Genomic DNA, 276163 nt, shown 5'->3' on the forward strand with positions numbered 1-276163 from the left:
ATTCCCTTCGCCCAGAGAATACAACCCTCATGGACCCCAAGTCCATTGCTGTCAATAGGTAGTTCGGGGATTTGTAACCCCAGTGCAGGGCCACCTTCTGAAGCGGTAGGCAGGGAGGGCATTAAGTCCGAAAGAGCTTTTTGCTGCTGCCCTCTGTAATTGCTCTCTTACAAGGGAGCCCCCCTTCCCCAGCCAGGGACTGAAGGGCTTACACCAGTCACCGCTTAAACCTGGGGTGGGCGGCCAGGTTTCTCTGCTTCTTCTTCTTCTGCTGCTGCTGCTATTCCTCTTCAGTGTCCTCTTGGAGCAGCTGGAAGAGCCCTTGTGCCGTTCCTAACTTGGCTCTGTATTTCCATGGCCCTCTTAGGAGGTAGCTTCTTCGGGAGAGTGGCTATGTAATATTGGAGAGAGAAGGGTCCAAAGAGGTTGCCCATGTTTCCGGTAACTTTTTCCCCCTTGTCACACTGACAGCAAACCAGGTGCCCTGTAACAGAAGACTGCCAGTCACCACAGGTCCCCTGCAGCATGAAGGACCAGGCTGGGAGCACCTTGCTCTCAGTGCTGATGGGTGGATGGTCAGAGGCCTCTGCCCCTTCTGACCCCCAGCAATTTGTTCTGTCTGTTCTTCTTCAGGGTTGATGATTGTACAAAAAGCTCCAAGTTCACACCTATTTACTACATGGATATAAGGGGGAAATGGCTTGGCCTTAGCATTGGTTTTTTGCAGTGGCTGGGTAGAGTTCCTCAGTGTGATCTGAGGTTCTTGGGGCTCTACAGGAGGAACTGCTTATTTGGTTTTTCACTTCCTTGGCTCTACCCCAGGCTCCCTTTTCTGCCTCCTTTTCCTTTGCTTTTTTGGCTTTGGCTCTCTATCTGCAGAATCTTCTGGTACCTGAGGGGGCTGAGGAGGGTTCAGGCAGTAGCCGCCACTGTTTCTTTTGCTTTTTCACACTACCAATGGGCCTCCCCTTCTTCCCTGAAGGGAAACCCTCGGGTTTTGAGGAAATCATCAGTCAGTCTCTTTCTCTTCAGCCTTGGGGTTTGTCTCAGGGGCCAGTACACCTGCTGGAGGTACACTCAAGGTGCTGCCCCACCCAAGGAACCATCTGCTCTTCCTAGGTTATTCTGTGAGGCTGCAGATGTCACGGCACCAGGGGGTGCCTTTCCAGCAGTGACTGCGTCTGGGTGTGTCTCGGGCTTCGCTTTGTGGTCCCTGCTGCCACACTGCTCCTTTGAAGAACTCTCAGATTTTCTATGTTTAACTCCTGGTTTGTTGGACAGACTGGGTCCAATCCCGCACCTTTTCTCTTCTCCACCTCAGCATCCTGGGCAGCAACACTCCCACCTTCAAAGACAGCGTGTCATCCAGAGTAACTGTGTCTCCTCCAGTCTCTCTGCACTGTTTGAGGACAAGCTCCTGATATTTGGGGACTGTGATCTCCTGAACCATAGCTTCCGATTTCAGTCCCCATCCTTACCATGTATTTTGGTTTTAGCAGGACTTCTGAGGGTAGCAGCAGGGCAGCTTCTACTGTCTGGACTTGGAAGGTCGTTGGGAGATTCCCTCTTAGCAATGGACTTGAAATCCTGTGTAGAAAGATGGGCATAGGGATTAAATGCTTTATGAGCACCATCTGCCAAATTTTGATGGCTGAAGAAGGCGTCCTTTATCTTCAGAGTTACAGTTCTTCACATTTTGTGACTGTCTCTTACTGGGAATGGGAGAGGGAAAGGAACGGACATGCCTCCTTGTGAGTAAGGGGTTTTGAGAATAATGATTCTCTTGACCTGGAAGCCTCAGCCTAACTTTACTAGGTTTAGATGACTGTGTGGACTCAGCCAGGCTGTGCCCATCAGTCTCTCGAGATAGTCCATACTTTTTTGATTGAACATTCTTGGAGGGCTGCTGCTTTTGGCTGGAGAAATCTGCCAAGAAAGATCCCAACAAGATTCAAAAATCGTAACCGATTTTTCCATGCTGCCTCTTTAGTCACAATTAAACTAGAAATGAATAACAACAAAGAAATAACTACCCTCTTACACATTTGCAGCCTGAAACATATATTTCTAAATAATTAATATTTCAAACAAATAAATAACTGAATTTTTTTAAATTCCTAGAATTGAAACTAATACATATAAAATTGTGAAAGATAGTCCTGGCTGGTGTGGCTCAGTGGATTGAGCGCTGGCCTGCACACCAAAGGGTCATGGGTTTGATTCCCAGTCAGGGCACATGCGTGGGTTGCAGCACGTCCCCAGCTGAGCGTGTGCAAGAGGCAACCACACATTGTTGTTTCTATCTCCCTTTTCCCCCGTCCCTTCTCCTTTCTCTAAAAAATAAACTTAAAAAATGTTTTTAAAAACATTAAAACTGTGGAAGATAACTATTTCAAAAGAAGTGTATACCTTTAAATAAATATAAGGAAAGAAGGAATGATACAAAAAGTCTAGGAAATGTAAAAGTAATGTGTAGTGATACATCAGTGGTTACCTGGGGGTTAGAATGGGGTGAGGAAGGGCAGGAGAAAGAGATTAGAAAGGAATACAGATAAAATTTTGGAGGATGTGGAATGTTCATTATTTTGACTGTGATGATAGTTTCACACATGTATACATATGTCAAAACTTGTCAAAGTGTGGTGTTTAAGTGGCTTACTGTATATCAATTATACCTCAAAATAACTTTTTAAAATGTGTCCATGGGGGAACCCTCATGCATTGTTAAGGGACTGAATATTGGTGCAGCCACTATCGAACACAGCATGGAAGTGCCTCAAAAAAGTTAAAAACAGAGCTACCTTATGATCCAGCAATTCCATTTCTGGGTATTTATTATGAAGAAATCCAAAATACTAATTTGAAAAGATATATGCACCCTTATATTCATTGCAGCATTATATACAATAGCAAGATATGGAAGCAGCCTAAGTGCTCATCAACAGACTATTGGATAAATAAAATGTGGTATATATATACAATGGAATATCACTTTATTATAAAAAAGAATAAAATCTTACTATTTGCAACATCATGGACCTAGAAGATATTGTGCAAAGTGAAATAAGTCAGACAAAGAAAAACAAATACCATATGATTTCACTTATATGTGGAATTTAAAGAACAGAATAAATGAACATACAAACAGAAACAGACTCATAGATACAGCAAACAAACTGATAGTTGCCAGATGGGAACGAGGTTGAGAGCCTGGGTGAAAAAGGTGAAGGGATGAAGACGTACAAATTGGTGGTTACAAAATAGTCATGGGGATATAAATACAGCATAGGAATATAGTCAATAATATTGTAATAGCTATGTATAGTGCCAGGTGGGTACTAGAATTATCAGGGTGATCACTTTGTAAATTATATAAATGTCTAACGACTATGTTGTACACTTGAAATGAATATAAAATAATATTGAATATCAGTTCTAATAAGAAAATAAAATGTATCCATGAGGAAAAACTAAAATATTGTATAACTAATGTCTTTGAAGTCTTCTGCAAGCATCTTCTCAAACATAGCCATTTCCCTTTCCTCCAATTTTTGTTTTAGTTTTACTGCATATGGATGCACTTAAAAAATATATATTATTTAAATATGTAGACTTTACAATGCACATACATGTTACATAATATCATACTTCACATATTTTGCAGCTTGTTTTTATCATTCAATATTATGCTCTTAAAATTTATTCATACTGATGGGTAAAGTGAATTTAAGGCTTTTGCTGCATAGCATTCCACTACATACTCTGCACTAATATATATGTGGTTATTAAACATGTGAAATAGTGCTCACTTCAGCAGCACATATACTAAACATCTGAAATATGGCCATTATGAAAAGGAGAGAAAAATGTGGCTATGGTGACTGGAGAACTGAATTTTTTATTTTAATTAATTTAAATTTTAATAGCCACAAAAGAGCAGCAGTACAATGCTAGTATAGACGTAGGAGTAGAACTGATAGGTCGCATAATATATACATCTTCTATTTTAAGGGACCATGACAAATTGCCTTATTCCCACCCACAGTGCAGAGGAGTTCCTGTGACTCTACAGCCTCACAAACACTTCTATTTTCAATGAAATGTGTCTTAGAACTATCTGAGGAGCTTTTAAACACACACACCCTTCCATAGGAGTGGGAGGGTGTGAGTGTATTCATTTTCAAAAAGCTCAACAAATGATTTTCTACTCACGCATTTCCTGGTGGCCTCGGGGCTATACACTTTTGGATACAACTGGGGACCAGACCTGCAACCCAGGCACGTGCCCTGACCAAAAACCGAACTAGTGACCTTTCCCTTTGTAGGATGCTGCTCAACCAACTGAGCCACACCGGCCAGGGTGATAATTACATGTTCTTGCTTTGTGAAATTAGCAGATGTCCCTGCATAACTACTTCTTTCCTAGGGTTCCATGCACATTCTCTAAGGCACAGTAACTTCCAGAAAGATCTGATGAAGCCTTCATCTTCCAAGTCACCCATTTTCCCTGAAAAGTACTTGGAACTCAGATTTAAAACCATTCATCTAGACATGGTTGTTAAACAGGCACTTCTCCCCTAAGTTAGGCCTAACTTCCTCCCTGCCTGGAGCCCGTAAGGCATCCCTGGACAAGGGCAAAGCAGGACACTTTGCTGGGACGCCTCTAGCCACAGCCTCTCACCTGGGAATGGTCACCTGCCATGAACAGTATTCAAAACCAAGAACCAAGGTGTGGGCCAAACTCCTGTAAACTCAAGGGTTTGGGGGCTCCTGGTGATTCCCCGGAGAAGAGTGCAGAAGAGGAACATGGAACAGGTGTGGACTGCTTGGGGGGACTCCTCCTCTGCCTCGCTGTCAGTCTTCTGCTGCAAGGTAAGATGGGGCAAGAACAGGGAAAAATGGGAATGCAGTTCTGGACAAAATCCAGAAACTCTACATCCTCCAGAACTAGGATGCTTCTACACTAGCTGGGTTAAGCATTTCCTCTCTTTGTAGTATGTGTGTTTTTGTTTTCTTTGTGGACAAATGAAAACCCCATTTCCCTGATCAGTACACAGTCCCTCTCTCATTTGCCTGCATAGGCATCTACCAAACTGTCTGTCCTACCATTTTACCACCTCTCCAATACCACCCCTGTATAATATCCAACTTCTCCTTTCTACCAAAATATAGTAACTGTGGCCCTGGTGTGGCTCAGTGGGTTGGGCGTCATCCCACAAACCTAAAGGTCACCGGTTGGAATCCCAGTCAGGGCACATGCCTGGGTTGCGGGCCAGGTCCCTGGCTGGAGGTGTGTGAGAGGCAATAAATTAATATTTCTCTCTCTTTCTCTTTCTCTCTCTTTTTTCCCTCTCCCTAAAAATAAATAAATAAAATATTTTTTAAAGATACTGTAACTGTAAACAGGGTAGCTTGGTCCTATTAACAGTACCATAACTCCTTACCCACCTCACATGGAAAGACCTTGTAGAAGAAGAGTATGGAGGGAAAAGGAGAATATTTGCTTTCCCTAGTATCTTTCTCCTTAGTTTGGATATGTACCTTATGAGTTAACTGACACGGAGAGATAGGAGAAGAGGCATGGAAAAGAACTTGCTGGGCTATAGTTACAGGAATAACCATAGAGCCATCCGGGGTTGGATCACAGGTGAGGTGGGGAAAAGGGCTTTTACATTTTATCGTATAGCTTCACCAGCCACATGGTGAATGATCAATGAGATCTTCTCAAAATGGTGATGATGAAGATGTCTCCTACTGATCTCAGAGGAAGTCACTGAATTTGAGAAGGGCACAGAACAAACACACAACAAGTAGTCAGTAAGTTCACATACAACTTCCTTAAGTCTCCACATATTTTACACAGCACTTATGTTTACATCTCTCCAAAATTCTCCTTTCAGGAAAGTGGGAAGGGATAATTGAAAAAATATTTTAGGGAAATTTTAATTAATGTCTATGAGGAAGAATCATAATAGGGCTACAGTGAAAAGAATATGGTCAAACAAGAGCCAAAACTTTAAGCACATCTAAATGTTGTAACTCTGGAAGGAATAAGATTCCCCAGGGAGGCTGTTTGCATACAGATTTGGGTAGTCTTTACATGGGAGAAAAAGCACAGGAAGAAAGGGCTGAGCCCTGAGCCCTGAAAGGTCAGCTCACCACATCACCTTCCGCCATTTGCCTACCAGACCAGCCCATCCTCCCAGCCCTGGCAGTAAGAGCTTGGCCTTCGAGAAGGAGGGGCTCACAAGCCTCACCCCATGTCCACATTTTCTTTCTTTGCCAAGAGGCTCTCAAACCCTGGCACTCTTCTCACTTAGGAAATATAAAAACCCTATTTCTACCTCCTAAGGTCTCAGCTCTCTACAGGAAGGGCAAACACACCATCAACTGCTTAGGTTTTGACCAGCATAGGGTGGACCCTGTTGCCTTCCAGACTGTGTTTAAACAGAAGGACTTCCATCCAGTTATCCATTACAGCATCCCCACTGAGGTCAACATCTCCTTCACTCTGCCATCCTGGAAGTAGTGAGTTCTGACTACATTCTTTCCATAGGCTGCTAGTAGGGAACAAGGAGTCTTTACCCTGCTAACCCAACTTGGCGTTGGTCCACTGGAAAGCAGTGAGACCCCTGAATGGATGTTGCACGAGTTAGATGTTCATCCCATGGGGTGGAGAGACATGAAGGTTAATGCTGCAGTGATATTTCTGCAGGGTACCTTTGTCCTTGAGTCCTGCCCTGATGGGAATATTCTATAAAGAACATATTCCCAATGGGTCCCCATACTGGTTTTTTCCCCTACAATTTCCATACAACATGCATTTTTCTGACCCACCTTTCTTTTGGAATTTGTGAATGAAATGTTAAACTGTCGCATGGGACCACTTAGGAAACAAAGGCAGGAGGCAGACTAGGGCCTGATTTCACGGCATTAATCATCCTGGATGTTTTTGTGTGTGTGTGTCAGATGCACAACTTCAGCTGCTGATGTCATTTCTGTGGTTAAAGATGATGTGTAATTTCATCTTTCTTATATCTCTTTCCCCTTTTATTTTTCTGGCTTTGAAAAATCACATTTGTTGCATTTGGCAGTGCCCAAGAGAATAGACACATCTAACTATAATGGAGCCAGTAGTTTTCTGGGTGTCAAACAACTTTGAAAGACGGATGGAAAAATATGGGAAGAAGGAGGACAATACAGTTAGTTGGAAGCGCCCAAGGAAGCTTCAGGGCCCAAATATATCTAGCACCCAGCTTAAGATTTCCCTGAATGGAAACCAGTAAGACTTTGTTAGGTAGAGAAAGGGAAGCACTATCATGAGGATAAGAATACAAATCAGAGTTCAAAAGAAAATGAGCTAAGAAAAAATAAAAAAAAAAACAGCATGAATAGCAACGTGCATAGTATGATCCTGTCTGTATAAATAAAAATGAATGCTGGAATATGTATTAATTTTTTTCTAGAATGATACACAAGAAATTGTTAATAATGGAACTGAGCTGGGGATATGAACAGAGTTGGAATGAGTTGAGAAGGAAAAAGATTGCTTTTTATATTTTAACTTCCTGGAATGTTTGAATTTTTATCATATACCCATGGTATATACCTTTAGAAAAAACACATACATAAGTATATATTTTTGAGGGAACAGAAGGGCAGGAGATGCTGACATAAACTAGCTCCAGATTTCAGCCATAACCATCCATCTGTGCCCTGTGTCCTAGACCTGGAATAATCCATTCATCAGCTGGGACCCAGAAGAATGTGGTAATATCGATAAACTCACTGTGACAACTGAGAACCTGTAGCTTCCAGACATCTCCATTGTGGAATCAGGGGTATCAGGGCTGCGGAAGCTGGAGGGAAGACCTTTTGGCAAGGAGCAGACTAGAGCAGTGGCAGTGCGGGGCAAACCCACTCCATGGGCCCACTAAGAACGTATTACAGAGAGGAGTATAATCACAGCTCATCAGCTTCTCCCCTCGACTGGGAAAACAGTGGGCACAAAAGATGGCAGAATGGCCATATGGGCAACATTGGGGAGCCTTGCCTTAAGAGGGAAAGTTAAACTGATACGAAACCAAAACATTTATTTCCCTCCCCTCCTGCCACCTAACATGGATGTGGATCAGACCCTGGAAGGCCTCTCTGCACATGTCACTAATGATGGTCACACTGTGTATAACCAACCAATGCAGGTGACCAGCATCTGTAGCCTGGACATCTTCTACTTCCCCTTTGACCAGCAGAACTGCACACTCACCTTTGGCTCTGTCCTCTACACAGGTGAGTGGTGGCGACGGTTCCAGTTTGGGGTAAAATAAGATCAACTAGTGGGGTAGCAAAAAAGTACACACAGCCAAAGTCATTTTAATGCATAGAAAGGGAGAGTCAAGTATTTGCTAACCGGGATGGTGTGGACGGTGAGGTGGGATACTTAGTCAGGGACAAGACTTCCTGCCTGAGAAAGCCCAGCATGAAAAGCAGGCAACGGAGCAGAAGGGAGTGACAGCATAGGGCAATCTGAAAAAGGGAGCCAAATCAGTTTTCTAATCCATCTCTCTGAGCCCTGCACCAGTCGGGACTGAAAGTGAGTTGAATGAATATTTGTCTCCCCTACAGTGGAAAACATGTTGCTGGGCATGGAAAAGGAAGTGTGAGGGATAGAGGACACCTCGTGTGACATTGTCCGCACACAAGGGCAGGGGGAGTTCCTGGGCATCGACGAGGCCACCCCGAAGATGTCTGTGGGCTCCAGTCTTTTTGACCAGATCATGTATTATGTAAGCCCAGAGACTCTGGCATGGATGTCCGCCCCTCGGATCTCCATCCTGGGGCCCTTCTAAGTTCCAGAGCCCCTCGCTTCTTGCTCCAAGACCAGAAAGCACCATAACTTTCAGGCTTCCTCTCTCCTGAGTCCCCCAAAGCAACCCCCTTTCTGAACCTATCAGCTCTGGTCTTGGTTTACTTTCATGGGTATAGGGGAATCTCTTTCTTTAAGTTTTTATTTATTTATTTATTTATTTATTTTTAGACAGAGGGGAAGAGAAGGAGAAAGAGAGGGAGAGAAACCGCAATATGAGTGAGAAACACCAATCAGTTGCCTCTCATACACACCCCAACTAGGGACTGAAACTGCAACCCGGGCATGTGCCCTGACCAGGAATAAAACCCGGCAACCTTTTGCTTTGTGGGACAACACCCAACCAACTGATCCACACCAGTAAGGGCAGTATGGGGAAGTAATCTGCTCCTTATCATCCAGCCCCAGAAATAGCCCCTGTTGCGATGAAGACACCAAGAAGATAAGGGGTTGGAGTCCTCCTTAGGTCTCTCTTAAGTCTAACTTCACCTGGCTCTCTGCTCTCTCCTCCCCACCAGGTGGCCATCAGGCGCAGGCCCAGACTCTATGTCATGAACCTTCTGGTGCCCAGTAGCTTTCTGGTTGCCATCGACGCCCTCGGCTTCTACCTGCCAGCAGAAAGCAAGAACAACGCTCCATTCAAGATTACCCTTCTGCTGGGCTACAATGTCTTCCTGCTCATGATGAATGACTTACTCCCTGCCAGAGGCACCCCCCCTCATCAGTACGTACACCTTTCCCTAACTGGTAGATAATGAAAAGAAGAAAAAAAAAGGAGGCAGGGTAAGCAGGTGACCTAGCTAGAGCTGCTGAGCAAATAAGACAAAAAGGAGAAAGAAATCATCTTAGAAAGCGGTCTCTGTGTGAGACAGAGAAAAGGAGAGAGGGGAGTTGGTAGTTCCCCTGGACATGCCTCACCCAGGTGTCTACTTTGCCCTTTGCCTGTCACCGGTGGCGCTCAGCCTGCTGGAGACCATCTTCATCATCTACTCGCTGTACCTGGCCGCCACCCAGGTGCCCCCACTCTCTGCTCCTCTACTGCACCAGCCCGATGAAATGCTGCCTCACTGCACTCTGGAAGGAGAATGTGGGCCCAGGTCTCGTCCCTACTCACATGCCTGGTAAGGGAAGTCAGCCCTGCCCGCACTCTCTCAACTTTTGCAACACCCCACTTCTCTAATTGTGTTTCCTTTCCACTTCATGGTGAGTACCTGTCTTCTCCACAAGCCTGAAAGAGCCCAAGGAGCTGGTACGGAAGATGCTGAGACCCAGAGAGGCGAGCTAAATGGGGGTTCAGGATTGACAGGGGCCCAGCTAACGGACCTGCGGGTACAGTTCAGCCTCACAATGGACACCTTCCTCTTTCGCTTCTGCCTGCTCTTCTTGGCCTCCTCTATCGTCGCAGTCTTCGTCCTCTGGAACACCTAGGAGCTGATGCCCTGGTATTCAGGTTTCCTCAGCCTCCACTGACCATCCCAGACCCTGCTCCTTTGCATATGCACTCCCATATGCGAGTCCCAAATGCGCCCACGACCCCTGCTCCAGGCCTCCCTGCTCCAGTCACTGCTGACTCTCTCAGAAACAGGAAACACTGTCCCCCAATAGGATGGAAAGTGGTGCAGATACTTTAGAAAACAGTTTGGCAGTTCCTCAAAGTGTTGAACATAGAGTAACTATATGACCTAGCAATTCCATTCCTAGTGTAAACCCAAGAGAAATAATAACATATGTTCACACAAAAATTTGTACTCAAATGTTCATAGCAGCATTTTTCATAATAGCTAAAATGTGTAAACAAACCAAATGTCTATTAACTGATGAATGGGTAAATAAAATTTTATGTATCCATACAATGGAATATCATTCTGCTATAAAAAGAAATGAAGCACTACTACATGCTACAACATGGATGAAACTTGAAAACATGAAAAAAAAATACAGTCACAAAAGACCCCATATTATACCATCCCACTTATACGAAATGTTCAGAATATGCTAATCTATAGCTATGGAAAGTAGATTAGTGCTTGCCTGGGCCTTGGTGGGGGAAGGGGCAGGTGGATGAGGAATGACTGCTGAGGGTTACAAGGGCGGGGTTGATAAAAATGTTTTAAAATTAGATTGTGGTAATGGTTGCATAACTCTGTATTAAATATACTAAAAACCATTGAATTTTGTGCTTTTCTGGTATGGAAACTATATCTCAGTAAAGCTGTTAAACAACAATAAAATAAATAAATAACCCCACTGCAAAATTCTCTTTGTCCACCACTTCCCTCTCGCTTATTTTCTCATTCACTGCTCCCCACTGCCATCTCCTCGAATCTCTGATTGCTGGATCCATACATTCATCTTTCATCAGCGTTTGCCCCTGCCCTCCTCCACCATCCATGACCCCCACGGGGCTCAAGTAGACCTCCGCTCCCCACTCACCTGTCGGGTGTTCATGCTTCCTCGATGTTAACATCACCCGCTTCAGTTCAAACATAGCTCCCACCACCTCTAACTAAATGAAACTCTCCCAGCCAGACAAGCTCAGGGCTCCTTAACAGAAGATGGAGATTCAGACATTATACCTAAGACAGTAGTTCCCAGAGCCTTGAACAAGTTCGCATGGGGATGGAGGAGGCTGGGGAGTGCAATGAAGACCAGCAGCCCTGCTTCACTTTCTGCAATTGAAGGTGAAACACAGGGCTTGGTAGCTGATGGCCCCGTTGTGCAGCGGGCAGGTGAAGCTCCTGTACATGCAACACGCCATCAGGCTTAAATGAGAGCTTCTGCTTCTATGGACAGTCCAGTCACTTGGTTCCCAGAATAACAACATGGAATGAACAAATGAGTGAAGCATTCATTCATCCATTCATTTCTCTAATCTTTACTAAGTGCTTATTTATAAACTAGGCATTTTTTTTCCTAACTGCTGTGGAAATGGCAATGAATAAGACAGATAAGAGGAGAGTGATTTTCTAAAATAACGAACTAAGTAAGATGATTTCATGTACGGGTAATTGTTCTGAAGAAAATAGAAAAGGGTAATAGGACAGATAATGACACACAGACACATCCTGTCAAGGATGTTCCAGGAAGGCCTCTCTGAGAAAGTGACATTTATGCCAGCCCAGAAATGAATGGGGAGATAAAGATGAGATATACCCTGGGAGGTCACAGTGGTCTATCCATGAGGGAGGCTGGGACGAACTGTAACAGGCACTACATTTATAGACGTGATCAGGGTAGTCGGGTTCTTAGGATGAGCGAGGTGAGAAACTGGAGGGAGAGTCCCATGTTGGTTAATTGTCGCTATTGTGTAATGTTTAAGAGTTGTAAGGGTAAGCATTTATAATCCACTCAAAGCATTTAGAACAGTATCTTTCAAACAGTTTTGATCACAGAATCTATTTTACTAATCCATGCATGTTGCCTCATTCAAAAAAGAACTGGTGATAATACAGACTTAAAAAGGAAAAGTTGCAACAAGCATTGCTAGAATTACATATGGATTTGCTTACTAGATACTACAGAAAAGAATATGAGTTTACACATGTCTTTTTAATTATAAAGCAATGCTGAAGAACTTTAGGGAATATTTTTATTATACTTATCTTGACATTATATCACAAGTTACTTAACTAGCTTGTACCCTCTGAAACTATATCACCAATGTGATGTCACTGCACAGGCCGATTTGGGGGAATTTTATACACCCACTTTAACAGTAAGAAATAGAGACCCAACCACAACGCAAAACGACTTTGGATGAAAATATGGATTGCAACGCCCTAAACAGGGAATCAAACAATCCACGTGACATTAAATAGATGATGGATAACAAAACAAAGCTAGCAGTTTATTACTAAAAAGCATGAATAGCACCTCAGGTCAGCGCTGTTGATGCACTAATTATAAAAGCCCTGGAAACCGAGAATTCCAGTAGTCCCCGTCTGCCTGCAGGCAGTTTAGTGACATTCCCAGAGGCTACAGGATCTTAGTAGAATGCCAGATTTGAATCTTGAGGACACTTGGGTAATATGCAAATTTGGGTGTACCATTGCCTCATTTTAGCAGTCCCGAATTAGTGTGTTCGTAGTAATAAGTAAAGCTAAAAGTCCTGAATAAAGGACTTCCTTCAGCACTTCAAGGGACCCTTACTGCCCTCTAGTGGGGACCCTACTCAGGCCTCTCTGAGACCGTCAGCGACCTTAGGATCTGTGCAAACCACGTAATGCATAGTGTACCTGCCTTACCTATATATCCCTGACTAAAATTTGGACACATTGTCAGATTTTTTATTCTGATTTGTAAAATCATTTCTTTGAATAGCCTTATAAAAGTCTATAAATAGCATTACATTTATAGACTTAGTGACTTGCCTTTATTAAAACTGTTACATGAAAAGAAATATGAAAGTTGCAAAGAAAACAAAGAACACATATCAACCAACATGCACCTCTAATTTCCATCATTGACCTACTGTTGAAGCTGACGAGTTGATGACCTATTATTCCATTAGTCCTTGTTGAGCAAGAACCTTCCTTGTTTGAGTATTAATGGGTCTACAGTAAAAGAGATGTGTGGTGGCTTCTACAGTTGTTATGAAAGGTTGTTAGGTTAAGCTTTTCCTTGGTTTGGAGATAGAAAAGTTGTTTTGATATTAATAGCCATCATTTACTGAGTATATCCTTTCTATATGCAAAGTTCCTAACATTCATTATCTCCTTTGATCCTCACAACAATCCTATAAGGTGGATATTAACATTATTCCCAATTTACAGATAAAGATGCCAAAGAAGAGGTTAAGATCCTTCCCCAGGATCACACAAGTAAGTTGTGGGGCTACTTTGAACCCAATTTTTTCTAATTCTTAATGCTATATTTTAACACATTCAGATCATTGCCAAGGAAGGCAGAAATAATAATTCTTGAATATGAAGAACTAAGCATTGGACTCTGAATCCAGAATAATCTCCACCACAGACTCTCCCACACCACTCCATTTGATGGCTTTTAATCTCAGGGTGTTAGTCTTTGCTGTGGCCACCGTCGACCTTTGGACTTTCCATGATTTCCTTGCCTCTCACTGGGACACACACACACACACACACACACACACACACACACACACTCAAATGCAAGTAAAACTGCTGAAATCTGAATAAGCTCTATGGAGTATTCTGTTCAAAGACAATTTTCAGTAAAAACAAAATCATGACTCTTATAAATATATATTAAAGAACTGACTGAACTCATATACTATATGAGAGAACCAGGAGGATGTGATAACTGGTTTAAAGGAAAAGTCAAGAACCACAAATTTATATGGAGTAAAGATAGCGAATTGCAAACAGAGGCAATTTTTCCACAGGAGGACAAGATAGAGTTTGCATGTTGATGATGTTAAACTTCACCTGAGCCTTATGTCCCCAGAAAATCATGATGGTTAAGAAATCTCCCCAATCATTTGCTTTCTGAAATCTCCCTACCCTTTTGTTTGTTTGTTTGTTTTAAAGATTTTATTTATTTATTTTTAGAGAGAGGGGAAGGGAGGGAGAAAGAAAGGGAAATATCAATGCATGGTTGCCTCTTGTGAGCCCCCTGCTGGGGACCTGGCTCACAACCCAGGCATGTGCCCTAGCAGGGAATCGAACCAGCAGCCCCTTGATTCACAGGTCGGCACTCAATCCGCTGAGCCACACCAGCCAGGGCACCCCCAGCCTTTTGTGTTCTAGAACATGGCTGACTGCAAAGAACTGCCTGTCCCCTTTTGACTTAGATAAGACCCACTGTCCTCTCTTTCTCAGAACTCCCACGAGAGTCAACAACTGATTCTCTTTTTTTACCTATGACAAGGTCAAATATTAACTTTTCCCTTTATTTCTGAACCTGCCGAAAAGACCAGACACAGATCCTGCAATTCCTCATTCTTTGTCATGTGAATAATGAGCTGAGATTAGAAATGTTTGTCCCCAAAACGATGTGGACATAGAGGTAAACATCGCCCTGTTGGCACCTGCTGTTTAAAGTCTGCCGCTAGAGAATCCTCAGCCTGGCTTTTGGCGGTGACAGTTTTTTACCTGGCACTGGCTTAGTCTCACCTCAACAATCACTGCTGCTGCGGAACCCTCCGAGCCTCACCCAGGGCTTCCACCCGGCCTCGGTCGTCCACCCCACAGCCTCCAGGGCAGAGCTGCATCATTCATCACAGGCCCCAGGGCGGTTCTGGGGGCTCTCAGTGCCCCTCTGCCCACCCTCCACGCAGGACGCAGAGGAACTTCTGGCACCCTTTCCCATCTCATGGAGACCAGGGGAGCAGCACGAGTGCTAACTCAGGCCCTCTCTCGGCCTCATCGCTCCACACCCCTACAGCTTCCACGTATCTATCGGTTTGGGACCACAAGGAATGGCAGCCCCTTTCCAGGACCCCAGATCAGTGGTAGAACACAAGCCCCTCTCTCCTTTGGCTCAGCCCACCGGGCCTGCTCAGTTCACGTTAGATTCCCTCATTTGCCTTCTAGCCCAAACCACCCTCCCTGGACTCGGTGGGAAGTACCCAGCATCTGGACAAGGAGTGATCCTCCTCCCCCATTCTCTGTCTCCTCATTGGGGGTGTATAGCGCAGCAGCAGCAGGCGAACCTGGGTTCAGGTCAAGTCCAGTTTCTGCCTCTTAACAATCTATTTGACCATATGAATTTGCTTCCTCCTATTGCACCTCAGTTAATTTGTTTATTCCATGAGAATAAAAAACAGTTTCTACTTGATCGGGGCTTAGAAGGATTAAACAAGGGAATCCATTCAGAGAACTTAGATTATACCTGGCACATAGCAGTGCTCAATAAATGTTAGCTATCATTATTAAAGATAATACCACAGGCTGTCCCCAAGCTCCTGCCTGGGGCTCCCCTCATAAAGAGAACATGAACGTTTTCTCTCTCTTCTCAGACACCCTATGTCTGCTACGGGAAAGGGCAGTGCCTTTGCCACCAATTGCTCAGAGTTTGACCAGTGCAGGGTATATCCCCCTGTTCTGAACTCAGTGTTTGACAGGAAGGCCTTCCATCCAGTTGCCAACTCCAGGATCCTCACCCTAGTTAATCTCCCTCACTGTGTCTGCCCTCCCACATGTAGTGAGTGCTGCCCCCTCTAGCCCTGTTTAGTAGCCTTAATTTTTTCCCAGCCCCTGCAAAGGCAACCCTTAAAGCCCTTGACCACATTGCAGCTTCCTCCGTTGTTGCTCTATGGCACGTGCCCCGTGGGGATCTCAAAGAAGCTCTGTCCAGTTCAGCAGGATGAGGTATAATAGCACATGGAAGAGAATGTCTTTTCTTCTCACCCAGTGATTCTCTCTCCTGGCTGCATGCCAGTGTCCAGTCTCTTCTCCCAGAGGTTCTGATTGGATGGAACCCAGGCATTGGTATTTTTAAGCTCCTCAATTGATTCTAAGGTACAGCCAGGGTTGAGAAGAACTGCTCTAGCCCAGTCCTGCTGTGAATTCTCCTGCCTATGGCCTAACACATCTGTTTTTTAACAATCTTTTGTTCTTGATCTACAACGTTGGCCTTGATCACAGCACCACTTTTATATACCTTGGGAGCCGGTAAACAAAAATATTACCAGAAACATGCTCAAAACAGGGCATTCTTTTGGCAGAATGAACAGCTGCAGTTCATCATCATTCTTGTGGCTGGAAATGGTATGGACAAGACTGTTTATTCTCTCCCTTCACTTACAGTCAGAAAGGGTGTTAAACCAAGATAATCTTTGACTCTTTATGTACATAACAACATAGCCTTGAAACATATAAGGGAGAAATAGAAACATCCACAATCATGGTGAAAGATTTCAATACATGTATACTGCTTTCCAAAGAATAAACATATAGTGATTTTTAACAGCACAAATAAGAAAGTTGATTTAATAAATACATCAAACATTGTGCTAATGAACACGCATAATATTTTCTGCCACAAATGGAATATTCTCCCAAACAGACCATATTTTTGGCCACAAAGACTATCTCAACAAAATCAAGAAAGCAGAAATGATACAGACCACAATGTTTGTGTACAATAGCAACTAACTACAAAAGGATAAACCACCACCCCCAAAACCTTAATTCTTGGGAATTTGAAATTAGAACGTGGGGCCAAACAGAAACCAAAACAATTAAACAGAAATTAGTAGTGAAGAACACTAAGTATGAAAATACATGGAATGTAGCACAAGTATAACTCAGTAGAAAAGTTATATTTAGTGTACATTATTAGAAAACAAGAAGAGGAAAATGGAAGTAAATGAATTACCTGTATTTTGCTGTGTATAATGAGCACTGTTTGCCCAAATTTTTGAGGGAAAAATAAGGATGCACATTATACATGGGTAGTACTAATTCTGTTTCTATATAAATGTTTTTAATTCTTTTATTTATGTGTATGCATTAAGTGTAACTCTAGAAAGCAATAACAAGATCCATATGTTCAAAAATAAATGCTAAAATTCTCTTATAATACAAAAAAATAGCTAAATATAAATAAATAAATAAATGATTGAATTAAAAATTAAAACAATAGGCTTTTTTCCTGAAATTTTGGGCCAAAAATGTGGGTGTGCATTATACACAGCAAAATGCAGCAATTGTGATGCCTGTCTTCTGTATCCTTCTTCATTTATGTTTGACCTATCAAATCCCAAGAGAAATATATTTAAAATCTCTTGCTATGATGGTGGATTTGTCAATTGTTTCTTACAGTGTTGTCAATTTTCAGTTCATATGCTTTGAAGCTTCATTTTTAGGTACAAAGGATTTGAAATACTTTATCTTCCTGGTGACGTAAAGCTTTATCACAATAAAGTAACCATTTCAACTTCCAATAAAGCTTACCAGCAGATTTGTTTTGGAAAGCATTGCCTAATGCATCTTTTTCCATCTTTCTACTTCCAGCTTTTCTGAGTCCTTATGTTTCAGGTGTGTCCCTTGTAAATAGTAAATTCTTGAATTTTATTTTTTGGTCCAGTCTTCACTTGAATACTAAAAAGATCTTAGAATGTTTTAACTCTAATCATCTCCTTTCTGACTTACTATGTAAGTAATTTAGCATGCTCTTTTTTTTAACTTCCCAATTTAAATATTGATATTACTTTATATCATCAATATTTGTTTAGATTTATTCACACATTTAAAATTGTCTTTACTAGATCTTCCCGTTTGCATCCACGACATTTGTTCTGTAATTTTCTTCCGCTTGAGGTATCTCTTTTAATAGTGCTATTCAATATGCTGTTCAAAGTGGTGAAAATAGCCTATATCTTCTATATCTGCATGGTTCAATATATTAGCCACTAGCCACATATGACTACAGGTCACTTGAAATGTGGCAAATGTGACTGCATTATTAAATATTTAATTGTAAATAATTTAAATAATATTAATAGTATTATATGTGGCTGGGGCTACTGCACTGGACAATATAACTTCAGAAATTTCTCTAGTAAAGGTCTTCAGGTGACCAGTTGTCTTCATATTGAAATGTATTTATTTTACCTGTGTACTTGAAAGGTAATTTCTCAAGGAAGACAATGCTATGCTGAAAATACTTTCTCTCAACTCTTTGAAGATGTTATGCCATTATCTTCCAGATTTTACTTTGGCTCTAATGAAGTCACTCAAAGTTGAATCCCCCTTTAGGTAATATATATTGTCTCTCTGGCTATTTTTAATCTGTGTGTGTGTGTCTTTGCTGTTTTGCAACTCTGCCACCAGTAAGTGCCACAGTGTGGCTATCATCCTCTGGCCACCACTGGGGAAACTGGTTATTTCTGCTGGTCGGCTCTTCAGGAGGGAGTTCCACAGCAGAACTCCTGGCACATAGTGACCTGCTTGTATGACACAGCACTCCCTTCCTGCAGTACACGTGTTCCGTGAGGGAGGCTGGATAAAGAGGAGGCCAGGCACAGTGTCACACTGTTCCTACAATTCTTGTTCCGTCTGGATTCAAAACCATGATGTTCAAGCTGATACTTTTTTGCTCTCGGCAATGCCATCTCAGGAACCATATTGGCTCTCTCCAGGCCAGCCCCATCCAGAAAGCTCCAGCTCTCTTTAAGAAGACGAGTCTGTATACTTCTGGGTCTCAGAATATCCAGGTCAAGTTCTTTCCCGCAGGGTTCCATGTACATCACGGTTTTGGCTGGTCTACTTTACAGCTTTGGAACGCTGTATTAAAAAGTACCCGAACAGTCCAAGACAGTTGGTGGGCAAGATGGTGCATGGCAGAGCAATGCCCTCTAGGGGGTGATGTCGTCTAACTCCACAAGCCACCCGCATCCTATCAAGGACCCGCCAAGGAATTACTGCACAGGTGTCAGTGACTTTTTTTCTCTCTTCTCTTCCCCTAAGTTTTTGAGTGAAGTCTCTTTTGCATAATTAACCTCTTTTGACTGAGCTATAAACTTTAAAGGATATTTATTCATCAATTCTCAGCCTGGAAAACAGAGGATTGTTGTATCTCTGGAGACCAGGCATATCTTTGGAGGTGATAGTGAAGGTTCCTCAGGAAAGGAGCAGGGAGGAGGGCAGAAAAGGGAGAACTCAGAACTTAGTTTTTCTGTCATTTCCTAGCAAGCTAGGACATAAACACTAAAAACCTCAGATATCCCATAGTGTAGTAAGAACCTTCAACTTTCAGAACAATTCCAGATCCAAAAGTAACTAGAAAAATAAATACACAATGCCTATGGCAGTGAAAAATTAATTCTAATCACTAAGCAACAAGTAGGTCCAGCTGAGAAGCACAAGAGGTCTTAAGGTTCAAGTTCAAAGTGCTCTGATCCTTCAGTTTGAGGCATGCAATCACCAGAGCCCTAACTCTTCAGCAATACCTAGAAAAGGCCAACTCCGGTACATGTACCAACGGGGCCCTGAAGGGAACATATCTACCATTATTTTGATGTTTTTATCAGTAGAACCTGAAGATGAAAAAAGTGCCATTCAAAAGTTAGAAGAAAACATGCCATGAGGAAAAGTCTCATGACATTAGACTTGACAAGATTTCTTGAATGACACCAAAAGTACAGACAACAACAACAAAAAGTGGGTAAGTTGAACTTCAAAGGACACTATCAACAGAGTAAAAAGGCAACCCACAGAATTGGAGAAAATATTTAGAAATCACATATCTGATAAGGAACTGATGTATAGAATATATGAAGAATTCCTACAACTCAACGAGCAAAAGAAAAAATCAACCTAATTTCAAAATGGGTAAAGGCCCTGAATGGTGTGGATCAGTGGGTTGGGCATTGTCCTGAAAACCAACAGGCTGCCAGTTTGACACAGGGCACATGCCTGGGCTGTGGACCAGGTCCCTGGTTGGGGCCTGTGAGAGACAACTGATTGATGTTTCTCTTGCACATCAATGTTTCTCTCCCCTCTTCTCCCTCCCTTCCCCTCTCTCTAAAAAATAAATAAATGAAATCTTTTTTTAAAAATGAGCAAAGGACTTAAACAGACATTTCTCCAAAAAAGAGATACAAATAGCCAACTAGCACATGAAAAGATGCTTACCATTACTATTCATTACAGAAGTGCAAATCAAAACCACAAGATACAACTTCATACCCATTAAGATGGCTATTATAAAAGAAAAAATTTTTAATTCACTTTTTTTTAAAGATTTTATTTATTTATTTTTAGAGAGGGGAAGAGAGGGAGAAAGGGATGGAAACATCAATGTGTAGTTGCCTCTAGTGCGCCCCCTACTGGGGACCTGGCCTGCAACCCAGGCATGTGCCCTAGACTGGGAATTGAACCAGCAACCCTTTGATTCTCAGGTCAGCACTCAATCCCCTGAGCCACACCAGCCAGGACGAAATAAATTTTTAAAGAAAATCAAAACTGTTGCCCCAACCTGTGTGGCTCAGTCTGCTGGGCGTCGTCCCACAAACCAAAAGGTTGCTGGTTCAACTGCCTGTCAGGGCACATGCCTGGGTTGCAGGCCAGGTCCCCAGCTGGGGGCACATGAAAGGCAACCACACATTGATGTTTCTCTCCATTTCTCCTTCCCTTTCCCTCTCTCTAGAAATAAATAAAAAATATTAAAAAAAAGAAAGAAATGTAAATATACAAGTATAAAAATATCAATAGGAGGATGCTTGTTGCAGTGTTATTTGTAAGAGCAAAAACTGCAAAAAACTGAATGTTTATCAATCAAGAAATAATCGGATAATGGTAATTCACACTACAGAATGAAATCATTAAAAATAGTTAGGTTTGTCTGTATCACACTATATATTAAATAAAAATTAAGTTGCAGACAAAATGCATCATAATAATAGCCAACATTTAAATGGTCCTGATAACGTGTCAAACAGTGTTCTAAGAACTTTTCACATGTTATCTCATTTAATCCTCACAATCTTTTAAGATTAGGTACTATTATCCCATTTCAAAGATGAGGAAGTCCAGGCATAGTGAGGTTGAGTAACCTCCCCAAAGTGAAACTGCAAGTAAATAACTAGAGGCTGGAATGGAATCCAAGCACTCTGGCTCTAGAGTAACAGCAGGTGATCATATAGTATACTGTCTCTAAACATAAGTCTGTGTGTGAATATACATATCTGTGTATGTATTTTGAATATATCTATATGATATATATGTTTAGGCATGTATATAAAGATATATCTATATCAATAGATGTTGGTATATCAATATATAAACTTAGGAAATGGAAGGAATACCCACCAAATTATTAATAATGATTATAACTCTGGGCATTGAGTAGGATGAAAAAAGTAGGGGGATTTTTATTTATTTATATAGTCGTGTGTGTGATTATGTATTGGTGATTTTCAGTATCTTTCCAGTAAGTTTTTTTCCAATTTTTTAACTGTGGTAAAATACACATAACAAAATTTACTCTTTTAACCATTTTTGAATGTACAGTTCAGTGACATTAAGTACATTTACATTGTTGTGTTACCATCACCACCATCCATCCACATAACTCTTTTCGTGTTGCAAAACTAAAACTCCATATCCATTCAATAATAACTCCTTACTTCCTCCTCCCCCCAGCTCCTGGCAACCGCCAATCTACCATCTGTCCATATGAATCTGACTACCGTAGGGACCTCATATAAATGGAATCATACAATATTTCTTTCTTGTGATTGGTTTATTCCACTTAGCATAATATCCTCAAGTTTCATCCATGTCGTAGCATATGTCATAATTTCCTTCCTTTCTGAAGTGGGTAATATTCTATTTATGTACATACCACATTTTGCTTATCCATTCATCCATCAAGGGACATTTGGGTTGCTTCCATGTTTTATCTATTGTGAATTATGCTGCTATAAGCATGGCTGTATATAAATGTCTATTTGAGTGCCTGATTTCACTTCGTTTGGGTATATCCAGAAGCAGAATTGCTGGATTATATGGCAATTCTATGTTTTATATTTTGAAGAACCATCATACAAAAAATTTCTACAATTGAAGCTACATGTTTTCCACAAGAAATGTAGCATTTTATATTTCCCACCAGCAATGTGCACAAGGGTTCCAATTTCTCCACATCCTCACTAATACTTGGTATTTTCTGTTTTTTTTTTATCGTCGACAATGAAGTGATATCTCACTGTAGCTTTGATTTGCAGTTCCCTAATGATTAGGGATGTTGCTCATCCTTTCATGTGATTATTGGCCATTTGTATATCTTCTTTAGAGAAATGCCTAATTAACTCCTTTGCTCATTTTTGTTTGTTGTTGTTGAGTCGACTAGGTTTTGAAACAAAAAAAAAAAATTAAGTTGAGAGAAAAAGGTTCTCCCTGCGACCATCCACTAAAACCGTATCTAATCAGCTAGTGTCTGCAGAATAAGACCTGGATTTACAGCTCACCATTTCCTGAGGTCTCAGGAGTCATTTAAAATTTCAGCAATTGAACCAGTATCTACAATCCTCACCACCGCATCCCCGCCCCCGCCCCACCCTTTCCCGAGTGTGCAGGTGCGCACGCATAGGGGCCAATCACCAGTTCTGTTTAATCACCCTTCATTTCTCTTTCTGCCAATGGGTTTGTGAGACAGTCGAACACCTTCCTGTACGATGAGCAATTATTTAATTGAAAACTCTTACTGAGTTGCCTTCTGCCTGTTCTTCTTCAGCCTAAATTTTCCAAAAGCCTTAGGAAATGGTTTTGTCTCAGCGCTATAATTAACTAGTAGAGAGGGGAAAAAAATGACAGACTCTTTGGTCCCACGAAGAGGGGGCCTTGGTACCGCTAGTCAAGCGGCAACCCCCGCATACGAAGCAGCCTTTTCGAACTCCAAATCCCGACGTGCACCAAGGCATGGGTGGAAACCTTTTCTGAAACTGCAGGATCAGCAGATCTAGAATTCAGACAGTTCTTGTACAAAAAAACGCGCGTGCCTTGCTGGAAAGCTGCTTGATTACCGAATGACGACGCCTAAACTCTCTTGCCTAGCCTCCACAGCGTCCCCACAGGCTTGCACTTCCCCAAGTCTGGTTTTCTCCCTGCAGCCACAGCCTCTTTCCCCAAATCGTGCTGTGCCTTTCAGGTGCGCGGGCCTTTGCGCTCAGAGTGCCTTCTGCCTGGAAAGCTTGCTGCTTAACTCCAGGCTCACTCGACTTTATTATGCACTTGGATCCATCCCTGTTCCCACTCTGATTGAAACAGAATAGGGTTTCAGTAAATGCTGATAGGCTGAATGAATGAATAATTAAAGACATAATGAAATAGTAATTTTTTATCACCCACATACTTTGGTAGAAAAATGGAGGAACTGCTAAGTCAGATCGTGTTCCAATACCAGTTTTTCCACTTATTAGATGGGTGAGCCTCACCCGCCCTTCTTAAAGTTCAAGAAATGTTTGTTGAGCCCTGGCTGATGTGACGCAGGGTTTTGTGTGCTGGCCTGCGAAGCGAAAGGTGCGGAGTCCATTCCTGGTCAGGGCAAATGCCTGAGTTGCAAGCCAGGTGCCCACTTCGGGGCATGGGAGAGGCAACCAATCGATGTTTCTCTTCCTCGTTTTCTCCGTTCCTTCCCCTCTTTCTTAAACAAACAAACAAACAAACAAACAAACAAATAAATAAAATCTTTAAAAAAAAAAGAGGCGGGGAGAGGAAGAAATGTTTGTTGAACTAATGAATAAAATGTTCTCGCAGACGTGTGACAAATTAAATCAGTTAACGGCTGTGTTGTATCTGGCCACAATCAGCGCTCAAGAAAATTACTACTCGCCCTACTATACCACGTTTTGTGATTAGGTAAACTGTGAGTTCCCGGAGGGAAGGGGATGTCTGACTCGGTCCCAAGCTCCCCAAGGTGCCGGATCACAGTAGGTGACTAGAATGACGGAAGACAATTGTTAACATGCTCGGGGCGGGAAAGATCACAAATCCCGAATGGGTCTGACCCCTTTGCAGAGACCACAAGTCTCATCATCCCGCAAGAATCTCAGCTTGTTCAGGTACAGATAAACGCCTAACATACTAGCAGATCGAGCCCCGCCCCCGACGTTTCAACAGGTCGAGTTCGGGGCGGCACCACCCCCTGCCTGGCTGCAACCTAGTGAGCCCTCTGCCTGGGCGCTGAGCGACGCATGCGCGTTCTTCTCTTCTCGTCTCCTCCCCCTTATTCTTAGTCTTTCGCGTTTCGGGTACTGGGTCCTTTTTGTCCCCTACTGCGTGCCGTGTTAGTTTACGTGCGGAAACGGTGGCCGTGAGAGAAGATGGCGACCTCTGTAGTGGTACCTCCTGGTGCGGTGGCCAGTAGGGCCAACAAGCGCAGTGTCGGCGGGCCGGGAGGCGGTGGCAGCGGTGGTGGAGCCCGAGGGGCCGAAGAGGAACCGCCGCCGCCCCTACAAGCAGTTCTGGTGGCGGATAGCTTCAACCGCCGCTTCTTCCCAATCTCCAAGGACCAGCCTCGGGTGAGCACCGTGCGCTGGAGCAGCCAGAAGGCCTGGAGTGGCGGGGATGGAGCTAGTTATCCTATCGTCTGCCTAGTGAGGCGTGCTCTGGGAGAACGTGTATCCAGCCTCTTTCCCTGAGGTCGGGTTTATCTAGTTACGAGGAAAGGAGACAGTTTTAAACACTGATGACTGCCTGACCAAATGAGTGGCTGGCAGACTTGTTAGTGCTATCTGTGTGAGGTTTAGGAGGCATGCAGAGGGCTAAATTGTAGAAGCAGTGCCTTTAAGAAGCCTTTGCCCTAGGATTCAACGCCCCAAGGGGAGGCTGCAAGGCCTTTAACTATGCGGAGGGAAAAAGAGATCTTTAAATGAAAGAGAGTATCACCCCTTTTGCCTCCAGAAAGGAGGTCATATGCCTAAAAAAGAACAGACTGGTCTGATCCCATAGTAACAGCTGTTCTGGATCTCGGTACAATGTGCTTTTTTCACCTTCCAGGTTTTAATGACAGCCAGTGCCGTCTGTCTAAAGGAGGACAGAATAGGTTTAGTGGCTGGTTGCCAGCAGCCTCTTTCTTGTTGTCTAGATACTGGGGAATTGGACTGAGCTAGTCCTGGGGATTGCTGGGCCACTCAGCCATCTCTAGTTCAGAAGGAATTGCATTCATTTCAGGGAAGAGTCTCCCTAACTCCTCACTTCCAGCAAAAAGCCTAATGGGTGTTCATTTTGGACAGGTGATCGAGGTTGGCTAGCCCGACTCTTAGGGATTAAGGAAGGAAATTTTATGGGGAAAAGGCCTTAGTGGTACTTAAGTTTCTGGAGATAAGATTGCTTTCCAGTATTCTTTACCAGATGTGGTGTCCTAATCTATAGCAGCTCTGTCTCTGATGCTGAACAAGTAGATTATACCTGTGGTTACTATATCCAAATTGTAACACTTTAGACTCTAATGCCTAGAGCATGATATGAACATCTAAGGCAGAAGCATGATTAATTTATGTCGGAAAGATAGAACAAAACTATAGTCTTTGGAAACACTGATATAGGAGTGAAAATTGTGGTTGTAGTGGAGGAAAGAATAGTAGGCCGATAGCCAGATTCAAGACTTCACCTTTTTTCCATCTCCTGCCCTCCAGGCCCTCTTGCCCCTGGCCAATGTGGCACTAATCGACTACACTCTGGAATTCCTGACTGCCACAGGTGTACAAGAAACCTTTGTCTTTTGTTGCTGGAAGGCTGCTCAAATCAAGGAACATTTACTGTAAGATCCTGCACCTTTTCTTTTTGTGTTTCACCATGTTTTTCCAGTTTTCTTAAGATGAATGTAACTAAATAAAGGGAAATTGTGAGGGGGGAAATGTGTCTATGTAGACTCCATCCTAAGGCCTAAGGGTATTGTAGTCACTTACCAAGTGGTGAGCAGCTGAAATTGTGACAAAGATTAAAGAGTTAACATTTGGGTTTTTTCTGAATCTCACAAAGTTTGGTCCAAGGGGGTTCTACCTATTATTTAATGGCTCTAATGTGGAAGTTATAGGAGTAACATCTTTGCTTTTCCACTGAACTTCTAAATATTGAGCTGTTCCTCATCTTTGTATTCCCAGTTCCTAGCTTAGTACCAAGCACATAATAAGCACTTAACAAACGCTCGGTGAAATCTTTTTGAAAAAGAGTGAATGTCAGGATTTATGGAAGCTTAGGATATAAAAGACTTGGATATTAGCATGGTCTTTATTAGACGGTTTCTAAATTTGGTCTGGATTTTGGAAGGAGAAAAGTGACATGAAAAGTATATTCCCAAGAAACTTTGTCTACTCTGAGTCTCAGCAGGATTTTAAATTCAAATCCATGTTTGGGGACAGGGGTCAGGCTATGGAGAGGAAATAACCGTGTTTCTCTCACCCATAAAACAAACCTGGTGACACAGGATGCTGAAACCATTCATTATAGTTCATAAGTCTCTTTGAAGTTGAGGGCGCTGGCAGGAACCCAGAAAAGCCATAGAGAAGGAATATGAATGTTGAGTGGGGGAGAAAAACAGGGAAGCCGTACGTGATCTTTATTTTTGATTTACTCATTCTCCACCCCGCTTCCTGTAGGAAATCCAAGTGGTGCCGCCCTACCTCCCTCAACGTGGTTCGTATAATTACATCAGACCTATATCGGTCACTGGGGGATGTTCTTCGTGATGTTGATGCCAAGGCCTTGGTGCGCTCCGACTTCCTTTTGGTATATGGGGATGTCATCTCAAACATCAATATTACCAAAGCCCTGGAGGAGCACAGGTCAGGATGGGAAAACGGAAGGGACAACAGTTTGGGATCAGCGGAATCCTAAGGCTCGCTTTCTCCTATCCTTTATAGGTTGAGGCGAAAGCTAGAAAAAAATGTATCTGTGATGACAATGATCTTCAAGGAGTCATCCCCAAGTCACCCAACTCGTTGCCATGAGGACAACGTGGTAGTGGCTGTGGATAGTGCCACAAACAGGGTGCTCCATTTTCAGAAGACCCAAGGCCTTCGACGTTTTTCGTTTCCCCTGGTGTGTGGGTATCTGGGTTCCTTGAGGCAGGAAGATGACAGGATTCAGCAAGAAAGCCAGGTTAAAGTCTTTGCACCCTCTCCCCACAGAGCTTGTTCCGGGGCAGTGGAGATGGAGCGGAGATCCGCTATGATTTACTGGATTGTCATATCAGCATCTGCTCTCCTCAGGTGAGCCCTTCAGGCCAGGACTGCACATCAAAGAGCAGAACTCTGAGGGTGTGTCACTCCTTCCTAGGAAGCCAGGATATATTTCTTCTCCCTCTTTTTCTTACCTGTTCCAGAGCAAATAGTTGCTGTCATTTTGACCCCAATATTAGGAGCCTTTTTGGGATTCTGGCCCATGCCCTTCTGTCACAGGGTCTGATAGGTCTCTGGGGGCTTATCTTTGCTTCCAGTGAATAGCATTTAACTTTGTCCATCCAACTCCCCCCTCCAACCCCCGCAGGTGGCTGAACTCTTCACAGACAACTTTGATTACCAAACTCGGGACGACTTTGTGCGAGGCCTGCTAGTGAATGAGGAGGTAAGAAAGGTTCCCAATGCCTCTTTAAAAGAGGGCTAAGATTTTGTCTCATGCAGACAACTTTTGGTCCCGTTTTGTGGAGGGAGGAAAATACCTGGGGTGGGAGGAAGCAATTCACAAAGAAAAGTCTCAGGCCATTTGGCTGTGACATTGAGAGGCAGAGGGGAACTTAAGGTAAGAAAAATGTTGTGCCTGGGGGCGTTCTTCCTCACGTGCTTGAGTGACCTCCCTCTCTTTGTCCTCATTCAGATCCTTGGGAACCAGATCCACATGCATGTGACAACTAGGGAATATGGTGCCCGGGTCTCCAACCTACAGATGTATGCAGCTGTCTGTGCTGATGTCATCCGCCGATGGGTCTACCCTCTCACCCCTGAAGTGAACTTCACTGACAGCACAACCCAGAACTGCACTCATTCCCGGCACAACATCTACCGAGGGCCTGAAGTCAGCCTGGGCCATGGCAGCATCCTGGAGGAAAATGTGCTCCTGGGCGCTGGCACAGTCATTGGCAGCAATTGCTTCATCAACAACAGCGTCATTGGCCCTGGCTGTCACATTGGTGAGCACAGGTGGGGAAGTCAAGCCAGCTGTCCTAAGAGCAGGAACCTGGGGAGGCCCATGACTCCGGAGAAGGAGACGGATACTCCCTGAGAATAAGGAGCCAGAGTGGCTCCCCCAGTAAAGGAGGGAACAGAGATGTGAAAACAGTGATGCTTTAATTTGTGACCTGTGAGCTTCATATTGGATGATTCTTCACATTCCAGGGTACCCTATATTCATACTCAGGAACAAGTGGATAATTAACATGTAATAATAGCTGTGCATCACAGCTTACAAAGACCTTTTGCGTACATTATTTCTTTTAATCCTCACTAAAACTTTGTGAGGTAGGTATTATTTATCCCAGTTTACAGATAAACAAACTGGCTCAAAGAAGTTGTTTTGCTAATAAGAAGCAGTGCAGGAACCTGAATCTGAGTATTCTGATTGTTAAGTCCAGTGTTCTTTTTACTCTACCATACTGCCTGGTTAGCCTCTTGGTAGTAAGAATGTGACGCTTTAAATGGAACTGACCCTTTAAAAGAACAACAGTAAGTTTCTAATTCTAAATGTACAAGAAGAGGTGAAATAGATAATGGACGTGATTCTAATAAGGTTCTTGGGTTCCAGGGGTCCCCAGAAATCTTGAAGTTTCTCAGGTTCTTAAGTCCTGTGTGATAGTCTGTAATTGTCATAAACCTAGTGAAAGATGGTCAAGCTGAGTAATGTTCTACTCTCAGGCCTGGGCTTAGAGGGGAAGAGGGTGTTTCTGGTGAGGTAGGGGATGGAGTGTTTGAGCTGGGTGGGAGTTGTCCTGGTGTCAGTGAGTCGTGTCTTCCAGGAATGGTCCTGGTCTGAAGTTGGAGCCCTGAGTGACCAGGAGTTCTTCCTGTCCTGAGCCAGGTGATAACGTGGTGCTGGACCAGGCCTACCTATGGCAGGGTGTTCGAGTCGCTACTGGAGCACAGATCCATCAGTCTCTGCTTTGTGACAATGCTGAGGTCAAGGAACGAGTTACATTGAAGCCACACTGTGTCCTCACTTCGCAGGTGAGAACCTGTTCCATACTGCATACATGCCCCAAGCTGAGTGGTCTTCATGCTAAGCCAGAAGGGACCTGTATCCAGCGATAGCCCAGGCTGAATTGAGAGTCTAAATCCAGTGGTTTCATTTTCCATCTACTTGACTTACTTAAAAAAGTCACTCTCTAGCCCTAGCTAGACTTAGTGGATTGAGTACTGACCTGAGAAGCATGGGTTCACTGGTTCAATTCCCAATCAGGACACATTCCTGGGTTGTAGGCCAGGTCCCCAGTAGGGGGCGTGTGAGAGACAACGAGAGACAACTGCACATTGATGTTTCTCGCCCTCTCTTCCCCTCTAAAAATAAAGTCTTTAAAAAAAAGAAGTCACTCTCACTGTCAGGATGCACTTTTCCCCAACACACTACTGGATCTTTGCCACCCACTCCTTTTTTCTCCCCTAGGTTGTAGTGGGCCCAGACATCACACTGCCTGAAGGTTCGGTGATTTCTTTGCACCCTCCAGATGCAGAGGAAGAGGAGGATGATAGCCAGTTCAGTGATGATTCTGGGGCTGACCAAGAAAAGGAGAGAATGAAGCTGAAAGGTGTGAGGCTCAGCAGGTGTGGGGCATCTATGTGTCTCTCTGCGCCATAGAAAAACAAGTGTGTCCTCCTGGAGGAACTGGTACTTCCACTGGGCCTTTGCTAAAGATCAGTGCCTTTCCAGGTTACGATCCAGCAGAAGTTGGAGCTGCAGGCCAGGGCTTCCTCTGGAAAGCTGCAGACATGAGCATGGAAGAAGAGGAGGAACTACGGCAGAATCTATGGGGTGAGCTGAGTCTTACCCTGACACACACACAGGCGCATGCGCACACACCACCCTTTCTAAATCAGAATATTTTGAAGAACAATCAAATTACTTGTTCCCTCCTTTTTTCATGCAGACAGGGCATATATATGACTCTCTGTCAATGGCTCTTTCCTTATTTTTCCTTTTTCTCACCCTTTATGGGTTCTCAGGACTCAAAATCAATATGGAAGAAGAGAGTGAAACTGAAAGCGAACGAAGTATGGATTCTGAGGAGCTCGATAGCCGAGCAGGCTCCCCACAGATGGATGACATCAAAGGTGAGTGGCCAGGGAAGCAGTATCTTGGGACAAAAGAGGAAAACCTCCTGTTTATTCTTTATCTGGATCAACTAGCCAAAGACTTGTGTTCCTCCCAGGAAGGGTTTGGTATGAAGTCAGGACTAGAGGACAGTACGTTCTGGAGTGATGCGGGCCCTTAAACTCATTGTTACTTTGATTTTAGTGTTCCAGAATGAAGTCCTGGGAACACTACAGCGGGGCAAGGAGGAGAACATTTCTTGTGACAATCTCGTCCTAGAGATCAACTCTCTCAAGTAAGAGCAGCCCCTTCCTATTTTCTCCTCTTGGGATAATCTCAGGCAGATAGAGGTTCCCCTGTTTCTTCCCTACATAGGAACCTGTTCCCTTGACATCCCAAATGACAAAGCCAGTAGCATTTGGGGCAAGGAGAGCACTAGGTTTTAGCCTCAGCATAAATTCCCCTTACCAAAATCTTCCCCCTCCATGTGTTCCATCTGACTTCCTCTTCCCCAGTTTCCTGCCAAAGTCAGTCCTACGCATGCTGAAAGGGCCAGCGAAGGCCCTGGTGTCACCACGGTCTCCCCACAGGTACGCCTACAACATAAGCCTCAAAGAGGTGATGCAGGTACTGAGCCACGTGGTCCTGGAGTTCCCCCTGCAACAAATGGATGCTCCGCTTGACCCGAACCGCTACTGTGCCCTGCTGCTTCCCGTGAGCAAAGATTGGGGCTGGGTGCAAGAGATTGGGTAGAGGCAGATGCACATCCTTGCTGTGGTGACTTGAAAAGAAATCAGGAGTAGATGGTCTTGTGGGATATTATGTTACTGTGGTTCCTTTCTCCTTACCTCTGGTAGCAGATTTGATTCTAGAGCAGCCATAGCTGGCCCAGAGGAGTCAAGTTAGGTTCAGTATTGAGTGGCTTTTGAGATTCCAGGATTCAGATCATACCAGATCCCAAAGGCATGCCTAGAATAGACCTGGACTTTCAGACTCTCTGACTATATGATTTGACCCAGAATGAGATCAACCTGTAGGCTTGGAATAGGTATTCTTGGGACAGTCTGCATTTTTGATCTCCTTTCACCTTCCTGGGGAACCAGTTTTTTCCCCAACCCTGACTGCTGTCAATTCTTAAGTCCTTCTGACATGATTCCACAGGACCTATGTAATCTCCCTCTTGTTTTTCCACATCATGAAAGATGCCTGTTATCAATATTGATTTTCTTTGCTATTCAAATGTAGGTATGTGCTCAGGAATGTATTGAAGCTCTCTTCTCTTTTCTTCCATAGCTGCTCAAGACCTGGAGCCCTGTTTTTAGGAACTATGTAAAACGTGCAGCTGATCATTTGGAAGCACTGGCAGCCATTGAGGACTTCTTCCTGGAGCATGAAGCTCTTAGTGCTTCTGTGGCCAAGGTGACTATCACTGCAAGCCTCATAATCCTACATCCGCTTTAAAACAGGTCTTGGCAGGTCCCTGGTTGGGGGTGTGCTGGAGATAACCAATTGATGTTTCTCTCACACATTGATGTTTCTATCCCTCTCTTCCTCCCTTTCCCTCTCTCTGAAAATAAAGAAAATCTTTTTTAAAAAGAAAACAAGGAAACAGGCCTTGGTGAAGTTCATAGAGACACAAAACACAGACTGACATGAATCCAATATCAGTTAACAGCTCCATCCACCCCTGGTATTGTGCTTGTTGCTCGGATAGTACAGCTTGGAGCCAGGCTAGGAAGGTAGCCACTTGGAAGTTGCCCTGGGAATGTGCGAAGCACTACCCAGCAGTAGTTGCGGAAGTTATACCTGTCCCAGTACCACAGTGAACAGCTTACTATTGTCTGTTCTGGAGGAGACTGTTGGCTATGTAGAATGAAGCTGAGGACCTGGTAGAGAGAGGTGCTAAGATCTTGCCTCCTCCTCTGTCATCCATTATATCTTGCTGGACTCTGGTCCCTGAGATCTCTGCTGGCCTTCTGCAGGTACTGATGGCTTTCTACCAGCTGGAGATCCTTGCTGAGGAGACAATTCTGAGCTGGTACAGCCAAAGGGATACAACTGACAAGGGCTGGCAGTTGCGCAAGAACCAACAGGTGAGCAGGCTGCCGTCTCACCATAGGTTGTCTGGTTTCTTGGACCTTGGCCCACAGGGTGGTTGGTCCCTGGGACCTTGTGGCTGTTTGAGCTGTTTATCCACTACAGAGAACAAGAGGATTATGTGCTTGTCCTCAGTAGCTCACCACTGTGCTTTCTTACAGCTGCAGAGGTTCATCCAGTGGTTAAAAGAGGCAGAAGAGGAGTCATCCGAAGATGACTGAAGTCGCCCTGCCTGTTCCTGTGGGTGTGGTTAAAAGCCCTCCTGGTTTCTGGACGGGGCGAGTAGGAGGCTAGTTACAGAAGATGAGTCATCACCATTCTGGCTGAGACTTACCAAGGAGCAGAGGCTGGAACTACAGTATTCTCCCCACCGCCAGCAGCCGTGTGCCTCACATCCTGATTGGGGAGCTTGGACAAGGGAAGCTGGGCTGAAACAAAGCTCTGCCTCCGGAGGAGCCAGGCAGGCCCTGCAGTTAGAGGAAGGCCAGAGGCATAGCTTTGTGCTTTGGCTTTCCCTCGGGAAACAGCAGAGAGCAGCTGGCCCTCTCTGCAGCTTGTATTTGTTAATATTAAAAAAGAAAGAGAGGGGTTGTGTTTGGTTTTTCTCCAACTCTGACTGATCAGCTTTTGAAGTAGGTGGCCAAAGAGTTATGAACCTGTGACCTGGCAGCCTTCCATTAACACCTGGCAGGGAGGGAGAAGAGGGATATTATGGCCACTAGGTGGTACTGTGGTGCCTTGCTAATTGGTGCCTTGGCTCATGGGTAATGGAGGACCTAGATTCTTTTCTGGCCTCTGTGGATCAATTTGCGGTCCTGGAGTAGCATGCCTGAGCCTGTTTCTACAGAGTGTCCTGGTCTGAGCATTTTTCTATCAGCGAATGATGATACCAAGCATGTGTAGAGTCTGTTAACCACCTGCCAGTCCCTCATGCTTTGTCCAGTTGATCCAGTACTACTTACTGTCAGGGAAGCTGGGCTACTCTTCATATTAAAGATGAGAAACGTGCTCAAGGTTGCATCACTCTTGAGGCGTAAGGCTAAGGATTTGAGACTCATCCAGAATTCTTTCTACTTCAGATTTAGTGGCTAGGTGAAGGGAATTGGCCCACCGGCCAATATAACCCCAAGACAGCAATGGCTATCTTAAGGAGGAAGATCTTGCAAAATGGGGTTTTACCTAGTATTGAGAGTATTTGCTATATAATAGACATTTTGCTAAAAACTTTTCATGTGTTATTTTTAGTTATGATGTAGGCTTTATTCCCATGTTCACATGAGCCTGAAGTTCAGAGAGGTCCCATAACTAGTAATTGGTAGGGCCAGGATTTGTTACTGGATGTCAGAACTGGAGTTTGTCACTGCTGTATTGTGTACTTTAACTTCACCCATATGCCTTTCTATCTTATGTTTTTGAGCTCATTGTTGTCTACACATAACCCTTGCTCTGTTGACACTTTAATTGTGGCAAATGTTACTAGTAACAAGTGGCCCTCCTGGAAATCACAGATAAAATGGTTGCCTCCCTTCATTTTGGCTGGGTGCAATGGAGTTAGCCGAAGAAGAGGATACTGAACTATACTCAGGGGGTGTGAAAGGGCGTTCCTGAGTATTTCTAAAGAAAATACAGGCTGGCCAGGATTTGGCTTTATTTTCTTATTCAGTAAATCCGTTTCTGCTTTGTCAGATATAGGATCTAGTGTCTAGTGAGCACATGAAGGTCATGTGGACCTAATAGGGTCAGTTAAATACAAATAACTATAGGGCACCTCTCATTGGTACCTAATGGTTGACAGATCAGAGTGGCCTATAGAAGTTTTTAGAAGGAAGATTCCTTCCAGTTGCAGGGATTAGGGAAGGGTTACAGAGCTGTGATGCTTGAATGTCCTAAAATACAGAAGAGGGTAAAAGGGAACATTAAAAGCAAAGCAAAGGATGTTCATCTATGAGTATATATGGCAAATTAAACACATGGGCTTTTTACTCCCTCCAAAAAACCTGTTCAGATGCCACTAGGGATTCTTTAAAAAGGCACATGACTCAGTGATAAGGGAAACTGGGTGACAACATGAGTGAGAGACACCAACATTTTGCCAAATGAAAAATCAATGGAGAGTGAAAGTTGACTTAGCTAGGACAGGCTGAGATGGATTCTACCCGCTCAGGCGGTTATTAACAGGGAAGCCAGTATTCCCTTCTGAACCCACAAAGGGCTCAGCATAAAGGGGTGAAGATTGGGACTGAGGCTGGGGATAGAAGAGAAGGGAATGAGACAAAGATCTGCGTAAGGAAAAACTCATCATGTGATCCATGCAGGTGATTACCTCTATTTCTCCCCTGCAAGAAATATAAGATTGAGTCTTTGGAGAAATGGGGTGGAAATTGTCAGAACAAAGATTTTCTAAATGCAAAGGTCATGAGATTCTAGACTGATGGCCCACGAGTGCCCAGCATAATGACTCAAATAGCCCCCAAGAAATTTCAGAACCTTAGGGAAAATTATTAATTACTAGAGCATCTAGATTCAACAACGGAGTTAGGGGTGAGGGGCTAGATTGAAATTGAAAGATACAGTGGAAGTATATGAGTGTTAGGGCTCTGTGTATTGGCACACATTGATTTATAGCTCCAAGCCCCCCTAAAAAAAAAACTCAGAAAAAAGCCTAAGAATATATATTTTTTTGTTTGTTCAGGGGGAAAAGGGCATCTTTTCCCCAACTTGATCACCCTCCAATGAAGCCTGTTAATAAGCCTTGCACAGAGCTTCCAATCAGCTTTTTAGTATCTCACTCTTAAATGTGAATAGACTGCCAAGGGCCATCAAACATTTAGGAAGCTTCCCACCTGTCAATAGAAGGCAGAGGCTAAAGCAAAGTTGAAACCAAGGAAACAATGACAAAAGGAGCTTTTGAAAACATGTGAAGCTATAATTCTCTGAATTTGAAGAGGATGAATAAAGTGCTATGAAAAGGAAGAACTGGACAACAAAAGAATTCCTAGAAATGAAAAAGAAACTTTTCATCTACCGAACCGGAGGACTAAAGAACCAAAAAGGAGGGAGACTGCATCCATACATCCTGATTTTTCAATTGTGACTATTTTCCCTATCCAATTGAATAAGGGAAAGGTTGGAAATAAAGGTAAGAAAATTTGCAAGAAGGTGAAGTCATTTTAAAATAAAAGGAAATTGGATGCTAAAGGAGAAAAAAAATAAAGGCCGAATCCTGAAGGTCCAACATCTAACAGGAACTGCAGGAAGGATGGGGAAAATGGTAGTAATGTTATTAAATAATTCAAGAAAATATTACTAAGTTTCTGGATGGAAAGGGTGCCTATCACAGTGAATGAGCACCAAGGCATATCATCATAAAATTTCAGAACCCCAAGGATGAAGAGAACTTCCTAGACTTCCAGAGAGAATTAAAAATTAGTGTGCAAACGATTAGGAAAATAAAGAGATCAAACTGACCACTTAATAGCCACACTGGAAGACAGAAGACAGTGGATGATACCTTTAAAATTCTGAAGATAAATTATTTTTAAATCAGAATCATTATCAGATTTGTAATTTCTCAGGATTTTTATTTCCCATGTTTTCAAGGGAATTTACCAAATGATGTCTTTACTAAAGCAAAGGAGTATCAAGGAAATGGGAATCCAACATAGAGGAGAGATAATTTTGAGGATGCGGAGAGGTCCTAGAATGGCAGCTGTGCACAGGCCAGGACAGTCATCAGAGCAGACTAGAGCAAGAGGACTGAAGGCTCCAGGGAAGAAAATGGATTTCCTAACATTCAGGCATACCTCATTCTATTGAGCTGGATCTTATTACACTTCACAGAGAGCTGTGTTTTTTTTACAAAATGAAGGTTTCTGGCAAGGCTGCATCGAGCAAGTCTATTGGTGTCATTTTTCCAATACAGTATTTTTAATTAAGGTATGTATATTTTTAAAAGCATAATGCTATTGCCCATTTAACAGACTAAAGTATAGTGCAAACATAACTTTTTAATGCAGTGGGAAACCCAAAAATTCATGTGACTCATTACAATATTTGCTTTATTGTGGTGGTCTGAAGCCGAACCTGCAATATCTCTGAGGTATGCCTGTATTTGAGTGAACAAAACTTGTATTGAGAAACTATCAGATTACGTGGGAAGACAATAATAGGTACGTTATATTACATGAAAAACAAAGCAAAAAAGCAAGGCAATAATGCCAGGAGAAACAAAAAATTATGAAGGAAGCATTTATTCATAGTTGAAATGTCAATACTGAGTAACTATATTGACTTAACCAAAAAGTGGGATTTTACTATTTTAAGAAGTTAGGGGGAGGCGGAAGAAAAATAAATTTATCAATCATAATTAGAAATCAATAAGCAATGTCTAGAATAAATCAGTAAATAGTATAAGCTAAAAAAAATGATACTGGGGTGGGGAGGGAAATGGGACAGGATTGCTGTTAAAAGCTTAATATCATTTGACTATGTGTACATAATGCTTTGTTGGGAGTTTAAAGTAAAGGGAAGGTAGGGTGGTGAACACAACACAATATACAGATGATGTACTATAGAATTGTATGCCTGAAACCTACATAATTATATTAATCAATGTGTATTCATTACCCAATACAATTTAAAAAATAAAGTAAAAAAAGTATGAAATTGAAATATACAAGTTTTGTGCAAGAGTTAGCTAATAGGTTGATTTGTTGAAGTCAAAAATTTAGGCAGCATACATAACAAAAGACTGTAAAGGTATTGGCTAGATCAGCAGTCCCCAACTATTTTGGCACAGGGACCGATTTCATGGAAGACTAGGGACAGATGGTTTCCGGGGTGATTCAAGTGCATTACATTCAAGCTCATCCGCTGTACAGCCTGGTTCCCAACAGGCCACAAACCAGTCCTTGTCCATGGCCCAGAGGTTGGGGACCCCTGGGTGAGATTATAGAGGACTTGCCATGTCATACTAAGGATATTTGGAAAGCACTGGGGAATGTGAAGAAGTTTCTAAAGAGGGGTTTGAAGCAGAAGAGGTGTTTGAAAGAGGTACTTAGTCTTTTTTTTTTTTTCTTTTTAAGATTTTAGTTATTTATTTTTAGAGAGAGGGGAAGGGAAGGAGAAAGTGAGGGAGAGAAAGGGCAATGTGTGTGGTTGCCTCACACATGCTGCCAACTGGGAACATGGCCCACAACCCAGGTATGTGCCCCAACCGGGAATCGAACCAGCAATCTTTGGTTCCCAGGCTGGCGCTTAATCCACTGAGTCACACCAGCCGGGGCTGAAAGGGGCACTTAACCTTGAAATGCTAATTTGGCAATAGTGTACAAAGTGGAATGGGAGGAGCCCTCACTTGTTACTGTGACCTAAAAGCACTTGTATGAGCTGGTCCAGTCTACTCTCAGGCCTCCTCTAACACTATCCCTGTAGTCACAACGGCCTTCTTTTCCTCAAATTTGACCAGTTTATTCCTGCTTTGAGCCCTTATACTTGGCTGTGCTCTTCTCCCAGACCACACCTTCGTATAGCTGCTTCCTTATTAGTTCTAGATTTTAGCTCAAATATAAGAGGTGTTCTCCGACCACCCATAATCCTCTTTCCCCTATTACATCACATCCCTCCATTTTATCTTTTTCACAGCGTTTGTACTTCTGAAGTTTATTGACAAGCCTCCTTCCAGGTAAGTAAAGGTCCTGAGGGCAGTCTTATCTGTCTTATTTTTGCTCTATCTCATGCAGTATTCCTTGCACATAGTAAACACTCAGTATTTATTAAATGAATTAAAAGCTAAGGGAACCCTGGCCAGGTAGCTCAGTTGGTTAGAGAGTCATTCCTATATACCAAGGTTGCAGGTTCGATTTCCAATCAGGGCACATGCAGGAAGTAACCAATAAATGCATAAATCAGTGGAACGACAGATCTCTCTCTAAAAATCAATTTAATTTTATTTTCTTACATTTAAAAACTAAGGCGTGAGGAGATCTGTTAGGAACGGATTATACCTAGTTCTTTTTTCTTTTTAATATCAAAATCAAAGTTTATTTTTAAAGTATAGATGATTGACATACCAGGTATTCTTTAAGCATCAAAGTGAGCTCCAGAATTCTCAACCTTTTTTTTTCCTATCTAAAGCTTTTCTTTTAATTAATTAATTTATTTTTCCAAATACATTTGTCTCCACCTTCCCCCCACCACTTTCCCCTGCCCCCTCCCCCCTCTTCCTCCCTCAATCCTTCCCCACTTTGGCTTTGTTCATGAGTCCTTGCTATATGTTCCTTGACATGCCCCTTCCCTTCCTTTTCCCCTGCCCATCTCTCCCTCCTTCCTTCTTCTCTCTGGATTATACCTAGTTCTGGTTTGAGACTTACTGTCCCAGTCATGAGCCCATCATTCATGCACTCATTCTGCATTCAATCCATTTATTAAACCACTGCTTTACACCTAGGTACTGAGGTTGTAAGAAGAAATCAACATTAGAGCCTGTTCAGTCCTCAAGGAGCTCAATTTGGTAGACTCAGTGACAGCAGCTATGTTTCTTAACAGACCCTAAAAGGCCATGTCGAGGTCACTTTCCCCCAGTGATACATGTCAGAACCGCCGCCCACCCACCTTTGGGGACCAAAGCGACGTCTGCATTACACCCCTCCCAGCTGCAGAGGAGCAGCCGATCCCCGCTGGGTCCAGAGCCTGGGCCTTGAAGAGTCCAGCAACACAGCCATCCTGGTGAGATCGGCCCTTTCGTCTCTGGGGACCTAGGCGACGGCTGCCAAGCTCCCCACAGGCCTGGAACCGGAACGCAGGATCCGGAGAGCGCCGCCGGGCCGGTGGGCGGGGTGTCCGCGGGGCCCGGCTGAGGGCCAGGCCATCTGCTGCGCGGCCAGCGCGGCTCGGCGGCGGCCGAGGGGGGCGGGGCCGCGCCGGGGCGGGGCCGCGCCGGGGCCCGGGTGGGGGAGCCGGCCGGGCCGCAGCCCAGACCCGGGAGGGCCACGGCCACCGGAAGAGTCGCCGTCGCTAGCCGATCTAGGAGAGTGGGGAGCGGAAGCAGCGGCCGCGGCGGCGGTAGGCGGCGCTGGGACCCGGGAGAGGCCGGAGAACAAGGGAGCTGGCTCTGTGGCTAGCCGTGGAGCTGCGCTGAGCCACTGGGCCGCGCCAAGCGCCGCCGCCGCCCGAGAGGCCCGGCCCGGCCGCCGGGCCCGAGGCCGGAGCCATGGGCGAGACCAAGATCATCTACCACCTGGACGGGCAGGAGACGCCGTACCTGGTGAAGCTGCCCCTGCCCGCCGAGCGCGTCACCTTGGCGGACTTTAAGGGCGTTCTGCAGCGACCCAGCTATAAGTTCTTCTTCAAGTCTATGGACGACGATTTCGGGTGAGGATGCACCCCGCCTCGCCTCCGGGGGACCCCGGCCCCTCCGGCTTCTAGGGGCCACTCGGCCAATTTGCATTCCCCTTGCCACACTGGCTTCTAGCCCTGCTCTGGATTCTAGGGGGCGACTCGGCCATTTGGGCTCCCCTTGGTTTTTTTCAGATGCTGAAGTTCCCTGCCTCTCTAGGGACTCTCCTTTCGCTCTTGTGGGTACTTTGCCCCCTCCCCTCCAGTTTAGGGGGACGTGCAACTCCCCAAGAGTAATCAGAGTACCAGCCCAGGAAGCCCCCTCACCTCTCAGAGACCAGCGGCCCACACCGACAGACACACACACCCCCTCCACCCAGTTCCACAACCAGAGTCCCCCGACCTTCCTGCCCAGGGAGCCACCTTTTAACACATCCTTGGGGTGTTTGGCACTCGGCCTTCGCCTTCTCCATCTTTTCAGCTCCACAACTCCGAGCCATATTTGGAGTACCGGGCATCTCAGGGCTGTGCTGTGGGACTTTGAACTGAGGGGAGGAGGAAGCTAGGGGTGCTCAGGCGCCTGGCTGTAAGCTAAGGCCTGCAGACCTGATGTTTATTTAGCCGTTCCCCCTTCTCTTGTGGGGTGTGGGGGGTGTAGTCAAGGGAGCAATGCCTGACCCCTAAAGAGGAGTCCCCACTAGCCCAGGTGCTGATTTCCTCTCAGAATTGGGGCCTTTTTCCTCCAGATGGTGGCCTTGGAAAGGGCCTCAGAGCCTGGGTGGGAGGGTCTGGAAGAGTCTTGGTGTTTGTCTTCCTTCCCTGGCGGGGTCTTCTCCTCCGCCCAGCTGTGGGGCTTTGGACAAGCAGAGTTTGGGAGCAAGGACTTCCCCTTTAAGAAGGGATGGAATGTTGGAGCCGGAAGGTTCTGTAGCAGCTGGCCTAGGAGGGGGAGCCTGGCCATCCCCTCACACCCCCCACCACCAACTCCTAGGGGACTGGGGGAGGAGGAGGCCCCCACACTAACTGGGCGCCGGGCCTGGAGGCCTGTGGGGAAGGCCTTCCCGGGCCCGCCAGGCCTAAAGGCAGCCTCTCTGGCCCTAGCCTGAGGCCTGCATACTCTCTGGAGCCAAGACCGAATGAGGGAAGACAGTCTTCTCTCCCCCATGTTCATCAGTCTGGCTTCTCTCCCGTGACCCCAGCTCTACTGGCCCTGGAAAGCAAGCATCTTCTCTCTCCTCTGCCTGGCATGTTTTGCTGTCACCTTTCCCCCTGGAACTCAGGGTTTGATGAGCCCGTGAGCTCATATGTGTGAAAGTGCTTCTAACTATTCTTGTTTCTGTTGTTGTTATACTTACCCTGGGGTGGGGAACTCCTGGTGTGTAATGATTGTCTAGCCTTGGTCCAGAGACAGACACCCCTGATTGGAAGATTCTAAGGAGGGATGAATCGATCTGCAGGCGGGGGTGGTAAGAGAAGAATAGGGTTAGGAGAAACCGAGATACTGCCCCAGGGTATGGGATCAGGGCAAAGCAGCTGGAGCCCAGTGTGCCGGGCTACCCTGGGGCCAGCTCCCATTCTTGCCAGGGCGCTGTCGAGCCAGGCCTAACTGCAGTCACACGAGGGCCCCCATTACATCCACTCACTGTTGACTTAATAGTGGTCTTTAAACTCACTGTCAGTCCACTCACCCTTTTGTAGCTTGACCAAATCAGTTATATGAAATCACCCGTCTGATTTTCCATTTATATGTATTTCTATGATATGTTAAAAATAAATATTAACTATTGAATTAAGCAGTGTTCATTCAGGTAACTCCTGAACACATCTCGCATACATCACTGGTACTTGAACCATCCTTTGCAAAATATCAGAGCAGGCCATTTTAATAGGACTGAGAACAATGCTAAAAGCAAAGTGGAACAGCTCTGATTTTGTTTTTATCCCCAGAAGGATTAATGAGCAGACCCGGAAGGGTCATCTCAGAGGACTAATAGCTGAGGAATAGAGGAATGTATGTGCGTGTGTATTTATGCATTTATTTAACAAACTCTTTTTATGGTGCTTCTTATAGTGTACCTGGCACCGGTCTAAGTGCTTTTCAAATTTTTACTCATTTAATGCTCTTAACAGCCCTATGAAGCAGTTAGTAATATCCTCAGTTTACAGATGAGGGAACGAGAGCACAGAAACCAGAAAGTAACTTACCCAAGATCACACAGTCTGGCCAGTTAGTGGCAGAGCTTGATGCAACATCAGGAATCTGGCTCCAAAGTCTACAGCCTTAATCACACAACTGTAGGTATAATTATCATCACCATTTCACAGATGCCAGCTCTCTGAGGGAGATGCCGAGCCTTGACCAACTGTAGAGGGATAGGGCTGCCACTTATCCTAGCCCCCTGAGAGGAAGGTCAGGCAGAGGACCGTAACCCCTACTGACTGATGGGAAAGCAGGTGAGAGCAGGAAAGCTGCTGTCTCTCCATGCCCTCCAGGCTCACCCTCTGAGCTACTGGTTTGTGAGGCCCGAGGACTCCCCACCTCCCATCTGGTCTCCAGAAGTATTTGTCAGGCTCGGGGTAGGCCCAACCCTCTTACGTTACTTGGGAAATGGAGGAAGAATAAACTTGTTTAGCACTGAGGAGATAGTGGATAGAAGAACAAGGTACCCATTGCTAGAATGGCCTTGAGCTGTGGGAGGGGGTAGCATGGGAAGTGGGTTACTAATTATGTTGCTAATTATGTTGCTCCCTGCTCCCTGTCACACAGTGTCCTGCCTCTGGGCCTTCTGCCTGCATCATACTTCTTCCCCTGGCTTCTCCATGTCCAAATTCCCCTGTCATCTGGGTTGAGCTTTTAAAGTGATGGTACCTTATTCTAGTTATCTGTATACCTACTTTGCTCCTAGTCAGGACCCGATACCCTCGTAATACTCAGCAGATGTCTGTCAAGTGAACACCTCTGCTGGTCTTACTGCCCTGACCACTTCCCACATGTAATAGGCTTATGTGAGCTGTGCAGTGGATGGTAACCTCTGAGAACAAGGCCGGCTCCAGCCCTGAAGCTTCTTGAAGTTCATAGAATGGCAAGCACAGGACTTAAAACTCACTGGACTCTCAGCAAAGGCTTTTTAATTGCGAGAACAATGAATAATGAGCAGATTTGTTTGGTCCCTGCCCTTACAAACTTATACCTAATTAGAAAGAGAGTATATATTCTGCTAAAAATTGACAAAGTTAAAAAACTAGCCTTTATTGTATGCCTGGACTGTGCCAGGCATTTATAAATCCCATTTACCAGTATGAGACAAAGGCTTGGAGAAGTTAAACTTCTGTAAGATGGGAAGGCTAATGAGTAGCAGAATTGGAATTTGAACCCAGATTCATCTGACTCCATTTGGGAGAGGGGGTGTGTATATGTGAGTGCAATGGAACCCAGAGCCATTTAGCTCCACTGTGGGGGGTAGGGGCTTGTCTGAGTCCCCCAAGGCTGCCACAGATCAGCTGATCGTTGTGAGTCAGCAAAGCCTTGGCGACCTGTCAGTGACCCCCAGAAAGAGAGGAAACATCTGTAGCTGGAGCTGTGTGGTGGGGCCTGTTGGGGAAGGGGGTTGTGGAGTCTCAGCGGCAGTTTCCCACCATAGGGAGACCCTCTCCAAAGCAGGTCACAGAGTCCCTGCCATGTGGCCCAAATACCCCCTTTTCCTTTAAGCTGCAACTCCCATAGGGGGCTGCAAGCTTTAGGGTACCGCACAGCCAGACCAGCTGATCGTTCTGAGGGACCTCTCTCTCTGTCCCTTCTTTCCAGCCTCTTCTGTCTCCAGGCTTTCTGCCATGATGGAGCTGAACAGGATGATTTGAGCTGCTTTCTTGGGGTCGCTGTGGGGTTGGAAATGGTGGAAGAGCCAGAGCTGAATGGGAGGGAGGAGGGTAAGCTCGGCCTTCGAACTTGGCTGTGAGTCCAAGAATGTGAGCATCACAAGGAGCCAAGCACGTTCCCAGCTCTGGGCAGAAGCTCTTCAAGAACAGAGAGACTGGGCTTCCCAGCCTCCTTCCTTGCTGTCTTCCCTGTCTGCTCACAACTCCGGTCATGTGTCTTCTTCTTGCTCCTAATCACGTCTTTCCATCTCTGTACTCCTGGGTGTTTGATGCCGTCTCAGGGCCCTCAGAGTTTTCCAGTTTCTTTCATTGGCCCCAAACTGTAGTCATGATCTGACTTCTTGCCTCGCTGCGTACCTGGGACCACCTCCCACCCCCGTGCCCCACATCGCTGTCTTCTCCACCCCACCCTCCACAGACTCATGTCGCCTCTGTTCTTGTACAGGAAAGAATGTGAAACACCGTGGAGAGTGCAGGTGTGGGAATCAAACAAGCTTGGGGTTGAATTCCAGTTCGACAGTTTCTAGCTCTGTGACTTGGAACAAGTTACTGAATGTTTCTCAGTTCCTTATTCATAAAATGGGGGTCGTATAGTCTGTACAATGGGGCTGATGTAAAGATTGTGTATTATAACTGTAAGGAGAGAAGGTGGTTTAATTGGAAGGAATAAAGCCTTTGGAGTCAGGCTAACTATGATTCAAATTCCAGCACTTCACTTATTAGTGGTGTGAGCCTTAGCTTCCCCATCTGTATCTATCTTATAGCATTGCCGCAATAAATGAACAAAGTAAAGTGTTCATCCAGTGCTTGACCCATAATACATGCTCAGTAAATGAGAGCAGTTGTTTCTATTATCATAATGGCAGTAGAGGGTATTCAGTAAATGCCTTCCCCCATTTTCTTTCCTAATTTCCTTAAATTTCTCCTCCACACCTCCTAGAAGAATGTCAGGATTCCCAACTGAGAAGGAAAGGACGGTAATGAGGGTGTGCTTTTCCTAGTTTAGGGTCAGAGGGAAAGAACAAGTCCAGCCCATGAGAGCCTTTTTGGGGATGAGTGAAGTGCTCTGAAGATTCTAGGGAGTGGCTGCACCCACGGGGGATAGTGATTTGTCAGGAGTCATTTGCAATCACCTGATGACTGAGAGGACACCCCAGGAAGGCAGCTGGGTCACCGCCACCCACACTCCCATTGAACAGGCTTATGCTGGGGTTTTGATTCCCAGTTTAGGTGGAGGAGCCCCTGAGAGTTGGGATTATAAGGACACCTCCATTTCCACCTAAGAAAACTCATGATACCCACTCTTCCCCTGCAGAGTGGTGAAGGAGGAGATCTCAGACGACAATGCCAAGCTGCCCTGCTTCAATGGCCGGGTGGTGTCCTGGGTAAGGAGCCTTCCCCAGCCCTGCTCTGCTCACGTTCCTGCAGTGGGCTGGATGGAGGAAAGCCCTCGCTAAGATTACAGCTTATGGTTTTATGCTTCAATATCTGAATCCACCCCAGATTCTGTAGCCTTGGAGAAAAGTGGAGGAGTAGTGTGAAGGAGGAAGGGCAGATACAAAAACATGCATTGCAGACAAAATTGTCTCCTATGCCCTTCGCAGCACTTTACCTCAGGTTCCCTTCTGTCACCTGCTGACCTCTGCCTTGGACCCTTGTTCTCTGCCCCCATCCCACTTCACCAGCCCCTGCTTCCCTGCCACCCTATCACCCTGGCAATCAGTCTGCTGTCCTCGCATAGCCCTGCCTCTTCTCCTTTCATGTCCCCTGCTTCATTTGCCCCAAGCCTGCATGCCCTGCCAGAAGCCAACTATTGTACTTCTCCCTGGCCCCCCTGTGCCATACTACCTACCCATTTTCTCCCCATCAGCTGGTGTCAGCTGAGGGCTCACACCCAGAGCCAGCTCCCTTCTGTGCTGATAACCCATCGGAGCTGCCACCGCCCATGGAACGCACAGGAGGCATTGGGGACTCCCGGCCCCCCTCCTTCCAGTGAGTGTGACCTGAGAGTGGGCAGGGCCTGTGGGGGAGGACCACGTCAGCTCAGCCCAGGGCTGGGGGAGGGAGCCCCCAGCCTGCCCCCTCCCCCACCAAGTCCTCTCTTCCCCGCAGCCCTCATGCTGGAGGGGGCAGCCAGGAGAACCTGGACAATGACACAGAGACGGACTCCTTGGTGTCTGCCCAGAGGGAGCGGCCGCGCCGGAGGGACGGCCCAGAGCACAGTGCGTCTACACCCTCCCACTCCCGTGCCCTCCCCACAGCTTCTACTCAGCTGCCCACCTCTTTGCCCAGCTTCCTGAGCACTGACCCCAGTGCAGCTCCTGGCTTGTGCCTCTCTCCTCCCTTCCCTCTGCACTGGGCACTGTGAACCAAGCTGCCTCCATTTCCTACAGCAACCCGGCTAAATGGAACCGCAAAGGGGGAACGGCGGCGAGAGCCAGGGGGTTATGACAGCTCATCCACCCTCATGAGCAGCGAGTTGGAGACCACCAGCTTCTTTGATTCAGAGGAGGATGACTCCACCAGCAGGTGGGGCTTTGGTTTCATGGGTACTGTGGGGCAGGTGACCCCTGAGGAACCCTGAACCCTGGGGATACTGGGAGGGATGTGGCCTTTGTGCTGAGAACCTAGGCCCTGCAGTGCCTCTTATGGGGCTGGGCTAGGCCAGCCTGGTGGGGAACGACTGTGGGCCCCACAGGTTCAGCAGCTCCACAGAGCAGAGCAGTGCCTCACGCCTGATGAGAAGACATAAGCGGCGACGGCGGAAGCAGAAGGTTTCCCGGATTGAGCGGGTATGGGGCTTGGGATGCTAGGGGTGGGTGGTGCTTCCGTAGATCCCCTTCCCTTGGATCAGTGTTTAGAACCTTAGGAGGGAGGTGGTGCTGAGGGCTCACCTTGAGGAGGAGCTAGGAGGGAGCAGTGAGTTCCTGTCACCCTTGCCTGCTGCTCAACGTCTCTGTCTATTTCAGTCCTCATCCTTCAGCAGCATCACGGACTCCACCATGTCCCTCAACATCATCACGGTGACTCTCAACATGGGTGAGTCTGGTGAAACAACACACTTAAGTGCCTACTCTGTGCCAGACACTGGGCAGACCCAAGGAGTTCAAAGAGGCACAAGATATGTTCCCTGCTCTCAAGGAGTTCTCTCTCATAAACATAAACTGATTATTTCAGTATTTCATGATCACAACTATTATAGGGAGAAGAGAAAAGCATCAGGGAAGGCTTCCTGGAGGAAGTGATTTCTGATTCCTTCCTCCTTCCCATTTTTCAGCCATTGCATTCTTGCTCTCTTGATTTCTGCCCTAAGTACTTTTTTTAGGAGAGGGCTGGGTGTGGTGAAAAGAGCCCCAACTTTGCTTGGAATTTAAATCTGAGTTTGAGTACTGGTTTTGCCACTTAATGGCTTAGAAAAGTCACTTAACTTCTCTGAACCTCAGTTGTCTACTCTGTAAAATGAGACTGAGAATCCCTGCCTCACATCCAGTAAGGAATTAAACAAAAGCCTATTTGAGCATGCTGAACACAGTGCCTGATCCCAGTTCAATAAATGTTAGTTCTCATCCCTTTCTACTCTCTCTAATAAGGGGCTCAGAATTTGGGTAGGAACCTTTCTCCCCTCTCAAGGTCTTATTACTCCCTGTAGAAAAGTATAACTTCTTGGGCATCTCCATTGTGGGCCAAAGCAATGAGCGCGGTGACGGAGGGATCTACATTGGCTCTATCATGAAGGGTGGGGCCGTGGCTGCTGATGGACGCATCGAGCCAGGAGATATGCTGTTACAGGTACCATTGTCCACCATGGCTGGTGGTGTGGATAGGGAGTTGGGGAGATGTACCCTCCGTGCCCTCACATTCTTCCTACCCTATTCAGAGGTCCCTTCTTGGTGGGGGAAGACCCTCTGATCCACCAAGCTTCCCTAACCCCTTCCCCAGCACAGCTGCTCATCCCACTCCTGGTCCTCTTTCCCAGGTAAACGAGATCAACTTTGAGAACATGAGTAATGATGACGCAGTCCGGGTACTGCGGGAGATTGTGCACAAACCGGGGTATGGATGGGATGGGGCATTGCAGAGGCGGGGGCGGGGCGGGCATTCCGGCTCTCAGGCAAGGGGCTTGGTGTGGTCTCCACACAGCCTGCCCTTACTAGGGACACCCTTGCTTTCAGGCCCATCACCCTGACTGTAGCCAAGTGCTGGGACCCAAGTCCACGTGGCTGCTTCACGCTGCCCAGGAGTAAGTGGATGGGAGACTTGGCCCTGAACTGGTGCCTGGCATACGTGAGCTCTGTCTCTCCTGCCTTCTGTGGTGTCCTGAACCCTCATACCTGCCCTTTTGACCCAGCACTGGGCAGGGTGGGCAGCCCCAAACCTCTCATCCTCCCTACAGGCGAGCCCATCCGGCCCATTGACCCTGCGGCCTGGGTCTCCCACACTGCAGCCATGACTGGCACCTTCCCTGCCTACGGCATGAGCCCCTCCCTGAGCACCATCACCTCCACCAGCTCCTCCATCACCAGCTCCATCCCTGACACAGAGCGTGAGTGTCCAACCCTGTCCCCTGGCCCCAGCAGACAGGCCCAGGTGAGAGGGACTGATGAAGGTCCATGTGGAGACTCTTGCTTGAAGTCAGAGGGGGCTGGAGAGGGGACTTAGCTCATTCCAACTACCTCATACTGCAGCTTCCCTCAGTGGACACTCTACCCTCACTAAACAGTGTTTGCTTCTGAACCAGTGTTGAGCACCCAGTGGGCCTCAGTTTCCTCTTGTAAAATGGGACTAGTGATGTGCACTTTACCAGATTTCAGGGGGTTAATGAGAGGATGTAAGTGAAGCACTGGTCACAGTGTGTGACATAAACTAAGCATGCAATGACTGCCGTTTTTATTATAATATACCCATTATGCATTATACTAAGCACCTTCGTTTATGCTGTTTAATTCTTTTCAAACATTTTTGTAAAATAGATGTTAAATTCCCTATTTTTACAGAAGGAGAAACTGAGTGTCCAAGAAGTCAGTAAGTTGCCCAACACTGGTCCATATTTATTAGGCAGTAGAGCTGGAATGCAAACTCCTGTCTGCCTAACTCCACAGTCCCTTCCCACCTCACCATTTTGCCTCCCGCCCCCAGGCCTAGACGACTTCCACCTGTCCATCCACAGTGACATGGCCGCCATCGTGAAAGCCATGGCCTCCCCTGAATCAGGCCTGGAAGTCCGAGACCGCATGTGGCTCAAGATCACTATCCCCAACGCATTCATCGGTGAGAGGTCCCCATGGTGGGATGAAGGAGGGGGTGGGCAGTGAGGGAGCAGGACAGGCTGGGGGCCCAAGAACTCCCTTGACCTGGAACCAGGCCCAGCCTCATGGCCTCTGTGAGACCAGATCAGCCCAAGTCAGGTGGGCTTCCCAATCAAATGGCGGCCCTGCCCCCAGGCTCAGATGTGGTGGACTGGCTGTACCACAATGTGGAAGGCTTCACTGACCGGCGAGAGGCCCGCAAGTATGCCAGCAACCTGCTGAAAGCCGGCTTCATCCGCCACACTGTCAACAAGATCACCTTCTCTGAGCAGTGCTACTACATCTTCGGCGACCTCTGCGGCAGTATGTGCCTTCCTACCTCCTTGCCCTGTCTCCTGGCTGGGAGTGGGGTGGTGCCCAGGGATGTGGCAGCAAACGCGAGGGAACCCAGAAAAGTGGGCAGCAGAGCTGGGGTCCCAGCTCAAGGCCTGGGGGTTTTGTGGTGGAAGCAGAGCCCTGTTCAGCTTCTTCACCTGCCTGCATCCCCCGGGAGGGGCTGGCTTTTTCTAAGTGCCTGTTCTGTGCCTGGCACCATGCTGATTGTTCCTAAAGCATCACCTCACTCTATCACTCAGTCCTCACAACCTCCTCTCACCCTCAGGGAGATGGATTACTTTTCCTGTATTCAGAGGAGGAAACTGGGACATGTAGAAGTTAAATAGCCTACCCTGGGTCTCACAGCTAGAAGCAGAGGAGCTAGGCCATGGGCCCAGGTCTTTCTGGCTCCAGAACCCTTGTTCTTCCCACTGTCCAGGGCTGACCAGTGTGTGATACTGGAGAAACTGTCTCAGCAAAGCTAGAGTTCCTATCCTTGGCCCCTGCTCAGTCTCCCAGCATCAAATAGGTTCTACCAGGGCAGGACCTAGGACTGGCCTGAGGCCCCAAGTCCACAGCTTTCTCAGGCCCTTGTTGGGGCGCTCTGTCTCAAAATAGAGTTGGAGAAGCTATCAGGGCCAGGTTGTAGACGACTCTGCAAACTATACTGAGAAATTGGACTTGATCCTTAAAGAGTGCAAAGCCAATGAGGGTTATCAACAGAGGTCTGCATGAAACCCCGCCCCCTTCTCTTTCTGAACTCAAGGATAGCCCTTGGGAAGGGGAGTCTTCAAAACAGGACAGCCATGCCCCGGCTGGGAGCTGAAACCCTCTCCCAGCAGCCACCTCTGCCTGAGAGAACCTTCTCTCACTCCTGTGGTGCTGGCTGAAGGCCAAAAGCTAACTCTTAAAATGCTTCAGATTCGATTCTAGGGACTAGAAAAGCTGGTCTGCAGAGCACAGGTCTTGGTGGAGGGTGGGTCCCTGGCCCTCAGCAGCTCCAGTGCTGTCCCATGGAGTAGAGATAGATGCACAGAGATGCACAGGGTTTGGAGTTAAATAGCTCCAAGTTCAGATCCTAGCTCCACCCTTAGTGTGTGAACATGAGTGAGTGACACAGCTTCTTGGTGCCTTAATTTGTTATCTGTTAGGTGGAGGTAACAGTAGAATCTAACTCATAGAACTGTTTTGAGGATGATACAATGTATATAATGCTTTTAGCACCAAGTTTGGACCACAGTAAGTGCCCTAAAAAAGTTGTCCATTATTCATATATTTAATTGATTCTAAGATGAACTCTTGTTTTCACATTTTAGTATCTTTGAAATTGAGTGCATCTTATAATCAGTGACTTCTTAGACTCGATCAAATGTGGTTATTGTCATCCTTAGCCCTGCCCTCAAATTTCCAGGGACACATGCTTTTCAGAATAGCTGCGGCTTTTGCTCAAGAGACATTGTTCCATCCCTGGGGCCTCCTGAATCTTCCAGCCATGGACCAAGGCCACCAGCAGCTCAGGGAGATGCTGACAGAACAGGCCTTTTCCTTCTCACTGGCCAAGGTGTCCTAAGCGGGGAGTGTGGCAGGCTCAAAGGGAAGAGCTGAGGAGCCCCAGCTCTTCAGGGGGCAGGCCCAATGGTAGCCGCAGGAGCACAGAATCACTCCCTTTGGGACGACAGTGTGGAGGCTGAAATAGTCATCAGCTCCTCGAGCATGAGCCAAGGTCAACCCCTGCTTCCCACCACCATCGCTGCCGCCACCCTCCGTGCTAGCTGCTGGCCTTGACAAGTTCATGGCTTGGCTGGCAGATTTCACTGGCTGCTTTACCCCCTCAGAGCCCCCTCTCCTTATCTCTTCTCCCCGGGAAGGCTGGGCTGGCTGACTTAAGGGCTTGGAACAAAGGGCTGAATCTAATTGGCAGCTGGCCCCTGGGGCAGTTCGAGCTCTCTCAGAGCTCTGGCACCAGTACAGACAAGGTGTGAGCGAGGGGTGTTCACGGCAGGCTATTAGTGCTAGTGGCCCCTTATACTCCCTTCCAGGTAGTTCCAACATTGATAGGGGCATCCTTGCCCTTAACGGGTACACAGTTAACTGGGGGAGGCAGAGTCATGAAAGAAGCCATGTCAATACAGTGAGACAAGTGGTACGAAGCGCCAGGCCTGGCTGGGAATGGGGCGGAGAGCGCAGAGGAGGCACTGAAATTGTTCTCTTTTTGGGCCCTTCCTACCCCACCTTCCCCCTCCCCAGCAGCACCAGAAAATTGATTTAGGCCAGTCACCTCCTACATGGGAAGGCTCTGAAAGGCCGTATGTTCATTCTGGTTGTGTGTGTGTGGTGAAGGGTGAGGGCAAAATTTCACCTAAATTTCTCCAAACTGCTGCTTACTCCTTACTAATAACCTCATTTGGGAATGTAAGAAAGTAAGCAACTTTTAGATTCTGTTCTGGCTGAAGTTGAGGTTGACCTCAGGCTGGTCATTAAACCTCTCTGGACTGCACTTAACATTCGCATGAGATGAAGTACTATGTATTGTGCCTATCAAATTGCAGGTATGCAGTACCTGGTGGTCTGATATTTCAGCCTCCCACATTCCCCTTACCTTTTACCCTCCAAGTGATCAGGGGAGAAAATTGCCGAATGAGTTTTGCCCCTTCCAGTCCACTGAGGAAGGAGGACAAACTGCCACAAGGTTGATAGGAGCTCTCCATGGGACTGGGAGTTCAGTGTCAGGATTTGGCATTAGAGCTGCTCCCAGGTGGCCACTGGGGGCCTCCCTGAGAAGGGTTTCCCTGGGACTGTCTTGGCAGCGCCTTCCTCTCTGCCATTTCTGCTGGATGGCAGAGGGAGCCTGAAGGAGTGAGAGACCTCTGTCTGGCCTATGCCGCCTCCCATTCTGGCGGGAAACTAACACTGCTGTTGCTGTCATCTCAAATGCACCCACCCAACCTACGCTCAGACCTCTCCTGACATTGTGGTACCACCGTATAGGAGAGTTCCAATATCCGGCCTTCTTCTGCCCTCCGCAGACATGGCCAACCTATCTCTCCACGATCACGATGGCTCCAGCGGAGCCTCTGACCAGGACACACTGGCCCCGTTGCCGCACCCGGGGGCCGCCCCGTGGCCCATGGCTTTCCCTTACCAGTACCCGCCACCCCCGCACCCCTACAACCCGCACCCAGGCTTCCCGGAGCTGGGGTACAGCTACGGCGGGGGCAGCGCCAGCAGTCAGCACAGTGAAGGTAAGCTGGATGGGGACCACGGGCAAGCCCCCGGCTTCCTCCGCAAGCTCTTGAGCATCCGCGACCCCGTCCCTACCTGTCCCCAACAGGCAGCCGGAGCAGTGGCTCCAACCGTAGCGGCAGCGACCGGAGGAAGGAGAAGGACCCGAAGGCCGGGGACTCGAAGTCGGGCGGCAGCGGCAGCGAGTCGGACCACACCACGCGCAGCAGCCTGAGGGGGCCGCGGGAGCGGGCGCCCAGCGAGCGCTCGGGGCCCGCCGCCAGCGAGCACAGCCACCGCAGCCACCACTCGCTGGCCAGCAGCATGCGCAGCCATCACACGCATCCGAGCTATGGCCCCCCCGGCGTGCCCCCTCTCTACGGCCCCCCCATGTTGATGATGCCCCCACCGCCCGCGGCCATGGGACCCCCGGGAGCCCCTCCAGGCCGTGACCTGGCCTCGGTGCCCCCTGAACTGACCGCCAGCAGACAGTCCTTCCGCATGGCCATGGGAAACCCCAGTGAGTTCTTTGTGGATGTGATGTGAGCAGGGCCCCTCCCCCACTTCATCCCACCCCTAACCTGGCTGGCTGCGTCCCTCTCTCCAAATGTCCAGTCTTTTTTACTTTGTCTGGTACCTGAAAGGGAAATAAACGGAACTAAATCTAGGCGCGCTAACTGCTCGCTGGGCTCAGCGAGGGCGGGGCGAACCCACCCATCGCTAATGCAGCCCCTAACCTGCCACCAGCCCCAGCCTGTCCCTCTGAGCACTAATCGCTGCCCAGGACTTCCCAGGATCCTTGATGTTCCTGGGACCCGACTTGCTGGTGCTGCTTCTTACTCCATTCACCCGAGCATACGCTTGAGGAATTGACCGGAGCGGTGCCCTTGAGGGCCTGCTGAGCCGCGTATCCCCCACCTTTTCCCCCAACTCAGATCCCTCTCACCATTCATTCAGCTACACCATCTCACTAGTAACCTCATCTCCTTGAGCATGTGTGCCAATTTCTTGACTTTCACCCACAGTGCTAACACCAAAAAACCAAAACCTGTTTTATCGGCTCCTCCTAATTGTCCCTTGCCTGCTGCCTAACTGTCCCTTGCCTGCTGCTTGTACCCTACAGCTGTGGTCACCTTTAGTAACAATCCATGCTCTTGCCTGTGCTGAGCCCTTACCAGAAGCACAGTGGGAGCTTTAGTTGCCTGATCTGCTAGTGGCTTCCAGGAAGCATCTATGCTCTACCCGCCCCCCCGCCCCCACCACTGCCACCCCTTGCCTGCAATTGTATGGTGGCTCCTTCAGACCCCTAACCCCACTAACCAGCAGGCTCATCTCGCCTCTGGGCCTGAAACGTTTCTTTTCTTTCTTTTTTTTCCTCCCCCAATTTTTCCTGGGCCTGGAGCAGCCAAGAATTTCGGGCTGTTTGACTTTCTGTGAGCCCCCAACGAGGGGAGGCCCAGCCTTCGAGGAGACCAGAAACCCTGCTTCAGCAGCCCCTCAGGGCTTCCCAAGGATATTTAGCCCCCAGACCCACACTTCAACATGTTGAGTCACTAGGCTTCTGGGGATGGTCCTAGCCTCTTGCCCATGTATGAGAGAGTCTGTTCGCCTTTCCAGAGGGTGTGCGTGCTCTCTTTCTCTTTTACACGTATGTGCACACACACACAGGTGCCTATGCAAATCCACTTAAGTCTCAGGGCTGGTCCCTGCCCAGAGGGCTGGCCCCTCTCCTGATCCCCCAGGTTGTGTGTGGGCTGGTCCCCTGACTTACCTCTGCCATTTCTCCCCTTCCTCATCGCCCTCAGGCCTCCCCCATATGTCCTCATCATCTTCCTACCTGGATAGAGCCCATAAACTGGGCTCAGCAGAGGACTCCCCAGACAACTAACTGGCTGTTCTCACCCGGCCCCCTGCCACATACATACACTTTTCTCTTTTCACAGTCACCGTGATACCCCAGAGTATATTTGGGCAGGGGTACTTCTGGGACTTCCAGATATAGTGCCAGGCTTTTATTTTTTACCCTTACTTTCTAGTTTAAACAAGTCATGACATTCTCTTTAAGCCTCTTCTATAAATCTTCCTGGCTCACTGAGGCGTCTACATTTTCAGAACTAGGGTGTCAAGAGTGAGATGTGCTAAATTTCAGGCTTTGGGACAAACCAGTGTGGGGACATTTTGGCATTCATTTATGTGACGAATACTTTCTGGGGTTTTTGGTAAGTGATGGCTGTGTTGGAATTTTGACTCAGTCTGGCCTGCCTTCTGGCAGCTCTGGTTTGCTCCCAACCCAGACCATGGCTTCCTCTAGCTATCACTACAAGGCTGCCTCCTGTACTTCTCTTTCTTCTCAGATTCTGCCATGTCTGACTTTACTGAGAATTCTTCCACTATTGTTCATGCCTTCAGTAGGTCCTCCTGGTGTTCTATTTTCTGTCCATTCCTCTTCCCTGTTTACTCCCCAAATGGTGTCATCCATCTGGATGTCCTTAACTGCCTTTGGTATGCTGGTGATTCTCAAATATATATCTTCATCCCCAACTGACCTCCAATCTTTAGATCTGTGCTTTTATTACCCACTGGACATCTCCATGGACATGTCCATATGGACTCAATTCAATCCCTCCACCTCCTGAATTCCAGTCCTAGTTGCCTTCACCATCTACATAGGCTCACCAACTAGAAACATTTATGGGCTTAAATCCCTTCCCGTGTTGTGCTATTCAGCAGATCATATCCATTCTACTCCAACAATCGTTCTTCAATTTGGCCCTTCTCCCCTCTGCCTCTACTCTAGTTCACAGGAGCATGGGATTAGGAATCAGGTTGTTCTGGGTTTGAATCCCAGCTCTCCTACTTTTTGGTTGCGTGATAGGAGAGTTATTTAATCTCTCTGAGCCTCAGTTCCCTCATACATAAAATTATGATAATAATACCTACCTCACAGGGTTGTTGTGAGGATTTAAATTAGATATTGTACGAAAAGTGCCTAGCACGGTGCCTGGCACACAGTAGAATAGGTGCTCAATAAATGGTAGCTATTATTATTATTATTATTATTATTATTTGCTCTAAATTGGTAAGGATTTAGGGTATTTATTGAAGATAAAGCTTTGGGAAAGATAGGAATGAAGCCTTGTGTGTTAGTTCAAGGATCAGAAATGCCTGTATTTAGCCATTTAATGGCTTCAGGCTATGACCACAGTTTGAATGAAGGAGGCCAAATCTTCATTCTGCCACATTTTGGCTTTCTGGCAAAAGCATGCTACGGACAGCAAGGCGTGCAATCAGCTTTGCCCTTTCTTCTTCCCATGACGACCTCGGCCCTAACTAGGGAAGGCATCGGGATATCCCTCATCATAGAAAGAGAAGAGCCAACAGATTTCCTTCAGGTCCTGCAAAAAGCAGGCAAGCCTTTCTCATTCAAGGGTTGGCTCTGTCTTCTCAGCTTGGATGCGAAGATTAATTCTGTTCAGAGAGGGTATTTCAAATCCCATGTCTAATTAAATTCAACTCACCGAAGCTTTTCTAAGCAACATATCTGTCTGTCACTACAGGTTCTGGCCTTGAGGAGCAGACTATCACATAGGTATAGCTGATGTAAAACATACACATATTCTTGAAAAAGCATTAACTAGTTTCTCCCAAGTATTTGCCTTCTCAGCTTGGTCTCCCTGACCCTTTCCTTGGGGACCTGATGCCTGGAGAAAAGGCTCATGTCTGGCACAAATATACGATGGGGGGAAAACAGAAATAACCAAAAACTTTGGGAGAATCAGGTGGTGTTAGAAACAGCAAATGCAGCACAAACACTTCTACAAGTCGTGTGTTGTGTGGAAAGTGCGAACAGGCGGTCCTCGGACTCTGGAGGCACTAAAGGCCTATAGCGATCCAAGGCTTAACAGATGGATTCAAATGGCACTAGTCCTCTGAGCCTCCTGGAAATACAGAAATAGTTACGGGAGGGACTGTAGAGACTACAATTCCCAGAATGCTCAGTAGGGGAAATGAAGAGTGGAATGGAGTAGGTTGAGACGTGTGCTTCGGGTAAGGCTGGATAAGGCCCCTCCCACCCCTCCTTACGAAGGTTCTCGAAGGCAGTCGGTAGTTGTAGTTTTGCTAAATCTAGAGAGCTTAAAATTTAAGCGAGACCTACGGGGGCCTGACGGGATTTGTAGTGTGAGCGGGAGGTGGACGCGCACGCGCAGCTGAGGCCGGGGCGGGGCTGGGGCACTGCGGTGAAAGCAGAGGCAGCGGGCTGGAGCAGGGGGCGGGCGGACATCTTGGGATCCAGAGAGTGGCCGGTCCGGCGGATTTGGGGGCCGCGGACACCAGGTGAGCTCGAGATCTGAATTTACAGGGTGAGGGTGGACGCCTGCCCAACTGCAGCTTTGCCCTTCCCTGCACTGCTTACGCTGAAAGCTGCCCACACCCAGGAGTGGCCTCAGCCTTCAGATCCCGGAGGGAGCTGACGGCGGGTGGGGACGCCCGGGGCGCGGTTGCAGGACGGGGCGGGGAGCGGCGCCCTCCACCTGACCCGCCCGGCGCCTCCCTGGAGAGGGAGACCTACTGGAATCCTCCCAGAGCCGGGACGCCGCGCGGCGCCCCCCGCCCTGGGATAGCGACAATACCTCTACCCCTCGGCGCCTTCCCCTCAATGCAAGGACAATTTCCCCATCTCCTTAGGACAGTGACACCCGCTTGTACCGCCTCCTTGGACTGTGGCAAGCCTCCCATCCCCTCCTCCCAGTTGAATGACACCCCGGGGCTCTTATTCCTCAGACCTGTGACAGCCCCGCACCCCGGGAACCATCTTTTTCCGCGATGTTTTCCTCCCCAGGATAAATGCCCACCACTCCGTCGTGTGTCTCCCTGGCATTTCCTTATTCACCACTGTCAGGTCCCTCTGCTGTTTTTCCTCTTACAAACCCTGACTTTGCCATACTGAAACTCTTTCCCCCAGGTACCCCCAACCAGCCTCGTTGCACCTGAGTATACTGTCCGGCTGTTGCTGCCGGTTTGTACCCTTAAGTAAATATTCCATGCCTGTCCTGGGCCCCCACCTCTGCTTCTCTGGTGCCGGAGCTCTCTACCACTTGATACCTATGAACTTGGTTGTTTGCCCAGGGCTCTACCTCCATTTTGCCTTTCCCCTACCCAGCCTCTTTGGGACTGAGAGATGGGATGTGTCCACCACCTTCAGAGACCTCTTGCTGAAGTGGGGAGACCTTGAGGGCCACAGTAATAGGCTTTATTTTACAGTTTAGGAAAGTCTGCTAAATTACCTCTTGTGAAATTAATACCAAGGCTAATCCAGGAGATCTAGAACTGAATTAACTCTTTTCGCCCTTGCAAACAGTCTGTGTTTATTTGACCCAAATAATGCAGATAATTCAGGCATCCTGCCCCTCAGTTGTGGGCTCTCTGGCCAGAAGTGCTGTGAATCTGGAATCACAGAATTTCCACTGGAACAGTCTCTTAATGTTATGTACCTGCACCCTAACCACCAGCCCCTTGGAGCTGAGAGGGAGCCTCCGCTTTTGAAAGGGGGATGGTCAAAAATAACTTAACTACTAAGCACCCTGGGTTGTTGAAGTGTAGTCTGCCAGGACTGGGGCCTTTCTCCTTTGCACTTTTGCCTCCTTATCTTGCCTGGGATAGGTCGCAGCCACACTTCTGGATTCATGTCAGGGCCTAAGGCCTCCTTTCTTTCCTCCTCCCCCAACCCTGCACACCCTTTCCTGGAATGTTTAGACTTCTGTAAATTAGAGAGCCAGAGATTCAGGCCCTGCCTCCTCAGAAGGGTAGGAGAGACTGACACTGGGTGCTCCTAAAGCTGTCCCTAAGGGTTCCAGGCCTGAATCCCCTGGAGTAATTCCTGCCGCCATTCCCGCAGCCGCAGGCCTTCACAGTGACTCACTGTTGAGAGCCTGAGTGAGAGTCTGCACAGGAAGGGGCCTGAAAGGATCTTTGCTGAGCTCAGTCCTGTGAAGAGGGGGAGGGGGCTACTCTCTGGGCTCAGTCCCAGAAAAGGGAGGGTCAAATGGCCATAGAATCCTGGACCCAAGTCCCTTACCACCATTCCTTTATCCCTTCCAGTATGGGATAAACAGGAACTGGAGCCTGGCTAAGGGGAGGGGCATGCCTGCAAGGGCTGCAGGATCACTTGCTGAAGGGTTGAATCAGGATAAAAGCCCAGACTGTGTGTGATCTGCACAGCCCCACAGGGGACGTTGGCAGGGGTTCCGAGACCTTCCCTTACCCTGCCTCTGCCTATCCTAGGTCTGTTCTCAGAGCAATGGGCCGTGAAGACTAAGCTGCCGCCATGATTGGAGGCTTATTCATCTATAATCACAAGGGGGAGGTGCTTATCTCCCGGGTCTACCGAGATGACATCGGGTGAGTCCCCTGGCTGAGCCAGCTGTGCCCCCACCCTTCCCAACCTTCTTCCCAGCATGCAGAACTAGGTCTGCTCCTATCTCACCCTTGAGTTGGACCATCCCTATCCCCACTCCCCTGCTGCATCATGGAAGTTCAGCAAGTACAGCCTGGTTCCCATGAGGTCTGGTAGTGATGGCCTCCAGGTGGGACCTGTGGGTTAATGTGACCCTCACAGTCTTTGGAACTCCTGCCTTTCCTACCTCTAGTGACAGGCCTGGTTGGTGGAGATGAGTGCTTTTGCCTGGGTAGGTTGGTTCCACTTTTGAGGTGGAGGTAGATCTGTCTCCTGGGTGGAGATAGTGACCAGGCTGGAGGTGCTAATCCATCTAAGTCTTGCTTTCAAAAGCCCTTCTCCTGATGAGAGCCTTCACTGGGTTCTTTTGAAAGCTTCTCCGGGCTGCCAAATCTTCTTCCACTCCCTTTCTCAGAAGGAGGCTGGCTGCTGACTGAGCTATTTTCAGTTCCTCTGGGCCATTCCTGGAGGAGAGATTGTGAGCGCTGAGGCACTCCTTGAGTCACTGAGGGAAAGGCAGAAGGTCAGGGAAGCCATGCTGCCCTTTCTGGCCTATCAGAATAGCTTCTTGTTCTGGGTTCCTCGGGCCTTAACAAGGAGATACAGCCCTATTTCTCATTCTGCCCTACCCTGCACACCACTGTTCTTTCCTGGCAGAGGGGGCACATCCTAAGCCTCAGCAGCTCTAATGAGATTCGGCTTCTCTGGTCCGTGCTGCTGTTTTTTCTTCCTCAAAGATCTTGGGACAGACAGTCATAGAATGGGCCTGCTGTAGTGCCGCAACTCGTTGGCTCTTCGCTCCCAGGGTAGTGGGCTGGTGTGGCCTTTGTGGCTATTTGTCCATTGGCTGATGGTGGGGCATGAGCTAAAGTTGTGGAAACACCTGGCTTGCCTGGACCTGGCTGGCTACACCCATCTGCACCCTGCTCTGGCCCTGCATGGACCTGGTTAAGCTAAAGCCAGGGCATACACTGTCTTGCATGCCTTGCTATGCTCTCTCCCCTTGCCTGTCACTTGTCTCCTTCTGCCTCATGGTGTGTGCTGCCTACGCCAGTGTGTTGTGTGTCTAACCCTCTCTCTCGTTGGTGTCACTCTCCTCCTCTTGCTGGCGTCATTTTTCTCATCCCATCTCATTGGCTGCCGTAGTAATAGGTAAGCGGCCTGTCAAGCTGCTGCCCAGGCACAGGTGGGTGGGGGATCCTGGCCCCTGCCATCCTTGTTTTCTTCTTCCTGTTCCATTACCTGAGCTTGCCCTGGAATTGGATTCTGAACAAAAATGGGTGGCCCTGCTCCATGGCCCCTGGTGCTTCTACCTCAGCAGCTTAGAGCCTTCTCGGCAGTCATGCTGGCTTTGTCTTAACTTCTGGGGGATGCGGCCTTCCCCACTGGTGGGATCACTGCTGGGAAGACTGGAGAAAGAGGGTCTTTCGCATGGGGGCCTGGAGCTCACTTAGGAGCTAGAGAAGTGGCAGCTGGGAAATTGTGGTCAGGCCTGGGAGCCAGGAGCATCCTTCTCTAAACCTGATGAGTCTCACTTTATTCAGGTTACATCTGCTTTCCTGTCACTGGGTTTCAGAGTATGTCAGACTTAAGCAGTGAAGTGTGGGCGCTGTTAGCAGCTGCGATTGATCTCTGTAGAGTGAGGTTTGCCTGGTGCTGAGCAGTCCCTTTCCACCTTTTTCCCTCAGGAGGAATGCAGTGGACGCCTTTCGGGTCAATGTTATCCACGCCCGGCAGCAGGTGCGCAGCCCCGTCACCAACATTGCTCGCACCAGTTTCTTCCATGTTAAGCGGTCCAACATCTGGCTGGCAGCTGTCACCAAACAGAATGTCAATGCTGCCATGGTCTTTGAATTCCTCTATAAGATGTGTGACGTAATGGCTGCCTACTTTGGCAAGATCAGCGAGGAGAACATCAAGAACAATTTTGTGCTCATATATGAGCTGCTAGATGGTGAGACTGGCGGAGTGGTGGCAGATGGTGGGCCTAGGGGCGGGGACCTGATGGGGCTTGACCTGGAAGTGGGAGCAGGTCTGAGGCTCCGGTGCATTCCGGACTTCCTTCCTTCCTATCTGGTCTTTTGAGCCCTGAGAACACCAGTACAAATCTAGATCTAAAGGTTACTCTGAAGTGGAACACAGAAATAGGCTAATGAATGGAGGTCTTTCAGGGGGTTAGGAACCTGACTGGGATTTAGCGGCTGGGCTTCCTGCAGTAAGCCCTATTCACCCTCTTACCTTCGTGGTCTGGGCCTCAGTTCACTCACTCTCCTCCCAGCTTTCCATCTCAACACCTGCCTCAGCCTGGAGGAAGGTGAGGTACTATAGGCCCCTCAGGCACATTGCATTATCTCTGTCCTTCGGTGGTAGCATAAGATTTAAGTGAACAAAGTCATTCCACCTTCCCAACATACCTGTTTTCTAAGTCTAAAGGCTTCTTGACCTCTTACCCACTGACCATGTGACTCCTCTGCTGATTTTCTCTAGCTGAAAACAGTTTTGACATTTTGTTTTCTTATGAAGCACAAATCCCAGAGTAAATACTGCAAGGCTAGAAGACTTTTCTGCAGATGATCCCACACTCTTCTGGAACTGTGCTGGCTAGGCATGTCGAGGCCAAGGAAAGGATGGGACTGAAGGAGCCTTCATCCTTTCCCAGGGTCTGATGGTTTTCTTCCTTTCGCAGAGATCCTGGACTTTGGCTATCCACAGAACTCAGAGACAGGTGCACTGAAAACCTTCATTACTCAGCAGGGCATCAAGAGCCAGGTATTTGAATTATACAGCCATAGTCAAGGTAAAGCCCAATCTCGCTTCATCCCAGATGGTCCCCGAGCCTTGTCCTAGCTGACTCATGAGCCTGCCTTGGACAGGAAGTGCTGGCTCAGTCTTTCTGCCATGACTGCAAGCCTATGTTCCCTTGTGTGGTCCTCTCCCGACCCAGGAGCAACTAACTGACTCAGCATCTCTGTTACTGGGAATACAGATCAAGCAGTTTCCTTCTGCACTGGGGGATGGAGAATTGAGGGTTGCTCTGGAGGCCTGAGTTCCTCAGGAGGAGAGAGGTTAGACTCTCTTCCAGGATCCAGGACTCATAGCCTTCTTTTTCTGCCTGCCTCTTCCTGTCTGTGCTCCCCTGCTGCTTCCTGTGGGCTCCACATTGGTCCTGTGGCCTCCAGCATCAGGTAAGGTTTTTCCTCATCTTCCCTTGCAGCTTTGATCCCTTTTCTCCAGGCCTTGCTTGTGAAGGAAGATGGATTCTGGGGTGGAGACTAGAAGGAAAGAGGAATGAGGATTGAGTGGGGATAGAGACAGGATGATTAAAAATGGAGAGAAATGAGGGCCATTGTTGTTTGTCTCTATTTCCATGTAGACAAAAGAAGAGCAATCCCAGATCACCAGTCAGGTGACTGGGCAGATTGGTTGGCGGCGGGAGGGCATCAAGTATCGCCGGAATGAGCTCTTCCTGGATGTGCTGGAGAGTGTGAACCTCCTCATGTCCCCACAGGGTGAGAGTCCTCTTGTGATGAAGCTGGAGGGGGACTGGAGCAATGTCCTGGTCTTGTCTCAGCTTTCCCATTTGTCTCTTCATCACCAGGGCAGGTGCTGAGCGCCCATGTGTCGGGCCGGGTGGTGATGAAGAGCTACCTGAGTGGCATGCCTGAGTGCAAGTTTGGGATGAATGACAAGATTGTTATTGAGAAGCAGGGCAAAGGCACAGCTGATGAAACAAGCAAGAGGTACCTGAGGCAGGGGAGCTGGTGGGAGAGGGCGGACTGCCCTCAAGAATTGGAGGGCTGAGGGAGGCCTCGTGAAGCAGACTTTTCCTGAATGTCATTTCTGCAGTAGTGCAAACTCCCTTTTCCCAAGGGTATGGTTGGCTGGTTACTCCTGACATCTGTACTTGAGGTGAGGGGATTGTCCTCATCCTACTCAGAGACTAAGCTCATTTGTTTGGTCCCCAGGACCAAGGCACTTATGTATATATATATGGTCTCTGCCCATTGTGCCTGATACCTCTGGGTCTCAAGCAGCAGAGCTCTCAAGAGATGATGAGCTTGCAGAGCTGCCTCTCCTCCTAATTCTGGGACAGGGACTCCTAAGTCAGAAAGCTGCATCCTGGCAGCTTTTGATAGTGTCTAGTGGAAAACTCACCCAGGCTTTGGCACCTCTGAGGTGGGTAGCCTCCTAGCATGATTCTGTCCTGTCACTCTCCTATACTAATGAGATTTTCTGCCCCTTCTTGTAGTGGGAAGCAGTCAATCGCCATCGATGACTGCACATTCCACCAGTGTGTGAGACTCAGCAAGTTTGACTCCGAACGCAGCATCAGCTTCATCCCACCAGATGGAGAGTTCGAGCTCATGAGGTGCCACTAGGGTGGGAGGAGGCAAGGGCAGATAGTGGGGAGAGGGAGGCGGCCAGGCTCTGCTATGCTAAACTTGCTCCGCACTCCTAAAGGTATCGCACCACCAAGGACATCATCCTTCCTTTCCGGGTAATCCCGCTAGTGCGGGAAGTAGGGCGCACCAAGCTTGAGGTCAAGGTGGTCATCAAGTCCAACTTCAAGCCTTCACTACTGGCACAGAAGATTGAGGTAAGGACAAGGTGGCTTGGCGAGGAATGAGCACTTGTGTTCAGGAATAAAGGCAGCTGATTTCAGGGCTCAACAGAGCTCCCTGACAGGTGTGTCACTTCTAGGTGAGGATCCCAACCCCTTTGAACACAAGCGGGGTGCAGGTCATCTGCATGAAGGGGAAGGCCAAGTACAAGGCCAGTGAGAACGCCATCGTGTGGAAGTGAGTCTTTCCTTCATGAGGCCACAGCAGGGCTCAGGAGCCTTGGTGTACCCCCTTGTTCAGTTTTACCTTTTGCCCTCTGAGTATGTGTTTTTTGGGGGAGGAATTGCCTGTTTGCTTCTCCAGGAGCCTCTGCTTGGTTTCACCCTCTATGCCTCTGCATGAGTGTGCGTGTGTTTGTACTTGGGTGCATGCATGCATTTATCAAGGTGCTTTAACGTTTTCCCATTTGCCCTTGTAATATGTCTGTAAAGTAAATAGGGTTAGGGGTGGCATGCCCACATATCTAAGCAGAAGCTGAATTCCACAGTGCTGAAGCAATAGCAGAGCCAAGGTTTCACAGCAAGTGGTTATCAAGGTCCTCACCACATTTCCTTGTCCTAGCACTTCTTACAAGCTCCTGGGTTCTCTCTCCCTGCCCCCTTGAAATTCCTCCAAGCTACCAGGGGCACTTGCTGCCTATTGCTCCTGTGTTCCCAGGATCAAGCGCATGGCAGGCATGAAGGAATCGCAGATAAGCGCAGAGATTGAGCTTCTGCCCACCAATGACAAGAAGAAGTGGGCTCGACCCCCCATTTCCATGAACTTTGAGGTATGGCAGAGGGGCCTAGAGCCATAGCAGGGTATGCTAGTAAAGATCTTAGAGATCATTTAGATGAGTCTCTATACCTTACTACCTGCAGATCAAGAAATTGAGCCCTTAGAGAGGGGAAGTGACTTTAATTCATAAATCCATTTCCCCCTTCAGGACTCCAACTAGAAATTGCTATTCACACTAACAAAAATATTTGACCTCTTTTGGCTTGTAAGATAATTCTCTGGAAAATTTTAAATTACTTGAATGCCAGGTAAGACAACGTTTACTTACAGACAGGAAAATGGGCTGACTTTGCCTTATGCAAATTGTATGTTAGACATACAATTTTCTCCACCTTATTTTTTTAAGTCCATAATACTGAGCAGGATAGTATGTTCTAAGCAGGTCTTTGGTTGCTGCATTCTGCAGAATAAAATTATTCACAAGTCACAGGTAGGGCCTGACTTCAAACCCAAATGATTGCTAGTTACTCTTGGATATGCTTTCTTCTTTAGTAACCTCTGAGAGGGCCCCTCACTACCCCGTTGGCTCCTTTCAGACCCCAATCATTCATTCAGTTGCCTGTAGTAGAGATGAACTAGGGTAGGGCTTAGGGTTATGGAGGAGAGGGGCTGTGACAGGAAGGCCACGTTCCTAACTGGAGCTGTCCCTTGTCCAGGTGCCATTTGCACCCTCTGGCCTCAAGGTGCGCTATTTGAAGGTGTTTGAACCGAAGCTGAACTACAGCGACCATGATGTCATCAAATGGGTGCGCTACATTGGCCGCAGCGGCATTTATGAGACCCGCTGCTAGCTGCCTCATGGCAGCTAGCCCACCTCCCCACCCACCCTCTTCCACAGGTCTAAGTGCCCTGGCCACCACACGTCAGTGTCTCCTCCCTCCTGCTTTGCTGCCTTCCCTTTGCACCAGCCCCTGAGTCTAGGTCTGGACCAACCACATTGCAAGCAGGACTGGTGGAGCTGTCCCTGGGCTCCCTGGGCAGGGTGGTTTCTGGGACTCCTGCTTCTTCCATCTGTCTGCCCTGGCCCCATGCCAGGCTCTGAGTTCTGTGACCAAAGCCAGGTGGGCTTCTCCTCCTCCCCTCCCTTGTAGCCACATCTCTCGAGTGGGAGGGTTGGCTGCCCCTCACCTCAGAGCTCCCCCAACAGCTAGTAACGGATCCCTAGCCCTCAGTCCCTACACTGCTTTGGGATAGTGTGAGCTTCATTTTGTACACGTGTGACTTTGTCCAGTTATAGACCCAATAAACTCAGTAGAGTGGAGTTGCTGGCTAAGTGTTGATGCGGGAGCTACATGGGGAGGCGAACTGGTGGGACTGCTCTTTCCATGTCTTACACTGCCTGCTCCGAGGAGAATTTCTGTTATGAACTCTCTCAAGGCTTCTTCCCTTGTCTTGGTCTCAATTATTAGGCCCCTCCAAGGTCATCCAGTCCCTAATGCTGACGTGTGTTAACCCCCGGTCTCCTGTTTCAGAAGAAAAAAGCCTCAAGTACAAGCAGCCCCACCTGGTCCCAGTTCTCCGTGGGTAGAAATTCTTTCCCTAACTCATCTGTAGCTTCAGGCAGGTGTTTTCTAATTAGTGAGATTAAGCAAAGTTTACATTTGGTCTTTTTCAGTCTTCCTGAGAATTGACTGACCTCTTAATTCTATTCTGTTCCCAATTGTCCAGGCTTCCCAAACCTTCGTAGGTGGGTAATAAAAGGGAAGATTTGACTCCCTAGGCCTCTTTAAAAAGTCTTCCCTTCTGTACCTAGTGCCTGAAGAGGATATGATGTTCCATATTTTACTAGTGTGTTGGAGCAGATAAAAGAGCAATTTACTCTCACTAATTTTCCCTTGCTTGATTTCAGCCTGTTTAAACCTAAAAAATCTATTAGAAAATTCCAAAAATAAACAAGTAGCAAAATATAATGAACCTGCATGTCCCATCATCCAGCTTAAAACAATTATCAACTCACGGCCAGTTCCTTAGTATCATATCCAGTCTGTCTTCACATTTAATCCAAGTGCCCTATAACATGTTTTTTTACAACTTGCATCTGGAGCCAGACAAGGTCCATTGTAGTTGGTGAATGCCTCTCAAATGTTACAGACCACAGGATCTCCCTCAGCTCTTGAAATGCTGAAGAAACCAGCTAGTTCTGTACATAGTTTCCCTGTCAGAATTCCTCTTACCTCAGTGTTTCCTATTAAGTGTTTTTTAGGTTTAGGGCCTTATTAGTTTTATAGCCTTATTTTTAATATCAGGGTTGAATGATTCCTCAGAAGGATGAATGAATAATGTAATTTTAGGCGAGTTTTAGAGCGCGTTTGGAAGAGTGTTCCCGTTAAATGTAAAGCAGTAGTAGCATCATTAACTTATAAGAATCAGTGAAAAGAAATAGCCTTAGTCATTTACTGAGATTTAGGGTGCAGAGAAGTCAGTTTTAGGTGTAGGTAGGGAATAAATACCAAAGAAATTGTACAGGCCGTGTGTCGATCTGGTTTTCTTGTGCTTTGGCGGTGAGTGAGGCTGCGCCCTTAGTGGTGAAAGGACTGAGTAGGCAGTTTTGACTGAGTTGCAGATCGCAGGTGGGCAGGCGGGCTATCAAGCTGAGACAAGCAGCCCATAAAATCTAGGAACCATAACAATCCTCGTGGCTGCACAGAACTGCGCAAGGGGCTTCTGAGAGCTCAGGGACGAGCGTGAATCAGCAAATATCTCAGGCTGGCTCCAAAATGGACCCGGCTGGGCGCAGAGACTAGCAAGGCCAATGTGCTTTATCAACCCACCCGCTGGACCTTAGACGTCCGACTTCGGCGTCCCACCACCTGCCTTAGGCATCTCCACCTTCCTAAAGACGGCGAGGCCCGCACGTGTGGCCAATTTTTCAGCGGAAAAGGCGTCGCGCAGGCGGAGAGCAGCCCCTGCGTAGACGCTGAGGGGCGCATGCGCACCGTTCCATCTGCCCGGGGACCACGCCCACTGGGTCCCGCTGATTCTGCGCCTTTCTTACGTCATCACTACGCATGCGCCTTGAAAGGAGGGACGCGCTTTCGGGGGAAGGGTGGGAGGCAGGCCTTGTCCGGGATCTCACCACGACTGCGCGGAAGGGAGCCTGACTGGAACATGGCGACTTGCGCCGAGATCCTGCGGAGCGAGTTTCCCGAAATTGACGGACAGGTCTTCGACTACGTGACGGGTAAGCTCAACCGAATCAACACGCTGGGCAGGCCGAAGTAGAAGTCGGGTGGGAAAGACCAAGGGAGGGCAGTGCCGGGGCCGCTAGTAGGCCTCTCCTCTGCATGACCTCTTGTTCCGAGGGCGGTCTGGGTCTGGAGCCCGTACTGGAGTCATGGTTCCGGGGCTAAAACTCCGTGTATGTCCGTCCTACCCGATATCTAACTTAACCTGGCACACCTGGCTCAGGCGTCTTGCATAGCGGCAGCGCGGACTTCGAGTCTGTGGATGACCTGGTGGAAGCTGTGGGGGAACTGTTGCAAGAGGTGTCCGGGGACAGCAAGGATGACGCGGGCATCAGAGCCGTGTGTCAGCGCATGTACAACACTCTGCGCCTGTACGTGGATGGTCAGGGGGGATTTGTGGGTCGAGATGGGAGGGAGGACGGTCAAGAGACGGGGTGAGAGAAGTTTCAATGGCCACGGAGCTTTTTCTTCAACTCCTAACTCTGCGCTTTCCGTCCGTACCGTCAAGGGCTGAGCCACAGAGCCAGGGAAACAGCCAGGTGCTGCTAGACGCCCCCATCCAGTTGTCAAAGATAACGGAGAATTACGGTGAGAGTGAGGGAAGAGTGAACTAGCTACCCTCTCCTTTTTCTCAGCCTCCAGGCCCCAGCCACCTGCCTCCTGTAGCTCAGAACTCCTGGTACCTCTTTTCCATAGGACAAGATTGTAGAAGCTAGTTGATGTCTTTACTGAAGGCAAAAGAGCCCATTGATGAAGGGAGTAGGGTTGGAGGGTTCTCCAAGCTTTGGCAATGGTAGGAAGCATATGGGCTTTGGAGCTGGACAAACGTGGGTCCCCCACCCCATTTTGTGACTTACTAACCAACTGCATGCTCTTGTAAGAATTGCTTATTTGCCCCAACCTTGTATCCTTTATCTGAGATATTTCTTTAAGTGTGGGGAGGAGGATAGCTATCTATGTTCAGTATTGTAAAGCTTTCCTGGAACATGTCTGTCTGGTTTACATTGGGTACTCAAAATATTAGTTTCCCTTCCCTCAGGGGGAAGGTGACTGCTTTTCTTATCACCTACAGACTGTAGCACCAGCCTTCCAGGACTACTGAAGAGGGAACAGTCCTCGGTGAGGAAAATGAAGAAAGGGAGGGGGGCTGTTTATGGTTGGGGTGGGAGTTGACTGTCTCTAAATACTGCAGTGTTTTTCTGGGGTATTCTGATGTCTTTTTCTGAGTCTTTAATTCTGTTCATTAGGGGTAGGTAAATTGAGAGGGTTAACCTGAGCTGCTCTCTCTGTGGGTTTCTTTTCTGAGCCTACACAGTAGGACGAAAATGATTTTGTTTGGACTCTTAGACAGTGAATGCAAAGAAGCTAGAGAAGGCTGAGGCTCGACTAAAGGCAAAGCAGGAGAAACGCTCGGAGAAGGACACACTCAAGACCAGCAACCCTCTGTGAGTTTTGCATGAAGGGTTAAGAGAGCAAGCAGTCTCTACAGGGATGGAAGGGTGGTTGGGAGTGCCAAAAGCCATTCATTTTTTCATTTAAAAGAGTCTTGGAAGAAGCATCAGCCAGCCAAGCAGGCAGCAGAAAAGAGAGTCGGTTGGAATCATCTGGCAAGAACAAATCCTACGATGTGCGAATTGAGAACTTTGATGTGTCTTTTGGCGATAGGTGAGGGAGTGGCTGTGGGGATGTGTGTGATGTATTTCTTTTTCCAATTAAAAGAGAATTTGGAAAGATGAAATGGGGCTAAAGATGTTAGGTTTCTGTTGTTAAACTTGCAGTACACCTATGTCTAGAGCACCCCTCTATCTTTTTCCTGCTACCCTTTTAGGGTACTGTTGGCTGGTGCAGATGTGAACCTGGCGTGGGGTCGCCGCTATGGGCTGGTGGGTCGGAATGGGCTCGGGAAGACGACACTGCTGAAGATGCTGGCCACCCGGAGCCTGCGGGTTCCAGCACATATCTCCCTGCTGCACGTAGAGCAGGAGGTTGCTGGAGATGACACCCCTGCCCTGCAGAGTGTGCTGGAGAGTGACACTGTGCGAGAAGACCTCCTGCGGCGAGAGCGGGAGCTCAGTGCCCAGATTGCTGCTGGCAGGTGAAGGCTCTGGTCTGGGGAATAACTAACAGCAGTTGTCCTTCACATAGTGCCTGCCATACTGTCACAATCCATAATTTGCATGTTCACCCCAGTGAGCAGCAGGGCTTAAAAATTAGCACTGAGAGGCTCTCAAGCCCTTGTTCCTTCTGCAGTGCCTAAGGCCCTTAGTGCTGTAAGCAGGTTCTTCCGGTACTGTGTTCTTGTCCTAGCAACAGGTCAGCCAGTGGTCTGCTTTCAAACTTCAGGGCATGCAGGACATCCTCTTGGACTACCCCCGCTCAGGCTGATTACCCTATTCCCCATTCCCACCCAGGGCTGAAGGCTCAGAAGCTGCACAGCTGGCAGAAATCTATGCCAAATTGGAAGAGATTGAGGCTGACAAGGCGCCTGCCAGGTATTTGAAATTCCTCTCTTCTTTTTTCACATTTCACCTTTACCTTCTGTTACCTATTCCCACTGGGTTCTTCAACTCCACTTCTAGGGCTTCAGTCATTCTTGCTGGACTTGGCTTTACCCCTAAAATGCAGCAGCAGCCCACCCGGTGAGTGGACCTTGACATTCTTGTCTCTGAATACTGTTGGCTCTGCCCCTGCTGGTGCAGGTGAGACCCACCTCTTATATGGCTTTGTCTATCTTTAGGGAGTTCTCAGGTGGCTGGAGGATGAGGCTGGCCCTTGCCCGGGCCCTGTTTGCTAGGTGAGTCTTCTGGGCCTCCTTATGGATACTATGGAGGATGGACTTTGGCTCTTGGGAGGCAGCAATGAGTCTTTGACCTAAAACTTCAAGCCTTGCATTCTTCTTTTCCATAGGCCAGATCTTCTGCTGTTAGATGGTGAGTGTGAAATGGGGAAAGGTGGTAACACTCATGTTTCTAGGGCTCCAGCCCTTCAATCCCAAATGTGTTCACTTTTCCAGAACCCACAAACATGCTGGATGTAAGGGCCATCCTATGGCTGGAGAATTACTTGCAGGTGAGTGCCTACAAGTACTGGAATAGGTCTGGGGAAAGTCTGCCTTCAAGACATCTGGGGGCTGGGAGCTGACTGCCCTCCCAAACCGGGCCTGCTGTCCTATGACCCCCTCAGACATGGCCCTCCACAATTCTGGTTGTCTCCCACGACCGAAACTTCCTGAATGCCATAGCCACAGACATCATCCACCTACACAGCCAGCGGCTAGATGGTTACCGGGGAGACTTTGAGACCTTTATGAAAAGCAAGCAGGAACGGCTACTCAACCAGCAGCGTGAATATGAGGCACAGCAGCAGTATCGCCAGCATATCCAGGTCCGTGGAAGGAGGCAGGGCTGAGGTCCCCATCCCATGGGTGTTAGAGTTGGAGGTGGTAAGGGAGCCTGAGCAATGCCTGCATTCATCAATCCACAGGTTTTCATTGACCGGTTTCGCTACAATGCCAACAGAGCCTCTCAAGTACAGAGTAAACTCAAGATGCTGGAGAAGCTGTGAGTACAGTGTCCTTGACCGGGGCCTAACTCCTGTTCTCGTAATATCTTGCCTTATTTTGCAGGCCACTCCTTGCCCTTCGATTCTAGGCCACCCCCTTTGCAGAAACCAACTTTAACTTCCTTTCCTTCAGGAAAGCAGAATATTTTATACAGCTCTCAGTTAATATTGCTCCTAGGCCTAGGCAAACACTTATCTACTTTCTGTCTGTATATATTTTCTTACGCTGAACATTTAATATATGTGGGCTCATAAAATGTGACCGTTGTGTCTGGCTTCTTTTGCTTAGCATAATGTTTTTGAGAGTCATTTATGTCATAGCACATATCAGTACTTCTTTCCTTTTTATTTATTTTGTTTTGTTTTCCTAAGTGTTTGAAACCTGGCATTTTATTTATTTTTTAAATTACATTTTATCAATTATGCTATTAGAGTTCTCCTGATTTTTCCCCCTTTGCCCCCCTCCACCCAGCACCCACCACTTCCTCAGGCAGTCCCCCACCATTGTTCATGTCCACAGGTAAATGCATGTAAGTTCTTTGGCTATTCCATTTCCTGTACTGTACTTTACATTCCCATAGCTATTCTGTGACTACTTATGTGTACTTAACTCCCTCACCTCTTCACCCAGTCGTGCTCATATCTGCATGCCACCTGGCAACCATCAAAGTGCTCTCCATATCCCTGATTCTGTCTCTGTTCTTCTTGTTTGCTTAGTTTGTTTTTTAGATTCAACTCTTGATGTACATATTTTTTTGCCATTGTTCATAGTTTTTTCTTCTTTTTTTCCCAATAAGTCCCTTTAACATTTCATGTAATAGTGGTTTGGTGATGATGAGTGGTTTTCTTGTCTGGGAAGTTCTTTATCTGCCTTTCAGTTCTAAATGAAAGCTTTGCTGGATAGAGCAATATTGGCTGTAGGTCCCTGCTTTTCATGATTTTGAATATCTCTTGCCAGTCACTTCTAGCCTGCAGAGTCTCTTTTTGAGAAATCAACTGACAGTCTTATGAGAACTCCCCTGTAGGTAACCAACTGCTTGTCTCTTGCTGCTTCTAAGATTCTCTGTTTATCTTTAACCTTTGGCATTTTAATTATGATGTGTCTTGGAATGGGCCTCTTTGCATCCATCTTTTTGGGACTCTGCTTCCAGGACTTGTGTATCTATTTCCTTCACCAAATTAGGGAAGTTTCCTTTCACTATTTTTTCAAATAGATTTCCAATTTCTTGCTCTTCCTCTTCTCCTTCTGGCACCCCTATGATGTGAATGTCGGACCTCTTGAAGTTGTCCCAGAGACTGTGTATCCTCATTTTTTTAGGATTCTTTTTTCTTGTTGTTTTGATTGGCTGTTTCTTCCTACTTTATGTTCCAAATCATTGATTTGATTCTCACCTTCATCCACTCTACTGTTGTTTCCCTGTAAAATGTTCTTTTATTTCAATTAGGGTATTCTTTGTTTCTAACTGGGTCTTTTCTATGCTGCTGACGTCCTCACTAAGTTCCTTGAGCATCCTTATAACAAGTGTTTTGAACTTCGCATCTGATAGATTGCTTATCCCCATTTCATTTAGCTCTTTTTCTAGAGTTTTGATCTGTTCTTTCATCTGGGCTATGTTTCTTTGTCTCTTCATTTTGGCAACCTCCCTATGTTTGTTTCTATGTATTAGGTAAAGCTGCTTTTACTCCTTGTCTTGGCAGTGTGGCCTAATGTAGTAGGTGTCGTGTGTGTGTGTGTGTGTGTGTGTGTGTGTGTGTGTTCCAGTGGCACAGCCTCCCCTTGAGGTGTGCCTTTTGTGTGGGCTAAGTACCCCCTCCTCTTGTAGTTGAGCCTTGGTTGCTGTTGGCAGATCAGTGGGAGGGATTTACCCATGCCAGTCAGTTCTAAGGATTGGCTGTGACCACTGACTGCCAACCTCCACCGTCAGTGAAGGATCAGCTGTGCAGGGGCAGGGTGGTGGTGCTCCTACGTGGTCTGTAGCTGTCTACTGGGTAGGCTGTTCCTGGGGTTTCCCAGGTGGTGCAGGCCGAGGTCAGCCCTTACCTGTGTTTTGTGTGGGGCTACCTAGCCCGAGCTATAAAGCAATCTGAGATGGCTCTTTCTTGTGCTGGGTTTGGAGATTCCCAGATGAAGCCAAGCTGTGAATCCAGGCTGGCTGCTGCTAGTGCCGGGCCTGGGGCTCACTGAGGCCAGCTGTTGCTTGTTTAAGAGGATTTAGGAAGTTTTGAAGCATGAGCCAAGACCAGCCAATCATATGGAAAGGCAGCTGGGAAGGGTCCATAAGTTGGGTGGGGCAGAGTCTTTTGGGATCTCCAAGTGAGTCAAACTGTGTTAGCCAGGTTGATGGAGTCTCAGATACGGAATCAGCTTGCCAACTCTGTGGGGATTTAGAAGAGGGACAATGGCCTCTGCTTGCATTCATGCAGACGCTTCAGTTCCTCCCTGTGTACTACTGGTGCTTTTCAAGCTGCTGCCCTGGTGCTGGAGCTCAGAGAGAGTGAGTCTGAGTAGGTGAGTCCGTGTGTGGGTTCTTTAAGAGGACCTGCTTGGGGCTCCAGCACTTTCTTCCACCGACTCAATCCCTGCTGGTTTTTGCAGCCAGAAGTTATGGGGAATTATCTCCCTGGCTCTGAAACCCTGGGCTTGGGGGCTTGTTGTGGGGCTGGGACTCCTCGCTCCTGAGATATCCCTCCAGAATTTTTATCTACCACATGTGGGTGAGGGGCCAGCCAGTTCCATGTTCGTGCCACTCCTGCCAGTCTGGATGGATGTGGTTTATTTAATTCTGTAGTTGTCAGACTTCCATTTAACTCGATTTCTGACAGTTATGAGTGATGGTTGTTCTATATTTTAGTTGTAATTTTGATGTGGTTGTGCAAAGAGGCGAGCCTTGTCTACCTATGCTGCCATCTTGTCCAGGAGTCTTCATTCTTTTTTATGGCCAGATAATGTTTACTGGTTCATCAGTTGACCAGCATTTAAATTTTCTTTTTTCTTTGTCCCTTAGGAATAGTGCTGCTATGAATGTTTGTGTACAAATTGTTGGATTAACATGTTTCTAATTCTCTTGGGTACATAAGCGTGCAATTGCTGGGTTACTTGGTAATTCTATGCTTAACTTTTTGAGAAACTGCCAAACTGTTTTTTAAAGCAGCTGCACTGTTTTATAGTCCTCCAACACTTTGTGAAGGTTCTAATTTCTCCATACCCTTGTCCACATTTATTATCTGTTTTTTTAATTTTAGCTATCCTAGTGGGTGTGGTGTGTTATCTCATTGTGGTTTTGATTTGCATTCCTTAATGACTAAGGATGGTGAGCATTGAAGGTGTAATCTTGAAGCAACCTTTCCAGAAGTGCTGGTGGTAGAAGAGCCTGAAATCATAAGGCTTAGGATTTTGTGACATTGAAACATTCATCACAATGTGTTAATTAGGACAAAAAGCTGCAAAAAGGATAATCCTTTTTTTCCCCCCCGGCATATAGTGAACTAGAAGAACGTACAGTCATGTGCCGTTTAACCACAGATACATTCTGAGAACTACATCGTGGGACAGTTTTGTCATTGTGTGACCATGACACAGTGCATTTACACAGACCTAGATGGTGTACCCTACTACACACAGAGTGTGGTATATAGTCTACTGCTCCTAGCCTACCAGTCTGTATAGCATGTTACTGTGCTGAATATTGCATACAGTTGTAACACAGTGGTATTTGTGTATCTCAACATATCTAAACATAAAAAGGTCCAGTAAAAATATAATACAGAAGAAAAAAATGATACACTTTGTATAGGGCACTTACCATGAATAGAAGTTTGTCTGGGTGAGTCAGCGAGTGAATGGTGAGTGAATGTAAAGGCCTAGGACATTACTGTAAACTCTATAAACACTGTACACTTAGGTTATGCTAAATTTATAGAACAACATGAAATTAAGCACAAGAAAAAATAATGCAATCAAGAGATGCGATAAGCATAAGATGTATGAAGCTGCTGCTGTCGTAACAGCATGCTATTCTATAGCAAACTTTTTTTTGAGAAAGTACATTCTCAAATAATGGTAAAAAGTATGGTATAATAGGTAAACCAGTAAGATAGTCGTTTATTACCAAATATTATGTCCTGTACATAATTAGATGCGTACTTTATACGACTGGCAGTGCAATAGGTTTGTCTACACCAGCATCACCACAAATACGTGAGTAATGCGTTGTGCTATGATGTTATGACCTGACTATGATGTCACTAGGCAATAGAATTTTCAGCTCCATTAAAACCTTGTGGGACCCCCCTCGTAAGTGTAGTCATTGATGAAAACGTTGTTATGTAGTGCATGATGTTACTTGAAAATAAGAATGTTATTTGGGTGGTGGGAGTACAAAGTTTTTCTCAGTTTTCTCTGAGCATATGTTACTTGTGACAGAACAGGTAAGTAAAAGCCATTAGAGTGCCCCCTCTCTCCTCAGGCCAGAGCTGAAACCCGTGGACAAGGAGTTGGAAGTAGTGATGAAGTGAGTGCTGGGCCCTTGGGGCTGGGGGGAAGCGCTTGTTTCTGGCCACCCCAGTGCTCTTCACCCTCACCTCCTCTCCCGCAGGTTCCCCGATGGGTTTGAGAAGTTCTCACCGCCAATTCTGCAACTAGATGAGGTGGATTTCTACTATGACCCTAAACACATCATCTTCAGCCGTCTCTCCGTCTCTGCTGATCTTGAGTCCCGCATCTGTGTGGTATGGTTGCTATTTCCTGTTCTGCGAGCTGAGACTCTCCCGCTCCAATACGCGCTGTGAATTGGCCCAGATCCCCGGGCTGTGGTGGGAAGAGGCCCAGTGGAGCAGGAGTCAGGGCCTGAGCCAAGGGTTTTGCTGCGCTTATACTGTCCCCATCCTCCAGCCTCACAGGACTGCCCTGCAGAGATGAAAGCCTGGCGTGTGGTACTTTATGAGTACATGAAGCAATATTTTATCTTACTGGTCTCAGTTCTCAGTTTTCTCAAACTGTGGAACATAGAGGAGAGAGAGCACAGGCTTCGGGGTCAGGCTTCAGATCCTGACCCTGCCATTTCCAAGCTTTATTACTAAACAGTTTTCTCATATTCAAAATGGTGATAGCATCTACTTCATTTGGTTATTAGGAGAATTAAATTCCCAGCACTTAGTAGGTATTCAGGAATTAGGTTCTCTTTAAATCTTACTACTTCATTTTTCTCTTAATTTTTTTTAAGATTATATTTATTTTTAGAGAGAGAAACGTCTTTGTGTGAGAGAAACATCAGTCGGTTGCCCCTTGCAAGCCTTCAACTGGGGACCTGGCCTGCAACCCAGGCATGTGCCCTGACAGGGAATCGAATGAGAGACCTTTCGGGTTGCAGGCCAGCACTCAATCCACTGAGCAAAACCAGCCAGGACTGTTTAGTTTCTTAAAAATATTTTAGTTGTTGAAAAGTCATTGGGACTACCTAAGTCCAATTCTCATTTCTTTCTCTTCTGTGTCCCACACATGTATACTCTTTAAAGTTGTCGTGTTTCTTATAGGTTGGGGAGAATGGAGCTGGGAAGTCTACCATGCTGAAGCTGCTTATGGGAGATCTAACACCTGTTCGGGGCATCAGACATGCTCACAGGTAGGGTCCCCACCCCCACTCCCTAACTGTTCACATACTGTAGTTACATTCTTTACGGTCATTACCTTTCATCCCCTCTTCCACCTTTATTTCTCCCTGTAGGAATCTGAAGATAGGCTATTTTAGCCAACACCATGTGGAACAGCTGGACCTGAATGTCAGTGCTGTGGAACTGCTGTCACGCAAGTTTCCTGGTGTGTTAGGGATTGGAGTTGAGGAAAGAGGGCCAGGGCTGCTGCCTACAGTTAGACTACCTGGGGGAGGTGCCGAGCAGCCCACGCAAGTCTAGGTATAAGGACATGGGCATTTGGAGGTATAGCTGGGGGAAAGGGGAAGGAAGTTGGGCCATGATGGGACCTATTCCAGGACGGCCTGAGGAGGAGTATCGTCACCAGCTGGGCCGGTATGGCATCTCTGGAGAATTGGCTGTGCGCCCTGTTGCCAGCTTGTCTGGGGGCCAGAAGAGCCGCGTAGCCTTTGCTCAGATGACCATGCCCTGGTGAGGCCCCATTTTCTAAAGTTCTTGCCCTCCTCTGTCCCCCTCTTGCCTAGTAGAAAGTGATTCCCTTGTCTTTGTATCAGAGTTCATGTTTCTCCCCCCACTCCCAACTGCCTGCCTTGCTGGGTTCTGCCTTCCAGCCCCAACTTCTACATTCTGGATGAACCCACAAACCACCTGGATATGGAGACAATTGAGGCTCTGGGCCGCGCTCTCAACAATTTCAGGGTCAGTGTGTCTTCATCCTGCCCATTCCTCCCTAGGCCTCAGCACTCGTTAGGGCCCTTCCCCCACTGAGTGCCTCTGGTCTCCTGTCTTTCAGGGTGGCGTGATTCTGGTGTCCCACGATGAGCGCTTCATCAGGCTGGTGTGCCGGGAGCTGTGGGTGTGCGAAGGAGGTGGTGTCACCCGGGTCGAGGGGGGCTTTGACCAATACCGTGCCCTTCTCCAGGAACAGTTCCGCCGTGAGGGCTTCCTCTAGGCCCAGTAGGCTGGGGACTGTGCCCAGGACATGGACTGGTCTCTCAGACCCCTGGGCCACCATGCAGGCAACCATCACCAGGCCATGGACCTCCCCTGACTTGGGGGACAGCCTTATCCCCAAATCTTTCCTTTCGACTGGAGCATTCTCTGCACAATCCAGGGAGTCCCATCTAAGAGTCTGTGAGGACTGGCTTTCTAAGTGGAAGGGGTGGGGAGGTACCCTCTGGGGTTTTAGATTCCCCACTGCCCCAGCTTTGACTGGGCCCCAAGTGGCTGCTGTGTAAATTAAATCTTCCTTGCCTCATCTCTGCTGTTGCCTGGTTGGGCTGCAGTGTGTTAAGGGGTGTGGGCACTCTGATTTCGCATTTTCCTATGACACTTGTATCAGTCACAAGGAGGAAGTTACGGCATCACCACCCTTGTCCCTGGAAGGAGATATCAGTAAGCCGCTGGGGCTGGGAGGTCACCTGCCTAACCTTGCAGTGGGCTGTGTTGTTGGAACGAAGGGCAGTGTGTTACAGTACTGTGGTGCTGGCCGCTATAGCCTGGTCTCAGCCTCAGCTGAAGGGGTCTTGGATTCTGCCATCTCAGCCTCACTGCTTGGGAGAGTGAACTGATTCTGTGATCCTGTGGCTCTAAAGCCTAAACATGGTCTGTCAACTGCTTTCTCCCATGGTCTCTGGCCCAGGCTCACCCTACATCTCTGATACAGACTTTCAGAAGGGGCTGAAGAGAAATTGTTTTTGTCCTTGTTTTGCATGGGTGGCTTCATTTATTTTTCCTCTAACCATGTAGGAGGGGCCTGCGAAGTAGGGAATTGAAAATGTGGTCTAATGGGAAGAAATAGAGCATTTTGTTTTCAAATTAAGCAGTCTTTAAGGGGGGATGTTTAATAGATAATGTGATTTACAAATATTGCTTCTCGAGGGCTCAGCTGCTATATGAAATTGCTATGCAGAAGACACTAACATAGAGACATTGTTTTGCTCTTGATGACAGTAGAGAAACCAGAGTCAACAGAAGGAACTTGCTGGCTTCATAGAGAATTATAGTCACAGAGCTCAACCAAGGAATTTTAACTCAGCTTCTGAGATGATTATGGTATAGGTAGCTGGGAGAGAGAGACCTGTTTTGGAGTAAAGGAAAATAAAGGCAGGAAGGCTCTGATGATTTGCCACAGAGCTAGCAGTGTTAGATGGATGAAGCCAGCAGAAGAGCCACTGATCGGCCTGTCTCCTCAGCGTCCCTCACTCCCTTTTTGAAGTCCAGAGGTGTTCTTCCAGCTTTGTGGCTGGGTGCATTTTCACACTCAGGAGCCTTCTCATGGGCCCCATCAGTTTCTGTCGGCCTCGGACCTGCAGGGGCCTGGTGTGTGATCTGTGTCTACCTGTTTGCCAGGCTCTCAGCCCCATCACCCTTCACAAGCTTGTGAAGCCTGATATGAATTCTCCCAAGAGAACTGATTTGGTGGGAGTAAAGCTGAAGGGTTCTATACACAGAATCTGCTTCTTTTGGAGGTAGGTGACTTTGTACAAAGAACATTGGAGTTGGGTCTAAAATCAAGTCCCAGTATCATTACTGGTGATAGAAGGGGGTCACCAGAGTAAAAACTACTAGCTGAGTAAGAAATCACTTAACCTTTTTGAATACCTCTTGCTTGGTTTCTTCATAGGATTAGTTTGAGGATTAGCTGACAAGTAAGCACTTACAAAGTGATTCTTGTGTGATGGTCTGTGATTTGAAGGAATGTGGTAGGAAAAAATCTGAGTAACTCCAGAGATAGGTAAATTTAGGCCCAAAGGAAGGAAAACTTTTTTAATAGCTCAGGTTGCTTTTTGAGAGTGAGTTCCCAGTCTCTGGGACTGTTCAGCCCTGCCAGGCTCTTTTAGGTTGACTTCCAATTTCATGATTCTATGAACAATATGGGAAGAGCGTGTATATGTGACAGTACAGGCCTACACTGCAGGTCTTCAGAAAATTGTGATGAAAGAATTGTAGCAGCTGAGAAAGACGGTACAAGTGCAGGGTGAACTATTGGGAATTAGAGGAAGGGAGTTGGCAGAAAATAATTGTCTTGAGAGAACATACGGACAATGTGAGCTCCATTCCAGGAAGCACAGGACAGAGAGGAGACGAATCTAACATGCAAGGGTGGGAAGCCGCCCATGATCACTACAGACTGCCCGTCACAGCAGCCACCCCTTTCATGCTGTGGAGGGCCTGTCTGACCCCATCCATTGGGGAGCTCACAGCTGCTGATGCTTGAGCTTCCCTGCTGCCATCAAGCCTTAAAGCCAAGGAGCTGGCCAGGTTGAAAGTGCAGGATCTTCATTGAATTCCCGGTCTCCCTGACCTGCTGGCCTCAGGCAACCTGGCTGGTCCTCAGTGGGAGTAAAGGGTCCCTCTGCATCTGTCTACAAGGCATCGAAGATGCCAGTCAGAATGGTTTGTTTCAGTGTGCTATTACTGTCTAGAGATTTATTGGACATAGGCTGTTTTGCATACCTCTTATGGTTTGCGGGCAAATTTTAGCATAAAATAGGGGAGATGCCATTTACCCTTGCTGGCCATGCCCCAGCCTAGTTTGTCATTTTAGAATGTAGCATTGTGGTAAAAGGCACTCCCTAGGTCTGGGTCTGGCCCACCCACAGATGCAAACCAAAAACACCCTGGCCAGCAACAGCAGCTTGTGGCCCTGCACCAGCCTGAACATGCAGACTGGATGTTGGAACCTGTAGAAATCAAAGCAGCTTAGCAGGCTGGGTTCACAGCCTGGCTGAAAGGCCTCTAGGGGTCCCTGAACCAGGAGTGATAGATTCCCTGCAACCCTGCCTCCCTCCAAGTAGGCTTCATTGTACCTTGTGCTTCCCCCATTATAAGCTGCTTACCATTGTTGAAGGTGTAGATCCCACTCTGCCTTGATAGCCTAGAAAGCCAGACTATGGTTTATTCATCTTTGTGTCTTCTGTGCCTGCCGCAGGTGAAGAGATCGGCAGGCAAGGTGTTTATTGGAGCTGCTCCTGGGACCAACACCAGGATTGAGCAGAGGGAGAAGTTTAGCAGCAGTGAAGGCATCGGTCAGCCCCGCATTGTGGAGCTGCATAAGCCCTGCAGAGTTGTCTGGAGCTTGAGGCAATGTCTCGGGCAGGGCTTTACCCTGCTGAGTTGATCAATCTTTGAATGCCGGCTGCTACCAGAAGGAGATGTAAAGTTGAGAGAAGTTTTCAGTGGAGGGAATTTCCCCAAAGGGGCTAACCGCTGAGAACTTTCTGCCATCAGCACTTGCAGCAGCTAGGGCAGCAAGTCCTGCAGTCTGGGCAGCTCATGACAGCATCTGCTAGAGTGCTCAGCGTATAGATAAGTGCTCAGTAAAAATTCTTGAGAAATGAGTACTGGGGGGAAGCTATTTGAGGAAAGGCAGAGAATGATATTGGAGAGAGCAAGAAACGAGAAGGCCATAACCAAAATCCAGTCCTAAAGGACGTGAGGTCAGCATGGTACAGGTAGAGACAAGACAAGGGAGGACTCAGCAAGGAGGAGTCTGCTCTGCCTAAACAGAGAAGGACTCCCTTTTCTGGGCCTTTTTGTTGTTTTTAGACCTCTCGTTTCCTTTCAAGACAATACCAAGGAAATAATGACAGTATTTATTGAGCTCTTATTAGTAATAGGCACTGTTTTAAGTTCTTTACTTGCATTAACTCAGTCAATCTTCACAACCCTATTATTCTCATTTTATAGATGAGGAAACAGGACATTGACATAGCAGGTGGCAGGACTGGGACTCAGGCCAGTCTGGTTCTAGAGTGTAGCTCTTAACTGTCATGCTGTTCTACCTTGCTGGTCCGCTCCTAGTTTGACCTGCCCAATAGTTGGAGTTTGTTCATCCTGCCCAATAGTTGGAGTTTGTTCATCCCGTCCAATAGTTGGAGTTTGTTCATCCCGTCACTTAAAACTCTTCATTGCATGGGCAGGAATGGGAGGTAGGGGATTCGAACAAGCTTCTCTCGGGAGCAAGCTCATGAGTAGGAGTACCTGGCATTGGCTGACCCACTGGGTGGTCAGTGAAGCTGTTTGTGATGACTAAAAACAGGTGATAATAGTGGAAAAGTTATGCACTGGGATTAGCCCAGCTCTACCACTAATGGTATCTTGGGCAAGCCAGCTTCTCCTGAGTAAATTGTCCTTATCCATAAAGTGGGCATAACACAATTAGTCTTGCCTGCTTCTTTGGTTAGTTTGGAGCTTTAAATGACACAAAGCCCTGTGTAAGCTGAATAAAATTTTTTTGAAAACTGTAAAGAGCCATGGATCCAAATGGTGTCATTTCATGGATGGAGTGATGGGGCGGCTGCCTGGGGCCTCCTCTGAAGAGACACAGACTCACACATGCACACAAATATTCCAGGCCATCATCAAGATGGTTGCCCCAGGAGGGCCACCCACAGCCCGCACCTGCTGAGCCAGGCATCAGAAAGCATGTGCACAGGAACACACTATGCGACTGCCTGGCACCTGCTGAGATGCGTGGGGTAAGGCAAACATCACCATGCAATTTAACTCCATTCTAATAATACGTATAGGTCATGCCCTGTCAGTAATTCTAGGTTTCTTTTTTATGCTAAATAAATGGGTGGTTTGGAAGTGATTTCTGCTTTACAGTATATAGAGAGGCCTTTGAAACCCTAAATTAGAATATTTGTCAACCCATGATACAGCATTTTTAACTCAGGAATCCTTTCACAAATGTTCTCTCCTGGCCTTGTCTTCCCCATAGTTTGGTGTTAAGATGCTCCTGATGAGTTATTCTCATTTTGCAGAACTGGAGCTTGAGGCAGAATGACACGTGTCTTGCTTAGGTTCAGATACCTCTGCACGCAGAGGTGGGGCAAGAACTGAGGCATCCTGAGTCCCTGGTCTTGTCACACCTGTCCAGATCACTGTTCCCAATTTTGTTCCATATTTATTCATACAGTGGGTTGCATTCTCACGTCATACATACCCATGGGTATGCTCAGGGTCATGTTACCTTATATCCTTTTAGGGGGTCATTTTGAACGTGGAATGAGAGGGAACAACTGAATCTGATTTAACTTGTTTTTACCTTGTAAATTAGGGAGCCAGCTCTGGAATCAAATTTGTGTCTGGATTCTCAGGTAATAGCTGTGTGATGTTGGCAAATTAAGCCTCTTAGTGCCTCAGTGTCTTCATTTGTAAAATGAGAATAATAATGGTCCTTATTAGGGTTATGGTGAATATTAAACAAGATAATACAAGCAAAACTCTATGGTTCCTAGTAGTACCATAAATGCTGACCATCTCAATGATTATTAGTATTTGTTGCAACCCTCACTGTTTTACTGATTTTTAGTGAGATACAGTTTGATTTTCTGTGGCTGAAAACCAACGTATTTAGTCATGGTGCCTCTGCCAAAATGACAGGTCCCCACACCTCTACTTTTTAAAGTCTGCCTGATCCAAGTTGCCTAAAGGAGGGACATGTCAATCCACAGCGCCTGTCCCAGCACTGCCCAGAAGGGTTCTAATGGGAGACTTTCCTGTGGAAATGAATGGGTCAAGCAGGTGTTCAGAGTGTGGTGCCATCAAAGTTCTAATCACAGCACCAACTTCCTTGTTTTGACTGTGTTCACAAAACAATCCCATGAGGATCTCACTCCCCTGGAGGTGGCCAACTAGGGAATACGTGGCCACAGCCTGAACCCTGGGCCTGGACAGGACTGGCTGCTGTGCCTGGCCCCACTGCTTACCAGCTCAGGGCCCTGGACCAAGTTCTGTAACCTCTTAAAGTACAGTTTCCCTCTGGATAAGATGGGATGCTAATTTGCGGAAGGTTATTGAAAAGATAGAATCCACAGGGAAGAGAGGAATGCCTCCCAAGGAAGGTGAGTTCTGTTCAATGAAAAGCTCTAATGTTCTGCACATGGCGGGGGCGGGGGCGGGCGGGGGGCGGTTCAAGGTTATCTGGCTTTCCCAAATGTGGTGGGAAGACTGGAGTTGGGATTTCTTTGGGGAGAGAAGGCAAGAGAAGAGGTACATGTGTCCTGAGTTTGGGACACCGGTGAAGGACCAGCTAAGGAACCAGTACCAGTTTCCCAGAGATTGGGTGTCTAAAGGACATTTAAGAATGACGACGGTCTAATCTTTGAAGTTATTCGCATTTCTGGGATGCAAACCCCTCTTCCAGTTATCTCAAGTCTTTAATAAAGTCATATATTAATGATTTATGTTGTTGCTTTTATTTCTGCTTTTTGAAATCAAGGAAGAGGCTGGATCAACACTGTGGGACAGATAAAATAAGGAAGGAGATTTGAGCCAGAGGCCATCACTTGGCTGACTTGATCATAAGAATGAGAAAAACGCCGAACTGCTGTGAACTTACGGAAAACTTAGAGAAGGCTTTAATACGCAACTTCAATACCTGACTTTCCGTGCACTTTCAGACTTCTTTGGACTCCAGTGTGACCGCTGCACTTTTATTTTTCAGATTAACTTGGACCTATTGCTTTAAGTTTAGAGCCACTTACCTGATGAAGTATCTCAAGGTTGACCAAAAAATATAATGAACATACTACATGAAAAATAAGACATTGCCTACTATGTTTACCATAGCTGCTCACTTGCATGGTTTAGGCTAGACTAAAGATACACATTTACGCAACACAGCTCCATTCATTGGTAAAGTTCTGAGGGCTTCACTGAGACTATATGATGCGCCTCCACTAACAGCTGCTGGCAGTTTCCAGGAGGCCTCGGTTCCCCACCATGTGGACCTCCCCCAGAGCTGCTTGAGTGTTCTCACAGCATGGTGCCCCGCCTCCTCAGAGCAAGGCATCCAAGAACGCGACAGCTACATGCCTTTTGTGACATTCTCATAAATTCCCCCACCATCACTTCCACCACATTCTGTTAGAGGCAACTCCCAACAGCTCACACTCAAGGCTCAAGGGCAGGGCAGTTGGCTCCACTGTTTCAAGGGAAAGTGTTAAGGAATTTATGGACTTATTTTAAAACCACTACAATTGGCATTCTGGTTTTAATTGGGCTTGGTGCAAACTGTGATGATACAAGTATAGGTATAGGTATATAGATAGATATACATAGATATATAGGTATAGAGATATAAAATCAACTACCTCCGTGTGTGTGTGTGTATTTATGGACACAGTATGTATAACTGCATTTTACAGTTGTGGTACCCTTGCTATTTTGTATTTGCCTTTAAACACCATATTTATTTCAAAAACCTTTTTTGTAAATGCTGTTATAGTTTTCATTATGAAAATTTTTATGAGCAGATGTACCATAGCTTATTTAAACTTATCCCTATTTTTGGCCATTTGGGTTGCTTCTAAATTTTCACTATTACAAATAAATGCTACAATGAATATCTCCATGTACACTAAGTTTTCAAATAGTAACAGAGGAATTGGAATAGAGCAATTGGAACAGAGGAATTGGAATTGGTAAAGAACTTTCTTGACCTTTTCTCATATACAGTAGCTTTATTTTTCTACAGTATCTTAGAAATCTTGTTTAGATAAGGTATCATACTAGGAATTTTGACAACAACTATCATCTATCATCTCTGTTTCTCTCAGCATTGTATTCCCTAAAGGCTGTTGAGCATTGGAAATTTTGTGCTTCTGAGACAGTGAAAATATAGACAAATTTTGTGCAGCAAAATGCATTGAACTGCATAGAAAGGCAAAATTACCCACAACTCAAAGGGGAGTTGAACTTGTAGAAAAGGCTACAAATCAAGGTAGACAGTGTCAGAAAAGTAAACAGAATGTTGAATTTGTTTTTAAAAAAATCCTCCCTCCCCCTGGCTGGCGTGGCTCGGTGGATTGAGTGCCAGCCTTCAAACCAAAACGTCACCAGTTTGATCCCCAGTCAGGGCACATACCTGGGTGGCGGGCCATGTCCCCACTTGGGGGCATGCAAGAGGCAACCGATCAATGTAGCTCTCACACATCAATGTTTCCCTTCCTCTCATTCTCCCTCCCTTCCCCTTTCTCTAAAAATAAATAAATCAAATCTTTTTTTTTTTTTTTAAGCACCTTTTTTGTGGCCAGCCGGTGTGGCTCAGAGTTGGGCATCGTCCCACAGACTGAGAGGTGGCTGGTTCCATTCCCTGTCAGGGCACATGCCTGGGTTGTGGGCTCTGTGCTCTGTCCCCTGTTGGGGTTGCTTGCAGAGGGTGACCAGTTGATATTTCTCTCTCACAGCGATGTTTCTCTCCTTCTCTTTCTCCCTCCCTTCCCCTCTCTCTAAAATAAAATAAAAATATTTTAAAAAGTCCTTTCTCCCAAAATAATCTCCTCTTTCTCCTGGGTTCTCATGGCTATTTGTTTCCAACTCCTTGGAATGCTGGCCACATCCTGCCTTGAAATGAGCATCAGTTGCATCCAAGTTGCAGGACAAAGGATTCATCCCAGAATCCCTCGTGGGGCTTCCATGGAGCCAGAAACATTATAGTGATACTCAGAAAGGTCTGTGGAAAGGAATCTTCATCTCCATAGCTTCACTTCACTGGCAAGTCTATAGCAAATCTTGGTACAATTTGGTGGTGTGTGATTCTTCTGGCTGGAACACCTGGTGAAACTCATTTGGGAGCAAAAATTTGGTGGAACACTCTGGATATCCTTGTCACTAAGGTTGCTTGTCAAGGTATTAGTTATGCACGTCTGTTGCTACGGTTAGGCTTAATCTTGAACTTAAAAAAAAAGTGTACATTCTCTTTTATTTTGCAGCACAAATTTTAAACTATTTATTATGGAAAATTGTAAACATGTTCAGAAGTGGGAAAACATAATAATGAACCCCTATGTACATGTTGCTCAGTTTCAACAATTACCCTTCACTGTTCAGGTTAGTGAATCTTACTTCATTTACATCACAGTGCTCTGCCTGCCCTGTGAATCCTGCCTTCATCTCTACCAATCGCCACCCCCCAATCCCTGCACCCGAATAATGCGTATATTAGTGTTACATACTCTCTCTCATCAGGAGGAATATAATGTTTGATTATGATTTTGTAATAGTTTTAATATTTATGACAGAATTAGCTTCGGTTCTTGTTTTTCCCTCATTTTCTTTGCAGTTTATAAAGGTTTTCTTACAGAATTATGCAGTGTTAAATGTTGTGCATACAGCCGTTTTTTAGTAATCATGATTATACTATATCAACACATCATGGAGATGCAATTTTTTGCAAGAAGTAAAATTCTTATTTTCTTAAAAATAGGCTTTTTTTTAGAGCAGTTTTAGGTTCACAGCAAAATTGAGGGAGAGGTATGTAGATTTCTTATATATCTCCTACCTCTACACATGCATAGCTTCCCTTATTGTCAATATCCCCTACAAGAGTGGTAGATTTGTTACAATTGATGAACCTATATTGACACATTAACAATTTACATTAGGGTTCACTCTTGGTGTCGTACATTCTGTGGGTTTGGTCAAGTGTATAATGACATCTATCCACCATTATAGTATCATATAGAGTAGTTTCATTGCCCTAAAAGTGCTTTTAAGCTTTAAAAAATGTATAAAGTATTCTTGCCTTGACCAGTATGGCTCACTTGGGTGGGTGTCATACTGCAAAGCAAAAGGTCACCAGTTCGATTCCTAGTCAGGACACAGGCCTGGGTTGAGGGTTCTGCCCCCAGTTGGGGCATATGCAAGAGGTAGCTGATCCCTGTTTCTCCCTCACTTCGATGTTTCTCTCCCTCTCTTTCTCCCTCCCTTCCCCCTCTCTAAAAGTAAATAAAATCTTTTTTTAAGTATTACGTATAAATTAAAAGTATTCTTCTTGCCCTAGTTGGGTGGCTTAGTTAGTTGGAGCATCGTCCTGTACACCAAAAGGTTGCAGGGTTCTTTCCCAGTCCGGACATATACCTGGGTTGCAGGTTTGATTCTCCGTGGTGGCGCATACAGGAGACAGCCGATTGATGTTTCTCTTTCTTGCTCTCTCTTTTCTCCCCGCACCTTCTCGTCTCTCTAAAAATCAATAAACATATCCTCAGGTGAGGGTTAAAAAAAGGAAACAAACATGCACACTAAATCAAGGGCAATGGAACATAAATTGGTTCCTTGTAAATGGTTCATGGGTGGATGGGTGGGTGAGTGGGGTTCTTCTTTACATCAAATTTTCTGTGTGCTTGAGACCGTTTCAAATCTTACAAATATTTTTAAAATATAAAAGTAACACATGAGTGTTGTAACAAGCTGAAGAATACAAATAAATATAGTACCCTTTTCTGCCCAATTCAAGTCCCCCTAAATTTATAGTTATCCTTCCAAACCTTATCCATATTCATATGACCATGTAAATCTACAAATTAACACATACAGAAACACCTTCTCTCATTGTGCCAGCTATTAACTTTGCCCTTGGTGTCCTTCACGAAACAGAAATTCTTAATTTTTATAACATTTTACTTTAAAGTAACTTCAGATTTGGAGAAATGTTGCAAAATATTACAAAGAATTCCTTTCTTCCTCTCAGCAAGATTCCTTAAATGTTAGTATCTTGCCACATTTGCTTCATCATTCTCTGTGTGTATTTGTGTGTATTTTCCCCAAAACTGTGTAAGAGTAAGTTGTAGCCATAACATTCCTTTATTTCTAAATACTCCAAATGTTGTTGTTGTTGTTGTTGTTTTAAACACAAGGACTTTCCTTATATAACCACAGGACAATTATCAAAATCAAGAAATAAACATCAAGACTGCCCTGGTGTCCCTGGGCGTCTGGAGGTGCGCGCAGTCCAGCACCATGGGGAAGAGGGATAACCGCGTGGCCTATATGAACCCAATAGCAATGGCCAGATCAAGGGGTCCAGTCCAGTCTTCAGGGCCAACGATCCAAGATTATCTGAATCGACCAAGGCCTACCTGGGAAGAAGTGAAAGAACAACTAGAAAAGAAAAAGAAAGGCTCCAAGGCTTTGGCTGAATTTGAAGAAAAAATGAATGAGAACTGGAAGAAAGAACTAGAAAAACACAGGGAGAAATTATTAAGTGGAAGTGAGAGCTCATCCAAAAAAAGACAGAGAAAGAAAAAAGAAAAGAAGAAATCTGGTAGGTATTCATCCTCTTCTTCATCAAGCTCTGATTCTTCCAGCAGTTCTTCAGATTCTGAAGACGAGGATAAGAAACAAGGAAAAAGGAAAAAGAAAAAGAAGAACCGTTCACATAAATCTTCTGGAAGCTCTCTGTCAGAGACTGAATCAGATAGTAAGGATAGCTTGAAAAAGAAAAAGAAGTCAAAGGATTCAACTGAAAAAGAAAAGGACATTAAAGGACTGAGCAAAAAGAGAAAGATGTATCCTGAAGATAAACCTTTATCATCTGAGTCCTTATCAGAATCAGATTATATTGAGGAGGTACGAGCAAAAACGAAGAAAAGCAGTGAAGACAGAGAGAAAGCAACAGAAAAACCAAAAAAGAAAAAGAAGCATAAGAAACACAGTAAGAAAAAGAAAAAGAAGGCTGCTAGTTCGAGTCCTGACTCACCATGACATTAGGAAAAATCAGGATTCCCTTATAAAGTGCAATGTCCGAGGAGATCTTAACTGTGAAAATGACATATTTACTAAAATGCATGAATATTGTTGTTTCTATAATTATTCCTGGACTGTTCAGTAGCCCCTCAGAATGCCGCTGTGTGAAAGGGCCACAAATAGCTGCCTGCTGCCTGAACATCTGTCTTTTTCTCTTCCATTGCTTACTGACTTTGGGAGATTATACACTGCAGTCATACTAGTGGTTGTTATGTGGGGATAAAGTTAATATTTTTGACTAGAAGTATCTAATGATAAACCAACAGATATTGAGTCTGGATGCGTCATTAACATGTAAACAGAAATGACCAGATGACTCTAGTTAACATTTTTGAAGGAGGGATTGCATTGATATTTCCGTATCCTTACTCTGTAGATAAGTGTATTTTAATTTTTTTCCCCTTGTATACTTTTATTATTTACCTGGGGAAGGAGCTTTTAGGGATGGGGGTGGTTTGCTATTTCCTTTAGCAGAATAGTGTGCCTTTTATCCTCATAATTCCTATTTTTGTGGACACAGTAGCCATGCTTCATGGGAAGGTCAGAGCTGGGTGCGGCAGTCTTGCGCTTTACTGAGGTTAGGAACATCCTTGGCCTCCGCCGTATGCTGCTTTGAGTGAACTAGAGAAATGGCCTTTTGCAGCACGAGAAAGCCCCGGAAGCTCTGGGATTTACCTCCACTTCGATAATACTGAATGATTTTTAGTATTAGAATGTGTTATAACATTTGAATTAATTTTGACTACACTTTGGCTTTGGAGAGGAGTCATTTCAAGTAGACACTGGTACTTTTTGAACTTGATAGCTAAAGATTCTAAGATGCATGTTTTATACTGTTATGTTTTAACCAGTCAGGAAAATTTTATGTAACCAGTGATAGTTATTTTTTGTATGAATTTTGTTTAGGCTGTAACGTTTAGCTTTTATTAACTTTTTATTCTTGCTATCTTGAATTCCTTACTGCATTTAATGGCATTCTTGCCAAGATATTTAGCATGTGAGAAGCAGGTTTTTGGTTTTGTTTTGTCTTGTTTGTAACAGCTTCATATTGAAGCTGAGACTCACCATATACAAGTTGAATGGCAAGCCTGTTATGCTGTGTCTTGTTACATAAAGCTCTTGCCAGAATCTTAGTAAATATAACATTTTAAAAGTTTGTCTTTGTATATTCATAAAAAAATTATGACAAGTTAAACTTAAGTGAGAATTACATTATTGCTCTTTCTGTGTCATTTTACTAAGATTTTGTGCCTCATATCTCCTGCTGGATTGTTTACTAGTTATGTTAAAAGGGATTGATAAGTCATTTTCACTTTACATTTTTATATAATCAGGTAACAAAATATAATTTGATGTATAATTTTGCTTATGTGATAATTATAGTGTTATATGCACAAAACATTTTGGCATGACAAGAGGCTGAATAAATAGCTATTTTACTTTAAAAAAAAAGAAATAAACATCAAGACAGTATTATTATCTAATCTGTAGAATTTATCTAATTCTTGCTAATTGTACCACCAATTCCTTTTATAGAAAAAATTTTATCTAAGATCACACACTAAATTGTATTTAGTTGTCCTGCCTCTTTAGCTTCCTGTAATCTGGAACAATCCTTTGGTCTTTATCTTTCTTGACCTTAACATTTTGGAAGGACACAGGACATTTATTTTGAAAAATACCCCTCAATTTGGGTAAGCCTGGTGTTTCCTCATAATTAGATTCTGGCTGTGCATTTTTGGCAGGAATATCGCAGAAGTGAGGCTGTGCCTTTTCTGTGCTTCTGATCAGGAGGCATGTGATGTCAATTTGTCCCATTACTGGCGATGTTAGCTTTGATTACTTGGTTGAGGTGGTGTCTGCCAGGTTTCTATGCTGTAAATTGCTGTTTTTCCCTTTGTAATTAATATGTGCCTTGTGGAGAAGCCATACTTAATTTTTATGTAATCAAAATAATCAATGTTTTGCAACAATGATTTATTCTTTGGAAGTGTTTGAGTCCTTCCCCACCACCAGTAGGCGACAGAGATTTTCTGCAACATTCTGTTTCTTTTCTTTTTCTTGTTAATTGAATTTAATGGGGTGACATTGGTTAATAAAGTTATATAGGTTTCAGATGTACAATTCTATAATATCTCATCTGTATATTGTACTGTGTGTTCACCACCCAAGAGTTAACTCTCCTTCCATCACCATTTATTCTCCCTTTACCCTCTTCCACCTCTCCCCACCCCTTTTTCCCTCTGGGAATCACCACACTGTAGTTTGTGTCTCTGAGCTTTCTTCTTTGCGTAATCCCTTCAGCTTTTTCACCTGTTTTCACGTGCAACGCCCATTCCTCTGTCAGCTGTCAGTCTGTTCTCTATCTCTGAGTCTGTTTCTATTTTGTTAGTTCAGTTTGTTCATTAGATTCCACATATGAGTGAAATTATATGGTACCTGTCTTTCTCTAACTAGCTTACTTCATTAATTATTTTTCTATTAATTTTATAGGTTTATTTTTTTAATTTAGGTTTAATCCATCTAAAACTCATCCTTGTGTGTATTGTTGTATAGGAACACAGTTTTCACCTTTCTCCATATAGTGAATTGTTTTTTCCAACATTATTTACTTAACAACCTATCCCTTCTTTAGTGATAGTGGTACCACTTTTATTGTACATTATGTTTTCATTATATTATGTTACATTATATTATACTAATGGGTCAGGTTCTCTATTGGTCTATTTGTTCTTTTACCAGTACCATATCTGGTAGGGTAAGCTCTACTCTTTATTCTTTTTTTTTTTTACATATTGGCTTTGCTAATTTTGACATTTTATTTCTCTGTATAAATACTGGAGTACATTTATTACATTTTGGAAAATCCCCACAGGATTTTAATTTTAATTGTGGTCAATGTATAGATTAACTGAGGAAAAACTAACATTGTTAGTTATTAAGCCATTTCGTTCAAGATAGTGGAATATCAGTCATCTCCATCTTATTTTTAATCCCATCTATTATGTTCTTTATTTTAACCGTAGTTTTCCTACCCAAGAGGTCCACAATCACTTACTGGAAATATGTGGGACCACATATTTTTCAAAATTTAGAATATTTCAACCTTTAGAAAGTTATAGTACAGTAATACTCTGATGCAATCCTGTATATTATGTCACAGGCCCTGTAGGGTCTGGAACAGTATCCTGAAATCAAACACATTCATACCCCTGTTGCAAAACATATCAATATTCACAATGAATGGGATAACTGCAAACTGTATATAACCTGGGATAGTTCAGATTTTGATATTAAATAAATATTGTCCTCAAACATGTTTTTAAATGCCGGGAGTTGAGATTTTTTTTTTTTTTTCAGTTTTCTTGTTATCTTAATTTGGATTGTCCATAAGATATTTTGATCAGTAGTTCCACTTGGTTGTTTTTTGTTTCTAAAGAGTTTATTTATTTTTTAGAAAGAGATATAGGGAGGGAAAAAGAGAGGAAAAGAAACATCATTCAGTTGCCTCTCATGCAACTCCAACTGGGGACCTGGCCCACAACCCGGGCATGTGCCCAGGCAAAGAATCGAAACAGCAACCCTTTGTTTAACAGGCCTGCACTCGATCCACTGAGCCACACCAGCCAGGGAAAAATCTATTCTAAATTCTTGATCCCTCTGTTAGAATATTTTGAACCCTTCTACCTTAGAAAGCATGTGCTCTCTTGTTTGCCAACTTTCACTTGGACCCCTCTAGGTGTCCGGTTATTTTGGCCTAGGAGCGCATATTCCCTTGAGGGCATCAGCCATTCTGACTGGTCTGGGGTGTTGGGAAAGGTCTGAAGGCCCACTCTAGTTCCCGTCCTGGTGAGTTCAAGGCAAGTGGAAGGAAAGAGCCCTAGGGCAGAGAGTACACAATACCACAGTTAATCACTCTTGTTTGCTGCCGTTGGCCAAGATGCTTAAACCTTTTAAGCTCTTAGGGAGAAGCCTGAGGGAAGGAGGTAACTGAGCTGCCCTAGGGTTTTGAAAAGAAGTCAGGAAAGGGTGGACTGCCAGGGTGATCCAGTCACCCTCTCGTCAGCTCCCTTCCTAGCAGGGATTTCGGGCTGCCCTGATATTATCTCTAGAGGACTCTCATAATTACTTATTTTTATAAAAATGTCGTCACATCATTCTGCAGTTTCCTTTTTTTCTTTCATCAAAGTACATAAGTAGAACTCATTCTTTTTTTATTTTTCATTTAGAACCAAGAGCTTTATTTTTCTATCCCATCAGCCCTTTAATTCTAAATCTACAGATTTATCCTGATCTCTCTCTCTCTCTCTCTCTCTCATGCTATTACAGTTGTCTCACTTTTTTCTCCCCTTTATTCCATTCCACCCTGCACCCCTCCCCCACCAACACTCCTCCATAGTTCATGTCCATGGGTCATACATATAAGTTCTCCATTTCCTATACTATCCTTAACCTCCCCCTGTCTATTTTGTACTTAATATTTATGCTTCTTATTGCCTGTATCTTATCCCCCATTTCCCCCCTTCCCCTCCCTTCTGATCTCGATTTCTGTGATTCTGTTCCAAGAACTCATTCTTTTTGATATAACACTATATTCCATGATACAGACACACCATCACTTATGCAACAGTTCTCCTTTTGGTGGATATTCAGCTTTGTTTCCCTCTTTTATTTTTTTCTTGTCCCTAAAACAGGTTTGTTTATATCCTTGACTGTGTTCCCTTAAACACTCATGTATTTTTTTCTATAGGATAACTTCTCCAGTATATGGTGGAAGGAACATAGAAAACAGCAGTTACTTCTAGGAGTGGGGCAGAGGGAAGAAAGGAAGGGTGACTTTTTACTTTCCACTGAGCATCCATTAAGGCTTTATAACCTAACTATGCATTAACCTTAGGGTATTAAAAATAATTACAATGATGTAACTATACTTAATGCCACAGAATTGTGCACTTAAAAATAGTCAAGGTGGTAAATTTTGTTATGTTTCTTTTACACAATTTAAAAGAATAAAGAATTGATTAAGTTGAAAGAAAACCCTGTGTGATCACATCATTCCCTAGCTTGAAAGCCCTCTAATGACTTTCCACTACTTTTCAAGTAAATTTGGAAATCCTTTACAAGACTCCAAAGCACTGAATAATTCAGTAACTGTACAAAACTTTCCTTTATTCCTTGTAAGGCTCCCAAGTTTTCTCCTCACGCAGAGTTTCTGCACACACTGCTCCCTATCCTGGAAACCTCTCCCATCCTCTCTGCTCAGCTAATTCTTACTCCTTCATTTCTCATTGTTCAGAGTAGACCCTTCTCCCAAGACAGCCAAGTTCCCTTACCATGATGATTGCAGAGAAAAATGTAATTTCTAGTAGCCACTATCATAAACCAAAAAATGAATAATAAAAATATCTGAACAAATGGAGAAACGTACCATATTGGGTCAGAAGATTCAGTATAGTAAAGGTGTCAGTTCTCCCCAAATTGATATACAGGTTTAATGCAATTCCTATCACTATCCCAGTAAGGCTTTTTGTATAGACAAGATTATTCTAAATTTATATGGAAAGGCACAGAAACTAGAATAACTAAAATGATTTTGAAAATAACAAGGTGGGAGGAATCAGTCTACACACTTCATGTCTTATTATATATCTTATTACATATCTTACATGTCCTCAGTAATCAAGGCAGAAGGACAGACACACAGACCAATGGAACAGAATAAAGAACCCAGAAACAGCCCTGCACAAGTACAGCCAACTGTTTTTTGACAAAGTGCAAAGCAGTTCAATGGAGGAAGGATAATCTTTTCAACAAATGGTGCTAGAGCAATTGAATATCCATAAAGGGAAAAAAACAAAACCTTGACCCAAACCTCACAGTTTATATAAAAATTATTTCAAATGAATCAAAAAATTAAATGTAAAGCTGTAAAACTTTTAGAAGCTAACATAAGAGAAAGCCTTTCAGATCTAGGGCTTAGTGAAGGATTCTTTTCTTTTTTTAAGATTTTTTAAATATTTTTATTTTTAGAGAGAGGAAGGGAGGGAGGAAGATAAGGGGAGACACATCAATGTGTGGTTGCATCTCACGCGCCCCCTGCTAGGGACCTGGCCTGCAATCCAGGCATGGGCCCTGACTGGGAATTGAACCAGTGACTCTTTGGTTCGCAGGCCGGCACTCAACCCACTGAGCCACACCAGCGAGGGCTAGGAATACTTAAAATGATATCAAAAGCATGACCCATAAAAGAAAATCACAATAAATTGAGGTTTTGATGTGTTGGCAAAGTGTTAAAAACAACAAAAACAGAGCACTTGTATGTTGCTGGTTGGAATGTAAAATTTTTTAGCTGGTAGGAAAAACCTCAGTAAATTAAACATAGAATTACCATATGACCTAGCAAAATCCACTCCTGGACATGTACCCAAAAGAACTGAAAAGAGATGTTCAAATAAAAACTGGTGCACAAAGTTTCAAAGCAGCACTATTCACAATAGCCAAAAGGTGGAAAAAAACCAATGTTCATAAATTGGTGAATGGATAAACAAAAACGGTGTATCTATACAATGACATATTACTCAGCCAAAAAAAGGGAGTAAAAATACTAATATATACTACAACATAGATGACCCTCAAAAACATTATGCTACGTGAAAGAAGCCAGACACAAAGGCCACCTATTGTATGATTTATATGAAATATGCAGAGTAGAGAAGTCTACAGAGACAGAAAGTATATTAGTGGTTTCCAGAAACTGAGAGGAGGGGGGACTGGAGCGTGGCTTTTTAATAGATATGGGGTTTCCTGTTGGGGTGATGAAAGTGTCCTAGAACTGCATAGTACTGACGGTTGCACATTTTGAACATATTAAGTATCACTAATGGTAAATTTTATTTATCAGTATTTTACCATAATAAAAACAGTGAATTTTACTGTATATAAATTATGCCTCAGTAAAACTGACATAAAATATTATGGTAATTGGAGCATTAATGGATGCTAAAACTTGTAGGTAATATTTTTCTGAAGATCGGATAGTTACATAGGCTGAAATGTAACTATCTCTCTCCACAAATGTACTTATTTAATTACAAAAAGAAAAAACAGCATTACAGGGAAAAACCTGGCAACCTTACTTGTGATATAATTCACTTCATGTGTCAACTTGGAAGGTGGTTTGGGTGAGAGTAATATTTAAATTAGTGACCTGTAATTAAGCAGACTGTTGTCTAATGTGGGTGGCCCTCATCCAATCAGTTGGAGGCCTGAGTAGAATAAAAAGACCAGCCCCTCGTGTGGCTCAGTGTGTTGTGGGCCAGCCTGCGAACCAAAATGTTGCTGGTTGGATTCCCAGCGAGGGCACGTCCCTAGGTTGAGGGCCAGGTCCCCGGCTCGGGACGTGTGAGAGGCAACTGATTGATGTTTCTCTTGCACATGGATGTTCCTCTCCTTCCCCTTCCCTCTCTCTAGGAATGAATAAATAAAATCTTTAAAAAAAAAAAAAAAAAAAAAAAAAGGCCAGCCTCTCCAGCAAGAGGGCATTCTCCAGCAGGTTTCTTTCGGATTTCACCTGCAACATTGGCTCTCCCCAGTCTCCAGGCTGCTGGACCACGCTCAAATTTGAATTTGCCAGCCACCACACTTGGGTGAGCCAATTACTTACAATAAATAAATAAATGAAAACATAAACACACACATAGGTATAGCTACATCTCCTATTGGTCTTTTAATTGAAGAGCTCTAATACACTATTTGAATACAATGATCAAAGGTAATTATCACCAGCAATAGTAACTAACATGCACATCCTAATGTGATATGGTGAGAAACCTACATTACTTATGTGGTATACCGGCCAAAAGTGAATATCCTAAATCTAATTACGAGCAAACAACAAGACAAACCGAAACAGAGGGGCATTCTACGAAACTGTCCAGAACTCTTCAAAAATGTCAGTATTGTTGTGAAAGTCAAAAAGAAATGAGAATCTATTTCTGATTGAAGTATGAGCCTTTCAAGACAGAGTCTATACCTCTTTAGCTCTGTCCCTTATGCCTGACACATGGCAGACCACCCAAGCTCCATGCCATTCCTTAGCCCTGCCTAGGACCCCCTCGGCTTCCTGGAACCAGATTCTGGGCCTTCTGAAGCTCAGCTGTCCCTTCTCATTCTCTTCATCCTCAACTGCCTGCCATGCTACAGCCCTGCTACAAGAGTGCTCCCAGCTGGGCCTTAGAGATCCCACTTGCCATCCCCACAAAGCCCCTCTTCTCCCTGAGGCCACACTGCCCTGCCCCATCCTGCAGATGCTTTCTACCTCTTGCAGAGCCAGAGCTGCTGACCTGTTCCTCCCTCCTTTTGCCTCAGCCAAGACAGCCTTCCCAGCAGGGCCTCAGGGCTGGTCCAGCTTCCCAGCAAAGCTTGGCTTCTACCAGTGTGCTATCTAGTCTCTGAGAGGAACGTCATCTTCCTGGAACACTGTCGTACATCCAAGCTATCCTCAGGACCAGAGAGAAGGACCTCTCATTTCCTTTCCATGTGTTTTAGGCCCCCTAATGACTGCTCCCCTGCAACTTCATGTTTGGCCTGAGAGCCACATACAGATCTTGATTCTTTTGCAGAAAGGGCAGAGCACAAAACCACCATGAGGAGGTGGCCACTGCCTGGACTTCCTGGAGCCCTTGGGGCCTGGGCTGGTCCTGCCTGGACACCTGGAGCACCTGGAGGCCTATCTGCCCACTCGCCACCTACTGTGTGCCCCATGCCTGGAAAAGGGAAGCTCACTCAGAGTGAGGCTGGGCAGCAGAGAAGGGAGGAGAGGTGTCAGTGGAACCATGGCTCAGACAATGTGGACCGCAGCTGGAGCTCCCTGTGGGCTGGGTCTTTGGGACGGTGTCTGTGCTTCTGGTATTATCCTTGTGTGCCTCCACCGTGAAGTTCCCTGGGAAAAGGCCAAGTGAAGGCCGCCATGCTGAGTGGTTTGAGCAAGGGAATGGGTTGTGGTCAAGGGCTCAGGAGCGCACGCAGGCCAGGGCTCCCCCTGGGACAGAATGACAGTGATGGTGACTGCAGTCAGAAAGATAAAATGGGGAGGGGTGAGAGCCTAAGTCTTGCTTGAAAGCCCACTCCCCACCTGCTGCCCCTCGCTCTCAGCTCTCCTCAGGTTCTCTTTGCAGAATGTGAGTGTGGCCTCTGCGAGAAAGCTTGCATGATGGGTGACCCCACAATATGGCCCCTTCACCAAAGCTCCCAGACTCACCCTCAGGGACTGAGGAGAGGTTTTACAGACTTCCCTAAGTGTTTGCGGCATAACACTGTCAAGTCGTAGGAAAATTCTGCCAATGTCAAGGAACCTGTTTACAAGCAGAGATTTTTTTTTTATTATTATGCAGGGATGGAGTGGGGGTCATTGCTACAATGGGGGATTAGTCAGCAGCCACTAGAAGTTTCTTCAGGCTGGACAGTCTCACTTCCAAGGCAGTGGGCAGCTGAAGTACAGGGAGTTAAATACTGAGGTGATAATCCTGCCCGCCCTCAGAAAAAGTGGGGAGATGGTACTGCAGTTGGGGGGAAGGCTGTCTGCTTTCTTGCGGGGGGGAAGTTGCTGCAGTGAGGGGGATCCCTGCTTGGGGCGAGTGGTCATTGACCTGATCACACAAGCTGAAGATACCTGCAGGACTGGGAGGTCTCTGCCGTGATGAAGGAGCCCTCTGCAAAGGAAAGGGGATGGCTTGTTGGGCTGTGGGGTCCAACGGTGACAGAGAGCTGGGGTTCGCTGCAGTGGTGAGGGAGGGTCATTGCAGAGATGAAAAGCTTAGAGCTGCGGGGTAGGGGGGCTGATATTGGGATAGCTGTGGCCGCTGCGGTGCTGGGGGGGCTGTAGACTGAGCAGCTCAGCCGCATTTGCAGGACGCCTCCCTTCCTGAAGGACAGAAAGGGTAGGGCTCGGGAGGCCTCAGTCCCGCACCGATGCGGGGCTGTGGCTGTGCGGCGGCGGGGCCGCGGTCCCTGCACTGCGGTGCCCTGTCTGGCTGGAACCGCCAGGGTTGGCGCGGAGGCGGTACCGCACACGAAGTGGGAGGGGCTGGAGGAGAGGGAGCACCAGCCCCGCCGCAGCGACAGGCGGGGCCGAGGCGGGCCGGAGGGGCGGCCTTTCCGAGCTGGGGCGGGACCAGCATCCTCGGGGCCGACGCCCCTGAGCGGACTCAGAGCGGCCACTGCGGGAGCCCGGAGCGGGAGCCCAGCAGGTGCCCGGACTGAGTGCGGCCCCGGGCGCAGAGGCGGCACCGCACACCTGGTCCCGTCGTGGCTCCTAGAACTCCTCAGAGGACGCGACGGTGAGGCTAGGGCTGCCTGCGGGGAGGGGACGATCCCTAGACCCAGCCCACAGCATCTCCTGACAGCTTGGCTGGGGGGCGGGGGGGACGGCAACTGCAGTCCCCCCGCCACACTCACTTCCAGATGGGCTCCACCAGGGTGGGGAGAGGTGCCGCGGACGGATCCCCACTGGCCCTACACTTCTGGCCTTGGCCCCGAAAGACCGCTCCCCCCCCCCCCCCGCTCCCGCTTTTGCTTCTCTACCTCGTTCTTCTCAACCCAGCCCCCTCCACTCTCCACTCAGGCCTGCAGTCCCTCCCAGCCCCCAGGTCAGATGAGGCGCTGGAGAGAGAAGGACTGCAGCCCTTGGGCTCCCCATCCACACCGCCCCTGCTGTCCCTTGCTGGACTGGGGGCACCCAGGAGGATCCTGGCCCTTTAAACCCTTGCTCCCCACCCAGAGCATCTTCCAGCTCTCCACCCGCGCCACTTCCGACAGCTGGCAGCCGCCGGGAGCCCCGGGGGGCCGGCAGGTACCGGGGCGGCGGTGAGGCCCAGGAGTGGGTGATGGAACAGCTGTGAACCCCCACCCCACCCCCACCCTCTGCCCCTAGAGGAGCCAGCGGCAGGACTGCTCGGCGCCCGGAGCGCCAGTTAATCATTAACCCTCCGCTCCCCGGGTCCCGAAGCTGCCGGGAGCTGCGCTGCGCCCGGGCTTCCCAGGTAACGGACGAGGATGCGGATCTCCGCTTCCCCCTCCCTGCCTTCTTTCCGTCCTCCCCTCTCCACCTGTCGGTCCGACCCGAGCTCCAGATCAGCCCTGCGCCCCCTGCGGGTCCAGTCCTCTTGTGTGAGTTAGAAAGCTCCAGCGGGCTTTCCGGAGCGCAGGTGGGCTGCCTTGGGCGCACCCTGCGCGCCCCTTCACCGAGCACCCCTCCCTCAGGGCACCATGCCAGGCCTGTACTGCCCCTCCAGCTGGACACCGCTGCCCCTCACCGACTCCTGGGTCCGGGCCTACGCCAACGGACCCTGCCTCAGCGTGCGAGCCCGGCTCACCTACCACAATCCTCAGCCGCAGCCGGTGGACGGTGAGGCCGGGAGGGGGCGCAGGGTGGTGGGGAGCGGGTGCCGGGCAGGAGCCGACTCCGCCTGTGCCCCCCGCCCCAGGCGTGTTCGTGTACCCGCTGGCCGAGGCCGAAGTGGTATCCGGCTTTGAGGCTGAGGCAGCCGGACGGCGTGTCTCCTTCCAGCTGCAGAGCCGGCGTCGTTCGCAGGGCGCGTGCTGCCGCGCACTGGGTCCCGCGTTGGGGGCCTCGACGCCCCGCCGCTGCGCGCAGGGTGAGTCCGAGGAACCCCCGCCCCGCCCCACCCTCAAGCCAGCCACCAGCCTGTTCCTGCACCTGCTCTGCGTCCGCGCCGCGCCGCCTCCTCCCGCCTCTTGCCCCTCCAGCAACTGATTCTTTTTTTCATTCATTGATTCATCCCTTTATTCAACAGTTGTTGACTGGGCACCTGACATGTGCCAGGTGCTGGGGGACTGTGACCCAGGCCTGACCCAAGGTTTTCAGCCAGGGAGACAGACACAGCAGGCAGGCAGTCACACGTCTGTCTCCCCTTCTGGAACATTAGCTCCTGACCTGGGACAGGGTTTTGGTCACTTCCAAGTCCCAGCACCTCACCCAACAAAGGGGCTCAGAGAGAGCTGGGTGAGGATGGAAGCCCACCCCTGCGTTAGGTTTCATGAAGTGTACGTCATTCTTTCATTTACTTATTTGTACATTCATTTGATTTCTGCACATGGGATTTATCATCCGAGGGAGAAGTGGGACAGAATCCAATGGTGTTGAGAGTTGGCATAAACCCAGCAGGTAGTTAGAAGCCAGAGTGAGGAATGTTCCAGGAGGAACTGGAGCCATCGTTTGACTGAAAGGAAGGAGGATGTGGTGAAGTGGAGAGCAGAAAGGCACTCCAGGCAGGGGCGATGGTGTAAGCGAAGGTTTGGAATTAAGTCGTGCTAGGTGATGGCAATAAAATACCTCGTGTTTATGGTGATTTAGCCTTGATGAATCCAGTCACTGGTATCGCCTCATTTGAATCTAGAGACGTATGTAACGCAAGTGTCGTTCTCCTCCCTTTTATAGTGACAAAAATAACAACAATGGTCTCTTATGTGTTGGATGCTTTGCTTCCAACACATAATGGATGGATACATTATTTCATTGATTCCTCACAATGATCTTTGAGATATAGTCACTATGGTCCCGCATTTTATGGATGAGGAAACTGAGGCTTCTCAAAACGAGAGTTACCAAAGAACAGAGTTAGAAGCTACAGACCCAAGACTCAAACTGTACTCTCTCCATGGTAACAGGCTGTCCACAAGCCTCAGCGGGCTGAGGAGGAAGCCCCTTTCTTTCCTCTTAACTTCCATCTTTTTTCCCCCTTCATTTATTCAGCAAGCATTTCTCAAAAGAATGGACAAATGATTACTGTGGGAAAGTGACGTGCAGTGGGGCTGTAAAGGTGGGCTGGGGCCAGACCGTGTGAGGCCCTGACTGCCGCCGTGCACACCTGGCCATTTTTCCCGGAGCAGCAGGACTCCCCCAGTCCCCAAACAAACCTATGATCTAAGTAAAATGGTGTGCTTGGTATTTAAATGTAGCTTTACATCCTCCAGCAAGCTTCCAAGCAGATTACTGCTCCTACACTCCTCTTGGGTGGAAAATTCTGGAGCCACTCCTAGTGGGCAGTGGGGAGCTCCTTTCTATTCATGAGCAGGGGATTTGTGGGTCCCAGGCTATGGAAGGTGTCAGTCCACAAGGGATGGCCCTTTAGGAAGATTATGCCCAAGGGCTGAGTGGACAGGGGCAGACAGGGGCAGAGGGTATGGGTCCCCCAGGATCTTGGTGTGGCGTGGGCATGCCCATCCTCCTCAGCCCTCCATTAGCAGTGCTGTCGCTGCTCCCTTTTATAATGACAGCCAGATCCCTTTAACATCAATCCATCTCTCTTTCTATTGTCATCCACCTCACGCCTCCATCCTGCGTTACCAATGCTCTAGCCCATTCTCTCTCCGACCACACAAAGTACCCCTTGCGCGAGCTCCCCTGACTCAATGCCTGCTCCCACCCCTATCTTCCCTCATTTCTTCTGCTTCAGCCCCCTCTGACCCCCTTTCTCACTCATCATAGGTCATCTTGTCTTGGATCTGGCCCAGTCCCGGTCCACACTGGTGCTGCCCACTGGCCTCATCACCCCGGCGGGCACCATGACAGTGACCCTGTGCAGCAGCCGGGCGCTGCCCTCAAGGCCTGATGGGGTGTTGCGTGTGGCTCTGCCCTCTGTGCTTACCCCGCTGGCCCCACCAGGTCCTCCGGGCCCCCCCAGACCTCCGGGGCTCTGTGACGACAGGTTGGGCCTATGGTGATTCCCTCCGTCCCTCCCTCGGCTTCTCTGGGTCTAGTGCGGGTGAGGGGGCTTTGGCAGGGTGCCCCTGGGATGGACAGGGTGGAGAAGGGGTCCATCAGCCAGAGGGATTAAGGGTCTTGGTAGTGGCCCAGTGACCCTCCTTGTGCTCCCTTCCAGCCCTACCAGCTGCTTTGGGGTGGGCAGCCCTCAGGAGGAAGGTCTGGCCTGGGTTGAGCCAGCTGCCCCTCCGGACGTGTTCTTAGGCCCTGCCCGCTGCCCTGCCCCATATACCTTCTCCTTCGAGATGCTGGTGACTGGGCCATGCCTGCTGGCAGGTGGGTGTCCCTTCTCGCGTAGCTGACTGGGAAATAATTCAAGGCTCAGGGATGGGAGGAACACAGGACAAAAAGAAGACAAGGACCTAAGACTTAGAAACCTCCAGTCTCTAAGTACGGGGGCATCCTCTGGACATTTCTATACAACTCACATACCCCTCAGTTTGTCAGCATCGTTTATTTACATACCACTCCACTTACCAATGGGACCGGTCCGAGTGGTGAAGTGGAGTTTCCGTGTGCAAGAAGTGAGGGAGGATGCTAAATCAGCAATTGGTTTGGCCAGCCAGGAAAAGAGCTGGGAATGTGCCTCCTGGCCCATGAAAGCAGGGAAATCCCCTCTTGTCCATTCAAGTGCATGACCAGGCCCTGATTGCTGAGCTGAATCAGTTGCAATTCTTGCCTCCGTAACCTCCATGGTCTGGGAAGGTGATGTTTATGCTCTCGGTGCTGACTTGGAGTGGGGCAATCATCACCCCTCCTGTCTCTATGTCCCTCAGGCCTGGAGAGCCCCTCTCATGCTCTGCGGGCGGATGCCCCGCCTCATGCCAGCTCTGCAGCCACCATCTGTGTCACACTGGCCGAGGGCCACCGCTGTGACCGTGCCTTGGAGATCCTGCTGCACCCCAGTGGTGAGAGACTGGGGCACACAATGGGCCAGCTCTGACCAGCTTGAGGACCACCTAGGGAGCATTTTTCAAGTTTAGATTTCCGGGCTCCAAGCCAGGTGGACCAAGTCATCTGTGAGGGTGGGCCTGGTGGTGCAGGGAGACTGGACCTACAAGGTCCTCTCAGGACATTGGGACTGGACAGTGGGGATCCAGAGGCAGGGACTTCCCCAACAGAGCTCTGTCCCTTCCTCCCCAGAGCCCCACCAGCCACACCTGATGCTGGAGGCCGGAAGCCTGAGTTCAGCAGCATATGAGGCCCGGGTGAGGGCCCGCCGGGATTTCCAGAGGCTCCAGCGAAGAAACAGTGATGGGGACCGGCAGGTATAGCTGCCTGGGGGCCTGACCCGGCCACTGGCTTGGCTGCTAGAAAGACAGAAGAAGCCCCAGGGCTGGGTCCTGCTGCCAGCCCAGGTTGGAGTTGCACCAAGCCTGGCCCAGGATAAACGTGGGCTCCTTTGTTCAGGTGTGGTTCCTTCAGAGACGCTTCCACAAGGACATCCTGCTGAACCCTGTGCTGATGCTGAGCTTCTGCCCGGACCTGAGCTCGAAGCCTGGACACCTGGGCACAGCCACACGAGAACTCCTCTTCCTGTTGGATGGCAGTGGTGCAGCACACAAGGCTTGTGGGGGCACGGTGTGGGCAGGCCTGGGGTTGAGTGGGGCAGCAGACAGGTGGGCTGCGCCCGCACACGCACACTCTCTCTTTCTCACACAGAAACGTGTCTCTTCCAGATTCCAAGAGCCTCTCTCATAGGTGAAGTCGCATTCAGTCACAGCTAATCCCAAAGCCAAGTGTCATGTACATCTCCAGAGTCACATGCACAAATGTCTCACACACACTCAGAGTCTCCCTCACACTGCCAGGTTCTCACTCACGGAGTCTTTCTCAGAAAGTCTCTTGCACACAGGGCATTCCCAGATTACCACATCCAGGCCCTCATTTCACACACGACCTGAGAAGGCAGGCAGCCTGGTGTCCCTTACTCTCCAGCAGTGCCCGTGTGCCTGCCTCACACTGCCCTCCCTGTCCCTCTCCAGGATGCCATTGTTTTGGCCGTGAAGTCACTCCCATCCCAGACTCTCATCAACCTGGCTGTGTTTGGCACCTCCGTGCAGCCCCTCTTCCCAGAAAGCAGGCTTTGCAGCGACGTGAGTGTGGTCCAAGAATCTGGGGGCCTAGCGGAGGCGTTTCAGCCCGGCGCGGCCCAGCCTGTGCCTTCTCTCTCCAGGACACGGTGAAGCTGATCTGTGAGAGTGTTGAGACCCTGCAGGCTGCAGGGAGCCCCCCGGATGTGCTGGCTGTGCTGGACTGGGCCATGAGGCAGCCCCAGCACAGGGCCCACCCTCGGCAGCTCTTCCTGCTCACTGCTGCCTCACCCGCGGCCGTCACTACCCACCAAACCCTGGAGCTCATGAGGTGGCACAGGGGGACAGCCAGGTATGGGGTGGACAGAGACAGGTGCCTGAGATGACCCCCTAAGAGGATCCTGAAGGTCACAGTGCTTCCCTTTCTTCATCAGGTGCTTCTCCTTTGGGCTAGGGCCTGCCTGCCACCAGCTGCTCCAGAGTCTGGCTGCCCTCAGCAGGGGCCAGGCCTACTTCCTGAGGCCTGGAGAGAGGCTGCAGCCCATGGTGAGCTGGAGCCCGGGCCCTGGTCCCTACTCCTGGGAGTCCTTCTCCTGACTTACACTGAGCCTGAATCAGAACCCAGTCCAGGTGTGGGGTCTCCTGGCTTCTCTCCCCTACTCCAATCCCTGCTCTCCCTTGGGATGCAATCCGGGGAGGAGCTACAAGCACTGCTGTGGGGTGCTTCAGGAGGCCAAAGGTGGAAGGGCACAGCCTCTGACCATGCCCCAAATATTATTCTCAGTGTGTCCTGCTACTGAGTCATATCCTTGCTAAGTCTTGCCTCAGTCACGTGGCACAGCTCAGACCAGGAGACAGGCCAAGCCCTGAGGACTGAGCACTCAGTCCCCTTGCTTGTTCCTACTCCCATTCCTTCCCTGACCCCAGCCTGACTCTGTTCCCCTCAGCCAGATACTAGACAGATGGCATCAGGGGAAGGGCGGCCTTTCTGCTCTGTCAGCTGTGTGGCGCCTCTTTCTCTCCCATGGCTTCCCCCGGCCACTCCTCACAGCTGGTGCAGGCTCTGCGGAAGGCACTGGAGCCCGCTTTGAGCGACGTCTCTGTGGACTGGTTTGTGCCCGATGCGGTGGAGGCACTGCTGACCCCCCGGGAGATCCCAGCACTCTACCCTGGGGACCAGCTGCTCGGATACTGCTCACTCTTTAGGGTGGACGGCTTCCGGCCCCGCGCCCCTGGGGTAGGCCTGGGCCGGGGTGTGGGAGGCGGGCATGGGGTGGCTGAAGCCCCTGCATCTCTTCCAAACCCTTCTTCCATCTCCTGTGCCTCCTCTTGGTAGGACATACCAAACTGTCCTACCACCTCCAGGCCTCATCAGAGATCACACCGGGCCCCCAAGGTGACTGAAACCTGCCTCCTCTTGAAGTCTTTCTCTGAGTTGTCCTTTAGTGTCACCCCTGGCTTTTACCAATGGTCACCAAATCACACAGACACAGAGAACGCCACTTCCAGCATTTGCTGTGAGATTTTTGACAAAACTTGCTCATTACTTCACATAGTGCCCTGCAGAAGGCACCATTGGATTATTTCCTGTAACATTCAGGGACAGGTGGAGTACAGTCTAGATGAAACCTCAGATCTCAATTCTGCCAGGTACTAGCCATTTGACTTGGGCAAGTCACTTAATCTCTCTGAGCCCATTTCCCCACACTCATTTTTTTTCATAGGGTTGTGGTAATAAGAGGTTTTAATGTACACGCCCTTGGTAGAACACTTGACACATAATAGGAGTTTGTATGACAGTTATTTTTATTATGAAAAGCTTTCTCTCGAAGAAAAAGAACTAAGCGTGCTTCTTCCTTTTTGATCATGAAAGCTATATAATGGACTGTTTACCTTTTTGCCTGGTTGCCAGGAAGCTCAGGGCCAGACCCGAAGCTCAGACACAGCAACTCTGTTAACCCTGTGGTTAGCACTCATGCTTCCTCCTTCCTTAGTACTGGGCTTTCATTTCTGGTTTATTAGCTTTATTGTCTTTGCACTTGGTCATCTTAAATCCTGTTTGGAAAGAGGTAGCGTACAACTACAATCTGGGTCTTTTCCCAATGACTATTCCTTTCTAGGGCCAAGAGCCTGGCTGGCAGAGCTTGGGTGGCTCCGTGTTCCCATCCCCAGAGGAGGTACCATCTGCCACCAGCCCTGGCACTGAGCCCACAGGCACCTCAGAGCCCCTGGGGACAGGCGTTGTGTCAGGAGAGCTGTCTGGCCCATGGGCGGCCGGGGACTCAGAGCAGAGTGAGTGCTGGGTACATGTGCGTGGCTGTGTTGGAGGAGAGGGCGGTGGGAGAGGCCAGGGCTGGGGTCCATTCTCTTGCCTCCATTAGGTGCTGATCCTCTCACAGACCCAGTCACAGACCCTGGACCCAACCCCTCTTCTGATACAGCCATATGGCGTCGCATCTTCCAGTCCTCGTACATTCGGGAGCAGTATGTGCTCACCCACTGCTCTGCCAGCCCGGAGCCAGGCCCAGGCTCCACAGGCAGCAGCGAGTCCCCCAGGTCCCAGGGCCCTGGCTCCCCTGAGGGCAGTGCTCCCCTGGATCCCCCCTCTCAGCAGGGCTGCCGCAGCCTTGCCTGGGGAGAACCTGCAGGCTCCCGCTCCTGCCCCCTGCCGCCACCCCCACTGGCTCCAGTCAAGGTGAGATGCAATTCACATCCATTTACCACACACCCAGCAAACATGTATTGACAATCTGCTGTTTGCCGTACATTGTGCAGTAATTACTGTTAAGTCCAGCTGAAGGGATAGGCGGGTAAATCTACAGTGATGGCACCAGGTAGCATGCGGTGATGAGCACAGGGACATGGGGTTGTGGGGGCTCAGAGTTAAGGTGGCTAACGCTGTCTGAGGGAGTCAGAAAAGCAAGAGCCGTATCTGGAAGAATAAGTAGAAGTGAGCCAGGCAAAGAGGAAGATGGCATGAACAAAAACAGAAAAGTAACAACCTTAAGTGGAAAATAGAGTGTGGGGCGAGATGACACTGGGAAGGCAGCCAGAGTGTGTGAGCGGCCTGGCCTTTCTCCTGAGGGCGGTGGGCAACCGTTCAGGGTTTCAGACAAGTGGACATGTGGCCAGTTGTGGGTGTGTTGTGGTGGCCAGAAGCTCTGCATCCCTTGACCAGTGGACCCCGTTTCTCACATGCAGGCTGGGGCCTTGAGTGCTGAGGTGCTGGGCCGGCGACGCAGAGTGGCTCTAGCTGGCCGAAGCCTCTCATCACCCCCAGGCCAGGTGAACGCAGTCCCTGGCCGTCCCCGGAAGCCCTCTCTGGGCGCAGCACCAGACAGACCAGGCCCTGAGTCAGGGCAGCAGCTGGGACAAGGCCTGGAGGACTCAGGTAAGGGTTGGATGGAGAGTCAGATTCTGACGCCAAAATCTTGGGAAGGGGGAGCCCAGGGCACCACACTGCCCCGTCCCTGCCGTTGTCTCTTCAGGAAACCTGCTCTCCCCAACCCCCATGGACTGGGACATGTTGATGGAACCACCCTTCTTGTTCGCTGCTGTGCCCCCCGATGGGGAACCAGCACCCCTGGCAGTGCCACTGCCTCCCCAGGCTCCGCGCTGCCATGTGGTGATCCGGGCCCTGTGTGGGGAGCAGCCTATGTGCTGGGAGGTGGGTGTTGGGCTAGAGACACTATGGGGGCCTGGGGATGATGGCTCACTGCCTCCATCATCCCCTGAAAGAGAAGGTGCTTGGGACCAAGCACTCCATCGGCTGACAGCAGCTTCCGTGGTCCGGGACAATGAGCAGCTGGCTCTCCGAGGGGCTGAGACCATGGCTGACTGGGGTGAGTTGCTGGTGGGCCCAATCAGGGACCAAGGAGCCACTAAGGGGCAGAGTGGCAGAGGTAGAGGTCTGTGTGTTTGATCCCCCTCTATGCCTCATTTTGCACACAATTTGAGGTGGCTCACCCACATTAATGGGGGGGGGGAAGCAAGCAGGGCAGTGGGGGAAAAAGGGATGATAAAAGGGATGGGAGAATAAAATTTTATTAAAGATGCACACCATGTTATGTGCCTTTGCAAGCATGGGACCCAAAATTAGAAAGCTTCTTAGCAACCAGCAGAGGGAAATGAGACCTTGTAAGGATTCACAGTGCCCATAACGTAAACACAAGTGTCGCTCAGGAAGACTATTAAAACCAAATAAAAATCTCAGTTCTTCAGTTACAATAGCTTTTCTTAAGTGCTTACTAGTCACACATGACTAGTGGCTACCATACTTGATCATACAAATATAGAACATTTCCAGTGTCACAGGAAGTTCTACTGGACAGTGCTGAAATGAGTATACGGAAAAGGTCCCAGTCAATGCTGCCTGAATGGTGTCCAGGGTGCTGAATTTCTGGGTGACCAGGGGGCCTAGCTCTGCTATGGATTGAGTTCAGCCTAACCACTCCTTGTCAAAGTTGGGGAGTCCGAGCTGGTCTTGACCCTGAGAAACTCGACTCTGTTCAAGGACAGAGAAGCTGTGAGAGTGTTGAGATTTTTTTTCTATGGCACCCTCTGGAGAGGGTGAATGGTGGGTGTGCACCCCCTCCTGTTCAGCACCCTGCTCCTTGGTTTCACAGGCCATGCCCGGAGGTCCTGGCTCCGAGCCCTTCAGACAAGCAAGGTCAGCTCTGCCCCCTCCTGCTTCACCTGCCCTGTAGCTGTGGATGCCACCACTAGGGAGGTCCTGCCCTCAGCCCTGCAGGTGCGGAGCTCAGGTAGAGTCCCTCCTGGGTGACCTCTAAGGTGCCAGCCCTCACCTCACTGGCTTTCCCCCCCGACAAACCTCAGCCCTGTCTTCTGTGCCCCTGCAGAGCCAGCTGAGCCCCCAGGCACCCCTCCTGCTTCTCAGGGCCCTCTCGACGCAGCTCCTCTGCCCACAGTTGTCCACTGTAAAGGTAACACTTAAGTTTGGGGAAATGGTAGGGAGCACCTAGGCTGAGGGATCATCACCGGCACTGACTGGCTCTGATGCAGGACTTCAGGGTGGCTCTCTGGCAGGTGGCTCGGACCCAGACCAAAATGACAACGCCAAGTCTGCTTTGGGGGACCCTGCAGCCCCTACAGGAGGTTCTCAACACATGTCCCCACAGCCTCCTTTGAGGCTCAGCCTGGGCCGTCGGAAGGCCAGAGGGCCAGACAGCAGTAGACTCTGCAGCCCCAACACAGGCCAGGGAAGTGACGGCAATGGCGAAGGCAGCGACCACGACTACCTGCCCTTGGTGAGGACTCGGGAGGTGGAGGGTGGCGTTGCCAGGGCCAGGGCACTGTCTCAGCTCACCTCTCCCCCCACCTCCTCTCTCCTCAGGTGCGGCTGCAGGAGGCGCCAGGCTCCTTCCGCCTGGACGCCCCCTTCTGCACCGCAGTGCACATCCCACAGGAGCGCCTGTGCCGTGCCTCACCCTTCGCAGCGCACCGCGCCAGCCTTAGCCCCACCTCAGCCTCATCTCCCTGGGCTCTCCTGGGCCCTGGTGTCAGTCAGGGCGACAGTGCCACGGCTTCCTGCAGCCCATCCCCCAGCTCAGGCTCCGAGGGTCCAGGCCAGGTAGACAGCGGGCAGGGTTCAGACACCGAGGTCTCAGAGCGGGCAGGAGGGCAGGGTGGTGCCGACCTTCGGGGCCGGACCTGGGCCACAGCAGTGGCACTTGCGTGGCTGGAGCATCGCTGCGCCGCTGCCTTCAGCGAGTGGGAATTGGCGGCAGCTAAGGCCGACTGCTGGCTGCGGGCACAGCACTTGCCTGACGGCCTTGACCTGGCCGCCCTCAAGGCTGCGGCCCGGGGTCTCTTCCTGCTGCTGCGCCATTGGGACCAGAACCTGCAGCTACACTTGCTGTGTTACAGCCCGGCAAACATGTGAAGGCTGCCCACTGCTGGGGCTGGCACCCCCCCGCCCCTCCCCCCGCCAACAGACTCAAGTCACTGCCACCGGGGCCGGCTTCTCGGGGCTGGGAAGGGGGAGGTGGGTGGCAGTCTGCTCCCAACTGCTTCTCATCCCCTTCCCAGAATCCTCTTGCCCCCACAGAAAGTGCCTGCCTGTGCTCTCTCCCGCTCCTTTCACCCCCTGCCCCTTCCCCTCTGAGCTCTGTACAGTGCAGTGAAAGGGGAGAGAGTCACAGTCCCCACGTCCTATGCAATAAAGTGCCTCTTAAAACTGCCTGAATGAGTTACCTCCCACGTGATGCCCCTCACAACTTGCTCTAGGCACCTCCATGTAGGCTGCACAGAGTGGACTTGGTAAGGTTTATTGGGAAGCGCGCAGAGTCCACCCACAGCCAGGGCCCGAGAACGGGGAAGAGGTGGACCTCAGTAGGCTTTCTTGCCGTGCGGGCTGCTCTTGGGGAAGGGCTGGGGGCCCAGCCAGAGCTGCAGCAGGATGACAGCGTGGCATATGTGCAGGGCGGCAGAGCTGCAGGACGTGGACGGGTATGTGTTCCAGGACAGCTCGATGAGCCCCAGCACCAGCAACCTGGAGATGAGAAATGAACTCCAGGTTTTGTCCAGTTTCTAGGCCCCAGCCCCTCCATGGGCACAGCCTTGTGACGAGGAGCTCCCAACCCTTCCCCCTCTCCCGGGCTGTCCCAGCCAGTACCTGAGCAGGTGTGTGAGCCAGCGTGCAGGCGTGGCCCACAGGAGGTAGGGCAGTGTATGGAAATACCAGACGTAGAACTGGTAGTGAAGAGAACGGCTGAAGCAGATGCCAATGAAGTTGGAGGTGAAGAGGGTGGAAACGATCTGTATGCAGTGGTCAAGGCCAAGGGCAGGAGCAGAAGGAACAGGAGTCGGGGGTGGGGTGGGGGCAGACAGGGAGGTTCCAAAGCAGAAGGGTAAAAGTTTTGGGGTTAGATAGCCCCCTGGCTCTACCATTCCCAAACACTTATCTTTGGACAAGTTTCTCAAGCTCTCTGGACCTGCTCCTCAATCTAAGGTGGAGATAGAAATACTTAGGGCCATAGGGCCTAGTGAGTCCACCCCTTCCTAGCTTAGTAAATTAACCTCTTAGAGCCCCACTTTAGCCACCTATGAGGATAATCTCCTGTGAGCTTTAAATGTTAGAATGTGTATAAATCTCTTAGTACAGCACCAGGCAGAGGACGAGTGCTTATAATTACTCAATAATATTTAAAATTAAGAATAAATATGCTTAAATATGTAAATGCTCAGCACAGTGTTCGGTACAGAGGAGGAGCTCTAAGAATGGGCCCTGTAGCTATTACTAGTGCTTCTTTTTCTCTCCCCCATGTCATCATCCATCCAGGGCTACCTGACCAGGGACCCTATCTGCACCGGGAGAGGGCAAGACTTACCTCCCCATGATTTAAAGGATATGATTGGGTGTGAGGGGCTGGGGTGGAACCTTCCTTTTGGAGGGGTCCTTCAGCAGCGACAGGATACTTTCTCCCGTCCTGGAGAGAAGCCATTCAGACATTGATCAAGCCCCCATCGTGGGCCAAGCCCTAAACTCACCTCCATGAGCTCAACATCTCCCCCAAGCAGCCCCTAAGATCCAGGCCCTTCACTCCTTCCCCTAATTCTGCCCATGGCACTGCTCCCCTTTCTCACCTGTGCCACCTGCAGAGAACAAAGAGCAAGAGCAGGGTGAGGTGGGTGGCCAACAGCGCCAGGTGGAAGGCACGATGCAGGAACAGGGGCTCGGGGAGGAAGCGCCAGTTCACTGTCCAGCGGAAGAGAAACTGGCGACCAAGATCAAAGGAGCGGGATAGGTAGCCGATGGGGTTCTCCAGCAGGAAGGGCAGCCCCAGCACCACCTGAGGATGGGTGTGATGTCAGCAGAGTTGCCCAGGCTCACCTCCAGCCTCATACTAATCAGGGCATAGGCATCAGAGGTTCCTTAATTTCCATTAAGTATAACAAGAGAGGCAGCCTCCCTTGCCCCCTGCCAAAGTCTGGGGCCAAAGAAGCTGAGGAGACTGGTAATGACAGCATTTAAAGTCATAAATGGGCAGAGGTAGATAGGCCCCAAGAGATCACCTAGTTCAACCACCTTATATTACAGCTAAAGAAACCAAAGCTCAGCCCTGGCTGGTGTGGCTCAGTGGACTGAGTGCCGGCCTGCAAACCAAAAGATCACTGGTTCGATTCCTGGTCAGAGCCACATGCCTGGGTTGCAGGCCAGGTCCCCAGCTGGGGGCATGCAAGATCACACATTGCTATTTCTCTCCCCTTCTTTCTCCCTCCCTTTCCCTCTCTCTAAATAAATAAATAAAATCTTAAAAAAAAAGGGGGGGGGGCAGGGACCAAAGCCCACAGAGGTAGTAGGTGCCCAGTCCAGAATCAACTCCGAAACCCTTGTCTCTTGGCTTTGAGGAAGTCTCAGTTCCTCAAGGGGGGAAGGAGGCCAGACAGAGTAGCCTCCCCTTCATTAAAAAGGGGAAGGGGTAAGGTGCAATTACCTGTAGGACAGCACAGATGCCCAACTTGGGGAGGGCCCCACGGAGGCCAAATTGTGTGAGGAGAAGGAATAGTAACCCAGGGGCAAAGAGGAGCACATTCATCTTCACAGAGACTGCCAGGCTAGGGTGGGTAGAAGAGAGGAAGGGTGGAGATCAGCTCCAGGGCCATGCATCCCACCCAAAGATGCACCCCCCCACCATCATAGCAGCTCCTCCCCTCTACCACCAAGCTCCAGGATAGGGTCCACACTCAGAACTGCTGGGAGGAGGCTTGGGAGGGGGGGCGGGTAGGGAGTAGATACCTAGTTTCTATGCCCAGACTGAGCGAGCAAATATATACCGAGTATTAAGAATGTTCAATGACCAACGCCAACAACAGATGCTGTCTGGAAGGAAGAGAGGATGGGAAGAGGAGGTGTGTATGTTGTGGGTTGGGGTGGAGACTTTCTACAGATCCTGGACTCACCTAGGGGGGCCCTGACTGACATACATTGTTTGGCCACTCCCTTACTTTCTCTGCTGCAGAAGATCGGGAAGAAGGTGATGGAAATACAAAAAGTAAGAAAGGGGACCAGAAGGGAGGGATGTTGACCTGAAACAGCAGCAACCCCAGCCCCAGCGCTGGGCCAGGAAAAGGTTGATGCTGAGGAAGAGCAGCGCCATAGCCACTGGGTCATTGAAGAGCCGCAGCACAAAGATGGAGTGGACACGGTAAGAAGCGCAGCACATGAAGAAAAAGACGAAGGGAGGTACCTAAGAGGTGAGCAAAGTAGGGAAGGTCAGCTCACCAACCCAGAGCCACTACCACACCGCAGCCCTCCCAGATTGGGGACCCAGGTCCTGATGTTGTGGACTCACCTTACAGGTCTGGTGGTAGATTAAAAAGACAAGCAGCAAGGTGGCCAGGTAGAGCACAGCAAAGATATGCTGGGCCGTGCGGATGTCAGTGCCCTCGCCAGTGACATAGTATAGCCCCATAAAGATATACACGAAGCCAGCTGGGTACCTGAAAGATGAAAGGGAATGTGAGTCTAGGTGAGGCTACCCAGCCTAGTATCCAGTCAGCTCGTCATACCCTTGCTGAACCTCCAATCTCCACTCACACAAGAGGTCCAGTGTCACCCTGCAATTGGGTATAGTCATAGGTGCCATTGATGACGCCCTCTACCTCAGCCATGTAGGCCTTCCAGTCAATTTCTGTATCTGGAAAAGGAAAAAATGGTGTGGTTACATCCAAGTCCAGAACTTCTCTGTTTCCGAGATCTCCAGCCCATCAAACCACAGAATTCCAGTTCATTCTCAGGACTTCTATCACAACCCCTTACCTAAACGCGTACCTGGCATTCTTGGGGTGAACCCAGGCACCTCAAACTCAACACGTCTGTGATTGAATTTATAGTCTAGTCCAAACCTGCTCCCCTTCCTGGGTTCCATGAATGGCACCATCAACCTCCTGGCTGTCCAGGTCACAAATCTGAAACTTCCTTCTCTTTCATTTCCAACCCCCACTTACCATTTCTATTCTTCATTCTACGTATCTCTACTGTCTCATCCTTCTCCACTATTACATACCCAAATCTGGGCTTAACATAATCTGTAGCCTCAATCATGCAATAACTTCCTAATTAGGTTCCCAGCTTCTACTTTCACCCCACCACAATATATTTGCCTCCCTGCAACCAGGAGCTCTTACTATAATAGAAATCTCATCATGTGCCTCTACTTAAAACCTTTCAACGATTCCCCAGGGCTCTTAAGATAAAGACCAAACTCTATTATTCCAATTTTTAGAAGAGTAACATATGAATTATTGAGGTTAAGGACTAGCACAAGATCAGTGAGCCTGGAAGGGTAGAGTTCAAACTGGAATTCAGGATCCTAGATTCTTAACCACTATGTCCGTAACACAGCTTAGAGACTTCTTTATGATCTGGTCTTTCAACTTCTGCAATTTCATTTCTTAGTACTACCCTCACTTGAGCTCTATGTTCCAGCGCTAAAAAAAGACCCCAGAATTGGACAGATGGGACCCAGCTGGGGAAGTGACGTGTCCAAAGTCACAGAGGCGAGCAGTAGCAGCAGCACATTAACTTGGGCCGAGGCCTTTGCCTTCCAGGCTGGTTTACTTTCTTAGGTGGGCAGGCTGTACCTTCAGGGCAAAAGGCCAATCTCTAGGACTGCCACTTCCGTCATAGGGGAGGGATTAAGATCAGGTTTGGTTTTCTGTGGAGCAGGCTTGGAACTTGGGGTAAAAGATATGGGTCTGGAATTGATGACTACGTGGACCTGGGTCTGGGTTTGAACTCCGAATGTGAGTCGCGGTTTGAATGAGGGGTTCGGTTCCACCTCCCTCCCGCCTTCTCCTCTCCCCTCCCCTCCCCTCCCCCTCGGCGCACTCACATGCCACCCTGTGAATGACCCAGAAGGTGATCCCCACCTCCGCCAGGCAGAGGCAGGCAGCCACCAGCAGCGTGTAGCGCGGCTCCAGCAGCAACAGACGCCGCTCTTGCCAGGCACGCCGCAGCCACTGCCCGCAACGTCCAGCCACCCGGGATGCGGGTCCTGCCCGGGCGCGTTTCCGCACACCTGCCGCCATCTTGATGGTGCGCAGCTAGTGTGGGCCCGCCACTCTGGAAACCGGACCCTTTGGCACTTCGGTTCCGCTCTGCGCGCCGGCTGTCCTAACGCACTGAGCGTTGTTGACCTGAATTGCCAGTTCTTATTTATTACCCTAAAACTTACTTCTTATACATCGGTTTCCCCTGATGGACTGCACGCTCCCTACGAGCAGAAATGTTCTTACTCCGCAGTATATACTTTAAAGATGGATCGAACGTTTGTCCAGAAAAGCAACGTTCTTGCCCGCGCCCTGACCACCCCTTCCCGCCCAGCGTAACACTTCGCCTGTACTGACAATATTTGTGCTTATGCCGGTCATTCCTGGAGGGCAAGACCTGTGTCCGCGTCCCTCCCGCCACCCCTCAGAGCCTTCGGTTTGCTCAAAACTGGGAAGAGACGGATTTTTCAGACTTAATAGGAGCCGATCAAATTGAAAATATGAGAGAAGGAAGTGAATAATCCGAGTATGACACTATGAAGTGGTTCTCAGAAGTGAGAAGTACAGCACGAGGATACAGTCTGGACGACATAGTTTCCCCAGCCGGAGGATTCTTCAAAGAGCGCCTAGCATAGGGCGGAAGTTCCACGTGTTTATGTTGAGCAACCGCAGTCTGGGGCGGAGAGATAAAGGCCACGCCTCCTACCGTATTCCACTGTTCCGACTGGCTACAGAGGGAAGCCAAGCCCCACCTAAACAGGCAGGCCGACTGCCTTACAGGCCAGGCAGCAGTAAGCATGGCCTCACGCAGGTCCCCGGAGTCCCTGCCGGAGTTACCAGAACAGAACTGCGAGTACCGAGAAGTCCAGTACTGGGACAAGCGCTACGTGGGCTCCGCCGACTCTGCTCCCTACGAGTGGTTCGGGGACTTCGCTTCTTTCCGTGCCCTACTAGAGCCGGAGCTGCGGCCGGAGGACCGTATCCTCGTGCTAGGTGGGTAGTCCTGGCGCTGCCCAGCTCAGGTGGATCTTACTGGATCGGCTCCGCCTCGGCCGTCCGCGTTCGCTTTCCTCGCATCTGTCTATGCCGCTCTCTGAGGACGCCCCAGTCAGGAGCCAAGATCCAATATCTTCAGAATCTGGGCAGTATTTAGCCAGGGCAAACAGGAGCCAAGAGAGTCTTCGTTTGCTACTCACCCCAAACCACCTTAGAAAAAGTCTCTCTGAATCTGAACGTGGTAGGTGACCCAACGCCCCGTTCGGGACCCTCTCTCGAAGGGCAGCCCCGAGCACTGGAGACCTTAGAGGATCTAGTTCAAGATCCAGCGCTAGTTGGCTCTATGACTTAGGACAAGTCTTGAGCCCGTTCTGAGCCTCGGATTCATGTCTAGAAATTGAACTGCGAACTCAGTTCGGATAAGGCACATTCGGTCTCCTCGAGCACAGTGTCTGCCACTTTTCTCTTTGCGCCGATGCGTACTGGGAGCTATTGCTACCTAGAGAGAGTTAACTCATTACTTTACAAACTCTAAAACTTGGTCCTATGTCCTGTGCGCTGTGAGGATGAGGACAGCGCCCTCTGAGGTCAGAGGCGATATTGCGGTCGCGATTGGTGAGATTCCTCAAGAGCACCGATTTTCAACCTTTTTAATCCCATGGCACTCATAAACTAATTACTAAAATTCTGAGGCACACCAAGAAACATTTTTTTTTTACCAGTCTGAAAAAAAGTATAATTTTGATTCATTCACGCCAGACGACTATTATGTTGGCTGTCGAATTTTTTAATTTGACAATCTAAGGGAAAAGAGATCAGTGCCCCTGACTAAATAATCAAGTATTGCATTTAAAAAAAATTTTTGTGGTACACCAGTTGAAAATTGCTGCTCAAGAGTAACAGGTACTGGGATGCAAGAGGTCCAGCTGCCCCATTGGGTTCTCTCCTACTTCCACCTTTCCGGGTTCAAGGGAAGTTTGATTAAGCAAGGGGTTTCTTTCCAATTATAGTTTTTACAGTATTTTGGTATTTGTAAGAGCATGTATATGTTTAAGTGCAATATTTCATATACATGAGACACCTATAATACAGTATATGAAAGGTATAAATAATTAATATGTATGTGTATACCATACCCAGTTTGAAAATAGAACATTCCTAGGATTAGAAGGGAAGTATAACTTAGTGCTTAAGGATTTGGATCCTGGAGACAGCTAATTCTATTGGAATCTAGGCTGATGTAATCTTAGCTGTAGAATAACAGGCAAAATCATGGAATCTTAGTGATGTATTCCTGGACAAGATACTTAAATTTCCCTGCCCCCATTTTCTCACCCTTAAAAAAAAATAAGATTACTTACTTATTGGGTTTTTTAAGATGATTGAGTGAATATGAAAGATACCTAAAACAATGCTTGGCAAAATAAAAAGCCCTACGTATATCCAAGATTTTCTGTGTAGTCCTCTCAAACCTCTTCCCCCTAGAGGTAAAAATTCTTGAATTTTTTGCTTTTAAGCCATTGCATTTATTTATAGATTTACCATAGATTTAAGTTTTTAAGCTCCAGTGTATATCAAAATCACCTGGAAAGCTGGACCCCACCCTGAGATTATAATTCCAGGGACAGTCTAAGGTGTATGCTAGGAGTCTAGTTTCAGCAAGCTCACAGCTGATTCTCATGCTGGTGATTGGCAGAGTAATACTGCCTTAAAATCTCCTAGACTGGGAGGTGTCCTTTCCTGAGAGAGGGGAGAAAAGTCTAAAAATAAAAAAGGAAAACCCTGCAGGCATTATCCCCAAGATCTAAAAAGAGGACCCACAGTTTGGGGAGTATCCTATGTTACTTTCCACCTCAACAAACAAGCTGGGCACCTGGTAGATGCTAGGGAATGTACTGGGCTCTTTCTAAATTCTTTAACCTTTATGACAATGCTGAGAGGTGAGTAGTAAGTATTAACTAGACTTACTCTATGTCAGGGGTCAGGACTTTTTCTGAAAATGGCCAAATAGTAAGTATTTCAGGCTTTGCGGGCTATACAGTTTCTGTCACTTGTCAATACTACTGCTATAGTGGAAAAGCAGCCACAGACAGTACATGAGTGAGAATAGCAGTGTTCCAGTAAAACTTCATTTACCAAAACAAGCGGCAAGCTGAATTTTATAACCCCTGCCCCAGGTCATTGTCTCAGGTTGGGTCCAGAAGCAAATTCTAAGATTAGGATTCATGTCCCAGTCGTTTGTTAGGGACGTTCTCCTAGAAGAAATTGGTAAGAGAGTGAGAGGACAAGGAAGGGAAGAGGTCAAGCAGGACTGGGATCACAGGCAAAATTTCCCTGAGGGTAGTTTCAGATTGAAGAGTCACAGATGCAGTCTGTCAGAAGCAAACACACACTAAAACCTAGTGACGCTCCAAGGACATCTGGTCAGAGCAGTGACAGTGTCCACTGCTGTCATGTAGCAAGTAAGGGGTGAAGAAAGGATGCCATTTGACTCCAGAGCTTCTATTTCTCCTGCTGCATCACACACATGGGCATAGAGAAGCATTTAGAACTCTCTTAAGACCGGTAAAATGACTAAAGATAGACTGTCACAGCTGAAGGTGAGTGGACCTTAAAAACTTGGAGACAGTTTTGAATGGTGGTTTAAGAGCTCTGGTTCTGGCGTGAGACAGGCCTGGATCCAAATTCTGACTCTGCCACGGGACTATGTGCCCTTGAGAAAATTCCTTCTATACTTTAGACAGCCTCAGTTTTCCCATCTAGAAAATGGAAATGATAAAAATAGTTATCTTCTGTATGAAGGTACTTTGAAAATAAACTGAGATAATGCTTAGAAATGCATAGCATAGGACTCAGTGTTTGATGATGATTAACTATCATTATTGATGAAAATGGGAAAAGTAGGGGCAGTTTATCACAGACGGTTCAGAGAGTACCCTGCCTGAGGACTTGTGTGTCTGGTCCCTATGGATGGAATATCTTCATAGCAGATGAACACATATGGCTGTCCCAGCTTTGCCATCATTATACATCTCTGATTCTCTTTGCTTGACTCTATGCTCCGCAGGGATCTTCTGATCATAATTTGGCTTCAATTTGTACTTCCTATATAAAGAGAAGAGACTGACCAGAGGAATGCCTGTCAAGTCCCCCTGGTGGCTATTTTTGTTATAAGTTAATGAATTGGTGTTCTGGCTTACACCTCAGTCTCTTGGTGTTGGGATAACACCCACATAGCTCTGGACTCCCATGTAGTGGGTTCTTGGATCTGCCTCAGTTTTCCAGGGCTCTGCTTCCCTAAGGCTCCACCCAGGGAGGCAGGGAGCTCCCCAAGCCTCATTTTAGTTACTATCCCCAAATCACTGAGACAGCAGGATCAAAAATCACTACTTTGTAAGCATGACTGTCCCTGTGATCAGATTTTGTTCTTCCTTCATCTTTGGTGAAGTTTTCTTGGAAGATGCCACTCTTTTACCAAGTGGAATAAAGGAAAGATATTTGAGTTTGTCTGCTGTTGGACAGAGCTTCGTGGGCATGAGGTCAGGTGTAGGGTGGTAAAGGGATTGTGGGTCAGAGAACCCAGTGGGATTTCAGCCTGAACTGAGTTAGGGTCTCTGGTTTAGCAACCCTCACCTCCCATCCCACGTGGTGTATCTACCAGAGCTTGCTGTAGGAAAGCATGCATTGGTTTTTCTCAGGCAAGATGGTAGTGTCCCCGAGCCCTGGGACGTGAGGAAGAACACAGGAAGGAGCAGCTGAGGACTAGCCAGCCTCCTCTGGGTGCCCTAACCTGATACCAAGCCCTGCTAGACTAGGGCTATCCCAACAGCTGATCCTGTAACTTTCTGCGGGACACAAATGAAGGTTAAAAGCAATCTAATCTCAAGAGCATCCCCATGTGGGGCCACCAAGAGCTGTCATCTGGCCCTGTTCTCAGGCTGAGACTGACCATAAGAGGGCCCGGAAGATGCCATCAATCTTCAAAGGAAGTCATGCTGTATGGACTGCAGCTGCACATCCACCCCTCTAACCACCCATTCTTTCACCTGACCCAGCACTCTTTGGGACTGCTTTTCAGGCACTTCCCACCAGTATTATGATTCTTCAAGACTGATTGGTTGTCACCTTCCCTGAAACCCTTGCCCAATCCACCTGAGGTGGGGACAGGGATCATCCTATGTGCTCTTGCAGCCTGTTCCCATTGAAACACTCATCACATTATGTGGCAGTTGCCTGATTACACATCTGTTCCTCCCACCAAAGTATGAGCTCTCAGGGTCAGGGACTCTTACTCATTGGCAGAACCCAATGTAGTGTGCAATACATAAAGGAATTACAAGGGATCAGCTGTACCGTGTCCCCACCTAGTATCCCCGTCACTTGTTAACTTTGCCTTGGAAGCCAAAAGTAGGATAATAACCCCTATTATGAAGTCTTCCCAGAGGTTCTCTGAGAGGTATTAGGAAAATACTAATAATATCCTAGTAATATTATGATCTTAATGATGCCAATACTATCCCATTCTGCATCTGAGAAAATCGAGGCTCAGTGTTGAGTGACTTGGCAAGGCAGCGTGACTAGGAATATCAGAACTCAGATCTTTGAACTCCTACATTCAGAACTTCAGCTACTCTCCAGCTGTTTTAGTTCTTAAATTCAGTGAGCACTTCCTGCATGCAGGCTGTCTTATCTTTATTTTTCTGAATAGGAAATGCAAGTTCCTACTTCTACAGCTAGGAATGATAGAACCAGGATATGTGCCCACACCTGTATGACTCCAAGCCTCATGCTCCTTTCTGTACCATGCTGCCTCTCCCTCAGTACAGGAGACTTTGAGTTGAGAGAAAAATGGGCTAAGAGTGGACGGAAAATTGGGAGGGGAGAACCAAAGCTAACCTAGCCCTTTTGCCACCCACCTTTTCTCACCCTAGGCTGTGGGAACAGTGCCCTGAGCTATGAGCTGTTCCTTGGAGGGTTCCCTGATGTGACCAGTGTGGACTACTCATCAGTAGTGGTGGCTGCCATGCGGGCTCGTTATGCCCATGTGCCCACACTGCGCTGGGAGACCATGGACGTGCGGGCACTGGGCTTTCCCAATGGCTCCTTTGATGTGGTGCTTGAGAAGGGCACGCTGGATGCCCTTTTGGCTGGAGAGCGAGATCCTTGGACTGTGTCCTCTGAAGGCATCCACACTGTGGACCAGGTGCTGAGTGAGGTGAGGGAGCATCAAGAGTGGAGGGCAAACCAAGAGGTGGGGATGAGGGGTTGAGGTTTCAGGAGAATGGATGAACTCAGAATCCAGAAGAAGGCATGGTTTGGAGCGGTTACTCTCAGGATTGTGGTTACTTGAGGAAGGGAAGGTTTATGCTGGGTCAACATTATAGGAGGCTGGAGTGGCCAGGCTCACAGAGGCTGATGATTGGCTACTGGGTTGCCATATGGATGAGGTAGCAGCCAAGTTCCAGATAGGTAAGAGGCTGGGAGGGCGAGCAGTTGGCTGGAAAGCAGTATCCCCTGACTTGACATCGCGCCCATGCTCCTTCCTGTCTAGAAGACAGCCCTACCCCCATGAATGACCGGGGCACAGAAGGAGGCGCACTCTTTTACCATGGAGAGCTGGATGTAGGGTAGTACCTGGAAGGGCATCTGGGGCAATACTGACCTTCGAGAACCTGGAGATGGACTCCTCACCAATGGCTTCTCTGTCTGCCTTGCAGGTGAGCCGAGTGCTGGTCCCTGGGGGCCGGTTCATCTCGCTGACCTCTGCTGCTCCCCACTTTCGGACTAGACACTATGCCCAAGCCCGTTACGGCTGGTCTCTGAGGCATGCAACCTATGGCAACGGTTTCCACTTCCATCTCTACGTCATGCACAAGGGCAAAGAACTTAGTGTGGCCCAGCTGGCCCTTGGAACCCAGATCTTCTCACCCCCCAGACCTCCCACCTCACCCTGCTTTCTCCAGGACTCAGATCATGAGGACTTCCTCAGTGCCATTCAGCTGTGAGGCCAGAAGCGTGGCCCTAAAGTCCTCCCTCCCTTTCTGCTCCAGGCTCCTCAAGTTGTTGTAATTCCTGACTCAGGGCTTAGGGCTGGGTCCACGGTGCTCACATCCCAAGGGCCTGATGCCTAAGATAGAGCTGAGAGGAGCAACCCAACATGAAACAATATAGCCCAGGCTGAATTACATCCCAAATCCCAGGTTTATGGCTTCCTTCTTGGGTTCCTCAGATCTCTTCTGGGCTTCCCTAACTTCCTCTCCGACCATATTCAACTACCACAGCCCCTCCACATGCCAGCCAGACTCAGAGGCCTGCATCCTTGGGGCCTGTTATTGCCCCCCGCTCCCCCCATTCAACCTGGATTATTCCACAGGAGGTTGCAGACTTTGAATCTAGATTGCTTTACAATTCTGACCCTGGCTCCAGCCCCAACTCGGGTGAGCTATCCTGCTCTGGTTGTATTTTTACCCAAGACTACCTACCTGCCTGTGTTTACTTGGCAACCTCCCCTGCCAGAAACGTGTACCTGGGATTCTCAAGTACCCACCCCGCTCCCCAAAAGGGACTGGAGCCATTTTGGCCTGACTCCTGAGCAAACCGAAGCAGGGGCCACATACACGCACACACACAGGAAGGTCTGTGTTTATTCACACACTCCTGGTACAGTAAGGATGAAGGAACATTTACAAAGGACAACCCTGGGTTGAGAACATCTCTAGGGCCACAGGTGTCATCCAAGGGTGCTGAGCTGTCCCCATTTAGGTTCCCAGGGGGCAAGGGGTAGGGGTCCAAGGTACAATCAGACCTGGACCCTTGGAAGGTGATACCTTGAGGGAAGGGGTCTGCCAGAGAGCCACCAGGGGTCAGGCCTGGGCAGACTGGCCATGTGTTGGTTACCATGTTAGGGGCTTGTCCATTCCCACCCTCAACACTCGTCCTACCTGCCAGGCGCAGAAGAGCCAGGACGAGACAGAGGCGGGTGGGCACTAACCATGAGGGGAGCCAGTAAACAAAGAATCGGATATAAAAATACAAATGTGCTGAGGAAGTCCCTTAGAAAGAGGCTGAGGCTGGGGTCACGCCAGACTGGGTTGAGGGTGGGAGTAAGGAACGGCCTGGAGGGCTGGGCTGAGGTGGGGAAGCTCATGCAAATACGCAGCCAAACATCCCTGGCCGCGCACGGTCGGACACACCGGCTGGCAGCCGGGTCTTCCGACCAAACCGGCCGGAGAGGGGCGGGGCGAGGGAGCCGTGCGGGAGGGGTTGGGCCTGGGTCTGGGGCCGCGGGTCTCTGTCCGTTCCGGTGTGCGGGGTGGGGCTGCGGCCCGAGGTTCTAAAGTGCATGAGCGCGGCGGCGGGCTCCGGGCGGGTCCGCGCCGCCGCTACCGCCGCCGCCGTGGTGCTGAAGCGGACAGCTCCGGAGTGCCTGGCGGCGGAGGCAGCGACTCTGACCCGGAGGCGGCGCAGCCCTGCAGCCCCCGCCCGCGGGCGCCGGGGCCGGGGCGGGGGCGCCGGCAGCCGCATCGCCGGCCCGCGCTCCTGGCCGCTGCGAGGCCGGGCCCGGAGCCCGCCGCCCGAGCCGGCGCGTCTACACTCCGGACGGCGGCTTCTCCCCCATCCCCTTCAGCACGTCGTCTATCCGGTCATCCTCGATCACCACTGCGCAGGGAGAAAGCGCGTCAGCCGCGCGGCCTCGGGGGGCAGTGGGAAGGAGCCCCGCGCCCCCGCGCCCCACTCAGACACTGCCCGCGGCCCAGCGACGCCCCTCGACCCCCACGCCACCGTGCCCTCCCCATCCGAACTCTCCTGCCGATTCAACCCTCTGCCGACCTCGGCTTTCACAGACCCCCCTTCCCTCCCTGAGGAGGAACGCCCCCTCTTTCTAAGGCTCCAGCCCTTCAACCTCCTGGTCTGCCTGACCTCTCCTCCATCCCAGCTAAACAGAAACATTTTTGCTTATGGGATCCCCCTCTTCAATCCTCCCTGCCACTGGACCCCCTCCTCAAATGGAATCTCCAGTGAATCCAACCCTCTTCCCACCCTAACCCTCTCGCCGCTTGAACCCCTCTTCCAATTCTGGCACTCATAGAAGAGCCCCCTCCCTGTTCAGAGAGCCAGGACCTCCGATCCCCTGGCCCTCCTGCCTTCTCAGATCGGACGCCCCTCCCCACCCGAAGGTTCTGCCGTAGCACCCACCGACTCCGCGTTTGATCCTAAAGAAGCGGCCCGTCGCCCCACGTCCCCACTTCCAGTTAGCCCCAAATGCCCCCGGCCGGCCCCTCCCCCTCGCCCGGGTGCCAGGGCTCTACTTCCAGAGGTGCCGAGCATCGAATCCGGGGCATTGCGTTCCCGGGAGAGGGAAAGAGGGGAACAACACTGCAGTGGGGACCCCCCCCCCCCACCACAAACCCCAGCCGGCGAGCGCCTGGCTGCGCTGGTCTGCGGCAAGAGCTGCGGCCGACTGGCGGGGAACCGCAGCCGGGAGGCGCCCGGCGGAAGGTTTCTGGGTCAGGCGGAGACTTCGGGCCCCGGCCGCGTACCTCTCTTGGCTCGGCCGATCTGGCCCAGCTTGGGGGGTCGCTTGGCTTGGTTGCCCGCAAAGAAGGAGTTGGTGTCCTGGAGGCGGCAGCTGAAAGAGAGGTCGGAGCCCTCGGGGTCGGCGCCGAAGCGGCCCATCTTGTCCTCACTGTAGGGCAGGATCTCGGACATGGCGGGCGCGGGGTGGGCGCGGGACTGCGGCGGGGCGCGGACGGCGGGCTAGCTGCCGGACCGGCCCTAGCTCAGCAGGAGAGCCGGCGGAAGGATGAAGTCATGCAGCATCCGGGGCTGCGGGGCCAAAGCGGGGCCTCCTCCCCCGCGCCTCCGCCTCCCGGGCCGCTGGGCAGGCGGCGGCGGCGGCGGCGGCGGCGGTGGCGGGGACCGGGCGGGGGCGGTGCGCGGGGGCGGGGGTGGCGGCGGCGGCGAGAGCGGAATGACGATGAGCGCCCGACTGCGGCAGAGCGCAGCGGGCGGGGCGCGGCGGAGGCGGGGCAGGCAACGGCCACCAGAGAGAGGCAGGGGGGCGGGGGTCTGGAGGACCCGAGAGTGCCCGACTCGCAGGAAGGGGAGGGAGGGGAGGAAGCGGCTGTGGGAAGGTCCTGCACAATGGCGGGAGGGGTGGCAGGGCGAACGGTACTGGCCAGCGGGTGCAGGATCGGGCAGGGAGCGGCGGGACGGGAGGTGGTGGCCGGAGCAAGCGAGCATCCGAGGGGCGAGAGGCTCTGAGAGCCGAACAGGTGGGACTGGGCATTGGGGGGGCAGGTCAGGGCCGGAAGGCGGGAAGGAGGCTGGCACTCGACTTGGGGCTCAACATTAGAAACGCGGCGTGGGGAGAATCAGATACCGGGTGAGCTGTGGGGTTTTCGCGAATCGGCAGGACTGGGGAAGCGCGCAGGCCGGTGGGTGGTATCCTCGCCGTTGGCGCGCTCTTAGATCGGGTTGCTCTTCGGAAGTCTGTGTGTTTCCCTGACTGCCCTTCTGTGTCAGTCTCTGCCTATCTCTGTATCAGTCTATCTCTAATGTGTCTGTTTTATCTTTCTCTGTAGCTCATATCTCTTTGTGTTACGGTCTCTGTTTACGTCTGCCTTGTACCAGTCCCCTTGCTTGGCCCCTGTGCCTATATGCCATTATCTCTAACTCCCGAGCCTCCTTGTGTATCTCGGTCTTACCTTGGAGAGGTTCGGTATCTGGGCAGAGACGCATGCAGCAGGGCAAATACCCACCCCCAGCCCTGACGCTGGAGCCTAAACTCGGGTTCAAAGCCTCTGCCGCACCCTGCGGTTTTCCCGGTCCCGGAAGCCCGCGCTGCGCGTGCACTACGAAAAAAATGAATGGTGGTGGCGTGGAGGGGGGCGCCCTGGCCGCAGATGACGCGGGGAAGCCCGGGGCGCCTGAGGACACCGCAAGAGTGGGCGTGGGTCCAGAGGTAGAAGGGGAGGGAAAGAGGGCACCTCCCCAAGCCCTCATTGAAGGGGGTCACGTGACAATCCTCACCGCACCAACGAGAATACACCCTCATCTCACCCGGCTCCCGGACAGGCCGTCAGCTCGGCGTCACCTGCTCGCTAGCGCTCAGGGGCTCTGTCGCAATCACTGGCCTTGGAAGAGAGGGGTGTCTCACGCTCGCCCACAGTGATGACAGCACTGATAAGGGAAGTAATCATTCCCTATGTTCAGTACATCGTAAAGTTCAGCGCACAATTGAGGCAGAGGGGGTCTCCACGGTCACTGAAGCTTTTTACCCTCCCCCCCCAACACCCATCCCCCTAAATCACGCAGCTTGTGAGGCAGCCTGGTGCTGGGTGTCCTTCCTCCAACAACTCACCAAGTGTTAGTCCCTGGAACACAGAGTCGAATGCAACGGTGGCTGCCCTCAGGGACCAAGAATGGGGGGCAGGGGTTGCCAGAGGATGCCTCTGTGCAAGCCTTACTTAAGGCCCCAGATCTGGGGGCCCATCCCTATCCAAGCCCTCCTCTGCTGTGTCCTAGTCTCTGAGGTAAGGGCAGAAGCTGGAGATAGAAGCCCAAATAGAGAGAGAGGTGCCTGAAGACTTCGAAGGACAATAGGGGCTGGAGCTCAGGATCACTAGGAAAGAGTCCAGAAATTCCACCACCACTGCAGGTTGTCTAGCAATGGGTTCCAGTGGCTGGTTCTGCTGCTTTCTCTGTGACCTTGAACTGAAAGCCTCATAGTTATAGTAAAATTTTAGGAAAATATGGAAAATCATACAAAACCTTTGAATACACATATCCCTCCAATCTTTCCTCATTCATTTAAATAATATGTACACTTTTCTGTGCCTTCACGTTCTGGTTTGAAGCATAGAGATGATAGAACCTTAAGGAAAGCTTTGGAGATGAAATTGTCCTGAGGTGAAGTGGGCTGTCTCAGGAGGTAATGAGCTGCCCCTCACTTAAAGTGCTAAAGGAGCCATACGATTTCTTTCCAAGGAAGAGATGACAGCAGTGGGTGGGGAATCGAAACGATTCTCTTTTCACTCCCCAGAATGAAGGATATTGGAGGAGTAACGATTTAACTTGGAATTCATTTGGTTAGTTTTTTTTTTTTTTAAAGAGAAAGAGAAACATCAATTTTTTGTTCCACTTGTTTATGCATTCATTGGTTGGTTCTTGTATGTGCTATGACTGGGGATTGAACCTGCAACCTTGGTGTATTGGAATGATACACCAATTGAACAACCCTGCCAGAACCGGTTAGCTTCTTCTTAAATATCCTGATTCCTGTCCCTGCTATGCATGCTCGCTCATGATTAAAGCAAAAGACCTAAATGCAAACTTGTAAGGACATAACAATATATAAGCATACATTATGTGGTAAAAATGTGGGAGGAGTTCTTTAAATTGGGATCCTCTATTTAAAATTCTGATGTTCTAGCTCTGGCTGGGTAGTTCAGTTGGTTGGAGCCTTGTCCCATGCACCAAAGGTTGTGGATTTGATCCCCAGTCAGGGCACATAACTAGGTTGCAGTTCTGATTCCAGGTTAAGGCACATAGGGGAGTCAGTCTATCGATGTTTCTCACATCAATCCCTCTCTCTTCCTTCCCCTTCTTTCTCTCTCTAATATCAATAAACATATCCTCAGGTGAGGATTTTTTAAAAATTCTGAGGTTCTGCATCCTTGCCCATGAGACAAAAATTCATTCCCACAACTAAAACGAAGTAAAATTTGTGTAGCATTTTGTGACTGTGTTTTGAATTTCTCAACTGAAAGTCCTTCAAAACCAAGTGGACTCGATCCATATGTTCTAAACAGAATAACATACCTTTCAATGTTTGAATATTTTTAAAAGTTTTTATTTATTTATTTTTAGAGAGAAGGGAAGGGAGGGAGAAAGAGAGGGAGAGAAACAGCAATGCATGGCTGCGCCTCGCCTGCCACCCACTGAGGACTCTGTTGCAACCCAGGCGCATGCCCTGACTGGGAACCACACAGGCAACCCCCTGGTTTGCAGGCCGGCACTCAATCCACTGAGCCACACCAGCCAGAGCTGATGTTTGAATATTAATGGCATTTTTATTCAAGTGTAAACTGTAGGCATGTGTAGTAGGTTGAATGAGGTTCCCCCTAAAATTCATGTCCACTTAGAACTCAGAATGTGACCTTATTTGGAAATAGGGTCTTTGCAGATGAAATTCTTAAATTAGGAAGGTGTCATACTGGGTTTGAATGGGACCTAAATTCAATCACTGCTATCTCTACGAGAAGAGGAGAGATGCACAAAGACATGCACACAAGGGAAGAAGGCCAGGTGGGGAAGCAGAGAAAGGAATGATACAGCTGCAAGCCAAAAAACACTAAAGATTGTTGGGAGCCACTAGAAGATGGAAGAGGCCAGGAAAGATTCTTCTCTAGAGACTTCTGAGGGAATGTGGCCCTGCTGATACCTTGGTTTTGGACTTCTCACCTCCAGAACTGTGAGAATGAGTTTACATTGTTTTAAGCCACCCAGTTTGTGGTACTTTATTCCAGCAGTCTTAGGAAACAAATACAACCTGTTACAAATATTTCTGGGTAATCTTGTCTCTCATGACCATATTTCACCTTCCTCTAACTTTTCTCTGGGGGCCCTTTGCTCCCCCTGTTCACTCAAAGAAAGCCCATACCATAAGGATATTTCTGGGACTCATTCTATTTAGCAGAGGCTGACAAATCACAACAAAAGAAGGAGGCAGATTTGAATGAATTGACATGGTAAGATCGCCAAGGCCTCCCAAAATGCCACCACCTAACAAGCATAGAGTATAATTTCATATATGTAAAAAACGTATATACACATACAGATGCATATATAACCACATACATACACATACACAGTATGTGTTGAGGTATGTAAATACATGTAAAAGAAAGGTCTGGAAGGAAACACACCAAAATAATAATGGTTACCTCTGAGAGTGATGGTACTGGGATCTCAGCAGAATGAATTTCATCTTTTATTCTATATCCTTCTGGAATATAGTACATGTACAATAAAAAAGTTTTGATGATTGAAAAAAAGTTTACAAAGATATAGTCCATTTACCAAACATCACACTCTGACCTCAGATAAATCAGTTCACTTAGAAAGGAGACTAGTAGATAAGAGCATGGAGTTGAGATTCAAACTGAGGATCTGCTTTCTACCTGATGGGTAACTTTGGGTATGTTATTAAGTTTCTCTGTGTTTTAGGTTCTTCTGTGAATCACGGACAGTGATACTGATAGAATCTGTATGTTGAGTCATTGTGAGGATTAAATGAGTTAACATACATAAAGTGCTTAGGTAAGTGCTGGACAATAGAACTGTTAGCTATTATTATACAAGAAAGCATAAAGAAGTTAAAAGTAGTCTCATCATTAGATATAGTCATATTAACATTTTGTTGCATATACTTCCAGTTTCTTTTTTTAAGCTTTTATAAAAGCTTTTTGCTAAACAGAAGTGAGATTTTGCCACCTCTTATCTCCCCCATTTAACTATATAGACAACATTTCTCTATAGCATTAACTCTTCTTTTCCATCATTTGTAAATGTTGCATTGTATTTCATTGTATTACAATCGTATGGATGTTCAATATTATACAAGTCCTCTACTCTTAGATGTTGAATTTCCCCTCTGTGTTTTATTTTTTATCTTTTATTTTTTTGTTATCATAGATAGTGCTGTGATGAACAAATGTTGTAGGGGGAAAAAATGGCCCATATATTTTCTACTTCCTCCAATCAAAAAGTAGCACCTATTTCTCCAACCTTGCATCTGGGCTTGACTCTCGAACTTGCTTTGCCCAATAGGGACATTAGCAAATGTGATGCAAGCAGAGACTTGAAAAATATTCATGTACTGGGCTTTACCCCATTTTTTTGTTGCTGGAATTTTGAGACTCTCATGTGAGAAAGCCTGGGCTAGCTGACTGGAGAAGGTGAGGCCACTCAGAGACAGAGCCCAGTCATCCCAGGTGAGGCCCAAACATGTAAATGGGGACATTCCACTAGATCACTCAGCTCCTGCTGAGCTGACCCAGACCTGAGGAACCACCCAATCAACAGAGAAAGTTATTATTTCACTGCACAGAGAAATAATAAATGTTTGCTATTTTAATCCACAAAATTTGGGTAAGTTTGTTAGGTAGCAAAAGCTAGTTGATATAGACATCCTGTGGATAATGACTATTTCCTGGAACACTTTCCTAGAATTAGACTTTCTGGGTGAAAGAATGTGTACATTTATACTTACTGATTCATGTTGCCAAAAAGCTTACATCAATTTATAAGCCACCAGCAATATATGAAAGTGATGATATTCCTCATCTTTGTTAACACTGAACATGAATGTTTCTTATCTTCATGACTGCATTATCCTTGTAAGTTTAACACATAATCCATTGTCCATTTCCTCTCAATTTACAATCAACGTAGAGAAAAGAAAAGATCACTCCTTTAGGAAAGAAGAGCAGAAAAGAGAGAGAAAATAATAGAATGAGAGAATAAAACAGGGTCAAAGAACATAAACACAGAGGAAAGAAAGTAGAATTATAGAATAGAGCAACCTCCAAGCCTCTTACGTACATAAGTACTTACCAGGTAGCCAGGAATAGTTATGAGCCTAATAAATGATTTGGGTCAAGAAAGAGGCATGGAAAGGACCTGTCCATTTAGGCCAAGCTTAGTGAAACTGAGAACACTGTAAAAGGAGGTACAGGGTAGTTCATATGTGGCTGTATTTCTCGCAGTAACTCTCTGAGATACAGATGATTATTTCCATTTTACAGATGAAGAAAACTGAGAGTCAGAGCTTTCAAGTAACTTGAACAAGAACATAGAGCTGATAAAGAATTGAGCCCAGATTTGAGTCCAGGTCTGTCTGCCTTGAAAATTGACATGTGTCCCCTTAGTCTTCCAGAGAGGACGTGGCAGATGACAAGCAACTACTCTTGGGAGGAAGTATACTCTTTTCATTCATATCACCAAACTGTTCTCCAGAAAGGAGCCAGAACGCTTGGGTGTGAATCTCCACTCTCTGCTAGTTACTGTGTGACTCTTAGCCTCTTCATGCCTCACTTTTCTTCATCTGCATAGTGGTTTCATAAAGCACTATGAGGATAAATACGTACGTAGATGTAAAGCACCTAGAACAGTGACTGGCACATGTGAAACTGCTGTATAAGCTTGCTATTTCCAGTATGGCATTGCAGCAGCCACGGGACTATTTTTTATGAGCCTGTTGCCAGGAAGTCCTTATATAGTAGCTTTGGTTACACTCACATGGTCATGTCTCAGTGGAATTCCCCGTAGGGGGAGACCAACCCTGCTGCACCCAGGCTTGGGGGAGATGGGGAAGAAGTAAGTGCTGTGGTGCCACGTTGTCATCAGAAAGAGCATGAACAACTCCAGAGACTTGTCCCAAATGGCCATGCCAAGACCTTGCTGCTGCAGACCCCAGTTTGCTGGATGTGAAAGCTCCTTGCTCAGGGAGCCCCACTAACCCAGAACTCATCTGCCTTCTCTACGATCTGGGAAGCAGAACAGCCTATCTCCAGCCTTTCAATTCTCATTTCTACCTATAGACTTTTAATAACAACGCTAACAGCAGCTGACATACTGAATGCCATTATGTGTCAGACACTGTCCTAAGAGGTACTATTCTTATTTCAATTGTACAAATGAGGAAATTCAGTCTGAACCCAGAATCTTTCATCCTAACTATGATGCTGTACTGGCTTCCTGTTTGAGAATATGCAATTTTGGGGTGGAAAATGCCAAAGAAAGCAGTCCAACATTTCTCAGCCTGATTCATTCATCATCCACCTTTTCTCAGCCACAGGAGCATTCCATGTGAGAACCATTTGCAACAAAATGTTTAAAAACTGAGGTAAGAGTCAAGAAGTGGGTTATGGATTTGCCACCACTCCAAGCTTTCTCAGGTCAAATTCATGCATTGCATTGAGGAAGGTGGAGCATGAGGCACTTTAAAAAAAAATGTAAAAGAAAACACTAGTAACTCTCCAGTGTAGCAGACTGCAACACCACCACGCCTGATTAAGGAATGACAATATGGAAGGCAGATGGCAAATGCATAGATGTCACATTATTGCTTTTCAGTGAAATATTGCTCGGGTTTTTTTTCTTCTTCTTCTTGTAAACCTCCCAAATAAAATGGTTTGCTTTCCTCAAGTTAGAAGTGTTAACACGTCTTTTCTTTAAATATATCTGTGGATGGCTGTTTTTTTCCCTGCCAGTTTGTCACCATCTGCAACCCTCCCTTTGTGAGATGATCGGATGACAACAGTCATCTTGGAGAGTAAAAGTGCAATCTTGGAGCAACATGGGAGAGCAGAGTCAGAGCGTGGGCTATGTGTGTGTGTGTTGTATACGTGTGTGACATGTGTTGGGCTGGGAACCTTGTGCATATACACATTGTGTGTGAGTAGGCAGTGTGTATATTCGGTGAGCATCTTGTGTGTATATGGACTGTGGACTGGTCTGGGTGCTTGCCTGTATACTTTGAGTCTATGTGCTTTCTGTGTAGATACCGTGTGAACAGCCTGTATGTGGGTCATCACCCTGCTGGCTCAAGAGGGGCTGTGCTCACTGCTCGGGAAGATGTTCTTCAACAGAGTATAATTTCTCAAAGGTGTTTAAAGGGGGTGGGGACGGCCTGCAATTTGGGTAACTGGGCCGAGAAATAGCAGCAAGGTTTGGGCCTCGGTCAAAGTATGGGTGGCTTGCGAAAGGGTGCTGCGGAGATGGGGAGTTGACCCTTCAGAGAAGCGGGGTCCCCCGCGGCTGCAACCGCTGAGGTGGCAGGTTCGCGCAGCTCAGCGGGGCGGGCGGCGGGCTCCGGGGAACTGAGGTCTGGGCGCCCAGGGCGCTCCTCCCCCTCCCCCACGGTCCCCACCTCCAGGCGCGGCGCCGCAGGGGGCGGGGGGCCCCGGCAGGCGGGGGCGGCGGCGGCCGAGCGAGGGGCTGCGCAGCGGCTGTGATGGCGGGCGGCGGCCGGGCCGGACCAGGGGCCGAGGCCGCGGCCTGGGCCAGGGCCAGCCGCTGGGAGCCCTAAGGTGCTGCCTGTCCCGACTCCACCATGAACGTCGCGCTGCAGGAGCTGGGCGGCGGCGGTAACGTGAGTGGGGGCTCCGAGGTCCTGGGCAGAGGCCCCCGGGGAGGGGAGAGCTGACGAGTAGGCGGCGTCTGGCAGAGGCTCCGGGCTCGAGGAACCGGGGGTGCGTCCTTGAGGGGCGGGGGTCGGAGGGACGCCGGACCGCAGAGCCGGGTCAGAAGGAAGGGGCCTTGCTGCAGGCGGGAGGGGGCCCGGCCGGGAGGGGCACTGGGGCACTGAGGCTGGGCCGTGGGCAAGCAGCCCAAACTGCCTGACCTGGGTTGGCGCCCCAACTGTCTGGCAGATGGTGGAGTACAAACGGGCCACGCTGCGGGATGAAGACGCACCGGAGACCCCCGTAGAGGGCGGGGCCTCCCCGGACGCTGTGGAGGTGGGCAAGGGGGTTCTCCCTTCCTCTCCAGGCCCCAGCCCTGCAGCTTTTGGCTGCCCTGGAGGGTCACCTGCCCCCACCTCCGCTCCAACTCTGGCTTATGCCCTAGGACTAAGCCATGACGTTGCATAAAACAGGCTCAGGACTCAACTCGGCCTGCCTCCGTGCCCCTGTGCCTAGAGCGAACCCCAGTAGCATCTTTGCTCCATGGTTTTGGAAACTGCCTGTGCCTTTCACCCTCTGGGAGGACTTCTGTGATCTTGGATCCCCCTACCCCTCTCCTGCAGCTTGCTAGCTCTCTCTCACCCTGTGTTCTCCAGGTGGGATTCCAGAAGAGGAGAAGACGCCTCTTAGGCTTGCACACCCAGCTGGAGCTGGTCTTGGCAGGTGTCTCTCTACTGCTGGCTGCACTGCTTCTGGGCAGCTTTGTGGCCCTAGGGGTCCAGTACCGCAGAGGTAGGTGGGGTCACACCTGCCACCAGCACTCCTAGCTGTGGGGACTCTGGAGGCTGAAGGGCCTCTAAGATACTCTCTGGTTGGGGCCACCTTTCCCCGGCTTTTTTCTCTCCTCCCACCCTTCCTGCTGTCACGGCCCCTCTCAAAGCATTTGCCTTTCCCAAACTGACTGACAGCCGTCACCCTTAGCCGTGTTCCCCGCCACAGACCCGTCCCACAGCACCTGCCTCACAGAGGCCTGCATTCGCGTGGCTGGAAAAATCCTGGAGACCCTTGACCGTGGGGTGAGCCCCTGCGAGGACTTTTACCAATTCTCCTGTGGAGGCTGGATTCGGAGGAACCCCCTGCCGGTCGGGCGTTCTCGCTGGAACACATTCAATAGTCTCTGGGACCAGAACCAGGCCATACTGAAGCACCTGCTTGGTGAGTGAGCCTGTCAGGGAGGCTTGTGCCAGGTACCTACCACATGCCTAGCATAAGGCTTGGCGCTTAGTAGGTACTTAGTAAAAGTCCACGAATAAATAAATAACTGGGTGACTGGGAACACCCCTGGGGTAAGGGTTTTAGAGAGCAAGGGGCGCCTGAGAGGTGAAGGTGGGTTTGAGGGAGGCAAACGTGTAAGGGTAATGGAGAGACTCCTATTTGCATTCTGTTTGTGAGGCTGCTGAGGTGGGGTGTGATGGGCACCGGGGAGACTTTTGTGCTTCGAGATCTCAGAGGGTCTTTATGGACAGGGCAGAGGAAGAAGCCACACTTGGCTGTCTTAGTCAGTCTTCCTGGGTCTACACTGAGGAATGCCCCTTGTTCAGAAAGCAAGAAGAAGGACCAAGTAAGGGCCCAGGAACCCTCTCAGCAGTCAGCCTAGTTGCCACCTAGACCTGTACTCTACTCCACAGAAAACGCCACCTTCAATTCCAGCAGTGAAGCTGAGTGGAAGACACAACGCTTCTACCTATCCTGCCTAAAGGTGGAGCGCATTGAGGAGCTGGGAGCTCAGCCGCTGCGAGATCTCATTGAAAAAGTAGAGCCCCTGGGCTGGCTGCGGGTGGGGAGAGCAGGACAGGACTTGGAAGAAGACGTGGCCCCCGGAAGCTTGGGGGGCCCATGTGTCATAGGTTCCACTATGGTTTCTACTCAGATCGGTGGCTGGAATGTTACGGGGCCCTGGGACCAGGACAATTTCATGGAGGTGCTGAAGGCAGTAGCAGGGACCTACAGGGCCACCCCCTTTTTCACCGTCTACATCAGTGCTGACTCCAAGAGTTCCAACAGCAATGTCATACAGGTACAGGGCTGGGGAAAGGTGGGGAGGGACTTGTGGACTATTTGTTGAGCCCAGACTCGCCGCCTCTATGACTCACAGGCTGGGGTGGCCCCCTGTCCAAGAGTCCAGGTTTGGGCGGGGGGAGGGGATGGGCTTAATCCTTTACCTTGCTATTGCAGGTGGACCAGTCTGGGCTCTTCCTACCCTCTCGAGATTATTACCTAAATAGGACAGCCAATGAAAAAGTAAGGAGCATCCTCAGAATCCCTACCTTTACCTCCTGTTGAGCTGGGCTGATCCCTATTTACTTTGCCTAGAGTCAGGGTGAAGAACTAAGGTGAGCCTGTCCTGTCACCTTTCTCCCTTCATTCTCCTTTCCTTCCTTCCCTCCCTTCCCTCCTTCCTTCCTTCCTTGCTCTTCTCCCAGGAAATCACTTTATAGGCCCCTACTGTGTGCCAGTGCAGTGGGGAAATTCTGAGAGGGACATTTCGCACTCACTAGAAACTTTCAGGGTGGATGGGCTCATGGACCTAGATATCTGAGAATAAGACTCAAAGAGGGCCCCTGGGACTCAGGAGAGACTCGGGTAGCCAGGGAAGGTTTTCTAATGAGATTACATTTGAGCCAGGCCCTGTAAAATATCTAGGGGTGGGCGATGGCATGCCGGGTAAAGAGAAGAGTTTAAACAAGTGTTGAAGAAGGAAAAGCTAAGGTATGTTTGGACCATGGGAAGGGGTGCACTTTGGCAAAATGTAAAGCTCAAAGCAGTGGAGAGGCTGGGAAGGTGGATAGAGTCTGGTTATGGAAAGGACCTGCAGTGGCACGCGGAGGAGTGTCTGTGTCGGCCATTGCATGCGCCAGAGCAGGGAGCCGGTGACCAGTGAACCGCGCTTTGGGAAGCAGCTGGGCTGGGGTGTGAAGAGTAGATATAAGAGAGGGATCAGGTAAGTAGATATCTTATCTACTTAACTTATCTACTTATGTCATAGTGGATATAAGTAGATATAACTGGAGAGTACTTCAAGCTCTGAGTCTGTAAGGATCCAAATGGGAGAAGTGGCAGAGGGAATGTTAAGAAGGGGAAGATGCAAGAGGCATTAAGTCTGAATCATGAATTGTTGGTGATTGGATGTTAGAAGAGGGGAGTGGAAGGAGGAAGAGGTGAAGCGAGTTGAGGCTATCAACCTGAATAATGGCAGAGTGGTGGGGTCCTTAGAAAATCAAGGCTGCTTGTAGGAGAACCAGCCTAGGACGCGTTAGGGCAGAAGAAACAATATGATGTCACAGGAAACGGGCAGACTTTGGACTCAGACCTTGATTCCAGTCCCGGCTCCGCAGCTTGGTGCAAGTTGATCAAGCTCTTGGAGGCCATTCCTCCATCTGTAAAGTGGGATCATATCAAGTACCTCATATGGCATTTGGGGATGGGGGCAGGATGCAGGCTTATGCTCCTCCGTGTGGCAGACACTCAGGGAGTGCGAGCTGCTAAATTTAGACACGCGAGTTTGAGGGACTTGGGCACCATCTCTAGGGAGAGGTCAGCAGGCAGCTGTGAAAGCTGGGTGTAGTCCTGGAGGGAGGACGAGCCTGGAGGGAGCTGTGGGCTTAAGGGCATCTCCTTAGAAACCGAGACAAAGGCTTTAGGAGAAATGAGAGAAAGGGGGAGAAAGAAATCCTTTGTTTTTTATTTTTTTAAGATTTTATTTATTTATTTTTAGAGAGAGGGAAAGGGAGGAAGAAAGAAGGAGAGAAACATCGATGTGCAAGAGATACATTGATTGGTTGCCTCTCACATGCCCCTAAGTGGGGACCTGGCCCTCATCCCAGGCGTGTGCCCTGACTGGGCATTGAACTGGCCACCTTTCAGTTTGCAGGCCAGCACTCCATCAGGGCAGAAATCCTTCTTTTTTTGAGGAGAGCTGGAGAAAAAGAGCCATAAAAGGAGGCTGCTATGGAGTTGGACACCCAGGAGAGTTGTTTATCTTTCTTTCATTCATTCTCAAACACAGAGCATTCTGCAGCCAGATCCTCTTCTAGGCCTGTGATGAGCAAGGCATTGCTACTGCCCTCTAAGTAGGGGAGAAGGCAGAAATCACTCAGTATATCCTGCTTACAGTTACTGGGACTGTTACAGAGGAGAAGCACGGCATTCTGAGAGTGAGTGGAACTGGCAGCCACCTAGTCTTAGGGTCACAGTAGACTTCAGTGAGGGAGAGGGTTCTAGTCAAAGGGAACGGCTAGTCTATGCGCAGGCTCTGAGGGGGCAAAGAGCTTGGCCCACTGATGGACTAGAGAGAAGAGCAGGAAGAGCGAGGGGCCCTTTTAGAGGTATATAGACTCCTATTGTACATGAACATTGTGGATTAAGTTTAGCATTTATCCCAAAAGAAATAAAAACTCAAATGTAGGGAGTGGTGGGAACAGATGTGTGGTTTTGACATCACCTGAGTCAGAGGAGGAGAGAATTTTGAGAATGCGAGAGAAAGCCACCTGGTCCGAGACTTGGGAAAAAGCAGGAGAAAGGCTCTTAGCATGCTGCTGGTTGTCATGGACAGGGAGTCTCCTGTGCCAGCCTCTGAGGGAAGCTGCAGCACAAAAGGTTCAGAAAGGATAAAAACAGGAGTAGCCCTGGTTGGCATGGCTCAGTTGGTTGAGCGTCATCCGGCAAAGCAAAGGGTTGTCTGCTTGATTCCCGGTCGGGGCACATGCCTAGGTTTCGGATTTGGTCCCCCGTCGGGGCACATACAGGAGGCAACTAATCAGTGTTTCTTTCTCACATTGATTTCTCTCTCCCTCTCTTTCCCTTCCTTTTTCTCTCTAAAATCAATAAGCATATCCTTGGGTGAGGATTTAAAAAACAACTTAGGAGTAAAGAAAGATTCAGGAAAGTATCAAAAGTCAAGCTGAAGGTAAGGAGGTAGGGAGAGGAAGGGGTAACTCAGGTGGGCAGCGTGAGGGTCAAGATCTCTGGTTGAACTAACCATCCCCCTTAGGAGCTGGGATGACTGAGATTGATACCCAAGCCTTTTCTTTTGACAGCAGCAGCAAGGAAAATGAGAGGTGGGGAAAGTGAGAAAATCTGAAGTATAGAAAATGGATATTAAGGGATCTAAAACTTCTCAGTAGAGTGGAAGAGGAGATGGCCTTTGGCGATTATAGGAGTTCAGGGTAGGGCTCCCGACTGAGGGTGAGGAGTGGCCCCTAGGAGGAGGGCCCCAGGGAGACAGTGCTAAGCAGTGCTGAGTCTGCCAAAGAAATGGTAAGCAGAAGTGGTGGCTGGAACAGACCTTCTCAGCCTTGGGAAGAAATCGTTGCTGGGCTCTGAGGATGACCTGGGGTTTTGACAGGTGCTTACTGCCTACCTGGACTACATGGAAGAGCTGGGAATTCTGCTGGGCGGACAGCCAGCCTCCACGCGGGAGCAGATGCGGCAGGTGCTAGAGCTAGAGATACAACTGGCCAACATCACAGTGCCCCAGGACCAGCGGCGGGATGAGGAGAAGATCTATCACAAGATGAGCATCGCAGAGCTGCAGGTGGGGCCAGTGGGGAAGAGAAAGAGCCGGGAGGGGCCTGCCCCTGGCAGAGACTGCTCAGCTTTTCTTCCGGCTTCAGGTCATCTTCCTGAGGCGGTCAATCCTTTTTTCTTTTCTTTTCTTTTCTTTTAAGTTTTTAATTCTCACCTGAGGATATTTTTTTTCCCATTGCTTTTAGAGAGACAGGAAGGTATGGGGGGGTAAGGGGAGAGATCAGGGCAGTAATTCTTTTTAAAAAGATTTTATATATATTTATTTTTAGAGAGCTGGGAAGGGAGAGAGAGAAACATTCACGTTTGAGAGATACATTGACCGGGGTGCCTCTTGCACGCCCCCTGGGGACCTGACCTGCAACCCAGCCATGTGCCCCGGTGGGGGATTGAACCAGCGATGTTTTGATTTACAGGCTGGTGCCCAGTCCACTGATCCACACCAGCCAGGGCAACAATTCCTCTTTTTTCATTTCCTTGCTTTTCTGAGCTGCATAGTTGCTCTCCTGGAAAGAAAAGTGGTGTCCATTTTAGGCTACCTTTTATGTTGCCTGGGCATGCATAGAGAGATTAAGTAAAAAACCTGTAACAACTTGTACAAGATAGTCACAAAATAATCAGAAAAGATATGGAAGCATCTCCTATAGGGCCCTTACTGTGTCAGGCATCAACCCTTTAGTTGTTGGATTACAGAGAGGTTGGGTGAGGGGGTTCTGGAGGAGAGGCCAGGTACGTGGGGATGCTGGGTGGTGTCAGAGGAATGGTGTATTATTAACTGTTATGAAAATCTGTGAATGTCTGTGCCCCAGCTGAATATCACGTTGGGGGTTTTCCTTGTATAAGTGATGTCTGGGCTCCCAGATTGAGGGGCACTCAGGTCTGGAAGAGGGTTTATTGAAGGAAGGGGCCATAAAGCAACTAGTAATTGTTACCTTGACAACGGGAAGCTAGGCTCTAACATATCAATGGGCGAAGGGCCTGCTGAAAGACAGGTGGGCAAGCAGGGAGGCTTGAGATTTTTATTTTTGCTCCCAGGCCCTGGCGCCTTCCATGGACTGGCTGGAGTTCCTGTCTTTCCTGCTGTCACCGCTGGAGTTGAGTGACTCTGAGCCTGTGGTGGTGTATGGGACAGATTATTTGCAGCAGGTGTCAGAGCTCATCAACCAAACGGAGCCAAGGTATGGGGGACGGGGCTCAGGACTCTGTGCAGGTCCCAGGCAGGAAATAAGCCTAGGGAAATGGCACAGCCAGATGCAGAAGGCTTTGACAAGGCCCTGGACATTCCAAACATTAAAACACAATGTCTGCGGGCTACTCCCCTAGCCAGGGCTTCTGGGGGTTTGTTTACTTGTGATCTGCATCCCCGCTCCAACCTGACTTCTATAGGCAGGCATGTGGTCCCAGGGGGAGAGAGAGGGATTCTGGGACAGCTCCCACAGATGCCTCTCAGGATTCCTGCTGCCTGCACGTTCATGGAGCTGGTTTGGGTGGACATGCTAACCGACCTGCCCTTTATGTTCTGGTCCGGATGCTAGCGTCCTGAACAATTACCTGATCTGGAACCTGGTGCAGAAGACATCCTCAAGCCTGGACCGACGCTTTGAGTCTGCGCAAGAGAAACTGCTGGAGACCCTCTATGGCACCAAAAAGGTGGGCTCTCTTTCTCTGCCTTCCCTTTGTGGTGCGGTTTAGACGATGCATCACACCTACTGTGTGTCAGGCACCAGTTGCCTCATGGTGTAGTATAGATCTCAGGGCTAGGAATCAAGCTCACTTGGGTTAACCCCCTCACGCCTCCATTTAGCAGCCTATGGACCTTGGTCATGCATGTCACCTAGCCTCTTTGAATCCCCATTTTCTGGTCTGTAAAACAGGACTATATTGCAGGGTTGTTATGAAGACTAACTGAGTTAATTAAGTGAAGCACCTACCTAGTGCATAAGCAGCACTTGGCTTTCATGAAGATAGTGATGAGGATGAGTACAGAAATGCAGTCCTTAGTTTCAAGATACCCTGTTAAGTGGGGAAAGTAGACATGTAAATGAACATATTATATTTAGGGGTGATGAGAGCTCACTCTGAGTGAAAGACCTTCTTCGTGTTGTAGGACAGAGGTGGGGCCAGCACATTCTACCTGGGGGGATGGGGACATCAGGAAAGGCTTCTCTGAAGAGGTGACATTTGAAGAATGAGTTCACCAAGAAAACAAGGGAAGGGCAGTCCAGGCAGAAGGAACAGGATGTGCAAATCCCCAGAGGCCAGAGGGAGCATGGTGGGTTTGCATGTGTTCTGGTATGAGCTTGAGAACAGGGCACCTGAGAGGCTGAGGGCGGTGAGGCGGGCCTGGGGCAATCCATGAAGGGACCTGAGCGTCGTGTTAGGAAGTCTGGCATTAATTCTTCCGGGGATGGGGCACCATGGGATGGTTTTAAGGAGAGGGGTAACCCAGTGAGATTTATGTATTAGGTCATCTTTCTGGCAGCTACATGGAAGATGGAGGGGAGGGGGTGAGAACGGAGTTGGAGTGTCCAGTTAGGAGAACACTGGAACCTTCAGGCACAAGATGATAGTGGTATAGGTCAGGGAAGTGGCAACAGGTGATGGGAGAGACAATTATGAGGTAGAATTTGTAGAAACTGGTGATACATTGATTGTGGGGGTAGGGCGATAGAGGAAGCTGGTGACTGGAAGATTTCTGGCATGGGGCACAGACTGGGATGTGGAGCTGAGCAAAGAAATGTCTGGACCCCAGTGGGCCTCTTAGGAACTTAAGAGAAGGAGAGTGCCAGGAACAGAGTGGGCAGCACACCTGTTCCTCCTGAGGCCTCTCTCCTGAGGCTGGCGCGCTTTGTGGTGGTGCCCCTTTTTGTCCTTGGAGACTGAGGGAGCGATGGCACACCAAACCAGGGCCTCCGCTGTGCAGACCTGAGAGGCGCTGGCCCCAGAGGCAGAGAAAGGCCCTCGCCTGGAGGGCAGAGCTCTCTCTGGGAGGCCTGGCTCTTTGTCCCTTACAGTCCTGCGTGCCAAGGTGGCAGACCTGCATCTCCAACACAGATGACGCTCTTGGCTTCGCTTTGGGCTCCCTTTTTGTCAAGGCCACATTTGACCGGCAAAGCAAGGAAATTGTGAGTCTTCAAGGTTCTTCCAACACTATCCCTTGTTTTAGTTAAAATTCGCTGTTCATATTTGTGAGTACATATAGGAAAAAAAGACTGGAAGGAAATTTACTAACAAATAAATAGTGATTACTTTGGGTGTGGGGATTATGACAGATTCTTTTGCCCTTTAAAGTTCTCTGCATTTTCCAAATTTTTTGCAATGAGTTTATGTTACCTGTTTAATTAGAAAAACAATATTTACTTATTTGGAAGTGGTAATGAATGTGCCTAAAGTATTATCTACAAGAATGTTTATGGAAGTGTTGTTTATAATAGGAGAGAATGAAAACAGCTTAAATGTCTAATCATAGGGGAATGGAAAAATAAGCTGTGGTTAGGATGAACTGTGAGGCAGCCTTAAAACTGATGATATCTGTTTAAGTGAAAAAAAGTAAGTAACCATAATATATATGAGACACAATATAATTCCATTACATGTATCTTTATCTATATCTATCTCCAGGCAGGGTAAGATACTAAATAGTCAAATGATAAATGAAGTTGTCTCTGAGTGAGGGATTATAAGTGGTCTATTGTTTCCTTCAGTTATTCTCAGTTTTCCAAATTTTCTGCTATTAATGCCTTTCCTTTGTAATCAGATAAAAATCAATGCACCATATTAAATTATAATACTAATTCAATTAAATTGTCAATTAAAATTTTTGATTAATTAGAAAAAAAGCCACTCACAATCCCAGTACCTTCACAAATCTTGTTTCCTTCTCATCCTCCCCAGATGCTCAGCCTTAATTCAAGAATTTGGGCACCCTCACATGTCCCTGGAACAACAGGGATGGGACAATGGGGTGGACAGGGGATAAAGGATTAATGTGAGTGGAAGGCAGACTTGTGCCCCTTCCCTCCCAGGCAGAGGGGATGATTAGCGAGATCCGAACTGCCTTTGAGGAGGCCCTGGGACAGTTGGTTTGGATGGATGAAAAGACCCGCCAGGCAGCCAAGGAGAAAGTGAGCTGTGGGCAGGGTTGGGGCGCCATCTTGAGGTGGGGGTGGAGGATACAGCTTTTTTTGGACACGGGAGGGAAATCCTTAACATGGTCTGTTTAGGCAGACGCCATCTATGATATGATCGGTTTCCCGGACTTCATCCTGGAGCCTAAAGAGCTGGATGATGTTTATGATGGGGTGAGTACCTCTGCTCACCAGTTTTGAACTTCATCCCCATTGAGGGGGACACTATTCTCTGGGTTCATTAATAGGACCTCAAGCACTAGGAGGGGAGGAGGTGCTTGTTGGTTTCTTTTAGAGGCAATGTAGGCAGCCTGCTGCATATGCTCAAGCGCTAGCTCTGTGCAAGGGAGCATATCAGATGTTAGTAGAGTGGATGTTAACCAGCAGGAATTTGCAATCAAACCTGAGTCAAACCCTGTTTCTACCTCTACCTAACTGTGTAACCTTGGGCAAGTTATATAACTTCTCTGAGCCTCAGTTTCTGCATCTGTAAAATGGGGTTTTCTTAGTACCTATCTCATAGGGTTGTTGTGAGAATAAAAGGAGGCAATATTAAAAAAGAGAGAGAGAGAGAGAGAGAGAACCTGCTTTGTAAGTGCTCTTCAAGTGTGTGTTGGTGATTATCATTCACTAGATATTTTACTCCTCTTTTACAGTTGAGAAACCTGAGGCTCAGAGGGGTGCTATTTAGTAGCGAAACTGGGACTATTACCTTCTCCAACATATTCTCTTGCTTGCTTTCTACTTCCCACCATAGTATGAAGTCTCTGAAGACTCCTTCTTCCAGAACATGTTGAATTTGTACAACTTCTCTGCTAAAGTGATGGCTGACCAGCTCCGAAAGCCTCCCAGCCGGGACCAGTGAGAGTGGAGGGCTGCAGACATTTGGGGCAGCGAGAGGCAGGGGAGGTTTCCAGGGTTTGGAGGGCGGGTGGGCAAGGCTGATCCCAAGCCAGTGGTCCAAGGTCCTTGAAGGAGGTAGGTCAAGGCCGCTGGGCTAGGAGGAGCATCAGGAGAGTCAAGAGACTAAGCCTCTCCCCCTCCCTCCCTCAGATGGAGCATGACCCCCCAGACAGTGAATGCCTACTACCTTCCGACCAAGAATGAAATCGTCTTCCCTGCCGGCATCCTGCAGGCTCCCTTCTATGCCCGCAACCACCCCAAGTGTGTCTGAGGCAGGAGGGGCTGGGAGTTGGAGCCTGGACCTATGGGTGGGCTGGGAACAGGGCTGGAGGTGGGACCCAAAAGTCCCCCTACCATGTCTTCACTCAGCATTCCTTACCCACCAGGGCCCTGAACTTTGGTGGCATCGGCGTGGTGATGGGCCACGAGTTGACACATGCCTTTGATGACCAAGGTAGAGGCCCACGACGTTGTTCCCTCCAGCCTAGAATTCCCAGTGGCTCCTGCAAGGCCTCGGGATATTGGGAGCAGACCAGCGGGACCCTGGTTGGGGGAGCTCCTGACCCCAAGGGTTGTGCTTTAGCCTCAGTGGGGTGCAAAGGTTCATTCTCCTCAGGGCGTGAGTATGACAAGGAAGGGAACCTGCGGCCATGGTGGCAGAATGAGTCACTGGCAGCCTTCCGGAATCACACGGCCTGCATGGAGGAGCAGTACAGCCAGTACCGGGTCAATGGGGAGAAACTCAATGGTCGCCAGACGCTGGGAGAGAACATTGCAGACAATGGAGGGCTTAAGGCTGCCTACAATGTGAGTGGCCTAGCCAGCCCTCCAGTGGCTGAGGTCCTCTGGCCCCGGGGGGGAAGAGTGCTGGGTGGAGGTGGTGGGTAGGCCGTGGTGGACTCACCGCTCCTGTGCCCAACCCCAGGCTTACAAAGCGTGGCTGAGGACGCACGGGGAAGAGCAGCAGCTGCCAGCTGTGGGGCTCACCAACCACCAGCTCTTCTTTGTGGGATTTGCCCAGGTATTGCCCTCCTGGGAGGCCTGGGGTCTGCTCCTCTCCCACTCCCTCCCGGGTGTGTCATTAGAAGTCTGAGGAGTGAAGGAAAGGGACTGGGAAGTGGGGCCAAAGTTGGTGTGCGGAAAGTGGTCTGGGGAGGCCTTATACCCAGAGCCGCTGGGCTTGGGCTCGCCAAAGCAACGAGAGGAAGCCTGAGGAAGAAAAGCCTTCAGGAGGCTTTTGCCGATCTCAAAGGGCAGGGCTGCCCGGTTTCAGAGGGAGTGGGTGGGGAGCAGGGTTGATCCTCACCATATTGCTGTGAGGTGACTGTGGAGGAGGAAACTAAAGCTCAGGGACAAAGTGGCTCATCCAGGGCTACCCAGGAATAAAGTAAGTGGTAGAGTGTGACTCACGCAGGGTCTCTTCTAAGTACTTGACACTACAGCAGGCAGCTCCTGGGCGGTGGGCTTTCCCCCTCAGATACGTGGATCCTGGGCAGCCCTATTTCCAGAGCAGCTTTGAAAGGCCTTCGAAGAATTTGGGAGGGAGGGTGCAGTCCCCTCCTGCAGTGCTGATAGCAGAGAGTTGGGGCTCAGATGCTGACTGGGCCCTTGCCTGTGTCCCTGGGGCTGCCTGAGCTGAGGGACAAGGCTGCTGATGGTTCGTGTCTCTGGGATGTCTCTGCTGCAGTCCAGCCTGTGACCCTGCTCGCATTAGACACCACATGTCCCCATGTCTGTCCTGACCCACAGGTGTGGTGCTCGGTCCGCACACCCGAGAGCTCTCACGAGGGGCTGGTGACCGACCCCCACAGCCCTGCCCGTTTCCGCGTGCTGGGCACTCTCTCCAACTCCCGAGACTTCCTGAGGCACTTCGGCTGCCCTGTCGGCTCCCCCATGAACCCAGGGCAGCTGTGTGAAGTGTGGTAGACCTGGGTCCGGGGAGAAATGGCCAGCTGTTGCTAGGGCCTGGGGCAGCTCGCCCAGCTAGGCTGTTTGCTCTGGGGTTTGGAAAAGGCAAATGCCGGCTAGACTGGGTCCAGCCTCTCCACGCCACAGGTGACATGAGTCCCAGTCCCTGCTCAACCACCACATTGTGCCTCTGCTGTGGGGGTGCCCCTGCCTCCAGCAGAGCTCCCATCATTCACTGTGACATCCTTCCATGTCACCTTGCCTAAAAGGAGGCCTGGGCCGGGGGTACCAGCTCCACGAAAGGAGTCAGCCTTTCTAGCCCGAAGCTTACTTGGCTCGGTGGCCATGGGGTCGGCTGTGCCTGCCGTACTCTGACAATGCAGGGCCTGGGTGGTGTGCCTTCTGTGCTCCTCTGGAGGCTCACACAGTTCTCCCTTGGGAGTGCACTCGGTTCCTTTCAGCACCACCCTCAGGGGCTCCCTCCGCCTCATGCTCCTCATACTGCTGCTTTTCATACCGCCGCCAGCCCTCACTGACAGACGGACTGTGCTCAGCTCTTAGTGGAGGCCTGAGGGCCCTTACAAACCTTGCTGTTGCCTCCCAGTTTCCCTGGGCTCAGAGTGGAAATGTGTATGCATAGGGGATGCTAGTTCCTGTGTCTTGAGGCACAGCTCTTGGGGTGGGGGTATTGACTCTCTCTGGAATAAGCAGGAAAGCAGATAGAATAGGGAGAGGGAAGGACAGAGTTTATTTTTACAGGGAAGAGGGTGGGGAAGGTGTGGTCTTGGCCCTGTAGGACCCTTTGCCAATAAATAGACACACATCAGTCAGCCTGTCTCTTCCTTCAGTCCTGTTTTCATTTATTCATTTGCTCATTCCAACAATACTTGTTGAGCACCTACTGTATGCCAAGTACTCTTGTAGACACTCATTAACTCACTCACTAGAAACGCGGGACTGAGATTTAAAACCCCAAGAAGACAGAGAAAGAGAGACAGGATGGAGGAATGGAATGAAGCTGGGTCTGACTGGGCGGAGTACATCCTCTGCCCACTGGTGGCCATATCCCCATTGCCAGCTGTTCTGCAGCTGGAAGGATTTGCCATGGCCCTCTCCCGATGCATGCAGATGGGCCGGCCACTGAGTCTGGGTGACTGCTGGCCCAGGGTCAACTTGAAAGATGGGTGGCCCTCACCCTTCAATGGAGGGAAGCCATGGCCAAGGTAGCACGCCATTCCCAGGAGCTCAGAGCACCGGCCTCTGCTTGTGGCCGAAAAGACATGCATTTCCCCATGCCCTCCAAGGCTCAGTGCGCCTGAGAGTCACTCACCTCACCTACATACACTCATCAAGGCCTACCAGGTGCCAGGCACAGAGAATGCAGCTATGGCTGACACCCTCCAGAGTGAAGGAGGGAAAGCAGCCTTTATTGAAAGCTTCTTGTGTTCCAGGCACCTCTGCTAGGCGGCTCATTTCTTTATTCATTCATTTATTAGTTTACACATTCATGGACATATTTTAAAAAATGCATTGATTGCCAACAATGTGCCAGGCACTGGTGATGCAAAGACGAATGAGATAGTTCCTTCCCTCAAGTGACTCTTCTATTGGCACTTTCACCTTCATGAGTGCATCTAATCCTCATAGCAACATGTTTTATAAAACCTCCAGTTTCCATTTTACAGATAAAACCCTAACCATGTCACTGAAGTCAAAGAGGCCTGGATCGAAATTGAAGCTCTGATAGTTGTATGAACTGAAACCTGTTCCTTAACCTCTATGAGCCTCAGTTTCTTCATTTGTAAAATGAGAACTAGAGCAAAACAGTGGAAAGAGCCCAGTTTCAATTCATTTTAAAAGTGTTCCCCAAGGTGGGAGTGGGCTTGGTGAGTTTGGAAGGGTGAGAATGAAGTTTTGCCAGTGATTGGTGCTGGGGCCCTGGTCCCTGAGTGATGGCCTTAGCATGTGTCCCACGGTTTGTATCTTGCTCCAACACCAGGCTGTCCCCATAAAGAGCTACATTTGGGGCCCTGTCAAGTAACTTGGAAATGCTGGTTGTCCACCAAAAGAATGTGAGCTCCTCAGAAGGGAGCAAGAGGCCTTGGGAACTCTTTAAGACCAAGCGTCGGCATGGCTTGAGCCTCTTGGAGCTTCTAGGAGGGATAGCAAAATGTACCAGAAAGAGCAGGGCAATCACATCTGGAAACCAGGTTCTGGCTCCAGCTCTGCTACCCCTAAATGTGTGACCCTAGGCATGGCTCATCCCCTTTTTAGGCCTCAGCATCCTTAGCAGTCTGTAAAATAACTGGTTTGGATGAGATGGTGTCTGAGGATCAATTCAGCTTTAATATTTTAAAAAGGAATACATGGACTTAGCAAATTCCAGAACCCAAAGAAATATTAAGAAATGACGTGAAGTTTGGGTGTTGCACAGAGGATGAGATTTGTAATGTCAGAGAGCGTAATGAGTGAGGAGAGGCTTGGTAGCATAAAGCCTTGTCCTTGCCATCTGATTTCTCAGGCCAACTTAGGGTGTTGACCAGCTGGCCACTGTGATGTAGAAACTCCATATTTGCAAAAAAGTCAAAATAATAATAAGCTTTCCTTTACTGAGTCACTATTTTGTTTATACCTGTAATAAGCACTTTAAAAACATCATCTCATTAAATTCCCACAATTTGTAAGGAGGTTCTCTCATCTCTGACTTTTTAAAAAAAGATTTTAGTCCTGGCTGGTGTGCCTCAGTGGATGCTGGCCTGAGCACCAACGGGTCGCTGGTTCGATTCCCAGGCAGGGTACATGGCCAGGTCTGCAATTGGGGGCATGCAAGAGGCAACCATACACTGATGTTTCTCTCCCTCTCTCCCTCTCTTCCCCACCCTCTCTAAAAATAAATGAATAAAATCTAAAAATAAAAAAAACTACACACTGCTTATAAAAATATCTTAAAAAAAGATTTTATTTTCAGTGAGAGGAGAAGAGAAGGAGGAAGAGAGGGAGAGAAACAACTGGTTGCCTCTTTTTCGCCCCCAAATGGGGACCTGACCCGCAACCCAGGCATGTGCCCCGACAAGGAATCAAACTGGTGACTTTTCGGCTCACAGGCTGGTGCTCAGTCCACTGAGCCACACCAGCCTGGGCATTTATCATCTCTGCTTTAAAAGGGGAGAAACTAAGAGAAAAGATCACATAATTTCCAATATTAGATAAGTCAGACTGCATTAAAATAATATTTGGAACTCAGATGCTCTTAATCATCACCATTTAGTCTTCTAAGTCATGAGAGAGTTTAGACTCAAGCACAGATATTTGTCTTCTGGGCAATTTCATCATACTTCTATCTGAGGCCATCACCAGCAGGTGCTTTTCCATGCTATCCAGCTTCCTTCCTTGGGCCAGGTTCATGTGACAACCAGGCAGCTGCAGGAAACCTAGGCACATGTTGAGTTGGAATTAAGCCAGGTAGCACCTGTTTGCTGAGCATTCTGCAGGTGCTTGGTTCCAGAGGCAAGGCGAGGCAAACATCAGGTAACAGATCTTCACAGTTAGTAGCCTCGCCATGCTGATGAACATATATCTGTGACATGCACTGGTGGGTTAAGGCAGAAGGGGATTAAAGGATGGTACTTCTGAGTGGACACGAGAGCAATTACTGGTAAGGTGCTGGGATATACCCTACACTGTCTCATTGGGAAGTGTGACTAATTCCCATGCATAACTAGGTAACATATGTCGAACAATATAATTTCACACTTGGAAGCATGCTGGAAATATCAGGTCAGAAGAGAGTCCCTTATAAAATAAGCACAGTTTCACTGGACCTATCATGATTCATAAATGGAGAATCTGGACAGTTTTCCCAGGCCATTATTATACATAAAGATGACCTGAAGGTGAATGCAAAGCCACCCATCCATCCATTCATTCATTCATTCAGGAAATATTTGTCAAGGCCTACCACAAGTCAGGTATTAGGTTGGGTGCTATGGACATAAAGATGAAGAAGCAGCAGTTCTGTCCCCCAAGAGCTCAGAGTCTCAGGAGGAAGAGGTATGTATCAAGCATGGTATGAGTACAGGGAAGAAATGAGTCACTTGAAGGGGAGAACAGAAAAACTGTCCCAGACAGGAAATGCTGAGCTGGAACGCAGAGGACGGGAAAATTTGCTAGCTGAAAACAGTGAAGGGCATTCCATACAGAAGGAATAGCAACCTGAAAAGGCTGATCAGCTTGAAGGGCAGGGCATGTTTAGAAATGGTGAAATGTTTAGGATGATCAGAAGGGGTAGGTGAAAGGGGTATAATGAGAGGTGAGAGTCTGCAGAAGTTATGGTATGAAAAGAGGGGATTGTAAATCTGCCATCTTGGGAATTAACTGCAACAGGGTCATAGGGCAATCTGTTTGGAAAATATCACACAAAGAAAATAGCAGTCTCTTGGTAACAGTGCAATGCTGTGTCCAGCCAGGAGCACTTCTAGTGTTAGTTAAGTGATGCGCTGGCTTGAATGGTCCTCCAACGAATAGAGCCATCCATGAGATGGGTAGCTCTACATTCGAGGCCATGAGTTTGAGGGCAGTATGGCAGGCTTGTGGATGCATTTTGAAGGAAGGTGGTAGTAAGGGACAAGTGATGGGCTGGCTTTGATTGGAGAGCAGTTCGGCCACAAGGCTGGGAATTTGGCCAAATGGTAGAACGGAGTGCTTCTAGGAAGGTAATCTGACGAAGTGAAGTTTGAGGCAGGACATCAATGTTATCGTGAGGCCTTGAAACGACTGTCAAATATTTGCATTTGGCTAGAGAGGCTTGGGGGCTTAAGTGCTTGGAGGTGGGAGCAGGGAACAAGAAGGGTTACCTCAGCCCTGCAGATTTCAGGTAGTTTGAAAATGACAACTCCCTGCTTTCCGGCTGCCAGGTACCTAGCCAAACACTTTGTATATATTGTCTTATATCATTCTCATAACAACTTATGAGGCAAATACGTCATTACCCACATTACGTAGAAGCAGAAACCAGGCTCAGAGAGGTTAGAAAACACTCCCAGTTGTCACAACTAGTGAAGGAGAGAATTTGGCTTTAAATACCAGGTTGGCTGCTCTTTAAAGCTTACCTTTTCCCACTCACCCCCAACTTCTGACACATTTCAGGCCTACCAAAAAGTTAAACATAGTACACAACAAACATTCATACACTCTTTATCTGGAGTCACCAGCTGTTAAAAACCTGTGTTTAACTCACCCCATCTCCTCTAAGACGAGATATGACTGGTATACAAGACAAAAATCCGAGCTCTGATAGAAGTCATGGAAAAACAAGAGATTTAGGAGAAATTCCTTTACAGATGACTGAAAAAAGAGACGGGCAATGTATGGACAACTTGATGTCAGAGATAGTATAGTCAGAACAGCTACCGGGTGCCCAATTTCTGTCAACAGACCATGGCTGGGGGAGTCATTGGCCATGGAAATGCAAAGTCATCCCCAGAATCATCGTACAGAGTAGGAAAGAGCAACAGGTTTTAAAAGACCTTTACACCTGTATTTACACACATATTCAGCCAACATTCATTCAGTGTTAACCATGCTGTGCTAGTGTTTCTGTCTATTTAAACAAAGTTTCTGTGTTCTTTAATGCCCTAGAACCCATAAAATGAGACACTAGGCCAAATGGCGAGTGTTCTCACCAGATGAAAGGGAGAAGAATTACTTCCTCTTTTCTTACCTTGTAGATACATACACACAGCCCAAACTGAAGAAGAGCTTTTGGAGTTTGAAACAGTCAAGAGCTTGGAAGACTGAAAGATCAATGTTCAAATCCTGATTCTACTCCTTACTATATATGATTTCTTCTATAAAATGGAGACGATCCTACCAAACTCAAAAGGTTGTGAGAATAGTATGTAATATTTAAAATTAGTCCTAACACAGTGTCTGTCACATCCAAGGAAGACGAAAAGAGAGAGGGCAAAGACCTTGTCTTGTTCCATTTTTAGCTCCGGAATTTAGCAGTGGAGCTAAGACTTTATTTATTGAGTTCTAGACCACCTGGCTCCGCAGGTGGATTTAAGATGGTTGTCATATCCTCACGGTAATATTAGAGCACTCTCCTTCAACTGGCGGGGGCGGGGCGGAGGCTGTAATAAGGTGAATACCCTACAGTGGTGTGGGGATACACATAGATTACACAAACTTCACACAGACGGCAATCAAGCGTCCCGGCTTCCAAGAACTTCCTCCGTTTGCGCCACCACGCGTAGCCAACTAGGGTGTCGCTGTGGGTACTGTTCACACCGCTGCGAGGAAACCTACGCGCGGTCTCTCAGCGGGCAGTCAGCTCATCTACCCCAGAAGCGAGCATACGAGAGTCCCAAACTGTTTAGCCCTCTGGCGTTCAGACCCCAGGTCTGGGGGCAGCGCCTACGGCGCGCGGGAAGATAGGAATTGTAGTTTTCGTGAGGCTTCCGAAGGCGGGGTCCGAGACTCACAGGCCGTGGCGTCGTTTCCGGTCGCAGGCGGCCTCTGGAGGCCTAGGGGCGCCGTGGGCGAAGCGCGCGAGGCTACCTGGGAAACGGGGCAGTCTGAGCGGTGCGCGCGCAGCTGGCCGGCAGTGGCGGCGGAGATGGAGGAGGGCGGCCGGGACAAGGCATCGCTGCAGACCCAGCAGTCCCCATCGACGTCCCCCGGAGGCGCAGAGGAGAAGCCGGGCGGCAAGGACCGGCGGGATGCCGGGGACAAGGACAAAGAGCAGGAGCTGGTGAGGCGTGGCCCCGGGAGCCGGCGGAGGAGGCCGTGGGCTGAGTCACGGCGGCTCCGCAGGCCTCGGGACAGACTCCCAACGGCCCTGCAGCGCCCGGGAGAGGGCGGATGGGGTGATCCTTCGGGCTCCCGGCACCCCGCCTCTCTGCCCCTCATCCTCCATTCCGCGCTGTCACCGCCGCCGCCCCCACCAGCCCTCACCGCTGCCTCGTGAGGTGGGCCCGGGTGGATCGTTGTCACCTAATGTTTTAGAACAGCATTCAAGCAGAGACTGGTCCAGAAGCCAGGCTGCCTTCCCACCAGAGCTTCCCATTCCCCTTCTCTTTCCGTGTCCACCTGGTCCCTCCTAAGGAGGCAGGGTTACTGTCTACCTGCCCTTGGGTGAATGGGGGGAAGATATGTTTGGGACTCTCTCTTGATGAGCTTCTTCCCCCAATCCACCAGTCTGAGGAAGACAAACAGCTTCAGGATGAACTGGAGATGCTCGTGGAACGACTGGGGGTGAGTCATGATATGTTAAAATGAGTGGGTGCCTATTTGGAGCTTTCCCACTTATTTGCTTTATTCCGTTTTGGGGCAACAGCTAAATAAGGTACAGGGAAAGGTGGACTGTATGTTAGGATCAGTGTTAGAATCAGGATGTGAGGGAAGGAAAGTAACAGGATATTTGAAGCGTTTTGTACCTCTCTCTGTGAGAAGCAGTTCTTGAACTGGGCTCATTTGTTTTTGTGCCAGGTAGAGGAATCACAGTTGAGTAAGACAGTGACTTTCCTAGGGGAGTTGTTAAACCTTCATGTATTATGACTTGAGGGATGTGACTCTTTTTGTCTGACCCTCACATCTCCTGATCAGGAGAAGGACACGTCCCTTTACCGACCAGCCCTAGAAGAACTGCGGAGGCAGATTCGTTCTTCTACAACTTCCATGACTTCAGTGCCCAAGCCTCTCAAATTTCTGCGCCCACACTATGGCAAGCTGAAGGAAATATATGAGAAGATGGCCCCTGGGGAGAATAAGGTAAAACTATATCAGAAGCTCGTGGAGGCCTACTTTAGGAATTCCTTTTCATGAGGCCCCATGGTGCTCATGGGGAGTCATAGGAAGCCTGATAGACCTGAGACCTGAGCTAGTTGAACAGAGCTTATCACAGTCAAAATACTCAGGTAAGAGCTGACAGGAGGATTGCCTTCTCAGAAGACACTCTTTCTGTCCTTTATGTTGGACATTGGGATTTTATTATCATGGTCTATTTTTAACCTTAATTTTTTTCTTTGCTGATACCTCATGTACATTCAGTTGTTTTATCGTTAGAATATACCCCCGGTTCAATCACTTCTTTGCCTGTTGTAATAACCCTAATCCAGGAAATCCTTAGTTCTCACCTGAATTACTGCAGCAGCCTCCTAACTGACTCCTTTTTGTTTTTGACTTCTTACGCAGTTTGTCTTTCATACAGCAAGTATAGTGGTCTTTCTAGATTGTAAATCTTTTCTGTTTAAAACCTTTTAAAGTTTATTATTGTGATTGGAATAAAACTGAGAGTCCATGTTCTCCACTCTATCCTTATTACCCACCTCAGCCATGTTGGTTTAAAAGAGAGATAGCAACAGTAACCTTGGAGTGATCAAGAGCCTTAGCTTAGATGCCATGTGTAAATTTCTTGTTTAGAGGCTGGTGTATAGTTAATACTTAATTTTGGGGGTAGTGACAGTGATCTTGATTCCATAATGTAATACTCCCCTTACCCTGGATTTGACTTCAAAGACTGGTTTCTTTAAAGCGTTTTGCTGCTGATATCATCTCTGTTTTGGCCATGACCATGAGTGGGGAGCGTGAATGCCTCAAGTATCGGCTAGTGGGCTCCCAGGAGGAATTGGCATCATGGGGTCATGAGTATGTCAGGTAAGACATTTTCTTGGTAATCTGTTGGGGGTTCTGAGGCATAATTCTGAGTTCAGCCGTAGAGTACTGTCTTTCCTGAAGTACCAATGGAACGTGTTTCCAGCACTGAATTCCATGACCCACAAGGAAGTGTTTCTTAATGAAGCTGTACTCCCCTAATGGTCTGGGCCTTTCCCTAGGCATCTGGCAGGAGAAGTGGCTAAGGAGTGGCAGGAGCTGGATGATGCAGAGAAGACACAGCGGGAGCCACTGCTGACCCTGGTGAAGGAGATTGTGCCCTACAACATGGCCCACAATGCAGAGCATGAGGCTTGCGACCTGCTCATGGAAATTGAGCAGGTAGATATGCTGGAGAAGGATATTGATGAGAATGCATATGCAAAGGTCTGCCTCTATCTCACCAGGTGAGCAAGTATAGCAGGGAATGGTGGCAGGCCTACCTTCCCAGCACTTCTCTCTTAATTGTGTCTCGTCTATTCTCCCAGAGCATTTGCACCAAGGGTGGCATCAAACTAGTTAATTTATTGATGTCTGTAAGCTACTTGAGGACAGAAATATCATTCGTAGTCTCCTTAGTAGTCCCAGTGTCTGGCTTTGTGCTTGGAATGAATATATGGGTGTGTATGGGTACCTATATATTGCAATGAGTATGTATTTTTGAATTACAAGTGAATTAAATGGGGTAAATGTATGTGTGGAATTTCTGAGTCCTTTATTACTTTTACCTTTGTAGTTGTGTGAATTACGTGCCCGAGCCTGAGAACTCTGCCCTACTGCGTTGTGCTTTGGGTGTGTTCCGAAAGTTCAGTCGCTTTCCTGAAGCTCTGAGGTTGGCGTTGATGCTCAATGACATGGAACTGGTAGAAGACATCTTCACTTCCTGCAAGGATGTGTATGTAGGGAAGAAGTTAGCAAAGGAAGAAATAAGCTCATGGGTGGGGATTTGTAGTGTCTGGTTAGGGCTTGAGGGGCTTTTCTGTGCCCTTCGCAGAAGAGGCTGAGCCGATGTGACTGCTCTCTTCTACAGGGTAGTGCAGAAACAGATGGCTTTCATGCTGGGCCGGCATGGGGTGTTTCTGGAGCTGAGTGAAGATGTGGAGGAGTATGAGGACCTGACAGAGATCATGTCCAACGTGCAGCTCAATAGCAACTTCTTGGCATTAGCTCGGGAGGTGAGACTCTGCCCTTCTCTTTTTTTGATCCTCACTAGAGGATTTGCCTCCTGATCTCAGAGAGAAACATCTATGTGAGAGGGAAGCATCGGTTGGCCGCCTCCTGCATGCACCCTGACTGGGGATCAAACCTGCAACCTTTTGGTGTACGGGGTGACACTCCATCCAACCAAGTCACCTGGCCAGGGCGAGACTTTGCCCTTTTCTATCAAGGCTTTCTTGGTGGTGATTCTACCTGGCATTTTACCTCTCTGATTATGACTGTGACTAGACTGTCCTTGGTTAGAAGTGCCATTCAGTGGGATAGCAGAAGGGACTGCTAGGGGAGGACTGGGGGATAAGCTGTGACCCTCTGACTTCCTTCAGCTGGATATCATGGAGCCCAAGGTGCCCGATGACATCTATAAAACCCACCTAGAGAACAACAGTGAGTAGCCATGTGCATGTGTGTGGGAATTGGAGGACTGTTAATTGTGCCCCTTGTATTAGGAGTGATAGGTTGGCCCAACACATTTATCCTGTAGAGCTCAGAATTCCCACATACCCTTTCTCTAGGTCACTGTTGGGAGCAAAGACAGAGGATCCTTAGAGGCCAGCTCAGAACCAGAGACCAGCCGCCGTGTTCCTTTCTTGCCCTACTCTAAATTGTTCCTCCTTTCTTTTCCCTCCTGTGCAGGGTTTGGGGGCAGTGGCTCTCAAGTGGACTCTGCCCGCATGAACCTGGCCTCTTCTTTTGTGAATGGCTTTGTGAATGCAGCCTTTGGCCAGGATAAGCTGCTGACTGATGATGGCAACAAATGGCTTTACAAGAACAAGGACCATGGTATGATTCTGTTTTTACTTAGCTTTGTGTTGCTTTCGTCGTCCGTGTCCTCCCAGGTTTCATATATTACCTGACAAGCGAACCCCAATGCAGTTCCTTGGAGAGCTCTTCATAACAGTTTTCTCAGTGTAGGACCATTCTAAGACAGATTTTTTTCTCTTGGTATAGGAATGTTGAGTGCAGCAGCGTCCCTTGGCATGATTCTGCTGTGGGATGTGGACGGTGGCCTCACCCAGATTGACAAGTACCTGTACTCCTCTGAGGATTATATCAAGGTTGGTCTGGGTACAGCTCACTAATGGGGACATTCCCCTTCCCTGTTCTAGGGCCCACAGGGCCTTTCTTTCACTGGGAAGGTCTACCTGGTTTCCAACTCCAGTTAAGGCGGGTGCTACCCTGAGGCCCACGTTGCATCTTTGTGGTGAGGAGGGCAGAGTAGCCTGAGTGAAGAATCTGTTTGTATTTTGCAGTCAGGAGCCCTCCTGGCCTGTGGCATTGTGAACTCTGGGGTCCGGAATGAGTGTGACCCTGCTCTGGCCCTGCTCTCAGACTACGTTCTCCACAACAGCAACACTATGAGACTTGGTTCCATCTTTGGGTAAGGCTCATTGCTTCTTCTGGTAGCACTCAGCCTGCAAGCTATGTGAAAACAGGGGTTGGCCTTTGAACTACCACCATGCCTGTTGAATATTTGGCTTTTGGTGACTGTTTAAATGATGAATGAATGATCGATCCTCTTACTGTTTCTTCCTTGCTCTATCCTTGGGTGAGTGTGGGGGACTGCATCTCTTTGGCTTTTGCAGACTAGGCTTGGCTTATGCTGGCTCCAATCGCGAAGATGTTCTAACACTGCTGCTGCCTGTGATGGGAGATTCCAAGTCCAGTATGGAGGTGAGTAGAGGCTGTTGATCATTTAGGGGAGGTTGGGAGGGTACTTGAGTCCTACCATTCTCTGTGATAAATAGTGAAAAAGGAAAAGGGGTGGGGGGGGTGGGAGAGGGTGAAGTCTATTACTTTCAATGAAATCCCTTGGAACTGGGATTCTAAGTCCCCAGTGGTGTTGCTGCTAAAGTGTTAACATTTTGGTATTAAGTTCCAGCCCTTGATATCCACGAGGAAGTACCAAGCGAGAGTAGGGAGTAACTTAACTTAGCTTGAGGTGGGTGATTCTCACTCACTGTTTTAGTTGTTTGTCAACTCTAAATTTTCTTACTAAAGCAGAGTCGTTTTAGTGATGGATAAGGGTAGCATAGGCTTTAGTCAGACAGACCTGAGTTCAAATCCTGCCATCTCTGCTTGTAAGCAATGTGATCTTGAATGCATAACTTAACCTCTTCAGGTTTCATTTTTCTCATCAATAAAAGAGGAGTAACAGTAGGACCTGTTTCATGGGGTTTTTGTGATTATAAATGTTAATAGTATGCAAAGCAAGTGACACAGTGGCTGACGTAGTAAGTATTCAGTGAATTGTGGCTACTCTTGTTATTTTGACTTAGCATCAGAAAGGGATTTCTACCTCGTGGGGTTACAGCAGGCCTTAGGAATTGGCTATGTGGAGTCAAGATAGGTGAACGACTATTTTAATAACTCACTATGTGAAATACTGATTTTCCTGTTTCTAGGTGGCAGGTGTGACTGCTCTAGCCTGTGGAATGATAGCAGTGGGATCCTGCAATGGAGATGTCACTTCCACTATCCTTCAGACCATCATGGAGAAGTCAGAGACCGAGCTCAAGGACACTTATGCCCGCTGGCTTCCTCTTGGATTGGGCCTCAATCACCTGGGTGAGGGGATGTCTCTCCATTTGGGCCAAAGAGAGACAGTAGTATGGATACAACAGGGAGGGTTTATGTGTCAGTCAGGCTGCGCCGTGTGGAAGCAAGTGTCTTCTGACCCCATGGTTCTATCCTGTAGGGAAGGGAGAGGCCATCGAGGCAATTCTGGCCGCGCTGGAGGTTGTGTCAGAGCCATTCCGCAGTTTTGCCAACACACTGGTGGATGTTTGTGCTTATGCAGGTCTGTGTCTTTGTCTTCCCAGTGACTCCTCATTTCCTGCCTGCACCTTTTTTCAGATTATTTCTCCTTGCTCAGTCATTCTGATCTGCATTAGATTGTTTAGCTTCTCCTATTCCTGGAGTAAGCTTGTCCTTGGTGCCTTCTCATTTCTAGCCTTTCTCACTCTTACCATCCCGCTGCAGGCTCTGGGAATGTACTGAAGGTGCAGCAGCTGCTCCACATTTGTAGTGAACACTTTGACTCCAAGGAGAAGGAGGAAGACAAAGACAAGAAGGAAAAGAAGGACAAGGACAAGAAGGATGCCCCCGCTGACATGGGAGCACATCAGGTTCTGTGGGCAGCTGGACACTCCCTGAGTGAGGCTGTCAGGGAGGATAAGCTTGCAGGGGAACAGGGGGACTGGTTTGGGTTTGGTTTTGAACCCCTCTGGGTATTGCTGTGTATTGAAATAGCACAAGGCTGGGTTCTGTACATGAGGGGTAAGGGTGTACCCCACCGGACAGCTTTTTCTTCTCATACAGGACTCTGGCCAAGGGTGTGCTTTTTGTTCCCTTAGCTTACTGGGTTCTGCCGTCTCTTCAATTGCAGGGAGTGGCTGTGCTGGGCATTGCCCTCATTGCAATGGGGGAGGAGATCGGCGCAGAGATGGCACTGCGGACCTTCGGCCACCTGGCAAGTACTGCATGGAGTAGATGGGAATATACCGATTCCGATGCATGGGGTTCTCCAGAGAAGTCTTTCCTAATGGGTTTCCATTGTTGAGAAGCATTTCGTTCTGTGCCCTTTCTATAAAATTTGACTAAAGCCCCTTTACCTCCCAGTCTTTTCCTGTAACAAAACTTATTTTTACTCTTTTTCTGTGATACCCTTGTTATTTTCTTTTACTACCAGCTGAGATATGGGGAGCCTACACTCCGACGGGCTGTGCCTTTAGCACTGGCCTTAATCTCTGTGTCAAATCCACGACTCAACATCCTGGATACCCTGAGCAAATTCTCCCATGATGCCGACCCAGAAGTTTCTTATAACTCCATTTTTGCCATGGGCATGGTGGGCAGTGGTAAGTATTGGTCGGAAAAAGATCATAAGCAGCGTGGGGGAAGGTTTGAGGTCCTTTGTTTCAGTCCTCTATGATGCTTCATATTTCCAGGTACCAATAATGCCCGTCTGGCTGCGATGCTGCGCCAGTTAGCCCAGTATCACGCCAAGGACCCCAACAACCTCTTCATGGTGCGCTTGGCACAGGTAAAGAATAGAACTCTTTTTCCTTAGAATGTGCCAAGGGACATGTCTATAAGGATGGAAGGGAGACAGGTAGTAACATGAAGGGGACCTTGAGTTCGGTCTGGAGGGAGGATGTGTGTGAGTTGGATTTCTGTGTGGCCAAGTTAGGTGATGTCTTTTCAGATGTGACTCTCTACCTCTACTTCTTTCTGTGTTTTTTAGGGCCTGACACATTTAGGGAAGGGCACACTCACCCTCTGCCCCTACCACAGTGACCGGCAGCTTATGAGTCAAGTGGCCGTGGCTGGACTGCTCACTGTGCTTGTCTCTTTCCTGGATGTCCGCAACAGTGAGTTCCTATCAAGAATCTTACATGGTGGCACATGGTGCCCTGTCTCTACCCCTACCAGGGCCACCTTGACCGTTTAGGAGCAAGGCTTTGAGTTAGTTCTGTTCCTGAGGCTGTTCTATGATGGACCTCGTGAAACTTTTATTCCACACTTTTGATCTGGCCCAAACAGAGTTTCTTTTGAGAATGGAGAACTGAGCCTAGTTTTTGCTCCTTAGTGATTGTGGAGGGAGTGATTATCAGCTTAAGGGTTGTGGGAAGAGTAAGGTAGGGCCTCTGGTTTATAGTAAGGTATGTGAGGAGAGGAGTGTGGGTTCAGCTGGATGAGTAAGGGGTTAAAGAGTCAGGACTGGTGTGGGGTCCCTAGGTTTAGGCCAGGCCTGTCCTGATGTCTCTTAACTATGTTTGTCATGTGTTCTTCCCTCAGTCATCCTAGGCAAATCTCACTATGTATTGTATGGGCTGGTGGCTGCCATGCAGCCCCGAATGCTGGTTACATTTGATGAGGAGCTGCGGCCATTGCCAGTGTCTGTCCGTGTGGGCCAGGTGAGGGGTTAAGCAACAGGGAGGGGTCAGACTATTATTCTAGAACTTGAAGAATGCACATATACCTGCTTCTCTGAAACTGGTATAGGCTCTGGGATGTTGCTGCTGCATTTCCATCTGGAGTTCCTTCATCTCAATTTTCTCACCTTACAGGCAGTGGATGTGGTAGGCCAGGCTGGCAAACCTAAGACCATCACAGGGTTTCAGACACACACAACCCCAGTGTTGTTGGCCCACGGGGAGCGGGCAGAATTGGCCACTGAGGAGTTTCTTCCCGTCACCCCCATTCTGGAAGGTTTTGTTATCCTTCGGAAGAACCCCAACTATGACCTCTAAGTGGCCACCAGAAGCTCTGAGCTGCAGCTGATATGTCAGTGGGCCATGCATTCTGCTACCAGTGGTGGACACTGCTCTGGAGCTTTGGTGGAGTTGTTACCTCCTGTCCTTTTGTTACTGAGTGAGATGACTTGGTTGAATAAAAACCTTTATCCCCGAGGTCCCTTTCTGTCTGTTTTCTTGGGTATGGTGGCCAGAGGCCAGACTGGGGTGGGGAGTGGATGTGAGACTGCATTGTTTGTAGCAACTCTGAGCCTAGGCTAGTAGGGAGGCTGCCTGGAATGGAAAGAACAAAACCTTTTTCCTTCTCTTTTCTAATCATTTTAAAACTGGTTTATCTTTAAGGGCATAAACCCTTGAGATGCTGATGAATGCAATAGACCTTCTTTCTAGGAGATGCATATACACAAATTTTTACAGACTTACAAATAAATTTGCAAGGAACTTGTGGACTCATACACCTCCTATCTATCCCAACCCTGTCAATGCACACCCACCTCAAGCCCATCTTTCCATGGACTAAACTAAAGATCGCTGCTCTAAGAGGCAGCAGAATTAGCCCAACTCCATTTCGACTTTTTGCTGCTGACTGAAAGGGACATCCGGAGTTCCTGTGACCCTCCATCACTCTTGGGAGGCTGCTGTTTTGAGAGGTTTTATCATGTTGATGTACATTGGGCTGTCCTTGCAGAACCGGTATAAAAAAACTTGACCCTGACCACCTTCTTGGTGTAGCAATGGGAAAGAGAGGTGGCATCCTTTCTGGAGAGTAATCACTCTTATTCTGCAGTGCTTTTTCCTGGTGGTGCTGGTATGAGTATAGCTACACTGACTCTTAGGGCCTAGACCCCTGTGGATGCAGTAGAGAACATGTGGCCCTGGCAGTAATTGCTAGCCTTTTGTCCAATACTTTCTGTGGGTTTCACCTCTGAGCAGTAACTGGCACTTAATAGGTCTTCTATAAATGCTGAAAGAGTTATTCTACATACTTCTGAAACCACACAACAACTTTGGGAGGGAGATATCTCTGCGTTTTGGTGAGGAATGGAAAATTTGTAGAGGTTCAATAATTTACGCAAGGTCACAAAGTAAGTGGTGGAGCCAGGATTGGAATGTACATCCATCTGACTCCAAACCTACAACCTTAAATTCACTGTAGTAATCTGTCTCTAGCCTTGGAGACTTGTGGACCCCACTGTAGTCCAAGCTCTTGGCTGGCTGGAGAAGCAGCAAGTTTGGATTGAGTGTCCCCATTGTCTTCTCTGCTCTCACTTGGCAGTCTTTATAAATCAGTATAAAAGCTTAAAGCACTGAACTTGGGAGACAGCAGACCTGTCAAAGCCCTTTAATGGGACCTATTGTAGTCTTGAGCATATCAGTGTGTCTGATGAGCCTTTGTTATCTGTATAAGGAGGATATAATATTTGCCTTACCTGATTTTCAATGGCGGTGATGTTAAAATAAATTAGAAAGCAATTTATAAACTGAAAAACAGAAGGATAATTCCCTCCCATGTCAGTGATTGTGCTTTAGAGTAAATGTTCATGGTGCTTCAATCTTTCACATTGAGCCGTTCATTCAGCAAGAAATGTCAATGGAGTCTTCCGCATTAGACGTTATTCTAGTTTGTGGGGATGCAAAGACTGAAAAAAATCCCAAAAAAGTTTACGTAATGGGAAAAAAAAAACAATTGTGATGATACGTTGTGATCAATATTATAGTGGGGTGTGAACAAGTTACCCTTGTATCCCTTTTGGTGTCATCGAAATAGGGCCTAACTGCCTGGTTAGTGAGGGATTTTGAGGAAACAGGCCTGGAGGAAGATGAGTTTGTCTAGAGGAAAAAGGGGTATGGTATAGCTAAGACAGTGACAAAAGCAGAGAAATAGAAAAGCTATTTGTTTTCAGAAACCATGGATAGTTTGGTTTGGCTAAGTGTATAGAGCCATAAAAAGTGTGGTAGGAGACACAGTTCTAAACCTCAGATCAGGTTTAGAAGAGCTTTGTTGGGCTACGAAACTGACAGTATTTCAATCACTGAAAAGAGCAGGAAAATGACATGATCAGCTATCCGTGAGAAAGTTAAAAACAGGGAGGTCCAGAGACCAGGCAAGGGAAATGAATGCCAGAACTACGGCAGTAGAAATTGACCGGGGGGGGGGGGGGGGCAGAAGACAGTTTTCTTAGAAATAAAATCAATAGGACTGGATTTTGACCCAAACACCATTAGGACCTGGTGTCTGATTAGATGTAGTATGCGGATGGGAAGGAAATGTAGGATGGACCCCAGATTCTCTGGTTGGGCAGTATTCATTGAAATAGAATATAGCAACCACATGTTTGGGGTCTCGGTGGACTGTGGAGTAAGGAAAGATGACAAATTTCTATCTGGGCAGACACAATTTGAGATGACTGTGGGGTGACTAGGTGAAGACAGTTTTTAGGTAGAACCTTGTTCTGACGAATTCAAGGGAGTGGTTTCTGAGCTAGGAATGAATTGGCATGTAGGTAGTAATTGATTTTATTTTTTAGTTTGCTCAGGGAGAAAGAGAAATGAGAAGAGTAGGGAAGGGAGCCACATATTATTAAGTCAGAGCACTTTAAGGGGATCACAGGATACCCTAGACCTGCATTTTCATTCTCATTGCAGTCCTCCTCCCTCCATGTACCTATTTTGCCCCTACCATTGGAGCTTCAGTTCCTCATATATAATGGAAACGCTAATACAATTTACAGCGTCCAGCACAAATAATGCTTTTTATTACAAAATCATAAGCATTTATTCTGTAACATAGTATCACACTCAAGCACACCATATGACATTTTAGGTGAACTGTTCAAATTAAAGCTATAAATTATTACACCTATAGTATTACCCTACCAACCACACTCAAGCAGGCTTTACTTCTGGTGGACCCTGTATTTTGCAGGCAATTGTGAGGATTGAGGTCACATAGGTTATATGTATTAAGTGGCCAGTTCATCATTGGTGCTGAGAAAATGTTTCTTCTGAGATTATGTGTAACATAGAGAAAGGGGAGAGGATAACATTTACTAGGTACTGAGGCACTGTTTTAAGCATTTTCACATGAATCAACTTTTCCCCCCCCCAAAGATTTTATCTACCTTCAGAGGGGAAGGGAGGGAGAAAGAGAGGCATACAGACATCACTGTGTAGTTGTCTCTCATGTGCCCCTAACCGGGAATCTGGCCCGCAACCCAGGTACGTCCCCTGACTGGGAATGGAACCGGTGACTCTGGTTCACAGGCTAGCACTCAGTCCATTGAGCCACACCAGCTAGGGCTGAACTAACTTCTTTAATCCTCACAATCCAATAAAGGAGGTGGTTAAAAGCTCAGACTTGACCCAGACTTCCTGGTTTCAAATCTTACCATTTTATTGTACAACCGGTACTAAACAAGTAGGTAGTAGTTAACATCACCAGGGAGTAAGCAGCAGTATTTGGATTGAAACCCAGGCTACCTACCTTACTCCTAGTACATAGGTTTGGCTCTAGTATGGGCCCTTCTGGGGTCTGAAATCTTTGGGCCAATGGGAAGTCGTTTTGAGATTACTTCTTCCATCATTCTGAATTATCCATGATTGATTTTTTAAAAAATATTTATTTTTTTGAGAGAGGAAAAGGGAGGGAGAAAGGGAGAGAAACATTAATGGATGGTTGTCTCTCAGGTGTCTCCAATTGGGGACTTGGGCTGCAACCCAGGCATGTGCCCTTACTGGGAATTGAACTTGTGACCCCTTGGTTTGCATGCGTCCTGACTGGGAATTGAACTGACGACCCTTTGGTTCACAGGCCAGTTCTCGATCCACTGAGCCACACCAGCCAGGGCCTATGATTGATTTTTGACTCCCCCTGAGAGTGACTAAACTTTGTTAAAGACACATCACTCATACAAATTCCCTAGTCAGAATGTTGCAATTCTTCAATAGGTCTTTTAATGATCTAACCTACATTATTTTCAAAGGCTGTATAATTTGTATTTCCTTCCGTATTGTACCGTGACTTAACTTACGCAGAACTGAATCTTTAATTTCAGTATTCTCCGCCCCTAGCCAGCACTTGGCTTAGCGCTTAGTATGCACTCAATAAACGCTGGTTCAAAGTATGAATGAACCAAAGAACTGAGGAACACAGACTGAGAGCTGGGGGTGGGTGTCCTCTGGGAGTTCTAAAGTTCGGGAGGGGACACGGGGGCGGGTAGTAGCTGTCACATGACGAGGCGGGGCAAATCCCATGTGCTCCGCGGCGCCCGGCGCAGCTCCGCCTTTGGCGCCGGTCACGTGGGGGCGCCGGCTGCGCCTGCGGAGAAGCGGTGGCCGCCGAGCGGGATCTGTGCGGGGAGCCGGAAATGGTTGTGGACTACGTCTGTGCGGCTGCGTGGGGCTCGGCCGCGCGGACTGAAGGAGACTGAAGGTAAAGCCGCCATGTCCGGGCCCGACCCGGCCCCCCCACCCCCTCCCCCCGCATCCGCCGCCATCCGGGCCGGGACCGGCCACCCTGTGCCACCGCCCCGGCGCCCTGGCTCCGCGGCTCAAGCCCGGGCCCCCGCCCGCCAGGGCCCGATCCCCGGCCCACGTGTGCCCGGCCTGGCCCGGCCTGGCTGCTGGGTGGGGGTGGGGAAGCCCGGGGCCAGAATATGCGGTCCCTGCGGCCTGGGAGGGTGCCGAGTTCACCGGCCACGAAGTGCCACCGCGGTCTGACCCGAGGAGGCCCCGCGGGCGCAGACACCGCGGCTCCCGGCCCGTCGTCCCCTCCCCCCTTTGCGGCCCGGCCGCCGGGAAGTGACACGTTGTTCTTTGGCACTGGCCGGCTCTGCGCAGGGAGGGCGCCGGGGAGGGAGGCGGTGGCGGTGGGCAGGGAGGAGCCCCCGGCCCCGCCCGCCCTCCGGGCCGACCCTCGCTTGAAACCGGCTCCTCTCCGGCCGCCGCCCGCCTGGCCTTTTACGGCCCGACTCCCGCCCTTCCTGGCCTCCGCTCCTGGGCGGCGGCAGGCTTCGCCTCTTGCCCCGCGAGGGTGCCCCTGTGGCTACCCGCGGCAGGCGTGCCTTGTGTGCCCCTGGGCCAGGCCCGGAACCCGGTGTCCCCAGGTGGGGGGTGGGGACACCACGGCCGAAGCTGCTGCTAGCTCCGTTTATGATCCGGGAGCCTGGTGCCAGCGAGACCTGGAATTTCCGGTCTGGTTGGTCTTGGGCCCCGCGGAGCCAGGTTGATACCCCTCACCTCCCAACCCCAGGCCCTCGGATGCCCAGAACCTGTAGGCCGCACCGTGGACTTATTCTTAACCGAGGGGGTGAGTGAGGGGGCTGTTTCAGCAGGTCAGGGGGTTGGTTTGTGGTGATGCGGGTTGGCAACGTGTTGGTGGGGACATAAGCTGTATATTTTCTGCTCATTCACCCTCTTGGCGCCTCTCGGGCTCCGTTGTGGGACATAGCCCTTGCCTCAACCCCTCCCCTGCTCCATTTGCCTTAAGTTTGGGTCCCTTCTCCTTTCCGAGCTCCACTCTTTATCAACAGGTGTTGGGGGGACCCTGATGTGGACCAAATGAAATGAACAAAGCTCCACAGCCCACAGGCCCCCCACCCGCCCCATCCCCTGGACTCCCACAGGTAATTAGGGAGGAATTAGCAGAGACTGGAGTGGGGGTGGGGGGAGACCAGGCAGCCGGGCAGGAACAGGTTCCAACCCTCTGGATTTTCCCACCCCCATCTGTGTCAGGGCAAAGTGCAGTTTCCTGCTGCCAAATTGAGACAGGGCCTCTGGCTGTTCCCAGGGGCTGTCATGGGGAGGGGGTATGTGAACTGCTGAGGCTCTTGCCACAGATCTGTTCCCCTTACTTCACCAGCTTGGGTTTCTGCCCCACCCGGGTTTCCCCTCTTGCTGAACTCTGGTCTCCCCCCTTCAGCCAGCGTTTCCCCCGGGGCAGACAGCACCGGTGGTGTTCAGTACGCCACAAGCGACACAAATGAACACGCCTTCTCAGCCCCGCCAGGTGAGGGGCTGTGGGGATGGGAGTAGGGGGCCTGGGGGGGACCTATGGAAAGCTTAAGCCATCTTGGGCCTAGGCTGGAAACTCAGTGGAGGTCCTGTATCTGCCCCAATTTCCTGACAGTTGCTGTGTGTTCTTTTATGCGACTCTGCACTTTGCGCTGCTGATTACTTATGGCCCTTTGGAGAGAATGTAGTTGGTGGGGGTGGCATTACTAGAGGTTCTGGGACGATGAGAATTGGGAGCAGTGTTTTGGGCCCAGCTGCCAACTCCTGCTTTCCTGTTTCCTCCTTTTACTGGGAGGCTGCCATTGCTCCATTCCCCTTCCCCTCTTTTTCTTTGGACTATGGTGAGATAAACACTCCAGCTGGTTCTTGCCTTTCTCCGTTCCCTAAGTTCTTCCTCACTAAGTGGGAGGATTCTTGTCCTACTTCCTTCATTTTCTCTTCTGCTCATCACCTTGGGGATAATTCTCTTCTTTCCTGTCCCCATGTGCTCTCAGGGAGGATTCAGGTCTCTGCAGGTAATATTCCTTTGCTAATCCTGGACCCTCTCCTGGTGTCACTCTTAGCCACTGCCCTAGTCAGGGGCTAGACTTAGGGACTGGAGGCCTCAGGGTGGGGACTGTTTGCTGTCTGGGTTTTCAGTCTGCGGCTGACTGATGCATGTTAGGGGCTAAATTTTGCAGAGCGTGTACCTGGGAACTGGACGACCTTTGCATGTTAGCAGTTAGTTCCTCAGGACCTTTGGGTGGAGCAGTGCATGCTGGGGAGTATGTTGCTGGAAAGGGATCTACTTAGGCATGGTGCATCTGGGTGTTAGGAAGCCTCTGTGGAGGGGTAGTCTGGTGGCGGTGCCATGAGTATGCTTGGCAGTGAGGGAGTAAATAAATACACAAGGTGCAAAGTGTATACCTCAGTGTGGAGGGCACGTGTGAGTACAAGAGGCCACTTAACCATCATTTGGTCAAGTGGGTCTTGAAAGGACTGGTCCCCGTGCTCCAGTGCCCCCAGTACTTCTCTCTAGGCTAGAGACATTGCAGAGTGGCCATTTTGCTGTCCACTTCCTCCCCTTCCCAATGTCAACTGCCTTCCTCCCTCTTGACAGCACTTCTACCCTAGCCGGGCCCAGCCCCCAAGCAGTGCAGCTTCCCGAGTGCAGAGTGCAGCCCCTGCCCGCCCTGGCCCAGCTGCTCATGTCTACCCTGCTGGATCCCAAGTAATGATGATCCCTTCCCAGATCTCTTACTCAACGTCCCAGGGTGCCTACTACATCCCTGGACAGGTGAGGCTGGAGGCTTGGGGGCTGGAAGCCACAGAACCTTGTACCCAACCCTAACCAGCCCTCCCCTGACCTTCCAGTTGCATCGCTTCTCCAGATGTGGGACTTCCTTATGGTCACTGTCTGGAGTTGGCTTGTCCTATCTTGACCTACATTCTCTTTGTAGTCTGATATGGTACTCAGCTTCCTCAACTCCTTCTCTCCCATCCCCCTCCCCCTCCACCAGGGGCGTTCCCCATATGTTGTTCCGACACAGCAGTATCCTGTGCAGCCAGGAGCCCCAAGCTTCTATCCGGGTGCAAGCCCTACAGAGTTTGGGACCTACGGTAAGCAGGGGATGGAGTCAGGTGAGAATGAGTCCCAGGGAGCATCTAAGCTCATTAATTCTTAAGACCCTTTTCAGTGTTGTCTTCTTGGTTTAAAAATGGTAGGGTTAGTAGGTAGTACAGATATGTGTAGGTGGCGGGGTGTTTTATACTATTCCTGAGCGTTGAGTCCTTCGTCAAGGAATGATCAGGTACCAGTTTGAGGATCTGTTAGTAATATGGACATGGATTTGGAAGGTTTTTGTAGCTGTTTTTCATTTATATTCTAGGAAAGGATTAGTCTGTTCTTTGTGGCAGTGGTTTCCAAAGTTTTTTGATCAGGAAAAATGACGAGCATGTACCTCAAACACATGTATATGTTTTTGTTTTTTTATACAATTGCAGAATTTAAACAAATGTGTTGTTTGTGAAAAACAAACTGGAAATTACGGAGATTAAGGAATGCATCCCATTTTGGAGACCATTGCTTTAAAGAATTAATTTTTCCTTATCCTGGGTCTGGTTCATAGTGTTTTTGTTTCCTTGCCCCTGAGCAAAGGGCTGAAGACTGGAGCTGGACTCAGGCTGAGTAGATAGATAGGGTTGGCAAATCTCTTTTTGTCATTCTCAGCCAAAGGCCTGATTCTGTTTCAGGTTAAGTAGCTGCTGCTCCCTCAGAGTGTGTGTGTATGTGGTGCCCAAGGGTGGGGTACATACACAGCATGTTACGAGGTAGAAGAGGAACAGACAGAACTCTGATGGCTGGTGTGTGATGAGAAACGAGTGCCTGCCTATAAGGGGTGTGTGTGCCAGTGTGAGGAATTCTTGTAAACGCAGTTCAGACTGGTTCCCCAGCTTTGATGGACACCTAATTCCCTTGGGGAGGAGGGTGGAGCAGGGCAAGGGGCCGGCTGTGGGTGATGAGAGGTTCTGGGGCTGGGAGGTGCTTAAGCAGGCATTTGTATATGGCTGGGCCCTGACGCTGCCACCATTTTTCTTTTCTGTGTATCTTTCCTCCCCCCCAAAAGCTGGCACCTACTACCCAGCCCAGGGTGTGCAGCAGTTTCCCACTGGTGTGGCCCCCACCCCAGTTTTGATGAACCAGCCACCCCAGATTGCTCCCAAGAGGGAGCGGAAAACGGTGAGTAGCAACAAGGGGCCCTAGGACATCTGGGAAAGGCAGAATCAAGGTCAGGCGTGTTGTGGGTCAGGGAGCAGGAAGTTGAGGAAGGAGATCTTCAGCTGAAGTGGGCAAAGAATGGGGATCTGGAAAGTACTCAGGTTCTTTGTAAGGTACTAAGATTTCAAGTGTAGGAAAAGCTCATGGGAAGACTGAAGTGCCTAGTGGGGAAATTCCTGAGATTTGGGTCCTAGGGTCCATAAGATCTATGTTTGGTTTTAGGTTTCTGGTGGCTTGCTTTAGAAATGGTTAGTTTTCTGTGGCCCCACCCCCAACCCCCAGTCCTGGAAGCTCTTGAGGCCTCCGCCTCTGCTCAATCCTCAAGCCCTGGGCGTGGTGCCCAGAATAGGGTGCCAGGGCTGGGGAAGCCGCTGAGTCACCCTGGCTCCACCCACTGGATCTGGGCCCTGCCCCCAGAGATCAGGCCGACTAGCCACGAAGTGAGCTGTATGGGTGCTAGAGGGGGGTCCTGGGCCCCAGGGTGTGTAGCCAGACTTGGGGATTGTTGGAGGGGCAGGGATGAGGGAGAGAGGGAGGAGCATTGTGATGTACAGAGCTGCTCTGTGAGGTCAAGGGTCTCTTAGGGGTGGGGACCAGGGTAGCCAGATGGGTTGACAGTAGAACTCATGGGGTTTCTGACACCCACCCGTCTGCTTCCCAGTCTGGGGGTGGAGGGCTGGCCTGGAGTCTTAGTGTGGGGCAGGGTGGAGAGGTGGGCTCCTCCTGCTTTCCACTCAAACTGTAGCTTTCTTTCCCCAGATCCGAATTCGAGATCCAAACCAAGGAGGGAAGGATATCACAGAGGAAATTATGTCTGGGGCCCGAACCGCCTCCACACCCACTCCTCCCCAGGTATTGTCTGCGCTTTGAGTAATGCCATGGCTGGGATGGCTGTTCTGCCCTGGACTCCCAAGTCCTTTGGTCTTTCCTTCAACTAAGGGATTTATTTCCCTGCTTTCCTGGATTTCTAGGCAGAGCTAAAGTAGCAATGGCTCTAGTAAAGAAGGGTTGTGGGACTCTTCAGGGCAAAGTTGGTAACCCTTTGTGTCCTGCAGACGGGAGTCGGTCTGGAGCCTCAAGCTAATGGGGAGACTCCCCAGGTTGCTGTCGTTGTCCGGCCAGGTATGTAAGCATGTGGTACAGAGCTCTTACAGGGAAAAGGATTATGATGATTTAAAGTGCTGAGGAAGTGGGGTAATTTGAAGGTGCCAGAGAAGAATGATTTGGGTTTAAGGTAGTAGGATTTTGAGCATGGGTTGGATTTTGGGTGAAAGGGAAAAGGTTAGGTGGGAGAACATTGCGGGGAGGTGTTAGGTAGGGAATGCCTTGGCTGGGGGAGCGAGGGGGAGGAGGAGGAGCAGCAGCAGCAATGAAGGACTTGCCTCTAATTATTCTTCCTTCCTGTGGTGCAGATGACCGGTCACAGGGAGCAATCATTGGGGCCCGGCCGGGGCTGCCTGGCACAGAGCATAGCCCTTCAGAATCCCAGCCTTCATCACCTTCTCCGATCCCGTCACCACCCCCAATCTTGGAACCAGGATCTGAGCCTAATCTCGCAGTCCTCTCTATTCCCGGGGACACTATGACAACGGGGATGATACAAATGCCTGTAGGAGAATCAACCCCCTTGCCCTGTGAAACTGGGGAGCCATATTGCATCTCTCCAGAACCCACTTCCCTCGCTGAACCCATACTGGAAGTAGAAGTGACACTTAGCAAACCAGTTCCAGATTCTGAGTTCTCTTCTAGTCCTCTCCAGGTTTCCATCCCCCTGGCATCTCCCAAGGTGGAAATTCTTTCTGAGCCTAATGGCACGGCCCCATCCGAGGATCTAGAACCAGAGCTGGAGTTGAACCCAGAGCTTGCCCCTCTCCCCGCCGTTTGTCCCTCTGATTCTCCCATACCCATTGCTCCAACGACCCAACCTGAGGAACTGCTCAATGGAGCCCCCTCGCCACCAGCTGTGGACTTAAGCCCAGTCAGTGAGCCAAAGGAGCAGGCCGAGGAGGTTATAGCACCAGTGGCTCCCCCCGTCGTCCTCCCTGCCACTCCACCTATGGCTTTTCCAGCGATTTCCCCTGCTTCAGAGGAGGAAATGGAGGAGGAGGAGGAGGAAGAGGAGGAGGAAGAAGAAGGAGAAGCTGGAGAAGCTGAGGGTGATAAGGGAGAAGAGGAACTGCTCGCCCCAAAGAGCACCCCTGTTCCAGTTCAGAATTTAGAGGCGGCAGCAGCCACCCCAGGTGAGGTGTGGCTGGATGGTGGAGGTGGGTTGGGCTGGAGGGCGGGGTTCTTTCTCTTTATTGATGATCTCCCATTTGTGCCATTATGTCTGGGTCAGAAGCCCTGTAATGGCTTACTTAAGAATTTAAGTAAACTAGATTAAGAGCTAGATTAAACTCCTGAATCTTAAGTGCTAGATGAAGGAATTTTAAGTCTAGAGAGGCTCTGATAGAAAGAGGAAGGTTACACAGGGGTTGCTTTTTCTTCCAGGGTTAGGGGTACTTCTTAAGTTGTCCTCATTCTATTTTTTCCCTAAATAGTGGCAGTATCTGTGCCAAAGAGGAGACGGAAAATTAAGGAGCTCAATAAGAAGGAAGCTGTAGGAGACCTTCTAGACGCCTTCAAGGAGGTAAGAGAGCAAGCTCATGGTAGCAGGGGGCAGAGTTTCAGTATGGGAAAACGTTTGAACTGCAACCAAACAAATGTCCTGTGGTTGCAGGCGAACCCAGGAGTACCAGAGGTGGAAAATCAGCCTCCGGTAGTCAACAACCCCGGTCCAGAGCCTGAGGGCAGCGCGCCCTCACGACCTGAGGAAGCAGATGAGACTTGGGACTCAAAGGAGGACAAAATTCACAATGCCGAGAACATCCAACCCGGGGAACAGAAGTATGAGTATAAGTCAGGTATGCAGAAGGAAGGGTCCAGAGGACTGAGTACTCTTATAAGAGCCCAAAGAGACAGTAGTGTGATTGGTTCACCCTGTCTGTCTTACAGATCAGTGGAAGCCTCTAAACCTTGAGGAGAAAAAACGTTATGACCGTGAGTTCCTGCTTGGCTTTCAGTTCATCTTTGCCAGTATGCAGAAGCCTGAGGGACTGCCCCATATCAGTGATGTGGTGTTGGATAAGGTTGGTGGGCCTGAGGGGGAGGCTGAGTTTGTACTGACGGCTGGCTGGGGAGGAGCCTGAGGTCCTGAACGAGCAGTCAGTAGCCCTGGTCTGTTTCTGATACTTTCTCTGTCCTCTTCACAGGCCAATAAAACACCACTTCGGCCACTGGATCCTCCTAGACTTCAGGGCATAAATTGTGGCCCAGACTTCACGCCATCCTTTGCCAACCTTGGCCGACCAGCACTCAGCAGCCGTGGGCCCCCAAGGGGTGGGCCAGGTGGGGAGCTGCCCCGAGGGCCGGTGAGTGGGACTGGCTAGAGGGGTAGCTGGGCAAGGGTAGGGGGAGTGTGACCTTCTGTATCTACCTCACTGGGGAATGAGAAGTCTGCCCTGGAGATCCATGGTGGTGCCTCAGGTTGTGCTCACTACTGTATCTTCTTTTTTCCTTAACCATTGGTTAGCAGGCTGGTCTGGGACCCAGGCGCTCTCAGCAGGGCCCCAGAAAGGAGCCACGTAAGATCATTGCCACAGTGTTAATGACCGAAGATATAAAACTGAACAAAGCAGAGAAGGCCTGGAAACCTAGCAGCAAGCGGACAGATAAGGACCGAGGGGAAGAGGATGCTGATGGCAGCAAAAACCAGGTACCGGCAAGTCCTGCTTTTGGTCTCCATTCTTTCTCTTCAGGTTCTGCTGAGCCAACTTTGCCTTTTTGCTTCTGTCCATCCCCAGAAGTAGCCTCTTCCATCCTCCCTAGTCTCTTCCTCCTCCTCGGTGGCCCTTGTTCTTCTGAGAACCTCACTGGATCCTGTGTTTTTTCTGCTCCCTCTCCCCACCAGGACCTGTTCCGCAGGGTACGCGCCATTCTGAATAAGCTGACCCCCCAGATGTTTCAGCAGCTGATGAAGCAAGTGACGCAGCTGGCCATCGACACGGAGGAACGCCTGAAAGGGGTCATTGACCTCATCTTTGAAAAGGCCATTTCAGAGCCCAACTTCTCTGTGGCCTATGCCAACATGTGTCGCTGCCTCATGGCGGTTAGTTTCCACTGTTTTCTCAGTCTTGTGGTCTGGCCTCCCACTTCTTGAGTCCATCTTCTTGGTTCTCCAAGAGGAGGCAGAGCGTGGGCTAGAGCTCCTCTTGGGTTAGGTAGTTAAAGACTGGGAGGGTCTTCCTTGCCCTGGATAATCGGAATGGGACATTCTCTTTGATGTACAGCTGAAAGTGCCCACTACAGAAAAGCCAACAGTGACTGTAAACTTTCGAAAACTGTTGTTGAATCGATGTCAAAAGGAGTTTGAAAAAGACAAAGATGATGATGAGGTTTTTGAGAAGAAGCAAAAAGAGATGGATGAAGCTGCTACGGTGAGAGAAAACCCACGAACTCTACTGTTCATGCAGATGCTTGGCTGTAGAATTGGGAGTGGGGATTAGTGATTGGGGGTTTCTCTGCCTCAGGACACACAAGTGCTTGTTGCTGGGTATAGAAATCCAGATAGTGGAGGGAGAGGGTTTTAGCCATGTGGCTGGGTTTCTTTTTGATGTGATCCCTGTCCCATGACTGCCAGGCAGAAGAACGGGGGCGCCTGAAGGAAGAGCTGGAAGAGGCTCGAGACATAGCCCGGCGGCGCTCTTTAGGGAATATCAAGTTCATTGGGGAATTGTTTAAGCTGAAGATGTTAACAGAGGCAATAATGCATGACTGCGTAGTTAAACTACTTAAGAATCACGATGAAGAGTCCCTTGAATGCCTTTGCCGTCTGCTCACCACCATTGGCAAAGATCTGGACTTTGAAAAAGCCAAGGTAGGAGTCTTGGGATAGGGAAGGGACAGGCTGAGGTACATGGGACCTCCTGTCCACTGACAAACTCCCTGTTGAGCTGTCGTGTTTGGGCCACTGAACCACGGTGATGGAGCTGAGGGCTTGCAGCTGGAGGTGGGGAATTGGAAGTTCCTGCCCTGATCCTTTTGCTTCTCCCTAGCCCCGAATGGATCAGTATTTCAACCAGATGGAAAAAATAATAAAGGAAAAGAAGACTTCATCCCGAATCCGCTTCATGCTGCAAGATGTGCTGGATCTGCGACGGGTGTGTGTTCCTTCCCTTCCTCCTGCTAGTCTGCTGCCTCTGACTTTGCAGTCCCCAGTTCTTGACACTGCATTGGCCTCTCTGATGCAGTTATCTTGTGACCGGCTTCCTGTCCCCACAGAGCAATTGGGTGCCACGCCGAGGGGATCAGGGTCCCAAGACCATTGACCAGATCCACAAGGAGGCAGAGATGGAGGAGCATCGGGAGCACATAAAAGTGCAGCAGCTAATGGCCAAGGGCAGCGACAAACGTCGGGGTGGTCCTCCAGGCCCACCTATCAGTGAGTTTGAGGCTGGGATTGAGGAGGGGGCAGTGTGAGGGATTGTGCTTTCCACTGATGACTTCTTGTTAGTGCCACGTGTCTGGGCCACTGAGACCCCATGATGGAACTGAGGATCTGAGGAAGCAAGGCTGGTGTCAGCCCAAGGGACAGGGCTGTTAGGCCTTGCTCTCCATTTTAATATGCTCTCTTTTTTTGTCCCAGGCCGTGGCCTTCCACTTGTAGATGATGGTGGCTGGAACACAGTCCCCATCAGCAAGGGCAGCCGCCCTATTGACACCTCACGACTCACCAAGATCACAAAGGTAGGGGTGATGTTAGTGACAGGAGGGTAAAGGGAGGTCAAAATAGCCACCAAACACAATTCGGGCTTACTGTTAGTCCCCTCGTTCTCTGGCAGCTGAAGTTTTCCTCTTAGACTAACTGGTCAGATTGCTAGAGATGGCCAGCCCTAGGGGATGTGATTCCATTGGTCTGGGCCACACGGGTCAGCAAACTGACCTGCGCACTAGATTAGGTCCATTCTCTCTTTTGTAATCCCCCCAGGCTAAGAATGTTTTTTTAGTGGTTGAAAAAAGTGAATGCTGTTGCATGATGTGAAATGACATAAAATTTACATTTTAGTGTCCAAAATTTTATTTGAACTCAATTATATTCATTCCCTTTATCCTTTGTGACTGCTTTTGTAAGACAGCGGCAGTGTTGAGTAGTTGAAATAGAAACTGTGTGGCTGCAAAGCCTAAAATATCTACTATCTGGCCCTTTACAGGAAAAGTTTGCCTCGCCCCTGGTCTAGGCTGTTCGTGGCTGTGTGTGGCTGGGGGCTTTGGCCAGGTCAGACCCATGACTCTCCACTCCCTTTCCTTCCTCAGCCTGGCTCCATTGATTCTAACAACCAGCTCTTCGCACCTGGAGGGCGATTGAGCTGGGGCAAGGGCAGCAGTGGTGGCTCAGGAGCCAAGCCATCTGATGCAGGTATGGATGCCACTGTAAAGAGGGGTGGTTATTAATGAGCTCTCTTGAAGGTAGAGCCTTGTCTATGTGGGAGCCTTTCAGTACAGAAAGATTAGGTGATATAGCAGCTGTGTATTACTTGGTGGGACTAGGGACTGAACTCTTAGTGTTGGGACTAGGACCAAGCATCCTAAACTGGCAGGTTGGTGGTAGGCTGTAAGAAAACATATTAATGATCATTTTTTTGCTTTCCTAGCATCAGAAGCTGCTCGTCCAGCTACTAGTACCTTAAATCGCTTCTCAGCCCTTCAACAAGCAGCACCTGCAGAAAGCACAGAAAACAGACGTGTGGCTCAGAGGTGAGGTTTCCTGGGTGTCTTCGTGTTCCACCAATACCTGTAATGCTCAGAGGCCCTGGCTGAGATAGGGGCACATTCCCGATGCCAAGAGCAAGGCCTGATGGTTGCTCAGCATGTTGGGTAACTTAAGGGGAGAGCGCCTGGGAAACACAGGTGAGAGATCATGTGCCTGTCTTTCTTCCAGGAGTAGCTTGAGCCGGGAACGAGGTGAGAAAGCTGGAGACCGAGGAGACCGCCTAGAGCGGAGTGAACGGGGAGGTGATCGTGGGGACCGGCTTGATCGATCTCGGACGCCTGCCACCAAGCGCAGCTTTAGCAAGGAAGTGGAGGAGCGGAGTAGAGAGCGGCCCTCCCAGCCTGAAGGGCTGCGCAAGGCAGCCAGCCTCTCTGAGGATCGGGACCGCGGGCGGGATGCTGGTGAGTGGCTGAGTGGGGACAGGAAGGGAATGGTGTGGGCTGTTGGGGAGTAGCCAGCCTCTAGATAGTCTTTAGAGCTCCGGATGTTCACTGGAAAGACTGGAACTAAACAGTCTGATTTGTTTTGTCCCCACCTCAGTGAAGCGAGAAGCCACCCTGCCACCTGTGAGTCCCCCGAAGGCTGCACTCTCAGAAGAGGAGCTGGAGAAGAAATCCAAGGCCATCATTGAGGAATATCTCCATCTCAATGACATGAAGGTTGGTAGTGGGAGGGTCTGAGTGATGGTAGAGTGGGCGGGGACCATGCTGACAGCTCTGCAGTGTAGGGCCTGGGCCAGACACTGACTGCGCTCTTCCTCCTATACCTGGTTCTCCTGCAGGAGGCAGTGCAGTGTGTGCAGGAGCTGGCCTCACCCTCCCTGCTCTTCATCTTTGTGCGGCATGGCATCGAGTCCACACTAGAGCGCAGTGCCATTGCTCGTGAACATATGGGACGGCTACTGCACCAGCTGCTCTGTGCCGGGCACCTCTCCACTGCCCAGTACTATCAAGGGTATGACCCTCCCACTTTTACAAACGCACAAATTTCTTTCCTTTGTAGGACCTGTGCACCTTGGGGAAGAATATAGGCTCCTCAACCATCCTGGTCAACATTATTTTTGGCAGGGATGGGGGTGGTGAGCTATCTAAGAACAAGGAGGTGTTCTTAGCTTGAGATAGTTGCCCATGTTTAGAAAATGTTCCTCACGGGCCGCACAGTTGCTCCTTTTAATCATGCCCAGTTGCCCCAGAAGGAGGGTGAGGGCCTGGCTCTTTTTCCTAGAATGCCCTGATTTTGAATTCCCTTTGCAGGTTGTATGAAATCCTAGAATTGGCTGAAGACATGGAAATTGACATCCCCCACGTGTGGCTCTACCTGGCAGAACTGGTAACGCCAATTTTGCAGGATGATGGAGTACCCATGGGGGAGCTGTTCAGGTGAGTTCCCTTTGGTAGAATCTGGGAGAGGTAAAGACAAGAAGAAAGGGGGGAGGGTAGGGGAGGGGTGGCAGATTAAGATGCCTGGGTTTAGGGAGGCGTGGGGTAGTGTGTTTAGGGCTTTGGAGACTGTCAACATGAGTTTTCTTACAGGGAGATTACAAAACCTCTGAGGCCCCTGGGCAAAGCTGCTTCCCTGTTGCTGGAGATCCTGGGGCTCCTATGCAAAAGCATGGTGAGTGAGAGCCTTTCGGGGGTAATGTGTTCAGGATTGCTCTTTCCACTGTGCGGTTTTGGCTGCTTGTAGTGACACAAGCTTCATGGTCCTTTGGTGGGATGGAGGTATGGGGGTGGGTGGTAGTGCCTGTGTTAGTATTTGAGAGAGGCCGGTACTCCCTCAAGACCATGCCTGTCAGTACCTCCTGTGAGTTCTGGCCAAGGCTGGAGAACAGGAAACCAGGACCCTAGCCCCTTGATTGACTGGTTGATTCGTTCATTCGTTCAACTAGTGTTTGTTGTTGTTTGTTTGTTTTTTTTAAACATTTACTACATGTTAGGCATTGATAATACAGCAAGTGAATAAAACACAGGAAACAAGTTGGAAGAGAAAAAAATAAGAATGACAGTGTAACACAACAGTGAAATAAAGTGTGAAGTAAAACGGTTGAATTTGAGTGTTTTAAGTACTGTGAGGTTGTAAAGGAGTATCTGTTTGACAATTCTGTGACAGTATTCTTTCCTGGAAAGGCGCTGAAGCTGCCTGGTGAAAGTTAGTTGGTGACTAGCAGGTGAAAAGGTGGGAAATGCAAAGCTGGGTGTGGTGCTCTGGTAGTGAGAAGTTGGAAAGTACAGTTTTGGAAGAGCTCAGCTACCTGGAACCTGGAGGAGTGAGACTTCATATTAATCTATTTATCTACCTATCTATTTACTTATAGGTTCTATTTATTTTTAGAGGCGGGGGGAGGGAAGGAGAAAGAGAATGAGAGAAATCCTGATGTGTGAGAGCAACATTGATCTCTTGCCATTCACATACCCCCAACTGGGGACCTGGTCTGCAACCCAGGTATGTGCCCTGCCTGGAAATTGAACCAGCAACCTTTCAGTTCTCAGGCTGGTGCTCAGTCCACTGAGCCACACCAGCCAGGGGAAATATTAATCATTTTAGGGAAAAGTAAGTACCAGGATAATCTGTTTGGAAAAAAAAGAAAAAGCATATTGAACTACTTATGTATTTTCATTGACCTTAAGGTGCTATAGATTATAGGATGTTTATGCTCTGCTAAGAAAAAAAAGACTTAGGTCATATTTTAAAAATACAATTTATCAACTTAGACAACTCCATTTTAGTGGTGTTAAAATGGGCATCTTTAAAATCCATGAACTGCGGTAATCTTGTTAAGGGTTGATGTCATCATTTTGTATACCTGTTTTTATAAAAGTCATGCCTTCAGAATCTCTTGCCTTTTACAGAAAATGGGCTCAGACTGCTGTTTGTGTGAAGATTCTGATTTGCATTGGGGGTGGGTGGGTATGTATGCTTCTAAAATTTTCTAGACTTGGGGACCAAATAAATGTACTTGTTAATTGTCTTCTCCCATAAGCATTTGTTACTTGGAGTAATGAAAAACTAAGCTATTGTAGAAGAAATGTAGATGAATGTGGAAGGCTGAGATGAGATACGTATTTCATTTTGGTGGTTTACCTTTTTGTGGTCCAGTAATTCTTTGAGAATCCTGTGAAAGGTAATTGACATCTTTCCTGGAGGCTCTCAAGGCCATCCACCGCCATCTGCAGTCTTACAGTGGATGAGTCCTTGTGTCTATGACTGATGTCTATGCCCGATACTAGACAGTAAGCATGGAGGTGCCTATTTGGTACTTCTATAGCATCCTGAGCCTCTAGCAGGCACCTAGTGGTCTTGCAATAAATATTTGATGGATGCCTTTTGTGGTGCTGTTAAATTCTTGGAGAGACAGAGGGTTGCTGAGTTGGTCTTTTGTGTTCCAGGGTCCCAAAAAGGTGGGGGCGCTGTGGCGAGAGGCTGGACTCAGCTGGAAGGAATTTCTGCCCGAAGGCCAGGATGTTGGTGCCTTCGTTGCTGAACAGGTTTGTGCTGGAGTTACAATAACTCCATTTGGGGTGGCATGGTGCATTTACCTCTTGACTATGTGCCAATTTGCTTGCAGAAGGTGGAGTATACCCTGGTAGAGGAATCAGAAACCCCTGGCCAGAGGTTGCTCTCCCCTGAGGAGCTGAGCAGACAGCTGGAGAAGCTCCTCAAGGATGGCAGCAGTAACCAGCAAGTGTTTGATTGGATAGAGGTATGTTTCTCTTGATACTGGGAGAGCAGGATAAAGGTGAACTTGTTCTTGGTGTGGTGGGCGGGGGGACAGAATTGAGAATTTAAGGGCCATGTGTTTCTCTCTCTCCTGCATAGGCCAACCTGTCCGAAGAGCAGGTAGCATCCAACACATTAGTCCGAGCCCTAATGAAAAGTGTCTGCTATTCTGCAATTATCTGTAAGAGAAGCCAGGGAGATGGTGGGGCAAGGGTGGGCCCAGCAGACCAATGGAAGGAGGGAGGGAGGGGGGGCAGGGGGGTTGGTTTTGGTCATTGCCTCCTAGTTCTGAATCAGGATGGGGCTGCATTGTCCCCCTTATCCCTGTCTTCTTCCTGTAGTTGAGACTCCCCTCCGAGTGGATGTTGAGGTGCTGAAAGCGCGAGCGAAACTGCTACAGAAATACCTATGTGACGAGCAGAAGGAGCTGCAGGCACTCTATGCCCTCCAGGCACTTGTAGTGACCTTAGAACAGCCCCCCAGTAAGAGCCAGGAGGGTTGCGGGTGGGGTGGAAGAGCTTCCAGATAGTGGGGACAGTCTTGGAAAGGGTCTCTCAACCCAAGAAAGGTGGGTGGTCATTGGAGAACAAATGCTCTGATGGTTGATTCCTTCCCCCTACAGTGCGTGTTTCCTTGCCTACACATGGGAGGAGTTAGATTTGGCCTTGAAGGTTGACTACCTGTTTTGGGCGTAGCCAACTGTTAGATGCCAGGAGTGCAGAGCTGATAAATAATGTTTCCCTCTGCCTGGCACTGGGCTGGGATACTTTTCTTGCCTCATTTAATCCTCACAACTATTGTTTAGAATAGATGGTGTTATCCTCTTCTCCATTTTGGGAGACTTAAGGTTTAACATGCCTGAAGTTACGCATTCTGCAAATAGGTATGTGTTGGAACCCTGGGATGTTAGCAGTGAGTAAGTCAAGCTCAGTTCCCATGCTGGCCTGGAACCTAACCGCCTAACCGATGATGAGTGTGGGGAGACAGGTCCTGCAGAGCACTCTCTGGGGGAGCACACCTAGTCTTAAGGGGTAAAGAGTGGGAATTGACAAATGGGAGCTAAATGGCAAGTGGGAGGGGGAGCCTTGGAACAAAGGAACTATGTGTCAAGGAAGGCCATGAGGTAAGAAGACTGGACACAAGGTAAAAGAACTGTTGAAGGAAGACCATGGAGGGAGAACACAGTATCCAGTTGTGTGAAGCAGAATGGGGCTGGAGAGGTGGACAAGGGCTGGGCCACACAGGGCAATGTGAGCCATGGGATGAGTTTTCATCTTTAGCCTGTGGATAGGGCGAGGCCTTTGTGGGAAATTTGGGCAAAGAGTTAAAAAATTCTAATTCAGTTTTTAAATCATCTTGGCCATTAGGGAACAGCAGTTTCGAGTGGGGGTGAGTGTGAATGTGGTAGGGTCAACTGATCAGGAGTGTGTTGATAGTGGCTCAGCCTGACAGTTGGCAGTGAAGATGGGAGAGGAGTGGACAGATTCAAGACACACACTGGCTTGGGGAGAGGGCGATGAGGGACCAGAAGTCATATGACTCAGGATGGTTTTTAGTAGGTGAGGTGATGGTGTTGTACCATCCACTGGGTGGTAGGGAACACTGGATCAAATTGTGTTTGGTCATGCTGAGTTTGTGGTTTATGAGGGGGCATGATCAGAGATGTTGGTAAATGCCTGCGTAGCTGAACTCATTTGGAGAGGAAGAGGTCAGGGCTGGAGGCTTACCTGTGAGTTGTGAGCACAGGGCAGCAACATGTGCAAATTAAAAGAAGGTATGGGATTGCCTGAGTGAGAGCGATGAGGGTCTGAGAACCTTGAGGTGAAGGACCTACAGGTATGGACCAAAGGAGGACAGGGCCTCTGAACAAAGGACAGTTATTTTAGGAAAGGGAAGTGGTCTGAGTAATGCGAGGTGCTCCTTGAGAGCTCCATGGGAGGAGGCCTGAAAATTAAGGGCTTCTGCAGTATAAAAACCTGGAGGCCACCCTGGCAGAAACAGTATTTGGTGGAGCAGGGGGCAGGATCTTGATTGGAAAGGACTGAGTAATTGGGACCAAAAATAAATAAAAAGGAAAGCACAAATGTAGACAAAAATCTTTGAGTTCAGTCTCTAGTTGAACAATTTTTTTGTTTGGTTACAAGAGATAGTGGTTGTAAAGGAGGCCTTTGGTGTTGAGATGGGAGAAACTTGGGCCTGAAAATACAGGACAGAGTGGATAATTGATTGTATAGGGTCCCCAGAGTAGGTGTGCATAGGATTTGGAGGACAGGTTTGGGATAAATGATGTACAGCTGCTGTTGCTGTGGGATGGGGTGGGAAGTTGTCCACAGGAAAGGGGATGTGTGTGCCCCTAGAAACATTCTGTCTTGCAGCTGCTCATAGGTGGCTCAGAGTTTCACAAATGGATAGGGCCCTAGATCCTATGCTTTATTCATTTTTTTATTCAGAAGATGTATAGAAGAAGGATATTCCACCTGTTTGCTTTTAGGAATGTAAAGTTTGCTTTGGAAATGGCAGTGCAGTGTGGGGAAGGAAGTAGGTTGTGTTCAAGGTTGTAGGACAAGTGCTTGGGAAGGCTAAGGGTAAGGGAGAAATAGGGTCGGAGCAGGGGGTGTGTGAGTTGGGCCTAAGGGAATTCACTAGGAAGGTGACAAGAGAAAGGATATTCCTGGCAAAAACTAACACATGTAACACTGTCAAGGCCACAGAGGCTGTGTCTGTTCAGAAGATACATGGAAAATAAGACATTGGGATCAAGAATTTGTCAGGATCTATAATGGGCCAGTGGATATTCCAGGTTATACCCTTCACTTGTGAGTGGTACATCTGGGACTTGTGATTCCCCAAATTCAGGAGTACCAATTTTATATACCCCCCACCCCCCGGTCTCTCCCCTTCCCCGTTAAATACATCATCAGTGAAGAAATTGGAAGTTGCCAAGGTGAGCGAGGCTAGGCAGGTTTGTATGGTTTGGCCAAGTGACTCATTCCTGTGTACCAGTCTTAGATCATGAAAACAGCATCTTGTCGAAGACTTGGTGACCCTGAAATGGTCAGACATACAAGATGTCTGGATGGCGGGTCAAGGGCCTTGTTTTAACAGTGGAGCTTAGGAGGGATCCCTGGGGGTAGGATGGGGTGGCTGTGGGCAGCACACCTCTTAACTCTGTCCTGCCTGCTTGCAGACCTGCTTGGGATGTTCTTTGATGTGCTGTACGATGAGGACGTGGTGAAGGAGGACGCTTTCTACAGCTGGGAGAGTAGCAAGGACCCCACTGAGCAGCAGGGCAAGGGTGTGGCCCTTAAATCTGTCACAAGCTTCTTCAAGTGGCTTCGTCAGGAGGAGGAGGAGTCCGACCACAACTGAGGGCGGGTGGGGCCGGGGACTTGGAACCCCATGGACACTCGGATGGCCCAGCCAGCTGCCTGGACTGCAGGGGGGTCAGCAGCAGTGGCGGCGGCAGTGGGTGCCTGTAGTGCGATGTGTCTGAGCTAATAAAGTGGCTGAAGAGGCAGGATGGCTTGGGGCCCCCTCCAGGATGCTGCCAGGTGTCCCTCTCCTCCCCCTGGGGCACAGAGATATATTATATATAAAGTCTTGAAATTTGGTGTGTCTTGGGGGGGGGCACCACTGCCTGCCCCTGGGGTTCTTTTTTATTTTCCGAAAAATCACTCTTGGGACTGCCGTCCTCGCTGCTGGGGGCATATGCCCCAGCCCCTGCACCACCCCTGCTGCTACCTGGGCAGGGGGAAGGGGGGGCACGGTGCCTGTAATTATTAAACATGAATTCAATTAAATTTACTGCATCTCTGCTTTACGGCCTTCTCTGTCTGGAGAAGGTATGGATCGGGGAGGGGGCAGCCTTGTTCAGACCTGGCACTAGAGCAGTTTCCTGTAAACTTGCACCCTTTTTGCTGCTTCCCCTGCCCATGATTGTGTGAGCTGGAAGTCACTTGCTTGGAAGGTTTGGCCCTGGAAGTGGATGGTGGTTGGGTGTCCTCGTTCACTAGAAGGGGAGAGGGAGACATAACTGTGGGGTACTTAATAGAGTGGACTTGGCTGGTTTCTCCGTCCTATCAGAATGTGATCAAAGCCCCTTTTCAAGGAGAGGGTCCTGGGTTTCAGGCTGTATAGCTGGGAAGTCCTTCATGGTTAAAAAGGTTTCATCTATAAAGGGGTTGGATGCAATGAAGTCTTCGGCCCCATACAGTGCTACCGGCATCTTGGGCCCAGTGAGTGCCCACCTGTGTTAAGGGGTCGTTCTGCAGTTGGCCCTGGGAGCACAGGACTAGCTTCCGTACTCAGCAGCAGTGCTCGGCTGCCACTGCGTGGCCCTGACGCCGGCTTGGCCCCGCCTGCTTTGGGTAGTGACGCGATGGCCACGCCCCCGCGCTGGCGTCAGCGGCCCGGTTCCCTCTCCCGGGAGCGGCAGCGGACGCGGCTCCCGCCCCTCCCCTCACGGGTTCTCCCCTCCCAGGTGGCGGCCGCGGCTCGACCCTCGGTAAGCCGATGGCCCGGGTCCCGAGCGCGGGCTAGCGTGCCTGGGTGCCCGGCCATGGGCTGTGTCGGCTCTCGGAGCCCGGCGGGTCAGGGTAAGAGGCAGAGGCCGGGCACGGGCTGGGGAGTCGGGCTGCGGGTTCCTGGGCCGCTGGTGGGTGGGGGCCTTGAGGAAGGGGCCGGTATCGGGAAGGAGGAGCTTGCGCCGGGGAGGCGGGCCAGGCAAGAGGAGGGAGCGGGCTGGAGCAGGAAGGGGGCTAAACCAACTGGGGTTCAGTCCCATGGCCTCCCTGCTTCCGGGCTCTGCAGGGTGGACTCGTGTCTTCCGCCTGCATTCCCACCGCTGAGGGTGACAGGAGACGCTTGGCCTGGGGAGAGGCTTGTCGACCCTCTCCAGCCCTTGGTGACTGGCTTTGTCCACCCACATACACACCCCACTCTGCCTGCACCTCTCCTCAGGGTGCTGGGAGTGGCCCCAGGCTGGGAACCTCCTGCCTTCTCCAGCTGTGTCCCAACCCCCTTAAGCCTGCACACGCTAGCCAAGTACCCTACCAGAGAATGCTTAATTAAACCTTACTCCCCACTTCAGAGTCAGATGGGCGATGTCGGGGACTGAGGCCTGACATGGGCACCTGTGAGCAGCTGATCACCTCTCACAACTCTTTTAGTTCCCTTCCCCCACTTTCAACAACAAAAAATCACCCTACCCAGTGGAGGGAAACAGGAGCCCAGAGAGAGGCAGGCCATCGGGTCTTCCTTCCTGCAACTGCTGACTCTTGCTTGGGCCTTGGTTCCCATGGATGATGCATGCTGGGGCCTGGTTTTAGTCCTGTGCATCTGAGGTGGCCAGCCTACTTTACTCCAGTGTCATGGATTCCTCCAAGCCTAAGGCCAGGTAGGAACTTACGATGTTGAGGGCTAGGTTTCGAATGGTCCTGGGCTTTCAGGGCAGGTGGTCAGTCACACAGGCCTTAGTGTGGTTGGTACTTGAGGTTCCTTGGAACTAAGACTCAGAGATTAGTACTTTCCTTGGGTTCCCTAGAGGAATTCTGGGATTTGTAGTCCTAAGTTAACCTTACGGCTTTTGAAGCTGAGAAGCAGCAGGCTACTCTGATCCCCTCTGGCCCTGTAAGGCTTGGAGTTCAGGAAGTCATTCCCTCCTGTAGTCAGGGGAGAGTTTGGCTGACCTCAGGACTGGCATCAAGAGGCCTGATTAGGTACCAGCTGGGGCCAGGGATGGCCTGTAACCTTGTGTCTTCCTTCTGGTTGGTAGCATTTCTGGGGACCACCAGCAGGCTGAGGCTCAGGGACAGAGACGGCTGCTCCAGCTAAAGGTCAGTTGTGCTATACATTGCCTCTTGGCACTGTCTAAGGGATGGGCCTCAGCTTGCTGAGCTCCACAGAGCTTGGCTGGGCCCCTGGCACTCCCACCTCCTCAAAGCCATGAGGCAGGAGTGTTCTCCTTATGCGACTAGGAACAGGTTCCAAGTGGGGAGGGGACTGGCTCAGCATCCGGAACCAAAATAGGAATAGAACTGGGAGCTGAGCCTGGAGCGGTTCTGGGCTTTTGGTTCTCTGCATCAACACAGCCAGCATGCCTATGATTTCTGTGCTGGGAAAAATGTTCCTGTGGCAGCGTGAAGGGCCTGGAGGACGATGGACTTGTCAGACAAGTCGCAGAGGTGAGACCAGGGACCGTAGATGTAGCATGGGAAGTGATGGGAAGCTGCGGAGTAGGATACTCAGGTGGCAAGAAGAAAATTATTTTGCTTCACCTATTGGGAACCAGGCTGAAACAGGCACAACCAGGCTCGGGCCAGGCAGGACATCAGGAAACAGCCATGGGGGACTGGGGCGAAAGAAAAAATCATGGGTTTGCCAGAGAAGAAGAGTAAAGAGCTGCATATCAGCTGAGTGTGGCAAGAGGAAAGAACCAAGAGAAGGAAAGCAGCAAGCCTACAAAGGGTCCAAGATGGTGGTGGGGAGGGGGACAGCAACGGCCGGGGACGAATGAGGTGCGCTTTCCAAGAGGAATGGGGAGGCTGAGAAACCGGAGAAGATTCAGAATTTATCCAAGTTTAGGTGTCATCCTGAGGGTTTTGATGGCGAAATATATTCAGTGAAGGAAGGTGGCCAGTGGCTGCCACAAAACGGCCCCAGGACCCTAAAGGTTAGGGGCAGTGCGCTAGGGGCTTTCAGAGTTGTGGAGAGCACCAGGTGGTTGCTCATAGTCTGGGAGGTGGGGGAGGGGTTGAGGAGGAATGATATGGCAACACCGGATGAAAAGGAGAGGGATCTTGGCAAAAGTGGGACCCAACTGAACAGCCTTTCCCCGACTCCTCAGTGGCCTCGGACCCCGCGTGGGCTGTGGAGTGGATCGAGCTTCCTCGGGGCCTCTCTCTCTCTTCTCTGGGATCCTCTCGGACCCTCCGAGGCTGGAGCCGGTCCTCTCGCCCTTCCTCCGTGGACAGCCAGGACTTGCCAGAGGTGCTGGGCCCTGGTGTTGGTTGGGGGCAGGGGGAACCGCATCCACATGAAGGGGATCTGTATCCCCCACCCCCGCCTCGCTAGCCCGTTTCTGGCTCCCTTTGCCTGTGAGCGGAGGCGCTATCCGGCCGGCAGGAAGGCCGCCCCCGCCGGTCTGCTCTGCTCGGCGTCTTGCCAACGCCAGGCGGGCTGCTTGCGCCTTCGGCGCTGACGTCAGCGCATCCCGGGCCATATCCCGGGAGACCCTGTTGCATGGTGATGGGTTGCCAGGGAAACATACACCTTTTCTCTGGGCCTGGGCCGCAGCTGCGCGGAGTGCTGGCACGGATGGCGGCGGCTGGGGGGAGTGAGGGGAGGGAGGGAGAGCGAGCCAGGAAACACCCAGCAGGTGCTCCTCCTTCCAGGCCCGGCCAGAGGCTACCGGCGCCACCCTGGGGGCCCTGTCAGCCAGGTACTGAAGGGGAGAGACGGGGGGGGGGGGGGGGGGGTGCTGAGGTCAAGGGGCAGCTGGAGCCCCTCTTGTGAGGGGTGGGGACTGATAGAGTAGAACTAGGCAATGCAGGGGAGGGGGCCTGGACCTCTGACTCCATTCATTCGTTGAGGCAAACGTTTGCCTGGGCTTGCCAAGGAGCACAGAACCAGGCGCAGGGAGGAGATGAGAACCCAGGTGAATCTGACTTAAGCCCTGCCATTCTTGAGATCCTTCAGGAGAGATGCAAGGATAGTGCTGGGGTTGGGTGGGTTTGAAGCAGACACAGAGAAAACTGTGGACTAAAAGCACAAATGGAGGTGGCACCTGAGTCAGGCCTTAAATGGCAGGGAGCATTTTGCCAGGCAAAGATGGCATTTGTAGCCCAGGGAAAAGCTGGGTTTCTTTGCCTGGAGGAAGGCAGGAGGGCTGATTGCTGACAAGGAAAATGGAGCAGTGGGTCTTTACTGGGCAGGGGAGGTCAGTGGTGGATCGCAAGCAGGCCTGGAAGGAGGCCGGGGCTCACAGAATTCTTCAGTGCCTGGCTGTGAGCTTGCACTTCATTGGAAAGTGGAGGAACCCAGAAAAGATTTTAAATAAGGGCATGTTGTGACCAGATGCACTCCAGGAAAATTGTTTACATCTATACCTTGCCTTGCTTATTTCAGCCTGTGTATTCTGAGAGGTTGCTCTGTATCAGGCACTGTGCTAAAGGTGTACAGCAGTGACCAAAAGAGACTGAATTTCTGAAAGAGCTTAAGACCAGCGAGGGAGGCCAACAAGAAATAAGGAAACACGCAAAACAGACCATAATTACACAAAAGGGATACATTGATAGGGGATGGTGACTTGTTACAGACTGCGGAGGGAGGGTGGGCCACTGGTAGGGTGGCCAGGAAGGCTTCTCTTGAGAGAGCGATATTTCAGCCAAGACCCGAAAGATGAGAAAGGGCCAACCGAACATGGGAAGGGGGAAGGGCAACACTTACACAACATACTAGGCTGAGAAAATAGCATGGAGGTGGAGGAGCTTGGGGGACCACCACTGTGTTGATCTGGGCAAGGGGCATTGAGGGCTTGAGGAAGGGCCGTGGCAAAGGAAGGAGGTAGTATTAGAGGCAGTTTGGAGATTCATCATTACGTCTTAACAACAGGTATGGGTAAGGAAAGCTTACGATAGAACCGACGGTAATGCTGAGGTTTGGAGCCACGCTGAAGGGGAGAATAGTGGGGCGACGCAAAGGAAGGAGGTCTGGGAGCAGGGCCAGATATGGGGAGAAGCTGTTGGGTTTGTTTTTGGTCATGCTGAGTTTGTGGCCCTGGTAGGCTCTAGAAACAGTTGGAATGTGGGTCTGAAGATTGAAAGGAGGAGGGGGCAAAGGAAGGGGACTGGGATGCTGTATCCTTTTCTCTTCCTCTTTTCTCTTCTCAAAGACCCTACTCCATGGCTCTTCCTGACCTGCTTTCTGCCCCTCTCGGAGGTGGGAAGGTGGCGGGTTAGCTGCAATTCTGCTCCTTTGGACCTGCCCACATTCCCTTTGCTCCCTGGGAGGACATAGTTTGCTGGTCCTGGCTTCTTACTTTCTTACATATCCCAGCAGCCATTGGGACACACGTGCTGCCCCGGCATCCCTTCCCAGCTCCTGTATCCCCTTGATGCTTTGGGTGGGCACGTGGGAGGATACTGCTGTCAGAGGAGCACTCACCCTCTGATACTGTCACCCAAGGTGAATGTTGGAGACAGAGTCGCGATGCTGCCCAAGTCCCGGAGAGCTCTAACTATCCAGGAGATTGCTGCGCTGGCCAGATCCTCCCTGCATGGTATGCACCCCCCTCCCATGCCTCTGGCCATTTGGTCCTTTCTTCTCCCTTTTGCACATGTCCTTGGGGATTGTATCCTGTGAGCTCGTGCTGCTCTGTCCCTTTTCTTCTCCTTCTCTGGTGAATCCCAGCCCCCTCCTTCCCCACAAAAGCACACGTGGACCCTCATTACCACCACCCTTCCACTCCCCCTCCAAGATGCTCCCCGGCCCATGCTCTTACCAGGCTTTCTGACTCTGCCCCACCTCCAGGTATTTCCCAGGTGGTGAAGGACCACGTGACCAAGCCCACAGCCATGGCCCAGGGCCGAGTGGCTCACCTCATTGAATGGAAGGGCTGGAGCAAGCCAAGTGACTCGCCTGCTGCCCTGGAATCAGCCTTTTCCTCCTATTCAGATCTCAGTGAGGGTGAACAAGAGGCTCGCTTTGCAGCAGGTGGGGGACATAAAGAGAATCAGCCACACTTCTGTCATAGGGACGCCCTCTCTCACCTCCTTGGGCCCGATGTGGGGGTTGGAGTCTTTGCACATCCCTGTGTCTCCCCTCTCCTGTCTCCAAGCTGAGCCCTAATCTTAGCTCGCCTCTGCTAATGAATTCCGTGTCTTCCCCAACAGGAGTGGCTGAGCAATTTGCCATTGCAGAAGCCAAGCTCCGGGCGTGGTCTTCAGTGGATGGTGAGGACTCTACAGATGAATCCTATGATGAGGACTTTGCTGGGGGAACTGACTCAGGTGAGGGACCATTCCATGCTAGTGCTGCCGTCAGGGGTAGAACTGCCCAATAGGCCCTCTGATTCAGAGCTCAGCCTTTGGAAGGGGAGATCCAGAACATCCGCAGCCTTTGGGAGGAGAGCAGAGAGGGGCAGACTCTGTCCAGGCAGTCCTTGACCTTCCACGGGCCGGAGGGCTGCCCACCCTCATTGGTGGACAGTCAGCGGGTGGAAAGGCAGTAGTTCCTTTCTTACAGGTGCTGAGCCTTCTGTGCCTGTCTGTGCAGTTGGGCCTTTCAGTCCTCAGGGGGAAAAAAAAAAAAATTGCCCAGAGGCCTCACTAGCACCTTGTGTGGCACCGTGTCTCTGGGAGGGGCTGCTGTGTCATGTCTCTGAGAGTCCTCAAGGCAGCCTCCTGGTGGGTGGAGGGAGCACAGATGGACCACAGTGCAACAGCGTAATGCCTCACAGGGCTTTGGCCCCAGGCAAACAGGAAGCCTGCTGGGCCTGGACTGCCCGCAGGGCTGCTGGCTCCAGCTCAGCATCCTCCTCGCATTCCAAGCCAGTGGGCCTTTCCCTCTGCCACCGCTTGCGGAGGGGACCCCGTGGGGCTGTGCAGCTGTGTAAGGCCCTCCTTTCACCTTCCATTCTCAGGGCCACAGGGCGGACTTTCTCTGTGGTTTCTGGAATCACGGCCCCCAGGCCACCACCCTCCCCACCCTTTGCCTTTGAAGATTGCCTCCACACGCCCCCACCCCTCTAGCTAATCAACAAGTTCTCTGAGGTGGTTAGTACATTAGAGCAGTTTGGAGACTGCTGCTGTGGTCCAGAGGGCACTGACTTTGGATGCCTGAGACCAAGACGGGCCTGAACCGCAGTGTTTTTGTTTGAGTTCCAGGCCTGTTTTGACCCCTGGTTTAATGAGAATAACTTAACATTTATCCAAGGGCGCTGCTAGCCCATGTGGAATCTTTGTGCAGATTTGAAGAAGGCACTCCTTTCTCTGGTGGGCACAGCCCCATGCCAGGGCATGCTGCTTGATGAGCAGAGTGTGGGCTGCATTTCAGCCCTTACTGCCTTGGACAGGCTCCCCTTGTGCAGCGAACAACCTGCACGTATGGTATCCCATGTGGTATGCTTTCTTACTGCACGCCAGACTCTGTTCTCTCAGCACCCCCATAGGTAGGTATATTAGAACCCCCAACTCAGCGTTAAGGAAATTGAGGTAGAGGTTAAGCAACTTGCCTCAGGTTCCCTGGCTCGTACTCACTATCCTCAGAGCTGTGTCAAGGTAGAGTGGGGAGAATGTGGCTTCCAGGTTGGCCTACCAAGATGGCTATCTCCTTTTCTCTTCTCTGACAGACATGGCTGGGCAGCTGGGACCCCACCTCCAGGACCTCTTCACTGGTCACCGATTTTCTCGGCCTTTGCGCCAGGGCTCTGTGGAGCCTGAGAGCGACTGCTCGCAGACCGTGTCCCCAGACACCCTGTGCTCTAGTCTGTGCAGCCTGGAGGATGGGTTGCTGGGCTCTCCGGCCCGCCTGGCCTCCCAGCTGCTGGGCGAAGAGCTGCTCCTTGCCAAACTGCCCCCCAGCCGGGAAAGTGCCTTCCGCAGCCTGGGCCCATTGGAGGCCCAGGACTCGCTCTACAACTCGCCCCTCACAGAGTCCTGCCTTTCCCCCGCGGAGGAGGAGCCAGCCGCCTGCGAGGACTGCCAGCCGCTCTGCCCGCCACCGGGGGGCAACTGGGAACAGCAGTGGCAAGCTTCTGATGTGGCTTCTTCTGGGGTGGTGTCCTTAGATGAGGATGAGGTAGAACCAGAGGAACAGTGACACAAATCATGCCTGGTGATGGCATGTGTCCCCTGGCTGCTGGTGGGGGCAGAGCCTCAGTGCCCAAGCGTGGGCTTGAGGCTTCCAGCAGAGCTCCAAAGCCTAGAGGGCTCCTTGGAGCACTCACTCCTCATTGTGTGTTTTGCATGAAAGTGTCTAGAGAGGAGGCAGGGACCAGGCTGGGGGCGCATGTCCAGCCCCCACTCCTGGGGTTTGCCGGGGCTGCCCGGGGCCCCTGGGGCATGGCTACAGCTGTGGCAGAGTGATGTCATGTTCTTAAATCAAAAAACGCCACATATTTCCTCCTCTGATGGTGTGAACCCCCGAGGGGACGGTTATGACTGGGCTGTGTGGGGTAGAATTGGAGGGAGCCTGGCCTCCCCCTGCCCCTCCCTCTGCCTCTCTCCTCTCTGCTTCTCTCCTCACCTCCAAGTTCATGTGCAGTGCTTGATAGAATCACCCCCACCTGGGGAGCCTACGGATTGAGCCGTCCCCAGGGCCCCTCTCCCAGCTGGGCTCGTGCTGTGCTTCACCTCTCCATTGTCTCTAAATCTTCTTCTTTTTTCTAAAGAAAAAGAGGGGTTTTGGTCTATTCTTTCAGTCGATCTTCTCTGGGAGGCATTGGAATAATGAAAGCATGTACCCTCCACCCTTTTCCTGGCCGCCCTGATGGCTCTGGGCCCTTTCCCAGCCCCTTGCAGGATGTGTGGGAAGGGGCCGGTGGCTGCCGGCCCGCCAGGCTGCTGCATTCACCCAGTTCTCTTTAGGGTGCAGTTCCTGCAACAGGGGATGGCTCTGGTTGCTAAGAGCTGTGGCTTCCATGTTCTTCCAGCGAGGGCCACCAGGGGGCCACACGGGTGGCCAGGCAGTTGTCCCCTGATGCCTGAGCAGGGCAGGAATTGTGCCAGCGGGTGACAGTCATGAGGGAGTGTCTCTCCTTGGGGAGGAAAGAGGGTAGTGCCTTTCTTGGCTGAAGGGCCAAAGCTGGAGTCCTGGGGGCAGCCAGGGGGTTGATGGCCACGCAGCGGAGACCCCTGCAGATCCTGCGTTCCGTTCCGTGGAGAGCCGGCTCTGGAGTTTTATGGCCACGGGGGTGTGGGTGGCTGCAGATTTCGGCCTTTGAGGTTTTGGCAGGTAAGAGGGCCCAAGGTAAGAACACGAGCTGATGGGCACAGGCATTCTATATATAAGTGGCTCATTAGGTGTTTATTTTGTTCTATTTGAGAATTTGTTTTATTAAATTAATATAAAAATCTTTGTAAATCTCTATATACATCTGGTCATTGGAGGTTCCAGTATAAACCCATCTTAGTTCTACCCCTTTCCTCCTCAAAGGGGCAGCAGGGGTCAAGCGACCCCAGCCCCATCCCACCGGGGCAGTGCCGATCTTCCCGCCCTTGCAAGGGCCACTTGCTGCGGGCGGGAGCTGGGTCAGAGTCCAGGTAGGAGGGACTGGGAGAAGCCGGTGCCCCTGGCCTGGAAGAGGGGCTGGGGCCCCAGCCTTTGGCTGTGGCTGCCTCCTGCTTTCCCAGGGCAGAAGGCACAGCAGGGCTGTCGGGCTCAGGTGGACAGCCAAGGCCCCCGCCATCCCAGGCCTCCCATTGAGGAATTCACTGGCACTTGTCGTCACTGTCAGAAGGGCTGCCCTCACGGGGTAGGCCGTGGCGGGAGCGGGGCCCCCAGAGTGCATGCACTTCAGTGGTCTCTGTGTCACTGCTGCTGGTGGCACTGTCACGGAAGCTGGCAAGGGGCGGCCGGACTTTCACACCCTGTGCTGTGACAGAGCCCTCAATTGCCTTCCGGAGCTGGAAAAGGGAGAGGGTCAGATGGAACTCCCTGTTCGGACTCCTCCCCAGCACTCCCCCCAGGTGAGCTAGACAAGCCTCCATGCCTTTTTGGAAGTGGAAGTGGCTTTGACGGCTGCTGTCATCTTACCTCCTTTAGTGTGACGATTCCAATGAGTCTGCCAATGCTGGTGACATAAGCATGGTCCACTCCCAGCAGTGAGAAGATGGTGTGAGTCTGCAGGGTGGGGAGAAAAACACTGGACTTGATGCACAAGGAGGGGGGCCCAGGGTGAGGTGTTGGCTTGGGGGGAGGGGTAGAAGGGGTGCCACAGATGGTGGGGGGAGAGGGAAAGACAACCAGAGGGAAAAGAATGAGAATGTACAACCAATCCTCAGAAACTTGACAGTGGGAATCTTTACATTGATGGAAAAATGGACAGAGGAAGGATACTTCATCCCGCGTTAGAAAGGATGGAGGAGAGAACAACTGTTCAAATGCGACACCTAATGACTGGCCAGGCAGCCAGCTCAGCCTTACATTGGCGTTTAATTTCAGCCCTGTCAGTATGACACCCACTCCACAGGACGGGCAGCGTGAAGCTCAGTGGCAAGGTGACAATGCTCAGGGTCCTCAGTAAGAAGTGGCCCTCCTGCTCGGGGTCACTTGCCAGCACACTCTAGAAGGAGGAAGCACTGTCCTAGTGGTCCCATGCAGATGTCTGATTGGTCATGGACATATCCAGGAGGAAAGTTCCACACGCCCCTTTTTGGGGGTACAGGCCCGGAATCCTGTTCTCACCTCACCTTAGTGGCTGACACGTGCTTCCCCTTTTGCTCTCAGCTGGCTGGTCATTTAAGGTACCCTGCACCCGGGCTCCGACCTCCCAATCTTGGCCTGCAGCACTCTGTGTGTGTTTCACACAGTGTGCTTTTTCTGGGGGGCCGAAAGCATCCCAGGTCCTTGAGATGCAGCTTCCAGTCCAGGGCGCATGTCTCCCCATCCCCCGCCCATGTTTTTCTTGCTTTGGGCCCTCCCCCAAGCTTTCAAGTGTAATCACCAAGGGTTCAGAAATTGTCAGCTAGTTCCCCTTGTGCTCTAAGTGGATTTTCTCGGGCCAGATGTCTTGAAAAACACTACTGACTCAGCAGTTCCTGGAATTTTTGGCCTATCATTTATCACACTGTTTTCAGTTTACTTGTAAGCCTCTTGGCTTAATGCTTGAATCAAAATGGGCATTAATATCCCAGATTCTTGAGTACCAGTTACTCTGAAATGGTTGTAATTGTCTTAACACTTTAAAAATGTTTTCTTATATAGTTGCTGAATTTTTTAAAAAAGAACTTACAAAACTTCCCTAAGTCTCTCCTTCTAAGGCATGACTGCACTTATAAAAGGAGCTAGATGTTCAGTTTCAGCACAAGCTTCTCTGTGCTCCTTTACTACCTGTGTCATAACTGTCGTGCCTTTATCAAGTCCCTTGAATCCTACGTGCTGCTAGTTTTCTTGAATTTCCTCCTCTGATCTCATAGGGAAATATATCTTTATTATAAGATTTCCTCTTTTAATAATCCCTGGGCCTTGTCTTCTTATGTTTAATGATCCAACTCATCCTCTCCCAAGGATCCTATTAAATCATTCCCCTGGATCTCCTGTTCCCCACAGTCCTAACCAGCTTCTCGCAGGCTACAGGCCTTTTGGGTTTGCAAACCACTTGTCCCGGGCAGTCAGCAAGCCTTCCTGATCTACTTCCTGAACGTCCTGGCCGTCCTCCCAGACTCCCTCACCGTCTTCACCAGGATGGGCTTGTAACATCCTAACGGGTCCTGCTTTCTGCCCCTCTTCCAACGATTTGGCTTTGCCACCCTATCAGCTTTCTCAAACTTGAGTCAGAGCCTGAACTCCCCAGAATGGACCATAGACCCTCTCCAAGCCCACCACAGCCTGTGTGTCCAGCCTCAGATTCCACCAGGCACCCCAGCTTCCAGCTCACATAGTCACATATCTTCTTCTGAAAACATCAATTTCTTGCACATTCCCCTCATTATATCATCTTTTAAAGTCTCCTATTGTTTGCTTCTAAGTATACTGGTAAGTAGTAGGAGTAATTTCTAAAATATGTTGAATACTTACTATGTGCTAGGTACCGTTCTAAGTGGTTCACATGTATCAACTCCTTTAATCCTCAGAAAACCCTGTGATGTAGGTACTAGAATCCCCATTTTACAGATAAGGAAAGTGAAGCACCTAGAGGCCAAGAAATGTGACAAGGTTGCACAGCTAGCTGACACGCCGCAGAGTGAGGATTTGGGTTCAGTGCCGTCGGACCCAGTGTTGGCACCCTAGCTTCCCCCACCTCCGCCCACTGCTTCTCTGTAGGCGGCCTCTGAATGAATGAGGTACTTGGCTGATATGGGGATCTCCAGTTGCACAGGTTCCTAAGTAGCCTCCAGTGTGTTCCCTTGACCCTCTGTTCCGTTCCTGAACTTAATTGGGCTACTACTTATTGACTCCTCAGGCCTGCAAGGACATTTTGAATTCTAATCTTTAATGTTCTTATCACTTCTAGTTCTTTGTACTTTTGTTAGTCGGTTCCTCAAAGGCTTCTTCTCTTCCTCTGATTTTTAAGTTTGTAACAAACACATACTTTGTTCTTTTTCATTTTAATTTAATTAGACACCAGGGAACTCACTGGAGGGCCTGCATTTCTTGGGCTCAGGAACAGGCAATTCTGACGGGCAGAGGGATAGCGTGGCCCTCTGAAAGAATACTGGCCCTGAGGCCAGGAATCTGGGCTCCAGGCCTGACTCTGTTATATTGACTCAGGCAAGTGACCTACTCATTGCCTCAGTTTCCCCATATATTACAAAGGTTACATTCACAGGCTTTGGGTCAGACAATCTTGGTTTCCAGGCCTGGCTCTGCTACATACTAGCTGTGTGACCTTGGCTAACGCACTTAACCTCTCTGAGTCTCAATGTCCCCATCTATAAAAACTGGAATATCACACTCTCTCTCTTACAGTCTGGTCGTGAGAATTAAATTAAACACGAACAGCTTAGCCCAGTGCCTGGCACATAGCAGGCACTTAAAAAATGTCAGCAGCGTCATCATCTTTATGTGATGTCTGAGGACTAAGTAAGGTGATGGAAAAGCTTTAGAGGTCTTAGGAAGAAAGGCTTTCAATAAAAGCCAAATATATTTATTCTCAGGCCTCTTTTATTTTTTCTTGCAATTGCACTGCAGTTCCCCACTCACTTTGACCCAAGGTCTTTACCCAAAGGTTTATAAGTTCCTTTATTACTTTTTTGTTCCCCGCCCCCCTTTTGTCTCCTGTCCTTCCTGCCCAGGCCCCTGCTTGTCCACACTAAGCTGGCTCTTTGGCACAGTCTTCACCTACACTGGCCGTCCCAGCTGCAGACCGTTGCTGCTCTCCCACTGGCCCCATCCCCATGCCTCAGAGGTTTGCACATTAAATCTGACAAGTTAGCTAAAACACCCCTTGGCTTCTCCTCTGGCAGTCTGCGGGGCGTGCCTGCACTCCCTGCCTTCACTTGGAAGTCTGAAGGTGCCCAGTGATGCCACTGCCCCATCCCGGGCTGCCCCTGAGGCCGTCCTCCTCAGGGAGCCACCGCCCTCCTCTAATGTCAGCCTTGCCCACCACCAATCTGTCCACACTCAAGTTTCCCCCCATTTCTGCAGGCTGGCGTTGCCCTTCTGCTGAGCTGTCTTCCTGTGTCCTTACCAGTTTTCCTTTGACCTACATTAAGTGAGACTTTCTGGGGTCTGACATTCCAAGCCCCCCACTGGGCGTTTCTCATCTCTGTTTATCTCTTCTCTGCAGTGTCCCAACCCCTACTTGGATGTTTGTTAGCTTGTTTATTAGATTTTCTTATCCTGCCTCTTTCTCACCCATTTTTTTCCGCGTGGGTGTATCAGCCTTGTTGGGAGCTGGCAGCCTCCCTCCTAGCTCTGACCCTAGCCTGGCCTTCTGGCCTGCACCCAGCTTGAGCCCTGTCTTTGTTGCTGCTCTGGTCCAGAGCTCCCTGGGGGGCAAGGCCGAGAAGAGGAAAAATGATGCCTGATTCCACCACAAGCAGGAGGAGGCGAAGGGGACCTGGCTCCTGGCCTCCCCTCATTTGAAATAATGTGTTTAAAAAACATATCAGCACAGAGCGCACTCTCTGCTGTCTTTTCCCCCCACTAGCTTGAGTCCTAACTCGTGGGAAAACCTAGATCCCCATCCTGTGCTCCTGAGAGCCCAGGCCAGCCCTGCATTGCTGGGCCTACCTTGTGCAAAGAGGTCCGCTCCACCAGCTGGAAGGGGGCAGGGTCAATTTTGCAGTCGCTGAAGTTGACAGGTTCGTCTAGTTGCTGCTCCTCCCACTCCAGAATCTGAGGGTATGAGACTAGGAGTGTTAAAGAGGAGGTGCGAATTGGCCCTCACCTCCCTGAAAGCAGGTCCGCCCTTTTTTCTTACCCCGTGGCCCCTCCCCTGGGAGACAGAAACTAAGATAATGACTGAACACATCCCAGAAGACACAGAGTCCAGAGTCCAGTCACACCTTACCTCTTCAGGGGTCATTTCGCTTTCCAGGTCTGAGTCACTCTAGGAGAGAGGGAGGGAGGCTGGCACCTGGGGCTGGGGATAGGGGGTGTGTCCCCCGCCCTGGGAGAGGTTTACCACCTAGGCCCTGGCCTGCCCTGTCTCATGCTCCTAAGCTGCAGAAAGTAGTGGGCACTTACTGCCACGGAGATTCGGACCCGCTTCAGCTTGCGCTTGTCGCATGATTCTGACTTCTCCAACTTTGTTAGAGCCGTAAGGGAGAGAAGAGGGATGGATGTTATAGGGAAGAAGGGGGTGAGGAGAGTGGTGGAGCCGGGACAAGGGTCCGCTGCGGGGACAGAGCTGGCATCGGGCAGAAGGGCAGGGAGAATGGAAGCAGGTGCTACAGAGCTAGTGGAGAGGTTATCTCAGCAGCAGAGAGAGCTGGAAAGAAAGAGCCAGATGGAGAGGCTCCAGCCACTCACCTCCGAAGCAGCCTTGGGGGGCGGACTGCCACAGAAGAGGCTCCTGAGGGCGATGCCAGCCTGCTCCACGTTCCCTGTGATCCCAAACACAAGGCCCTAGGGCAATGCCATCTCTGTGGGGGAGGGGAGGAGGGCGAGGGGGGAGGTGTCCTGGTTTTACCCCTGGTCCATGCAGGAGGCCTCTTAGCTGGGATGTGCCCCAGCCGAAAGGTGCACAAGGGCCCTTCTGCAGTCTCAGAGGCTGGACCCCGGCTCTGTCGGAGGGTAGAGGACGGTGCCAGTGGGCGCTGGGCTCACCTGGGGAACTCTCCCCGGGGCTCATGGAGTTGCTGGGCCCCCTCTTGAGAGCAGGCTTCAGGGGCTTGTGAGTCTCCCCTCGGGCAGCAGGGAAGCCTGAGTCCTCTGTGTTCACCTGCATAGGCAGAAGGGGCCGGTGAGCCTGTGGCCCCAGGATGCCTCTGGGTCACCCACCTGATAAGCCTACACAGCAACATTCAGGAGGAAGTTTATGTGACTGTGTAGGGCGCCCCCTCACCTGGAAGCGGACGGAGGTCTCGGGGCTCGGGGTGCTCTCCTGATCAGGTGGTGGAGGAGTCTGGGCAGCTCGACGCTCCTGCATGTGGTGTCGCCGGCGGGCTGGGCTCAGCTGGGCCCCCAGCAGGGCCACCACCTGTGAGCGCTCAATGGAGCCCAGGAGGATCATTGACTCTGGAGAGGGTAGGCGGGAGGAGTCAGGAGCTGATGGCGAGGCCCCCTCCCCAGCTCCCAGCCTTCTCCTCCACTCGGAGTGGGGTTTTGGACAGAGGCCACACACCAGAGGGAAAGCCCTCACTGGCCAATGCTGGCCATTCCCTTTGGGACCAAGGAGACTCGTCCTGAGCTCCTGTTCCCTCCCCCTTCCTGAGCAGGGACCCTGGGAGACGTTCACAGCATCTGGGGCCCCTGCTGGTCTCACCAGAGGACTCTACTAGGGCCAACATGCGGCCCTTGGTTCTGTGCAGTGCCAACCGCAGGTCCCGGAAGGTGCAGTTGAGGGCCACGTAGGGAACATCTCGCACCATGATGTCCTCCACTCGAACCCGGTACTGCCTGGGGGCAGCGAGAGGCACTTGGTTTGTGGTCAGCATGCAGCACTACCATCCCAGGGCCATAAGGAAGGCCCCAGAACCCACGGGGACAAGGGCTAAGGGCCAAGGAGTACTCCCCGACTTTGTTCACATATGGCCGCGCTGGCCACAGCTCCGCCAGGGTGTGGCCAAGGGGAGCTCAGGCCAGGAGGGAGCAAGGTGGCGGGTCTCCCAGCCTCACTGACTGAGGACCTTGCTGGAGGAAGATGTGAGGGGGCCCTGGGACACCTTCTGCCCTTCACCCACAGCCCCTTTGTCGCCCAGCCCTCCGTACTGGTGGCGGCCCCAGCCCAGCTCAGGCAGGTAGGGCAGTTTCTTGATTCGGATGATGCTGTCATAGAGGGAGGGCTGCAGGCTCTGGGCAACGGCGTTGGCCAGGATGACGGCGATCATGACAGGCAGGATGTGGGCGATCTGGCCTGTCAGCTCAAACACGATCACGGCCGTGGACACTGTGTGTGTCACTGCTCCCGCCAGCGCAGCCGCCCCTGGGGACAGCCACCTTTAGTCTCCTCAGGGTGCCCAGGGGCCAGATGACCCTCCCCACCCGAGGACGGTCTGTGGGTGCCGTCAGGGCTGCTCCTGGGAAATGGGTTTCTGCATGGGAAGGAAGCCTGGTTTCTGCCAGCAGGGGGCGCCAGAGCCTCAGGCCCTGGGGCCCCACGAGAGGTCTTCCCAGGACAGGTGGGGACCTGGAGCACTCACCCACCACTGCATAGCCCCCAGGCACAATCCTGTAGGTGCTGCCGTCTGTGTGAATCCCATCTGGAAACCAGGCGGCCATGCTTTCACCCACCAGACGCCCAAATGCTGCTCCTTCAGGGAGGGGCGTGGGAAGAGAAACAGGTAGTGGAGGGGGAGGGTAGGGGCACTAGGAAGAGAGAGGATCAGAGGGTGGGGGAGGGGCCAGTGGGTCATTCAGTGTAGGGGACAGTCATGTGGGGGTGGGCATTGGGGCTGGGGCTGGGGCTGGACCGAAACCCACTCCCAGGCAGAGAAGGAATAGCCAGGGGATAGCCGGAGGGTGGGAAGGATGCAGGCTGGGAGAACAGGCAACTGAGGACTCACCAATGACAAAGACAGGCATGAAGGCCCCACAGGGCACTGGGATGGTGGTGGCCAGCGCAGACATCCAGAACTGCAGGCAGGAGGCAGTTCAAACAGGCAGAGGTGCCACCTGACTCCAGGCAGCCCCAGCTCCACCCCAAGGAGCCTTCATTGTTTGTCTGGTAATAAACCTCCCAGTTATCCCAGAACCCCCCGGAGGTGCAGGGATGAGGAATCCTGAACAAGATGACTCTGGTTCAAGTTCTCACTTTGCCACTAGCCATGTGATGCTGGGCCAGTTACAACCCCTTTATGTCTGAAATTCCCATCTTTAAAACAGGGGGACTATAGTACCTTTCCACAGTGCTGTTGTAAGACTTAAAAGAGTTAATATACGGTAAGTGCTGAGAACAGTGCCTGGCTCCTAATAAGCCTATGTAAGCATTAGCTATACATGTGTAAGGAGCCCCACCTTCATGAGAATGAAGATGACCAGGGTGAGGAAGACATTGGCACGTGGTGGGCTCCAGGCCTGTGAAGTTCCGGGTGGCTCTAACTCCTCCACCAGGCCCTGGCGGACCCACGTCCGGTTGTCAAACAGAGTGACCAGCGTCTCTTTCTGTGAGAGCTACAGGTGAAAAGGGTGCCTCAGGCTGGGGAACAGACAGGATGAAGGGAAGGGGAAGGGACCTATAGGAGAGCAGGGGCTGTTGGCTTTAGAAGGGAGGCATCCCGAAGGAAAAGCATACATTCCTGCTCTGCCTGGGGTTACCTGTCCAGCCATGAACTGTCCCAAGCCAGGGGGGAAGGTCAGAGTGGAGATGAGCAGGGTCACCAGAGCCGGGAAGAGCAGGCGTCTAGAGATGTAGGTTTCACAGCATCAAATGTGGGCGGTGCATTTACTACAGACTGGTGAGAGGCTGGGTGCCCTCACATACCTTAGGGCTGAGGTCACAGCAGAGCCTTGGCTCTTATACAAAACCACACAGTTTTGAGAGAAGGTCCCTTTTGCTGTTCATGAGATGATGGCCCCAAGGGTGATGGCCATCTGGGGTTATCATGGGCCCAAACAACTTTCTGTTGACTCCTGACTCCCTAAGTGGGTAGCAGTAGCGGAAAGTCTACCCCCCCAGCCCTCTTTGGGACACCTCTGAGCTGTGTCTCCTCCCCTTGCCTCAGAAGCCCTAGCTTAAGGGCGCACTGCATGAGTGAGGAGAGGTTTCTGCCTCTGTCTGTTTCTCTGTGGTGACTTAGACTGAAGGTCAGTGCTAGGGAAGGAAGCTGGGGTCACTCATGAAGTTGGCTGAAGGTGCCATAGGGAGCAGGTTCAGTTGGCTGCCCTTTCCCTGAAGGACATTAGTCCCAACAAAAGTCACGTCTCAGGCCTCCCCACTCCCAATCTTCAGGGCACAATGGAGAGAGCTGTGCTCCAGAGATAAAATTCAAAAGTGCCAATTTTCAGGTAATTCACATAAGAGTCAAAGTGTTCAATCCATTTAGAAAACACCATTGGCTGATTTTCTCAACAGAGTGCCTGATTTTGACTGGGCCACTATATGCCAGCTCTTCTGTTACCGCCCCCCACCCTCCCATCGCCACCCCACTGTGACCCTCACACAACCCAAAGCAGCCTAGAGAGAAGCCCAAAGCCAACTCACTTCTTCATGAGGAAGCGGTTGATGGTTTTCTGCTTCCTCATCACCTGGACAATCTTCCGGTTCAGGTAGACAAAGAGCGCTCCCCCGAAGCCGCTGGCAATACTGGAGAGGGAAAAAGCATCATCGTAAAACAGGATCTTCTCCCTTTTGCTTCCTCCTCTCCTACAGGCCCCAGCTCCCTCAGCTCCTCACCCAATGACAGCAAAGGCTGGCAGCTCCTGGAGGTCAAAGGGAAAGTCAAGCCGGAACCGGGTTTTGAAGAGAGCAGTGATGGTCTCTGAAGGGAAGGCAGAGTAGCAGAGGGAGGCAGGGGTGGCGTGGAGGGCCCCCCCTGAGTCATCTCAGGAGCCCCTTGCATCCCCAAGGCTCCCCTACCTTCATCACGGTTCCAGACCGCCAAGACCCGGAAGATGAAGGCACTGAAGGTGGCAGCAAAGAAGCCCCGCCAGTAGTTCCGCACCGCGAAGAAGGTGGAGGTGACCTCGATGCTGAACAAAACGCCTACAAGGGGGCAGGGAGAGCTCCGCATGAGGTTAGGGCCTTGCCTCAGGACCCAGAGCCGGATGAGAAGAGCAAAGGAGGCGGACTGGGGGCTGGACTGGCCGCCTACCTCCGATAGGCGCCGCAAAGCAGCAGCCCACTCCCACGGCACAGGCAGCAGCCAGCATCTCTGTGTTCCGGGATTCGTTCTGTCCAGAGTGGTGAAAAAGGGAGTTGGCTGAGCTCAGCAGCCCAAGCCTCTCCTCTGCCCTTCTCCAGGGTCCCCCTTACCTCATAGATGCCCCCAAAGAGGGAGAGGAACTTGCTGAGCAGCGCTGCACACATGCTTGCGATATGCACAAAAGGGCCCTGAGGGGTGGGGGCAGGTGATGAGTGGGCAAAGGCACACCCTGACCCTGGCCTGGCTTCTTCCTCCCTGGGAGGGACCTCAGCCTGCAGTTACCTCTTTGCCAAGGGGCATCCCGCTGCCCAGGGCACAGGTCAGCCCGATGACCTTTGCTACAAAGGTCTTGAGGGTGAGGTATTCCTTTAGCACCACACCCCGTAAGATGGTCTTCATCTCGGGGATGCCGGACCCTGGAGAGTATACAGGCCCAGGGGAATAGTTTGGTGTGCCTGTTTCAGGAGGTCCCACCTCTGCCCTCCCCTCCTCTCCTACAGTACCAACAGCCTGAGGAGCCAGGATCTGTGTGAATCCAGCTGAGAAAGTGATGAGGACGACAGGATAGGTGACCCAGGCCAGGTATTGAAGCAAGAGGCTGGTGTTCAAGCCCCGAGACATCCACTGCTGAGCTGTGGGGACAGGATGTGCTGCTGCACCCTGAGGTGCACACCCAGTCCCCGCCTGGCCACTGGGACATACTGATATGAGACACTATCCCAGGGCATATCACCCAGACTCTGGGTACAAAGGGCCCTAGAGAGAGGGCTTTCAGTGGGATGGAGATCATTGTAGGTAAGAAGGTCGGCTGGAGAGGGGAGGCAAGAAGTTGTAGCCTGTGGGAGTGGCGGTGATTATGTCTAAAGATGGGCACTCAGGCTGGCTGAAAGCCAACATACTTGGACAAGTGTGGCTTGGAGGAAGCAGACTGGTGTTTCTCAGCCCTCCCCTGCCAGCGCTTGTCCTTACCCTGCAGACAGGCAGCGATGGCATAGTCCATGGCCCAGCTGACGAGCGCCATGACGAGCCCCAGCAGGACCAGGAAGATCCAGTCTTCGCCAACCCTGGACACTAGGAACTTATGACAGCGTACTGAACAGACTGGGAGCAGGGAAGGGAAAAAGGAGGAGGTTGATACCAAAGGGCTCCTATCCCTGCGTCCCCCAACCCCACAATGGGAAGATGTAATGAATGGCCTCTGTGCCCTCAGAACAGCACAGCTGGATCCCCTGCCCCAACCCAAGTCTCACTGCGGCATCTGGCACAACGGCTTTGTCCATATTCCAGGAGCTCTGGGAGAGCCGAAGGGGAAGACGGGCCCCTCCAGGGCTCGGGCCCTCCCAGGCGGATCCGAGCAGCCTCCTCTTTGGCAAAGGCCCCAAGGTCCTGAGTGTACCGGCCATACATCTGAGCAATGGGGAAGATGGGGTTAGAAGCCCTGCATGCGAGCTGAGAGGGGATTCAGGGAGGGCTCCTGGGGTCTCAGCTCCCCTTCTCCCAGCCCCCATATTATGTGGGTCCTCTTGAACCCACAGGTCCCACTTTGGCTTGGGGTGTGGGAACAATGCACATTGCAGACTGTGGGGACTGTCCTGGCCAGAGTGATGGGGACAGCCAAGGTACAGGGACACAGCTCTGGGGGTGGCAGAATAATCAGTCCTCTTCTCACAGGCCTGAAGGGGGGGGGCACTGAGGAGGAGTGGGAGGGAATGCCCCAGAGGAGGAGAGATGGAAAAACCTAAGGCAGCCTGAAAGTGGGAGGAGGGAAGGTCAGAGACTAAGGGATGGTCAAGGGCATCTGGGTAACAATAAGGGCCTCAAGGAGCTGGGGGCAGCTGAGCTGGGCCTAGGAGCTGGCGGGGCCTCAATCCTTATCACGTTTCTGCTGGGCTTCTGGCCTGTGACCGACTCAGCTGTACCCCTTCCACCTACCCTAATCCCCTTGTTTCTCTTCTTCATCCCCCCCACCCCCAAACACACACACAAACACCAGCCTGCCAGTCCAGCTGGGAGCGGAAAGTCTCTCTGGATGGGTAGGGAGTGCTTGGTGGCCTCAGCCCACTCTGGAGCTGCCCTGAGTCCAGTGGTGGGTTGAGGGACAGCAGAAACTGATGGCTGGGCTGTGACTGGGGATGCTTGGGGTGATGGGATGGGAGAGTTTCCGAGCCCTGGCTAGACCTGCCAAGCTGGGCGTGTGTTGGGGGGTGGGGAGCAGTATATTCCGGCTGCCACCCGCAGAGCTTTGAGACACAAAGGGCTCCTGTTGGGGCTGGGGGGGGGGTGCGGGAGGAGGGAGGGAAAGATAGAGACAGAGAGAGAGATAGAGAGAGCATGGAAAGGGAGGCGAGGGAACCAGAAAGAGGAGAAAGAAGGGGAAAAGAGAGGCCTAGAGAAGGAGCAGAGAAGAGAAGGGAGAAAAAGGGAGGAGGGAGGGAGAAAAAGGGAGGAGGAAGGGACAGAAAGAGAGTATAAAGAGTCAGACACAGTGTCAGAGTGGGAGGTGAGCCTGTGAGGGAAAGACAAAGGAATCGGGAGGAGAAGGGGGAGACTGGAGCAGAGAGTGCCCGGGAGAGAGCTTGACCCTGAGAACTCATACTAGAGATAAACACCAGGCAAAGGAGATAGGGATGGGACTGGTGCAACATTTCAGGGCCAGGTGCCTGGCTTCCTTGACCAATACCCCATTCTTGGCTTTTGTACATGGACAGACACCTCCCACTTTAAAGGAAGGCTTCCCTTGACACCCGTGCTCTACCCCCACCCCTGCCACCTCTCCCTGTCATCCTGTTTCATCCAGTTACTCCCTCTCTTAAACTGGGCACCTCCCAGCCTCAATTACAGCCCGGGGGCTCACTCCTCCAGGAGAGATTCCCTCCCTGTCTCCTTCCACGGCAAATTCCAGGACCAGCCGTGCAAAAAGGAGCCCTTCCCTAGAGGTTAGGTTCCCCACTCCAGTGACACAAGAAGGGGCTGGCATGACTCAGCTCAGAACCTCAGGACCCCAGCTTATAATGAGGTCAAGAGACACCCCTGGGGTGGGGAGGGGCTGGATACTCAGAGTAAGCACGGATAAAGGTCCTAATTCACACGCCCACTTAGACAGAGGAGTTCCTGCCAATGCTGGGTTGCCAGACTGAAGGGGTAGACGGGCTGGATTTGGGTCTGACCATCTTTCTATACACACTCATGTTTCTGTGTCTAGCACAGAAAATGCACGTACTGGGGATAGAGAGGAAATGTTTTGGATGGTGGAGATAGGAGCGTAGAGAAAGTACAACGGGTGTGAGCGGTGCTGGGGAGGGGTAGTGAGGTGCTGAGACTTGGGCCCAGGTGGTCGGCGGGGAGGAGCACAGAAACGTGGTGGCGGAGGAGGTAAAGGGAAGGACACCTGGGACAAGCACCTGATCTTGTCCTCGCCGGTCCCCAGCCTAACCCAGAAACCTGCATGCAGCCTGTCCCTTAGCCCTCCAGCCTCTCAGGCCCTCGAGCCTCAGTTTCCCGAGCTCACAAAGGTCAGGGAACGGATTAGGATAGGCCCCCGGTCCTCGCCCTTCCAAAGGTATCCAAGAGCAGCAGTCCGGAGCGCACCCATCTGGGCTCGGCTCGGCTTCACTTACCAGGGTCTGCTCATATTGCAGCGCCCGCGGCTCCATCCCTTCCTCCGCCGCGGCGGCCGCTGAGGCCGCCATCTCCGCGCACAGCCCTCCGGCCTCCGGCTGCGGCTCGGGCTCTGGCCTGGACTCTGCTCCCCGCCCGCAGAGCCCGCGCCGGCACCCGTCCCGTCCCCGCAGCCCGGGTGGCCGAGTGCAGAGCCTCCCGCTCGCGTCCCCTCCTCGGCGGGCGGGCCGAGGGCGGTGCCCTCGGTGCTGCTCCGCCCGCCGGCCCATCCACAGGGGCCGGCCCAGCCCGGTTGGGGTCTGCCTTGGGGACGCCTCGCAGGCTTGGGAGAGGCGGTAGAGGGCGCTTGGAACGCGCCAGCCCCGGACCCCTCTCCGCGGAGGCTGAAGGCAGAGAGGGGCACCGGGTGCCACAGTGGGGGCGGGTCCGCTGGCACGTGGAGGGGCCGGGCGGGTCTGCAGCTCCAGGCTCCCCGGCCGAAGAAACTGGAGACACCGGAGCTCAGCAGGGCCTGGGGCCAGGGACCGCAGAACCGTCTAAATCAGGCTCATCAGGCCCTAATCTTTCTCTCTGGGGTAGTGCCGTCTCTTGCTTCTCCAAAGGGGCCAGCGGCTCAGATGCGCCGCTGCTCCGTCGGGAGTGAGAAGCAAAGCTGGGGGGACTCGGAGGGGCTCCCTAGGTCCAAGGTGGGGGCGATGCTGTGACCCTCAGTCTTTCTTATCCTCTCCCTTCCTCCTTTTTTTTTCCCCCTCCCGCGGCTCTCCCAGGGAAGTGCACCTGGAGCAACCTGGACTGCGGGGTGTGAGGGAAGGGGGGCGGGGTGGAGGTGGTGAGGGAAAGAGTGAGGCCAGAAGGACAGGAGATGTAGGTGCGGAAGGGGCCCCTCCTGAGAGCCGGGAGTGGGGGGTGGGGGACAGGTAGCTTCTTCCTGGCAGGGCCCAAGGAGAAACCCGAGTAGCTGCTGACGTCTCGCCGCCAAGGGGGAATGGCCTGACGGGGCTCTTGGTTCTCTATCAAGGTCCGGAGTAGGATAGAGCGGAGGGTGGAGTGAACGCAGGGTGGATGGGCTGCGTGTGTGTGTCAGAGATAGTGTCAGGGGAGAGGCCAGTGCCCAGGAAATAGGCAGTGTGTCGGAGGAGACAGTATCAGGATGAAGGGACACGTGGGAGGCAGAGGTGGTGCCTCGGAGGAGGGGGCAGTGCTCACGAAGCGGGAAGTGTGAGAGGAGCCAGCACTCAAGACGTAGGGGCAATGTAAGGGAAGAGTATCCGTGGGAGAGGACAGTGCCGGAATGAAGGGGCACATAGGAGATCAGTGTCCAGAGGGAGAGGACTGTGGAGGAGAAAAGGTCAGTGCTCAGGCGGGCAATGTGATGGGGTCAATGCCAGGCTGTAGGGGCGGTGTGGGGGAAGAGAGCAGGGCTCAGGGGGAGAGGACCCTGGTGGGGAGGGTACAATACCCGGGGAGGGGACAGTGCAGGCTTTCCTCTTCCCCATAGTGACATCATGGCAAATTCCCAAACTGAAAAGACCCAGCTCGGGTGACATCCCGCAGGGCCGAGCTGGCCCGGGCCGGCCTGAGGGGCCTCGGTGCCAGCTGGAGGTGCCAGCTGGAGGGGCTGCGCCCTGCGGGAACAGCGCTCTGGGGGCGGTGTTCTGCTCCGCCCTTTCTCGGCGCGGACTGTGCCCTCGGCGGGTAAGCAGACCGGCGAGGTAAGGGGCCGGGCTGGGGCCGGGCTTCTCTGGGCCAAGGATCAAGGTCCCTGGCTGAGATAGGCTGCCGTGCATTCCAGTTTTTCCGACAGGAACCCTGAAGAGGGCGCAGTAGAGCCTCAGCAGATGGCGAGAAACCGCGCCACCTCGACGGGAGGTGGGGCCCGTTTGTCGTGATCCCGCCCCGGGGCGGAGTCATCTGGATCTGAGGCACGCCCTCAGATTACAGAAGTCTCTCGGAAACAGTCTTTCGAAGCGGAAGTTAGGAAGCCCCGACAACCAGACGACGGAAGTGGCCGCCTGACTGCTTGTTTGTGCGCATGCGTTCTTCTGCTGCCTTGCTGCCGCTCTTCAGTCGCTACTTTGTTCTCTCTCCCCTCCTTTTCTCCAGGCGAGGGGTTTTGCTTGCCTGTAGTTGTGGTTGCACGCCCAGGCCCCTGTGCTATTCTTGTGGCCCTTTCACCATGGCGGGCATTCTCTTTGAAGATATTTTTGATGTGAAAGACATTGACCCGGAGGGCAAGAAGTTTGACCGAGGTAAGTAAGGTATGCAGAGGCGGTTGGGGTAAGGGGCTAATCTGGTCCTTGGGGACACGCCCCTGGGCTCCGGGTCCACCCAATTCCTGTTGCCTGCCCCTACCTGCAGGTCCTAAAGTAGGAACCCCTCCCACAGGAAACATTTTATAGATGAGAGAACGGAGACTCCGAGCTCTCCTTGGGTTGGTTCACACATGCTGTGCCCGGTACCTGGGTGGCCTTTTAGCGAAGTGCTAGTAAACTCCGGGGCATCTTTTAGTCGCTGCCCGCTGTGTGCTAGGCGCTGTACTGTGCACGTTACACGCTTTGTCTTTTTTCTTTCAAGAGTCTCCATGAGGTAGGTGGAGTCTTACCCATTTTTCTCGGAGAAGTTAAGTAACCCACCCAAGGCTTCATAGCGAGTAATCCGTCACCAGCACCTATATCCTTTTGTTTGTTTGCTTTTATTTTTTAATTGAGTTTTTTGGGTTGACATTGGTTAACAAAACTATACAGGTTTCAAGTGTACAACTCAAGAAAACATCATCTGCATACTGGATTATGCGCCCATTGCCCAAAGTAAAGTCTCTTTCCACCTGCATGTTTGTATTGTTCTTAGAATCTTTAGCTCTTTGTGAAGCCCTCTCTGAATTTGAGTTGACTACTTGGAATAATAAAGAGTTGCTCTTTTTTTCTGTCATTGATCAGTAATTGTTTCTTTCCGGTTTCATACCCTTTACCTGGAGACTGAGATGTTCTTTAAGACAAACACCAGTTCTTACATGTCCTAATAGTCCCCTCCGCACAGCACCTGGCACAGAAAGACAAAACCTTTTAAACAAAAAGTTTATTGAAAACAAAAAGTTATGAATGAATAACTTACCCAAAGTCAAGTTGTTTCTTAATCACCTAGGCAGGCCTAGAATCTGGATATTATTTGTTGCCAGAGGACTTTGAATTTTTTTCTGGGGATTGTATCTACTTGACATAGTTTTTCTCCCCTTTCTTGCTTGCATATCTGGTTCTGACTGAGCCTGCATGTCTGTGAGGGCAGTTGAGAGGCCAGTGGATACACAGTGGGTTAGATTTACTGTTCTATTGCATATGGTCCCCAAAATGGGATCTGCAGGGTAGGCCTGGGTCAGGCAATTAACCTTGCCACTCTTTCTCTACTCTCCAGTGTCTCGACTGCATTGTGAGAGTGAATCTTTCAAGATGGACCTTATCTTAGATGTAAACATTCAGATTTATCCTGTAGACTTGGGTAAGTATTGAACACAGACAATAGCAGGAGACTTTTTGCCCTTTCAGCTGTTCTTCACCCTCAGATATTGCTGTTACTTTCAGGTGACAAGTTCCGGTTGGTCATAGCTAGTACCTTGTATGAAGATGGTACCCTGGATGATGGTGAATACAATCCCACAGATGATAGACCTTCCAGGTGAGGGAGTGGAGAAGGGAATACTTGAACTATGCCTGAGGACTAAGTAGATAAGCGGTATAGAAAGACCCTTATTTAATTCGTGGAATAAATGATTATAATCTGAGGAATTTTAAGGAAATTGCTGCACTAAGAATTTAAACAACCAGGTGTTTATCCAGAGCAGTGCTTGCATGCCTGTGAGCTGTAGCTTTTTGATGGCTGAGAAAAGGATCACTGAGTGGCCTAGGCTTTGTGGGCCTTGGGTCCTACTGGGGAGTTTGGTGTGATGGGAGTTTGGAGCCCCACTGAATTCAGACCTCAGTTTACCTCTCATTTGTTGAATAACCTTAACCTCTTTCAGCGACAGTTTCCTCGTCAGTAAGAGACAGATGGTTGTACCTAGCTCACAGGTTTGCTGTGAGGACCAAATGACATTGAGTTTGGAAAGTGCCTGTTGTGCCCTGGCCAGGTAGCACAGTTGGTTAGAGCATCATCCTGCTACTCCAAAATTGTGGATTTGATCCCTGGTCATGGCACAGAGAAGAATCAACCAATGAATGCATAAATAAGTGGAACAACAAAATGATGTCTCTTTCTCTCTCTCTTCCCCCCTTCCTCTCTCTCACAAATCAATTAATTAAAAAATTGAAAAAAAAAGTGCCTGTTGTTATAATGCTGGCACTTAGCAGTTACCACTTTTAAAGAACACTTTATTACAGTTAACTATTTTTAAGAATAACTGCCACTATTGTTCTACAGGGCCGACCAATTTGAGTATGTAATGTATGGGAAAGTGTACAGGATTGAGGGAGACGAAACTTCTACAGAAGCAGCCACACGTCTGTAAGTTCCTTGGTCTTGTGAGAACCCTTTTGTCCCACTCTGTTCTGAGAATTTGGGCCATGCTTCTGCCTCCTGTGTTGGGTCCCTCACCTCAAGCACCTCAGACCTAAGTGGGACCCTGAAAGAAACTTCTGGGAACAGTTTTCAGTCTGAAATGTAGGCTGCACACTTTGCTTTTTGTCAGGGCCTCGACCCTGGTGATCCAAATGAGAAATTGATAATCTTGCTTTGTGCAATGCAAAGGAAGGTTGCTTCCACGGGAAATAAATGCAGCATTAAATAATTAAACTGATAGGCGTGTGTGTATGTTGCTACTCTGCAACCCAATCCCTGGTTCTTTGGTTTCCCTGCCCAGTTATTTTTTCTTTTCTTTAAAATCTTATTAAAACAATAGTGCCCTGTGTAAGAAATATGAAAAGCAGAGAAGTAATGTCAAGCAAGAATTAAAGTCACCTATAATTCCATACCCAGAGGGAACCTTTTACATAAACATTTTTTAATAATTTAGGTTTTTTTCCCTGTGTGCTTTTTGCTTTGAGATCATGTTTATTACAATGTTTTCTTCTCATTTTGCCTAATAATGTTATGTAAAACATGTTTCCTCATGTCAGTTGAAAGCTTTCCTAAACATTTGAATAGCTGTATAACATTCCTGTAAATGGATATATCTTAATTGTTTTGGCCATTTCCTTTATTCTGGGCATGTAATATTTTCTACCTTTTGCTAATATAAAGAACACTGCCTTGCACAGGTCTGTGCATTCATCTTTGAATTTTGGTTCTTAATGACAAAATGTTAGAAAGGTGCCCTCTTTTCTTAGGCTGGGCTGGAGAGCTGCTGAGTAACAGCTGGTCCAAAGCTTAGACTCATGGGACTGGTCCTTCTGTTTCAGCTCTGCCTATGTGTCCTATGGGGGCCTGCTCATGAGGCTGCAGGGTGATGCCAACAACCTGCATGGATTTGAAGTGGATTCCAGAGTTTATCTGCTGATGAAGAAACTGGCCTTCTGAACCACCTGGGAAGCCAACCTTGCTGCTTAGTCACTCAGGACATGGACATTTGTTCAGGCCTGGGCAGCAGTTGCCGTTGTTCACCTGTTAAAGAGGAGCTGGATCTCTGTCCACCTAAAGATGTGGGGGTGTATCTGTAGGTGGTCTGGACTGAATGGAAAACTGGCCTGTGGGAGAGTGTAAAATGAATCAGAAGTTGTTTTGTGTATATGGTTTTTTACATTAAACTTTATTTTTTTCAGACTTTTCCTTCCCTTGATTTTTTTTTCCCATTTACTTTAAAATCATTTTCCCCCCCAATTTGCCTATGGTTACTATGCCTCTGGCCCATGGCCAGGTGATGACATGGGAGGTGTAGGATCTTTCCCAGCCTTTTGGTATCTGGGTTCAGCGTTTCTCAGACGCCTGGCTGACTATCCCTGCCTGACATTTATCCTCCAAAGTGATTTTTTGTGTGAGTGTCATGCTTTTGGCTCCTGGGGGCATCCCAAGCCAAGAAGATAACACCCGTTTGTCATAGAAGTTTGAATTGGCAAGGAGCTCCGCTCGTGTTCTCCCAACACTTTTAAGTCTCTGAAGAAGTCAAATGATGTTGACTTGAATGAGTCACTTGTGTAGCCTGGAAATGTTCATCCTCTTTATGGAAGCTTTGGGTAGAGGCTTTTAGACATAAGCATAGGGTACGACCATGAAGAGAATAGGAAGAGTGGATTTGGTGGTTACAGGAGCAGGTGGAGGAGCTGGCTGTCTGCTCTGTATTCTAGTGGTGACCTGGAGGGAGGGTGAGTGGTGTTCCTTACCAGTGACACTGAACAGATTGCTGCTGCACAGACCAGTGAAGTGGACAGGGCACTAATACCAGTGAGGCTGGCAGTCCGGTGCCAGTGCCCAGGACAGTGTAGCAGCCTGACTGCAGTCACTAACTTGAGAGTAGGGAAGAGCGCTGTTGGGGAAGTGGAGATGCTTACAAGGTCCCCAGCATGGGAGCTGGCTCTTCAGCCTGGCATTCGAGGTCTCTGAGAATGTGTCCGGGACTCTGATGTCCCCTGGGAAATTCATGGTAACTATCCAGAAGGATTGTGTGTGTGAAGCAGTAGTCACTTTTGATCTCATTTTGCCAGGGGAGCTGGTCCCCTGGTGGGTTGCCTGGGGTATCTCCTTCCCCATCATTTTCAGGTCTTTCATGAGGTGTCAGAGTATTTAGGAAAATGGATTGAAAATCAATGGTCCCTGCAGGGGGGGAGGTAAAGGTGTTTCTTTTACCCTAGTATGGGGCAGAGAGGGTGGAGAGGGAAATTAGAAATGTAGTGGGGGTTGGAATGAATTTTTATGGAATCCTAAAGCCTTTCCATGGAGTCAAATTTGGAGGGGGGGCGGTTTGTGGATGGAGAAGGATGAATTTAGGTTAAGTGAGGGAACCTAATTACCAGTAGTAGTTTGTGGGTGACAGAGCCGACTGTCCTAGCTGCTCTGGGGTGGTAGAAGGAAGGGAAGTGACATACAGTTGAATAGAGATAGGAATGTCCTGGTTTTAGGGGAGAGAGAGAGAGAGAGAGAGAGAGAGAAGGGAAGAAGAGACAGAATGATTTGGGAATGGGTTAAATCTTCAATAGGGGCAGATTAATTCACACTGGAGAATCCCATTAGTTATTTGTATTTGCCTTGGAGTAAATCAAATGCCAATACTTGATGCCTGAAACTTTGGCTACATGCTTCTTGCAGTTTTGCTATCTTTGTCTCGTCTGACTGTGTTGAGAACCCCTAATTCTTTGTCTCTGGTCCCTTTGGCTTATCTGGTCCTGGGTGCTGCCTATTCCATGTAACATAAAGGATTTCCTTTTATTATTAGATTTAATCTACCTTAGTACTGCAGTTAATTAAAATTTCCACTTTCCAATTCCCTTGACTGCATCCTGGAATTTGTAGTGTGGATGAACTGATTCTTTCCCATGCAGAAACTGACACCATCTGAGATTTGGACAACACTTTCAAGATTTGTGCATTTGTTGATTCCTTCTCCATGGCAACTGTTCTGTTCGTGATGGGGGAGAGGGACACCTGGAGATGTCTAAATTGGTCACCCCTACCAAGAGCTTTGGTTTTCTACGCAGAACTCTTTTAACTGTTGATGTATTTACTCCTCAAGGACTTGGAAGTTTTTCCCAATAAATAGAATCACTGAATAATATATTGGACAGTGCACCGCACTGGGGACACTATGGGCTCCAGACTAAGGGTGTTTCTTCTTTTCCTGCTTACAGGCTATGAAACCTTTGGGAACTTGCTTGGCTTCTCTGAGCTTTGGTTGGTTTCTTCATGTATAAAATAGAGATGATACTAACTATCTTAAAGAGTCATGTGAGCCTTAACAAATGTAATGTACATAAGGTTCCTGGCACACTGGCTTTCGTTATGTTTTAGAGTGCCTTTTGTGATCCTGGGGTATTTGTGGCAGTGTTTGGAACTCTTGGTCGCTGGCTCCTCTACCTACACGGCAGCCTTTCCTCTCCTTTTGGTGGGGAGGACGAGGTAAAACTTCCATTAGTTTTTCCTACAGGAGTCTCTAGGTAATGCTGACCTTTGCGGTGGAGTTTTTGTTTCGGGCAATATAAACTTCCTCTTCCTAAGCACCAGGACGACATTTATTGGCAAAGTCCCATAACCCTGGCTTCTTTTCTAGGGACCCCCTAACAGAGTTTACAGCGGTCACACATGGTTGCTTTTTAGGTAACATTCACTTCTGGGAATTGGGAAATGAGCCTTCAACTTATACTTGAGTTGGACTTGTCTCTCCTGCTGTGTGAGCCCCAGGAGACTGACTGATGGCACTTCCTGCACTTCCCCCTGACCTCCACAGGAGGGAGGCAGGAACCCGGGCCCGGTGAAGCTTCCTGCTGGGCTGCTGAAGCTGTTGCTGTTTGCTCAGCTGTCACATCCAGGTCTCTTAGCTGAACTGTCTGCACAGGCTTACCTGAGGTGTGAGGCACTCCTAGACTTCCTGTTAGCTTTTCTTTTTTTCTTTTTATTTTTTTGCTTTTTTTTTTTAAGGGAGGGGCAGAACTATTGCCCCCGGAGACGAACATCTTTCTCTTTCTCTTCAGTTAGACTTTGGGTACTCTCATTCATTCTTTATATATCCAGGCTCAGTTTTGTCTATTATGTAGGGACAGTCTTTCTTTGAGATAACTTCTCATTCATTCCTCAAGAGGAAGAATCTCCTAAGAAAAGATCAGCATCCCATTGAGAATGATGGTAAAGGGGGTAAAGAGACTAACTTTAGTTCTGAATAGAAAACCAAAGCTTGTTTTTTTGTTTTCTCGCATAAGATTAGTTTCTACCTCTGTTCAGAGGCCTGGCCAGGCCAGGCCTTTGAGGAATCATATGAAAAAGCATATGGAGGATTCATAATGTGTACACTCGTGCAGAAAATAGACCAAAAGTAACTAGCTGCTCTGCTGAATATTATTGATAGCTTAAAAAAATAGTTTCTGGTGTTTTAAACAGTGAAAAATGATCCCATTTCCCGTCCTGTGCGTTCACCTTTACCAGGGCTTGGTGTTTCAGGTGAAAGCAGGAAACCCGGTACAGCTGCGGTTGTCTCCTAGGGCCTCTCCTCCGGTGAGAGGATTACACACGGGAGACAATGCTGAGGTTGGCAGTGCCTGAGAACCTTACTCTTCCTGAGACAGATCCTGAAAGTGAGGGTGGGCTGCAATTAGAAAAGGACTAGTTGGGTTGGGCATGATAGCAGAGGGGTCAGGGAGAGGGAGCTGGAGCTTGACCATGGGGGTAGGCAAAGTGGGTGAAGGAGAGAAGAGTGTATGTTGTTCAAGGGGAGGGTGGGTTAGGGAAGGAGAGTATCCAGGCTGGAGGTCGGGTGGCAGGGAGTCTGTCTCCGAAGTTCCTGGATGAATGCTCAGGGCTCCCAGGGCCCCGGGTGAGGGTCCTGGAAAGAGTCCATGAGTTCCATTCAAAGGTCCGTGTGTCCTGTTCAGGTGTCCCGGGATTTGGTCTAGGGATGTGGAGGTTTGGTTCAGCAGGCCAGGAATCCTGGCTCTGAATCCCTGCAGCCTCTTCGGAAGTCCAGAGCCGGTAGTTTTGGCTGAGACACTGGAGTTTGTCTCCAACAATCCAGAAGTCCTGTTTGGAAGCTTGTTCAGTGTGAGGAACAGAGAGGTACTGCGTGGGACAGCTGTGGTGGGTAGGGCCTGCTTGGCGCAGAGGGTGGGCCCTACTGCATGCAGCAGGAAACGCGCCTTTCCTCGGAGCAGCTGTTGGAAGCTCAGGAAGATGGCACTGGGATCCTTGTGAGCTGTCGTCCTGCCCTGTGGAGGAAGCTGAGGGCAGAGGATGGGCCTGAGGCCACAGACCTGGGCCAGATATCATGCCTCCCTTGTCTTAGGTCCCAGGCTTTATGGCTGGGAGGGAGCATTCCTTGGTAGGTCATCTCTTCTACCTCAAGATTCCTAGAATTTCTCTTCCCTCAGGTCTTCTAAGGAGACTGAATCAGAAAAGAAGGACAATTTCTATAGTTCCCTTGACTGGGGACTTACCTGGGTTCCAAGGAGGCCCTGCAGGGCCCCAAGGAGGAGGCGGACCCGTCCAGAAAGCTGTCCCAGTAGGGATGAGAGGCAAGTGGGTCTCAGCTGTCCCCGTGCTGCCATCACTCCCTCCAGCAGAAGGGCTGTTGCTCCCAGAACGTCCTGTGCCTTGGTCTGTTCCTGGGCGAGAGATGGAAGAGAGAAGTGTACTGCTTCAAAGGGCGTGCTAATAGCGGGCGGGGAGCCTGTAGGAGTAGCCAGCAGAATGAATCATAGAAGCTGAGAATTGGACAGGACCGGGGTCCCACCCAGCACAGGAATTCTCTCACAGTCTCCCGACAATTGGTCATCAGCCTCTGCTTGAATAATTCCAGTGTCCGGTAAACCAGCCTGGCCTTACACTTAAGTTTAGTCAGAAAAGCACTTCTTTTTTTTCTTCCTTCTTACATTATACTGAAATCTGCCCCTTTATAGCCTTCACCTCTAGGCTCCAGTGTTCCAAATCTCTGCTATAAAATCTTAGGGTCACGTGACTCTTTCTTAACTCAATGCAGAGATGAGACCATCATAAAGAGCCTAAAGATGAAGAGAAGGGGCTTCTGATAAATGGCAGAGCTGGAACCACAAGGGCCCTAGGAACTGCCCTTCCTTAGCCCAGTCCCCCTAGAAGGTCTGAGGGAAGGATGGGATCCCAGGGATCTTCTGGGTAGAAAAGTGGACTTACCAAGGAGTGTCCCTTTTCAGTAGGTTTTCTGAGTGTCAGACTAAAGCACTTCATGCTATCCCACAAGACTGCCACTTCCTGCAAGCTAATCAGGCAGGCTTCTTTTTTAAAAAATCATTCCTCTCATGTTTTCTAACCTTTTACTGTTTGGGTTGCTCCCTCTGGACACATGCTAGTTTAACGGATCCCTCTGAATAAATCAGCATGTGTCTAGAGGAGGATGTCTAATACTCAGTCCAGTCTTTTTAAGTGCAGTCTACTTAGAATTTTATAGGAATATTTCTACATTGTTGGTGCTAAACATATAAAGTGGCCCAGAACTGCTAGCTTTTAAAGTAGCTGCTTCAATAATGTCACACGTGAAGTTTGGGGTCAACTCAACCTTCTCAGATCTTTCTTGTGGAAAATTCTAGCCCTGACTGGTGTGGCTCAGTGGATTGAATGCTGGCTTGTGAAACCAAAGGGTCACAAGTGTGATTCCCAGTCAGGGCACAGTGGATTGAGTGCTGGCTTGTGAAACCAAAGGGTCACTGGTTTGATTCCCAGTCAGGGCTTAAGCATGGGTTGCGAGCCAGGTCCCCACTTGGGGGCATGCAAGAGGCAACACACATTGATGTTTCTCTCCCTCTCTCCTTTCTTCCCCCTCTCTCTAAAAAAAAGTCGTTAAAAAAAAAAGAAAGAAAATTCTAGAGCCAGCAGTTTATATGAGGGAAGCAGGGGCATTGTGACCTGAGAGCTAGAATAGGACTTTACTCAATTACTCTATGCATGTAGAATTTTTTGTATATCTCTTTTATATTTTACCATGTTTGAACCTCGCCTTTCAGTGATTTTAATCTTGATTGTGTCTTTTGTTAGTTTTGTTGTGGTTCCCAGCTTTGTGTCATCAGTGGATGGCAGATCAATCTTACTTCTTCATGTCAGCTTAAGAAGCTTGAATGGGAATAAGTCAAAGACAGGGCCCATGAGAGACTTCTCTCCAGCTTTTCATGGTATTCAGCTTTGAATCTATTTAATGTACTGGGACAGCCAGCCATCATCTTGTCCAAAGGATATTATCATAGTAGAATGTAGATTGGGTTAGAGTGGCCAAGCTGAAGGTGAGATATTTTCAGGGAGCCCAGGAATTTTGAAGAATCCATGGGAAGCAGTGGGAAACTGATGAAGACAGACTTAGAAAAACCAAGGGAAGAGATGGCTTTCTTACCGTCTGGGTTTTCCATTCTCCCAAGCTAAAGTCCACAGCAGGCAGCAGGACAGGTGTGGACAAAGGGTTAATGTCTGGGCACTGACTCTGTTGAAAAAGATTGGTGGGGAGGGGGAGAGAAGGGCGCTGAAACAGAGGGGGAGGATGCGACCCAATGACCAGGAGGGGCTTCCATGAGTAATATATCAGGCCAGAGCTTTTAAAGGAGAGCTTGATTGCAAATCATAATCCCTGTCAGGAGTGGTGATCAGGAGGTGGTGGTCTTACCAAAGGCCACTGGAAGAATAGTGACTGGATCAGGGAGCTAGGGGAAGTGATGGGAGCTGAGGGTGTCTTGCCAATTAAATGGATAGAGGGGACAATGCTTGGGGATTCTCACCAGTCTGCTGTGAAGGACATGAGAGTCACGTAGCAGTTTATTTAGGAGCCGGGGATCACAGGCAGGAGGAGCCGGGCTGGACTGACTTGGTTTTGCAGTTAGGAGAAGCATGACCACGAGGAGCAGTTCTTAGACGAGGAGAGGTGAGGTTGAAAGGGGTGGATAAGGAAGAGATCATTGTTGGGTGGTGGTCCAGGAATTTCCGTTTAGGATCCAGACCTGAAATCTGGCACTCTGATGTCTTATTCCTGGGAAATTGGGTTTCCCCACCACCAGCGCAGCATATTTCCTTGCTCTTTTCCCCTCTACCATGTTTTGATTTGGCCCTCAGCCCCTAAAGTGTGTTCTTACCAGTCCGCTCCATTCTGGCCAGGCTGTCTTGTTGGAGTGGCTCCCTGTATGGGGCCTCTCCCCTGAATCCTTCCTGGGGCCATGGAGGCGGCTTGGGCTCTTGTACTTCTGGGCAGAGTGGGGTGGGGCACGGCAGAGGTGGGCCACGGAAGAGGGCCGGGACTCTATCCTGCGAGTGACAGGAATAATGAACACTTATTCAAGTTTTAAGGAAGAGACTCTCTCTGGCTGGGGGAACAGATACTGGGAGGGCTTGAGATGCTGACCAGCCTAGAACAGCTAAAGCTCTGAGTGCTCCCACGTTTTCTTGGGATCGTAGCATATGGTGTATCCTCTTTGTCAGGGTTTCTCAGTGAATCCGATAGGAGTTTTGTGCCATGCCCCCCTGCCCAGAGCAGCAGGGGGCCTGGTCGGGGGGGGGGGGCAGGGGGAGGATATGTGTACACACACACACACACACACACACACATCTTAATTGTCCTCAAATTCTGAGCAACCTTGGTTGTTTGGTTGGAGAAAATCTGGGATGGGGTTAGAGGATGAAGTATTGGGGCAAAAGCCTGGGGAAGAGAGGGGGGAAAGGGGTACAGGGCTAGGATGAGGAACTAGCATGTACAACGCGTTGAGGGGTAGCTTGGGTAGTGGGGCTGAGGAGTGAAATTAGGAAAAACAAAACAAAACAAAACCAAAACTGGACTACTAGAGGACAGTGATTAAAAGAAGATGGTGTGGGAGAAATTAATCTCTCATTCTTTCCCTATTTACACCCACACATAAAGCGTCTTGGAGTTTTTCTTTGCACTCCAAGTTCTGAAATACTGGGTTTTCCAAGGAAAAGAGATAGGCTAGCATTCCTGAGACTTCCTTTCTGAGGCAAGTTGTCCAGGAATGGATGCCTACGGAATGAGGTGATGCCCGCCTTACATGGCATACCTCACCTTGGCCGCCCACCATGTCTGTCTCATAGCCCACACCTTCCTCCCTGCCCCCTCTTCAGACCCTTCCGGTTCCTTCACAGGACCCCCCACATGGTTTCCTCCTTCTTTCACAAGTTGTGCAAAGAGGCCTGCACCTGATTCAATATTGGGATTTCCTGTAGGTCTGTCAACATGCATGAGCCCCCCTCCCATTACCCTCTCCTGTGCCCTGGCTTGCCTGACCCAGCTTCCCAGCTCCTGGATTCAGAACCTTAAGCTAAAAAGGAATGACTGGGTAAGAATGGGGATTGGAGCTGTGTCCATTTTGCTGCTGTGTTCCCTAAGCCCTAATATACTTCCTCTCTCATTTTTTCCCTGAGCCCATGTCCCCGATCCTTAGTGCCAGCCAGGACTGCGCTGTATTCCACCAAGTCTGTGATCAGTCCCTCAGAACCCAGCACCCCACCCCCTACCCCTGCTCTGCTCTACTCCTCCCATTCTGGGAAGGCCACTCTCTTCTTGACAAAGGTCAGTGTCTGTAGGTTCCAGTTTGCCTGCCCCTCCCCCAGCTGAGGGCCCAATTCCTCTTTCCTGTCCTTCTAACCCTCATTTAGCGCCAAACCCTGCGTGCCACTCACCTGGTGGAGAAGGGCTCCGGGGCACAGGTGCAGCGCAGGCAGCACTCCGGGGAACAGATGGGTAGGAAAGCCTGTGGCGTTTGGGCATAGCCCCTTCACGGCAGTGGAGTCACAGGCCTGCCCAGGCCACTTCTGCCCAATCACAGAGCAGGGAGCCACCAGACACTGGTGAGGGCCCCCGGAAGTGACGCCTCTTCTTCCCACCCTCGCTGGACCTGGAGCCCCTGCTTGGACCATGGTCTACAAGCAGAGCCCAGCTCCTCCACCCACACACAGTACCTGGATGATCTTTCTTTTTCTAGGAAACAGGCAACATTAAACCTGGCTGGAGAGGAGATGGGAGGGGAACAGTTTTTTTTTCCAGGAGGAATCTAGCAGGACATTTTTGTTTCCAGTTCTTGCCTGGCCCAATTCCTTTTCCCTGGATACCACACCTGTTGCCGAAATCCAATGAGGCTCTTTCTTTCCTGCTTTTCTCTCCTATAACCCCTAGGAGGTCACCCCTTATAGCCCCTTTCTGAGTGGGAACGGGAGTATTGCTTGTATTAGAGAATGCCCCTGTCAGGGGTCAGTGTTATGGGGAAAGGGTTCGGACAGTTTGAAAGGACTGCACGGTGAGGGGCATGTGCTTTGGGCTCAGGTGCTGCTCTGCTGGGGCCACTGGCTCAGACAGCTAAGCTCACTTATCTCTGCCCGTGTCCTCCTTTTCTTGCCCTGTCTTTCTCCCTCTTCCATCCCCTACCATTCTGCCTGTGACAAGAGGAATAACCAGGCTCATGTGACCCTGTCTTACTTAGGAAAGACAGCTGCTGAACTCCCTCCCCCCCATACCTCCTGCTGGCCTGGCCGCCCTCTTCCTTTGGCCCTGGCTCTAGTTCCTTTGCTTTCCCCTCAGTTGCAGTCTCCCCACAACCTCTGTCCTCAGGGCCTCCTGGCCTGACACTGTTCCCAACACCCCTCCAATCTGCCCCCCCACTTCTTTATCAGGCTCTTTCCTTCTCCTCCTCCCCAGGATGGGGCTGTCTGCTAAGAAGTATGGCCTAGATCCCGGAATTCTCCATTTCAGCCAGATGAGATGCTTCCCAAGATTAGGAAGGAGGGTGTTGGGGTGATTGGGATGCTGTGTGGGGGTGGGACAGGACAGAGCGGCTGTCACAACTGGGAAACCCAGACAGAGGAGGTCGAGGTCCCAGGGAGAGGCTGATGGCCCCCTGGGTGAAGGGAGAGGGTGAGAAAGCATGTCAGGCTGGGGATGATGATGGTCGGATGGGCTTGAGGACAGGTTACACAGTAGGGAGGGAAACACTGTCACCAGACGGAAAGGATACAGCCTGTTTCCGGCTAAGTTCCTGTCCTGGCGAACCATAGAATGAGGCTAGACCTCAGAGAAGAGGTAGAGATACATGCTAGGCAGTGGAAGTGGGTGCTGTGGGGTTTGAGAGGTGCTAGGAGCCCAGAATCAGGGGCAGACCAGTTGACCGGCCTCCCCTGCACGGTGTCATCCTTGAAGACAAGTCTTCATCCTTCCCCCAGGAACCGAATCCCAGGCCTCAGGCCTAGCCTTTGCCCCTCCCTGGCCTGGGGCTCTCATCCTGAGCCGGACACGCACCTCCTGCCTAGTCCAGCCACCCCGTGGCCGCTGCGAAGGGGGAGTGGGAGGGGGGGCTCCAGACCTGCCTCGCCCCCCCTCTTCGCGCCCCCCGGTCCTTCCTCTCCCCCTACCCCCTCCGCTCCCCCTTCCACTCGAGCCCCTCCCTCCTCCCTGCCCGGTCCCAGCCCCTCCCTCCCCTCCCCCACTCGCGATCCGGGCCGCGGCTGCTGGGCCGGACCCCCGGGGCTCAGCCCGGCCCCTCGCCGAGCCACCGCCGCCGCCTCCCCGTTTGCTGAGGAGGAGGCCCCCGGCCGGGGCGCGGAGCGCGGGGCATAAAGCGGGCCAGCGCCGGCGCCCAGGGCACTAGAGCCCTGTACGGCCCAGGTCAGCGCCCGCCCGCCCGCGCGGCTCCTGGCTGCTCCTCCCGCCTGGCCCCGCGCCTACTCCGCGGCCGTCCGTCCGACGAGCCCCTCGCACCGCCCGGGCCCTGGCCCCGGCCCCCTCCCGCCGCACCGCCCCCGGCCCGGCCCTCCTCCCTCCCTCCTCCCTCCCCGGCTCCCTCCTCCCTCCCGCCTCCCCAGCTGTCCCGTCCGCGTCATGCCGAGCCTCCCGGCCCCGCCGGCCCCGCTGCTGCTCCTCGGGCTGCTGCTGCTCGGCCCCCGGCCGGCCCGCGGCGCCGGCCCCGAGTCCCCCGCGCTGCCCATTCGGCCCGAGAAGGAGCCGCTGCCCATTCGGGGAGCGACAGGTAGGTGGGAGTCCCGGGGAGGTGCGAGAGGAGAGTCGGCTTGGGGCAAGTCCATGCCCTCCGGAGGGGGCGCGGGCGCAGGTGGTTTGGCGCGGCGGGTGGCCTAGCGGTGGGCGGGGGCCGCGAGGCTGGCGGTGCCTGGGGACCCAGGGCCCGCCGGCAGCGCCCAGGGCGGGCACACGCCAGGAGCGGAGCGGGACAGCAGCTGCCAGCCAAGCCCGTCCCCGCAGGCTGCTCCTTCGGCGGGAAGGTCTATGCCTTGGACGAGACGTGGCACCCAGACCTGGGGGAGCCCTTCGGGGTGATGCGCTGCGTGCTGTGCGCCTGCGAGACGGTGAGTGGCCGGGCCCTCGCGGGTGGGGGAGCGCTGGGGTCCTGGGACGTCGGACTGGACTCGAGGTGCGGAGAAGAAAGAAGCGAGCCTGCAGATATTTACGATATTTTCTTGGCGGAGGACTGGGGGCGGAAGCTCCCCTTTCAGGTCTCAGGTATTGACTATTATTGATCGCCCACTATGTGTCAGGCTCTTTGCCAGCTCCCTTTCATCTCTCGCTCTTTCACTTGGTAACTCCTAGTACAGCCCTCCTAAGCGGATATTGTTATTATCCCCATTTTCCAGATAGCGTCCCCAAGGCCCAGGGAGCTTAAGTAACTTGTCCAGGGTCCTGCAGCTTCCAAGTAGCAGAGCGGTCTGCCTCCCTGGGACCACCTTGCCTTGGTCCCTGACTGTCCCACCCTCCCCAACTCCCCAGCTCGTTCCGTCTTAGGGCTTGGCGTCTTACACTCAGTTTTCCTGGCTTTTCGCGAGCAGCCTCAGTGGGGTCGCCGCTCAAGGGGCCCGGGCAAGGTCAGCTGCAAGAACATTAAACCCGAGTGCCCAGCCCTGTCCTGCGGACAGCCGCGCCAGCTGCCGGGACACTGCTGCCAGACCTGTCCCCAGGGTGAGGCCCGCGCCGTGGTGAGGGGAGGGCGGCATGGCGGGGGTACTTGATCCTGAGCCCCGCGCCTGGGGCGGATCAGCGGGTGGAGCGGCCAATCTGCCCTCCCAGTACCCACCTGAATCCGGGGGCCCCTACCCCTGACGCAGAGCGCAGCGGTCCCGAGAGGCAGCCCACAGGCCTGGCCTTCGAGTACCCGCGGGACCCAGAGCACCGCAGCTACAGCGACCACGGGGAGCCGGGCGCTGAGGACCGGGCGCGCGGAGATGGCCACACGGGTACGCAGGGACCGGGCGGGACTGGGGTCGTGGTTTTGGCCTGGCCGCCACAGCGGGTGACGATACTAGGAACATCTTCCTCCCCTCGCAGACTTTGTGGCGCTGCTGACAGGGCCGAGGTCGCAGGCCGTGGCACGGGCCCGAGTGATACTGCTGCGCTCTAGCCTGCGTTTCTCCATCTCCTACCGGCAGTGAGAAAGGGGAAGGAGGGAGGAGGGCTGGGCTGGGCGCTGGGGCCGGAGGTTTGGGAGGGGCTGGAGGGGCTGGAGGGGCTGCTGCGGGCCCGGGCTCAGAGTCGGTGCTCACCCTTCCCCTCATTCCCAGGCTCGACCGCCCAACCCGAATCCGCTTCTCAGACCCCACTGGCAACGTCCTGTTTGAACACCCTGCAGCTCCTAACCAAGATGGTCTGGTGAGATGATGCCATTTACGAGTGTTTATGCAGTTTGGGCACTGCGCTGAGAGTGTGCTCTGCCTGCATCGCCTCCTTTGGTCCTCACGACTGTGACCGTCCGGGTGGGAGGAAAGCACTGACGTTATACGCCCATTTCACAGATGAGGGAATTGAGGTTCAGCAGCAGAATGTGATTTGCTCAAGCTGACACCAGCATCTGGATCCAGGGTGCCTTATTAAACTTCCTAGGAGGGCCTGGGGGCTCCTTCCCATATTCCGTCCTCACCAGAGCTGGGCCCCTGAGCTGGCCTGCCCTACAGACTGCCTGAGCTGGGTTGTCTTGCCTCTCTGCTCTAGGTCTGTGGGGTGTGGCGAGCAGTGCCTCGGTTGTCTCTGCGGCTTCTTCGGGCAGAACAGCTGCATGTGGCACTTGTAACACCCAGTCATCCTTCTGGGGAGGTCTGGGGGCCTCTCATCCGGCACAGGGCCCTGGCTGCAGGTGAGGGGAGCAAACAGCCTCTGGGCATGAAGTTCTGTCTTCTCCGTCTCCAGGGATAGAGTGGGCAAGCAGGGGACTTTCTGATGGGCTCTCATGGTCCTCCCTCCCCCAGAGACCTTCAGTGCCATCCTGACCCTGGAAGGCACCCCGCAGCAGGGCATAGGGGGCATCACCCTGCTCACTCTCAGTGACACAGAGGATTCCTTGCACTTTTTGCTGCTCTTCCGTGGGCTGCTGGAATCCAGGAGTGGGGGTAAGTGGGATATGGGGAGGGCATGTGAGGAGGGCACCTAGCTCTCAGAGGTGCCTACATGTTCCATGGTTGCAGGACCAGCCCAGGCTCCCTTGCGGCTCCAGATTCTACACCAGGGGCAGCTGTTACGAGAGCTCCAGGCCAATGCCTCAGCCCAGGTGAGTAAAGGTCTGACCTTTCCTGCCACCTGCTCTGGCCTCTTGCTGTGTCCACCATACCCTGCTCTGTCCCTAGGAGCCAGGCTTTGCTGAGGTGCTGCCCAACCTGACAGCCCAGGAGATGGACTGGCTGGTGCTGGGGGAACTGCAGATAGCCCTGGAGAGGGCAGGCGGGCCCGGGCTGCGTATCAGTGGACACATTGCTGCCAGGCAGAGCTGCGATGGTGAGGCAGGGTGGAGCCTGGCACCCTGGGCACACACAACTGAGAGGCACAGATAAGTGCCAGGGCATGGCCAGGGTGGGTATGGGAGGAATCCTGGGGGCTGGGGGTATGAATGGCCATGGGGCCAGCCTGCCTCCGCTTGTCCTGCCCCTCTGCAGTCCTGCAAAGTGTCCTTTGCGGAGCTGATGCCCTGATCCCAGTTCAGACGGGTGCGGCTGGCTCAGCCAGCCTTACACTGCTAGGAAACGGCTCCCTAATCTACCAGGTAAGAGTCAGGGGCTGTAGGAGGTGGGAGGGGTAGGGGGATGTGGAGCTTTCACCTGCAGTAGTTCAGGCCCCAGGCCTTCTCTGTCACTCCAGTTTGCCCTTCCCAACCTTGCCCACCAGGTGCAAGTGGTAGGTACAGGCAGTGAGGTGGTGGCCATGACCCTGGAAACCAAGCCTCAGCGGAGGGACCAGCGCACTGTCCTGTGCCAGATGGCTGGACTCCAGCCGGGAGGACACATGGTGAGTGCTGCAGGCAGAGCTGGGCTGCAGGGCCCGTGTGCCGTGGCTGTCGGTATGGGGGCTGTGGGAAGTTAGATTGGAAGAGCAGAGATGTTTAACATCATTCACTCGCTCACAGCCTCTCTCACTGATGCATTGATCCACTGGACACATTTGTAGTGAGACTCAGGCCAGCGCCTAGATAGAATACAAAGGCATCAGATCTGGCCTCTGTCCTCAGCAAGCTCATGTCAAATGAGAGAAGTTGGATAGGGAGACCAGGGCAGAAGATCATATAATAATGTGAGAGCAATGGCTGCCACTTATTGAGCCTTTCTATGTGCCACTTACTATACTGATTGCCTTATATATATTTTTTGGCTCTCATGGTTGATGAAGTGAAGGATCAGAGAGGTTAACTCCTCAAAGTTGTTACACAGGTAGAAAGTAGCAGAGGAGGGACTTGAACCTGGGTCTGCAAGGTTCTTTTTTTTAAAGATTTGATTTAAAGGGAGGGAGAAAGAGAGAAACATTGGGCATGCTCCCAAATGGAGATCTGGCCAGGCGTGTGCCCTGACCGGGAATTGAACCTGTGACCTTTTGCTTCACAGGCTGGCACTCAATCCACTGAACCATACCAGCCAGGACCTGCAAAGTTCTTATTCAGTGCTACTGGTGTTGGGAAGCGTCTGTGGATATAGTGGGGGCTCAAAACATAGAAAGACTTCAGAATCTTGGGCTTGTGTGAAAGCTGAGGAGGGGTTCATCTGGGATTCGGCAGGCTCTAGCTAGGGCTCACCCTTCACTGCCCCCTAGGTTGTGGGTGTCTGTCTTGGGCTGGGTGCCCGAGGGGCTCATATGCTGCTGCAGAATGAGCTGTTCCTGAACGTGGCCACCAAGGACTTCCCCGATGGAGAGTTGCGGGGGCATGTGGCTGCCCTGCCCTACAGTGGGCACAACGCCCGCCATGACAGTGAGTGCCCCAGGGGTCTGCCTGCCTTTTGCTGTCCTCTCATCAGTGACTCAAGCATGGGAGGGGTGGTGCTGGAGGGCCAGAGCCTGGTGTGTCTTTCTCTTCCTGAGCTCTAGGTTTGCATCTGGAGAGGTGCAGGTGGGGATGTAAAGGGCGGCCCTACCAGGAGACCCTCCCTGTCGCCACGGCGCGAGGGTCTAACGCTTGCTGCTTCTTCAGCCTTGGACAGTGTCTGCCAGCTTGTGGAGCCTATGCTGGGGGTCATGGGCAATGCCGGGATTGAGTGGCTGCTCTAGGCCACCTTTTCATCTGTCACCTCTCCTTTGTTTGGATCTAGCACTGCCCGTGCCCCTGGCAGGAGCTCTGGTGTTGCCCCCTGTGCAGAGTCAGGCAGCAGGGCATGCCTGGCTGTCCCTGGATACCCACTGTCACCTGCATTATGAAGTGCTGCTGGCTGGGCTTGGTGGCTCAGAACAGGGCACTCTTACTGCCCATCTCCTTGGTCCCCCTGGGATGCCAGGGCCCCGGCGGCTGCTGAAGGGATTCTATGGCTCAGAGGTGAGGATGTGGTGGTGAGAGGCAGCTGGGAAAATATCTTCTTTTTAGTGTAAAGGGCTGTGTGGGTCTGTGTGTGCGTGTGCAGAGAGCAGACTGCCTGGAACAGCAGAGCTGGCACGTGCTCGGGGTCAGACAGACCTGGCTGTGACTCTGACCCAGTCTTTTATTATTATTCATTCTCTTCCTGTGTTCTTGTCTGGGGGGATCCCTTGGATAGTATGTACTATCCTGGGCCTCCAGAGGAGTAGATGGGATAACCAAGTTCCCTGAAGTGGGGCGGGTTGCCATGGACTTGCTGTCAGAGAGACTGGGCTTCTGAGCTCCGTACCACTGCTAATGGGCTTGCTACCCTGGAGACTTTATTTAACCTCCCTCGGTCTTAATGTCCACATCTGCAAATTGGGAACAGAAGGCTCAGCCCTCGAGTGCCTCGTTCCCATCTCTTGTCCTGTCACTCACAGGCCCAGGGCGTGGTGAAGGACCTGGAGCCCGAGCTGCTGCGGCACCTGGCGCAGGGCACTGCCTCCCTGCTGATCACCACCAAGGCGAACCCCCAGGGGGAGCTTCGAGGGCAGGTAGGTAGGCAGTGTGGGCCTGTTGGGGTGGGTCAGCTGGGCTGCCACTGTGTGTCTCTGTGTCACCTGCTCTTTCCAGTCCCTTGGGGTGGTAGTGTGTCACACTTCTTTGCTGCTTGGAAGGACAAACCCATACAAGGTGCATAAATAACAAGGCTGGCAGTGCGCCACCTTGTCCCTGGCAGCCAGAATGGTTGCTGTGGCTAATAGCATCTTCCTGGGGCGCAGGGGCACTGTCTGCCCAGTGGGCTGGCTGCTGCTGCTGGAGATGCAAGGGGGAGCCTGGGCGCTGCCTCAGCCCGCCTCTCCTCCCAGGTGCACATCGCTAACCAATGCGAGGTGGGCGGCCTGCGTCTGGCTGAGGCCGGGGCCCAGGAGCCCAGGAAGCCCGGGGCTTCCGATGCAGCAGCAGCTGCACTGCCCGCATTGCCCGCTGTGCTCAGCCCTGATGCTCCAGTGCCTGTCAAACCCGGTGGCCCCTGGAGAGCCCGAGACTCCAACACCTGCTTCTTCGAGGGGCAGCAGCGCCCCCATGGGGCTCGCTGGGCACCTAACTATGACCCGCTCTGCTCACTCTGCACCTGCCAGGTAGGAGGCCCAGAAGGGCGTGCTGGGGCCTGGATTGTGGGGCAAGGGTTCCGGTCAACCTCCCACGTCTCCCTGCAGAGACGCACTGTGATTTGTGACCCTGTGGTGTGCCCGCCGCTCAGTTGCCTGAGCCCAGTGCAGGTGCCAGACCAGTGCTGCCCTGTGTGCCCTGGTGAGTGCCATGCAGGGGTGGAGGGGGCCATGGAGAGTCCGCCCCTGGGGGATGAGGCCTCTAGGGAGAGAAGGAGGCGGTCACCTTCTGCCTTTACTATTTCTTTGGCTCCACAGAGAAACAAGATGTCAGAGACCTGCCAGGGCTGCCGAGGAGCAGGGACCCTGGAGAGGGTGAGCTGGCAGTGTATGAGCCAGGGTGGGAGCCAAGAGGGGCTGTTGGGTGGCACCAGGAAGAGGACAAGTGGGTGAGAGTATATATGGGTGGGGGTGGAGTTTGAGGGACACAGGTTCCAGTGACAGCTGGTAGGCTTCGTTAGAGTCACTGGCCCATGAATGGGCCTTGAGGTCTGATGGTGTGGGGTTGGCCCAAGACTCAAGTCTTGGTTTTGGATTCAGCCAATGAGCTCGGTACTAATGGGAGCTGGGCACTGTCCCCTACCAGGCTGCTATTTTGATGGTGACCGGAGCTGGCGGGCAGCGGGTACCCGGTGGCATCCTGTTGTGCCCCCCTTTGGCTTAATTAAGTGTGCCGTCTGCACCTGCAAGGTATGGCTGCTTACTCCTCTCCAGTGCTGTGACCCAGGTGGGCCTGCAGGGGTGGGGAGGGGCTGCGAGAAGAGGAAAGCCCAGCCTAGGTGAGGAGGGCTCAAGGATCGAGATAATATGCGAAAAGTCCTTTGGCTCTGAGGGCTGGCTTTCCGTAGGAAAAGTGCAGGGGCCGACCTGGTGTGAATCTAGCTCTGCCAGCTGACTAGCCTCATGTAACCCCAGGCCCTTCCTGTGCCTTCCTGAGCCATACTTTCCTCTCCTCTAAGCAGATGTGGTAGCACCGACCTTGCAGGGCTATAATGAGGATTTAGTTTAGGTGTATAAAGCTTCATCCCAGGGCCTCTGAGTGAAAGGCCGTGGATATATTAATTGAGGAATGCGGAAGGAGAGGGAGGAAGCAGGAGGCTTGTGTGCTCCCTCTCCTTCCTGACACCCCTCATACAATGGATCCCTACAGGGGGACACTGGAGAAGTGCACTGTGAGAAGGTGCAGTGTCCCCGGCTGGCCTGTGCCCAGCCTGTCCGCGCCAACCCCACTGACTGCTGCAAACAGTGTCCAGGTGAGGGGGGTGGGCACTGAGGCCTCTTGGGCAGATAGGCCCTTCACTGCCTTGTCCTGGGTGAGGGGATACATAGTGAGGGTGATGGAAGGGACTTTTCAGCTAATCCAGTGTTTACCGAGCACTGCTCTGTGCCTAGTCTGGAGCGAGCGTTCTAAACAAAGTGGAAAGATATGCATTTATTAGTGGGCTATGATGGATTCCAGTTCCTGTCCCTCCCATCCATCCATTCATCCATCCATCCATCCATCCATCCATCCATCCATCCATCCATCCATCCAAATTTACCACCTACTAAGTACCAGGAACTGCTAGGTGCTAGAGATAAAAAGGTGAATAAAACCTGGGTGGTAGAGCTCACAGACCTCATATCTGCTGACCTCTTCTTCCTTCCCTCCCTCCCTCCCCTCCAACAGTGGGGTCTGGGGCCCACCCCCAGTTGGGGGACCCCATGCAGGCCGATGGGCCCCGGGGCTGCCGTTTTGCAGGGCAGTGGTTTCCGGAGAGCCAGAGCTGGCACCCCTCAGTGCCCCCCTTTGGGGAGATGAGCTGTATCACTTGCAGATGTGGGGTAAGTGGGGAGTCGGGGGCCTGTGTGAGGTGGGCATCGGAGGCCTAACCTGGAGTAGAGGGACCTCCCCAGGGAGGGCAGGCTTTCCTGAAGAGGCTGAAGGCTACTGTGCCCCAGTGCTGCTGGGGCCCCTTCGGATCTGCTCTGTCCTGCACCAGGCAGGGGTGCCCCACTGTGAGCGGGACGACTGTTCGCTGCCACTGTCCTGCGGCCCAGGGAAGGAGAGTCGCTGCTGCTCCCACTGCACACCCCGACAGTGTAAGTGAGGGGCTCCGCGGGCAGGGGCTGTGGGCTGACCGTGGAATGCTGAAGAGGGAAGGGAGCGCCTGCCGTGGGCGGGAACAGTGCCCTCTGCCTCTCAATTGCCAGTCCATTCTGTCCTCACGGCAACCTTGTGGACTTGTTATTGGTAATCTTTTCTTTACAAGTGAGATTTCTGAAGCTCAGAGGAATGAGGCTACTAGATTAAGGTTATACCACTGGTATGTGCTGACTTGCTTAGAAAGTACTGAGCTTTCTGGGACTAGAACATAGAGACTCGGCTGGGTTCTCCGTGCTGCCTCATTTTCCCTCTCTCCTCTGCTGCTGTTCACTCCCCTCTGTCTCCGGCAGCTGCAGAGACCAGGACAGTTCCAGAGCTGGAGAAAGAAGCCGAGGGCTCCTAGGGAGCAGCTGGAAGGAAGGACGCATGACCAAGAGGATGGGGCTTGGGCTGGGGGAAGGAACGCCGAGGACCCTGCATTCTCCTGCGGGAAACTCAGTGCCTTTGGCTCCTCTTTTCTGCCTCTTCTCTCTCCCCCACTACCTCTGGGAACCACAACTCCATGAGGGGGAGGGGCAGCCAGGGCAGACCAAGGCCATGTCCACTTCAACTCTTGCCCTGCCACCCTCTGGCCTCTGCCTTGGAAGCCCAGTCCCTTTCCTTCTGTACATAATGTCACTGGCTTGTTGGGATTTTTAATTTATCCTCACTCAGCACCAAGGGTCCCCCCACTTCACTCCTGCTGCCCCTGAGCTGAGCAGAGTCATTATTGAAGATTTTTGTATTTATTAAAACATTTTTTTTCAGTCTTGGAGCTAAAGGTTGTTTCTTTGGGGCCAGGGACCCGAGTGGGCCCCAGTGGAGAAGGGCCTGAGAAAGGAGAGACAGACGAACTCTGGCTCCAGGGCCTTTGCTCTGACCCTCGGCGAGCGGGAAGAGGCCTGGAGAGGAAGCAGGACAGCACAGGACAGGCGACTGGCTGGCATGCCTGCTTCCACAGAGAAGCTTGGGACTGTCTCGGAGAGGGACTAGGGCCTCAAGGACGAAGGCAACCTGAGGCAGGATTTAGATGCAAGTTTAGTTTCCACTGGCCTACCCCTGGCTGGCATTTTTGCTAAGCCCGTGTTTGAAGTTGCTCCAAAGGGAGAAAAGTGTAACCAGTCTCTATTTTCTTCATCTAAAATGAGGCAAACACTTCCTGTTATTCTTCTTTCCTGGAAACTAACTGTGCTCTGGACCAGTTCTGGGGAAAATCTGGATCAGAGTGGACTGGAATCAGCCTGAGTCCAGTTCTTGGCTGAGCTCATTTTGGGACAAAGTGATGTGCAGAATAAGCCCCCTTGTCCCTTTCTCTCCTTTCCTGCCACCAGAAAGTGGGCATTCCCACAGACCTCACAGGTTTGTGGGAAACAAGAGCATCAGCGGAGTGATTTAACCTCCTTGAGTCCCTGTTTCTTTTCTGTAAAACAGGTATCTCCCTCACAGAATTCGATCAGAGCTTGTGAATCACACGGCTCAGTGCCTGTGGGGTTGCTGGAGCTGGTGTGAAATGAGTCAGGGAGACGTCTGGGGAGGAGAGTGGCAATGGGTTTCAATTTTGTTTGGTTTGATCTTCTGTTCACTGCCCGGGGGAGTGGGGAGGCCAGGCTCGGGGTGAGGCGGCGGTGAGGACAGGAGTGACTGGACTTGACCCAGCGCCCTGGCTGTCAGTGGGAGTATCGAGTGGGTCAGAGAAGGGAGAAAAAGCAGCAGGGTCGGCATGGGGCTAACTGCAGGGAGCCAAGTACAGCTCCAGGTGTGGTGCGATGGAGGATTTGGCCCAGATATGGGTGAACTGACAGCACTATCCTCCCCGGTGAGGGAGTTTGGTGGAGGGAAGAAGGGTTGGGAAGGAAATTTTAACCTTTAGCTTTTTTTTTTGATGACCTATACTTTATTTTATATATAAATAAATATATATATTTAGTTTTTAGAAAAAACTTATCTTGCAGGTATATTATACTGACACTTCACTTTTTTTAAAAAAAAATACTGTTTCTTGGATAGCTTTACAAGAGTATCTTTTACTTTTAAAAAAGTTATCATTTTTTAAAAAGGTTTTATTTACTTATTTTTGAGAGAGGAGAAGAAAGAGAGAAAGGGAGGGAGAGAAACATCTGTGTGAAAGGGAATCGATTGGTTGCCTCTCATATGCAACTCAGGGACCGAGCTTGCAACCCAGGCATGTGCCCTGACGGGGAATTGAACCAGCCACCATTTGCTTTGCATCAGGATGCCCATCCAACTCGGCCACACTAGTCAGGGCACAGGTGTATCTTTTTAAAAATTGATTAATAAATTAATAGGTTTCAGGTGTACAATTCTACACGCTACCATCTGTACCTTGTATTGTGTGTTTACCACCCCAATTGACTCTTAGGTTTAACATGAGTTTGCTACTGATGCTCACAGGGTAAGAGGAAGGGTAGAAGCAGTGAATGTCCATAGGGTAGCTCTCGGGGCTGCGGAGGCAGGGGCTTGCTCCTGGATCCTGCCCCATAGGCACCCAGCCTGGCTTCAGAGCCGTATCAGTGGATGTCAGCTGAGCAAAGGAATGAACAGCTAATGGATCCAGGCAGACCATGTTCTTAGACAACAGTTCTTGAAACACCTTCGCCCTCACGGCCTGCATTCTGACCAAAGCTGGCAGTCCCCTGGTCCTGGGAACGAGGTATAGTGACTGGAAATCTAGCCCTGGACAGTGTGTGAGCCTCTCATGTCAGAAAACTTGGAAGCCCTGACTTGCAGAGGTCTTATGGGGGCACCCCATCCATTCTCCTTTAGGCAAATGCACCACCTCAGAGAGTCCTTTCCCTTTCTGAAAAACAAAAGCAACCCTAATGCAACAATAACAAAACCCAAGGAGAGGCCCATTTTCCTGGGTAGAGCATTTTAGCGTCTCAAAAGAGTTGCTAGTAGGATTTAAAATTTGGTCCCTAAACTCGGGGTCACAAAGTACAAAGTAGAGGGCTTGACTGGGCTACTGGGCTTCTCCTGGGAAGGTAATACACAGGAGCTCTGGATAGCCAGAGGAGAGATGGCAATGGTTCTGATATATCTGTTTTTTTTAAAAACTATATTTTATCGATTGTGCTATAACAGTTGTCCCAATTTTACACCTTTGCCCTCCTCTACCTGGTACTCCAATCCCCTCCAGCAACCCCCCCTTAGTTCATGTTCATGGGTCATGCATATAAGTTCTTTGGCTTCTCCATTTCCTGTACAATTCTTAACATCCCCCTGTCTATTTTGTACCTGCCAATTAAGTTTCTTGATCACTGCACCTTTCCCCCGTTCTTCCTCTTCCCCTTCCCAGCTGATAACCCTCCAAATGATCTCCATAGCTATGATTCTGTTCCAATTCTGCTTGTTTGCTTAATTTGTTTTTTGAGATTCAGTTGCTGATAGCTCTGAATTTGTTGCCATTTTAATGTTCATAGTTTTGATCTTCTTTTTCTTAAATAAGTTCCTTTAACATTTCATGTTAAATAATACTGGCTTGATGATGATGAACTCCTTTAGCTTTACTTTGCCTGGGAAGCACTTTATCTGCCCTTCAATTCTAAATGAGAGCTTTGCTGTACAGAGTATTCTAGGTTGTGGGTGTTTGCTTTTCATCACTTTGAATACTTCTTGCCAGTCCCTACTTGCCTGCAAAGTTTCTTTTGTGAGATCAGCTGACAGTTTTATGGGAACTCCTTTGTAGGTAACTCTGCTTTTCTCTTGCTGGCAAAAATCTGAGGCAGGGTTTGAAAATTACCATTCTTAAGTAATTCTTAACATTCTTTTTTTATCTTTAACCTTTGGCATTTTAATTATGATGTGCTTTGGTATGGTCCTCTTTAGGTCCAACTTGTTCAGGACTCTCTGTACTTCCTGGACTTGTATATCTATTTCCTTCACCAAATTAGGGAAGTTTTTTTTTTCATTATTTTTTCATAAAAGTTTTTAATTTGTTGCTCTTCCTCTTCTCCTTCTGGCATCCCTATGGTTCGGATATTGGTATGTTTGGAGATGTCCTAGAGGCACCTTATACTATCTTGGTTTTCTTGAATTCCTCTTTCTTCTTGCTGTTCCGATTGAATGCTTATTTCTTCCTTATGTTCCAAATCGTTGATTTGAATCCTGGCTTCATCCACTCCGCTGTTGGTTCCTGGTAGATTTTTTTTTATTTCACTTAGTGTAACCTTCATTTCTTTCTGGGTTTTTAAAATTTTGTTGCTAAAACAGTGAGTTCTTTGAGCATCCCGATCACCAGTGTTTAGAACTCTGCATCTGATTGGTTAGTTATCTCCATTTTGTTTAGTTCTTTTTCTGGAGTTTTGTTCTATTCTTTCATTTGGGCCATGTTTCTTTGTCTCCTCAATTTGGCAGCCTTCCTGTGTTTGTTCCTGTGTATTAGGTAGAGCTGCTTTGACTCCCTGTCTTAGTAGCATGGCCTACTGTAGAAAAGGCACCTGTAAATTATTTGGGGCAGAGCCTTAAATAATCGCCAGGGCGGGGCAACCTGCTGCACTGCTTTGTGGCTCTGTGTTGGGGTGGCGAGGGGGAAAGGCCTGGAGAGGGGACAATGCTGCTACCTGGCTTCTGGAGGTTTTCCCTGCACTCACCCTGTGTGACTGGTGCCCTTCCAGCTATTTCCCTGGTCCTGAATGCCAGAGGGGGCGGACCTGTGTATGTTTTAAGTCATGCAGGGTGAGTGCATGAGTTAAGACCCTTTAAGCAGGGTCTCCTGAAAATCTGGCAGTTTCTTCCATCACCCCAACCGCCACTGGTTTTTACAGCCAGAAGTTATGGGGATTTATCTTCTTGGAGATGGAAACCTGGGCTTTGCAGTCTGGCCTGGGGCTGGGATAGCTTGCTCCCAAGGTATTCCTTCCGATTTCTATCCACCACACAAGAATGTGGGATGGTTCATTTTGCCACCTCACCTCTCTGCACCACACCGTGTCTCCCCACATCTCCATCTGTCTCTGCGTCTCTGCCCCTTCTACCCATCTGGATGCATGTGGCTTCTTTAAATCCTTGGTTGACAGACTTCTGTACAGTTCGATTTTCTAATGGTGCTAGGTGTTATTTGTTTTGAGGTCTAGTTGTAATTTTTTCTGTGGTTGCGTAAGGAGGAGAAACATGTTTACCTACTCCTCCACCTTGACCGGAAGTCAGTGATATAGAAAACTCCTTCACATATGGTCCTCTACTTTGTGCTTTCTACTTGTGAATACATTTTGTGCATTCTCTGGTGACACCTCTTTGCCACTTCTTTTTTTTAAAGATTTAATTTATTTACTTTTAGAGAGAGGGGAAGGGAGGGAGAAAGATAGAGGGAGGAACAGCAATGTAGGAGAGATACATAGGTTGTTTGCCTCTCGAACACCTCTAACCAGGGACTGGCCCGCAACCCAGGCATCTGCCCAGATTGGGAATCAAACCGGAGGCCTTTCAGGTAGCAGGCCAGCGCTCAATCCACTGAGCCACACCAGCTAGGGCCCCTTTGCCACATCTTTTATTTGCCACATCCAAATTTTGGTGTATGGTGAGGGACAGCCACCACAGGCTATGACATGGTGGTGCTGCTGGCAGTTGGCAGCTCCCACCTCGCTTTGGGCCAAGTCAAATAGAGCAGTGTCTGCGTAGGTATTTGAATAATTTACAGCAATGACTTAAGAATGGTAATTTTCAAACCCTGCCTCAGACTTGTGGAGGTGCCTCCAGGCAGCAGGAAAAATGAGTGCTGGGGTGCTTGTCAGGGGCGGGCAGTCTACGCACCCCCAACTCACCTTCCACGTTGGCTGCTCCACCTCTCAGAATGCTTGCTTTCCAAAGAAGAATTGGTTGCTTTCGAAAAAGTTTCAGAACAATTTATTTTTTTGTTGCATTTCACCCTTAGCCTTTATGAAAACAATGGGAAATAGAAACACAAAGGTGTGACACTTCTTTGACAAAAAAAGCGATGGGAGGGGGAGGTCTCATAAAGTAATAGGATCGGCACAAGGGGGGAGTTCAGTAGGCATCCTGGAAAGGGACACATTTTCACTCATCAGATTTTAGGTTAGTCACAGACGGTTGTGAAGGGAAAAACAGAGAATATGTATGGAATACTGGAAATATATTTTTAAAGATGACAAAAGGGGAGGAATTTTTTGTGACTGTTAATGATTATAGAGTTCTGAGAATGAAGCCACCCTTTACATTGTTTGAATTTAATATATGTTTTCATGGACAAAGGGGGCTGCCAGGGTTATTTTTGCTCATCATAAAAGTTAATCAGTCCTGGCCGGTGGGTCAGTTGGTTGGAAAGTTGTCCCATAACCAAAAGATTTCAGGTTCGGTTGCTGGTCAGGGCATATTCCTAGGTTACAGGTGAGGATTTTAAAAAATTGTAAATCATTGTGAATAATTATAGTAATACACAAATGTGCGAGGGAGAAAGAAAAATTCACCTGTTAGAAAGACAGAATTCCAACCCCTGCATAACTGCTATTAATAACTCACTGAGTGTTTTTCTAAGTTTTAGTTTGCCCAGCCCAGCCCCGCCCCCACTCTGCAGCCTGCCTCTGCCCCACTTCTGTCCCCACTTATGAAGTGGCTGGGATATCTGTCCTTGACCCAGTTGAGAGTATATGTATGATAACCTCTAGAGCTGGAGCACATGTAAATCTGCACAAATAAGGCAAGTAGGAAATTGCAATTAAGGGAAATCAGAACCTTTGTATTTAAATTGGCAGAGGAGGCAAAACACCAAAAATTTTGAAAAAATTCTTGCTAACTCAGAGAAGTTGGTAGGTTGGTGTTCAGTGATCTGATTTTCAGCACATTGACTACAGTCCACCCGTGGGGTTCCAGCTTCTTAGTGATGGGTGTTGGGTGGGTGGGCCTGGAGGTGGTCTGGTCCTCATGTGGGCAGAGGTTGGCTAGTGGCGCTGCAGTTTGAAAATCTCACTGAATGCCACCTAAGAAGCATCATGCAGCAAACACAAATGAGATCCTGAGGACGCTCAGGAAAGGAGTCCACATGAAAGAAGAGGGGCCAGGAAAGGCGATCGGGGTAGGTACATGGTGGACTCATCCTGGAAAGGCAGACTCTAGATGATGGAGGACAAAAGGTGCCTTATTCTCCCCACCCCTGTCCCTTTCCTGGCAGCTCCTGCAGCTGGAACCACATCAGCCCCGGGTGTCTTCCCAGGGGAGCCAAGAGCCCACCTGGGGAGTGGCCCAGTACCTCCCCTCTGACCCTGCCCCCCCAGGTCCCAGGGCTTCTAAATCAGATTTACTTTCAGGACTCGTCCCCCTCTCCCCTTGACACAAACATTACTGCACCTGCTGGCTGATGCCTGAAATTCCTTTAGGAGAGTTTTTTTCCTTCCACAACTGGAAGATGGGAGTTTTAAAATGCAAACAACTGGCTAAGATATTAGGTCATCTGTTAAAATGTAACCTGTCAGTCAACAAATGCAAATGATTATTGTCCGATTCTGTTCCTTTTTGACAAGGGGAGAATTAGAAAAAAGGTAGAGGATGGGGGACTGAAGGGTGAGGAGGCTGGGGAATGGGAACTCACAGACAGGCTTCCAGGCAGGGACACTGACAAGGTCTGGGGCGATTACCTTCTAGAGCTTCGTGAGGAAGAGTTGCTGTGTGAGACGGAATTTCTGTCCTGCACATCTGTGCGCTCTCCCAGCTTAGTGGGAACTCGGCCACTCAGACATATGATTCACATCAACTATGTTTTTCCTGACTATTAGAGGCTTTTATTTATTTATTTTTTTAAGAAAGGCTGACATCATTATGAAGGAAATTTTTTTCTCACAGGTTTCAACTGCAGTATCACTGATTCCAAGTGAGGTACCACTGGAAATGGCAGCAGGGAAGACCTTCAAGAGTTAATTTCCCCTTCCATCCTCCAGAGATAGATGAGGAAATTTCTTGATAGGGATAAAAGAAGCAGTGTTTCATTTTTGTGTGATAACAAAATTTTCACTGAAAAAGTTTTTGGAAACAGAACAAGATAAAGAAATTTAATGTTAATTACCTAATAAAATTAAAGCACCACCTCAGAAATTATTCTCATTTACTTTTGATTTTTTCTCTAATCTTTTTCTGGACATTAATATACCATGATTTATTTGACCATTGCAGATGGTTATTTCTAGTGTATCATTTTTTTAAATGATAAAATTAATGTTTGTAGGAAGTAGAAAATTTGGTTAAAGAAAAAAACCTACATTTTTTTTTTTTTTTTTGTAGAGAATACAAAGTATTTTGAGATATTTTCTTCCTTCTGTGTGCTGGGTTGTGTTTACCCTGTGTTTATAGTTTTATATCTCTCTTCTCTTTGCTTGTCCCTATTACCACATATCTCATGAGCTTTTGCCATAGATATTGGGGTTTTAAGAGACTCTTTTTCCACATCTGGGTAAAGCCAGACACAGAGGCTGAGGGATGAGCTGAAACCCCGCAGCCTGAGTGCCGGCATGAGACAAACTTGGGACAAAAGCAGGACAGATACTTGGCGATAGAGCCATGAATAAAGAAGGAATGAGTTTGGACACCTAAGATGAACCATAGTCTGAAACAGCGAGGAGCCATGAAGGGGCTGGAAAGTGGCAGTTAGAGGGAGTCACAGATGTGCCGCCAGGGGAGGAGGGGCCCTTCCCCCTGAGATCAAGCAAAAGCTGCTCCAAAGCTTGGACGAGCTCTCTCCACATAACTGTGGTTACCTTAATAGTTTGCAACGTGTGTATTCATTTTGGTTGCCAGACAGACTCAGCTAAGTGGATTTGGGCTCAGTAGGCAACATTTTGTGAGAGGAAGGGAGGCAGTTGTTGGGGATGGTGGTGGAGATGGACCTGAGGAGCAAGAAAAGACTGCTCTGCTCGAGACCCTTTTGGTCACTTGACCTCATTGCTTCAGTGTACCTACTTGCAAATCCTTCCAGAAACATGATATGTCTTGAATTAGAAGCAGCTTAGTGTAATGGTTTGAGTCCAGGGCCTGACACTTTTTTTTAAATGAGAAAACATTGGCTAATAACATTATATAAGTTTTAGGTGTACAACATTATATGATATCTGTATACAATATAGTATGCTTACTGTCTAAAGTCTAGTTTCCATCTGTCACTGAACATTTGATTGCCTTTACCCATTTTACTCTCCCCCACATCTTCTTCTCTGGTAATCACCAATCTTTTGTCTGTATCTATGAATTTGTTTGTTTTGCTTGTTCATTTGGTTTTTTTTCTGTTTTATATTTCACATATGAGTGAAATCGTACATTTTTGTTGTTTATAAATTGATTGATTGATTGCTGTGGGCAACTGGTGATTGGCAGCTTCATCACGACAACATTCCCGCTCATGCATCACATCTTGTGCAGAGTTTTTCTGTGAAATAGTTAATTTTTTATTGTAGTTTTTCCATTACCATTTAACACCTCTTTACCCACTTCCAACTCCAACAACGCCCCCGCCCACCGCAATCACTACACTGTTGTCCGTGCCCATGAGTCCTTTTTCTTTTTTGCTCTATCCCTCCATCCCCCCAACTCCTTTCCCCCACCTCAGAGCTGTCAGCTTTCTTTCTATCTATGAGTCTGTCTCTATTTTGTTTGTTAGTTCAGTTTATTCATTAGATTCCACATACAAATGAAATCATACGGTACTTGTCTTTCTCTGACAGGCTTATTTCACTTAGCATAATGTTCTCCAGGTTTTCATGCTGTCACAAAGGGTAAAATTCTCTTCTTTTTTACAGTAGAGTAGTATTCCACTGTGTAAATGTACCATAGCTGTTTTGTCTACTCATTTACTAATGGACATTTGGACATTACATCTTGGCAATTGTAAATAATACCACAATGAACATTGGGGTATGTATGTCTGTTTGGAAAAAGTCCAACTGTTGTCATTACACAACATCGATGTAAACTGGCAGCCAAGGGGAGCAGATGCGAATGAGCATGTGTGAACAATGATGACTTCACTGTACTAGTCAGCAGGAGTGGTAGACGCCATTGAGTGAACATGTGTACTGTGTGGCTGTTGCATTGAAAATGACTGAGCAAGTAGAACAATGAATCTGCATCGAATTTTGTGTTTAGCTTGAACATCCCTTTGTACAAACTATTCTGATGGTTCAGAAGGCTACAGCTGTGGGCAACTGGTGATTGGCAGCTTCATCACGACAACATTCCTGCTCATGCATCATGTCTTGTGCAGAGTTTTTCTGTGAAACATTTAATCACCCAGGTGACTCAGTCCACTTACAGCCAAGATTTGGTGCCCTGCAACTTCTGGCTTTTCCTAAAACTAAAATCACTTTGAAAAGGAAGAGATTTCAGACTGTTGATGACATTCAGGAAAATAAGACAATGCAGCTGATGGTGACTGGTAGAACTGTGTGAGGTCCCAAGATACCTACTTTGAAGGGGACTGAGGAATCGTGGTCCTATGTACAGTATTTATTGTATCTTGTATCTTCTTCAATAAATGTCTCTCTTTTTCATAGTACATGGCTGGATACTTCCTGGACAGACCTCATTCTTTCAAAGTAGTGTTTCAGGGGTTTTTTTTTTAACCTGAAGTAAAATATTCAAACCCAGAAGCTATAAAGTAAATATTGACAATATGACTATATTAAACATTTAACTATATATTAATATACATATAAAAAAGTTAAAAGACAAGGAATAGAATAGAAAAGTATTTGCAATACATCTAAAACATGATTAATAGGTTGGTTTTCTTTTTTTTTTTTTTTAGGGAAAAGAGTCCTACAAACCTTTAATCAATAAATGGATAAAGAATATCAAAAAGTCATTTAAACCTTTTTTTAAAAAAAATAAGAGAAATAGGCAAGAAATATACTAAAACAGGTTTAGTTTCAACAAATAATAAAGGAACCATTAAAATAACATCATTGTCACAATCAGATAAATGAATATTAAAAATATTGGTAATATCAAGTATTGGCAACTCTGAAAGGAACTGGGTATTCATAGAAACTTTTTCTGCAGCGTAAAGCAGTCCCTTTAGCATATTTTGCAGTGCTGGTTTGGTGGAGGTATATTCTTTTAGCCTTCTTTTGTCTGGGAAACTTCTTATTTCGCCTTCCATTTTAATTGAGAGCCTTGCTGGGTGGAGCATTCTTGGTTGCAGGCCTTTGCTTTTCATTCCTTGGAATATTTCTTGCCATTCCCTTCTGGCTTACAGTATTTCTGTTGAGAAGTCAGATGCTAGCCGTATTGGGGCTCCCTTATATGTTACTACCTCTTTCTCCCTTGCTTGCTTTAGGATTCTCTGTCTTTGATATTTGCCATTTTAATGATGATGTGTCTTGGAGTGGGCCTCATTGGGTTCCTCTTGACTGGGACCCTCTGTGCTTCCTGGACTTGTGGGACTTTTTCTCTCCTCCAATGAGGGAAGTTTTCCATCATGAGTTTTTCAAACAGGTTCTCTATCCCTTCCTCATCCTCTTCTTCTTCTGGTATCCCTATTATACAGATATTATTAACGTTTCAGTTGTCCTGCATTTCCCTAAATGTCTCTTCATTCTTTCTGAGTCTTTTTCATTTTCTTGCTCTTTCTGGGAGCTTTTTTCTACCTTGTCCTCCAGCTCGCTGATTTGGTCCTCAGCTTCATCTAGCCTGCTTTTGATTCCTTCTACTGTGTTCTTCAATGCAGAAATTGTATTCTTCATTTCCTCTTTTCTCTTATTGATGGTTTCTATGTCCTTTTTCATGCTGATATAGTTTGCAGTAAGTTCCTCATAGTTTCCCTGTAGTTTTAGGTAATTCTCTCTGAGCTCACCAATCTCATTGAGCTTCCTTAGAACCGTTGTTTTGAACTCAATATCTGATAGTTTACTCTATTTCATTTTCATTTAGTTCATTTCATTTAGTTGTCTTTCTGAGGATTCCTCCTTTCCCTTTGAGTGGTGCATATTTCTTTGTCTTCCCATTATTTGTGAGACTTTTCTCTTTTGCTTCTGCTTCTTAAGTTGATCTGTCTTGATTTCCTGACTTTGTGGTGTGAACTTCTATGGTTGGAGACTGCTGTTTTTACTTTCTGGATCTGCCTCTGATGATGTCAGATGTCGTCCCTGTCTGACCTTAGGCAGTCTGTTTGAGATTTCCAGTAATCTACCGTCCAAATTAGTGTTTCAGGTTTCTTTGGATAAATTCCTGGAAGTGGAATTGCTGAATCATAAGGTAGTTCCATTTTTAATTTTTTGAGTTAACTCCATACTGTTTTCCACACTGGTTGCACTAACATGCATTCCCACCAACAGTGCGGAAGGGTTCCCCTTTCTCCATATCCTCACCAGCACTTGTTATTTGTTGATTTATTGATGATAGCCATTCTGATAGGTGTGGAGTGATATCTCATTGTGGTTTTAATTTGCATTTCTATGGTAGTTAGTGATGTTGAGCATATTTTCATATGTCTATTGGCCATCTGTATGTCCTCTTTGGAGAATTGTCTATTTAGGTCCTTTGCCCATTTTTTAATCGGATTGTTTGTTTTTTTGTGTTGAGTTTCAAAAGTTTTTTTTTTTTAAGTTTTTTAATTTGTTTATTTTTAGACAGAGGGGAAGAGAGGGAGAAAGAGAGGGAGAGAACATTGATGTGTGGTTGCCTCTCACATGTCCCATACTGGGAACTTGGCCCACAGTGTAGGCATGTGCTCTGACTGAGAATCGAACCAGCAGTCCTTTGGTTTGCAGGGTGGCACTCAATCCACTGAGCCATACCAGCCAGGGCTGAGTTTTAAAAGTTCTTTATAAATTTTGGATATTAACCCCTTATCAGATGTATTGGTGGATATGTTCTCCCATTCAGTAGGTTGTCTTTTCATTTTGTTGACAGTTTCCTTTGCTGCGGAAAAACTTTTTAGTTTGACATAATCCCATCTGTTTATTTTTTCCTTTTGTTTCTTTTGCCTGAGGAGATATGTCAGAAAAAATATTGCTACAAGCAACGTCTGAGGTTTTATTGCCTATATTTTCTTCTAGGATTTTTATGATTCCATGTCTAACATTTAAGTCTTTAATCCATTTTGAATTTATTCTTGTGTGTGGTGTAAGAGGGTGGCCTAGTTTCATTTTTCTGTATGTATCTGTCCAATTTTACCAATACCATTTATTTACTAAACTGTCTTAAGCTCAATGTATATTTTTGCCTCCTCTGTCAAATATTAATTGACTATAAAGGTGTGGGTTTATTTCTGTGTTCTTTATTCTGTTCTGTATTCTGATTTATAAGTCTGTTTTTATGACAGTACCAGGCTGTTTTGATAACTATGGACTTATAGTGTATTTTGATATCAGGTAGCATGATTCCTTCAACTTTGTACTTTTTTCTCAAAATTGCTTTTGCTATTTGGTGTCTTTTGTGGTAACATATAAATTTTTGAAATATTTGTTCTAGTTCTGTAAAATATGTCATTGGTATATTGACATGAATTGCATTGAATCTATAGATTACTTTGGGTAGTATCGACATTTTAATGGTATTCATTCTTTCTACCCATGAACACAGTATATACTTCCACTTATTTGTATCTTCTTCAATTTCTGCAGTGTCTTATAATTATCTGAGTACAGATATTTTACATTCTTGGTTAAATTTATTCCTAGTTATTTTGTTCTTTTTGGAGTGATTGTGAATGGGATTGTTTTCTTAACCTCTCTTTTTGATAGTTTATTATTGATATATAAAAAGGCAACTGATTTCTGGGTATTAATTTTGTATCCTGCTACTTTACGGAATTTATTGATCAGTTTTGGTAGTTTTTTGGTGGAATATTTAGGGTTCTCTATATACAGTATAATGTCATCTGCAAATTATGACAGTTTTACTTCTTCCTTTCCAATTTAGATGTCTTTTATTTCTTTTTTTAAAAATTAAAAAAAAAGATCTTATTTATTTATTTTTTAGAGAGGGGGAAAGGAAAGAGAAAGGGAGAGAAACATGATGTGTGAGAGAAAGAGAGATTGGTTGTCTCTCTCAGCCCCCAAACTGGGGACTTGACCCGAAACCCAGGCACGTGCCCTGACTGGAGATCAAACAAGTTACCTTTTGGTTTACACTCTGGCACTCAGTCCACTGAGCCACACCAGCCAGGGCTGTATGCCTTTTATTTCTTTTTCCTATCTGATTACTGTGGCTAGGACTTCCAGTACTATGTTGAATAAGAGTGGTAAAAGTGGTCATCCCTGTCTTTTTCCTGATCTTAAGAGGAACTTTCTTTCACCAGGTTAGGGAAATTATTTCTGCAAATAGGTTCTTGAAAACTTGCTCTCTCTCTTCTCCTTCTGGTATACCTATGGTATGGATGTTGGTATGCTTCATGTTGCCCCAAAGTTCCCTTAAACTATCCTCATTTAAAATTGTTTTTCTTTTTTGTTGCTCTGATTGGATTTTTTTCCTACCTTGTCTTCCAAATCACTGACTAGATCCTCTGCTTTGTCTAACCTACTATTTATTCCTTCTAGTGCATTATTTATTTCAGATGTTGCATTTTTTATTTCTGACTGGTAATTTTTTGTAATAGTTTCTATGTCTTTTGCCATACAGTTGAGCACTTTTATAATCATTACCTTAAACTCTATATTTGATAAATTCCTTACCTCTGTTTCATTTAGCTCTTCTGGAAAATTCTCTTGTTCTTTCATTGAGGCATGTTTCTTTGCTCCCCATTTTGGCTGCTTCTTTGTGTTTGTTTCTGGGTATTAGGTAGATCAGCAAAGACAAAGTCCTATGTCTGATACTGCATGTGACTGGCCCTGGGCCACCTTTTCTGAGCTATCAGCAATCCACAGCTTGTGGTTTTCTCTGCTGGGCCTGTGGATGTATACTGAAAGGACCAAGCTGTGTACCAAGTTGGGCTTTTATTTGCATTGGGCACAGGAGAGGGTCAACTAAAGTCTCAAAGCACCCAGAGATCTGGCTCTGCCTTCAGGCTGCCTGTTAGGCTTAGTCACTGAAAGAGCCTCTGGCTGCCTTCCTCAGTAGGACTTAAATTCAACAGGGTGTGGTGAGAGGGATTCCTGTGTGTGGGGCTACTGCTTCCCGTCAGGCTGACTGCACATGGAGGGGATTGCTCTGTTCAAGAAAGTTGGTTTCTTCAGTGTGGGGAATGACTGAGCACAGGGATCCTGGTGGCTGACCCTTTGGCTACGTCCCCAGAGCCACCAACTCCATATTCTCCTCACATGGCTCTAGTCCAGTCTTCCCTCCCTCTACCAGGGTAAGTGGCTGCAAACAAATTTTGTGCATTGGCCTTTTAAGGAGTTGCCTGTGTTTCTAGCCATCTCCCCTGGACTTACAGAAGAAACCACATCACTTCATCAAGACTGGTAGAAAGTGTGGAAGTGCGAGTGGGTTGGCTGGGCTCCCACAGGTGGCAGCTGAAGTTCTGGAGGGATTTTTCGGCAGCTGGCAGGCATTCCCCCTGAGAAGTGTGGGGTCTAACCCCTAAGCCAGCTCCCCATCCTAGAGGACCAGAGCTGGAAATGGTGCCCACATAACATCTGGCAGTGAAAAGCAGTGAGGTGTCTCTATTAGGGAGAGATGGCTTGAGATGCAGCCACCCTCTTAAAGGGCTAACACACAAAATTTTGATTGCAGCTACAGTGTTGTGCAACAATTACCACAATTTATTTTCAGAACTTTTTTATCATCCCAAACAGAAACTTTGAACCTGTTAAACAATAACTAACTCTTCATTCCCCCTGAGCCCCTGGTAACTTTTATTATACTTTAAGTCTCTTTGAATTTGCCTATTCTAGGCACCTTGTAGAAGTGGGATGATACAATATTTGCCTTCTGTGTTGGGCTTGTTTCACTTCTTATAATATTTTCAAGGTGTACTCAAGTAGTTGCATGTATCAGAATTTCATATGTTTTTAAGACTGAATAATATTCCATTTTATATATATATAAAAAATATATATATATTACATTTTATTTATCCATTCACCTGTTGATGAATATTTGGGTTTTTCCCTCTTTGGCTATTATGAATAATGCTGCTATGAACACTGGTGTGCCAGTATCACAGTCCCTGCTTTCAATTCTTTGGGTATATACCCAGAAGTGGAATGGTTGGCTCATGGCAATTCTGTGTTTAACTTTGGAATTCCTCTTAAAGTGCCTTTGGTTGTGCATCTTTTGTACTTACTATGTTTCTCAGATCTTTTCACTGTGTTACAGTCCCCTGCCCTTTATTTCATGCAAATGATTTGTTGGCAAAACTGGATTATTTGTCTTTACAGAATGATCCATATTCTATATTTATTTATTGTCTTCTCGTAGTGCCATATAGTTTGTTCCTGTATCCCTTATATTCCTGTTAACTGAAAGTTAAGTATAAAGTCTTTATTGGATTCTGGTTCAAGTTTTCCACAGGAATATTTCATAGGAGTACTTTGCATTTCCTAATGTGTCATAGCAAGAGGCACAAATTGTACTTCTTAATCACAAAGGAGTAGGGTCAGGAAGTAACGGTCAGTGGCTGCAGGGCTCCTTCTTCAGGTTTTCTGGGGAGAGTGTCCCCTCTCCTATGCAAGCATTGCTCAGGACCTGGTCTGGCCCAGGGCTCTGAGATAAAGCTTCTGGCTCCTCAGAGCTTCTGTAGCTCACGAGTTGGGACTTCGCGAGATCTGCGTTCTGGTCAGAAGGGAAAGGTAAAGGGTGAGAAGAGAGGGCCCTATGCTTAGCTTTGGGCTTTGTACACAGCTGATGCCCAGGGAATGATGACAGTCTATGGATGAAGTGAGGAAAGAACCAAAAAGATATTTTAGACAAATACCTGTGAAGATGTGGAGCAACTAGAACACTCATTCATTGCTGATGGGAATAAAAAATGGTATAGCAGCTTCAGAAAACAGTTTGGTAGTGTCTTATAAAGTTAAACACATATTTGTCTTACAATTGAGCAATCCACCCCCCCTCACACATATTTACTTAGTTAAAAGAAAACTACGTTTTCACAAAATCCTGAACATGAATGCTTATGGAAGCTTCATTAATAACTGTCAACAACTGGGGACAACCCAAATGTTTCCAATAGGTTAACAAATGAAGAAACTGTGCTACACCATTCAATGAAACAGCACTACAAGGCAATCAAAAATAATGAACTACTAATACCCACAACAATGTGGGTGAATCTCAAATTCATTACACTCAGTGAAAGAGGCCAGACTCAAAAAAGTATGATTCTATTCATATGACATTTTAGAAAAGGCAAAGCTTTATGGACAGAAAGGAGATCAGTGGTTTTCGGGGACTGGGGTTGGGGAAGAGGTTGGCTACACAGGAGCACAGGAGAATTTGGGGGGTGGCGGTGAGAGAACAATTATATATCTTGATATTAGTGCTGTTTACACAACTACAGGCATTTGTCAACAACTCTCAGAACTGAATACTAGAAATGGTGAATTTTGTTGCATATAAATTATACTTTAAATCAAACTGGGGAAAAAAATGTTAGTGTAATGATCATTTGTCATTTTGAGGCTGCCAATCAAATCTCCCAATCCTATTAGCTGCCAGATTACCTAGGTGATCATCCGGTTCAGAGATCACCCGCTGTCTCTGAGGTCTCCATTCAGAGAAGTCTTGATAAGAGGCATAGCCACAGTCTCTTGTGTAAACCAAAGGGACCATTTATCCTTGTCTCTGGGACAGCTGTGAGTAGGCACGTGAGTTGGGCTCAACCAATTGGATACCTTCCCCTGGGATTTTGGATTTTGAGAATATGTGACCAAAGGTTTGAAGATGTGGCAGGTGAATTTCATTATATCAACAGCAGCAGCACATGAGCAGAAGTCATGTACTGAGACCTTGACATTCTCCTTTGTGCTCTCGAGAGCTTTCCTGCTTCCTCCTCTTTATCCTGCCAATTCCTATTTTGCTTACAGTGGCTAGAGTAAGTTTTTTGTTGTTTTGTAAGTCATGAAACTTGATGATACAAACAGGGCAAGAGCAGGTAGAAATGAGCAGAAGGAAGAAAATAGAAGTATAAATGGGGAAAGAGGAAGATGAAATCAGAGGAAGTCAGGAAGAGGGAGACAGAGTTGAGTAATGAATCCAAGGCAAACCCACATTAGGGAGGCCAGTCATTGGTACGGGGTGGGGGGAGTCTAATTTGGTCCTGGTACGGCCACATTGCAGGCAGTGGTATCTGGCTCCTCCACTGCTCTGCTTTGTGGAGGTGGTGATGTGTGTGGGGTTGTTTGTACTAATGTGATCATTTTGTCTTTCCTGGTTTGGAGTGCTGATACACTGAATAACAACAGCTATTATTTATTAGGTGCCTCCTCTGTGCCATGCTTTCTTTAAAACACTTTTTAAAATCCTCACCCGAAGATATATATTTATTGATTTGAGAGAGAGAGAGAGAGAAACACTGATGTGAGAGAGAGACATCTATTGGTTGCTTCCATATGTGCTCTGGCTGGGAATCAAGCATGTAGCCTTTTGGTGTACGGTACGACCCTCCGACCGAGCCACCTGACCAGGGCCATGCATTCTTAACTGCATCCACAATGCCCTGGTGTAGGTATCATTATTCCCACTTTATAGACGAGGAAACTGAGGCTTAGGAGATTAGGCAAAACATACCATGACACACTGTTAGTAAGTGGTTGAGCGAGGGCTTAAATGCAGGTCTGATTCATGGAACAGGAATTCAAGGGATTGTTTCAGTTTTAAGGGAGGGGACAGGCTCTCCAATAATTCTCAGACTCAGTGCCCAGAATCCAGGCCCCCTTGAGGAAGACTTCATGGGACCTTATCCAGTTCACAGAATTCTCAAGCAAGTCATATCCGTTTCATTGCAGGTCTTTAAGAGGTTTGCAATGCACAGATTATGTAGAGGAATAATTTTGACCTGGGAACTTTTACACCTATGCCTGGATCCTAAACCAAAGTCTCTGGGGGTGAGAGCCTGGCAGCGACAGCTTATAAAACTCCCCATGGGATGCTGATGCAGGTGAGGGGTGAGGACAAAGGCAGGCCTTAGAGACATGGGTAGGGGACATGACTAGCCCTTCATCAGTGCGGAGGTCTCCCTCAGAGCAGCCAGCCAGAGAAAGGTGTAGCAGCTTTGGTCTACTGTAGTCAAGAGCAATGGTGATAATATGTTATCTTTGCCCATGAGAAGATTGTTCTAGGGGAGTAGCAGAGGGCTCAGGGATTTCCCATAGCAGTCTCCTAGACCCCACACACTTGTGGGGTCAGGGTAAGGTTACTAGCTTGTCCCCAGAGTGTGCTGGGTCAATTGCCATCACCTTCCAAAAGGTAGGGCCATAGCCTTTCCCCTGATTGCATTTCTCCAGGTGTTCTGAGGTCAAAGATGAGAATGGAAACAGAAATAAGGTGTGTATGGGGTGTCTCATTGAAATTAGAGCAGGTCCCTGAAGCCCTTTCACCGACTCTCTGCTCTATTGCCCACCATCTCCCCACTCTCCGCCATGGGCTCTGCCCCTGCTATTTGCCGGTTATCTCTGACCACCAGCCTCTGGCTCCTCCTGAACCTCTCCCTTGGTGCTGGCTGCCCATGTGGAGATGTTGACACACTCCCATACTGTCCTTGGGTCTTAGGACAATGGTCACTCCTTTGTCTGTACCTAAAAGTGTCTTGTCACCTATTCCCAAATTTCTGGGGCTCAAAATCCTCCTATTTCAATTTAGCTTTTTAAGGGAGGAAGTGCATGTGTGTGTCTCATGCTTGAGTTCCTAATGGTGTTTCCTCCCCCTACCTCCCTGGCCCTGGTTTTACTCTGAGCCTTCTGGAATGAGCCATGCTTCTCTCTCCTTCATCATCACCATCATGACTATTTACTGCATATTTACCACGAGCTGAATAGCACCATGATGAGTTAACATACATGTGGTCCTTCAAACAACTGTGAGATTGTTATTATTATTATGCTCCCATCCTCATTTTGCAGATAAGGAAAACAAGATACACAGTACTTTTCCAAAGTACACAACTGAATATGTTCTCCATGATATAGGTCTCCCTCCCCCTGCCCCTTTAACCTCAGATCTTTGCATTCCAGGCAGAGTTCAGTTTGGAGTGATCAGGAGCAGCCTCCCAGGCACCTTGATCTCAGGATTGCCCCTGACCCTCACACTGTGGTGTTGAGTCTGGCCCACTTCCTACCTCATGGTGATTTCTTTCCTGGAGTCCTTGTTGCTGTTCGTGCTATGGGTCCCTTCACCACTCACCCAACTGCGCCTTATGGCTCTCCATACACGTGTGAACCTCAAATATGATTAGAGTTCAGTTATTTTCCATGGGGTACAAAGCACTTCTTTTAATGTTTGCAAGCACTTTGTGACAACTTAGTTGGCACAAAGGTACCTACAAGGTGGTGTCACTCAACTCCACAGGCCACGGGGTGTGTGTGTGTGTGTGTGTGTGTGTGTGTGTGTGTATAGATAAGAAGCCAAAATGTGAATTAGTCACAATGCCCAAGTATCAGGATTCTTGCTGAAAAACATCGGTTGTTTTCTTTACAATTGTTGCTATATCACATATTTAGTTCTTGTATTAGAAAGGTATGATAAATGTAATCTGAAAAAACTTCAAAAAGCACATAAAGAAAAACACCCAAATCACTTATAATCTCAATATCCAGAAATGACTGCTATTAAGATTTTCAGTGGCAGGTGGGGAGGGGAGTATAAGGGGGCTAAATGGTAATGGAAAAAAAATAAAAAATTAGAAGATTTTTGTATAACCATCTAGTCTTTTGCCTGTGCTGTTATGGATACACATAATTGCAGTTGCCTTGCTCCTCTAGTCACATTATAACAGAAATCACCTCCAATAAGATTATCCAAAAAGGAAAAACTGTATTTGGAGGATGGAGGGGGTCTGCAGAACGCTGGTGCTTGGCCTTCTGAGCCTGTGAGGAGCCAGCCATCGTTTTCTGCTCTGAACAGGACTGAGGCCAGTGGATGGTTGGATGCTCACCATGCTTCCTCAGCCTGACCACTTCTTCTCGTTCCTTTGGGGACCCCTCCCCCAGCCAATCTCCACCTCTAGATATAGACAGACATGCCCATGATGGGCATCCATCAGCATTCTTTGGCTAGCATGTGGTCCAAGCAGCATCAGCTAGCGTCTTTGTGGGCAGAACCATGAACCTGAGAGGAGGAATTCTCATTTCTTTGGCATTTCTAAAGGCCTTTACACCTGTGATGGGAAAGAGCTAGACCCAAGTAGAGTCAAGTGGTGGAGAGAGGGACAAGGCTCTGCCACATGGCCACAGCTGGTTCTGAAGCACAGTAGTGTTTTGCTCAGCAGCTGATGAGCCAGAGCTGTCCCTTTCTGGCCCATCTGATTTGACCTGGGTTTCCATCACTTGTTTCTAAGTGAGACTTGGCCAATACCACTGATCTTGGCTCACCTTCTCAGTTCTCTCTCCAGATACAAGTCTTTGCCGCTTTTCCATGGGCAGGGTGGTGTACCCACAGCTGGGGTTTACAGAGATGGCCTCAGCCATGCTCAGAGACTCCCTGACTGTGTTTGAATCCCAACTCCCCGGAGAGGAAATCTGTCCAGAGAACGGAGTCACAAAGGAAAATTTGGCTGCCTGGGAACCGCCTTTGTTGGGGTGTGGGTAGGTAGGTGGAGAGAGGAATTTCCAGACCGAAAGGACTGTTGTGAACAAGGCAGGCACACTTGAGGTATTCCCTAGGAGCCAGGGTCCTTGTGTAATGGCTACATCTTTGTGTGGGCAGCAGTAGTCCTTGTGCCACTGATAACTTGGTATCTTTCGTCCTCTGAATGCCAGGACTGGTCTTTCACTATGGGTCTCCTCTTTTTTTGGACCCTTTTGTTTCTTTCCTGGGCTCCTACTTTCACCTTCCACTCTAACCATGGCTCTTTACCATAGAGACCTGGACTTCTGGGTGCTTATTGCTTAGTTAGAAAGACCTGACGTGTGCATTAAGTCCCCATGACACTGAGCAGGGCGTGATGAAGACAACAGGTGAGGCTAGGAGAGATATGGGTATAGACACACTCCCAGCTGGGGCAATAGCGGAGGTGGCACTTGAGCTGAGCCTTAGAGGATCCCTAAGCTATAGACATTACAAGTGGAGGGAAGGCTTCAGGGCCCTGAGGTGAGAAATCACAAGGGAAGAGTATGGATTCAGAGGGGTTGGAGAAGGTTGGAGAAAAAATATGAAATGGGGGGATGTGGTTGGACAGACAGGCCAGGGGAGCCTGGGGAAGAGGACCTTGAATGTCATACATATCTGCACCAGAAGAACCAAGGATCCCCAAAGCTCAGGGCCGAGAGGACAACTTGGCGGTACACTGTCTCCTTGGGCCAATACCATCCTTAGAGGGGGAAAACAGGTCTCTGCCCCAGGCTGGACCTCACAAGACCAAGTGCTTTTGGGTGCCTTCCTCAAAATGTTCTAACCTCCCCACCGCCTTGGATGTCGGGGCTGGGCTGGCAGCACCAGCGGGGCTAGGTGCCCAGAACTGCATTGGGTCTATGTGGGTCATGGTCTCCAGGAGTGTGTTCCTCAAAATTTATGAAGTCCCACTCTGACAGTTTAGACCAGTCAGAGCTGCTCTCCTAGCAGAGTCCCTGAGCCAGGACCAGGACCCACATGGGCCCAGGGCCCTGTTACTCTCCTCTGCGGTGTCTCTGACCCTCTGCCCCCAGTGCAGGTGAGCCGCGCGTCCTGCGGAGCTCTGGAACTCGTACCAGTGGTGTCATCCTGGGGCCCGTGCGTGGGCTCCACTTCCAGGAGGGCAACCTGATGAGTGTATTGCTCCTCCAGCCAGCACAGCATTTTTGTGTGGGATCCTCTAACTTTGAGGCATTCAGGAGACAGGACAAATTCAAGGCTCTGGGCTAACAATGGTCAACTGCCAACACTGTATGTGGCGTGACTCTGTATGTGGCCTGGTGGTGCTCCAACCGTGGTGCTGCCCTGGGTCTACAGCACACAAGGGTGGTGAGGTTGGCAGCCAGGGCTTCCTGTTCACTCTCCCCATCTTGCCAATGGCACTAGGATGGTCACCCTAGGCAGACTTCTGGGTATCACCCATCTCTTCCAAGGTCTTTCAGTGCCAGCTCAATAGCAAGGGGCTTCTCCCAGGGATGTCTTTGCTTGCTGTGATGGTTTTTGTGAGTGTGACACTCATGCTGTTCTTTTTCACTTTGGCCATGGACCCCCTCACCTTTCCTTCCTGTGTTCTGTGGAAGGCAAGACTGTGGTCAATAGGGAAAAAGATGACATTCTAGAAATTCAGTCATTGAGGCCTAAAGAGTTCTATAGGAGTTAGAGTTGGGAGATATGCAGTCTGTGTTTATGCTATAAAATTCCCAAGGGTAAATTTAACATGATCTAAAAATAAATAATCACACATATTTTTTGCATACTCTAGAAGACTTGCATTTGTGGTCATTAAGAAGAAAGCACTATTACAGCCTTTGGGAGAGTCATGGGAAGCCAGCACTCATGGCTGCAGTATGGATAATGCTGTACAATGAGTATTGTTGGAACTGGCATTAAACAGATGGTGTTAGGGCACTGCAGAAGCAGGATAGTCTGTATTGTTTTAATATAAACAGGCTCTGAAGAGCCACAGCATTGTAAGTAGTAACAGCCTTGCTACTTTTTCCTCACAGTGAGATTTATGAAGCTAGCCAGAAACAACCTTGACCATAAACAACATCAAGAAGTGGTTCCTGGACTGGGCAGAATGAGGTGGAACAGGTATTGATCATGTATAGCTCACATGAGGTCATATGTGGGGTCCTATGTGTGGTCAGTATAGCTCATGAGGGGTCATATGACTTTGAGTCACTCAGGACACAGGACAAATTCAAGACTCTGGGCTGAATTTCGGTAACACATTACAAAACCAAATTGTTTTTATTGACAGGGGCTCCACAAGAGCCTGCATACCTTTGTGGCGCTCTTGCCTTGGGCAGTACTTGAGAGACCACAGGCCCTTACCCCTCACCCCTGCGGGCAGCTCCATCTACTCTGTCCTCCTCTGGGACCCAAGGGCTGCCTCCTGTGCCTGTGTGCCTGCCTGGGCTGTGTACCAGGTGAACACAGGGCACAAGGGATGTGCAATGACATGAGAGACCTGGAGTGGGGAGGAAAAGGTCACAAGTCAAGAGGAAGAGATTGGTGAGAAGGCACGGAGGAAGTCTCCTTTGGGACCAGGTGAACAGAGGCCAGGGCACTGTAGGGGCTCTTCCCCCACTTGACCCCTGTGTGGGTCAGCAGGTCTAGCCAATTTGCTTTAATTAAGCATGGAGGCAGGCTGGGCTGGGCTGGGTGGTATTGCTTCACAGGAATGTGGCCACCAGAATCTTCAAGGATTTCTTCTTAGGCTGGTCAGATTTCTGGAGGTGGCTCTTCCAGTGTCCTGGGGTTAGGAAGCTGATCGCCCGTGTTGAGAGTAGGTGGAGGAGGAGGAGGCTGTGGGTGGGGCATGTCTCAGTGTTCAGCATGCAACCCTCTCTCTGTCCTTTTTTAGTTTGGGGTCCTGGCCTCACTCTGCTTGCCATGCAGTTCAGAAAATAAGCACCTCCAGTGTCTGTCGGAGTGCGGGATAGAATGGCCTGGGCGGGACCCTCAGTCCTCCTGTTTTTGGTTCCATCTTCACCAGCATCCCTCCCCACGCTCCAGTTCCAGAAGTACTTAATGCCACCAATTCCTGAACCAGGTGGCAATTCTGGGGTTTAATAGGATTTATTTCCCCCTCTAGAAGCTCAGGATGTAGCTTTCTCAGTTTGCTACATTGGTAACCATTTGTCTGATTGCTTTCCAGCTTCTGAAATGTGGCTACTGACACCTCTCCTATTCTCTTTTTCCTCATGGATTTTTAATGTTAAAAAAAAATAGGATTTCAGGAAGCAATGGGGATGAATGCATTGGTCCAATCTACAACCGTTAAGCTACCAGAGTGATCTTTCTAACGTTTGAATCTGATTACATCTCTCTTCTGTTCAAAATACGACCATGGCTCCCCAGTGAAAGAAAGATAAAAAACCAGAAATCTGTGCATGCCATTTTTAAGGCTTTGTTCTAAATCAGAGTTTACTCCTTTCATGGACCATACTGTACTGGATTCTATTAATTTTAATGAAACAGAAATCTCAGGACATCAGGACACCTAGAAACAGAAAGAGTTGAAAGCTCACTTTTGTTCTCTGTTAAATCCCGATGCAGAAACAGTGCTTGGCTATCACCTGCATCACTTCTGTCCCTTCTTCTCTGGGAAACTTCAATTTGTTGAGAGATTGTGAGCCCTGAGCTGGTTGGGGTTGGGGTGCAATGATGGGGTGTGTGTGTATGTGTGTGTGTGTGTGTGTGTGTGTTCACACCTGCTGCCACAGCCCTGAGCTGCTGCAGGAATTTCCGGTTTATATTGCCAGCAGTGAGAAGGCAGACTCCTTTCTTATATTCTTCCTGGGGCATAAATTACAGCTGGTGATAAAACTTGTTCAGTCTCCCTCACTACAAAATCACATTGGATCACACAAATATTTGGCCTAGGTAATTCTGTTAGGCCTGCACTAAAGGGACAGGCTTTTCCCCAGATGGATTAGGGAGACACATCCACAATGTGAACTGGCAGGATCACCCAAAAGGGGGATTGGCATCTATGTTCTCTTTTCCCTTAGTGATAATACGAAGGAACTGTGATGAACAAGTGAGGTTGCCTTTGGTAGACCTTGCTCAAAAAAAGAACGTATTCGTCTATTTATTACCTTATAATAGAAAAATGCCATCATAAGTGGCTCAACAAAGCATTAGGACCCATGGTGATTTTGCTAAGAAACTCTCAAAGAAGACAATGAAGTTTCTTCATTGTGTCTTCCCTTTGTACTTGTCCCTCTTGCCCCAAACAAAACACATAGACTTTCTAGTTCAACCACATAGAAATACCCATACTTGCCAGGCAATGGCTTACTTTCTTGGACATGGAGTTTTGCACAGTCTGCTCCCTCTCCCCAAAAGCTAGATTTCAAAAATGCCAGTCATATTCTCACCTCCAAGACTTTATATTAACTATTCTCTCTGCTTGGAATGTTCTTCTCCTATGTCTCCATGTGGCTTGCAGTGGAGATATTTCATTGTCTCCAATGCAATCCTACTTTGTCTCTGTCAATGCCTGCCACCCAAAGACCACCAGGAACCCACCTGCAATGTAGTGAGTTGGGTTTATTGCTTGTCACAGTGAAGGGAAACACCCACCACGGGGAATTGTGAGCTTCTCAGTATGGGGGTGTCAGAAAGGACTTACAGGGTTTGGGCTTGCTTTGGTTCAGATCCATCGTAGTCACAGAGTGGCCTTGTTTGATGTTGATGTTCTGTGAAATTGTTTATATTCCACAGGAGAATGCCACAGCTTGGCTGTGGGTGTCAGGCCAAAACCTGGATATTAGGGATTGCTTTATCTTTGTCATAATTGAATCCTTGGTGCACAGAACAGAAACTGGAGGAGAGGGCAGTAGGTATTGAATAAAAATACATTGAACGAATTGATGTAGTCTGTCCTCGGTAAATTCTTACACACATTCAAGCACACAGCCAGTGGCCCCTCTTCTGGGAAGCTGTTCTGGATTATCCCAGGTGGACTCCCTTACTGTGTGCTGCAACTCTCTTTAAAGCAGTTACAAGAGTCGTGCCCCGAGGGTCTGCATGCCAGTCTCTCTACCCTGCTGTAAGTGCCGTGAGGGCAGGATCCACCTCCTTTCCCTTAGAGCCCCAGTACCACACACAGGCACCTAACACTGACTGACCAGCTGAGTGCCCAGCTTGGCTGCGTTTGAGTCGTGCCTCTGGCTTGGGCTCCAGATTCTGCATGTGTCCTCTGAGTCCTCTGAGAGTATGGTCTGCAGGCCATGGGGTGGGAATCAGTTAAAAGGAGCCACCCAGGCACTGGCAGTCAGAGGATATGTTTGTGCGTTAGTGATATTCAGGGACAGCTTTAGGCAGAAGGACTTTGGCCTTCATGTGGGGCCTCTGCAGTGTGGACCCCCCCTGGGTTTGGCTTCTCCTGAAACAATTCCCTGATCCTTGCTACCCAAGGTCTAGAGGAGGCTGATTGAAGACTTCAGGTGCCAGGAATGGGATAGGAAGGGGCTATCAGAGCCTAGGCACAGCCAAAACAAGGGCCACATATAGGGGATACAGGGAGTTACCTGATTATGTGGTTCTATTCTTACAACGAGGTTAAATAACTTGCGCAGAGACACACAGCTAGTATGTGACAGAGGTGGGATGCAGACACAGGTCTTTTTAATCCTTAAGTCCATGTTTTGGGTTCTGCAGACTGACTTCCCACAATCCCCTGTATAGCTCTCACCGGGCAGTCTGGACAACTGAGTTAAGGAACACATTCAAAGAGCTCTCTGCATCAAGTGGTCCCTAGTGTAAAGATTCTGATGCTTAAAAGGGCAAGGCAGGAAGTGGAAGCCTTTACAGAACAGGCCCAAGTAGGGCGGGCTACATTCTGGCACAGCAGGGGAGACAGTAGAGAGAATTCCACTCGGGTTGTGAGTGTGAGACCTTCGGGGTGTTTGTGCCATCTCCGCTGGTTGGAGGTCGACCAGGACTAGATACCCATGGAAAACATTCAGTCCTGTGGGCATTTCCTTGACTGCGGGAATTGCTGCTTCCTCTTCTGGCCACTAGGGGGAGGTTCCCCTTCAATGCACACGACTGTGTGTGTGTGTGTGTGTGTGTGTGAGACACATGGACTCTTACCTCTCTTATCCTGAGAAAGAAGTGTGTTCCATCAGAACAACTGGCCCTGAGATGATTTTCAGAGCAAAGCCTATGTATAAAAAAAATCCTACTGAATTTCTGTAAAATGATATATTCTCTTTTACATTGAATAAAAGAAAACATGGGATTTCTCTATACGTATGGCAACCACACAACTCAACTCTTGATTTCCAGCCAAGATGGTATAGTGAGTTCATGCTGGGGCCCACTCCCTCTCTTCCAAACACATAGCAATAATAAACATTTTAAAATGATAAACAAAAGGACATAGTTGGACCCCAAACCAAGATGGGTATCTCCATGTACCAGAAGCAGATCAGAAACGTGGGGCTGAGGCAGGTCTGGCCTGAGGATCTAGAAGCAGCAGGAGCTGCCAGAGACATAGCTCCTGGCAGTGAGCTAATTGCTCCATGTAAGACAGGGAACAACAGCCTGGCTCCTTGAAGCAGGGGTAGGGTGAGGTTCCCCCTGTTTATGAAAAGAGGCAAGAAAAAATAAAGCTAGCTGTCTGTATACAACCTGGGGCTTGAAATGCGGAAAGATGAAGACAGACGCTTGAGTAGGAGCAGAGCCCATCCACCCTCTGGCTACGTGCCTGGATCTGTGATGTCCTCATACCATGACAGAGTTGGAGCATTGAAACACTGCTCTAACACCTGGTTTTCAACTGAGTCTGTGGTCCCAGCTCAGGGCATTTAAAGACAGAGTGAAAAATAGATGTAAAAACAAAATGTAAAAATTCTTCAACTCCCTGTGAGATTGTAAACTAAAATATAAAAAAATACATTACAGTAATAAAAACAGTCAACAGAATCAACATTTGAAATATGAATTCATTCCAGATTAAATTAATTTTGTCAAAGTCTTATAAAGAATTAAAAGTAATGTTTAGTATGCTTAAAAAAGCAAATTAAGGCTTAATATTCTTTGGAAATTAACAAGAAATGACTGGGGGTAAATAGAAATTAATGAGAATAAATAGATATAAAAAGAGTCAAGTAGAGGACTTGGAAATTAAAACTTTGATCATTAAAAAAACACAGTAGGCAGAATGAATTGTAGACTAGTTACAAGAGAGAATTAGAGAGTTAGAAGATATTACTTAGGAATTAACACAAATATAGTAAAGAGACACAAAGATTAAAAATATAAAAGCACTTATGAAACAGGAAGGATGGCATAAATAAAAGACAATGTTGTTCAATAAGAGTTTGGGAAGAAGAAAAATTAATGGAATCACAGTAAAGTAATATATGAAGAAATAATAGCAGAGAAATTGCCTTGGGAAAATTGCAAAACATCAAAGGCAAAGAGAAAATGATCTTACAATAGGCCTGAGAAAAACACAGATTACTTACAAAGGAACTTGTGGTCTCAACAAAAACAGGCCAGAGATGACGGAGTAGTATTTTCAAAGAGCCAGTTGGACTTTTATACCCAGTTAATTTACAGTTTAAATTAAAGGTAAGAAGGATATTTCTATACAGATGAAATAAAGACCCCCATTGAAAGAATTGTTATAGAATGTGCTTCAAGAAGAAAAATGAACCAAGAAAGAAAGGGTAGGATACAATAAATAGTGTTAAGCACAGAAATTAATAAAATTATGTTGATAAATCTAAAGGATCATTGACTAGAAACAAAAAGTTTTAAAAACTATCATTTTTGCCTTGGCGAGTGTGGCTTAGTTTGTTGGACCTCATCCCACAAAGCAAAAGGTCACCAGTTTAATTTCCGGTCAGGGCATGGGTTCAGTCCTCAGTCCCGGCGTGTGCAAGAGGCTACCAATCGATACTTCCCTCTCATGTTGTTTCTGTCCCTCCCTTTCTCCCTCCCTTCCCCTCTCTCTAAAAATAAATGAATAAAATCTTTTAAAAAACTATATTTTTATTAAAGATAAATATATACATAATTTAAAAAAATCACTTAATTCTCCAGGGCTCTATGGATGGCCCCCAATTATCCTTGTCTCCTGGTAGTTATGCCTGCCTGGTATCCTCCCACACTGAATAAGGCTGAACTGTGTCACCGATAGGAGGCTGCAGAACATAATGGTGTGTGATGTCTGAGGTTAAATGATGAAAGGCATTGCAGCTTCCACCTGGTTTTCTCTAGATTTACTCACTCTGGGGGAAGGCAACTACCCTGAGGTGGGGAAATTCAAGTGGCCCCAAGGAGAGGTCTGTGTGGCAAGGAACTGAGGCCTCATGTCAACCAGCATTAGTTGCCATGTATGTTATTGGACCACTTCGGGAGAGGGTCCTCCAGCCTCAGTCAAGCTTTTAGATGATTACAGCCCTAGCAGGAATCTTGACAGCAACCTCAAGGGAGGTTTTGAGCCAGAACCACGCAGCTAAACACCTGAATTTCTGACTCACATAAACTATGTGTAATAAAAAATGTTTACTGTTATTTTAAGCTGATTAGTATGGGGTGATTTGTTGTACAGCAATAATTAATATGACATAGTGAAAAACTGCAGCCCCCGTTCCATCTTATCCCACCCCAATTCTCAGCCCCTAAAGGCAAATATTTTCAATTCCCTGTAGCAAGTATTTTGTTGTTTTTGTTATTTGCCTCTATGTTTCTTTATACCTTGTTTATATTTTCCTTATTTTTTTCATTTTAGTTCTTACGTACTGATTTTTTATTATGAAAGATGATACTATTTTTCTGAAATTCTCCATTTCTTCCCTTTAGAGGTAATTACATCACACTCTGTAGTTATTCAGTGGTCATATTAGTATTATCAAATCAATACTGTTTGCAGCTAAACATTGTAATATAATTACATTTCCTTTCTTGTATAAGTTTTGTTTTCCTTGGTGACAATGGTCTTTTCATTTAGATTCTTGTTCTTGTAAGTAACTCATCTCCTCTCAATATATCTGGACATGTCAGTAATTCTACCAATTGTATCTTTTTGAGGGGGAAATCCTCTCTCCTCCTGTTTCTGTCCAGGCTGGTGACATTCTAGGCCTGCTGTGTAGCTGTATTCCTGGGACACCTGCTCTCTTAGCCTAGGGATTCCCTTTGACTCTATCCTGGCCCTCATGTCTTCCTCTTTCTTGGTTTATTCTCTCACTTTGTTGGAGTATATTCTCCAGTGGCTTCCTGAGCAAGGGTGCATAAGACCTAGGCACATTTTTCAAGAGATTTCCTCCCTGAAAATGTCTATTTTACCATCATATTTGAATGATGATTAGCCTGTATATGTAATTCTGGGTAACAAACAGTTTTCTCTCAGAATTTGAAGACATTGTTCCAGTGTATTTTAGCTTCTGGTGTTACTGTTTAGAAGTCCATTGCTATTTTGATTCTAGATCCTTTGTCTCAACCTGTTTGCCATGTTCTAGGATGCCACTGGGGCAGTCTAACTCATAGATTTTAAATCAGTCATCCTGTGTTTAGTCCCACCCACATTCTTACTTTCAGAGATACCTGGTATCTCTAGTTTCTATGACTTTTCAGAGGATTGTACACACTCTACCAGTTTGCTCCTAAATTTCTTGTACAATGGGCTTTAGTGTCAGCTTTTTCTTGTATACTGGGTCTGCTACTCCTCATCCATCTGCTTTCCAGCTTCCAAAATTTGCTGGTGTCCTTTTGTCTTCAAATTTTTTGTGATTCCATGCTTAAAAAAGTCTTTCCAGACAATTCTAAAACAGAGATTTGGGAAGAAGTTGGAATAACTGGTAACTGGATATCTGCAACTTTCCCCCCAAATAATAGGTAAAACTAAAACCCTAGATCTTTACTGCTCGATATGAAAGCAACTAGTCACATATGGCCATTGAGCAATTGAAGTGTGCCTCATCTGAAATGAGATGTATTACATTTACAGTGCACTACACATTGGACTTCTGAGACTTAGTATGAATATAAAATATCCCATTATTTAAAAATTAATTACATATTAAAATAATGTTTTAGCTATATTGGGTTAAATGAAATATACTACTAACATAAGCTTCACCTTTTTTACTATTTAAAGTATGGCTACTAAAATATAAAATTACATACATGGATTTTTTTATTTCTACTGGACAATACTACTCTAGATGACAAAAGATTGAGGATTTTTATAATGATAATTTTCTTCTTTGTATACTTGATGTATGCAAAGAAGAAAATGGAACAACTTTAGATTTGCCAGAATAAATTATGATTAGAAGTAAAAGTGAAGAATTAAGGATGAACTGAAGAATTAACGTACAATATATAGTTTCCAAACCAACAGAGGGAAAATTAGAAAATACAAAAACTTTATCAAGCCAGCAGAAAACAGCAAAGATTTTTTAAAGAGAAAAAGAGAAAAGGTTATTAAACAGAAACAAAATAATATCAACAAATTAAAATATTAAGTAACCACTATTTATATAAATAGATTAAGATGACCAATTAAATGCCGAGATAATCAGAATGGATAAAAGCACACGAACCATACATATGAACTGTAAGAAGTCATTCCAAACAAAGTGAGTTAAAAAAGATATCACAATGAAAATTACCAAATATTTAGAATACAATGATAACAAAATACTCTATAGCAGAAAAGTATAGTATGAAACAAAAATAATTATAATTTTTAAGCCATTTATTACAAACAAGACAGATTTAAAATTAATTAGGGACTCAATATAAGGAGTTAGCAAAAGTATAACAGAGTAAACCTAAGGAAAGTAGGGGGAAGGAGAATAATAGAAATAATGGTTGGTCATTGAAAAAGAAAACTAACAAAATAGGCAAGCTTGTACCAAGGCTTATCAAAGAAAAAAGTCACAAACAATATTAGAAACAAAAAATAGGCAAAGCTAGAAATGGAATAGAAATTTAAAAAAATAGTAAGAGAACAATAGAACAACTTCACATCAATGAAACTGAAAATAAATGGATACTTTTCTAAAAAATACGAGTAATCAACTTGACTGAAGAACGAATGTTTGAATTAATCAATAATAATTGTTTAATTAATCAAACATCTCCCCCTTTAAGAGACAGGAGTTTTGCAGGAAGGTTTTAAATAACCTTCAGAGAACTGCTTCAAAAAATTGAAACAGGGAAATTAATTTTTGAGGCTAGTCTATTCTTGGTACTAACCAAACAAGGTGGCTTCAAGAAAAGAAAAATATAAACCAATTCTCACTGGTAGCCTGCCTCTAATATGGCCCCTAATGACCTCCACCTGCTAGTCACACCCTTGTGTAGCACTTCTCTCCCATGACGAATCATGGCTTGTTTGTGTGTCCGATAGCATGCTTCAGAAATGACAGGGAATGACTTTGGGGGCCTGTTCATAAAAGACACTAAACCGTCTTTGCCTTGCTCATTTGGATTGCTCACTCTGGAGGAGACCAGCTGCCATGTCATGAGCACATTCAAGCATCCCTATAGAGAGACCAGATGAAGAACTGAGACTTTTGCCAACAGCCAACACCAATTTGTCAGTCACGAGAGCGAGTCATCTTAGAAGTGGATCCTTCAGTCATAGTCAAGCCTCAGATGACTGTAGCGCTGGCCAATGTCTTGCCTGCAGCCTCAGGAGAAGCCCCAAGACCAGCTAAGGTGCTCCCATATTCCTGACCCACAGAAAGTGAGAGATAATAAATATTTATTGTTTTTTTAAATCAGCTAGTTTGGATAATTGTTATTATTGTTATGGAGAACTAATACCCTCAATTTAACAACCTAGATGCAGAAGTTATCAATAAAATACCAGCAAAATTAATTTAGCAATGTATATTTAGAGTTTATTCCATAATGTGAAAATATTTAACCTAGGAGAATTTATTAATGTGATTTACCATATTAAAACAATGAAAGGAGAAAATTCATGATCAGCTTAGCAGATACAGAGAGAGCACTTGATAAAGGTTTACATCTATTCATGATACAACTTATGAAACTGGGAATATAAGGAAACTTTTTGAACATGATAAAGGCTATCCACCAATAATCAATAGCAAGCACACTCACATGGCACAATTTCAGAAGCATTTCCTTTACATTCAGGAGTAACACAAGATGCATACTATCATCACTGCTTTTCTGCATTGGAGAACATAGCCTGTGCAATAACTCAAGGAAAAAAAGAAGAGGTATAAAAATTGGAAAGGAAGAAATACATTTTCTTTTTGCAGACTGAAATTGTTTACATAGATAAGTCAAACTGATGTACAGATAAACTATTAGAAGTATTAAATTAATTTAGCAATATTGCTAGACACAAGGTCTTCCTACTCATCAAGTATGGCCAGTTGGAAATGTAATAGGAAAAATAAAGATCTCATTCATAATGGCCCAATAAAGTATGAGGTGCCTAGTGATTAATCGAACAGAAGATAGAATTTTTATGGAGAAGATTGCAAAACATTGTGGGAAGAATACAAAAGAAGACCTGAAAATAAACAAAGAGACATATTTTCGTGCATCAGAAGACTCAATATCCTAAGTATGCCAATTTCTCCCAAATAATTTAGAAATTCAATTAAATTTCAATAAAAAGCCCCCATGAAGTGCTTTTTTTTGGATAGAACTTGACAAACCGATCTTAAAATTCAAATGGAAGAGCAAGAGCTAGATAATTTTAGAAAAAAACATGAGGGGGTGGGCTGGGAGGAAGACAACGTACAGGATGGCAAGGTTTAGCGGTGTTCTAAGGGATGATAATCAGAGAGTGGGGTGATGGTGCAGAACAGAGAGCCCAGGAAGAGACCCACGCACATATGGAAAAGCTATACAACAGTTGGCATTTCAAATCAGCAGGGGAAAGAAATTACTTTAAAAAAGAAGTGATGCTTGGAAAATTTGTTATCCACATGGAAAAACATCAAATTCGGTTCTCAATTCCATCCTCCAAAATAAATAACAAACATGCTAATCTTAAAACTTTTAGGAGAAATCTTTATGACCTTTGGGTAGGTAATTATTTCCTCACTAGGACACAAAAACCAATCATAAAAGGGACGAGTGACATTTACAGAACAACTGCTCAAAAAGGACATCTTAAATGAAGTTGAAGACAGGACTCAGGCTCGGGGGAAGAATTTGCTACTTAAAAGGAAAACTGAATGGACAACTTCACTAATAACAAAGTAAATAAAAATTTAAACTATATGAGATACTACTTCACATCTATCGGGTCTGCAATAATTAAAAAGGGATACTGCCGAATATTTATAAGGGTGTAGAGTAGATAAACAGAAACTCTCAGAGGCTGCTGGTGGGAGAATAAATTGGTACAATCACTTTGAAGAGCAATTTGGTAATGCCTAATAAATGTCCGATGTGCATGTCCTTCAGATCTGCAATGGACTTCTAGAGGAATCCCCACGTGGGCGCAAGGAGCCACATATAGGATATGCATAAAAATTTATGATAGTATTTTTTGTATTGGAAAAACTGGAAATCATATGCATATCCATCAATAGGAGAATAAATAAATGGGATACTAGAGAGCAGTGAGAATATTCCATATATAAACACGGGCATATCTCAGAAATATAATGTGGAGAAAAAATGACTTTATAAAACGACATAAAGAATGTAATACATTTTACATGAAGTTTGAAAACATGAATATTATGTATAGATACATATATATTTTATAGTATACAGAGGAAAGATAAATACCAGAATTCCACAGAGCTGGGTGTTGAATGTTTAGATGTAAGATATGTTAGTGTTCACTTCTTTGTTTGCTTGAAATATTACAGTACAAAGCATAATAATCCAGATGGACATAATTGTTAGTTCAGACAGAAGGACTCCTGAGCTTCCTGTGTGCGCATATTTCATGACACTGGTGGCCCTTTCCCATCAAATCCTGAGCTACCTTGGGGGCATGGTCTTTTTCCTCTCTGTATTGCTGGGGCCTAGTATATTGTAGATGTTCCTTCTGTGTTTACTGACTGACTGTCTGACTTCATGAATGAATGAGTAAATGGAACAAGAGGGGAATGAAAAAGGAGGAAGGTTAGGAGGAGGATGGATAGAGAGATTGAGACTGTCTGCATCTGACATGGCCTCCTAAGGAGAGAAGTGGATGAACCTGAGAAAATTTAGGGAAATGAGCTCCATGGGACTTGAGACATGACTAGAGGGAGAAGTCTTAGGATGTTTCCTGAGCCTCTCACTTGGGGGATGGTGATGGTGGAGTCACCACCTGACATTTTGCCTGTTTAGGTAGGGAATTCTGAAGAACATAGGTTTAGGAAGACAGCGAGTTTAAGTTTAGACCATGTTGTGATACCTCTAGATGTAAATATTCAGTTTGTACTAGAATACCTGGGTCTACAGCTTAAGAGAGAAGCCGGGGCTACAAGTGTAGATTTGGTTGTTATAGGAGAATGAGGATAAGTAGTCTGGCAGGGCATAAGCTTCCTCAGGAAGAGAGGACAGAATGAGCAGGGCAGGTGGCTACACACAGACCCTGGGGAGCATCAATGCTTGAGGACTGAGTGGAGAGAAAGAACCCAGACAGGCAGTGGCAGATAGTCCAGAGAAGAAGGGGGACAGGAGAGGCAAGGAAAAACATTTTAGGAGAGAGAGTGGGGTCAGGTAAGGAAGAAAGAGACAGAAAGAACTAAATAGTGTCTTTAGAATTTGGCACAAGAAAAAGGGCATTTGTGGTCTTTGCTGGAGGAATTTCATTGGAGATGTGAGAGGGACAGCAGATTGCATTTTATCATGAGTGATGAAGAGATGACTGTGAGTAAACGTGGAAGAGCGAATGTCAAAACCTACTTCTTTCAGATGTCTGGACTGGAAGGGAGGAAGATAGGTTAGTAAAATCAAGAGTGGATTTAGGATTGAAGACCGTTGACTCTGAATAAACTAAGGGAAGGAGTCTGAAGAGAGAGAGGTTTAAACTATGGGAGAGAGGGAGATAATTGATGAATCAGAGTTTTGGCAGAAATGAGAGAATGCACTAATACTCATACTAGCAACATTAATTAGTACTAGTAATACTAATACTAGTAAACACTTACAGAGCACCTACTGTATACCAGGTGTTCTTCTAAGTCCTTAACATAAAATTAACTCATTTAATCCTTACAACAATCCTATCAGGCAGGTGCTATGATCACCCCATTTATGGATGAGGATACTGAGGTACTGAGAGACAAAACAGTACCATGATCATTTATTGTGCTCTATCAGTAGTATGACCGCTGACAACAACTCCATAATGCGTGAATGGATCAGTTTTACACATTAGATATAATAAGAACACAGGGAGAGGTGTTAAGGCCATGCAAGGAGAGTTTGCCTCAATCTCTGATTTTGGAGGGAGGGAGGGAAAGATGGATGTGGTCACAGAGACAGGTGAGGACTTAGGAGAAGGGCGAAGAGAAGGCAACAAGAATTCAGGCAGTACAGTTTAATGGCTTTGATCTCTTTGGCAAGGTAGAAAAGGAACATCATTATTGTGGAAAACACAGGTAACAATAAAAAATTAGAATATTTTAATTTCAAGTCATTTCCAAAACTACTTTTAACATTTTGTTGTATTTACTTCCAAGATTTGCTCTAAGCATATATATATATATATATGCTATATCTATATACAGGCGTAAATACATAATGGGGAATCAGTCCTCCTAATGAAGAGAATAAGAGTCAAAATAAACAAACCTAACAGAATCCAAACCCTGTAATTTTGGAGCTACAAACAGTGTAGAGTTGTTTGACCTCTGTTCTTTGCCCTGAGAAATCTCCCTCCAGGTCCTCAGTTATGAACTCTGAGGTACTGTGACCTAGCTGCCTTGCACAGTGTATTGAAAGATAATTTTTGCAGTGGGGCAGCAGAGGTGCATTTCTGCAGATTGTTTCCTTGGAAAAATGTTTCAGACTTAAGGGTGAATTTAGCTCAATCCTAGTGGCAGAGTAATATACTTATTATGAGCCAATTGCATGTAAAAACAAAACCAAAATAATATTTATATGTGCATTTGTGTTTCTGTTTCAAAGTAGATTGTCCGGGATTAAACAAGAGTGGGTGCGTGCATGTGTGTGCGCACATGTGTGTTTTTCTTCACTGAGAAAGTGCCATAACATATTCTGGCCTCCTGCAGTGATGAATTGGAGATGGGATGGGCAAAGCTTCCTGCAATCACTGAAGGGAGCGTTCATCAGATGGGTGCCCAGTGAGTGGGCCCGGTTGTCTGGGGCTAATGCCATGAGATATGATGACTCTTTTTGCATTTGAAGGGTGTAGAAGACCAGCCAACTGGTCTTCTACAAATCCTGAGAGAGGATTTAGGAGAGATGGAGGTGGGGAGTTTTAATGCTAGGAAGTGAAAGGGGCTGAGCCCTGTCCGAACTCTACACCTCTGGGTCAGTCTGAGGATAAACAGGAACTTAGGTGAAGGGCGCAGTCCCAGGGCTTACAGTGATCAAGGGCATGTGGCATTTGGATGCCTCCTTTTATGCCTGTCCTGTAGAAACATTTGTTCAAGGAGAACACTACTTTTATAAAAACAGGATCTTGTTCTACACATTCTTCACTTAATAATCTTTCCATAAAATTAAGTGTGCTATGGCAGGTTCTTCAGTGACCACTCCACTGTGGGTGGACCATGGCTTATTAACTAACTCCCTGTGTTGGAAACACCCACCAGATTGGACCTCATTGGAGACCAAACGAAGTCCATCTTGGGAGATGGCCGGTGTCATATTGTCCCCCTTCTGTAAGGACCCGAAGTCTCTCCCCTCTCAACCTCTTCCTGTGAAGGTTCTTGACTGCCTGCTGAAGCTGTAGCATGCCTTGTTCCCAAGCACACACGATTCATGGAGAGAAAGAGGCCCAAACACGCCGAGAAAACACTGAGGCAAAGGCATGGCTGGGATCCCAACACAGACTCCCCGTCCTCCTGCAGTTACAATCTTGGCTGAGCTGAGCCCTTTCCTCAGTGTTTGGCTTGGATGTTAGACTAGGTGAGTCAGCCCTCCTGGCATCCACCTTCCATTTGAAAGTCTCACTGAGATGGGGTCATTGCCAGATTAGTAGAATTATTAGTCTCGCCCACAGCCCAAGTTCTACCAGTCCTCTCTCTGAAAATAGGTCCGAGAATATGTCCTGTGAGGGTGTTGGCAGGACCAAGCCACAGCAGCTGACCTACCTCAGCTCTATAGTGTCATGGAATCTCTTGTGGTGACTTGAGGCCTAGGCCCTAAATGAAGGGGGCACTTCCCTCGGTGTCTCTAAATTCTTTCCCTGGGCTCAGGGCCAGGGAGCAGGCACCTTCCAGATGACGCTGGACAGACATTTGGAATCCCAGTTCTATCACTGACTGGCTGGGTGACCTTGGCCTTATCTCTTTGAGCCTTCAGAGATAAGTTCTCCTCATCTTAAAAATGAAAAATAGTTATCTGTACTTACGAACATAAAGAGTCAATGCATATAAATATAACAGGGCTTTAAAACTAAAATTTCCACCAGACACCAGGATATCATAGATATGCAAATCCAAATTGAGATGCCAAGTCACCTTGTGGAGATTTTCTAAAGAAAATCCTTAAATCTCTCCCAGGACTTTTCAAACACCTTTGCCCACTTTGAGACTCTGTAAAAATAAATACAGAGGGAACAGGAGGATTTTGTGAGGATGACTTTTCTTGAAGGAAGCTGTACCGCAAGTCCCATCTTGGGAAAAGTGAGTTCCTGCACCTTACCTCAAACCTATTGAGGGTGAGTGTCTGGGGGACAGGGCCACTCTGAGAGCATTATGTGTGACTCTTACAGCTGGGGCGTGGTGGCCTGGGCTCTGGTTCCACTCGGGAAATTGGGAAGGTGAGAGGAGGGCCCACAAGGTGCTTTGGTTGGGCTGTTGCCACTATACAGGGACCAGCCTATACTTCCAGAATTTTGGGAGTGAGTATGGGAAACATGCAAGTTTCCTCTGTGCAGAGATGGGCTTCTCGGCGGAGACATCCTGCAAGGACTCCAAGTGGGGACCCTCCACTTGCTAAAGGCTGGAGCTGGATGCCAAGGGGCTGGGCACGGGGTCTCAGGTGACCACCCAAAATGAGATTGGACTTGAGATACATCCACAGGTTAGACAGAATTTGGGAGAAAGAAGCTGAGTTGGGAACTGTGGAGAGGGCATTAAAGTGCTTGGCGAGAAAGAGGCAGAATTTAACATCTGCCTGGCAAGAAAGCCTGAAGTCAACTTACAGCTGTTGCTGCCCCTTCCCCGACTGCTCCCACAGAGCAGCCGTAGTCGTAGCCATGGTAACTGGCTGGGGAGGCTGAGTGGAAAAAGAGAAAAGCCAGCCCCTCTACACTGTCCCCACTGTGGGCTTCCAGCTGGGCAGGCTCAGGTTGGGGAAAAAGAGCAGGATTTATGGTAAATAGTTCAAACTTTTGATGAATACCTTGCGTTAGCATTCTAATTTCTGAATTGAGACTGTGTTTGCAACCAAAGTGACCACAGACACTATTCTAAGAATGAGCAGAAAAATCTCAGGCCTGCTGGAGTTGTCATCCAGGCTGGGGAGGTTTCCTTCCTGGAATCTTGTTGGTGCAAGGAAATAGCACACCAGTTACTTAGGGCTCTGAGGATAACGGTTAGCAGCTGGGACGCGCACAGAAATCTCTTTCTCCTTCACTCACCTGATCCTCTCTGGTTTACAGTCTGCTCTCGCCCTGACATACTTTTCTCCAGCTCATATGTTATGCTTGAAGCATGTCGTCTGTTCCAATGTCCAGGCCAAGTTCTCTTGGCAAAAGCCATTTCTTGGCACTGATTATCTTGAGCCTAATCTTCCTAGAAGACAGATGACTTCCATGTCAGGCATAGTCTTCCTGGGGAAGAGAAGAGCATGAAGTGGTTTTTCCCGTTTCTCGGATGGGGGCAGCGCTGCCCCAAGAGTCAGGCTGGGAGATGGAAGAGGCAAACTAACCTCTGCCATTTAGCCATCAGAAGGCCCCCATCGGCCGACTTAAGCTCCCTGCCACATTGGTTGCTCATCTATGAAAGAAGTTGATGACAATCATATGTATTTCACAGAATGAACTGAAATCCTATATTAGGTTGAGCCCTAAGACAGTCAATACCATTCAATCACTTTTTTACTGTACAAAAATGGCAATTTCGGATGGTTCATCCTAATATGTAAACAATGCTTTGTAAACTCTAAACTGTTAGGTATTGTTTTGAACAAAATCAAATAACAGTAACAACAAACTTCTTCCATCGATGCTTCCTTATGAGTCTCCAGAATTCTGTTTGCAGGAATGTCTCAAGGTTGCTGGTGATTTGAGAAGCAGCCACAGCTGACAGACTGAGACCAGTGAGTGCTCAAGACCTCCTCAGATCCTTGCCAGTTTCTCCCAGTATCCAGCGAGCACCCCCCTCTCTTCCAGTCTCATTGCAAAAGCTGGCACAAACAGCAAGCCCCAACCCCAAACACCTAAAACCCTCAAACATATTCTGAAGTTTCACTACCCTCTGTCTGAATGGGCACTTATTATATTTATCCTGCTGAGCACTTGGTGTAGCTTCTCAATTCTGAGGCCTCATGTTTTCCAGGTTTGAGAAGAATTCACTGGTTCTTTTTTTGTTTTTTAAAAGATTTTATTTACTTTTAGAGAGAGGGGGAGGGAGGAAGAGAGGGAGAGAAACATCAGTGTGTGGTTGCCTCTCGCGTGGCTCCTACTGGGGACCTGGCCTGCAACCCAGGCCTGTGCCCTGACTGGGAATTGAACCAGCAATCCTTTGGTTCGCAGGCCAGCGCTCGATCCAGTGAGCCACACCAGCCAGGGCTCACTCATTCTTTAAAAAATATATCTCCCATCAGATTGATAAACTTGACAATATAAAAAAGTTAAAAACTTTTGTATGAAAAAAAGAAGACACTACAAATGTAATTGAGAAAGAATTCGGCGGGGAGGGGTGAAATGGATGAAAGAGGTCAAAAGGTATAACCTTCCAGTTATAAAGTGAAATAAGTCAGACAGGAAGACAAATACCATATGACAATTTATATGTGGAATTTAAAAAAAACCAAATGAACAAATAAAACAAAACATAAACAGACTCACAGTTGCAGAGAACAAACTGGTGGTTGCCAGAAGGAAGGGACTGGAGGATGGGTGAAAGGGGTGAAGGGGGGTAAGAGGTGCCACTTCCAGTTATTAAGTAAATAAGTTATAGGGTGTAATCTGCACCGCAGGGAGCGTGGTGAATAGAATCATAATAACTTCGTATGCTATCAGGTGGTTTACCAGACTTACTGTGGTAATCACATCATAAAGTATATAAATGTAAAATCACTATGTTGTAGACATGAAACTAATGTAATATTGTATGTCAATGATACTTATTTAAAAATTAATGAAACATAAATTAGTTATAAAAGTTAAAAAAAATAGAGCTAGAAATGTGGAAAATAAATTCTAAAGTTTTAATTTCCCTCTAATAGGTGTTCCAGAAGAAGAAAATAAAAGAGAGGAAATTTTAAAAGGAATGCTAAAAGTACAAAATAGAACAGAAAATAATATAACATTGCGTTTCCACAAATCAGTAGTGACAATTTATAATGTTTTACCAGATGTGCTTTAAGGAACATTTTTAAAGAAATAAAACCACAAATAAAACTGATGGTCCTTCTGACCTCAATCTCCCTTCCTCTCCTTTTCCCTTAAGGCAGCAGCCACCATCATGAGTTTGGGTGTGTATCTCTCTAGTCTAAATAATGTATATTATATAATATATATGATGCTTTTGCACGTGGTGTTAAATCTTAGGTAATAACATACTGTACATAGTGTTCTGCAACTTGCCATTTTCCCTCAACAATATAAGTTTTATCTCTCTCTGCATTTATGGAGAAAAGACCAGTTAATTTCTCTGGGCCACTGTAGAATATTTCATTGTATTACTGACTATACTACATTTTTATATAATACTTTATTTACTTGTGCTGTAGTTCCAAATTTTTACCATCATGAAACAATGTAATAATATGTGCCATATGTCCATGGATAAAGATTTTTCCAAGTATATATCCAGAAGTAGAGCTGCAGGGTGTTAGGACATGCACATTTCCAATTTTACTAGATTCTGTGAAACTGCTCTTCAATTTATATTCTGACAAGTAGTAGATGGCTGTCCCCATTTTCCCTCGACCACACCAAGACTTAATATTTTCAGACTTAAAAAAAATCTTCACCCAAGGACATGCTTATTGATTTTTAGAGACAGGGAAGAGAGAGAGAGAGAAACATCAGTGTGAGAGAGAAACATTGATTGCTTGCCTCTCATCTATGCGCCCCAACCAGGGACCAAACCTGCAATCTAGGCATGCATCCTGACCAGGATTGAACCCGTGACCTCTGGGGGTATTCCAATTCAATTGAGCCACACTGGTCAGGGCTCACCTTTTTTAATTTTGCTAGTCTGATGTGTGAGAAATTGTACCTCATAACAATTTTTTGTTGAAAGGCCCTTATTTCTAGTAAGTTTGACTATCCTTTCATAGTCTATTGGCCATTTGGCATTCCCTTTCCGTGAATTGTCT

General features: G+C 48.7%; 16 protein-coding genes, 2 non-coding genes and 1 pseudogene across 42 annotated transcripts; 15 read left to right on the top strand and 4 right to left on the bottom strand.

The window, feature by feature from the left end:
* The first annotated feature begins 4806 nt into the window (after positions 1-4806).
* LOC129072340 (5-hydroxytryptamine receptor 3C-like) lies at positions 4807-10294 on the top strand (annotated as a pseudogene).
* Positions 10295-24574: 14280 nt separating this feature from the next.
* EIF2B5 (eukaryotic translation initiation factor 2B subunit epsilon) lies at positions 24575-33255 on the top strand. Its single transcript, XM_054581213.1, has 16 exons — positions 24575-24812; positions 25929-26053; positions 26892-27077; positions 27156-27333; positions 27423-27503; positions 27781-27858; positions 28108-28420; positions 29305-29450; positions 29887-30028; positions 30151-30252; positions 30444-30551; positions 30736-30826; positions 31122-31245; positions 31825-31950; positions 32514-32624; positions 32790-33255. Exons 1-16 carry the CDS (start codon positions 24615-24617, stop codon positions 32847-32849), a joined length of 2169 nt encoding a protein of 722 aa, XP_054437188.1. The 5' UTR covers positions 24575-24614; the 3' UTR covers positions 32850-33255.
* Positions 33256-39604: 6349 nt separating this feature from the next.
* On the top strand, positions 39605-53923 carry DVL3 (dishevelled segment polarity protein 3). The gene is made up of 15 exons (XM_054581214.1): positions 39605-39999; positions 45155-45224; positions 45710-45831; positions 45952-46061; positions 46233-46368; positions 46538-46631; positions 46809-46878; positions 47489-47628; positions 47816-47892; positions 48012-48079; positions 48233-48382; positions 48976-49107; positions 49281-49448; positions 52487-52702; positions 52792-53923. Exons 1-15 carry the CDS (start codon positions 39839-39841, stop codon positions 53226-53228), a joined length of 2151 nt encoding a protein of 716 aa, XP_054437189.1. The 5' UTR covers positions 39605-39838; the 3' UTR covers positions 53229-53923.
* A 3000-nt stretch (positions 53924-56923) lies between these two features.
* AP2M1 (adaptor related protein complex 2 subunit mu 1) lies at positions 56924-65811 on the top strand. Its single transcript, XM_054581240.1, has 11 exons — positions 56924-57017; positions 58965-59081; positions 60825-61090; positions 61823-61905; positions 62510-62645; positions 62735-62876; positions 63386-63505; positions 63598-63733; positions 63838-63935; positions 64416-64527; positions 65192-65811. The coding sequence occupies exons 2-11, from the start codon at positions 59008-59010 to the stop codon at positions 65324-65326; spliced, it is 1302 nt and encodes a 433-aa protein (XP_054437215.1). The 5' UTR covers positions 56924-57017; positions 58965-59007; the 3' UTR covers positions 65327-65811.
* A 1740-nt stretch (positions 65812-67551) lies between these two features.
* On the top strand, positions 67552-83139 carry ABCF3 (ATP binding cassette subfamily F member 3). 4 transcript variants are annotated; one of them, XM_054581216.1, is made up of 21 exons: positions 67554-67716; positions 67944-68091; positions 68229-68308; positions 68793-68839; positions 69068-69165; positions 69263-69385; positions 69549-69815; positions 70132-70212; positions 70300-70359; positions 70458-70514; positions 70628-70650; positions 70734-70789; positions 70904-71104; positions 71204-71280; positions 75748-75792; positions 75877-76009; positions 76814-76902; positions 77005-77096; positions 77269-77401; positions 77542-77629; positions 77724-83136. In XM_054581216.1, exons 1-21 carry the CDS (start codon positions 67644-67646, stop codon positions 77880-77882), a joined length of 2130 nt encoding a protein of 709 aa, XP_054437191.1. In that variant the 5' UTR covers positions 67554-67643; the 3' UTR covers positions 77883-83136. The 4 variants fall into 4 exon arrangements, with proteins under 4 accessions (XP_054437195.1, XP_054437191.1, XP_054437199.1 ...); XM_054581220.1 differs by lacking the exons at positions 67944-68091; positions 68229-68308 and having other exon boundaries at positions 67552-67716; positions 77724-83138; XM_054581224.1 differs by lacking the exons at positions 67554-67716; positions 68229-68308 and having other exon boundaries at positions 67993-68091; positions 77724-83138.
* Positions 83140-88642: 5503 nt separating this feature from the next.
* LOC129073526 (protein FAM133B-like) lies at positions 88643-90282 on the top strand. Its single transcript, XM_054577200.1, has one exon. It carries the CDS (start codon positions 88682-88684, stop codon positions 89423-89425), a length of 744 nt encoding a protein of 247 aa, XP_054433175.1. The 5' UTR covers positions 88643-88681; the 3' UTR covers positions 89426-90282.
* A 10093-nt stretch (positions 90283-100375) lies between these two features.
* VWA5B2 (von Willebrand factor A domain containing 5B2) lies at positions 100376-111185 on the top strand. The gene is made up of 20 exons (XM_054577211.1): positions 100376-100506; positions 100727-100871; positions 100951-101121; positions 102975-103206; positions 103369-103526; positions 104027-104158; positions 104394-104518; positions 104661-104816; positions 105236-105346; positions 105427-105635; positions 105718-105829; positions 106335-106520; positions 107404-107575; positions 107665-107978; positions 108485-108674; positions 108772-109125; positions 109909-110046; positions 110143-110226; positions 110306-110550; positions 110637-111185. The coding sequence occupies exons 2-20, from the start codon at positions 100733-100735 to the stop codon at positions 111183-111185; spliced, it is 3777 nt and encodes a 1258-aa protein (XP_054433186.1). The 5' UTR covers positions 100376-100506; positions 100727-100732.
* Positions 111186-111483: 298 nt separating this feature from the next.
* On the bottom strand, positions 111484-116342 carry ALG3 (ALG3 alpha-1,3- mannosyltransferase). The gene is made up of 9 exons (XM_054577215.1): positions 116140-116342; positions 114843-114942; positions 114598-114745; positions 114332-114492; positions 113740-113860; positions 112889-113094; positions 112654-112731; positions 111918-112061; positions 111484-111794 (listed from the first exon to the last, which is right to left on the bottom strand). Exons 1-9 carry the CDS (start codon positions 116333-116335, stop codon positions 111632-111634), a joined length of 1317 nt encoding a protein of 438 aa, XP_054433190.1. The 5' UTR covers positions 116336-116342; the 3' UTR covers positions 111484-111631.
* Positions 116343-117065: 723 nt separating this feature from the next.
* On the top strand, positions 117066-147795 carry ECE2 (endothelin converting enzyme 2). Of its 4 annotated transcripts, XM_054581286.1 has the most exons (20): positions 117066-117289; positions 122224-122507; positions 134731-134817; positions 135138-135273; positions 135481-135696; positions 136170-136294; positions 136412-136558; positions 136717-136782; positions 139886-140074; positions 141100-141242; positions 141600-141714; positions 143079-143189; positions 144090-144188; positions 144288-144365; positions 144949-145052; positions 145245-145355; positions 145481-145548; positions 145711-145901; positions 146020-146115; positions 146844-147795. In XM_054581286.1, the coding sequence occupies exons 1-20, from the start codon at positions 117094-117096 to the stop codon at positions 147018-147020; spliced, it is 2739 nt and encodes a 912-aa protein (XP_054437261.1). In that variant the 5' UTR covers positions 117066-117093; the 3' UTR covers positions 147021-147795. The 4 variants fall into 4 exon arrangements, with proteins under 4 accessions (XP_054437261.1, XP_054437252.1, XP_054437241.1 ...); XM_054581255.1 differs by lacking the exons at positions 117066-117289; positions 122224-122507 and adding an exon at positions 134413-134550; XM_054581266.1 differs by lacking the exons at positions 117066-117289; positions 122224-122507; positions 134731-134817 and adding an exon at positions 134408-134450.
* CAMK2N2 (calcium/calmodulin dependent protein kinase II inhibitor 2) lies at positions 124824-126056 on the bottom strand. Its single transcript, XM_054581299.1, has 2 exons — positions 125833-126056; positions 124824-124951 (listed from the first exon to the last, which is right to left on the bottom strand). The coding sequence occupies exons 1-2, from the start codon at positions 125999-126001 to the stop codon at positions 124881-124883; spliced, it is 240 nt and encodes a 79-aa protein (XP_054437274.1). The 5' UTR covers positions 126002-126056; the 3' UTR covers positions 124824-124880.
* A 5749-nt stretch (positions 147796-153544) lies between the features above and the next one.
* On the top strand, positions 153545-162278 carry PSMD2 (proteasome 26S subunit ubiquitin receptor, non-ATPase 2). Its single transcript, XM_054581311.1, has 21 exons — positions 153545-153753; positions 154200-154256; positions 154608-154772; positions 155536-155657; positions 155837-156061; positions 156391-156549; positions 156685-156829; positions 157196-157256; positions 157506-157652; positions 157821-157927; positions 158123-158250; positions 158456-158543; positions 159275-159437; positions 159568-159669; positions 159852-159997; positions 160258-160338; positions 160558-160729; positions 160820-160914; positions 161116-161242; positions 161670-161788; positions 161942-162278. The coding sequence occupies exons 1-21, from the start codon at positions 153619-153621 to the stop codon at positions 162122-162124; spliced, it is 2727 nt and encodes a 908-aa protein (XP_054437286.1). The 5' UTR covers positions 153545-153618; the 3' UTR covers positions 162125-162278.
* Positions 162279-166425: 4147 nt separating this feature from the next.
* EIF4G1 (eukaryotic translation initiation factor 4 gamma 1) lies at positions 166426-185222 on the top strand. Of its 8 annotated transcripts, none has more exons than XM_054581324.1 (34): positions 166426-166559; positions 167379-167435; positions 167659-167751; positions 168048-168134; positions 168634-168654; positions 169239-169415; positions 169639-169738; positions 170746-170858; positions 171657-171749; positions 171953-172019; positions 172310-173137; positions 173438-173526; positions 173617-173800; positions 173892-174025; positions 174149-174307; positions 174469-174651; positions 174847-175044; positions 175226-175372; positions 175576-175812; positions 175991-176095; positions 176217-176376; positions 176581-176681; positions 177249-177351; positions 177587-177689; positions 177874-178106; positions 178246-178364; positions 178487-178659; positions 178959-179084; positions 179238-179319; positions 181092-181190; positions 181271-181405; positions 181522-181603; positions 181764-181904; positions 184610-185222. In XM_054581324.1, exons 3-34 carry the CDS (start codon positions 167692-167694, stop codon positions 184789-184791), a joined length of 4821 nt encoding a protein of 1606 aa, XP_054437299.1. In that variant the 5' UTR covers positions 166426-166559; positions 167379-167435; positions 167659-167691; the 3' UTR covers positions 184792-185222. The 8 variants fall into 8 exon arrangements, with proteins under 8 accessions (XP_054437299.1, XP_054437321.1, XP_054437344.1 ...); XM_054581346.1 differs by having other exon boundaries at positions 174472-174651; XM_054581369.1 differs by having other exon boundaries at positions 169672-169738.
* On the top strand, positions 175864-175944 carry LOC129077466 (small nucleolar RNA SNORD66). The gene has a single exon (XR_008529865.1). It is a non-coding gene; the product is annotated as a small nucleolar RNA SNORD66 (small nucleolar RNA).
* On the top strand, positions 176426-176501 carry LOC129077459 (small nucleolar RNA SNORD66). Its single transcript, XR_008529864.1, has one exon. It is a non-coding gene; the product is annotated as a small nucleolar RNA SNORD66 (small nucleolar RNA).
* A 636-nt stretch (positions 185223-185858) lies between the features above and the next one.
* FAM131A (family with sequence similarity 131 member A) lies at positions 185859-193815 on the top strand. 9 transcript variants are annotated; one of them, XM_054581424.1, is made up of 8 exons: positions 185886-186017; positions 187196-187604; positions 188267-188409; positions 188814-188860; positions 190606-190699; positions 190951-191133; positions 191313-191429; positions 192770-193815. In XM_054581424.1, exons 2-8 carry the CDS (start codon positions 187579-187581, stop codon positions 193237-193239), a joined length of 1080 nt encoding a protein of 359 aa, XP_054437399.1. In that variant the 5' UTR covers positions 185886-186017; positions 187196-187578; the 3' UTR covers positions 193240-193815. The 9 variants fall into 9 exon arrangements, with proteins under 9 accessions (XP_054437442.1, XP_054437399.1, XP_054437426.1 ...); XM_054581467.1 differs by lacking the exon at positions 187196-187604 and having other exon boundaries at positions 185859-185926; XM_054581451.1 differs by lacking the exon at positions 190951-191133.
* Positions 193816-194409: 594 nt separating this feature from the next.
* CLCN2 (chloride voltage-gated channel 2) lies at positions 194410-208350 on the bottom strand. Its single transcript, XM_054581391.1, has 24 exons — positions 208166-208350; positions 205799-205955; positions 205518-205649; positions 205052-205180; positions 204831-204964; positions 204659-204736; positions 204498-204576; positions 204263-204388; positions 204080-204164; positions 203888-203989; positions 203002-203086; positions 202702-202857; positions 202251-202320; positions 201888-201998; positions 201457-201670; positions 201011-201144; positions 200591-200763; positions 200353-200467; positions 200056-200129; positions 199771-199830; positions 199595-199633; positions 199315-199419; positions 195175-195261; positions 194410-195044 (listed from the first exon to the last, which is right to left on the bottom strand). The coding sequence occupies exons 1-24, from the start codon at positions 208235-208237 to the stop codon at positions 194850-194852; spliced, it is 2712 nt and encodes a 903-aa protein (XP_054437366.1). The 5' UTR covers positions 208238-208350; the 3' UTR covers positions 194410-194849.
* A 1050-nt stretch (positions 208351-209400) lies between these two features.
* Positions 209401-213861, top strand: POLR2H (RNA polymerase II, I and III subunit H). Of its 3 annotated transcripts, XM_054577226.1 has the most exons (6): positions 209401-209514; positions 210270-210415; positions 211575-211658; positions 211742-211835; positions 212577-212660; positions 213554-213861. In XM_054577226.1, exons 2-6 carry the CDS (start codon positions 210343-210345, stop codon positions 213669-213671), a joined length of 453 nt encoding a protein of 150 aa, XP_054433201.1. In that variant the 5' UTR covers positions 209401-209514; positions 210270-210342; the 3' UTR covers positions 213672-213861. The 3 variants fall into 3 exon arrangements, with proteins under 3 accessions (XP_054433201.1, XP_054433206.1, XP_054433196.1); XM_054577231.1 differs by lacking the exon at positions 209401-209514 and having other exon boundaries at positions 210155-210424; XM_054577221.1 differs by lacking the exon at positions 209401-209514 and having other exon boundaries at positions 210155-210415.
* Positions 213862-214293: 432 nt separating this feature from the next.
* THPO (thrombopoietin) lies at positions 214294-220995 on the bottom strand. Of its 2 annotated transcripts, none has more exons than XM_054581500.1 (5): positions 220874-220995; positions 220523-220650; positions 220144-220230; positions 218225-218392; positions 214294-217363 (listed from the first exon to the last, which is right to left on the bottom strand). In XM_054581500.1, exons 1-5 carry the CDS (start codon positions 220884-220886, stop codon positions 217343-217345), a joined length of 417 nt encoding a protein of 138 aa, XP_054437475.1. In that variant the 5' UTR covers positions 220887-220995; the 3' UTR covers positions 214294-217342. The 2 variants fall into 2 exon arrangements, with proteins under 2 accessions (XP_054437475.1, XP_054437466.1); XM_054581491.1 differs by having other exon boundaries at positions 214294-217996.
* Positions 220996-224616: 3621 nt separating this feature from the next.
* CHRD (chordin) lies at positions 224617-233359 on the top strand. The gene is made up of 23 exons (XM_054575830.1): positions 224617-224764; positions 224995-225098; positions 225576-225705; positions 225852-225980; positions 226072-226171; positions 226305-226392; positions 226732-226873; positions 226986-227126; positions 227202-227284; positions 227361-227508; positions 227667-227773; positions 227896-228015; positions 228811-228967; positions 229305-229525; positions 229987-230100; positions 230416-230688; positions 230767-230860; positions 230977-231033; positions 231305-231408; positions 231869-231971; positions 232388-232542; positions 232701-232800; positions 233155-233359. Exons 1-23 carry the CDS (start codon positions 224617-224619, stop codon positions 233205-233207), a joined length of 2871 nt encoding a protein of 956 aa, XP_054431805.1. The 3' UTR covers positions 233208-233359.
* The last annotated feature ends 42804 nt before the right edge of the window (positions 233360-276163 follow it).

Source organism: Pteronotus mesoamericanus, unplaced genomic scaffold, assembly GCF_021234165.1.
Source record: "Pteronotus mesoamericanus isolate MK-2021 breed Mesoamerican mustached bat unplaced genomic scaffold, CSHL_Meso_final contig_116, whole genome shotgun sequence".
NCBI lineage: Eukaryota > Metazoa > Chordata > Mammalia > Chiroptera > Mormoopidae > Pteronotus > Pteronotus mesoamericanus.

Coding starts and splice junctions, on each gene's coding strand:
- EIF2B5 (XM_054581213.1), top strand. CDS start 24,615: ATGGCGACCTCTGTAGTGGTACCTCCTGGTGCGGTGGCCAGTAGGGCC. Junction 30,253..30,443: donor ACTACGGCAGAATCTATGGG/GTGAGCTGAGTC, acceptor ATGGGTTCTCAG/GACTCAAAATCAATATGGAA. Junction 32,625..32,789: donor AGTTGCGCAAGAACCAACAG/GTGAGCAGGCTG, acceptor GCTTTCTTACAG/CTGCAGAGGTTCATCCAGTG.
- DVL3 (XM_054581214.1), top strand. CDS start 39,839: ATGGGCGAGACCAAGATCATCTACCACCTGGACGGGCAGGAGACGCCG. Junction 47,629..47,815: donor CAGGAGATATGCTGTTACAG/GTACCATTGTCC, acceptor CCTCTTTCCCAG/GTAAACGAGATCAACTTTGA. Junction 47,893..48,011: donor GAGATTGTGCACAAACCGGG/GTATGGATGGGA, acceptor CCTTGCTTTCAG/GCCCATCACCCTGACTGTAG.
- AP2M1 (XM_054581240.1), top strand. CDS start 59,008: ATGATTGGAGGCTTATTCATCTATAATCACAAGGGGGAGGTGCTTATC. Junction 61,091..61,822: donor CATATATGAGCTGCTAGATG/GTGAGACTGGCG, acceptor TTCCTTTCGCAG/AGATCCTGGACTTTGGCTAT. Junction 64,528..65,191: donor CCATTTCCATGAACTTTGAG/GTATGGCAGAGG, acceptor TCCCTTGTCCAG/GTGCCATTTGCACCCTCTGG.
- ABCF3 (XM_054581216.1), top strand. CDS start 67,644: ATGGCGACTTGCGCCGAGATCCTGCGGAGCGAGTTTCCCGAAATTGAC. Junction 68,309..68,792: donor AAAGATAACGGAGAATTACG/GTGAGAGTGAGG, acceptor TATCACCTACAG/ACTGTAGCACCAGCCTTCCA. Junction 69,386..69,548: donor GATGTGTCTTTTGGCGATAG/GTGAGGGAGTGG, acceptor CTACCCTTTTAG/GGTACTGTTGGCTGGTGCAG.
- LOC129073526 (XM_054577200.1), top strand. CDS start 88,682: ATGGGGAAGAGGGATAACCGCGTGGCCTATATGAACCCAATAGCAATG.
- VWA5B2 (XM_054577211.1), top strand. CDS start 100,733: ATGCCAGGCCTGTACTGCCCCTCCAGCTGGACACCGCTGCCCCTCACC. Junction 106,521..107,403: donor TCCGGCCCCGCGCCCCTGGG/GTAGGCCTGGGC, acceptor ATTCCTTTCTAG/GGCCAAGAGCCTGGCTGGCA. Junction 110,551..110,636: donor ACCACGACTACCTGCCCTTG/GTGAGGACTCGG, acceptor CTCTCTCCTCAG/GTGCGGCTGCAGGAGGCGCC.
- ALG3 (XM_054577215.1), bottom strand. CDS start 116,335: ATGGCGGCAGGTGTGCGGAAACGCGCCCGGGCAGGACCCGCATCCCGG. Junction 113,861..114,331: donor TGGGGTTGCTGCTGTTTCAG/GTCAACATCCCT, acceptor TACCCACCCTAG/CCTGGCAGTCTCTGTGAAGA. Junction 111,795..111,917: donor TGGCTCACACACCTGCTCAG/GTACTGGCTGGG, acceptor TCTCATCTCCAG/GTTGCTGGTGCTGGGGCTCA.
- ECE2 (XM_054581286.1), top strand. CDS start 117,094: ATGGCCTCACGCAGGTCCCCGGAGTCCCTGCCGGAGTTACCAGAACAG. Junction 140,075..141,099: donor TGAGCATCGCAGAGCTGCAG/GTGGGGCCAGTG, acceptor TTTTGCTCCCAG/GCCCTGGCGCCTTCCATGGA. Junction 145,902..146,019: donor GGCTTAAGGCTGCCTACAAT/GTGAGTGGCCTA, acceptor GCCCAACCCCAG/GCTTACAAAGCGTGGCTGAG.
- CAMK2N2 (XM_054581299.1), bottom strand. CDS start 126,001: ATGTCCGAGATCCTGCCCTACAGTGAGGACAAGATGGGCCGCTTCGGC. Junction 124,952..125,832: donor GATCGGCCGAGCCAAGAGAG/GTACGCGGCCGG, acceptor CTCCCTGCGCAG/TGGTGATCGAGGATGACCGG.
- PSMD2 (XM_054581311.1), top strand. CDS start 153,619: ATGGAGGAGGGCGGCCGGGACAAGGCATCGCTGCAGACCCAGCAGTCC. Junction 154,773..155,535: donor TGGCCCCTGGGGAGAATAAG/GTAAAACTATAT, acceptor GTTTCTTTAAAG/CGTTTTGCTGCTGATATCAT. Junction 157,653..157,820: donor TTACAAGAACAAGGACCATG/GTATGATTCTGT, acceptor CTCTTGGTATAG/GAATGTTGAGTGCAGCAGCG.
- EIF4G1 (XM_054581324.1), top strand. CDS start 167,692: ATGAACAAAGCTCCACAGCCCACAGGCCCCCCACCCGCCCCATCCCCT. Junction 175,373..175,575: donor AGATGGATGAAGCTGCTACG/GTGAGAGAAAAC, acceptor CATGACTGCCAG/GCAGAAGAACGGGGGCGCCT. Junction 176,682..177,248: donor GACTCACCAAGATCACAAAG/GTAGGGGTGATG, acceptor TTCCTTCCTCAG/CCTGGCTCCATTGATTCTAA.
- FAM131A (XM_054581405.1), top strand. CDS start 187,517: ATGCCTATGATTTCTGTGCTGGGAAAAATGTTCCTGTGGCAGCGTGAA. Junction 188,410..190,605: donor ACAGCCAGGACTTGCCAGAG/GTGCTGGGCCCT, acceptor CTGTCACCCAAG/GTGAATGTTGGAGACAGAGT. Junction 191,430..192,769: donor TGCTGGGGGAACTGACTCAG/GTGAGGGACCAT, acceptor CTTCTCTGACAG/ACATGGCTGGGCAGCTGGGA.
- CLCN2 (XM_054581391.1), bottom strand. CDS start 208,237: ATGGCGGCCTCAGCGGCCGCCGCGGCGGAGGAAGGGATGGAGCCGCGG. Junction 204,965..205,051: donor CCTGGCTCCTCAGGCTGTTG/GTACTGTAGGAG, acceptor TATACTCTCCAG/GGTCCGGCATCCCCGAGATG. Junction 201,999..202,250: donor CATGCCTGTCTTTGTCATTG/GTGAGTCCTCAG, acceptor CCCTCCCTGAAG/GAGCAGCATTTGGGCGTCTG.
- POLR2H (XM_054577221.1), top strand. CDS start 210,199: ATGCGTTCTTCTGCTGCCTTGCTGCCGCTCTTCAGTCGCTACTTTGTT. Junction 211,659..211,741: donor GATTTATCCTGTAGACTTGG/GTAAGTATTGAA, acceptor TGTTACTTTCAG/GTGACAAGTTCCGGTTGGTC. Junction 212,661..213,553: donor ACAGAAGCAGCCACACGTCT/GTAAGTTCCTTG, acceptor CTTCTGTTTCAG/CTCTGCCTATGTGTCCTATG.
- THPO (XM_054581491.1), bottom strand. Junction 220,231..220,522: donor ATGTCCTTCACAGCAGACTG/GTGAGAATCCCC, acceptor CTTTTTCAACAG/AGTCAGTGCCCAGACATTAA. Junction 218,393..220,143: donor GAGAATGGAAAACCCAGACG/GTAAGAAAGCCA, acceptor TCTCTCGCCCAG/GAACAGACCAAGGCACAGGA.
- CHRD (XM_054575830.1), top strand. CDS start 224,617: ATGCCGAGCCTCCCGGCCCCGCCGGCCCCGCTGCTGCTCCTCGGGCTG. Junction 227,285..227,360: donor AGGCCAATGCCTCAGCCCAG/GTGAGTAAAGGT, acceptor CTCTGTCCCTAG/GAGCCAGGCTTTGCTGAGGT. Junction 227,774..227,895: donor ACGGCTCCCTAATCTACCAG/GTAAGAGTCAGG, acceptor CTTGCCCACCAG/GTGCAAGTGGTAGGTACAGG.